This window comes from Anthonomus grandis, chromosome 17, assembly GCF_022605725.1.
Source record: "Anthonomus grandis grandis chromosome 17, icAntGran1.3, whole genome shotgun sequence".
Classification (NCBI taxonomy): Eukaryota; Metazoa; Arthropoda; class Insecta; order Coleoptera; family Curculionidae; genus Anthonomus; species Anthonomus grandis.
Window position 1 is genome coordinate 19285833 of NC_065562.1, and position 288358 is coordinate 19574190.

Genomic DNA, 288358 nt, shown 5'->3' on the forward strand with positions numbered 1-288358 from the left:
GGCAGTTGAAGCCCATTAATTTTTGTTAAAGTAAAAATTCAGCCTTCAATTGCCCAGAAGTAAATTCTGACTACTCTTTAAAATCCAGTAAAAAAGGTTGCAAGCCAATCGGTCTAATAGCGTTCAAGGAATAATTATTTGTATCAAATATACCAGGGCATAACTTAATTGGACGCGATGATCATTTTCTTATAAGTGCCATAAAAAATCACCATCAAGTCCAATTAACATGAGAATTGCACCGCATATGAACAAATATCTGAAGAATCAAATGCAGAAGACTGTAAGTCAATTGAACTAATAGTTTCCAAGAAATAATTATTTTTATCAAAACGTGTTTGCGTGAATTGCATAACTTAAATGGGTACGACCATCATTTTCTTATAAGTGCGATAAAAAATCAGCATCAAGTCCAATTAACATGAGAATTGCACCGCATATAAACAAATATCTGAAGAATCAAATGCAGAAGACTGTAAGTCAATTGAACTAATAGTTTCCAAGAAATAATTATTTTTATCAAAACATGTTTGCATTAATTGCATAACTTAAATGGACACGACCATCATTTTCTTATAAGTGCCATAAAAAATCACCATCAAGTCCAATTAACATGAGAATTGCACCGCATATAAACAAATATCTGAAGAATCAAATGCAGAAGACTGTAAGTCAATTGAACTAATAGTTTCCAAGAAATAATTATTTTTATCAAAACGTGTTTGCGTGAATTGCATAACTTAAATGGACACGACCATCATTTTCTTATGAGTGCCATAAAAAATCACCATCAAGTCCAATTAACATGAGAATTGCACCGCATATAAACAAATATCTGAAGAATCAAATGCAGAAGACTGTAAGTCAATTGAACTAATAGTTTCCAAGAAATAATTATTTTTATCAAAACGTGTTTGCGTGAATTGCATAACTTAAATGGACACGACCATCATTTTCTTATGAGTGCCATAAAAAATCACCATCAAGTCCAATTAACATGAGAATTGCACCGCATATGAACAAATATCTGAAGAATCAAATGCAGAAGACTGTAAGTCAATTGAACTAATAGTTTCCAAGAAATAATTATTTTTATCAAAACGTGTTTGCGTGAATTGCATAACTTAAATGGACACAACCATCATTTTCTTATAAGTGCCATAAAAAATCACCATCAAGTCCAATTAACATGAGAATTGCACCGCATATAAACAAATATCTGAAGAATCAAATGCAGAAGACTGTAAGTCAATTAAACTAATAGTTTCCAAGAAATAATTATTTTTATCAAAACGTGTTTGCGTGAATTGCATAACTTAAATGGGTACGACCATCATTTTCTTATAAGTGCGATAAAAAATCAGCATCAAGTCCAATTAACATGAGAATTGCACCGCATATAAACAAATATCTGAAGAATCAAATGCAGAAGACTGTAAGTCAATTGAACTAATAGTTTCCAAGAAATAATTATTTTTATCAAAACATGTTTGCATTAATTGCATAACTTAAATGGACACGACCATCATTTTCTTATAAGTGCCATAAAAAATCACCATCAAGTCCAATTGACATGAGAATTGCACCGCATATGAACAAATATCTGAAGAATCAAATGCAGAAGACTGTAAGTCAATTGAACTAATAGTTTCCAAGAAATAATTATTTTTATCAAAACGTGTTTGCGTGAATTGCATAACTTAAATGGACACGACCATCATTTTCTTATGAGTGCCATAAAAAATCACCATCAAGTCCAATTAACATGAGAATTGCACCGCATATGAACAAATATCTGAAGAATCAAATGCAGAAGACTGTAAGTCAATTGAACTAATAGTTTCCAAGAAATAATTATTTTTATCAAAACGTGTTTGCGTGAATTGCATAACTTAAATGGACACAACCATCATTTTCTTATAAGTGCCATAAAAAATCACCATCAAGTCCAATTAACATGAGAATTGCACCGCATATAAACAAATATCTGAAGAATCAAATGCAGAAGACTGTAAGTCAATTAAACTAATAGTTTCCAAGAAATAATTATTTTTATCAAAACGTGTTTGCGTGAATTGCATAACTTAAATGGACACGACCATCATTTTCTTATGAGTGCTATAAAAAATCAGCATCAAGTCCAATTAACATAAGAATTGCACCGCATATAAACAAATATCTGAAGAATCAAATGCAGAAGACTGTAAGTCAATTGGTCCAATAGTTTTTGAAAAATAATTATTTTTATCAGTCATGTCCGGGAAAAAATGGCATTAAGTGCATAATTTAAATGAACGCGAACATCATGTTCTTATAAGTGCCATAAAAAATCACCATCAAGTCCAATTAACATGAAAATTGCACCGCATATAAACAAATATCTGAAGAATGAAATGCAGAAGACTGCAAGTCAATTAAACTAATAGTTTCCAAGAAATAATTATTTTTATCAAAACGTGTTTGCATTAATTGCATAACTTAAATGGACACGACCATCATTTTCTTATGAGTGTCATAAAAAATCACCATCAAGTCCAATTAACATGAAAATTGCACCGCATATAAATTAATATCTGAAGAATGAAATGCAGAAGACTGCAAGTCAATTAATCTAATAGTTTCCAAGAAATAATTATTTTTATCAAAACGTGTTTGCATTAATTGCATAACTTAAATGGACACGACCATCATTTTCTTATGAGTGCCATAAAAAATCAGCATCAAGTCCAATTAACATGAGAATTGCACCGCATATAAACAAATATCTGAAGAATCAAATGCAGAAGACTGCAAGTCAATTGAACTAATAGTTTCCAAGAAATAATTATTTTTATCGAAACATGTTTGCATTAATTGCATAACTTAAATGGACACAACCATCATTTTCTTATATATGCGTTAAAAACTCACCATCAAGTCCAATTAACATGACACAAGAAAAGCACCCTGGAATCGATTGAAACCAATAAAAACACCACACACTCCTCCTATAATTTTCAAGGAATATAACCCTGGAAACCAAATAAACCATAGATCCAGAAAATTTAATTAAAGGACGTATTTATACGGCGGCGACCTATCCGGGCGGTTTTGTTTTGTCCCGTTCCATGCTAATTCCAAATTTAACGGTTTAACTCGTCCCGATTTATTCTGGATGAACTTCGTGCGTCCAGAAACCGGGGCAGAGCTCGAAACTCCCGTATATATGTGTGTGGACAATATTAAGGTGTTTATGGACAATGGGGTGAGTTTCGGCGAAAGGGGTTTTAATGACTTGTAGAGTGGATGAAGGAGGTTGTTTGGAAGCGAGTTTATGTGGCTTTTCCAGGGTAATAACATTTTTGGTATAAAAGCGTTTTAAGTAGGTTTTCCAGGATTTTTTTCTAAGAATTACAGGGTGGTGCTTTGAAGAATTGAAGTTTTTCCAGAAATTTTTCATGTCTTTCAAACTTTTGAAGTATCAATTATGATAGATAGAGTTAAATAATGGTTGGTTTGTTGACATTGGATGATATAGGAAAGATTCAGTTCCATTATGACTAATTTCCATGAAAATCCATTAAATAGTCCAAGTTTTACAGGTTGTTTAATATTGGGTGTAAAAAAATGGTGGATGCGCCGACTCCTTGTTAGTTTCACCTGGTTAAAATGCCTTTAGTGTCAAATATTTATTGGTTTGTTGATAGTAGACGACGTAGAAAGGATCCAGTTCCATTATAACCAATTTCCATTAAAATCCATTAAATAGTCCAAGTTTTACAGACTGCTTAATGTTGAATGTAAAAAAATGGTGAATGCATCGATTCCCAGTAAAAATGCTCTTATTAGAGGTAAATATTGACTGGTTGGTATCAATTCTTTAAATTTATTAATATCATCCAGGAATTGGGTTTTCGACTTTTGAGGTGCCTACTAAATTGTTATTTTCTTCCAGGCATTTGGTCATAATTCCGTTGTTTTTCCAGGATTTCAGTTCAATTTTCGAAGTGTCTTAACAACTTCCAAACAACGAATTTCCATGACTGTCCCTTAATGAACTTTCCAGATTTCTTTGATATATACGACTACATTGCAAATTTTCCCCAGGCACTCACACATCCTTCCAGACTCCCTGGAAACCCTGGAATGCCTGGAATACATCATTGAATAACTTCAAATGCCCGAAGCATAAAAATAGACTTTCGCCACAAAGAATTCCCTTAAACCGACTTAAGACATTAGAAGGAAAAATCTCCTTTTGCGTGCCTTATTAAAATTCTTCTCTCCACACCCTCCCTTGTCCCTCGTCCCCCGCCCTTTCTCCCCATGCCCCGACACAGAAACGAAATACAACAAACTGCAAAATGCATCAACCCCCTTGCCCCCCCCTCTTCTTCAAAACGGTCGCTTGCTTGCGCCGCACTCTAGGCCGGGAGGCAGCTGTGTCCCCTCTCGCCCGCCCCCCCCCACCACCGCGATTTCTCTGGATGCTGACTCTGTAGCTGAGCGGGGTTCGTTCCAGAGTTACGCTCAGTTTTGGATCGGTGTAGAGGTGGCAAAGTTATTCGTGTTTTTCCGGTCGAACGTACGCGCGTCGTGAGCGAGATCAGAAGTGGGATTTTCCGGTTTTCGAGAGTCCCAGTCGTTTCAGTGTTTTGGTGTGGATTTTTTACGTGGATTTGGTTGGATGTCGGAGTAAAGTGGTGGCCCAAGTTGGGGGTGAATAAGAAGAAGGTTAGATTGGAGTTTTTTTAGTTTAAGGCACTTGGGTTTCTTGGTTTCTTTGTACCAGGTTTTATGTGTCTCTAACGCACTGGATCTCCTGGAAATTGTGGTTTGCTTACGTAGTTTGACCCCCTATCAAGATTTTATTATGTGTAATTTGGCAAATTCTGTCATAAAAAATAATGATACTGACACGTTTTCATTTATTAGATTAAACTGTCAAATTAATTACTATATATTTCTTACTGTATAAATAAACCAATCTATAGCTTGCAATACATTTCCTAAAAATGTTTTCAAAACTGCATAGGTAGTACCTCTCTTTAAGAATGACTTCAAGACTCAATTCATGATTGAACTGTTGCTAATGTTGATTAATTTGGATTCCGAAAATTATGGATTCCTTCACTAGTAAGTTGATCCAGTCGTTCCTTAAAGGCACCCAAAGTCGTAGTTTACGTCTTCCAGGCTTTTGAGCTAATTTTTTATTTTATTCCAGGCTTTTGAGGTCATTCCTTTGACTTCATAGTTCGTCCAGGAATTTGAGGTTAAACAGCAGAAAGGCCTTAAAGGCAACGTAATTTTTTTAGAGTGTCTTTTTATCTGTCTGGAGGGTAAAATTGATTCATTTGTTCTAGGGAACTATTGAGAAAAAAACTAAATTTTAACTACCTAAACAAAAAAATTGATTTTTTTTAATTTTAGTTCTACATGTTGGGCGCCAAAATGTCCCAAATTCCCAAAAAGTTTAATTCCCCAAGTGAATTAAACGTAGACGTCAATTGCCTAGAAGAAATAAGCTATTACTCATGAAAAAATTAAAAAAATTACCATTTAATTCCTTGGAAAACCTGGAAAGTGACCGCAACTATCTGGAAGAAATTTAATTAAATTAGTTGAAAGAAATACCGATTTACGTCCAGGCAGTTTTAACTGTCTAAAAAGTGCCGAAATTACGACAATTTCCTGGAATGAGTGACTTCAATCGTTTATAAGGAATAAGCAGCTGGGTCCAGGTAGTTGACAATAACCCTGGAAAAACTGAAAAGTGACCTCAATTTACTGGATGAAATAAAGAATCACTTCCAGGCATTTCAAACGTGATCATTTAACTTTAATTTCTTGGATGATATTTTTTCATGCGATTTGCATGAAAGGGTATTTTCTCGTAAATAGCGCAATTTATCAAAAAATTGATTGACAAAGTGTCCAACTTCCAACGTTTACAATATGTAGGACTTTTTTCCATGCAATTTGTACCGGTCCAACCTCCTAGTCGGCTGCATTTATTGTATTAACAAAGACTTCTTACTTGTGCAGTTTGTACGCGTCCAACGACTAAAGCATTAGAAGTATCTTAATATCAAAATGAAGAACTTGCTTATATGAGGTTTTTACGAACTGAGAGGAGCTTTCTATATACTTATTACACTAGAAAACTGCATAAAGGGACCCTACTACAAAATTTAATGACTGTAGTTTGTTAATTTTTTAATTAAAAAAGTACTTAAGCTAGGGAGTTAAAATTTTTTGACAAAATTGCCTGTGGTACTGTCTATAAGTCCTGAAAGTTTCGTATCTATAGGTCTCGTCAGTTAAAAGTTATTTAGGTCTGAGTTTCAAGCCTTAACAAATTTAAATTGAACATGACAGTCATTTGTAAATTTTTTATTTAAAAACTACTTGAGCTAGAGAGTCAAAATTTTCTGACAAAATGGCCTGTAGTACCGCCTACAAGCCCTGAAAGTTTCGTACCTATAGGTCTCGTCAGTTAAAAGTTATTTAGGTCTGAGTTTCAAGCCTTAACAAATTTAAATTGAACATGACAGTCATTTGTAAATTTTTTATTTAAAAACTACTAAAGCTAGAGAGTCAAAATTTTCTGAAAAAATGGCCTGTAGTACTGCCTACAAGCCCTGAAAGTTTCGTACCTATAGGTCTCGTCAGTTAAAAGTTATTTAGGTCTTAGTTTCAAGCCTTAACAAATTTAAAATGAACATGACTGTCATTTGTTAATTTTTTAATTAAAAACTACTTAAGCTAGAAAAATAATTTGTTTTGACAAAATGGTCTTTGGTACTGCCTATAAGTCCTGAAAGTTTCGTATCTGTAGGTCTCGTCAGTTAAAAGTTATTAAGGTCTTAGTTTCAAGTTTAAAATTTAACAAAATTTAATTGAACATGACTGTCATTTGTTAATTTTTTAATTAAAAACTACTTAAGCTAGAGAGTTAAGATTTTCTGACAAAATGTCCTGTGGTACTGTCTATAAGTCTCGAAAGTTTCGTATCTGTAGGTCTCATCAGTCAAAAGTTATTAAGGTCTTAGTTTCAATTTTAAAATTTAACAAAATTTAATTGAACATGACTGTCATTTGTAATTTTTTAATTAAAAACTACTTAAGCTAGAAACTCAAAATTTTCCGACAAAATGGCCTGTAGCACTGTCTATAAGTCTTGAAAGTTTCGTGTTTGTAGGTCTCATCAGTCAAAAGTTATGTAGGTCTTAGTTTCAAGCCTTAACAAATTTAAATTGAACATGACTGTTATTTGTTATTTTTTTAATTAAAAACTACTTAAGCTAGAGAGTCAAAATTTTCTGACAAAATGGCCTGTGGTACTGCCTATAAGCTTTGAAAGTTTCGTGTCTGTAGGTTTCGTCAGTTAAAAGTTATTAAGTTCTTAGGTTAAAGCTTCAAATTTAACGAAATTTAATTGAACATGACTGTAATTTATATTTTTTTATTTAAAAAGTACTTAAGCTAGAGAGTTAAAATTTTCGGACAAAATGGCCTGTAGTACTGTCTATAAGCTTTGAAAGTTTCGTATTTATAGGTCTCATCAGTCAAAAGTTATTTTGGTCTTAGTTTCAAGCCTTAACAAATTTAAATTGAACATGACTGTCATTTGTTAATTTTTTAATTAAAAAAGTACTTAAGCTAGAAAGCCAAAATTTTTTGAAAAAATGGCCTGTGGTACTGCCTATAAGTTTTGAAAGTTTCGTATTTGTAGGTCTCATCAGTCAAAAGTTATTAAGGTCTAATGTTCAAGCTTAAAATTTAACCAAATTTAATTGAACATGACTGTCATTTATATTTTTTTAATTAAAAAGTACTTAAGCTAGAAAGTTAAAATTTTCTGACAAAATGGACTGTGGTACTGCCTATAAGCCCTAAAAGTTTCGTATCTATAGGTCTCGTCAGTCAAAAGTTATTTAGGTCTTAGTTCCAAGCTCAATATTGATACAAAATTTAATTGAACATGACTGTCATTTGTTAATTTTTTAATTAAAAAGTACTTAAGCTAGAAAGTCAAAATTTTCTGACAAAATGGTTTATGGTACCGCCTATAAGTCTTGAAAGTTTCGTATCTGTAGGTCTCGTCAGTTAAAAGTTATTAATGTCTTAGTTTCAAGCTTAAAATTTAACAAAATTTAATTGAACATGACTGTCATTTGTTAATTTTTTAATTAAAAACTACTTAAGCTAGAGAATTAACATTTTCTGACAAAATGGCCTGTGGTACTGCCTATATGCCCTGAAAGTTTCGTATCTGTAGGTCTCGTCAGTATAAAGTTGTTGGGCGCCAAAGTGTCTAATTCTACTTACTTGATTTAATTCCACCTAAACAGATAAATATTTTGAAGTTAATTTTACCTGTATAAATAATAAAAAAATTGATTTTCAGATTTTACATCTCTATATAGAACCTCTATCAAAATTTCAGTTTCACTTGTTGGGCGCCAAAATGTCGCTTTTAGCTACCCAGACAAAAATAATTTTTTTTGTTTAAATTCACATGTTGGGCGCCAAAATGCCCATTTGTTCAATAACAAAAAAAAGTCGATTTTTTAAATATTCGACACGTTTAAAGAAAAATACGATTCCGTACCAAATTGTGGATAGATCGATCCAGGGAGGGAAGAATTAACCTCCGTTGGGGACACTTAGTTTCGCACGTGTCCGAATCCGATGTTCCAGGGATTTTTCCTTTTTCTATTTGATTGAGAAGGGAGGGATTTACCATTAGTATTCTGGATAAGCTGCTCAGTTGACGTAATAAAATATAGAACCGAATTTATTTTTTTTTTGGTCTATATTTTAATGATAGAGGCCCAATCTATGTAAGAAAAGTACAATTTCCTTTAATTTCCATGCGATCCAGTTCCTAAGGGACAAAATGTGTAAAAACTCACTTGACCTCGTCAAGCAAAGTCGCTTAATGCTAAAAAACTGCCATTACCCTTATCGAGTTTAATTAGCTTTTAATCCTCCCTCCTCACACCCCCTGCCCTACCGCAGTGAGTGATAAATTATGAAAAATTCACCCGCTCGAATAATTATTGTCGAAGGGTGAAAGAAATTTGGCAAATTAAGAGTGTGCCCCTTTTTAGCTTAAAAGGGGGTGCAATTAAACCCTATTAATTATTTAATGTAAAAGGGAATTTGGCTATTGGGGGAATTTACTAGGAAGCTGGATGCACGTTATTCAATCTCACCAAATTTCGGAGATTATTTAAGACTGTTATTCCAGGAATCTAAATTACTTAGAGCTGATATATGTGAGTAATCCTAAATAACTAAGTGCCTGGAATAATCTTCTTAGTGCCCTTAAATGTCTTTCAGGAAATTGAAGGTAATTTTACCAAATTTTCGAACCGATTCCAAAAATCCTTGGAATAATCCTTTGAGTACCCCGAGACTCCAAAAGCATCTTTCCAGGTTCAAGGGGATCCTGGAAACTAAATCCGAATTCGGATTTGCTTGTTGGGTGGCGCAGTCTGCGTAGGATCCCCCGACACGTTATTAGTTCGCCGGACTAATGAACGTCGTCGACGTTCGCGAATTAATTCCTCCCTATAACCTTAAAGCAGTTTAATGTTAATTTAATAATTAGCGTTAACGTCGTAGACGTGAGAATATTTTCAAACGTAGCGGGAGGTCTATATTAGAGACGCCTTGTCGCGTCGCTTAATTCCCTCCGATTAGTGACCCGTTAATGTATGGATGAATGATCTTAAGTGTTACTTTGACTGAATTTAAGAGACTGGTTACAACCTGAATGTTGCGTACCTTGTGTTTTATATGCCAATTATATTGCCAAAATATACCTCAGATGCTTATGATCTGATTCAAGGAATTTCTCAACAGGGCTCTGAACTACATTAAAGATCAGAACTTTCGGATCAGATTAATGCACGCTAAATTAAAGGAGATCAATAAAATAGTCATGGAGTGTCGTTTTGTAGATCTTAACGATATCTCTCGGTTCGAGGTCTTTTGGAGTTTGTTTGGTCCTCAATTGCCTGGAATAGAAAAGGTTAGGTTTACTTCCAGGCAGTTGCAGGAAACTCCAATGAAATTATGGTTTTTCTAGACAACTGACTGGAATAGATCAATCAATTTTGTCTTAGAGGCAATTAAAAAAAAACGTTAGGTAGAACTAGAAATTTAAAAAAAAAAATTTTTTTGTCCAGGTTGCTAAAATTAGGGTTAAAATATTTATATCTTTAGGTACGGTTAAAGTTTCGTGCGTAGAAATTGAATTTTTGAATTTTTGAATTTTTGAAACTCCTCATTATTCTCGAGTAAAATAAGAAATATATTTTTTTTAAATGAGGAGACTTCAGCAGATATAAAAAAAAGAAATCTCATTGGGTTCCTCATTTTTTATTTAAAATAAGTAAAAATACTTTAAAAAAATAAGGAGCCAAATAAAAATTCATGACAATTTTACTAAACAAACATTTTAATTAGGCTCCTCATTTTCCGCCTATAATAAAAACAATTAAATTAGAGAAATGAGGAGCCAAAAAATAAATTCATGGCAGACTTTTTCTACAAGAATTCTCATCAAGCTCCTCATTTTTTATTTTAAGTAAATGAGGAGCCAATAGACGTGAGGAGTTTTTTTAATTTTACAAGAATTCTTATTAAGCTCCTCATTTTTTGGCCAAGAATCGGAATAGTATTTGAAGGAAATGAGGAGCCAATAAATAAGAAGATATAGACTTAGGTATGAGGAACCAAATGAAAATTCCAGGCAGTTAAAGATTTTCATTTGCGGGACTTTTGAATTTTTAAATTTTTGAATTGTTTTTTAACTCCTCATTTTTTCTCGAGTAAAATAAGAAATAATTTTTTTTTAAATGAGGAGGCTTTAGCAGATATAAAAAAAGAAATCTCATTGGGCTCCTCATTTTTAATTTAAAATAAGCAAAAATACTTCAAAAAAATTAGGAGCCAAATAAAAATTCGAGGCAGCTGACAATTTTACTAAACAAAAATTTTCATTGGGCTCCTCATTTCCCGCCTAAAATAAAAACAATTAATTTAGAGAAATGAGGAGCCAAAAAATAAATTCATGGCAGACTATTTTCTACAAGAATTCACATCAAGCTCCTCATTTTTTTCCTAATGAAAATGAGGAGCCAATAGACGTGAGGAGTTAAACAACAACTTAAATATATTGAATAATATTCTTTACAAGAATTTTTATTAGCCTCCTCATTTTTTGTCCAAAATCAAAAGATATATTTTAGAGAAATGAGGGGCCAATAAGCATAGGGATCAAATTCCTGGCATTTCAAATTATTATTTTTTTAATAATTGTTTTTAAACTTCTTATTTTTCACCCAAAAAAACTGGTATCTTCAGGTTTGATTTATTTAATATTTAAGATATTTTGGCGCCCAACATGTAGAACAGAAATTTGAGAAATTGTTTTTTTTTGCATATTTAGCTAAAATTAGTGCAAAAAAATATTTATATCATTAGTTTCAATTAAGTTTTCGTGAGGAAAAGTAGACATTTTGGCGCCCAACATAAAAATTGAAAATTTGAAAATGGCTCTAATTAAAGATATAAAATGTGAAAATCGATTTTTTTTGTCTAGATAGGTAACGCTAGTTTCAAAATATTTGCATCTTCAGGTAGAAATATTTTTTTTTAAGGAAAATTTGAGATCTTTTGGCAAACAACATGTGGAACTAAAAATTTTAAAAATCAACAAAAACAGCAACAAACTGATCACTGAATAAAAAACAAGAAATAAGTAATCACCTGAAGCATAAAATCCAGTTGAAAGAGGAACGTTTTCCCACTCGAGTGCTTTAATGTCTCTCGCTCTTTCTCCCTCAAAGAAATATCGAAAGATCGATCGGGCACGTAAAGGGGCCACATCAACTGGAAAAATGGCAAATGCTCATTTTTGAATGCAAAAACGACAGGGAAAAGTATAAATCAAAACAAGTCTGTTGCTATTGTGCCTCCTCGCAGTTGTTTATGTCGAAGAGCGACATTTTCCCTTCCTTTCATTTTACCCCCGTCCTAATCCCTTCTTTGAAAGAAATACTGCCTAGAGGATCGTAAATTGGTGTGTATTTATTTCGTTAGTCTTATTGGAAGGCAGTTTAAGACGACAATAGAGGTCCAATTTGGGATATAGATGGGGAATAACTCACTCGGATGCTGAAAGGCGAGAGGAAGGAAAAGAACGGGGTCTCTTTCTCATTTTTTTTTCGTCTTTATTCCTACTGGATGAAACGTCTATACGGGATAAGGATTCGGAGATAAAAGGAGAGGGGGCTAATTGAGGAGTCGTGACATATTTGATTGTGTCGCGGCCTGTTTTATTTCTCAGGATCCAATTTTACAAGGGATTCTCTTTATCTGGATTCGTTTTAAGGGATTAGTGACGTACTGGAATGAAATAAGACAAAAAGTTTAAATGGCTCAAGGATCAGTAGGTGATTGACGATCCTCGTTTGTTGTGGGTCAAATTGTGTCAAATAATCTAAAAAAAAATATTTCTACCTGAAGATACAAATATTTTAAAGCTAGTATTACCTATCTAGACAAAAAACAGTAGATTTTCACATTTAACATATTTAATTAGCACCATTTTCAAATTTTTAATTTTTATGTTGGGCGCCAAAATGTCTATTTTTCCTCTAGAAAATCTAATTGAACCTAAAGATATAAATACTTTTTGCACTAATTTTAGCTAAATATGCAAAAAAAATAATTTTTTAAAATTCTGTTCTACATGTTGGGCGCCAAAATATCTCAAATATTCAATAAAAAAATTATTTTTACCTGAAGATACAATTTTTTTTGGGTGAAAAATTAGAAGTTTCAAAACAATTATTAAAGAAAAAATAATTTAAAATGCCAGGAATTTGATCCCTATACTTATTGGCTCCTCATTTCTCTTAAATTTTTTTTTTGGACAAAAAATGAGGAGGCTTATAAAAATTCTTGTAAAAAATATTATTCAATATATTTAAGTTTTTGTTTAACTCCTCACGTCTATTGGCTCCTCATTTTCATTAGGAAAAAAATGAGGAGCTTGATGAGAATTCTTGTAGAAAATAGTCTGCCATGAATTTATTTTTTGGCTCCTCATTTCGCTAAATTAATTGTTTTTATTATAGGCGGAAAATGAGGAGCCCAATGAACATTTTTGTTTAGGAAAATTGTCAGCTGCCTCGAATTTTTATTTAACTCCTTATTTTTTGTTTTTAAGTATTTTTGCTTATTTTAAATGAAAAATGAGGAGCCCAATGAGATTTTTTTTATATCTGCTGAAGCCTATTCATTTAAAACAAATATATTTCTTATTTTACTTAAGAAAAATGATTAGTTAAAAAACAATTCAAAAAATTCAAAAATTCAATTAAAAAATTCAAAAGTTCAAAAATTCAAAAGTTTCCCAAATGAAAACCTTCAACTGCCTAGAACTTTCATTTGGCTCCTCATACCTATGTCTATATCTTCTTATCTATTGGCTCCTCATTTCCTTCAAATACTATTCCGATTCTTGGCCAAAAAATGAGGAGCTTAATAAGAATTCTTGTAAAATTAGAGAAACTTTCTTTAACTGCATGATATTTTTCATTGGCATCACGTACAAGTTGGGCGCCAAAATATCTCAAGTATTCTATAAAAAAAATTATTTTTACCTGAAGATACAAATATTTTTGAATGAAAAATAAAAAGTTTAAAAACAAATATTGAAAAAAAAATAATTTAAAATGCCAGGAATTTGATCCCTATGCTTATTGGCTCCTCATTTCTCTAAAATATATCTTTTTATTTTGGACAAAAAATGAGGAGGCTAATAAAAATTCTTGTAAAGAATATTATTCAATATATTTAAGTTGTTGTTTAACTCCTCACGTCTACTGGCTCCTCATTTTCATTAGGAAAAAAATTAAAAAGCTTGATGAGAATTCTTGTAGAAAATAATCTGCCATGAATTTATTTTTTGGCTCCTCATTTCTCTAAATTAATTGTTTTTTTTATAGGCGGAAAATGAGGAGCCCAATGAACATTTTTGTTTAGTAAAATTGTCAGCTGCCTCGAATTTTTATTTAACTACTTATTTTTTGTTTTTAACTATTTTTGCTTATTTTAAATAAGAAATGAGGAGCCCAATGAGATTTCTTTTTTTATGTCTGCTGAAGCCTCCTCATATAAAAAAATATATTTCTTATTTTACTCGAGAAAAATGAGGAGTTAAAAAACAATTCAAAAATTCAAAAATTCAAAAATTCAGAAATTCAAAAATTCAAAAATTCAAAAATTCAAAAATTCAAAAATTCAAAAATTCAAAAATTTAAAAATTCAAAAGTTCCCCAAATGAAAATCTTCAACCGCCTAGAACTTTCATTTGGCTCCTCATACTTATGTTTCTTATCCTTCTTATCTATTGGCTCCTCATTTCCTTCAAATACTATTCCTATTCTTGGCCAAGAAATGAGGAGCTTAATAAAAATTCTTGTAAAATTAAAAAAACTTTCATTAACTGTCTGATATTTTTCTTCGGCATTGGGTTGGGCGCCAAAATATCTCAAATATTCTAAAAAAAAAAAATATATTTTTACCTGAAGATGCAAATATTTTGAAACAAGCGTTACTTATCTAGACAAAAAAAAGGCGATTTCACATTCCACATCTTTATTTACCAACACTTTCAACACTTCAGTTCCACATGTTGGGCGCCAAAATGTCTATTTTTCAATTTTTTTTTAAATTTTCTAAATTTTTAAAGAAAAATACGATTCGATAACAAATTGAGGATAGCTCGATCGAACGAAGGAGAAATTGATCTTTGTTAGGAACACTCAAAAAAAATCCCATACTTATTCGTAAACATAAGGCAATTCCCCATTGGCCAATAATAATCAAATCGGTTGAAAACTGCCGTCCAATTTAATCGAACCTTGTCGGCGAGTTAGTTAAACAATCAATTTATCAAATAAAACCCGACAGACCGTCTTGTTTACGTCCGTCACGTAAACGACGTAAACGTTCGCTCCCCGGTTACGTCGATAAACTGATCAGGGATTTTGCCTTCAATTTACTTCCGTGATTCGGTCACAGACAGCAAAAACTGCAGTCGGTATGGACGTTTTTAATACTCTCCGGAGCGTGCAATAAGTAAGCACTTGCCGCACGCACCTCATACATCAATTTATCTTTAGTTCGTTTCAAAAAAGGTCACACTTGACGAAAAAAACTTAATTTTTTTTCTTACTTTCTGGTGCGTGCGTTAAGTAGGCACTTGCCGCACGCTCCACTAAAATCATTTTATTATCCATCAAATTTTTCTCGATACGTGACGAAAGAAACCCTCTGATTTTAAATAAAACGATAAAACGTCCCTTTTATCGCGTGGGGAGAAATCGAGGTATAAGAAACGTTCCGCTATAGGAGCGACGGTGTCAATACCATGCACGTGTTTATTCATGCCTTATCGAACATATTGGAATATAATATTCAGGGATATTTTTCAGGCACGGGTGGGTACTCGTCGAGCTATATGTTTTTAAAAACGGGGAATTTAGGGAAATCTGAGATAAACGATTGCGAATACAGTTTTTAAGGATTCTTTTTTTCAAGGTGAAATCAAGGGTATTTTTGCTTGTTATGAGTTTCTCAGACAATTTTAGTGGATTGCCTTAAAATAAACAAACAGGAAATGTTATTCCAGTCCTTCCTTGTTTGAGTTTTTCTTCCCTTCTGTCATTTTATTCCATGCTTTAACAGTAACTCCTTCAATTTCCAAGGCATTTATCATAATTTCTGTTTTTGTTCCAGGATTTGCACGTATCGGTCTTTTACCTTCCAGGAATAATTTATCACTTAATTCCAGGAGTTTCTTGTGTATATTCATAACTATCCTGATTGAAAAACTCTTTTTTGAAGGAGGCAATAAATATGCTCCTCATTTTCTTAAAATTTATTATGTACCTTAAATGGTTTAAGAAGAGATTAAAAAAAATATGAAAGATTCTTATTGGCTCCTCATTTTCATTAAAATAATCCTCTTTGTAATTCAGGCCAAAAATTAGGAGCTTAAAAATTCTAAATAGTCTAAAATAAGGAGGAGTTTTTTTACAGGAATGAGGAGCCTATTTATTGATTTTTAAAAAATAATTCCAAACAGTTGAAAATTTTTTCTTGACAATTTTTCCTTATGCTCCTCATGCTTCTTATGCTCCTGTTAAAAGAAATTTTTCAACTGCCTGATATTTATTTCTAAAAAAAATCAATAAATTTACTCCTCATTTTTGCAAAAAATTTTCTCCTTATTTTAGGCCAAAATGAGGAGCTAAATAAAACATTCTAAAATAAAAAATTATTCACATGCCTGCAATTTTTGTTTAGCTCCTCATGTCTACTGGCTCCTCATTTTTATAATATGCTTCTTAAAATTAAATCAAAAAATTTGAAGTGTATTATTTTTTTCTTAAATTTTTAATTGCTTGAAATTTTTGTGTAGTACCTCATTTACTTGAATTTATTTTTTTCTTTTTTTTGGGTGAAAAATAGGAAGTTCAAAAATAATTATTAAAAAAAACATAATTTCAAATGCCAGGAATTTGCTCCTTATACCTATTGGCTCCTCATTTCCCTTAATATTTCTATTTATTTTAGACAAGAAATAAGGAGGCTAATAAAAATTCTTGTAAAGAAAATTATTTAATATATTTAAGTTTTTGTTTAACTCCACACGTCTATTGGCTCCTCATTTTCTTAAAATACTTTTATTTTTTCTTAGGAAAAAATGAGGAGCTTAATGAGAATTCTTTAAAAAAAAATTTTTTTTGGCACCTCATTTTTATTAAATAATTGTTTTATTATATAAGTGGAAAATGAGGAGCCTAAAGTCATTTGCTCTAAAAAAATAATATCAAATGCTAAGAATTATTTTTTTTTTCTTACTCAATGGCTCCTCATTTCTCTAAATTAAGTGTTCTTATTATAGGCAGAAAATGAGGAGCCTAATGAAAATTTTTGTTTAGTAAAATTGTCAGCTGCCTTGAATTTTTATTATTTAGCTCCTCATTTTTTTGCCTATTTTAAATGAAAAATGAGGAGCTCAATGAGATTTCTTCTGAAAAAAATTCTCTAAACTGCAAGGAATTTTAAAATTTTTATATCTACTATAGCCTCCTCATTTAAAAAAACTATTTCTTATTTTACTCTAGAAAAATGAGGAGCTAAAAAACACAATTGAAAAATTGAAAAATTGAAAAATTGAAAAATTGAAAAATTGAAAAATTGAAAAATTGAAAAATTCTAAAATTCTAAAATTCTAAAATTCTAAAATTCTAAAATTCTAAAATTCTAAAATTCTAAAATTCTAAAATTCTAAAATTCTAAAATTCTAAAATTCTAAAATTCTAAAATTCTAAAATTCTAAAATTCTAAAATTCTAAAATTCTAAAATTCTAAAATTCTAAAATTCTAAAATTCTAAAATTCTAAAATTCTAAAATTCTAAAATTCTAAAATTCTAAAATTCTAAAATTCTAAAATTCTAAAATTCTAAAATTCTAAAATTCTAAAATTCTAAAATTCTAAAATTCTAAAATTCTAAAATTCTAAAATTCTAAAATTCTAAAATTCTAAAATTCTAAAATTCTAAAATTCTAAAATTCTAAAATTCTAAAATTCTAAAATTCTAAAATTCTAAAATTCTAAAATTCTAAAATTCTAAAATTCTAAAATTCTAAAATTCTAAAATTCTAAAATTCTAAAATTCTAAAATTCTAAAATTCTAAAATTCTAAAATTCTAAAATTCTAAAATTCTAAAATTCTAAAATTCTAAAATTCTAAAATTCTAAAATTCTAAAATTCTAAAATTCTAAAATTCAAAAATTCTAAAATTCCGCAAAAGGAAATTTTTAACTGCCTGGAATTCTCATTAGGCTCCTCATACTTATTTGCGTATCTCCTTTTCTATTGGCTCCTCATTTCCTTCAAATACTATTCCTATTCTTGACAAAAAAATGAGGAGCCTTATAAGAATTCTTGTTAAATAAGTGACTGCACATACTTATTCCAAAATTGTACATTAAAATTTTAAAACATTTAAGGAACAAAATACTAAATGATAAATAAATAAACAATTGCATGAAAAAATAAATAAATAACCAATGCCAGTACACAAATCTATCCAATCAAATATTGGCTCCTCATTTTCTAAAAATACTTCTGGTTATTTTAGACAAAAATGAGGAGCTTAAGTATTTTCGCCCTTAGCTCCTCATTTCTTAACAATACTTCTCCTCATATATAAAATTAGGACTTGCATCTCTGATTAAATAAAAGCTCTTTTATTGCTACTACACCTAATAAATAAAATTTTTTTCTTTAGCTCCTCATTTTCTTACATCTTTTTCAGTTTGTTGTTCTCTTCAAATATGACCCATATCATATTACGAAAAATGTTTATAACCCCAAAACAGGAAACCGTTGGTTCCTTAATTTAGCGAAGGTAAAATGAGGAGCTATAAGCTAAATGTCCTGAAAAAAAGAATGTAATTTTTGCTTAGGCTCCTCATATTTATCAGCAACTATAAATTATACATTCAACCCCCCCTAACTCTTTAGTATTCCATACGACTTTTACCAGATATTTTACGAGTTGTTTTTCCTCACCCTCCTCACCCTCACATAAAATCCAAAGTTAATTTCCCGAACCCACCCTTCCGAAATTCTAATATCGTAAGTCGCCCATATTTGTTTAGGCCCATCTCTAAACATCCCCGTCTGTTTCCATAGGAGGACCCGACTACATATGCCCGAGGAATATTTGGACAAACAAAAGAATATGACGGTGCCGAGCCCCTTATCGTGTATACGACTCGTTTTGCTTCTCTTCGCAGTTTTGTTGCTTACCAAAGGTAAGTGGTTTAACTTTTTTCTTGTTTTTTTTACATAAAAAATAAATTGTTTTTTGTTAGGAGTGGTTTGGCGAATATTTGTTCAATATGCTCCTCATTTCCTATATATTGCATTGTGACATGTTATCTCTTTTTCTATGACTAGTGTTAGAAACTATTAAGGAGATTTTAAAATTTCTGTTAATGGGTAATATAAGGAACTTAAGTGAATATTTTTTTATGAAATTGCCCCTTAAAATCCCTAAATTTCGATGTGCTACGCTGTTTGGAAACTGAACTTAACCTCTTCACTGGAAATCTAGTTAAAGTTAGTTGCCCTCAGACATAAATATAAGCCCCCTAAATTGCTTATGAACACCCAAAGTTGCCCTCAGGAACTTCCTATAGACGCAATTGGCTGGCAACCTCCTCATAACTTAAAACTTATATGACCCTCGTGGATGTGCCAACTGGCTAATTTAAAGTTTATAATTCTGTTTTAGGGTGTCGCTTTTTTTACCAAAGAAAAATTGAATATTAAGAAAAGGAGCACGATTGGTTTATAAAAACTATAAAAGGCATTAGGAGCAGAAGCATATTTTCGGTCGTAACGATAATGGTCGTAAAAGGCAACGAATTTAGTTCGGCTCCGTTTTAAAACGGCGAAATGGCCGCTCTTGGGCGAGTCTGCACCGATTTTCTTACTATTATAACCCCGAACGTAAAAATATACAAGAAACGATGCAGTTTTCATTTTAGAAGTTTATATATGAAGCTTAATAGTACCAGCAGTAAATAAAAAATAAATTGCTTGTAATTTCTTTCTAGGCTTTTTATGTCTATTGACTCCTCATTTACGCTTCTCATTTTCTTGATAGCGATCAATAATACGACATAAAAATATGAGGAGCATAATGGTAATTTTTTACTATTTTTTGAACTTGCTTCCTTATATCTAACGGCTCCTCATTTACGCTCTTCATATCTAACAGCTCCTCATTTTCTTTATAGCGATCAATAATGTGACATGAAAATGAGGAGCATAATAATAGTTTTTAGTATTTTTTTAAAATTACCTCCTCATGTCTATTGGCTCCTCATTTATGCTCCTAATTTTTCTTTATAGGGATCAATAATGCGACATACAAATACGAGGAGCATAGTTATAATTTTGACTATTTTCTCGAACTTGCCTCCTCATATCTATCATATCTAATGGCTCTTGTTTTAACCATTTTTTTCTTGCATTGGAGTAAAACATTGATTCTCATAATTTTTTTTTTATAGTAGTACCAGCAGTAAATGAAAAATAAATTGCTTGTAATTTTTTTTTAGGCTTTTCGTATCTACTGGCTCCTCATTTACGTTCCTCATTTTCTTTATAGCAATCAATAATGCGACATGAAAGTATGAGGAGTATAATGATAATTTTGATTATTTTTTTTTGAACTTGCCTCCTCATAACTAACGTCTCCTCATTTTCTTTATAGCAATCAATAATGCGATATGAAAAATGAGCATATTAATAGTTTTTTTTTTTTGAAATTGCCTCCTCATGTCTATTGGCTCTTCATTTACTCTCCTAATTTTTCTTTATAGGGATCAATATGCGACATAAAAATATGAGGAGCATAATGATAATTTTGTCTATTTTTTCGAACTTGCCTCCTCATATCTATCATATCCAATGGCTCTTCATTTAACCATATTTTTCTTGCATGGGAGTAAAACAATTATTCTCATAAAATTTTTTTTATAGTAGGACCAGCAGTAAATGAAAAATAAATTGCTTGTAATTTCTTTTTAGGCTTTTCATGTCTATTGACTCCTATGAGATATAAAAATATGAGTAGCATAATGGTAATTTTTGACTATTTTTTGAACTTGCCTCCTCATATCTAACGACTCCTCATTTTCTTTGTAGCGATCAATAATGTGACATTAAAATGAGGAGCATAATAATAGTTTTTACTATTTTTTTTAATTGCCTCCTCATGTCTATTGACTCCTCATTTACGCTCCTAATTTTTCTTTATAGCGATCAATAATGCGACATAAAAAATATGAGGAACATAATGATAATTTTAACTATTTTTTCGAAATTACCTCCTCATATCTAATGGCTCTAAGATTTAATCATTTTTTTCTTGGATGGGAGTAAAACATTTATTTTCGTAATTTTTTTTTATAGTAGTACCAGCAGTAAATGAAAAATAAATTGCTTGTAATTTCTTTTTTGGCTTTCCGTGTCTATTAGCTCCTCATTTACCCTCCTCATATTTTTTATAGCGATCAATAATGCTGCATCAAAATATGAGGAGCATAATGAAACTTTTGACTATTTTTTCAACTTTTTTCCTCATATTTAATGGCCCCTCATTTTCTTTACAGCGATCAATAATGGTAAATTTAAAAATATGGAGCATAATGATAATTTTCATTATTTTTTTGGTTAAGTTTTCACCTCATATTTAATGGCTTTTCATTTATGCTCCTCATTTTCTTAATAGCAATCAATAATGCGACATGAAAATGTAAAGAGCGTATTGATAATTTTTTTCTATATTTTTTAACTCGCCTCCTCATATCTAACGGCTCCTCATTTATACTTCTCATTTGCTTTATAGCGAACATACGACATGAAAAAATGAGGAGCATAGTGATAATTTTGACTATTTTTTGAGCTTGCCTCCTCATATATAACGGCTCCTCATTTACGCTACTAATTTTTTTCTTGCATAGGAGCAAAAAATTTATTCTCAATATTTCATGGTTGCTAATTATTTGTGAAAAATCAGGAGTCTAATGGCAAGAATGGGCCCCGAATTTTTTTTTCATGGTACTCTCATTTTTTGTTTCTTTATACCGATTTGTTCGTGCAACGTTCAAAATGAGGAGCTAAGAGATATGAAGAGGCCAAAAATGTTTTTTTTGTATTTCTTTTATAATTTAGAAACTTTTCCTTGCCTCCTCATATCTGCAATGGACGTTAGGAAAAAATAAAGGCGTCACATTTTGTTTCATATTATTTTAATCCTATGGCTCCTCAAAAAAATATTTAGCTCCTCATACCAGCCAGTAAAATTTTTTAAAAATTATTAAAAAAAATATTAATAATTTCCTAGAATTTTTGTGGCTCCTAATTATTATAAAATTTAAATATAAATTTTTATAAAAAAAATAATAAAATATGAAGAGCAGGCTATTTAAACCTTTAACTCTTAATTTGAATATTCTGTCTTGAGTTTATCTCTATGAAAAATATCCTTTAATTCCTCATTCCAGATAGGAGAAAAAAATAATCAACTGCCTGGAATTGACTCCTCATTTTTACTCATCTTCAGTTTTTGTCGAATTACACCTGAAAAATTAAAATGATTTAAGAGTTTTTCGATTTTTTCAAAATTTAAATAGAATTACGTATTATTCTTGCAGATACTTGAGATTAGTTAATTTTTTTGTAATTGCTTAAACTAACTACATGCTCAATTTTTTATCAATTCTTTTTTGGCTTTCCATGTCTATTGGCTCCTCATTTAAGCTCCTCATTTTCTTTATAGCTACATGAAAAAATGAGGAGCATAATGATAATTTTGACTATTTTTTTGAATTTGCCTCCTCATTTACGCTACTCATTTTTTTCTTGCATGGGAGCAATATATTTACTCTCATGCTAATTTTTTGTGAAAAATGAGGAGCCTAATGGCAAGAATAGACCTCGAACTTTTTTTTCAGGCATCCCTCATTTTTATTTTCTTTTTATTTTCTTTATACCGATTTGTTCGTGCAATGTTTAAAATGAGGAGCCAATAGATATGAGGAGGCAAAAGATTTTTCTTTATTTCTTTTATTTATTTGTATGAGGAGCTTATGAAAATATACAGGGAAATGAGGGTCCAATAGATATGAGGAGGCAAATAAATTGTTTAAATATTTTAAGAAGTGATAGTAAAAAGATTCCTAAACTACCTAATTTTTTACCCAAAATGTTAAAAATTTTTGTTTAGCTCCTCATTCCACGCAATTGAAGTATCTTAAACTGCCTCGAATTTACACTTTTGCTCCTTATTCCAGGCAGTTAAAACTATGGAAAACATGTTTAATTGCCTGGAATTTTTACTTTGGTTTCTCATTCCAGGTAGTTGAAATTATCGAAATTATTTTCAAATGCCTGGAATTTTTAATTTACCTCTTTATTTCAGGCAGTTCAATCTTAAAATTAATAATTCTGTTTCTAGAAAAAATATGAGGAGCCAAAAACAATTTATTTAAGTTACATTGGATTCTCTTTAAGCTCCTCATTTTCCCACCTAAACTGAGAAATTCCTTTAAAGGCTTAATTAAGTTCTAGATTGAAAAAATTATTAAAATGCTCCTTATATTTTTTTTTAATAAAGAGAAACTAAGGGATAAGGGAAGCCAATGAAAAAAGTGTCAATTCCAACTGCCCGAAAAAAATTAAATTGAGTTATATGTATTAGACTCCTCATTTTTTTCTCCAAAAATGAGGAGCAAAGTTAATTAAGATAAATCCCACATTAGTATCAAGAACATGAGGAGCAAAATGAGGAAACATTTTAAGACACTTCTTACACAAGCGTCTCAGAAAACTGTTGTATTTTCGCATATGAAAATGAGGAGCCATTTCTTAACATTTCCAACGCGTCCTATTGAGTAACCCGTTAATTGCCAATAAAATTGTCAACTGCAGTGAACGACGTCTCTCTCTCTCTCTCTCTCTTGCTTTGGTTTTACACCCATTGATTTGTCGGATAACGTTGTTTGCTATGCAAATTTTCCGGTTCGCTTGCTACTGAGCGAGAAGGAAATTCTTAATTTCATTATGAAGGACTCCCTCCGCATTCAAACCAAATAAAATCGGTGATGGCTCGTAAAGAGTTCGCCATCTATTGATCCTACGGGGAACAACGAATTTTATTTTGCACTTAATTGAGGAAAAACAATCTGTAATAGTAACTGACCAATCAAGTTTATCGTGGCCATAAAACGACCGGAGACAGTGCGTTTATTTAACTTCTAGGGTTTTATCGCTGATTTTGTTGGTCAGCAGCTTATTTTCCACCCTCCGATTAATAAATCCCTACTAGTCCAGATTTTCTCGAAACTTGTCTCGCTTTATACACTCGCTTTTATAGCGTCATAAAATTTTTCGAAAAATCACAAAGAAAGTTTATATTGGCCCATAAAGTCGGGTAGTTTTAATGATAACGCACGATATAACATAGAAAATGTTGTTAAGGGGTGGAAGGGGGTAGTTTTCGCCCCCCGAGGGTGAAACGGGGAGACACCGACGATACCGAAATTCAAATAAAACTGCAAATTTGCGATGACGCGGGCGAAACTTTCGGGAGGGAAAACTTTTAAGTGGGAAACGGCGGCACACTCGACGGTTTTCCCCTTTTTGGGCGAATATGCTGACGTTATGGAAACGCTTGATTTCGAAAATAGGGTCGTTTGGATACGGTCGTTTTTGTTTTGAGAAGTTGTAATTGCCTCCTCATATTCGTCTCAAAAAAAAAGTGGATTGAAGTAACAGGGAGTTGAAATTTTATTAAACTTTGGGCCTTCATGTTTGTGCCACAAATGAGGAAACATCTTAAGGAGTTACCATATGTCTTATAAGTTATGAGGAGGCATGCTTTTAAAAAGTTTCACCGTTTCATTTTATTTACTTGAACGTTCAAAAAAAAAAGAATTTTAGAAGGAAAAATGAGGAGCCTGGTGACTATTGATAGTATAAATAAAATTCACTTCTTCCAGGCAGTTGAAGCTTGAATGTCTCCTTACTCCTAATTTTATTCATTCTAATGTCAGTCTTTTCCATAGAAAATGAGGAGCAAAATGTAAAACAAAAATTTAGTTGTGTTTTTAATAAGTCTTTTCGAAAACTTACATTTGGCTCCTCATTTTAGGCTTAAAAAAATGTTTTTTATCAAAGCATTTTAAATTTGAATAATTTTTTTTAACTCCTCATGTCCCTTGTCTCCTTATATTTTTTATACTGATTCTGGTACTCATTTAAGCAAAAAACAATGAGGAGCATAGTATAAAAAAAGCTTTAAAATTAGTAAATAATTTTCTTTGGCTCCTCATATCTGCACTGTAAATTAAGGAAAAAATATATTATTTTGCCTTGTTGGCTCATTCCAAGTACTAAAAGCAAGGATTAAATGCCAAAATTTTTGAAAAAAATTGAAAATTTTTAAATATTTTCAAATGCTTTGAATTAGCTCCTCATTTTCTTACTCAAAAAATGAGGAGCAAAATGAAAAACAAAAATTTAGTTGTGATTTCAATTAGGCTTTTCGAAAAATTACATTTGGCTCCTCATTTTAGGCTTAATGAAAATTAGTAATTAACATCTTTTGTCCAAGCATTTTAAATTAGATTTTTTTTTGACTCATCATATCCCTTGTCTCCTAATATTTTTTATACTGATTTTGAAAAAAACAATAAGGAGCATAATATAAAAAAAAGTTTTAAAACTAGAAAATAATTTTTTTGGCTCCTCATATCTGAAATGTAAATTAAGGAAAAAAATATTACTTAGCTCCTCATTTTTACTCATTATCTTTCTTAGAAAATGAGGAGCCCAGTTACTATTGTCTTAAAATTTCTCATTTTACTCCAATGACTCCTCATTTTCGTTCACTATTGTCTCGAAATTTCTTATTTTATTCCATTGGCTCCTCATTTTCGTTCTTCATTAATTTTTTTCTCTTTAGTTGGAAATAAACAATAGAGCTTCCACGCTTTAAAAAAATTACTGAATATGCACAGCTCCTCAAAAGAACTTTTAGGTCCTCAATGTAAATGAGGAGCTCAGTGACAATTGATAGTATAAATAAAATTCACTTCTTCCAGGCAGTTGAGCTTCTTCAAATGCCTGGAATAAGCTCCTCATTTTTGCTCATTATCTTGCTCAGAAAATGAAAAGCTCAGTTACTATTGCCTCGAAATTCCTCAATTTACTCCATTGGCTCCTCATTTTCGTTCTTCATCAATTTTTTTTCTTTTTAGTTGGAAATAAACAACAGAGATTCCATGCTTAAAAAAAATTACTGAATATTTATAGCTCCTCAAAAAAACTGTTCAATGTAAATGAGGAGCCTAGTGACAATTGATAGCATAATAAAAATTCACTTCTTCCAGGTAGTTGAATCTTGAAAGTCTCTTTTGGCACCTCATATTATTCATGCTAATGTCAGTCTTTTCCACGGAAAATGAGAAGCAAAAAAAAATTAATAGTGATTTCAATTAGGCTTTTCGAAAAATTATACTCGGCTCTTCATTTTAGGCCTAAAATTGTAATTACTATTTTTAAGCTCCTCATGTCTCTTGTCCTCTCATATTTTTTATACTGATTCTAGTATTCATTTAAGCAAAAATCAAGGAGGAGCATAATAAAAAAAAAACTTTAAAATTAATAGATAAATTTCTTTAGCTCCTCATATCTGCAATGTATATTTAAAAAAATTAGTATTCCAAGTACTGAAAGCTAAGAAACTTTTTCAAATGCCTGGAATTAGCTCCTCATTTTTGCTCATTATCTTCCTCAGAAAATGAGGAGCCTGGTTACTATTGCGTCGAAATTTTTCATTTTACTCCATTGGCTCCTCATTTTCGTTTTTCATTAATATTTTTCTCTTTAGTTGGAAATACATAATAGAGCTTCCACGCTTTAAAAAAAATTACTCAATATTCATAGTCCCTCAAAAAACTTTTGGGTCCTCAATGTAAATGAGGAGCCTAGTGACAATTGATAGTATAAATAAAATTCACTTCTTCCAGGCAGTTGAAACTTGAACGTCTCTTTTGGTTCCTTATATTATTCATGCTAATGTTTTTTTAAAGAAATGAGGAGCAAAAATATTGTGATTTTGATGTGAAGGAAAAAATATATTACTTTTATTTGTTGGCTCATTCCAAGTACTGAAAGCAAGGAACAACTTTATCAAGTGCCTGGAATTAGCTCCTCATTTTTGCTCATTATCTTGCTCAGAAAATGAGGAGCCAGGTTACTAATGTTTTTTAAGGGAAAAAAGTTTATTAATGCCTGGAATTTATTCCTAAAGTTCATTTCTATTCTAGCATTAAAAATGAGGAGTCTAATGACAATAAAATACCATATTTCTAAGCTCCTCATTTATTTCTTTTCTCACGCGCAGCTATACAAGTCAAAAAAAAATTAAGTTCTATATTCATTGGTAATATAACTCCTCAAACAAAAATATAACTTCTCAATTTTGATAAAAAATGAGGAGCTGAATAGTAATCAATAATTGTCCAGAGAAAATATATTTAACTTCTTGGAATTTTTATTTTGCTCCTCACATCTGTTGGCCCCCTAATTTAAAGCAAAATGTAAAACAAAAATTTAGTTATGATTTCAATTAGGCTTTTCCAAAAATTACATTCGGCTCTTCATTTTAGGCCTAATAAAAATTTGTAATTAATGTTTTTTGTCCAAGCATTTTAAATTAAGATTTTTTTTAAACTTCTTGTGTCCCTTATCTCCTCATATTTTTTATACTATTCATTTATGCAAAAAAATTTTTCAAATGCCTGGAATTAGCTCTTCATTCATTATCTTGCTCAGAAAATGAGGAGCTTAGTTTCTATTACCTCGAAATTTCTCAATTTACTCCATTGGCTCCTCATTTTCGTTCCTTATCAACTTTTTTCTATTTAGTTGGATATTATTTTGATTATTCCAAGTACTGAAAGCTAGGAAACCTTTTCAATGGCCTGAAATTAGCTCCTTATTTTTGCTCAGAAATTGAGGAGCCCAGTTACTATTGCCTTATTAATTTTGATCGAAAATGAGGAGCTGAATAGTAATTAATAATTGTCCAGAGAAAATTACTTTTTGGATTTGTTATTTGGCTCCTCATATCTATTGATCTCCTAATTTGCACTTCTTGTCTCATTTTCTCGTTCGAAAAATGAGGAGCCCAATGACGTTTAGTAAAACACTATTTTTTCTGTGGCTCCTCATTTTCTCTCCTTGTCAATTTTTCTCCCCTACTCTATACCTGAAAACCTAAAAGTTTTTCTTTGGCTCCTCATACATAATTGCTACTCAATTAAGTCAAAAAATGAGGAGCCTAAGTAATATTAAATTTAAAAAATCTGCAAAAAGCTTATCATCTTTTCTCTCTCTCAATGTCTCGTATTTATAGATTTTCATCTCGGGTAACTTCTAAAAAAAAAACCGCGATTTATAAAAAAACTTCTTTTAAGGAAAATTTCACTCGAGCCTCAGTGCAAAGGATTGTTATGCTAAAACCCAATAAAACGGTGAAAGTTTATCGAAGTTCTCGGCAAGTCGGGGCACTTTGGCACCGAAAGTTTACCCCGGAAAGTTCGCACTATATAATCAATTTATGAGGGAATGAAAAAGTCAAAATCAGTAATAAATTACTTCCGGATTCTTTGGAGAGTAATAATTATTATGTGAAAATCCCCAAAAATTAGGGGCCAATACCCATTCATCTATTTAATCCAGGAAAAAAAAATTATAGGGTCGATTTTCGCACAGCTGCATAGATCCAATCAACTCAACCCGACACAAAAGACTTTTCCGAGGATCCTGACAGACACAGTTCCGCTTGTTTTTCTTATTTTACGTCCAACACTTTTTCCTCACAATCGGCTTATCCCTTAATGGATTGGGATGCAGGCCAGAACCATATACTAAAGTGAATGAAAAGATAGGCAAGAAAGAACATAATAATTTATTTATTTATTTTTTTAAATAAATAAAATGACAAACTGCACCTGTCACACGCGATCCCGCTTCCATTAAATCTAACTTCTCTCCACGTCATGTAAACGTAACCGTTTATACTGCGGAAGTTCGATGCTGTAAAGTTTGCAGAATGCATAATTACACCGAAGTTTGTGACATCAATTTACCGGTTATGGTGGTTGGATAAGTAATCACGCTAGAACTACTTAAATCAACTATTATATGTTGCAAAAGGAGACAGCGAGAGAAGGAGAGAGAGAGGGAGAGAGATGGAAAGGTTTGAGTTAAATGTTAAGGAATGCAAACTGGAAACGCGTTCATCGTTTATGCTTCTCATTTTCTATATATAGATTGAGTAATTATCTTAACGAAGAAAATTAGGAGACATATAACAAACTCCAGGCATGAATGTCATTAGGCCCCTCATTTTTTCAAATGAAATGCGAGAACTGAAAATGAGGAGCCAAATAAAAGCAGTCGAATATATTATTTTCTGAACAATTATCGCTATTAAGCTCCTCATTTTCAACTTAAATTGAGAAGGTAACCTCAGAAAGTTAACGAGAAGGGAATATGAAGAGCAAATAAATAAGAAATTCCTAGCACTTCAGAATAGTGTTCAATCAATCAAGTTAATTGGCTCCTCATTTTCTGAGCGAGATGTTGAAGCAAGAAGTAAAAATGAGGAGCCAGCTGTTTAAATTTTGAAAAAATCCAAAAACTCTAAAGTCATATTAACTCTTCAGGGGTAATTCGACAAAAACTGAAGATGAGTGAAAATGAGGAGTCAATTCCAGGCAGTTGATTATTTTTCTCTCCTATCTGGAATAAGGAGTTAAAGGATATTTTTCATAGAGATAAGATCAAGAAAAAATATTCAAATTAAGAGTTAAAGGTTTAAATAGCTTGCTCCTCATATTTTTTTTATTTTACTTTAGTGCAGATATTAGGAGCCAAAAAAATTATTAATATAATTTTAATAATTAAAAAAAAATTTAACTGGCTGGTATGAGGAGCTAAATATTTTTTTGAAGAGCCATAAGATTAAAATAATTTGAAATAAAATGTGATGCCTTTATTTTTTTCCTAATGTTCATTGCATATATGAGGAGGCAAGGAAAAATTCCAGGCAGTTCATTTTTTTTAAATTAAGACTCCTCATTTTTGTTACACTGATCTGATGATTTAGTTAGTAACATAAAAACTGCTCCTCATTTCTACATTTTGAAATTAATACAGTTCTTCATTCTTTTTAATGTATAGCTCCTAATTTGATTAAAAAAAGGAGATGTAATGTACAGTTTCTCATTTTTCATAAAATTTATTACATAAAATTGCAAAACAATGAGGAGCTACCTTTTAAAATTGCACTTCTTATAGTGCATCTCCTAATTCTCCAAATGAAACTAATACCGCTTTAATACAAATTTTTCACTTCAGAATCACTCCTTATTTTACTGCTTAAAAGGCTCCTCATATTTTTTACCTTAAATCCTTAACAAACCAAAAGAATGACGAAATAATTGAAGTAAACAAATAAGCGACGCATCGATTTGCAATTCCACTGTATGCAAACTTATAAAACACAATTTGTTTTCCCTAAGGGCAACTTAACCGGACCGATAAAAATGTTGTTTTACACTCCCGTGTCCCGAGAACTTTTAACGGGAATATATACGAGAATTTCCCATGTTTCGTTCGGTGGTAGTTTTACAATCCTATCCGGGTGAAACTTCTTTCGACTCGAACCTGAAGCTTTTTAAAAGTTTCCATTTCGTTTCGGGTGTATGTTACGTTTTAAGCCCTATTGGATTCGATCCACTATAATGTTTTTTAATTTCTGTTTGAGCTCCTCATTTTCTGTCTAAAATGAGGAGCCACAGTTTTCGTCGTAATTTTTTTTTTGTTATTAATGAGGAGACAAAAAATGAGGAGCTAAGTTACAAAATGCCTTTCATTTAAATTAATTGTTTTTTATACTTGTACGAGTATGAGGAGCTAATTTTTTTAAATCAGAAATTAGGAGCTTTTTTAAGGCCACAATACTACCAAACCAATTGAGGATTATATTATATTGAAATGGGGATTTTACTAATAATAATAATAATGAAGAGTGACCCACTAATTAATTCACCGGACTATAAAATAATTTAAATGTTTTTCGTGCACGTTCGGTGACTGTAACATAATTTAAATTCCCTTTTTACGATAAAGCACCGTGTATAAATGGGAGCGTGATATTAAATTAAATGAGCCGCCTCACCCCCCTCAGACCCCAAAAACGTATAAATTTATGGCTGGTACGTATTAGGCTATGCGTTATCCTCTATTTGTTTATATATGGATGAACAAATATGGTTAAATTAGGAAGGGTTAATGGAAAATTTGGCTTTTTAGTTTAGTACATGAGTTTTTAGGTTATCGATCGGGATATAGCAATGGTAAAGAGTTAATTAGGTAGCATACAAGGTTTTTTGATATGAGGAGCTTATTTTTCCTTCTTTATTTTTAAGATAAATATGAGGAGCCAAAGAAATAAGTGCAGAGAGTTAAAATATTTTTTCCCAAGTTCTACTGTCTGAAATGAGGAGCCTCTTAAAGTTTAGGCATGAGGAGCATGTTTTCTCTTAAGTAACCTACTGTCTGGAATAAGGAGCTAAATTTATTTTCTGATGAAGAAACTTAGATCTCGATAATCGATACCAACAAAATGAGGAGTCATTTTTTTAAAATAAATATGCTCCTCATTGTCGTCTTTTGAATTGAGGGGCCTCTTAAGGTTTAGGCATCTGTAGCATGTTTTCTTGTAGGTAACCTACTGCCTGGAATAAGGAGCTAAGTTTATTTTTTGATGAGGTAAACTTAGATCAGGTTAATGTATTCAAAAATATTAAGAGTCCTTGTTTTTAAATAAATATGCTCCTCATTAACGTCTTTTGAAATAAGGTGCCTTTTACGGTTTAGGCATGAGGAGCATGTTTTCTTTTAAGTAACCTACTGTCTGGAATGAGGAGCTAAGTATATTTCCTGATGAAACAACTTAAATCACGTTAATCGATACCAACAAAATGAGGAGTCATTGTTTTTAAATAAATATGCTCCTCATTGTCGTCTTTTGAAATGAGGAGCTTCTTAAGATTTAGGCATGAGGAGCATGTTTTCTTTTAAGTAACCTACTGTCTGGAATAAAGAGCTAAATTTATTTTCTAATGAGGTAAACTTAGATCAAGTTAATCGATACCAATAAAATGAGGAGTCAATGTTTTTAAATAAATATGCTCCTCATTGTCGTCTTTAAAAATAAGGAGCTAAGTTTATTTTTTGATACGGCTATTTTAAATCAGGTTAATTGATACCAAAAAAGTTAGGAGTCATTGTTTTTAAATAAAGATGCTTTGAAATGAGGAGCCTCTTAAGGTTTAGGCATGAGGAGCATGCTTCCTTTTATGTAACCTACTGTCTGGAATGAGGAGCTAAATTTATTTTTTGATGAAGTAAACTTAGATCAGGTTAATCGATACCAATAAAATGAAGTCATTATTATTAAATAAATATGCTCCTCATTGTCGTCTTTTGAAATAAGGAGCTTCTTAAGATTTAGGCATGAGGAGGATGTTTTCTTTTAAGTAAGTCACTGTCTGGAATGAGGAGCTAAATTTATTTTCTGATGAGGTAAAAAACAGGTTAATCGATACCAAAACAATGAGGAGTCATTGTTTTTAAATAAATATGCTCCTCATTGTCGTCTTTAAAAATGAGGAGCGTTTTAAGGTTTAGGCATGAGGAGCATGATTCTTTTTTAGGTAAAATACTGTCTGGAATGAGGTGCTAAATTAATTTTTTGATAAGGTAAACTTAGATCAGGCTAATCAATACCAATAAAATGAGGAGTAATTGTTTTTAAATAAATATGCTCCTCATTGTCGTCTTTTAAAATGAGGAGATTTTTAAGGTTAAGGCATGAGGAGCATGTTTCCTTTTAAAAAACCTACTGTCTGGAAGAAGGAGCTAAATTTATTTTTTAATGAGGTAAACTTAGATCAGATTTATCGATACCAAAAAAATAAGGAGTCATTGTTATTAAATAAATATGCTCCTCATTGTCGTCTTTTGAAATGAGGAGATTCTTAAGGTTTAGGCATGAGGAGCATGCTTCCTTTTAAGTAACCTACTGTCTGGAATAATGAGCTAAATTTATTTTTTAATGAGGTAAACTTAGATCAGATTTATCGATACCAAAAAAATAAGGAGTCATTGTTATTAAATAAATATGCTCCTCATTGTCGTTTTTTAAAATGAGGAGCTCCTAAGAGTTTAGGCATGAGGAGCATATATTCTTTTAAGTAACCTACTATCTGTAATGAGGAGCTAAGTTTATTTTTTGATGAGGTAAACTTAGATCAGGTTAATCGATACCAAAAAAATGAGGAGTCATTATTTTTAAATAAATATGCTCCTCATTATCGTCTTTTAAAATGAGGAGCCTCTTAAGGTTTATGCATAAGGAGCATGTTTTCTTTTAAGTAACCGTAAAAATTGATCAAATTAAATACCGAAATTTTCACGTGCAAATTATGCCCTGGTTAAGTTAATTCTTAAACAAAAATAATATTAAAAGGTAATTTAGCACAAACTTTGCCAGCAAAGAACAAACACTTTTAAGCGCACTTTGTTATTCCTCCTGGAGGAAAGTCCCCCTGGGGCGGTGTTATTCTAAAGGATCCCAGTTTTTTTTCCTTCTGTTTTTAACTCCTCGTTCTTAATTCAGCAGAAAATTATAATTTAAATTAAACAGCTTTTATCCCTTTTAGATAATGGTGTTTTGACTTTATATGTTTTTAATATAATACTGTATTAGTGTTTCTCTTGCAGAATCATCCTCACTGAAATCGATGGTAATCAAAGTACCGGAGGCCATCAAATCTGGTGATACTGTGACGATGACTTGCGAGTACGACCTGGAAAACGTCCCTTTGTACTCCATAAAGTGGTACTGGAACGACGAGGAGTTTTACCGGTACATCCCCAAAGAGTCTCCTCCATTTAAAGCATTTACCGTTAAGCTAGTAAACGTTGACGTAAGTATTGAAGCATATTTGGTGAGAAATCGCTGTTGATTGTCACTTAATTAAAGCCAAAATGAAAGTATCACAAAATGATGAAAGCACCCTTAAATACCCATTTTAAACAATACGGTTTTTCATGCTAAAAATCCATCTAACAAACTAATAAAAAAAAAATGGAGGGGACTAACGCGCTCGAAATTTTTCATTCCTTTGATGTCGACGACACCGGAAAATTGCCAACAATGTAATAAAGCTCAGGCAGCGGTAATAAAACTTAATGTCATTTCGGTCAATCTACGGTAATTGCGTTTTACTGCGGCTGTACGAATGCACCGTTTCCGACTAGAATTAAAGTAATAGTAGCTGGATGAAATTACTCGCTTTTCAAGGCTTTTCCAGCCAGGATCAAAGCGTGAAAGGAGACATATTAAGGAGTATTTCAAGGAATCCGTAGTTAAGTTAAGTAAGTTGGAGCATGATTGAAAGTTTGGAAAATTGCTCCTCATTTTTTTGCTCCTCATTTTTTTATATTTGCAGAATAATTACTTTTACTTAATATAATTTTTCAAGTTATGATTGTATAAAAATGAGGAGCCTCACTGTGAAAATTATGCTCCTCATTTTTTTGCTCCTCATTTTTTGCCCCTCATTTACTCACTTGAATGTGTATTTCTTTTCAAAAGTGTGCATTATTTCTAGGATTAAATTACTGGAAAAAATTAGAAGATACTTTTTTGAAAAAGAGCTCTTTATTGGTCTACAATCTAAATTAATTAAAAATTGTGTTTAACAAAATATTATCCATACTGTTTTTTTGATTAAGGTATGGGGAGCGGATTAATTTCTCATTTCCTTGCTCCTCATTTTTATGAGGATTATTTTATGCATTGACTCCTCATATCCTTACATGTATTACAGTTTAATTATTTTTATTTCAACATTATTTTGCTAATTAGAATGCTTGAAAAATGAGGAGCAAAAAAATGGTAAAATTGCTCCTCATTTTTTTTCTCCTCATTTTTTTATATCTTCAAAATGCTTATCTTTACTTGATAATAATTTGCAAATGATGACTTTGTAAAAATGAAGAGTATCGTTGTTAAAAAAAATTATGCTCCTCATTTCGGAACATGAATGTCTTTTTGAACATTGAAAAAATGAGAAGGTATATTTTTAAGGAGCTCTTATAAAAAATATTCCCATACTGTTCTTTAATTAAGATATGAGAAGCGGAATAATTTCTCATTTCTTTGCTCCTCATTTTTTTTGCTTCTCATTTACTTACTTGAATGTGTATTTCTTTTCAAAGGTGTGCATTATTTCTAGGCTCAGATTACAAAAAAAAATTAGAAGGTGCATTTTTGAAAATGAGCTCTTATTTTTTCTACAATTTAAATTAATTAAAAATATTGGATGGGAAAATATTACCCATACTGTTTTTTTGATGGAGATATGAGGAGCGAAATATTTTCTCATTTCCTTGCTCCTCATTCTTATGAGGATTATTTTATGCAATGACTCCTCATATGTACAGTTTAATTATTTTTATTTTAACATTATTTTGCTAAGAAGAATGCTTGAAAAATGAGGAGTCAGTCAATGCAAATTTTCAAATAATTGCTCCTTATTATAAAAAAAATATTTTACGAAAATCCTGGTATAAGTAACTTAAATGGTAAAGCTGAGGAAAAAAATTGTAAATTTGCTCCTCATTTTTTGATATCTTCAAATTGTTTATATTAAGACATAATAGTTTGCAAATGATGACTGTGTAAAAATGAGGAGCATCGCTGTAAAAAAGAATTTTTTTTTGCTCCTCATTTTTTGCTCTTAATTTTTTTTATATTTTCAAATTGCTTATCTTTACTTGATATTACTTTACAAATGATGACTGTGTAAAAATGACTCGTTGTAAAAAAAGAAATTGAGCTCCTCATTTCGTTACATGAATGTATTTTTGATTACTGAAAAAATGAGGAGGTATATTTTAATGGAGCTTCTATAAGAAATATTACCAATACGGTTCCTTTAATTAATGAGAAGTGGAATCTTGTTTCCTTGCTCCTCATTTTAATGAGCCTTATTTTATACAGTGGCTCCTCATATCCCTATAGGTACAGTTTAATTACCTTCATTTTAACCTAATTTTTCTAATTAAAATAGTTAAAAAATTGAGGAGTCAGTCAGTGCAAATCATCAATTAATTGTTCCTCATTATAAAAAAAAAATTTAAGCAATTTATTCTATAGTAACTTAAAGGGTAAAGCTGAGCAAAAAATTGCTCCTCATTTCTTTAAATTGACTATCTTCACTTAACATTATTTTTTAAATAATTACTGTACGCAAATGAGGAGCCTCACTGTAAAGAGAGAAAGGAGGCTCCTCATTGTTTTGCTCTTTTTAACATTATTTAAATGTGTTTTTCTTTTCAAAAGTGTGCATTATTTTTATGTGCTTCTCTATTTGTAAAAATGAGGAGTCAGTTAAGATAGCTTTTCAAATTTCATTATTAATTGCTTCTGATTTTAAAAAAAAACAAGGAGTAAGATAGTGAAGCTCCTCTCATAAAAAACTGATAATAGGAGCATTTTATATTACAGTAATGGCTCCTCATGTTCGAGCTCCTCATATCCTTACTAAGAGCTCTAAATTTACTTGCTCCTCATTTTATTGGCTTTTGGATTATAAGCTACATTTTTTGAATAGGAACTTTTAATTTTCTCACAGATTAAATTAAAAAAAAACTTGCTTATTAAAACATTTTTTTTTTCTTTAGAAATGAGGAGCATTACTTTAATTCCTCATTGCTTTGCTCCTCATTTACATATTACATTTATTCAAAACGTTGGCTCCTCATGGTTTTAAGCAATTACTTATTTTATATCCTCATTTCAATAATGCTCCTCGTTTCTAAATTTTAAAAAAAACATATTTTTTATGCTAATTATTTTTTTATGTAGCCTGTGAGAAAATTAAGAGCTCCTATTCAAAAAATATAACTTATAATGAAAAAAAAATTACATAAAACCAATAAAATGAGGAGCAAGTAAATTCAAAGCTCTTATTCAAACAAGTAAGAAAATGAGGAGCCGCGACATGAGGAGCGATTACTGAAATATAAAATGTCTTCTATGATCAGTTTTTTCATGAGAGAAGCTTCACTAACTTACTCTTTTTTTTTTTAAATCAGAAGCAATTAATGATGAAATTTGAGGAGCTACGTTAACTGACTTCCCATTTTCACAAAATGAGAAGCATATAAAAATAATGCACTCTTTTGTAAAGAAAAACACATTCAAATAATGTAAAGAAGAGCAAAAAAACGAGGAGCCACCTTTCTCTTTTTACAGTATTGCTCCTCATTTGCGTACAGTAATAATTTAAAAAATAATTATAAGTAAAGATAGTAAGTAAGTAAGTATAATACAATATAAGGAAATGAGGAGCAAAAAAATGAGGAGCACTTTTACGAATTTTTTGCTCAGCTTTACTTTTTAAGTTACTATACGACAAATTGCTTAAAATGTTTTTTTTATAATGAGGAACAATTAATTGATGATTTGCGTTGACTGACTCCTCATTTTTTAACTATTTTAATTAGCAAAATTAGCTTAAAATAAAGATAATTAAACTGTACCTATAGGAATATGAGGAGCCACTATATAAAATAAAGCTCATAAAAATGAGGAGCAAGGAAACGAGAAAATATTTCTTTTCTCATATCTTAATTAAATGAACAGTATTGGTATAATTTTTATAGGAGCTCTATTAAAATATACCTCCTCATTTTTTTGAGTAATCAAAAATACATTCATGTAACGAAATGAGGAGCTAAATTTCTTATTTTACAACGAGTCATTTTTACACAGTCATTTGCAAAGTAATTTCAAGTAAAGATAAGTAATTTGACGATATAAAAAAATGAGGAGCAAAAAATGAGGAGCAAAAATACAAGGAGCTTTTTTTCTCTTTTTTTTAGTGAGGCTCCTCATTTGCATTTATTTAGTAATAATTTGAAAAACAATTTTAAGTAAAGATGATCAAACAGGAGATATAAGGAAATGAGGAGCAAAGAAATGAGGAGCATATTTTTAATGTTGTTTTAATTTTTTTATGTAGATACTTAAACAATAAAACTGACAAATATTTTTACAAAAAAAAGCGGCACTCGATAAAATATGGCGTGGGTTTTACGGTTTCCTAATTTCGCGCAGAACTCAGCACAAAAGCCCGATATAAAACAGACGTACGTTTATATAGAGAGGCAAAGATAAAGACCCTCCTCACTATTCCTCCTTCTCCTCCTCCCAGGGATGAATTTCATTTTGTTTTATTATCCGAAGCGTTTTACCGAGATTGAATTCGAAACGGTGTCCTGCGAATTGAAATAATAAAGTGCGCTTTCAGGGCTCGGGAATACATCTTCATAAATTTTAATATTTTACTTGCGGCCGTGGAAATCCCTTTGGTTTTCCCTATTTAGGTAAATCGAATGACATAATTTATTCCCCCGGGGGTGCTCTGTCTTTGTTTGGCGTAAGAAGTAGACGTGTGATGGCAAAAATTAGACTAACTAAACAGAATAAGGAACTAAAATATAAATTAAAAAAATTAAATTGCTCCTCATTTTATTTTTTGACTCTTGGCATGAGGAGTGCTCTTGATAAGAGGGCCATTTCATACAAAAGTAAAATAATATTTGTGCTCCTCATTTATTTCCTCATAAGAAATGAGGAGCCAAAACATCAACTGTTATTATAAATATGCTCCTCATTTTTTACTTAAAAATGAGGAGGCATGAGGAGCATCTTTTCTTTTAACAAAATGAGGAGCCACCCTAAGATTTCCCCCTTTTAATAAACTTCACAATTAACTCCAATAGAAGCACCATGGCAGCCACGCCCAATCCGAACCCCCACAACATAAACACCCCTCGTAACTTATGTATATCGACCGCATTATATCCCGGAATGGCATTATAAGACCTAAAAAACGAATCGTGCAACTTCCGATTATAATCGATCTCATTATCGATCCAATGTTTGTTTATGCCACTCTCCATCATTCTGGAGGCGATTTCATTAAACCTCTCCGCAAAGGGTGAATCCTTTTGCAAGGCAAACCCTGTGTAAAAATTGCTTCCGCACTCCTTCAGGACCCTATAGGACTTTAGCCCTTCCACATCGAAACCATCCAGATCGGTGACGTAAGAGTTTTCCAGAGTTTTCACGGCGATCGCGGTGTTTGGACCCAGTTTGGTCCTGAGACGGTCCTCATTCCTGTGAAGGCTCCTCAGGTCCGCCAAACTATCTGAGTACATTAGCCAGGTCTCCATCATACCTTGGTAAGTTATTTTGTAAGTCACCATATCTTGGAAAGTCGTTATTTGTCTGGTCAGCTTGGGGATGAACAAAATGCTGCTCAGTCCAGCACAATAGTAAGTGGTAATCAAGAGCCCCCCAATACTTATAATCAGGATATACAGTTTGACTCCGAGAACCATAGTAAGCCCTTTGTTAAAGTATATCGAACCTGCTGTGAACATTCTAAACATGTTGATGGTGATTAGTCCAGGCTCAATCTTATTGTATCGATAGGCTTTGTGGTAAGTCAGAAAACCTTTGATGTGCACTATGAGATTCAAAAGAACTATCAAGAAGAACGTGATGAGGGTTAAGGTGATCCACACCTCATGCGTGAATGGATGAGAGAAGAAACTGGCCGCGGGGTATAACTGGGCCTTAGGAACCAAAAAGGTCGAGCACACTTGGTTCTGGTTGATGCTGAAATCGAGATTGTGGTTCCGAAGGTTGCCGATGTATTGGGAACATCCCGCCATGTCTGCACGACGGGTTTCGACCATTCGGAGCACTTCGTCCCAAGGGTTTTCTGTAAGGAAAGAATATTAGGCGTATGAGGAGCAAGAAAATGAGGAGCAATAAATGTTTTTGCAAACTGCTCCTCATTTTTCATTGAGTTATTTAACATTTAAAAGCATCCTTTCAAAATCTACCTTTAGATAGAATAACTTCTAATTTTTTTAACTATCAAACGCCTAAAATGCACAACTTATATTATCTTTTTCTCAAACTGTTCCTCATTTTTGAATTAAAAACTATGACAGCACCTTGATTTTTATTTATGTAATTTTTTGAGAACTTGAAAAAATGAGGAGCATCATTCCAAATTATAGTCATGAGGAGTCATTTTTAAAAAAGTGTAAATGGTTAAGCAAATGAGGCCAAAAAATGAGACAAAAATGAGGAGCAAATGAGGAAAAAATGCAGCTTTCGAAAAACTGCTCCTCATTTTTAAATTTGAAATTATAATAGCTCAATTGTTTAAATACCTAACGAAATGAGGAGCGAGAAAATGAGGGGGCAATAAATTGAAAAAATGAGGAGCATCATTCTGAATTATAATCATGGGGAGTTATTTTAAAAAAAGCTTAAATGCTCAAGCAAATGAGGCGTCAAATTGAGACAAAAATGAGGAGCAAATGAGGAAAAAATGTAGCTTTAGAAAACTGCTCCCCTTTTTTAAATTTGAAATTATAATAGCTCAATTTATTAATAGTTTTACAGTGTGAGTTGTCAAAAAATAAGAAGCATTTTATTATAATTCTACTTCTCAATAGCTCCTCATTTTTTAATACTCTTAACGTTCAAGTTTGAGTTACCAAAAATGAGGAGCATTTTATTAAAATTTAACTTCTCAATAGCTCCTTATTTTTTAAATACTCGTTACGTTTAAAGTACTAATAAATATTCACAAAATGAAGTGCTATTTTCAAAAAAAATGTTTAAATACCTAACGAAATGAGGAGCGAGAAAATGAGGGGCAATAAATTGAAAAAATGCAGTGTGATAAAATATTGTTTTTTTGAAAACTGCTCCTCATTTCTAATAATAGCTATTGAGAAATAAAATTTTAAAGCTTTTTATTTATAACTACTAATATTTTTCAAATAAATAAAAAATGAGGAGCTTTGCCATTAATTTTTATTTATAAATCAGGGGCAGTTTCCAAAAAGCATTTTTTAATTATTTCGCATTCCTGCTATTATAACAACTGCTCATTGTCTTGCTGTTCAGAAAATTACAAATAAAGAAATGAGGAGCAGTGTTTTAATTTTAAACTTTTTGATAAAATCAAGCCCTCAAAATAGCTGAGAACCAGCGGGTGTAAAATTATGAGGAGCCACTCAACCAAATGAGGAGTACAAAAATGAGGAGGTATTATATTGACAAAATGCAGTACGATAAAATATTGCTTCGTGCAAAGCGCTCCTCATTTCTACATTTAAAATTAGGATAACTCGTCATTTTCTCTTAATATCTTATTACTTTTTGAAAAACTGCTCCTCATTTCTAAATCTGAAATTTTAATAGCTTTTTTATACATTTATTAATAGTCTTACAGTGTGAGTTGTCAAAAAACGAGAAGCATTTTATTATAATTTTACTTCTCAATAGCTCCTCATTTTTTAATACTCTTAACGTTCAGAATACTAATTAAAATTTTAAAAAAATGAAGAGCCGTTTTCAATTTTTTTTTTTTAATACCTAATGAAATGAGGAGCGAGAAAATGAGGAGGCAATAAACTAAAAAAAATGCAGTGCGACGAAATATTGTTTTTTTTTCAAGCTGCTCCTCATTTCTTATAGTAGTTATCAAGGAGTAAAATTTTTAAAGCACTTCAAATATAACTACTAAGATTTTTCAAATGAATAAAAAATGAGGAGCCATCCCAAATATTTTTATTTATAAATGAGAAGCAGTTTACAGAAAGAATTTTTTAATTGTTTCGCATTCCAGCTAATATAACAGCTCCTCATTGTCTTGCTCTTCAGAAAATCACAAATAAAAAAATGAGGAGCCGTATTTTAAGTTTCGACTTTTTGCTAAAATCAAACCGTCAAAATAACTGAGTATGTATAAAATTATGAGGAGCCACCCAACCAAATGAGGAGCACAAAAATGAGGAGGTATTATATTGACCAAAGCAGTATGATAAAATATTACGTTGTGTAAAGCGCTCCTCATTTCTACATTTAAAATTAGACATTTAAAAACTCCTCATTTTCTTTTAATACCTTTTTTTTTTTTTAATTTTAACTGTAAAGAAATAAGGATGAAATGAATATAGTAAATAATTCAGTGGATGTAAAATGATAAGCAGCCAGAAAATGGGAAATGAGTAAGGAAATGAGAAGCAATAAATGTTTTTTGGAAACTGCTCCTCCTTTTTATTAATTGAAATATGAGTTAATTAAAATTGGAAAGCATCATTTAAAAATCTACCTTCACATAGAATACCTTCACAAAACTCATTTTTTAAGCTACCAAATATTTCAATGCCTTAAATGCACAACTTACGTTATTCTTTTCAAACTGCCCCTCATTTCTAAATTAAAAACTATGACAGCTCCTCGTTTTTTATTTATGTAATTTTTTGAGAACTTAAGAAAAAATGAGGAGCATCATTCTAAATTAAAATCATGAGGAGCCATTTAAAAAAAAATTAAATGCTTAAGCAAATGAGGCGTAAAAATAAGACAAAAATGAGGAGCAAATGAGGAAAAAATTCAGTTTTCGAAAAACTGCTCCTTATTTCTAAATTTGAAATTTTAATAGCTCCATTTTTTCATTCATTTGTTATTAGTCCTAAAGTTTGAGTTGTCAAAAAATGAGGAGCATTTTATTATAATTTTACTTCTTAATAGCTCCTCATTTTTTAAATACTCGTAACGTTTAAAGTACTAATAAATATTCAAAAAATGAAGAGCCGTTTTTAAATATTTTTTTTTAAAATACCTAATAAAATGAGGAGCGAGAAAATGAGGAGGCAATAAACTAAAAAAATGCAGTGCGACGAAATATTGTTTTTTTTTAGGTTGCTCCTCATTTCTTATAATAGCTATTGAGAAGTAAAATTTTAAAGCTCTTCATTTATAACTACTTAGATTTTTTAAATGAATAAAAAATTAGGAGCTTCTCCGATCATTTTTATATATAAATAAGGAGCAGTTTACAGAAATTTTTTTAAAATTATTTCACATTCCTGCTATTATAACAGCTCCTCATTATCTTGATCTTCAGAAAATAACAATTAAAAAAATAAGGAGCAGTATTTTAAGTTTTGATTTTTTGCTAAAAATAACTGATTAGGTATAAAATTATGAGGAGCCATTCAATCAAATGAGGAGTAAAAATTGAGGAGGCATTATATTGACAAAATGCAGTACGATAAAATATTGCCTTGTGCAAAGCGCTCCTCATTCCTACATTTAAAATTAGGCTAACTCCTCATTTTCTTTTAATACCTTATTTTTTTTAAATTTTAACTGTAAAGAAATAAGGATGAAATGAATATAGTAATTCAGTGGATGTAAAATGATATCCTAGAGTTGTCAAAAAATGAGGAGCATTTTATTATAATTTTAATTTCTAATAGCTCCTCATTTTTTAATTACTCATAACGTTCAAAATACTAATAAAAATTAAAAAGATGAAGAGTTTTTCCAATTTTTTTTTAATTGCCTAATAAAATGAGTGAGAAAATGAGGAGGCAATAAACTAAAAAAAATGCAGTGCGACGAAATATTGTTTTTTTTTGCTCCTCATTTCTTATAATAGCTATTGAGAAGTAAAATTTTAAAGCTCTTCATTTATAACTACTAAGATTTTTTAAATGATTAAAAAATTAGGAGCTTTCCCATTAATTTTTATTTATAAATGAGGGGCAGTTTCCAAGAAGCATTTTTTAATTATTTCACATTCCTGCTATTATAACAGCTCCTCATTGTCTTGCTCTTCAGAAAATAATAAATCAAAAAATGAGGAGCAGTATTTTAAGTTTCGACTTTTCAATTAAATCAAACCGTCAAAATAACTGAGTATGTATAAAATTATGAAGAGCCATTTAATAAAATGAGGAGCAAAAAAATGAGGAGGTATTATATTGACAAAATGCAGTACGATAGAATATTGCCTTGGGCAAAGCGCTCCTCATTTTTACATTTAAAATTAGGATAACTCCTCATTTTCTCTTAATATCTTATTATTTTTAAAATTTTAACTGTAAAGAAATAAGGATGAAATGAATATAGTAATTCAGTGGATTTAAAATTATGAGCAGCCAGAAAATGGGAAGTAAGAAAATGAGGAGCAAAAAATGAGGAGCAATAAAATGAGGAGCTTTTAAACAATTTTCTTCACTTCACACTTTTACTCACCGTGATCCTCATGGATCCTCACATACTTTACCCTAAACCCCCTGGTCATCTCTAAAGCCAACCGGATCTCCGTGCCTTCCAAACTACTCACGTTACCATCCAAATATTTAACGAACGGCAAACAGTTGAAGACGGCAAACCGGAAAACGTACGCTGACCTCCGGAAAAACTCCACCGGATCCCACTTGATCCGGGAAAACTTTTCCTTGTCAATCAGATAGTCGGTTTGGTTCACTTGCCAACGAAAAATCACTTTTTCAGTTAACAAACTGGTTAATTTAAAGCTGACTGGGACTGTTTTGACGGTGGTTAACTGGAACTCGTTGACGTCCACTCCGGAGCGAAGGGACAGTTCCGGAAACCGGATTTCCGGGTTTGTTACGTAGAAGATCACCAAGCGGGTGTGCGGTTTGAACAGTTGATTTTTCTCGGTGATCCGTTTTAGAGGCCTCAGGTCTCTCAGGTTGACTATGTACCCATCACATCTCTCCAACTCACTTTTCTTAATAAACATGTCGTATGTGAACATTAGTAAGGGCTTATGGACTTGCCCCAGGAAAGTTGACGGAATTCCACCGGCAGATCGACTGGACACGTAGCAAATGGTGGTGTAGTTGCGAAACAAACTGTTTAGGATTCTCCCGGTTACTTCATCGGAAAAATCAAGGGTGGTAAATGAGATCACTTTATTCATTCCAACGGTTAAAAAGATCAATTTTAGAAGGAGCATTTCGAAGCGAAGGAGTGAAACGACTGATTTAGGTTTGGAAATTAGAGGGCGAAAAGTGTCTTTAATGAGAGGGTGAAAGAGGGAAAAGAAAACATGAAAGGGAGGTAATTAGAGGGTATGTTTGGGAACAAATTATAGATATATTAGCGTGAGGCTCCAATATACAGTGTTGTTTATTTTAAGCTTATAAGCACACACACCTTATTTTAAGCAAAAGCTCCTTGGAAATTGCTTAAGCGTTTGACCGTGTCAAGGTCATCTTTTTTTTTTTGCTATATATCGATTAAAAAATAAACTGCTCCTCATTTCTAAATTTGATTTTACTGTAATAGCTCCTCATTTTTTCAAAATCTTTTGGAAAACTATCTGGAAATTATTAAATTAAAGAAACGCCTAGGAGTTAAAATAAACTGCTATTTATTTCCGTACTTGTTATAACCACAGCTCCTCATTTAAAGTTCCTAATATTTAATTGAATAAAAATGAGGAGTTTTTACAAAATGCACATCACAGAGGAGCTCTCTTTTGAGATTCTCATTGTAGCTCTTAACTATTTAAATATCCTAATTTAAAAATATTAGGCTCATCATAAGGGGCTACGTGTACTAGTTTTGAATGTACTGCTCCTCATTTTCAATGTTGTTTTAACTATGACTCCTCATTTTCATTTCCATAGTTTTTTTTCTGGTTTTAATTCAATAGATATGAGGAGCTCCTTTGAAGCCAGTATAGCTTCTCATTGTTTAAAGAAATGAGGTGCAATGTCAGGGATTAGAAATATAATTAATGTTTTTAATTAACTTTGTGTAAAGTTAAAAAACTATTTGTATTATATTGGCTCCTCATTTATGAACTTGTTATTACTGCCCCTCCTCATTGTCAATCCTATTATTTTTTTTAAATTTTACTGTACAAAAGAGAAAGGTTTCCATTTAAAGGTATAAATTAATATGACCAAACTTAGGGGCGGATACTCTTTAAATTAGCTCCTCATTTTTTATTTAATGTATTTCAACTATATAGAAATGAGGAGCTTTCTTTTGAGACTATCAGTGTAGCTTTTAAATATTAATAATTTAAAAATATTAGCCTTCTCATAAGGGGCTACGTGTACTAGTTTTGAATGTACTGCTCCTCATTCTCAATGTTGTTTTAACCATGACTCCTCATTTTCATTTCCATAGTTTTTTTCTGGTTTTAATTCAATAGATCTGAGGAGCGCCTTTGTAGCCAGTATAGCTTCTCATTGTTTAAAGAAATGAGGAGCAATGTCAAAGATTAGAAATAAAATTAATGTTTTTAATTAACTTTGTGTAAAGTTAAAAAACTATTTGTATTATATTGGCTCCTCATTTATGAACTTGTTATTACTGCCCCTCCTCATTGTCAATCCTATTTTTTTTTTTTAATTTTATTGTACAAAAAAGAAAAGTTTCCATTTAAAGGTAGGAATTAATATGACCAAACTTAGAGGCGGATACTCTTTAAATTAGCTCCTCATTTTTTATTTTATGTATTTCAACTATATAGAAATGAGGAGCTCTCTTTTGAGACTCTTAGTGCAGCTCTTAACCATTTAAATATCCTAATTTAAAAATATTAGGCTCCTCATAAGAGGCTACGTGTACTAGTTTTGAATGTGCATCTACTGCTCCTCATTCTCAATGTTGTTTTAGCCATGACTCCTCATTTTCATTTCTATCGTTTTTTTTCTGGTTTTAATTTAATAAATATGAGGAGCTCCTTTGTAGCCAGTATAGCTTCTCATTGTTTAAAGAAATGAGGAGCAATGTCAGGGATTAGAAATATAATTAATGTTTTTAATTAACTTTGTGTAAAGTTAAAAACCTATTTGTATTATATTGGCTCCTCATTTATGAACTTGTTATTACTGCCCCTCCTCATTGTCAATCCTATTATTTTTTTTTAAATTTTACTGTACAAGAAAGAAAAGTTTCCATTTAAAGGTAGGAATTAATATGACCAAACTTAGAGGCCGATACCGTTTAAATTAGCTCCTCATTTTTTATTTTATGTATCTCAACTATATAAAAATGAGGAGCTCTATTTTGAGACTCTCAGTGCAGCTTTTAAATATTTAAATATTAATAATTTAAAAATATTAGGCTCCTCATAAGGGGCTACGTGTACTAGTTTTGAATGTACTGCTCCTCATTTTCAAGGTTGTTTTAACCATGACTCCTCATTTTCATTTTTATAGTTTTTTTTCTGGTTTTAATTAAATAGATATGAGGAGCTCCTTTGAAGCCAATATTGTTTAAAGAAATGAGGAGCAATGTCAGGGATTAGAAATATAATTAATGTTTTTAATTAACTTTGTGTAAAGGTAAAAAACTATTTGTATTATATTGGCTCCTCATTTATGAAGTTGTGATTATTGCCCCTTCTCATTGTCAATCCTATTATTTTTTTTTTAATTTCACTGTACAAAAAAGAAAAGTTTCCATTTAAAGGTAGGAATTAATATGACCAAACTTAGGTGTGGATGATACTCTTTAAATTAGGTCCTCATTTTTTATTTTATGTATTTCAACTATATAGAAATGAGGAGCTCTCTTTTGAGATTCTCAGTTTAACTATCAAAATATCCTAATTTAAAAATATTAGGCTCCTCATTTTCAATGTTGTTTTAACCATGACTCCTCATTTTCATTTTTATAGTTTTTTTTTTCTGGTTTTAATTAAATAGATATGAGGAGGTCCTTTGTAGCCAGTATTGTTTAAAGAAATGAGGAGCAATATCAGGGATTAGAAATATAATTAATGGTTTAAATAATTTATGTATAATATTGAAAATTATTTATTAAATATAATATTTTCAGCCTGTAAAAAATATGTATTACGTTATTGGTCTTAGCTCGTTATGAAGCAATTTTTTAGTACTGAGGTGCTTTTGATTTCTTGTAAGTGAAGAATTTTATTTATTTTATTTAAATTATTTAAAAAAATAATTGGTAATCAAACGGCATTTATATCATGATTCTAGCTTACGCAAATTGAAAGTTATTGACCAAAAAGTGCGACCTTGACCCGGCAAGGATCTGCTGACGTAAAGCAAAATTCAAACGGCCATAACTCTTAAACCAATAATGCGATCGAAATAATTCCAACCAATTCTTGTAGACCATCGTTTACGCTTCAACTTCAATTTTAATAGTTATAACCGTATCTCTACTCACATAGAAGTTATCAACGATTTTCCCGATCAAGCCTTTACTCATTTTCACGCGGCTCAAAGGACCAAAAATCAAAAAAAAAAAAATGCCATGCAACCTGTTTATGATCAAAAGCCTTTGTGAAAGGACTGAATACATTTTTACAAACTTAAAATTTCACATACCATCAGAGAACCATGTCAAAAGCCTTCACAAAGTCCTAAAACACCTGAACCCTTGACGGCTCCCATTAGACTATTTTAAGACTTAAAAATCCAGTTTTTTCTGGATAATACTATGGATCAAAGAATCTTACACCAGTGTACCTAAAACTCTCTTAAATCATTTTTTTTAAATAAAACTTCCTAGTGTCTTTCAGGGTGACATTTCCTTCAGTTGATCTGAAAAGTTGATTTTTCTCATTTAAACACACAAAAGAAAATGAATTTAAAAAAAATTAACCATATTTTTTTCATGCTCCTCCTCCTGCTCCTCTCTGGACCGTTTAATCTTGCTAATGTATCCAGAGGGTGTCGCTCTGATGGTCTTTTGTTCCTGTGACGTGTGCCTTTATCACTCTCCCTTGCGAACCATATCTCCCTTCTCTATTTGCACGTCTAATTATTTAGAAAGCCTTCTTTACTATTTAGTTCTCATAGGGCACTAGAGGGCGGCAAATGTTCAAAGATTAATTTTGTAAAAAAAACCTAATAATATAATTGCGCTCGCGTTTGTTTTTTATGGTTAGGGGGTAATTATTATGTCGGGCACGGACGGAGGAATAAACCACCCCCCGGAATCATAATAATGCCGGAGAATAATAATTTCTCTGTAATTTTTTTTTTTCGCTCTTGTTTTGTGGTCATAACGGGACGGGAATTTAAATATAAAGGTTACAATGCCGATGATAAATAGGTTTCGGGGGGGTTGTTTTTTGGGTCGTAAAGGGGTGGAAAAAAATACTCGGAAGTGAGGAAATCTATGGCGAAATTTCCTCATGAAAGAAACATTTGAAATTGTTTGTCATAGAACGGATGAAAATGACAAAAAAAAAATATATATATGGAATTTTGATAGTCACGTAACCCTAAAACTTAATATTTCAAAAATTTTCAAAAAATTAATGATTATACCCTAAACCAAACCCGAATGCCAAATTTCATTCAAATCGGGCAAATAACAAAAAAGTTAAAAAAAAAATAAATTACCACATATATCCATTAAATCCCGATTAGATTTTTTTTTTATCATTAGGACCCACTGTATTGTAATTTTTGTCTAGCAAAATGCCTTGTATGGTCCACTGTGTCGCATAATACACGGAAAATGCTAAAACGTCAAAACTTTGCCGAATTATCACGGCTAAAAGAGCCCGATTTGGTAAAAGATATGCATATATTCGGATTCTCCAGAGTTTCTTGAATAATTCCATACCAATTTCAAGAAGTTCTGAGGTATTTTAGGCATTTTATCAATGAAATTAGGAAGCAAGTCCGAGCCGATACATCCATTTTGACGCCATGTTGTCAAAACAGCCGCCATTAAAATTGGGCATAGACGTCAAAATCGACCATTTTCAGACAATGATTTAGGGTATAAAAAACGGATTTTACCTTATGATTTGTACATAAAAAAATAGTATAAAGCCTTAGGAACAGTTTAATATCAATTCTGGACCGATTCCAATCGGTTTTAGTAGTTAAATTTCGATTATAAAATGGGTCTTTTTTCGACGAAAATGGCCGTTTCCGTTGCCATGGAGACGCGGCCATGGGCGACTTCGAGAATTCATCAGTGTGCGATTTTTCATGCTTGGACTTTTTTGAAAAAAAAATACTTTTAGGGTACTTGTAATAATAGCGAAAAAATCAAATTTTAGTATGTTATAGTAAAATGAATGGCGCATCTGCTCGATTGGTTTTGGTTTATCTATCACATACAGGGTGCGCACAATTAATTTCCAAAGTCAAAAATTTTTTAAAAATTCATAACTCAAAAACGGTTCTACTTAGAAGTATGGTTGAAATTGCAAAACATTCTGCTTATCATACGCTACAAACCGCTCGTAAGCTATTTGGCTCTAAGGGGCACCACTAAAAAGTTATTAAGGCTGGAAAAAAAAAGTGTGAAAATGAGGTATTTTCAACTGAGCACTGCTCACCCTGTATAAACGATAGCGTTAAACTTAATGCATCATTTTATTCGGAAACGATGCAGGTTTAATTAATCCAAATGATATTTTTTAAAATTTTGCACCATAGAAATTTCACAGAGAAAAAACCAAAAAAAGTCAATTTTTTAAGGTTTTTATTTTTTTTCTCCCAAAAAAACACATTTTTTTAAAAAAGGTCCTTAATAAAAATTGTAGTTTTCGATGAGGCGCACCGATCTTCTGTGAGTCATTATTTCCGAAAAAACACCGTTAACCTGTCAGAGGGGCTAGAATATCACACATGTCTGAAACTTTGAGCGTTAAGAAAAAATACTTCCCTTATGCTGAGAATAACCAAAAACTACACAGATGAGGTCCTCATTAACTCTAATCGATCTGTTAAATTTCATAATAATCAAGAAACCGTTGCGACCTGTATCGAATTCCCTTGGCCAAAATCGATGAAAAAATTTTTTTTGACTTTGAAGGCGTCCTAGTCCTAAACCAAAAAACAAATGAAAATTTGAAAAAAATCAAATTAAAGCCTCATATTTCTAGAATATAAAAAGGTAAACATCGTTTCTCTAACCCAAATACAACCAAAGTTATAAACACTTTTGTCCGACCGGTCCGAATTTTGTGCGAAAACTCCACTGCGGGAGAGCCCCATAATACGCTCTTATAACAATAAAAAAATAATAGTATTATAGTCCTAGTAACTCTATCTCACTATTTACCCTTTCATTCCTCAATCGGGTCAACGAATATGACAAACACTACTCACAAATCCAATTAAATTGACTCCTGAATAATAAAATCGGAATATAAGCTCGTAACGACCACAGCAGCAGCAGCAGCATAGAATAACATCAGTAAATGGCCCAAGTAATTATCGGAGTGCCAAGAGGAGAATTCGGCATATTATTTGTGCTCGTAATAACAGGACGTATCGGTCCCTAAACATCCCGAAAGCCCTTAGGGAAACATCAAACGGAGAGGGTGTTTTGCCCTGTCTAAGGGCTGTTTTCCTTCCTATAAATCGGTTCTGGGTCCGAGAGGATTATCGGAATTTCATGAGACTTTAAGTCACATTGAAAAGTGTGTGTGTTAATTTTTTTTATAGTTGGTTGGTCATTTTGCTCCTCATGTTCATTAATGGATTAATTAGTCGGCATATATGAGAGAAAATGAGGAGGCAGTTTGAGTTCTCCGACATTGCTCCTCATATCTTAAACGAACGAGGGAGAAGAACTTAGAAGAATGAGGAGGTATAGCGAAAACAAATGTAGAAATGAGGAGCCAGTTTTCAAAAGTAATGGTTTTATCCAAAATGAGGAGGCATAGTAATAATTAATATGCATTAATTTTATGACTAACCATTAACATCGCTTTTGAAAAATGAGGAGCTTCACTTCAAGGAGTGTAATTCTAATAGGAAACTCCTCAGTTCATTTAATTAAAGTTAAGAATGAAAATGAGGAGCAATGGTTATAGCAAGTTTGGAAAATAGGAGCAGTTTATTTTAATCCTCAAAAATTACTTATAGGGACGTAGCTCCTAATGAGGAGCCCAATAATTTCAAATTTGAACAAATTAATAGAAAATAAGGAGTTGAAAACTACTGATGTGAAATATGAAAATGAGGAGCCATTGTAAAATTAAAATTCAGAAATGAGGAGCAGTTTTAAAATTTAAATTTAGGCAATTAAAAAAAGAGAGACAACACTATGTTGTTTAAAAAAGAAGTTATTTCTTAATTACCTTATTATATAATTATATACTATATACTGTTTTTATAATATAATATATCATAATTGATATTACTATAATTGGTGTAGCACAGCCCTTGCTCCCTTTACAAAAGAAAAAACAATATGTCTATCCTTAGGGAGTCCATTGCAATTCTTCCAAAGTGACTTCCTCGGATGAGCATTAAATTCGCACCATCAAACCGGGAAACTCATTAAAATTAATGATCTTGTGCAGGAGCAGTATGGATAGATCGAAAAGAACAATAATACGCAGTAGGGCCTTTAAATATGCGAGAATTGTGCTTTTATTGTTTTTTTCTGCACGTCAAAATAAAGGCCCGGTAATGACCTTTCAGTTTTCTTTTATTGCGCCCGGCTTCGTATTCTTTCGCCTCGTTACGTTTTATCGTAATTGAATTTTAGAGCAGAGTGAGAGAGAGAGAGAGAGAGCGAGCTAAAAACTCGACAAATTGGGAATTTACATAATTTACACCGCGATCTTCTTGTTATAACATCGCGAGGAATAATTCATCGGAGTGTTATTTAATTAAATGGTCTGACGTGAAGCAAAATTCAAATGGTCATACCTCTTTAAAAAATAAATTCTTGTCAATCGTTAACTAATCTTCAACTTCTTCTCTATTAGTAATCTAGGTGATCCAAATAGGACGCTGGTATACTTAGTTTGATTTCGAAAAAAATCAATTTTTGGTGAAAAAATTCGATACGGGGGGGTATACCCGAAAAATGAAAAAACCCAAACTTTGAAGGTCGATATCTCGGCTTCTATGGGAGCTATCGGAAAAAATTCCAACGGTTTTGTCTTAGTTTCGTCATTCTGAATCCAACGAGACCATCCGCAAGGTCGTAGCTCTTACGATAACCGAGATATGGCATTTTTGATGCCCATTTTTGGCCTCATAAACGAGGTCGAAAAAATACTCGATTTCTTAGTTCTGCTCGGATTCCCTTATAACCCGGTATTTTCGTGATCTACTTGATGAGAACAATCCGCTGGTGTAATTAGTTCGAATTCGAAAAAAAAAATTTTTCTGAAAAAAATCCAAACGGGGGGGTATACCCGAAAAATGAAAAAACCCAAACTTTGAAGGTCGATATCTCGGCTTCTATGGGAGCTATCGGGAAAATTCCAACGGATTTGTCTTAGTTTTGTCGTCCTGAATCCAACGAGACCATCCGCAAGATCGTAGCTCTTACGATAGCCGAGATATGGCATTTTTGATGCCCATTTTTGGCCTCATAAACGAGGTCGAAAAAATACTCGATTTCTTAGTTCTGCTCGGATTCCCTTATAACCCGGTATTTTCGTGATCTACTTGATGAGAACAATCCGCTGGTGTAATTATTTCGAATTCGAAAAAAAAAAATTTTTCTGAAAAAAATCCAAACGGGGGGGTATACCCGAAAAATGAAAAAACCCAAACTTTGAAGGTCGATATCTCGGCTTCTATGGGAGCTATCGGGAAAATTCCAACGGTTTTGTCTTAGTTTCGTCGTCCTGAATCCAACGAGACCATCCGCAAGGTCGTAGCTCTTACGATAGCCGAGATATGGCATTTTTGATGCCCATTTTTGGCCTCAAAAACGGACGTCGAAAACGACTTTTTTCGCGATTTTCAAAGTGCTCTCATTCCCTTAGTTCTGCTCGGATCCTGTTATAACCCGGTGTTTTCGCAATCTAGGTGACCCAAATAAGACGCTGGTGTACTTAGTTTGATTTCGAAAAAAATCAATTTTTGGTGAAAAAATTCGATACGGGGGGGTATACCCGAAAAATGAAAAAACCCAAACTTTGAAAGTCGATATCTCGGCTTCTATGGGAGCTATCGGGAAAATTCCAACGGATTTGTCTTAGTTTTGTCGTCCTGAATCCAACGAGACCATCCGCAAGGTCGTAGCTCTTACGATAGCCGAGATATGGCATTTTTGATGCCCATTTTTGGCCTCATAAACGAGGTCGAAAAAATACTCGATTTCTTAGTTCTGCTCGGATTCCCTTATAACCCGGTATTTTCGTGATCTACTTGATGAGAACAATCCGCTGGTGTAATTATTTCGAATTCGAAAAAAAAAAATTTTTCTGAAAAAAATCCAAACGGGGGGGTATACCCGAAAAATGAAAAAACCCAAACTTTGAAGGTCGATATCTCGGCTTCTATGAGAGCTATCGGGAAAATTCCAACGGATTTGTCTTAGTTTCGTCGTCCTGAATCCAACGAGACCATCCGCAAGGTCGTAGCTCTTACGATAGCCGAGATATGGCATTTTTGATGCCCATTTTTGGCCTCAAAAACGGAAGTCGAAAACGACTTTTTTCGCGATTTTCAAAGTGCTCTCATTCCCTTAGTTCTGCTCGGATCCTGTTATAACCCGGTGTTTTCGCAATCTAGGTGACCCAAATAAGACGCTGGTGTACTTAGTTTGATTTCGAAAAAAATCAATTTTTGGTGAAAAAATTCGATACGGGGGGGTATACCCGAAAAATGAAAAAACCCAAACTTTGAAGGTCGATATCTCGGCTTCTATGGGAGCTATCGGGAAAATTCCAACGGTTTTGTCTTAGTTTCGTCGTCCTGAATCCAACGAGACCATCCGCAAGGTCGTAGCTCTTACGATAGCCGAGATATGGCATTTTTGAAGCCCATTTTTGGCCTCATAAACGAGGTCGAAAAAATACTCGATTTCTTAGTTCTGCTCGGATTCCCTTATAACCCGGTATTTTCGTGATCTACTTGATGAGAACAATCCGCTGGTGTAATTATTTCGAATTCGAAAAAAAAAAAATTTTCTGAAAAAAATCCAAACGGGGGGGTATACCCGAAAAATGAAAAAACCCAAACTTTGAAGGTCGATATCTCGGCTTCTATGGGAGCTATCGGGAAAATTCCAACGGTTTTGTCTTAGTTTCGTCGTCCTGAATCCAACGAGACCATCCGCAAGGTCGTAGCTCTTACGATAGCCGAGATATGGCATTTTTGATGCCCATTTTTGGCCTCAAAAACGGACGTCGAAAACGACTTTTTTCGCGATTTTCAAAGTGCTCTCATTCCCTTAGTTCTGCTCGGATCCTGTTATAACCCGGTGTTTTCGCAATCTAGGTGACCCAAATAAGACGCTGGTGTACTTAGTTTGATTTCGAAAAAAATCAATTTTTGGTGAAAAAATTCGATACGGGGGGGTATACCCGAAAAATGAAAAAACCCAAACTTTGAAGGTCGATATCTCGGCTTCTATGGGAGCTATCGGGAAAATTCCAACGGTTTTGTCTTAGTTTCGTCGTCCTGAATCCAACGAGACCATCCGCAAGGTCGTAGCTCTTACGGTAGCCGAGATATGGCATTTTTGATGCCCATTTTTGGCCTCATAAACGAGGTCGAAAAAATACTCGATTTCTTAGTTCTGCTCGGATTCCCTTATAACCCGGTATTTTCGTGATCTACTTGATGAGAACAATCCGCTGGTGTAATTAGTTCGAATTCGAAAAAAAAAAAATTTTCTGAAAAAAATCCAAACGGGGGGGTATACCCGAAAAATGAAAAAACCCAAACTTTGAAGGTCGATATCTCGGCTTCTATGGGAGCTATCGGGAAAATTCCAACGGATTTGTCTTAGTTTTGTCGTCCTGAATCCAACGAGACCATCCGCAAGGTCGTAGCTCTTACGATAGCCGAGATATGGCATTTTTGATGCCCATTTTTGGCCTCATAAACGAGGTCGAAAAAATACTCGATTTCTTAGTTCTGCTCGGATTCCCTTATAACCCGGTATTTTCGTGATCTACTTGATGAGAACAATCCGCTGGTGTAATTATTTCGAATTCGAAAAAAAAAAATTTTTCTGAAAAAAATCCAAACGGGGGGGTATACCCGAAAAATGAAAAAACCCAAACTTTGAAGGTCGATATCTCGGCTTCTATGAGAGCTATCGGGAAAATTCCAACGGATTTGTCTTAGTTTCGTCGTCCTGAATCCAACGAGACCATCCGCAAGGTCGTAGCTCTTACGATAGCCGAGATATGGCATTTTTGATGCCCATTTTTGGCCTCAAAAACGGAAGTCGAAAACGACTTTTTTCGCGATTTTCAAAGTGCTCTCATTCCCTTAGTTCTGCTCGGATCCTGTTATAACCCGGTGTTTTCGCAATCTAGGTGACCCAAATAAGACGCTGGTGTACTTAGTTTGATTTCGAAAAAAATCAATTTTTGGTGAAAAAATTCGATACGGGGGGGTATACCCGAAAAATGAAAAAACCCAAACTTTGAAGGTCGATATCTCGGCTTCTATGGGAGCTATCGGGAAAATTCCAACGGTTTTGTCTTAGTTTCGTCGTCCTGAATCCAACGAGACCATCCGCAAGGTCGTAGCTCTTACGATAGCCGAGATATGGCATTTTTGAAGCCCATTTTTGGCCTCATAAACGAGGTCGAAAAAATACTCGATTTCTTAGTTCTGCTCGGATTCCCTTATAACCCGGTATTTTCGTGATCTACTTGATGAGAACAATCCGCTGGTGTAATTATTTCGAATTCGAAAAAAAAAAAATTTTCTGAAAAAAATCCAAACGGGGGGGTATACCCGAAAAATGAAAAAACCCAAACTTTGAAGGTCGATATCTCGGCTTCTATGGGAGCTATCGGGAAAATTCCAACGGTTTTGTCTTAGTTTCGTCGTCCTGAATCCAACGAGACCATCCGCAAGGTCGTAGCTCTTACGATAGCCGAGATATGGCATTTTTGATGCCCATTTTTGGCCTCAAAAACGGACGTCGAAAACGACTTTTTTCGCGATTTTCAAAGTGCTCTCATTCCCTTAGTTCTGCTCGGATCCTGTTATAACCCGGTGTTTTCGCAATCTAGGTGACCCAAATAAGACGCTGGTGTACTTAGTTTGATTTCGAAAAAAATCAATTTTTGGTGAAAAAATTCAATACGGGGGGGTATACCCGAAAAATGAAAAAACCCAAACTTTGAAGGTCGATATCTCGGCTTCTATGGGAGCTATCGGGAAAATTCCAACGGTTTTGTCTTAGTTTCGTCGTCCTGAATCCAACGAGACCATCCGCAAGGTCGTAGCTCTTACGATAGCCGAGATATGGCATTTTTGATGCCCATTTTTGGCCTCAAAAACGGACGTCGAAAAAATACTCGATTTCTTAGTTCTGCTCGGATTTTCTTATAACCCGGTATTTTCGTGATCTACTTGATGAGAACAATCCGCTGGTGTAATTATTTCGAATTCGAAAAAAAAAAATTTTTCTGAAAAAAATCCAAACGGGGGGGTATACCCGAAAAATGAAAAAACCCAAACTTTGAAGGTCGATATCTCGGCTTCTATGAGAGCTATCGGGAAAATTCCAACGGATTTGTCTTAGTTTCGTCGTCCTGAATCCAACGAGACCATCCGCAAGGTCGTAGCTCTTACGATAGCCGAGATATGGCATTTTTGATGCCCATTTTTGGCCTCAAAAACGGAAGTCGAAAACGACTTTTTTCGCGATTTTCAAAGTGCTCTCATTCCCTTAGTTCTGCTCGGATCCTGTTATAACCCGGTGTTTTCGCAATCTAGGTGACCCAAATAAGACGCTGGTGTACTTAGTTTGATTTCGAAAAAAATCAATTTTTGGTGAAAAAATTCGATACGGGGGGGTATACCCGAAAAATGAAAAAACCCAAACTTTGAAGGTCGATATCTCGGCTTCTATGGGAGCTATCGGGAAAATTCCAACGGATTTGTCTTAGTTTTGTCGTCCTGAATCCAACGAGACCATCCGCAAGGTCGTAGCTCTTACGATAGCCGAGATATGGCATTTTTGATGCCCATTTTTGGCCTCATAAACGAGGTCGAAAAAATACTCGATTTCTTAGTTCTGCTCGGATTCCCTTATAACCCGGTATTTTCGTGATCTACTTGATGAGAACAATCCGCTGGTGTAATTATTTCGAATTCGAAAAAAAAAAATTTTTCTGAAAAAAATCCAAACGGGGGGGTATACCCGAAAAATGAAAAAACCCAAACTTTGAAGGTCGATATCTCGGCTTCTATGAGAGCTATCGGGAAAATTCCAACGGATTTGTCTTAGTTTCGTCGTCCTGAATCCAACGAGACCATCCGCAAGGTCGTAGCTCTTACGATAGCCGAGATATGGCATTTTTGATGCCCATTTTTGGCCTCAAAAACGGAAGTCGAAAACGACTTTTTTCGCGATTTTCAAAGTGCTCTCATTCCCTTAGTTCTGCTCGGATCCTGTTATAACCCGGTGTTTTCGCAATCTAGGTGACCCAAATAAGACGCTGGTGTACTTAGTTTGATTTCGAAAAAAATCAATTTTTGGTGAAAAAATTCGATACGGGGGGGTATACCCGAAAAATGAAAAAACCCAAACTTTGAAGGTCGATATCTCGGCTTCTATGAGAGCTATCGGGAAAATTCCAACGGTTTTGTCTTAGTTTCGTCGTCCTGAATCCAACGAGACCATCCGCAAGGTCGTAGCTCTTACGATAGCCGAGATATGGCATTTTTGAAGCCCATTTTTGGCCTCATAAACGAGGTCGAAAAAATACTCGATTTCTTAGTTCTGCTCGGATTCCCTTATAACCCGGTATTTTCGTGATCTACTTGATGAGAACAATCCGCTGGTGTAATTATTTCGAATTCGAAAAAAAAAAAATTTTCTGAAAAAAATCCAAACGGGGGGGTATACCCGAAAAATGAAAAAACCCAAACTTTGAAGGTCGATATCTCGGCTTCTATGGGAGCTATCGGGAAAATTCCAACGGTTTTGTCTTAGTTTCGTCGTCCTGAATCCAACGAGACCATCCGCAAGGTCGTAGCTCTTACGATAGCCGAGATATGGCATTTTTGATGCCCATTTTTGGCCTCAAAAACGGACGTCGAAAACGACTTTTTTCGCGATTTTCAAAGTGCTCTCATTCCCTTAGTTCTGCTCGGATCCTGTTATAACCCGGTGTTTTCGCAATCTAGGTGACCCAAATAAGACGCTGGTGTACTTAGTTTGATTTCGAAAAAAATCAATTTTTGGTGAAAAAATTCAATACGGGGGGGTATACCCGAAAAATGAAAAAACCCAAACTTTGAAGGTCGATATCTCGGCTTCTATGGGAGCTATCGGGAAAATTCCAACGGTTTTGTCTTAGTTTCGTCGTCCTGAATCCAACGAGACCATCCGCAAGGTCGTAGCTCTTACGATAGCCGAGATATGGCATTTTTGATGCCCATTTTTGGCCTCAAAAACGGACGTCGAAAACGACTTTTTTCGCGATTTTCAAAGTGCTCTCATTCCCTTAGTTCTGCTCGGATCCTGTTATAACCCGGTGTTTTCGCAATCTAGGTGACCCAAATAAGACGCTGGTGTACTTAGTTTGATTTCGAAAAAAATCAATTTTTGGTGAAAAAATTCGATACGGGGGGGTATACCCGAAAAATGAAAAAACCCAAACTTTGAAGGTCGATATCTCGGCTTCTATGGGAGCTATCGGGAAAATTCCAACGGATTTGTCTTAGTTTTGTCGTCCTGAATCCAACGAGACCATCCGCAAGGTCGTAGCTCTTACGATAGCCGAGATATGGCATTTTTGATGCCCATTTTTGGCCTCAAAAACGGACGTCGAAAACGACTTTTTTCGCGATTTTCAAAGTGCTCTCATTCCCTTAGTTCTGCTCGGATCCTGTTATAACCCGGTGTTTTCGCAATCTAGGTGACCCAAATAAGACGCTGGTGTACTTAGTTTGATTTCGAAAAAAATCAATTTTTGGTGAAAAAATTCGATACGGGGGGTATACCCGAAAAATGAAAAAACCCAAACTTTGAAGGTCGATATCTCGGCTTCTATGGGAGCTATCGGGAAAATTCCAACGGATTTGTCTTAGTTTTGTCGTCCTGAATCCAACGAGACCATCCGCAAGGTCGTAGCTCTTACGATAGCCGAGATATGGCATTTTTGATGCCCATTTTTGGCCTCATAAACGAGGTCGAAAAAATACTCGATTTCTTAGTTCTGCTCGGATTTTCTTATAACCCGGTATTTTCATGATCTACTTGATGAGAACAATCCGCTGGTGTAATTATTTCGAATTCGAAAAAAAAAAATTTTTCTGAAAAAAATCCAAACGGGGGGGTATACCCGAAAAATGAAAAAACCCAAACTTTGAAGGTCGATATCTCGGCTTCTATGAGAGCTATCGGGAAAATTCCAACGGATTTGTCTTAGTTTCGTCGTCCTGAATCCAACGAGACCATCCGCAAGGTCGTAGCTCTTACGATAGCCGAGATATGGCATTTTTGATGCCCATTTTTGGCCTCAAAAACGGAAGTCGAAAACGACTTTTTTCGCGATTTTCAAAGTGCTCTCATTCCCTTAGTTCTGCTCGGATCCTGTTATAACCCGGTGTTTTCGCAATCTAGGTGACCCAAATAAGACGCTGGTGTACTTAGTTTGATTTCGAAAAAAATCAATTTTTGGTGAAAAAATTCGATACGGGGGGGTATACCCGAAAAATGAAAAAACCCAAACTTTGAAGGTCGATATCTCGGCTTCTATGGGAGCTATCGGGAAAATTCCAACGGTTTTGTCTTAGTTTCGTCGTCCTGAATCCAACGAGACCATCCGCAAGGTCGTAGCTCTTACGATAGCCGAGATATGGCATTTTTGATGCCCATTTTTGGCCTCAAAAACGGACGTCGAAAACGACTTTTTTCGCGATTTTCAAAGTGCTCTCATTCCCTTAGTTCTGCTCGGATCCTGTTATAACCCGGTGTTTTCGCAATCTAGGTGACCCAAATAAGACGCTGGTGTACTTAGTTTGATTTCGAAAAAAATCAATTTTTGGTGAAAAAATTCGATACGGGGGGGTATACCCGAAAAATGAAAAAACCCAAACTTTGAAGGTCGATATCTCGGCTTCTATGGGAGCTATCGGGAAAATTCCAACGGTTTTGTCTTAGTTTCGTCGTCCTGAATCCAACGAGACCATCCGCAAGGTCGTAGCTCTTACGATAGCCGAGATATGGCATTTTTGAAGCCCATTTTTGGCCTCATAAACGAGGTCGAAAAAATACTCGATTTCTTAGTTCTGCTCGGATTCCCTTATAACCCGGTATTTTCGTGATCTACTTGATGAGAACAATCCGCTGGTGTAATTAGTTCGAATTCGAAAAAAAAAAAATTTTCTGAAAAAAATCCAAACGGGGGGGTATACCCGAAAAATGAAAAAACCCAAACTTTGAAGGTCGATATCTCGGCTTCTATGGGAGCTATCGGGAAAATTCCAACGGTTTTGTTTTGGTTTCGTCGTCCTGAATCCAACGAGACCATCCGCAAGGTCGTAGCTCTTACGATAGCCGAGATATGGCATTTTTGATGCCCATTTTTGGCCTCATAAACGAGGTCGAAAAAATACTCGATTTCTTAGTTCTGCTCGGATTCCCTTATAACCCGGTATTTTCGTGATCTACTTGATGAGAACAATCCGCTGGTGTAATAAGTTCGAATTCGAAAAAAAAAAAATTTTCTGAAAAAAATCCAAACGGGGGGGTATACCCGAAAAATGAAAAAACCCAAACTTTGAAGGTCGATATCTCGGCTTCTATGGCAGCTATCGGGAAAATTACAACGGTTTTGTCTTAGTTTCGTCGTCCTGAATCCAACGAGACCATCCGCAAGGTCGTAGCTTTTACGATAGCCGAGATATGGCATTTTTGATGCCCATTTTTGGCCTCATAAACGAGGTCGAAAAAATACTCGATTTCTTAGTTCTGCTCGGATTCCCTTATAACCCGGTATTTTCGTGATCTACTTGATGAGAACAATCCGCTGGTGTAGTTAGTTCCAATTCGAAAAAAAAAATTTTTTCTGAAAAAAATCCAAACGGGGGGGTATACCCGAAAAATGAAAAAACCCAAACTTTGAAGGTCGATATCTCGGCTTCTATGGCAGCTATCGGGAAAATTCCAACGGTTTTGTCTTAGTTTCGTCGTCCTGAATCCAACGAGACCATCCGCAAGGTCGTAGCTCTTACGATAGCCGAGATATGGCATTTTTGATGCCCATTTTTGGCCTCATAAACGAGGTCGAAAAAATACTCGATTTCTTAGTTCTGCTCGGATTCCCTTATAACCCGGTATTTTCGTGATCTACTTGATGAGAACAATCCGCTGGTGTAGTTAGTTCCAATTCGAAAAAAAAAATTTTTTCTGAAAAAAATCCAAACGGGGGGGTATACCCGAAAAATGAAAAAACCCAAACTTTGAAGGTCGATATCTCGGCTTCTATGGCAGCTATCGGAAAAATTCCAACGGTTTTGTCTTAGTTTCGTCGTCCTGAATCCAACGAGACCATCCGCAAGGTCGTAGCTCTTACGATAGCCGAGATATGGCATTTTTGATGCCCATTTTTGGCCTCATAAACGAGGTCGAAAAAATACTCGATTTCTTAGTTCTGCTCGGATTCCCTTATAACCCGGTATTTTCGTGATCTACTTGATGAGAACAATCCGCTGGTGTAGTTAGTTCCAATTCGAAAAAAAAATTTTTTTCTGAAAAAAATCCAAACGGGGGGGTATACCCGAAAAATGAAAAAACCCAAACTTTGAAGGTCGATATCTCGGCTTCTATGGCAGCTATCGGAAAAATTCCAACGGTTTTGTCTTAGTTTCGTCGTCCTGAATCCAACGAGACCATCCGCAAGGTTGTAGCTCTTACGATAGCCGAGATATGGCATTTTTGATGCCCATTTTTTGCCTCAAAAACGGACGTCGAAAACGACTTTTTTCGCGATTTTCAAAGTGCTCTCATTCCCTTAGTTCTGCTCGGATCCTGTTATAACCCGGTGTTTTCGCAATCTAGGTGACCCAAATAAGACGCTGGTGTACTTAGTTTGATTTCGAAAAAAATCAATTTTTGGTGAAAAAATTCGATACGGGGGGGTATACCCGAAAAATGAAAAAACCCAAATTTTGAAGGTCGATATCTCGGCTTCTATGGCAGCTATCGGGAAAATTACAACGGTTTTGTCTTAGTTTCGTCGTCCTGAATCCAACGAGACCATCCGCAAGGTTGTAGCTCTTACGATAGCCGAGATATGGCATTTTTGATGCCCATTTTTGGCCTCATAAACGAGGTCGAAAAAATACTCGATTTCTTAGTTCTGCTCGGATTCCCTTATAACCCGGTATTTTCGTGATCTACTTGATGAGAACAATCCGCTGGTGTAATTAGTTCGAATTCGAAAAAAAAAAATTTTCTGAAAAAAAACCAAACGGGGGGGTATACCCGAAAAATGAAAAAACCCAAACTTTGAAGGTCGATATCTCGGCTTCTATGGCAGCTATCGGGAAAATTACAACGGTTTTGTCTTAGTTTCGTCGTCCTGAATCCAACGAGACCATCCGCAAGGTTGTAGCTCTTACGATAGCCGAGATATGGCATTTTTGATGCCCATTTTTGGCCTCATAAACGAGGTCGAAAAAATACTCGATTTCTTAGTTCTGCTCGGATTCCCTTATAACCCGGTATTTTCGTGATCTACTTGATGAGAACAATCCGCTGGTGTAATTAGTTCGAATTCGAAAAAAAAAAAATTTCTGAAAAAAAACCAAACGGGGGGGTATACCCGAAAAATGAAAAAACCCAAACTTTGAAGGTCGATATCTCGGCTTCTATGGCAGCTATCGGGAAAATTCCAACGGTTTTGTCTTAGTTTCGTCGTCCTGAATCCAACGAGACCATCCGCAAGGTTGTAGCTCTTACGATAGCCGAGATATGGCATTTTTGATGCCCATTTTTGGCCTCATAAACGAGGTCGAAAAAATACTCGATTTCTTAGTTCTGCTCGGATTCCCTTATAACCCGGTATTTTCGTGATCTACTTGATGAGAACAATCCGCTGGTGTAATTAGTTCGAATTCGAAAAAAAAAAAATTTTCTGAAAAAAAACCAAACGGGGGGGTATACCCGAAAAATGAAAAAACCCAAACTTTGAAGGTCGATATCTCGGCTTCTATGGCAGCTATCGGGAAAATTCCAACGGTTTTGTCTTAGTTTCGTCGTCCTGAATCCAACGAGACCATCCGCAAGGTCGTAGCTCTTACGATAGCCGAGATATGGCATTTTTGATGCCCATTTTTGGCCTCATAAACGAGGTCGAAAAAATACTCGATTTCTTAGTTCTGCTCGGATTCCCTTATAACCCGGTATTTTCGTGATCTACTTGATGAGAACAATCCGCTGGTGTAGTTAGTTCCAATTCGAAAAAAAAAATTTTTTCTGAAAAAAATCCAAACGGGGGGGTATACCCGAAAAATGAAAAAACCCAAACTTTGAAGGTCGATATCTCGGCTTCTATGGCAGCTATCGGGAAAATTACAACGGTTTTGTCTTAGTTTCGTCGTCCTGAATCCAACGAGACCATCCGCAAGGTTGTAGCTCTTACGATAGCCGAGATATGGCATTTTTGATGCCCATTTTTGGCCTCATAAACGAGGTCGAAAAAATACTCGATTTCTTAGTTCTGCTCGGATTCCCTTATAACCCGGTATTTTCGTGATCTACTTGATGAGAACAATCCGCTGGTGTAGTTAGTTCCAATTCGAAAAAAAAAATTTTTTCTGAAAAAAATCCAAACGGGGGGGTATACCCGAAAAATGAAAAAACCCAAACTTTGAAGGTCGATATCTCGGCTTCTATGGCAGCTATCGGGAAAATTCCAACGGTTTTGTCTTAGTTTCGTCGTCCTGAATCCAACGAGACCATCCGCAAGGTCGTAGCTCTTACGATAGCCGAGATATGGCATTTTTGATGACCATTTTTGGCCTCATAAACGAGGTCGAAAAAATACTCGATTTCTTAGTTCTGCTCGGATTCCCTTATAACCCGGTATTTTCGTGATCTACTTGATGAGAACAATCCGCTGGTGTAGTTAGTTCCAATTCGAAAAAAAAAATTTTTTCTGAAAAAAATCCAAACGGGGGGGTATACCCGAAAAATGAAAAAACCCAAACTTTGAAGGTCGATATCTCGGCTTCTATGGCAGCTATCGGGAAAATTCCAACGGTTTTGTCTTAGTTTCGTCGTCCTGAATCCAACGAGACCATCCGCAAGGTCGTAGCTCTTACGATAGCCGAGATATGGCATTTTTGATGCCCATTTTTGGCCTCATAAACGAGGTCGAAAAAATACTCGATTTCTTAGTTCTGCTCGGATTCCCTTATAACCCGGTATTTTCGTGATCTACTTGATGAGAACAATCCGCTGGTGTAGTTAGTTCCAATTCGAAAAAAAAAATTTTTTCTGAAAAAAATCCAAACGGGGGGGTATACCCGAAAAATGAAAAAACCCAAACTTTGAAGGTCGATATCTCGGCTTCTATGGCAGCTATCGGGAAAATTACAACGGTTTTGTCTTAGTTTCGTCGTCCTGAATCCAACGAGACCATCCGCAAGGTTGTAGCTCTTACGATAGCCGAGATATGGCATTTTTGATGCCCATTTTTGGCCTCATAAACGAGGTCGAAAAAATACTCGATTTCTTAGTTCTGCTCGGATTCCCTTATAACCCGGTATTTTCGTGATCTACTTGATGAGAACAATCCGCTGGTGTAATTAGTTCGAATTCGAAAAAAAAAAAATTTTCTGAAAAAAATCCAAACGGGGGGGTATACCCGAAAAATGAAAAAACCCAAACTTTGAAGGTCGATATCTCGGCTTCTATGGCAGCTATCGGGAAAATTACAACGGTTTTGTCTTAGTTTCGTCGTCCTGAATCCAACGAGACCATCCGCAAGGTTGTAGCTCTTACGATAGCCGAGATATGGCATTTTTGATGCCCATTTTTGGCCTCATAAACGAGGTCGAAAAAATACTCGATTTCTTAGTTCTGCTCGGATTCCCTTATAACCCGGTATTTTCGTGATCTACTTGATGAGAACAATCCGCTGGTGTAGTTAGTTCCAATTCGAAAAAAAAAATTTTTTCTGAAAAAAATCCAAACGGGGGGGTATACCCGAAAAATGAAAAAACCCAAACTTTGAAGGTCGATATCTCGGCTTCTATGGCAGCTATCGGGAAAATTACAACGGTTTTGTCTTAGTTTCGTCGTCCTGAATCCAACGAGACCATCCGCAAGGTTGTAGCTCTTACGATAGCCGAGATATGGCATTTTTGATGCCCATTTTTGGCCTCATAAACGAGGTCGAAAAAATACTCGATTTCTTAGTTCTGCTCGGATTCCCTTATAACCCGGTATTTTCGTGATCTACTTGATGAGAACAATCCGCTGGTGTAGTTAGTTCCAATTCGAAAAAAAAAAATTTTTCTGAAAAAAATCCAAACGGGGGGGTATACCCGAAAAATGAAAAAACCCAAACTTTGAAGGTCGATATCTCGGCTTCTATGGCAGCTATCGGGAAAATTCCAACGGTTTTGTCTTAGTTTCGTCGTCCTGAATCCAACGAGACCATCCGCAAGGTCGTAGCTTTTACGATAGCCGAGATATGGCATTTTTGATGCCCATTTTTGGCCTCATAAACGAGGTCGAAAAAATACTCGATTTCTTAGTTCTGCTCGGATTCCCTTATAACCCGGTATTTTCGTGATCTACTTGATGAGAACAATCCGCTGGTGTAATTAGTTCGAATTCGAAAAAAAAAAAATTTTCTGAAAAAAATCCAAACGGGGGGGTATACCCGAAAAATGAAAAAACCCAAACTTTGAAGGTCGATATCTCGGCTTCTATGGCAGCTATCGGGAAAATTACAACGGTTTTGTCTTAGTTTCGTCGTCCTGAATCCAACGAGACCATCCGCAAGGTTGTAGCTCTTACGATAGCCGAGATATGGCATTTTTGATGCCCATTTTTGGCCTCATAAACGAGGTCGAAAAAATACTCGATTTCTTAGTTCTGCTCGGATTCCCTTATAACCCGGTATTTTCGTGATCTACTTGATGAGAACAATCCGCTGGTGTAATTAGTTCGAATTCGAAAAAAAAAAAATTTTCTGAAAAAAATCCAAACGGGGGGGTATACCCGAAAAATGAAAAAACCCAAACTTTGAAGGTCGATATCTCGGCTTCTATGGCAGCTATCGGGAAAATTACAACGGTTTTGTCTTAGTTTCGTCGTCCTGAATCCAACGAGACCATCCGCAAGGTTGTAGCTCTTACGATAGCCGAGATATGGCATTTTTGATGCCCATTTTTGGCCTCATAAACGAGGTCGAAAAAATACTCGATTTCTTAGTTCTGCTCGGATTCCCTTATAACCCGGTATTTTCGTGATCTACTTGATGAGAACAATCCGCTGGTGTAATTAGTTCGAATTCGAAAAAAAAAAAAATTTCTGAAAAAAATCCAAACGGGGGGGTATACCCGAAAAATGAAAAAACCCAAACTTTGAAGGTCGATATCTCGGCTTCTATGGCAGCTATCGGGAAAATTCCAACGGTTTTGTCTTAGTTTCGTCGTCCTGAATCCAACGAGACCATCCGCAAGGTCGTAGCTCTTACGATAGCCGAGATATGGCATTTTTGATGCCCATTTTTGGCCTCATAAACGAGGTCGAAAAAATACTCGATTTCTTAGTTCTGCTCGGATTCCCTTATAACCCGGTATTTTCGTGATCTACTTGATGAGAACAATCCGCTGGTGTAGTTAGTTCCAATTCGAAAAAAAAAATTTTTTCTGAAAAAAATCCAAACGGGGGGGTATACCCGAAAAATGAAAAAACCCAAACTTTGAAGGTCGATATCTCGGCTTCTATGGCAGCTATCGGGAAAATTACAACGGTTTTGTCTTAGTTTCGTCGTCCTGAACCCAACGAGACCATCCGCAAGGTTGTAGCTCTTACGATAGCCGAGATATGGCATTTTTGATGCCCATTTTTGGCCTCATAAACGAGGTCGAAAAAATACTCGATTTCTTAGTTCTGCTCGGATTCCCTTATAACCCGGTATTTTCGTGATCTACTTGATGAGAACAATCCGCTGGTGTAGTTAGTTCCAATTCGAAAAAAAAAATTTTTTCTGAAAAAAATCCAAACGGGGGGGTATACCCGAAAAATGAAAAAACCCAAACTTTGAAGGTCGATATCTCGGCTTCTATGGCAGCTATCGGGAAAATTACAACGGTTTTGTCTTAGTTTCGTCGTCCTGAATCCAACGAGACCATCCGCAAGGTTGTAGCTCTTACGATAGCCGAGATATGGCATTTTTGATGCCCATTTTTGGCCTCATAAACGAGGTCGAAAAAATACTCGATTTCTTAGTTCTGCTCGGATTCCCTTATAACCCGGTATTTTCGTGATCTACTTGATGAGAACAATCCGCTGGTGTAATTAGTTCGAATTCGAAAAAAAAAAAATTTCTGAAAAAAATCCAAACGGGGGGGTATACCCGAAAAATGAAAAAACCCAAACTTTGAAGGTCGATATCTCGGCTTCTATCGGGAAAATTCCAACGGTTTTGTCTTAGTTTCGTCGTCCTGAATCCAACGAGACCATCCGCAAGGTCGTAGCTCTTACAATAGCCGAGATATGGCATTTTTGATGCCCATTTTTGGCCTCATAAACGAGGTCGAAAAAATACTCGATTTCTTAGTTCTGCTCGGATTCCCTTATAACCCGGTATTTTCGTGATCTACTTGATGAGAACAATCCGCTGGTGTAGTTAGTTCCAATTCGAAAAAAAAAATTTTTTCTGAAAAAAATCCAAACGGGGGGGTATACCCGAAAAATGAAAAAACCCAAACTTTGAAGGTCGATATCTCGGCTTCTATGGCAGCTATCGGGAAAATTCCAACGGTTTTGTCTTAGTTTCGTCGTCCTGAATCCAACGAGACCATCCGCAAGGTCGTAGCTTTTACGATAGCCGAGATATGGCATTTTTGATGCCCATTTTTGGCCTCATAAACGAGGTCGAAAAAATACTCGATTTCTTAGTTCTGCTCGGATTCCCTTATAACCCGGTATTTTCGTGATCTACTTGATGAGAACAATCCGCTGGTGTAGTTAGTTCCAATTCGAAAAAAAAAATTTTTTCTGAAAAAAATCCAAACGGGGGGGTATACCCGAAAAATGAAAAAACCCAAACTTTGAAGGTCGATATCTCGGCTTCTATGGCAGCTATCGGGAAAATTCCAACGGTTTTGTATTAGTTTTGTCGTCCTGAATCCAACGAGACCATCCGCAAGGTCGTAGCTTTTACGATAGCCGAGATATGGCATTTTTGATGCCCATTTTTGGCCTCAAAAACGGACGTCGAAAACGACTTTTTTCGCGATTTTCAAAGTGCTCTCATTCCCTTAGTTCTGCTCGGATCCTGTTATAACCCGGTGTTTTCGCAATCTAGGTGACCCAAATAAGACGCTGGTGTACTTAGTTTGATTTCGAAAAAAATCAATTTTTGGTGAAAAAATTCGATACGGGGGGGTATACCCGAAAAATGAAAAAACCCAAATTTTGAAGGTCGATATCTCGGCTTCTATGGCAGCTATCGGGAAAATTCCAACGGTTTTGTCTTAGTTTCGTCGTCCTGAATCCAACGAGACCATCCGCAACGTCGTAGCTTTTACGATAGCCGAGATATGGCCACATCTCGTGAGAGTTTTTGGCCTCATAAACGAGGTCGAAAAAATACTCGATTTCTTAGTTCTGCTCGGATTCCCTTATAACCCGGTATTTTCGTGATCTACTTGATGAGAACAATCCGCTGGTGTAATTAGTTCGAATTCGAAAAAAAAAAATTTTCTGAAAAAAATCCAAACGGGGGGGTATACCCGAAAAATGAAAAAACCCAAACTTTGAAGGTCGATATCTCGGCTTCTATGGGAGCTATCGGGAAAATTCCAACGGTTTTGTCTTAGTTTCGTCGTCCTGAATCCAACGAGACCATCCGCAAGGTCGTAGCTCTTACGATAGCCGAGATATGGCATTTTTGATGCCCATTTTTGGCCTCATAAACGAGGTCGAAAAAATACTCGATTTCTTAGTTCTGCTCGGATTCCCTTATAACCCGGTATTTTCGTGATCTACTTGATGAGAACAATCCGCTGGTGTAATTAGTTCGAATTCGAAAAAAAAAAATTTTCTGAAAAAAATCCAAACGGGGGGGTATACCCGAAAAATGAAAAAACCCAAACTTTGAAGGTCGATATCTCGGCTTCTATGGGAGCTATCGGGAAAATTCCAACGGTTTTGTCTTAGTTTCGTCGTCCTGAATCCAACGAGACCATCCGCAAGGTCGTAGCTCTTACGATAGCCGAGATATGGCATTTTTGATGCCCATTTTTGGCCTCATAAACGAGGTCGAAAAAATACTCGATTTCTTAGTTCTGCTCGGATTCCCTTATAACCCGGTATTTTCGTGATCTACTTGATGAGAACAATCCGCTGGTGTAATTAGTTCGAATTCGAAAAAAAAAAAATTTTCTGAAAAAAATCCAAACGGGGGGGTATACCCGAAAAATGAAAAAACCCAAACTTTGAAGGTCGATATCTCGGCTTCTATGGCAGCTATCGGGAAAATTACAACGGTTTTGTCTTAGTTTCGTCGTCCTGAATCCAACGAGACCATCCGCAAGGTCGTAGCTCTTACGATAGCCGAGATATGGCATTTTTGATGCCCATTTTTGGCCTCATAAACGAGGTCGAAAAAATACTCGATTTCTTAGTTCTGCTCGGATTCCCTTATAACCCGGTATTTTCGTGATCTACTTGATGAGAACAATCCGCTGGTGTAATTAGTTCGAATTCGAAAAAAAAAAAATTTTCTGAAAAAAATCCAAACGGGGGGGTATACCCGAAAAATGAAAAAACCCAAACTTTGAAGGTCGATATCTCGGCTTCTATGGGAGCTATCGGGAAAATTCCAACGGTTTTGTCTTAGTTTCGTCGTCCTGAATCCAACGAGACCATCCGCAAGGTCGTAGCTCTTACGATAGCCGAGATATGGCATTTTTGATGCCCATTTTTGGCCTCATAAACGAGGTCGAAAAAATACTCGATTTCTTAGTTCTGCTCGGATTCCCTTATAACCCGGTATTTTCGTGATCTACTTGATGAGAACAATCCGCTGGTGTAATTAGTTCGAATTCGAAAAAAAAAAAATTTCTGAAAAAAATCCAAACGGGGGGGTATACCCGAAAAATGAAAAAACCCAAACTTTGAAGGTCGATATCTCGGCTTCTATGGCAGCTATCGGGAAAATTCCAACGGTTTTGTCTTAGTTTCGTCGTCCTGAATCCAACGAGACCATCCGCAAGGTTGTAGCTCTTACGATAGCCGAGATATGGCATTTTTGATGCCCATTTTTGGCCTCATAAACGAGGTCGAAAAAATACTCGATTTCTTAGTTCTGCTCGGATTCCCTTATAACCCGGTATTTTCGTGATCTACTTGATGAGAACAATCCGCTGGTGTAGTTAGTTCCAATTCGAAAAAAAAAATTTTTTCTGAAAAAAATCCAAACGGGGGGGTATACCCGAAAAATGAAAAAACCCAAACTTTGAAGGTCGATATCTCGGCTTCTATGGCAGCTATCGGGAAAATTCCAACGGTTTTGTCTTAGTTTCGTCGTCCTGAATCCAACGAGACCATCCGCAACGTCGTAGCTTTTACGATAGCCGAGATATGGCATTTTTGATGCCCATTTTTGGCCTCATAAACGAGGTCGAAAAAATACTCGATTTCTTAGTTCTGCTCGGATTCCCTTATAACCCGGTATTTTCGTGATCTACTTGATGAGAACAATCCGCTGGTGTAATTAGTTCGAATTCGAAAAAAAAAAAATTTTCTGAAAAAAATCCAAACGGGGGGGTATACCCGAAAAATGAAAAAACCCAAACTTTGAAGGTCGATATCTCGGCTTCTATGGGAGCTATCGGGAAAATTCCAACGGTTTTGTCTCAGTTTCGTCGTCCTGAATCCAACGAGACCATCCGCAAGGTCGTAGCTTTTACGATAGCCGAGATATGGCATTTTTGATGCCCATTTTTGGCCTCAAAAACGGACGTCGAAAACGACTTTTTTCGCGATTTTCAAAGTGCTCTCATTCCCTTAGTTCTGCTCGGATCCTGTTATAACCCGGTGTTTTCGCAATCTAGGTGACCCAAATAAGACGCTGGTGTACTTAGTTTGATTTCGAAAAAAATCAATTTTTGGTGAAAAAATTCGATACGGGGGGGTATACCCGAAAAATGAAAAAACCCAAATTTTGAAGGTCGATATCTCGGCTTCTATGGGAGCTATCGGGAAAATTCCGACGGTTTTGTCTTAGTTTCGTCGTCCTGAATCCAACGAGACCATCCGCAAGGTCGTAGCTCTTACGATAGCCGAGATATGGCATTTTTGATGCCCATTTTTGGCCTCATAAACGAGGTCGAAAAAATACTCGATTTCTTAGTTCTGCTCGGATTCCCTTATAACCCGGTATTTTCGTGATCTACTTGATGAGAACAATCCGCTGGTGTAATTAGTTCGAATTCGAAAAAAAAAAAAATTTTCTGAAAAAAATCCAAACGGGGGGGTATACCCGAAAAATGAAAAAACCCAAACTTTGAAGGTCGATATCTCGGCTTCTATGGCAGCTATCGGGAAAATTCCAACGGTTTTGTCTTAGTTTCGTCGTCCTGAATCCAACGAGACCATCCGCAAGGTCGTAGCTCTTACGATAGCCGAGATATGGCATTTTTGATGCCCATTTTTGGCCTCATAAACGAGGTCGAAAAAATACTCGATTTCTTAGTTCTGCTCGGATTCCCTTATAACCCGGTATTTTCGTGATCTACTTGATGAGAACAATCCGCTGGTGTAGTTAGTTCCAATTCGAAAAAAAAATTTTTTTCTGAAAAAAATCCAAACGGGGGGGTATACCCGAAAAATGAAAAAACCCAAACTTTGAAGGTCGATATCTCGGCTTCTATGGCAGCTATCGGGAAAATTCCAACGGTTTTGTCTTAGTTTCGTCGTCCTGAATCCAACGAGACCATCCGCAAGGTCGTAGCTTTTACGATAGCCGAGATATGGCATTTTTGATGCCCATTTTTGGCCTCATAAACGAGGTCGAAAAAATACTCGATTTCTTAGTTCTGCTCGGATTCCCTTATAACCCGGTATTTTCGTGATCTACTTGATGAGAACAATCCGCTGGTGTAATTAGTTCGAATTCGAAAAAAAAAAAATTTTCTGAAAAAAATCCAAACGGGGGGGTATACCCGAAAAATGAAAAAACCCAAACTTTGAAGGTCGATATCTCGGCTTCTATGGGAGCTATCGGGAAAATTCCAACGGTTTTGTCTTAGTTTCGTCGTCCTGAATCCAACGAGACCATCCGCAAGGTCGTAGCTCTTACGATAGCCGAGATATGGCATTTTTGATGCCCATTTTTGGCCTCATAAACGAGGTCGAAAAAATACTCGATTTCTTAGTTCTGCTCGGATTCCCTTATAACCCGGTATTTTCGTGATCTACTTGATGAGAACAATCCGCTGGTGTAATTAGTTCGAATTCGAAAAAAAAAAAATTTTCTGAAAAAAATCCAAACGGGGGGGTATACCCGAAAAATGAAAAAACCCAAACTTTGAAGGTCGATATCTCGGCTTCTATGGCAGCTATCGGGAAAATTCCAACGGTTTTGTCTTAGTTTCGTCGTCCTGAATCCAACGAGACCATCCGCAAGGTCGTAGCTCTTACGATAGCCGAGATATGGCATTTTTGATGCCCATTTTTGGCCTCATAAACGAGGTCGAAAAAATACTCGATTTCTTAGTTCTGCTCGGATTCCCTTATAACCCGGTATTTTCGTGATCTACTTGATGAGAACAATCCGCTGGTGTAGTTAGTTCCAATTCGAAAAAAAAATTTTTTTCTGAAAAAAATCCAAACGGGGGGGTATACCCGAAAAATGAAAAAACCCAAACTTTGAAGGTCGATATCTCGGCTTCTATGGCAGCTATCGGGAAAATTCCAACGGTTTTGTCTTAGTTTCGTCGTCCTGAATCCAACGAGACCATCCGCAAGGTCGTAGCTTTTACGATAGCCGAGATATGGCATTTTTGATGCCCATTTTTGGCCTCATAAACGAGGTCGAAAAAATACTCGATTTCTTAGTTCTGCTCGGATTCCCTTATAACCCGGTATTTTCGTGATCTACTTGATGAGAACAATCCGCTGGTGTAATTAGTTCGAATTCGAAAAAAAAAAAATTTTCTGAAAAAAATCCAAACGGGGGGGTATACCCGAAAAATGAAAAAACCCAAACTTTGAAGGTCGATATCTCGGCTTCTATGGGAGCTATCGGGAAAATTCCAACGGTTTTGTCTTAGTTTCGTCGTCCTGAATCCAACGAGACCATCCGCAAGGTCGTAGCTCTTACGATAGCCGAGATATGGCATTTTTGATGCCCATTTTTGGCCTCATAAACGAGGTCGAAAAAATACTCGATTTCTTAGTTCTGCTCGGATTCCCTTATAACCCGGTATTTTCGTGATCTACTTGATGAGAACAATCCGCTGGTGTAATTAGTTCGAATTCGAAAAAAAAAAAATTTTCTGAAAAAAATCCAAACGGGGGGGTATACCCGAAAAATGAAAAAACCCAAACTTTGAAGGTCGATATCTCGGCTTCTATGGCAGCTATCGGGAAAATTCCAACGGTTTTGTCTTAGTTTCGTCGTCCTGAATCCAACGAGACCATCCGCAAGGTCGTAGCTTTTACGATAGCCGAGATATGGCATTTTTGATGCCCATTTTTGGCCTCATAAACGAGGTCGAAAAAATACTCGATTTCTTAGTTCTGCTCGGATTCCCTTATAACCCGGTATTTTCGTGATCTACTTGATGAGAACAATCCGCTGGTGTAATTAGTTCGAATTCGAAAAAAAAAAAATTTTCTGAAAAAAATCCAAACGGGGGGGTATACCCGAAAAATGAAAAAACCCAAACTTTGAAGGTCGATATCTCGGCTTCTATGGCAGCTATCGGGAAAATTACAACGGTTTTGTCTTAGTTTCGTCGTCCTGAATCCAACGAGACCATCCGCAAGGTCGTAGCTTTTACGATAGCCGAGATATGGCATTTTTGATGCCCATTTTTGGCCTCAAAAACGGACGTCGAAAACGACTTTTTTCGCGATTTTCAAAGTGCTCTCATTCCCTTAGTTCTGCTCGGATCCTGTTATAACCCGGTGTTTTCGCAATCTAGGTGACCCAAATAAGACGCTGGTGTACTTAGTTTGATTTCGAAAAAAATCAATTTTTGGTGAAAAAATTCGATACGGGGGGGTATACCCGAAAAATGAAAAAACCCAAACTTTGAAGGTCGATATCTCGGCTTCTATGGCAGCTATCGGGAAAATTCCAACGGTTTTGTCTTAGTTTCGTCGTCCTGAATCCAACGAGACCATCCGCAAGGTCGTAGCTTTTACGATAGCCGAGATATGGCATTTTTGATGCCCATTTTTGGCCTCATAAACGAGGTCGAAAAAATACTCAATTTCTTAGTTCTGCTCGGATTCCCTTATAACCCGGTATTTTCGTGATCTACTTGATGAGAACAATCCGCTGGTGTAGTTAGTTCCAATTCGAAAAAAAAAATTTTTTCTGAAAAAAATCCAAACGGGGGGGTATACCCGAAAAATGAAAAAACCCAAACTTTGAAGGTCGATATCTCGGCTTCTATGGGAGCTATCGGGAAAATTCCAACGGTTTTGTCTTAGTTTCGTCGTCCTGAATCCAACGAGACCATCCGCAAGGTCGTAGCTCTTACGATAGCCGAGATATGGCATTTTTGATGCCCATTTTTGGCCTCATAAACGAGGTCGAAAAAATACTCGATTTCTTAGTTCTGCTCGGATTCCCTTATAACCCGGTATTTTCGTGATCTACTTGATGAGAACAATCCGCTGGTGTAATTAGTTCGAATTCGAAAAAAAAAAAATTTTCTGAAAAAAATCCAAACGGGGGGGTATACCCGAAAAATGAAAAAACCCAAACTTTGAAGGTCGATATCTCGGCTTCTATGGGAGCTATCGGGAAAATTCCAACGGTTTTGTCTTAGTTTCGTCGTCCTGAATCCAACGAGACCATCCGCAAGGTCGTAGCTCTTACGATAGCCGAGATATGGCATTTTTGATGCCCATTTTTGGCCTCATAAACGAGGTCGAAAAAATACTCGATTTCTTAGTTCTGCTCGGATTCCCTTATAACCCGGTATTTTCGTGATCTACTTGATGAGAACAATCCGCTGGTGTAATTAGTTCGAATTCGAAAAAAAAAAAATTTTCTGAAAAAAATCCAAACGGGGGGGTATACCCGAAAAATGAAAAAACCCAAACTTTGAAGGTCGATATCTCGGCTTCTATGGGAGCTATCGGGAAAATTCCAACGGTTTTGTCTTAGTTTCGTCGTCCTGAATCCAACGAGACCATCCGCAAGGTCGTAGCTCTTACGATAGCCGAGATATGGCATTTTTGATGCCCATTTTTGGCCTCATAAACGAGGTCGAAAAAATACTCGATTTCTTAGTTCTGCTCGGATTCCCTTATAACCCGGTATTTTCGTGATCTACTTGATGAGAACAATCCGCTGGTGTAGTTAGTTCCAATTCGAAAAAAAAAATTTTTTCTGAAAAAAATCCAAACGGGGGGGTATACCCGAAAAATGAAAAAACCCAAACTTTGAAGGTCGATATCTCGGCTTCTATGGCAGCTATCGGGAAAATTACAACGGTTTTGTCTTAGTTTCGTCGTCCTGAATCCAACGAGACCATCCGCAAGGTCGTAGCTCTTACGATAGCCGAGATATGGCATTTTTGATGCCCATTTTTGGCCTCATAAACGAGGTCGAAAAAATACTCGATTTCTTAGTTCTGCTCGGATTCCCTTATAACCCGGTATTTTCGTGATCTACTTGATGAGAACAATCCGCTGGTGTAGTTAGTTCCAATTCGAAAAAAAAAATTTTTTCTGAAAAAAATCCAAACGGGGGGTATACCCGAAAAATGAAAAAACCCAAACTTTGAAGGTCGATATCTCGGCTTCTATGGCAGCTATCGGGAAAATTCCAACGGTTTTGTCTTAGTTTCGTCGTCCTGAATCCAACGAGACCATCCGCAAGGTCGTAGCTCTTACGATAGCCGAGATATGGCATTTTTGATGCCCATTTTTGGCCTCATAAACGAGGTCGAAAAAATACTCGATTTCTTAGTTCTGCTCGGATTCCCTTATAACCCGGTATTTTCGTGATCTACTTGATGAGAACAATCCGCTGGTGTAATTAGTTCGAATTCGAAAAAAAAAAAATTTTCTGAAAAAAATCCAAACGGGGGGGTATACCCGAAAAATGAAAAAACCCAAACTTTGAAGGTCGATATCTCGGCTTCTATGGGAGCTATCGGGAAAATTCCAACGGTTTTGTCTTAGTTTCGTCGTCCTGAATCCAACGAGACCATCCGCAAGGTCGTAGCTTTTACGATAGCCGAGATATGGCATTTTTGATGCCCATTTTTGGCCTCAAAAACGGACGTCGAAAACGACTTTTTTCGCGATTTTCAAAGTGCTCTCATTCCCTTAGTTCTGCTCGGATCCTGTTATAACCCGGTGTTTTCGCAATCTAGGTGACCCAAATAAGACGCTGGTGTACTTAGTTTGATTTCGAAAAAAATCAATTTTTGGTGAAAAAATTCGATACGGGGGGGTATACCCGAAAAATGAAAAAACCCAAACTTTGAAGGTCGATATCTCGGCTTCTATGGGAGCTATCGGGAAAATTCCAACGGTTTTGTCTTAGTTTCGTCGTCCTGAATCCAACGAGACCATCCGCAAGGTCGTAGCTCTTACGATAGCCGAGATATGGCATTTTTGATGCCCATTTTTGGCCTCATAAACGAGGTCGAAAAAATACTCGATTTCTTAGTTCTGCTCGGATTCCCTTATAACCCGGTATTTTCGTGATCTACTTGATGAGAACAATCCGCTGGTGTAATTAGTTCGAATTCGAAAAAAAAAAAATTTTCTGAAAAAAATCCAAACGGGGGGGTATACCCGAAAAATGAAAAAACCCAAACTTTGAAGGTCGATATCTCGGCTTCTATGGCAGCTATCGGGAAAATTACAACGGTTTTGTCTTAGTTTCGTCGTCCTGAATCCAACGAGACCATCCGCAAGGTCATAGCTCTTACGATAGCCGAGATATGGCATTTTTGATGCCCATTTTTGGCCTCATAAACGAGGTCGAAAAAATACTCGATTTCTTAGTTCTGCTCGGATTCCCTTATAACCCGGTATTTTCGTGATCTACTTGATGAGAACAATCCGCTGGTGTAATTAGTTCGAATTCGAAAAAAAAAAAATTTTCTGAAAAAAATCCAAACGGGGGGGTATACCCGAAAAATGAAAAAACCCAAACTTTGAAGGTCGATATCTCGGCTTCTATGGGAGCTATCGGGAAAATTCCAACGGTTTTGTCTTAGTTTCGTCGTCCTGAATCCAACGAGACCATCCGCAAGGTCGTAGCTCTTACGATAGCCGAGATATGGCATTTTTGATGCCCATTTTTGGCCTCATAAACGAGGTCGAAAAAATACTCGATTTCTTAGTTCTGCTCGGATTCCCTTATAACCCGGTATTTTCGTGATCTACTTGATGAGAACAATCCGCTGGTGTAGTTAGTTCCAATTCGAAAAAAAAAATTTTTTCTGAAAAAATCCAAACGGGGGGGTATACCCGAAAAATGAAAAAACCCAAACTTTGAAGGTCGATATCTCGGCTTCTATGGCAGCTATCGGGAAAATTCCAACGGTTTTGTCTTAGTTTCGTCGTCCTGAATCCAACGAGACCATCCGCAAGGTCGTAGCTTTTACGATAGCCGAGATATGGCATTTTTGATGCCCATTTTTGGCCTCATAAACGAGGTCGAAAAAATACTCGATTTCTTAGTTCTGCTCGGATTCCCTTATAACCCGGTATTTTCGTGATCTACTTGATGAGAACAATCCGCTGGTGTAATTAGTTCGAATTCGAAAAAAAAAAAATTTTCTGAAAAAAATCCAAACGGGGGGGTATACCCGAAAAATGAAAAAACCCAAACTTTGAAGGTCGATATCTCGGCTTCTATGGCAGCTATCGGGAAAATTCCAACGGTTTTGTCTTAGTTTCGTCGTCCTGAATCCAACGAGACCATCCGCAAGGTCGTAGCTCTTACGATAGCCGAGATATGGCATTTTTGATGCCCATTTTTGGCCTCATAAACGAGGTCGAAAAAATACTCGATTTCTTAGTTCTGCTCGGATTCCCTTATAACCCGGTATTTTCGTGATCTACTTGATGAGAACAATCCGCTGGTGTAGTTAGTTCCAATTCGAAAAAAAAAATTTTTTCTGAAAAAAATCCAAACGGGGGGGTATACCCGAAAAATGAAAAAACCCAAACTTTGAAGGTCGATATCTCGGCTTCTATGGCAGCTATCGGAAAAATTCCAACGGTTTTGTCTTAGTTTCGTCGTCCTGAATCCAACGAGACCATCCGCAAGGTCGTAGCTCTTACGATAGCCGAGATATGGCATTTTTGATGCCCATTTTTGGCCTCATAAACGAGGTCGAAAAAATACTCGATTTCTTAGTTCTGCTCGGATTCCCTTATAACCCGGTATTTTCGTGATCTACTTGATGAGAACAATCCGCTGGTGTAGTTAGTTCCAATTCGAAAAAAAAAATTTTTTCTGAAAAAAATCCAAACGGGGGGTATACCCGAAAAATGAAAAAACCCAAACTTTGAAGGTCGATATCTCGGCTTCTATGGCAGCTATCGGGAAAATTCCAACGGTTTTGTCTTAGTTTCGTCGTCCTGAATCCAACGAGACCATCCGCAAGGTCGTAGCTCTTACGATAGCCGAGATATGGCATTTTTGATGCCCATTTTTGGCCTCATAAACGAGGTCGAAAAAATACTCGATTTCTTAGTTCTGCTCGGATTCCCTTATAACCCGGTATTTTCGTGATCTACTTGATGAGAACAATCCGCTGGTGTAATTAGTTCGAATTCGAAAAAAAAAAAATTTTCTGAAAAAAATCCAAACGGGGGGGTATACCCGAAAAATGAAAAAACCCAAACTTTGAAGGTCGATATCTCGGCTTCTATGGGAGCTATCGGGAAAATTCCAACGGTTTTGTCTTAGTTTCGTCGTCCTGAATCCAACGAGACCATCCGCAAGGTCGTAGCTTTTACGATAGCCGAGATATGGCATTTTTGATGCCCATTTTTGGCCTCAAAAACGGACGTCGAAAACGACTTTTTTCGCGATTTTCAAAGTGCTCTCATTCCCTTAGTTCTGCTCGGATCCTGTTATAACCCGGTGTTTTCGCAATCTAGGTGACCCAAATAAGACGCTGGTGTACTTAGTTTGATTTCGAAAAAAATCAATTTTTGGTGAAAAAATTCGATACGGGGGGGTATACCCGAAAAATGAAAAAACCCAAACTTTGAAGGTCGATATCTCGGCTTCTATGGGAGCTATCGGGAAAATTCCAACGGTTTTGTCTTAGTTTCGTCGTCCTGAATCCAACGAGACCATCCGCAAGGTCGTAGCTCTTACGATAGCCGAGATATGGCATTTTTGATGCCCATTTTTGGCCTCATAAACGAGGTCGAAAAAATACTCGATTTCTTAGTTCTGCTCGGATTCCCTTATAACCCGGTATTTTCGTGATCTACTTGATGAGAACAATCCGCTGGTGTAATTAGTTCGAATTCGAAAAAAAAAAAATTTTCTGAAAAAAATCCAAACGGGGGGGTATACCCGAAAAATGAAAAAACCCAAACTTTGAAGGTCGATATCTCGGCTTCTATGGCAGCTATCGGGAAAATTACAACGGTTTTGTCTTAGTTTCGTCGTCCTGAATCCAACGAGACCATCCGCAAGGTCATAGCTCTTACGATAGCCGAGATATGGCATTTTTGATGCCCATTTTTGGCCTCATAAACGAGGTCGAAAAAATACTCGATTTCTTAGTTCTGCTCGGATTCCCTTATAACCCGGTATTTTCGTGATCTACTTGATGAGAACAATCCGCTGGTGTAATTAGTTCGAATTCGAAAAAAAAAAAATTTTCTGAAAAAAATCCAAACGGGGGGGTATACCCGAAAAATGAAAAAACCCAAACTTTGAAGGTCGATATCTCGGCTTCTATGGGAGCTATCGGGAAAATTCCAACGGTTTTGTCTTAGTTTCGTCGTCCTGAATCCAACGAGACCATCCGCAAGGTCGTAGCTCTTACGATAGCCGAGATATGGCATTTTTGATGCCCATTTTTGGCCTCATAAACGAGGTCGAAAAAATACTCGATTTCTTAGTTCTGCTCGGATTCCCTTATAACCCGGTATTTTCGTGATCTACTTGATGAGAACAATCCGCTGGTGTAGTTAGTTCCAATTCGAAAAAAAAAATTTTTTCTGAAAAAATCCAAACGGGGGGGTATACCCGAAAAATGAAAAAACCCAAACTTTGAAGGTCGATATCTCGGCTTCTATGGCAGCTATCGGGAAAATTCCAACGGTTTTGTCTTAGTTTCGTCGTCCTGAATCCAACGAGACCATCCGCAAGGTCGTAGCTTTTACGATAGCCGAGATATGGCATTTTTGATGCCCATTTTTGGCCTCATAAACGAGGTCGAAAAAATACTCGATTTCTTAGTTCTGCTCGGATTCCCTTATAACCCGGTATTTTCGTGATCTACTTGATGAGAACAATCCGCTGGTGTAATTAGTTCGAATTCGAAAAAAAAAAAATTTTCTGAAAAAAATCCAAACGGGGGGGTATACCCGAAAAATGAAAAAACCCAAACTTTGAAGGTCGATATCTCGGCTTCTATGGCAGCTATCGGGAAAATTCCAACGGTTTTGTCTTAGTTTCGTCGTCCTGAATCCAACGAGACCATCCGCAAGGTCGTAGCTCTTACGATAGCCGAGATATGGCATTTTTGATGCCCATTTTTGGCCTCATAAACGAGGTCGAAAAAATACTCGATTTCTTAGTTCTGCTCGGATTCCCTTATAACCCGGTATTTTCGTGATCTACTTGATGAGAACAATCCGCTGGTGTAGTTAGTTCCAATTCGAAAAAAAAAATTTTTTCTGAAAAAAATCCAAACGGGGGGGTATACCCGAAAAATGAAAAAACCCAAACTTTGAAGGTCGATATCTCGGCTTCTATGGCAGCTATCGGAAAAATTCCAACGGTTTTGTCTTAGTTTCGTCGTCCTGAATCCAACGAGACCATCCGCAAGGTCGTAGCTCTTACGATAGCCGAGATATGGCATTTTTGATGCCCATTTTTGGCCTCATAAACGAGGTCGAAAAAATACTCGATTTCTTAGTTCTGCTCGGATTCCCTTATAACCCGGTATTTTCGTGATCTACTTGATGAGAACAATCCGCTGGTGTAATTAGTTCGAATTCGAAAAAAAAAAAATTTTCTGAAAAAAATCCAAACGGGGGGGTATACCCGAAAAATGAAAAAACCCAAACTTTGAAGGTCGATATCTCGGCTTCTATGGCAGCTATCGGGAAAATTACAACGGTTTTGTCTTAGTTTCGTCGTCCTGAATCCAACGAGACCATCCGCAAGGTCGTAGCTCTTACGATAGCCGAGATATGGCATTTTTGATGCCCATTTTTGGCCTCATAAACGAGGTCGAAAAAATACTCGATTTCTTAGTTCTGCTCGGATTCCCTTATAACCCGGTATTTTCGTGATCTACTTGATGAGAACAATCCGCTGGTGTAATTAGTTCGAATTCGAAAAAAAAAAAATTTTCTGAAAAAAATCCAAACGGGGGGGTATACCCGAAAAATGAAAAAACCCAAACTTTGAAGGTCGATATCTCGGCTTCTATGGCAGCTATCGGGAAAATTCCAACGGTTTTGTCTTAGTTTCGTCGTCCTGAATCCAACGAGACCATCCGCAAGGTCGTAGCTCTTACGATAGCCGAGATATGGCATTTTTGATGCCCATTTTTGGCCTCATAAACGAGGTCGAAAAAATACTCGATTTCTTAGTTCTGCTCGGATTCCCTTATAACCCGGTATTTTCGTGATCTACTTGATGAGAACAATCCGCTGGTGTAGTTAGTTCCAATTCGAAAAAAAAAATTTTTTCTGAAAAAAATCCAAACGGGGGGGTATACCCGAAAAATGAAAAAACCCAAACTTTGAAGGTCGATATCTCGGCTTCTATGGGAGCTATCGGGAAAATTCCAACGGTTTTGTCTTAGTTTCGTCGTTCTAAATCCAACGAGACCATCCACAAGGTCCTAGCTTTTACGATAGCCGAGATATGGCATTTTTGATGCCCATTTTTGGCCTCAAAAACGAGGTCGAAAAAATACTCGATTTCTTAGTTCTGCTCGGATTCCCTTATAACCCGGTATTTTCGTGATCTACTTGATGAGAACAATCCGCTGGTGTAGTTAGTTCGAATTCGAAAAAAAAAATTTTTTCTGAAAAAAATCCAAACGGGGGGGTATACCCGAAAAATGAAAAAACCCAAACTTTGAAGGTCGATATCTCGGCTTCTATGGGAGCTATCGGGAAAATTCCAACGGTTTTGTCTTAGTTTCGTCGTTCTAAATCCAACGAGACCATCCACAAGGTCCTAGCTTTTACGATAGCCGAGATATGGCATTTTTGATGCCCATTTTTGGCCTCAAAAACGAGGTCGAAAAAATACTCGATTTCTTAGTTCTGCTCGGATTCCCTTATAACCCGGTATTTTCGTGATCTACTTGATGAGAACAATCCGCTGGTGTAGTTAGTTCGAATTCGAAAAAAAAAATTTTTTCTGAAAAAAATCCAAACGGGGGGGTATACCCGAAAAATGAAAAAACCCAAACTTTGAAGGTCGATATCTCGGCTTTTATGGGAGCTATCGGGAAAATTCCAACGGTTTTGTCTTAGTTTCGTCGTCCTGAATCCAACGAGACCATCCGCAAGGTCGTAGCTCTTACGATAGCCGAGATATGGCATTTTTGATGCCCATTTTTGGCCTCATAAACGAGGTCGAAAAAATACTCGATTTCTTAGTTCTGCTCGGATTCCCTTATAACCCGGTATTTTCGTGATCTACTTGATGAGAACAATCCGCTGGTGTAGTTAGTTCCAATTCGAAAAAAAAATTTTTTTCTGAAAAAAATCCAAACGGGGGGGTATACCCGAAAAATGAAAAAACCCAAACTTTGAAGGTCGATATCTCGGCTTTTATGGGAGCTATCGGGAAAATTCCAACGGTTTTGTCTTAGTTTCGTCGTCCTGAATCCAACGAGACCATCCGCAAGGTCGTAGCTCTTACGATAGCCGAGATATGGCATTTTTGATGCCCATTTTTGGCCTCATAAACGAGGTCGAAAAAATACTCGATTTCTTAGTTCTGCTCGGATTCCCTTATAACCCGGTATTTTCGTGATCTACTTGATGAGAACAATCCGCTGGTGTAGTTAGTTCCAATTCGAAAAAAAAATTTTTTTCTGAAAAAAATCCAAACGGGGGGGTATACCCGAAAAATGAAAAAACCCAAACTTTGAAGGTCGATATCTCGGCTTCTATGGCAGCTATCGGAAAAATTCCAACGGTTTTGTCTTAGTTTCGTCGTCCTGAATCCAACGAGACCATCCGCAAGGTCGTAGCTCTTACGATAGCCGAGATATGGCATTTTTGATGCCCATTTTTGGCCTCAAAAACGAGGTCGAAAAAATACTCGATTTCTTAGTTCTGCTCGGATTCCCTTATAACCCGGTATTTTCGTGATCTACTTGATGAGAACAATCCGCTGGTGTAGTTAGTTTGAATTAAAAAAAAAAAAAAATTTCTGAAAAAAATCCAAACGGGGGGGTATACCCGAAAAATGAAAAAACCCAAACTTTGAAGGTCGATATCTCGGCTTCTATGGGAGCTATCGGGAAAATTCCAACGGTTTTGTCTTAGTTTCGTCGTTCTAAATCCAACGAGACCATCCACAAGGTCCTAGCTTTTACGATAGCCGAGATATGGCATTTTTGATGCCCATTTTTGGCCTCAAAAACGAGGTCGAAAAAATACTCGATTTCTTAGTTCTGCTCGGATTCCCTTATAACCCGGTATTTTCGTGATCTACTTGATGAGAACAATCCGCTGGTGTAGTTAGTTCGAATTCGAAAAAAAAAATTTTTTCTGAAAAAAATCCAAACGGGGGGGTATACCCGAAAAATGAAAAAACCCAAACTTTGAAGGTCGATATCTCGGCTTCTATGGCAGCTATCGGGAAAATTCCAACGGTTTTGTCTTAGTTTCGTCGTCCTGAATCCAACGAGACCATCCGCAAGGTCGTAGCTTTTACGATAGCCGAGATATGGCATTTTTGATGCCCATTTTTGGCCTCATAAACGAGGTCGAAAAAATACTCGATTTCTTAGTTCTGCTCGGATTCCCTTATAACCCGGTATTTTCGTGATCTACTTGATGAGAACAATCCGCTGGTGTAGTTAGTTCCAATTCGAAAAAAAAAATTTTTTCTGAAAAAAATCCAAACGGGGGGGTATACCCGAAAAATGAAAAAACCCAAACTTTGAAGGTCGATATCTCGGCTTCTATGGGAGCTATCGGGAAAATTCCAACGGTTTTGTCTTAGTTTCGTCGTTCTAAATCCAACGAGACTATCCACAAGGTCCTAGCTTTTACGATAGCCGAGATATGGCATTTTTGATGCCCATTTTTGGCCTCAAAAACGAGGTCGAAAAAATACTCGATTTCTTAGTTCTGCTCGGATTCCCTTATAACCCGGTATTTTCGTGATCTACTTGATGAGAACAATCCGCTGGTGTAGTTAGTTCGAATTCGAAAAAAAAAATTTTTTCTGAAAAAAATCCAAACGGGGGGGTATACCCGAAAAATGAAAAAACCCAAACTTTGAAGGCCGATATCTCGGCTTCTATGAGAGCTATCGGAAAAATTCCAACGGTTTTGTCTTAGTTTCGTCGTTCTAAATCCAACGAGACCATCCGCAAGGTCGTAGCTTTTACGATAGCCGAGATATGGCATTTTTGATGCCCATTTTTGGCCTCATAAACGAGGTCGAAAAAATACTCGATTTCTTAGTTCTGCTCGGATTCCCTTATAACCCGGTATTTTCGTGATCTACTTGATGAGAACAATCCGCTGGTGTAGTTAGTTCGAATTCGAAAAAAAAAATTTTTTCTGAAAAAAATCCAAACGGGGGGGTATACCCGAAAAATGAAAAAACCCAAACTTTGAAGGTCGATATCTCGGCTTCTATGGGAGCTATCGGGAAAATTCCAACGGTTTTGTCTTAGTTTCGTCGTTCTAAATCCAACGAGACCATCCACAAGGTCCTAGCTTTTACGATAGCCGAGATATGGCATTTTTGATGCCCATTTTTGGCCTCAAAAACGAGGTCGAAAAAATACTCGATTTCTTAGTTCTGCTCGGATTCCCTTATAACCCGGTATTTTCGTGATCTACTTGATGAGAACAATCCGCTGGTGTAGTTAGTTCGAATTCGAAAAAAAAAATTTTTTCTGAAAAAAATCCAAACGGGGGGGTATACCCGAAAAATGAAAAAACCCAAACTTTGAAGGTCGATATCTCGGCTTCTATGGCAGCTATCGGGAAAATTCCAACGGTTTTGTCTTAGTTTCGTCGTCCTGAATCCAACGAGACCATCCGCAAGGTCGTAGCTTTTACGATAGCCGAGATATGGCATTTTTGATGCCCATTTTTGGCCTCATAAACGAGGTCGAAAAAATACTCGATTTCTTAGTTCTGCTCGGATTCCCTTATAACCCGGTATTTTCGTGATCTACTTGATGAGAACAATCCGCTGGTGTAATTAGTTCGAATTCGAAAAAAAAAAAATTTTCTGAAAAAAATCCAAACGGGGGGGTATACCCGAAAAATGAAAAAACCCAAACTTTGAAGGTCGATATCTCGGCTTCTATGGCAGCTATCGGGAAAATTACAACGGTTTTGTCTTAGTTTCGTCGTCCTGAATCCAACGAGACCATCCGCAAGGTCGTAGCTCTTACGATAGCCGAGATATGGCATTTTTGATGCCCATTTTTGGCCTCATAAACGAGGTCGAAAAAATACTCGATTTCTTAGTTCTGCTCGGATTCCCTTATAACCCGGTATTTTCGTGATCTACTTGATGAGAACAATCCGCTGGTGTAATTAGTTCGAATTCGAAAAAAAAAAAATTTTCTGAAAAAAATCCAAACGGGGGGGTATACCCGAAAAATGAAAAAACCCAAACTTTGAAGGTCGATATCTCGGCTTCTATGGCAGCTATCGGGAAAATTACAACGGTTTTGTCTTAGTTTCGTCGTCCTGAATCCAACGAGACCATCCGCAAGGTCGTAGCTCTTACGATAGCCGAGATATGGCATTTTTGATGCCCATTTTTGGCCTCATAAACGAGGTCGAAAAAATACTCGATTTCTTAGTTCTGCTCGGATTCCCTTATAACCCGGTATTTTCGTGATCTACTTGATGAGAACAATCCGCTGGTGTAATTAGTTCGAATTCGAAAAAAAAAAAATTTTCTGAAAAAAATCCAAACGGGGGGGTATACCCGAAAAATGAAAAAACCCAAACTTTGAAGGTCGATATCTCGGCTTCTATGGCAGCTATCGGGAAAATTACAACGGTTTTGTCTTAGTTTCGTCGTCCTGAATCCAACGAGACCATCCGCAAGGTCGTAGCTCTTACGATAGCCGAGATATGGCATTTTTGATGCCCATTTTTGGCCTCATAAACGAGGTCGAAAAAATACTCGATTTCTTAGTTCTGCTCGGATTCCCTTATAACCCGGTATTTTCGTGATCTACTTGATGAGAACAATCCGCTGGTGTAGTTAGTTCCAATTCGAAAAAAATAATTTTTTCTGAAAAAAATCCAAACGGGGGGGTATACCCGAAAAATGAAAAAACCCAAACTTTGAAGGTCCATATCTCGGCTTCTATGGCAGCTATCGGGAAAATTCCAACGGTTTTGTCTTAGTTTCGTCGTCCTGAATCCAACGAGACCATCCGCAAGGTCGTAGCTCTTACGATAGCCGAGATATGGCATTTTTGATGCCCATTTTTGGCCTCATAAACGAGGTCGAAAAAATACTCGATTTCTTAGTTCTGCTCGGATTCCCTTATAACCCGGTATTTTCGTGATCTACTTGATGAGAACAATCCGCTGGTGTAGTTAGTTCCAATTCGAAAAAAAAAATTTTTTCTGAAAAAAATCCAAACGGGGGGGTATACCCGAAAAATGAAAAAACCCAAACTTTGAAGGTCGATATCTCGGCTTCTATGGCAGCTATCGGGAAAATTCCAACGGTTTTGTCTTAGTTTCGTCGTCCTGAATCCAACGAGACCATCCGCAAGGTCGTAGCTCTTACGATAGCCGAGATATGGCATTTTTGATGCCCATTTTTGGCCTCATAAACGAGGTCGAAAAAATACTCGATTTCTTAGTTCTGCTCGGATTCCCTTATAACCCGGTATTTTCGTGATCTACTTGATGAGAACAATCCGCTGGTGTAGTTAGTTCCAATTCGAAAAAAAAAATTTTTTCCGAAAAAAATCCAAACGGGGGGGTATACCCGAAAAATGAAAAAACCCAAACTTTGAAGGTCGATATCTCGGCTTCTATGGCAGCTATCGGGAAAATTCCAACGGTTTTGTCTTAGTTTCGTCGTCCTGAATCCAACGAGACCATCCGCAAGGTCGTAGCTCTTACGATAGCCGAGATATGGCATTTTTGATGCCCATTTTTGGCCTCATAAACGAGGTCGAAAAAATACTCGATTTCTTAGTTCTGCTCGGATTCCCTTATAACCCGGTATTTTCGTGATCTACTTGATGAGAACAATCCGCTGGTGTAATTAGTTCGAATTCGAAAAAAAAAAAATTTTCTGAAAAAAATCCAAACGGGGGGGTATACCCGAAAAATGAAAAAACCCAAACTTTGAAGGTCGATATCTCGGCTTCTATGGGAGCTATCGGGAAAATTCCAACGGTTTTGTCTTAGTTTCGTCGTCCTGAATCCAACGAGACCATCCGCAAGGTCGTAGCTTTTACGATAGCCGAGATATGGCATTTTTGATGCCCATTTTTGGCCTCAAAAACGGACGTCGAAAACGACTTTTTTCGCGATTTTCAAAGTGCTCTCATTCCCTTAGTTCTGCTCGGATCCTGTTATAACCCGGTGTTTTCGCAATCTAGGTGACCCAAATAAGACGCTGGTGTACTTAGTTTGATTTCGAAAAAAATCAATTTTTGGTGAAAAAATTCGATACGGGGGGGTATACCCGAAAAATGAAAAAACCCAAACTTTGAAGGTCGATATCTCGGCTTCTATGGCAGCTATCGGGAAAATTCCAACGGTTTTGTCTTAGTTTCGTCGTCCTGAATCCAACGAGACCATCCGCAAGGTCGTAGCTCTTACGATAGCCGAGATATGGCATTTTTGATGCCCATTTTTGGCCTCATAAACGAGGTCGAAAAAATACTCGATTTCTTAGTTCTGCTCGGATTCCCTTATAACCCGGTATTTTCGTGATCTACTTGATGAGAACAATCCGCTGGTGTAATTAGTTCGAATTCGAAAAAAAAAAAATTTTCTGAAAAAAATCCAAACGGGGGGGTATACCCGAAAAATGAAAAAACCCAAACTTTGAAGGTCGATATCTCGGCTTCTATGGGAGCTATCGGGAAAATTCCAACGGTTTTGTCTTAGTTTCGTCGTCCTGAATCCAACGAGACCATCCGCAAGGTCGTAGCTTTTACGATAGCCGAGATATGGCATTTTTGATGCCCATTTTTGGCCTCAAAAACGGACGTCGAAAACGACTTTTTTCGCGATTTTCAAAGTGCTCTCATTCCCTTAGTTCTGCTCGGATCCTGTTATAACCCGGTGTTTTCGCAATCTAGGTGACCCAAATAAGACGCTGGTGTACTTAGTTTGATTTCGAAAAAAATCAATTTTTGGTGAAAAAATTCGATACGGGGGGGTATACCCGAAAAATGAAAAAACCCAAACTTTGAAGGTCGATATCTCGGCTTCTATGGCAGCTATCGGAAAAATTCCAACGGTTTTGTCTTAGTTTCGTCGTCCTGAATCCAACGAGACCATCCGCAAGGTCGTAGCTCTTACGATAGCCGAGATATGGCATTTTTGATGCCCATTTTTGGCCTCATAAACGAGGTCGAAAAAATACTCGATTTCTTAGTTCTGCTCGGATTCCCTTATAACCCGGTATTTTCGTGATCTACTTGATGAGAACAATCCGCTGGTGTAATTAGTTCGAATTCGAAAAAAAAAAAATTTTCTGAAAAAAATCCAAACGGGGGGGTATACCCGAAAAATGAAAAAACCCAAACTTTGAAGGTCGATATCTCGGCTTCTATGGCAGCTATCGGGAAAATTCCAACGGTTTTGTCTTAGTTTCGTCGTCCTGAATCCAACGAGACCATCCGCAAGGTTGTAGCTCTTACGATAGCCGAGATATGGCATTTTTGATGCCCATTTTTGGCCTCATAAACGAGGTCGAAAAAATACTCGATTTCTTAGTTCTGCTCGGATTCCCTTATAACCCGGTATTTTCGTGATCTACTTGATGAGAACAATCCGCTGGTGTAGTTAGTTCCAATTCGAAAAAAAAAATTTTTTCTGAAAAAAATCCAAACGGGGGGTATACCCGAAAAATGAAAAAACCCAAACTTTGAAGGTCGATATCTCGGCTTCTATGGCAGCTATCGGGAAAATTCCAACGGTTTTGTCTTAGTTTCGTCGTCCTGAATCCAACGAGACCATCCGCAAGGTCGTAGCTTTTACGATAGCCGAGATATGGCATTTTTGATGCCCATTTTTGGCCTCATAAACGAGGTCGAAAAAATACTCGATTTCTTAGTTCTGCTCGGATTCCCTTATAACCCGGTATTTTCGTGATCTACTTGATGAGAACAATCCGCTGGTGTAATTAGTTCGAATTCGAAAAAAAAAAAATTTTCTGAAAAAAATCCAAACGGGGGGGTATACCCGAAAAATGAAAAAACCCAAACTTTGAAGGTCGATATCTCGGCTTCTATGGGAGCTATCGGGAAAATTCCAACGGTTTTGTCTTAGTTTCGTCGTCCTGAATCCAACGAGACCATCCGCAAGGTCGTAGCTCTTACGATAGCCGAGATATGGCATTTTTGATGCCCATTTTTGGCCTCATAAACGAGGTCGAAAAAATACTCGATTTCTTAGTTCTGCTCGGATTCCCTTATAACCCGGTATTTTCGTGATCTACTTGATGAGAACAATCCGCTGGTGTAATTAGTTCGAATTCGAAAAAAAAAAAATTTTCTGAAAAAAATCCAAACGGGGGGGTATACCCGAAAAATGAAAAAACCCAAACTTTGAAGGTCGATATCTCGGCTTCTATGGCAGCTATCGGGAAAATTACAACGGTTTTGTCTTAGTTTCGTCGTCCTGAATCCAACGAGACCATCCGCAAGGTCGTAGCTCTTACGATAGCCGAGATATGGCATTTTTGATGCCCATTTTTGGCCTCATAAACGAGGTCGAAAAAATACTCGATTTCTTAGTTCTGCTCGGATTCCCTTATAACCCGGTATTTTCGTGATCTACTTGATGAGAACAATCCGCTGGTGTAGTTAGTTCCAATTCGAAAAAAATAATTTTTTCTGAAAAAAATCCAAACGGGGGGGTATACCCGAAAAATGAAAAAACCCAAACTTTGAAGGTCCATATCTCGGCTTCTATGGCAGCTATCGGGAAAATTCCAACGGTTTTGTCTTAGTTTCGTCGTCCTGAATCCAACGAGACCATCCGCAAGGTCGTAGCTCTTACGATAGCCGAGATATGGCATTTTTGATGCCCATTTTTGGCCTCATAAACGAGGTCGAAAAAATACTCGATTTCTTAGTTCTGCTCGGATTCCCTTATAACCCGGTATTTTCGTGATCTACTTGATGAGAACAATCCGCTGGTGTAGTTAGTTCCAATTCGAAAAAAAAAATTTTTTCTGAAAAAAATCCAAACGGGGGGGTATACCCGAAAAATGAAAAAACCCAAACTTTGAAGGTCGATATCTCGGCTTCTATGGCAGCTATCGGGAAAATTCCAACGGTTTTGTCTTAGTTTCGTCGTCCTGAATCCAACGAGACCATCCGCAAGGTCGTAGCTCTTACGATAGCCGAGATATGGCATTTTTGATGCCCATTTTTGGCCTCATAAACGAGGTCGAAAAAATACTCGATTTCTTAGTTCTGCTCGGATTCCCTTATAACCCGGTATTTTCGTGATCTACTTGATGAGAACAATCCGCTGGTGTAGTTAGTTCCAATTCGAAAAAAAAAATTTTTTCCGAAAAAAATCCAAACGGGGGGGTATACCCGAAAAATGAAAAAACCCAAACTTTGAAGGTCGATATCTCGGCTTCTATGGCAGCTATCGGGAAAATTCCAACGGTTTTGTCTTAGTTTCGTCGTCCTGAATCCAACGAGACCATCCGCAAGGTCGTAGCTCTTACGATAGCCGAGATATGGCATTTTTGATGCCCATTTTTGGCCTCATAAACGAGGTCGAAAAAATACTCGATTTCTTAGTTCTGCTCGGATTCCCTTATAACCCGGTATTTTCGTGATCTACTTGATGAGAACAATCCGCTGGTGTAATTAGTTCGAATTCGAAAAAAAAAAAATTTTCTGAAAAAAATCCAAACGGGGGGGTATACCCGAAAAATGAAAAAACCCAAACTTTGAAGGTCGATATCTCGGCTTCTATGGGAGCTATCGGGAAAATTCCAACGGTTTTGTCTTAGTTTCGTCGTCCTGAATCCAACGAGACCATCCGCAAGGTCGTAGCTTTTACGATAGCCGAGATATGGCATTTTTGATGCCCATTTTTGGCCTCAAAAACGGACGTCGAAAACGACTTTTTTCGCGATTTTCAAAGTGCTCTCATTCCCTTAGTTCTGCTCGGATCCTGTTATAACCCGGTGTTTTCGCAATCTAGGTGACCCAAATAAGACGCTGGTGTACTTAGTTTGATTTCGAAAAAAATCAATTTTTGGTGAAAAAATTCGATACGGGGGGGTATACCCGAAAAATGAAAAAACCCAAACTTTGAAGGTCGATATCTCGGCTTCTATGGCAGCTATCGGGAAAATTCCAACGGTTTTGTCTTAGTTTCGTCGTCCTGAATCCAACGAGACCATCCGCAAGGTCGTAGCTCTTACGATAGCCGAGATATGGCATTTTTGATGCCCATTTTTGGCCTCATAAACGAGGTCGAAAAAATACTCGATTTCTTAGTTCTGCTCGGATTCCCTTATAACCCGGTATTTTCGTGATCTACTTGATGAGAACAATCCGCTGGTGTAATTAGTTCGAATTCGAAAAAAAAAAAATTTTCTGAAAAAAATCCAAACGGGGGGGTATACCCGAAAAATGAAAAAACCCAAACTTTGAAGGTCGATATCTCGGCTTCTATGGGAGCTATCGGGAAAATTCCAACGGTTTTGTCTTAGTTTCGTCGTCCTGAATCCAACGAGACCATCCGCAAGGTCGTAGCTTTTACGATAGCCGAGATATGGCATTTTTGATGCCCATTTTTGGCCTCAAAAACGGACGTCGAAAACGACTTTTTTCGCGATTTTCAAAGTGCTCTCATTCCCTTAGTTCTGCTCGGATCCTGTTATAACCCGGTGTTTTCGCAATCTAGGTGACCCAAATAAGACGCTGGTGTACTTAGTTTGATTTCGAAAAAAATCAATTTTTGGTGAAAAAATTCGATACGGGGGGGTATACCCGAAAAATGAAAAAACCCAAACTTTGAAGGTCGATATCTCGGCTTCTATGGCAGCTATCGGAAAAATTCCAACGGTTTTGTCTTAGTTTCGTCGTCCTGAATCCAACGAGACCATCCGCAAGGTCGTAGCTCTTACGATAGCCGAGATATGGCATTTTTGATGCCCATTTTTGGCCTCATAAACGAGGTCGAAAAAATACTCGATTTCTTAGTTCTGCTCGGATTCCCTTATAACCCGGTATTTTCGTGATCTACTTGATGAGAACAATCCGCTGGTGTAATTAGTTCGAATTCGAAAAAAAAAAAATTTTCTGAAAAAAATCCAAACGGGGGGGTATACCCGAAAAATGAAAAAACCCAAACTTTGAAGGTCGATATCTCGGCTTCTATGGCAGCTATCGGGAAAATTCCAACGGTTTTGTCTTAGTTTCGTCGTCCTGAATCCAACGAGACCATCCGCAAGGTTGTAGCTCTTACGATAGCCGAGATATGGCATTTTTGATGCCCATTTTTGGCCTCATAAACGAGGTCGAAAAAATACTCGATTTCTTAGTTCTGCTCGGATTCCCTTATAACCCGGTATTTTCGTGATCTACTTGATGAGAACAATCCGCTGGTGTAGTTAGTTCCAATTCGAAAAAAAAAATTTTTTCTGAAAAAAATCCAAACGGGGGGTATACCCGAAAAATGAAAAAACCCAAACTTTGAAGGTCGATATCTCGGCTTCTATGGCAGCTATCGGGAAAATTCCAACGGTTTTGTCTTAGTTTCGTCGTCCTGAATCCAACGAGACCATCCGCAAGGTCGTAGCTTTTACGATAGCCGAGATATGGCATTTTTGATGCCCATTTTTGGCCTCATAAACGAGGTCGAAAAAATACTCGATTTCTTAGTTCTGCTCGGATTCCCTTATAACCCGGTATTTTCGTGATCTACTTGATGAGAACAATCCACTGGTGTAATTAGTTCGAATTCGAAAAAAAAAAAATTTCTGAAAAAAATCCAAACGGGTGGGTATACCCGAAAAATGAAAAAACCCAAACTTTGAAGGTCGATATCTCGGCTTCTATGGGAGCTATCGGGAAAATTCCAACGGATTTGTCTTAGTTTCGTCGTCCTGAATCCAACGAGACCATCCGCAAGGTCGTAGCTCTTACGATAGCCGAGATATGGCATTTTTGATGCCCATTTTTGGCCTCAAAAACGGACGTCGAAAACGACTTCTTTCGGGATTTTCAAAGTGCTCTCATTCCCTTAGTTCTGCTCGGATCCTGTTATAACCCGGTGTTTTCGCAATCTAGGTGACCCAAATAAGACGCTGGTGTACTTAGTTTGATTTCGAAAAAAATCAATTTTTGGTGAAAAAATTCGATACGGGGGGGTATACCCGAAAAATGAAAAAACCCTAACTTTGAAGCTCGATATCTCGGCTTCTATGGCAGCTATCGGGAAAATTCCAACGGTTTTGTCTTAGTTTCGTCGTCCTGAATCCAACGAGACCATCCGCAAGGTCGTAGCTCTTACGATAGCCGAGATATGGCATTTTTGATGCCCATTTTTGGCCTCATAAACGAGGTCGAAAAAATACTCGATTTCTTAGTTCTGCTCGGATTCCCTTATAACCCGGTATTTTCGTGATCTACTTGATGAGAACAATCCGCTGGTGTAATTAGTTCGAATTCGAAAAAAAAAAAATTTTCTGAAAAAAATCCAAACGGGGGGGTATACCCGAAAAATGAAAAAACCCAAACTTTGAAGGTCGATATCTCGGCTTCTATGGCAGCTATCGGGAAAATTCCAACGGTTTTGTCTTAGTTTCGTCGTCCTGAATCCAACGAGACCATCCGCAAGGTTGTAGCTCTTACGATAGCCGAGATATGGCATTTTTGATGCCCATTTTTGGCCTCATAAACGAGGTCGAAAAAATACTCGATTTCTTAGTTCTGCTCGGATTCCCTTATAACCCGGTATTTTCGTGATCTACTTGATGAGAACAATCCGCTGGTGTAATTAGTTCGAATTCGAAAAAAAAAAAAATTTCTGAAAAAAATCCAAACGGGGGGGTATACCCGAAAAATGAAAAAACCCAAACTTTGAAGGTCGATATCTCGGCTTCTATGGCAGCTATCGGGAAAATTCCAACGGTTTTGTCTTAGTTTCGTCGTCCTGAATCCAACGAGACTATCCGCAAGGTCGTAGCTTTTACGATAGCCGAGATATGGCATTTTTGATGCCCATTTTTGGCCTCATAAACGAGGTCGAAAAAATACTCGATTTCTTAGTTCTGCTCGGATTCCCTTATAACCCGGTATTTTCGTGATCTACTTGATGAGAACAATCCGCTGGTGTAATTAGTTCGAATTCGAAAAAAAAAAAATTTTCTGAAAAAAATCCAAACGGGGGGGTATACCCGAAAAATGAAAAAACCCAAACTTTGAAGGTCGATATCTCGGCTTCTATGGGAGCTATCGGGAAAATTCCAACGGTTTTGTCTTAGTTTCGTCGTCCTGAATCCAACGATACCATCCGCAAGGTCGTAGCTTTTACGATAGCCGAGATATGGCATTTTTGATGCCCATTTTTGGCCTCATAAACGAGGTCGAAAAAATACTCGATTTCTTAGTTCTGCTCGGATTCCCTTATAACCCGGTATTTTCGTGATCTACTTGATGAGAACAATCCGCTGGTGTAATTAGTTCGAATTCGAAAAAAAAAAAATTTTCTGAAAAAAATCCAAACGGGGGGGTATACCCGAAAAATGAAAAAACCCAAACTTTGAAGGTCGATATCTCGGCTTCTATGGCAGCTATCGGGAAAATTCCAACGGTTTTGTCTTAGTTTCGTCGTCCTGAATCCAACGAGACCATCCGCAAGGTCGTAGCTCTTACGATAGCCGAGATATGGCATTTTTGATGCCCATTTTTGGCCTCATAAACGAGGTCGAAAAAATACTCGATTTCTTAGTTCTGCTCGGATTCCCTTATAACCCGGTATTTTCGTGATCTACTTGATGAGAACAATCCGCTGGTGTAATTAGTTCGAATTCGAAAAAAAAAAAATTTTCTGAAAAAAATCCAAACGGGGGGGTATACCCGAAAAATGAAAAAACCCAAACTTTGAAGGTCGATATCTCGGCTTCTATGGGAGCTATCGGGAAAATTCCAACGGTTTTGTCTTAGTTTCGTCGTCCTGAATCCAACGAGACCATCCGCAAGGTCGTAGCTTTTACGATAGCCGAGATATGGCATTTTTGATGCCCATTTTTGGCCTCATAAACGAGGTCGAAAAAATACTCGATTTCTTAGTTCTGCTCGGATTCCCTTATAACCCGGTATTTTCGTGATCTACTTGATGAGAACAATCCGCTGGTGTAATTAGTTCGAATTCGAAAAAAAAAAAATTTTCTGAAAAAAATCCAAACGGGGGGGTATACCCGAAAAATGAAAAAACCCAAACTTTGAAGGTCGATATCTCGGCTTCTATGGGAGCTATCGGGAAAATTCCAACGGTTTTGTCTTAGTTTCGTCGTCCTGAATCCAACGATACCATCCGCAAGGTCGTAGCTTTTACGATAGCCGAGATATGGCATTTTTGATGCCCATTTTTGGCCTCATAAACGAGGTCGAAAAAATACTCGATTTCTTAGTTCTGCTCGGATTCCCTTATAACCCGGTATTTTCGTGATCTACTTGATGAGAACAATCCGCTGGTGTAATTAGTTCGAATTCGAAAAAAAAAAAATTTTCTGAAAAAAATCCAAACGGGGGGGTATACCCGAAAAATGAAAAAACCCAAACTTTGAAGGTCGATATCTCGGCTTCTATGGCAGCTATCGGGAAAATTCCAACGGTTTTGTCTTAGTTTCGTCGTCCTGAATCCAACGAGACCATCCGCAAGGTCGTAGCTCTTACGATAGCCGAGATATGGCATTTTTGATGCCCATTTTTGGCCTCATAAACGAGGTCGAAAAAATACTCGATTTCTTAGTTCTGCTCGGATTCCCTTATAACCCGGTATTTTCGTGATCTACTTGATGAGAACAATCCGCTGGTGTAATTAGTTCGAATTCGAAAAAAAAAAAATTTTCTGAAAAAAATCCAAACGGGGGGGTATACCCGAAAAATGAAAAAACCCAAACTTTGAAGGTCGATATCTCGGCTTCTATGGGAGCTATCGGGAAAATTCCAACGGTTTTGTCTTAGTTTCGTCGTCCTGAATCCAACGAGACCATCCGCAAGGTCGTAGCTTTTACGATAGCCGAGATATGGCATTTTTGATGCCCATTTTTGGCCTCAAAAACGGACGTCGAAAACGACTTTTTTCGCGATTTTCAAAGTGCTCTCATTCCCTTAGTTCTGCTCGGATCCTGTTATAACCCGGTGTTTTCGCAATCTAGGTGACCCAAATAAGACGCTGGTGTACTTAGTTTGATTTCGAAAAAAATCAATTTTTGGTGAAAAAATTCGATACGGGGGGGTATACCCGAAAAATGAAAAAACCCAAACTTTGAAGGTCGATATCTCGGCTTCTATGGCAGCTATCGGGAAAATTACAACGGTTTTGTCTTAGTTTCGTCGTCCTGAATCCAACGAGACCATCCGCAAGGTCGTAGCTTTTACGATAGCCGAGATATGGCATTTTTGATGCCCATTTTTGGCCTCATAAACGAGGTCGAAAAAATACTCGATTTCTTAGTTCTGCTCGGATTCCCTTATAACCCGGTATTTTCGTGATCTACTTGATGAGAACAATCCGCTGGTGTAATTAGTTCGAATTCGAAAAAAAAAAAATTTTCTGAAAAAAATCCAAACGGGGGGGTATACCCGAAAAATGAAAAAACCCAAACTTTGAAGGTCGATATCTCGGCTTCTATGGGAGCTATCGGGAAAATTCCAACGGTTTTGTCTTAGTTTCGTCGTCCTGAATCCAACGAGACCATCCGCAAGGTCGTAGCTCTTACGATAGCCGAGATATGGCATTTTTGATGCCCATTTTTGGCCTCATAAACGAGGTCGAAAAAATACTCGATTTCTTAGTTCTGCTCGGATTCCCTTATAACCCGGTATTTTCGTGATCTACTTGATGAGAACAATCCGCTGGTGTAATTAGTTCGAATTCGAAAAAAAAAAAATTTTCTGAAAAAAATCCAAACGGGGGGGTATACCCGAAAAATGAAAAAACCCAAACTTTGAAGGTCGATATCTCGGCTTCTATGGCAGCTATCGCGAAAATTACAACGGTTTTGTCTTAGTTTCGTCGTCCTGAATCCAACGAGACCATCCGCAAGGTCGTAGCTCTTACGATAGCCGAGATATGGCATTTTTGATGCCCATTTTTGGCCTCATAAACGAGGTCGAAAAAATACTCGATTTCTTAGTTCTGCTCGGATTCCCTTATAACCCGGTATTTTCGTGATCTACTTGATGAGAACAATCCGCTGGTGTAGTTAGTTCCAATTCGAAAAAAAAAATTTTTTCTGAAAAAAATCCAAACGGGGGGTATACCCGAAAAATGAAAAAACCCAAACTTTGAAGGTCGATATCTCGGCTTCTATGGCAGCTATCGGGAAAATTCCAACGGTTTTGTCTTAGTTTCGTCGTCCTGAATCCAACGAGACCATCCGCAAGGTCGTAGCTTTTACGATAGCCGAGATATGGCATTTTTGATGCCCATTTTTGGCCTCATAAACGAGGTCGAAAAAATACTCGATTTCTTAGTTCTGCTCGGATTCCCTTATAACCCGGTATTTTCGTGATCTACTTGATGAGAACAATCCGCTGGTGTAGTTAGTTCCAATTCGAAAAAAAAAATTTTTTCTGAAAAAAATCCAAACGGGGGGTATACCCGAAAAATGAAAAAACCCAAACTTTGAAGGTCGATATCTCGGCTTCTATGGCAGCTATCGGGAAAATTCCAACGGTTTTGTCTTAGTTTCGTCGTCCTGAATCCAACGAGACCATCCGCAAGGTCGTAGCTCTTACGATAGCCGAGATATGGCATTTTGATGCCCATTTTTGGCCTCATAAACGAGGTCGAAAAAATACTCGATTTCTTAGTTCTGCTCGGATTCCCTTATAACCCGGTATTTTCGTGATCTACTTGATGAGAACAATCCGCTGGTGTAATTAGTTCGAATTCGAAAAAAAAAAAATTTCTGAAAAAAATCCAAACGGTGGGGTATACCCGAAAAATGAAAAAACCCCAACTTTGAAGGTCGATATCTCGGCTTCTATGGCAGCTATCGGGAAAATTCCAACGGTTTTGTCTTAGTTTCGTCGTCCTGAATCCAACGAGACCATCCGCAAGGTTGTAGCTCTTACGATAGCCGAGATATGGCATTTTTGATGCCCATTTTTGGCCTCATAAACGAGGTCGAAAAAATACTCGATTTCTTAGTTCTGCTCGGATTCCCTTATAACCCGGTATTTTCGTGATCTACTTGATGAGAACAATCCGCTGGTGTAGTTAGTTCCAATTCGAAAAAAAAAATTTTTTCTGAAAAAAATCCAAACGGGGGGTATACCCGAAAAATGAAAAAACCCAAACTTTGAAGGTCGATATCTCGGCTTCTATGGCAGCTATCGGGAAAATTCCAACGGTTTTGTCTTAGTTTCGTCGTCCTGAATCCAACGAGACCATCCGCAAGGTCGTAGCTTTTACGATAGCCGAGATATGGCATTTTTGATGCCCATTTTTGGCCTCATAAACGAGGTCGAAAAAATACTCGATTTCTTAGTTCTGCTCGGATTCCCTTATAACCCGGTATTTTCGTGATCTACTTGATGAGAACAATCCGCTGGTGTAATTAGTTCGAATTCGAAAAAAAAAAAATTTCTGAAAAAAATCCAAACGGGGGGGTATACCCGAAAAATGAAAAAACCCAAACTTTGAAGGTCGATATCTCGGCTTCTATGGGAGCTATCGGGAAAATTCCAACGGATTTGTCTTAGTTTCGTCGTCCTGAATCCAACGAGACCATCCGCAAGGTCGTAGCTCTTACGATAGCCGAGATATGGCATTTTTGATGCCCATTTTTGGCCTCAAAAACGGACGTCGAAAACGACTTCTTTCGGGATTTTCAAAGTGCTCTCATTCCCTTAGTTCTGCTCGGATCCTGTTATAACCCGGTGTTTTCGCAATCTAGGTGACCCAAATAAGACGCTGGTGTACTTAGTTTGATTTCGAAAAAAATCAATTTTTGGTGAAAAAATTCGATACGGGGGGGTATACCCGAAAAATGAAAAAACCCTAACTTTGAAGCTCGATATCTCGGCTTCTATGGCAGCTATCGGGAAAATTCCAACGGTTTTGTCTTAGTTTCGTCGTCCTGAATCCAACGAGACCATCCGCAAGGTCGTAGCTTTTACGATAGCCGAGATATGGCATTTTTGATGCCCATTTTTGGCCTCATAAACGAGGTCGAAAAAATACTCGATTTCTTAGTTCTGCTCGGATTCCCTTATAACCCGGTATTTTCGTGATCTACTTGATGAGAACAATCCGCTGGTGTAATTAGTTCGAATTCGAAAAAAAAAAAATTTTCTGAAAAAAATCCAAACGGGGGGGTATACCCGAAAAATGAAAAAACCCAAACTTTGAAGGTCGATATCTCGGCTTCTATGGCAGCTATCGGGAAAATTCCAACGGTTTTGTCTTAGTTTCGTCGTCCTGAATCCAACGAGACTATCCGCAAGGTCGTAGCTTTTACGATAGCCGAGATATGGCATTTTTGATGCCCATTTTTGGCCTCATAAACGAGGTCGAAAAAATACTCGATTTCTTAGTTCTGCTCGGATTCCCTTATAACCCGGTATTTTCGTGATCTACTTGATGAGAACAATCCGCTGGTGTAGTTAGTTCCAATTCGAAAAAAAAAATTTTTTCTGAAAAAAATCCAAACGGGGGGGTATACCCGAAAAATGAAAAAACCCAAACTTTGAAGGTCGATATCTCGGCTTCTATGGCAGCTATCGGGAAAATTCCAACGGTTTTGTCTTAGTTTCGTCGTCCTGAATCCAACGAGACTATCCGCAAGGTCGTAGCTTTTACGATAGCCGAGATATGGCATTTTTGATGCCCATTTTTGGCCTCATAAACGAGGTCGAAAAAATACTCGATTTCTTAGTTCTGCTCGGATTCCCTTATAACCCGGTATTTTCGTGATCTACTTGATGAGAACAATCCGCTGGTGTAATTAGTTCGAATTCGAAAAAAAAAAAATTTTCTGAAAAAAATCCAAACGGGGGGGTATACCCGAAAAATGAAAAAACCCAAACTTTGAAGGTCGATATCTCGGCTTCTATGGCAGCTATCGGGAAAATTACAACGGTTTTGTCTTAGTTTCGTCGTCCTGAATCCAACGAGACCATCCGCAAGGTCGTAGCTCTTACGATAGCCGAGATATGGCATTTTTGATGCCCATTTTTGGCCTCAAAAACGGACGTCGAAAACGACTTCTTTCGGGATTTTCAAAGTGCTCTCATTCCCTTAGTTCTGCTCGGATCCTGTTATAACCCGGTGTTTTCGCAATCTAGGTGACCCAAATAAGACGCTGGTGTACTTAGTTTGATTTCGAAAAAAATCAATTTTTGGTGAAAAAATTCGATACGGGGGGGTATACCCGAAAAATGAAAAAACCCTAACTTTGAAGCTCGATATCTCGGCTTCTATGGCAGCTATCGGGAAAATTCCAACGGTTTTGTCTTAGTTTCGTCGTCCTGAATCCAACGAGACCATCCGCAAGGTCGTAGCTTTTACGATAGCCGAGATATGGCATTTTTGATGCCCATTTTTGGCCTCATAAACGAGGTCGAAAAAATACTCGATTTCTTAGTTCTGCTCGGATTCCCTTATAACCCGGTATTTTCGTGATCTACTTGATGAGAACAATCCGCTGGTGTAATTAGTTCGAATTCGAAAAAAAAAAAATTTTCTGAAAAAAATCCAAACGGGGGGGTATACCCGAAAAATGAAAAAACCCAAACTTTGAAGGTCGATATCTCGGCTTCTATGGCAGCTATCGGGAAAATTCCAACGGTTTTGTCTTAGTTTCGTCGTCCTGAATCCAACGAGACTATCCGCAAGGTCGTAGCTTTTACGATAGCCGAGATATGGCATTTTTGATGCCCATTTTTGGCCTCATAAACGAGGTCGAAAAAATACTCGATTTCTTAGTTCTGCTCGGATTCCCTTATAACCCGGTATTTTCGTGATCTACTTGATGAGAACAATCCGCTGGTGTAGTTAGTTCCAATTCGAAAAAAAAAATTTTTTCTGAAAAAAATCCAAACGGGGGGGTATACCCGAAAAATGAAAAAACCCAAACTTTGAAGGTCGATATCTCGGCTTCTATGGCAGCTATCGGGAAAATTCCAACGGTTTTGTCTTAGTTTCGTCGTCCTGAATCCAACGAGACTATCCGCAAGGTCGTAGCTTTTACGATAGCCGAGATATGGCATTTTTGATGCCCATTTTTGGCCTCATAAACGAGGTCGAAAAAATACTCGATTTCTTAGTTCTGCTCGGATTCCCTTATAACCCGGTATTTTCGTGATCTACTTGATGAGAACAATCCGCTGGTGTAATTAGTTCGAATTCGAAAAAAAAAAAATTTTCTGAAAAAAATCCAAACGGGGGGGTATACCCGAAAAATGAAAAAACCCAAACTTTGAAGGTCGATATCTCGGCTTCTATGGCAGCTATCGGGAAAATTACAACGGTTTTATCTTAGTTTCGTCGTCCTGAATCCAACGAGACCATCCGCAAGGTCGTAGCTTTTACGATAGCCGAGATATGGCATTTTTGATGCCCATTTTTGGCCTCAAAAACGGACGTCGAAAACGACTTTTTTCGCGATTTTCAAAGTGCTCTCATTCCCTTAGTTCTGCTCGGATCCTGTTATAACCCGGTGTTTTCGCAATCTAGGTGACCCAAATAAGACGCTGGTGTACTTAGTTTGATTTCGAAAAAAATCAATTTTTGGTGAAAAAATTCGATACGGGGGGGTATACCCGAAAAATGAAAAAACCCAAACTTTGAAGGTCGATATCTCGGCTTCTATGGCAGCTATCGGGAAAATTCCAACGGTTTTGTCTTAGTTTCGTCGTCCTGAATCCAACGAGACCATCCGCAAGGTCGTAGCTTTTACGATAGCCGAGATATGGCATTTTTGATGCCCATTTTTGGCCTCATAAACGAGGTCGAAAAAATACTCGATTTCTTAGTTCTGCTCGGATTCCCTTATAACCCGGTATTTTCGTGATCTACTTGATGAGAACAATCCGCTGGTGTAATTAGTTCGAATTCGAAAAAAAAAAAATTTTCTGAAAAAAATCCAAACGGGGGGGTATACCCGAAAAATGAAAAAACCCAAACTTTGAAGGTCGATATCTCGGCTTCTATGAGAGCTATCGGGAAAATTCCAACGGATTTGTCTTAGTTTCGTCGTCCTGAATCCAACGAGACCATCCGCAAGGTCGTAGCTCTTACGATAGCCGAGATATGGCATTTTTGATGCCCATTTTTGGCCTCATAAACGAGGTCGAAAAAATACTCGATTTCTTAGTTCTGCTCGGATTCCCTTATAACCCGGTATTTTCGTGATCTACTTGATGAGAACAATCCCCTGGTGTAATTAGTTCGAATTCGAAAAAAAAAAAATTTTCTGAAAAAAATCCAAACGGGGGGGTATACCCGAAAAATGAAAAAACCCAAACTTTGAAGGTCGATATCTCGGCTTCTATGGGAGCTATCGGGAAAATTCCAACGGTTTTGTCTTAGTTTCGTCGTCCTGAATCCAACGAGACCATCCGCAAGGTCGTAGCTTTTACGATAGCCGAGATATGGCATTTTTGATGCCCATTTTTGGCCTCAAAAACGGACGTCGAAAACGACTTTTTTCGCGATTTTCAAAGTGCTCTCATTCCCTTAGTTCTGCTCGGATCCTGTTATAACCCGGTGTTTTCGCAATCTAGGTGACCCAAATAAGACGCTGGTGTACTTAGTTTGATTTCGAAAAAAATCAATTTTTGGTGAAAAAATTCGATACGGGGGGGTATACCCGAAAAATGAAAAAACCCAAACTTTGAAGGTCGATATCTCGGCTTCTATGGGAGCTATCGGGAAAATTCCAACGGATTTGTCTTAGTTTCGTCGTCCTGAATCCAACGAGACCATCCGCAAGGTCGTAGCTCTTACGATAGCCGAGATATGGCATTTTTGATGCCCATTTTTGGCCTCAAAAACGGACGTCGAAAACGACTTTTTTCGCGATTTTCAAAGTGCTCTCATTCCCTTAGTTCTGCTCGGATCCTGTTATAACCCGGTGTTTTCGCAATCTAGGTGACCCAAATAAGACGCTGGTGTACTTAGTTTGATTTCGAAAAAAATAATTTTTTGGTGAAAAAATTCGATACGGGGGGGTATACCCGAAAAATGAAAAAACCCAAACTTTGAAGGTCGATATCTCGGCTTCTATGGGAGCTATCGGGAAAATTCCAACGGATTTGTCTTAGTTTCGTCGTCCTGAATCCAACGAGACCATCCGCAAGGTCGTAGCTCTTACGATAGCCGAGATATGGCATTTTTGATGCCCATTTTTGGCCTCAAAAACGGACGTCGAAAACGACTTTTTTCGCGATTTTCAAAGTGCTCTCATTCCCTTAGTTCTGCTCGGATCCTGTTATAACCCGGTGTTTTCGCAATCTAGGTGACCCAAATAAGACGCTGGTGTACTTAGTTTGATTTCGAAAAAAATCAATTTTTGGTGAAAAAATTCGATACGGGGGGGTATACCCGAAAAATGAAAAAACCCAAACTTTGAAGGTCGATATCTCGGCTTCTATGGGAGCTATCGGGAAAATTCCAACGGTTTTGTCTTAGTTTCGTCGTCCTGAATCCAACGAGACCATCCGCAAGGTCGTAGCTCTTACGATAGCCGAGATATGGCATTTTTGATGCCCATTTTTGGCCTCAAAAACGGACGTCGAAAACGACTTTTTTCGCGATTTTCAAAGTGCTCTCATTCCCTTAGTTCTGCTCGGATCCTGTTATAACCCGGTGTTTTCGCAATCTAGGTGACCCAAATAAGACGCTGGTGTACTTAGTTTGATTTCGAAAAAAATAATTTTTTGGTGAAAAAATTCGATACGGGGGGGTATACCCGAAAAATGAAAAAACCCAAACTTTGAAGGTCGATATCTCGGCTTCTATGGGAGCTATCGGGAAAATTCCAACGGATTTGTCTTAGTTTCGTCGTCCTGAATCCAACGAGACCATCCGCAAGGTCGTAGCTCTTACGATAGCCGAGATATGGCATTTTTGATGCCCATTTTTGGCCTCAAAAACGGACGTCGAAAACGACTTTTTTCGCGATTTTCAAAGTGCTCTCATTCCCTTAGTTCTGCTCGGATCCTGTTATAACCCGGTGTTTTCGCAATCTAGGTGACCCAAATAAGACGCTGGTGTACTTAGTTTGATTTCGAAAAAAATCAATTTTTGGTGAAAAAATTCGATACGGGGGGGTATACCCGAAAAATGAAAAAACCCAAACTTTGAAGGTCGATATCTCGGCTTCTATGGGAGCTATCGGGAAAATTCCAACGGTTTTGTCTTAGTTTCGTCGTCCTGAATCCAACGAGACCATCCGCAAGGTCGTAGCTCTTACGATAGCCGAGATATGGCATTTTTGATGCCCATTTTTGGCCTCAAAAACGGACGTCGAAAACGACTTTTTTCGCGATTTTCAAAGTGCTCTCATTCCCTTAGTTCTGCTCGGATCCTGTTATAACCCGGTGTTTTCGCAATCTAGGTGACCCAAATAAGACGCTGGTGTACTTAGTTTGATTTCGAAAAAAATCAATTTTTGGTGAAAAAATTCGATACGGGGGGGTATACCCGAAAAATGAAAAAACCCAAACTTTGAAGGTCGATATCTCGGCTTCTATGGCAGCTATCGGGAAAATTCCAACGGTTTTGTCTTAGTTTCGTCGTCCTGAATCCAACGAGACCATCCGCAAGGTCGTAGCTTTTACGATAGCCCAGATATGGCATTTTTGATGCCCATTTTTGGCCTCATAAACGAGGTCGAAAAAATACTCGATTTCTTAGTTCTGCTCGGATTCCCTTATAACCCGGTATTTTCGTGATCTACTTGATGAGAACAATCCGCTGGTGTAATTAGTTCGAATTCGAAAAAAAAAAATTTTCTGAAAAAAATCCAAACGGGGGGGTATACCCGAAAAATGAAAAAACCCAAACTTTGAAGGTCGATATCTCGGCTTCTATGAGAGCTATCGGGAAAATTCCAACGGATTTGTCTTAGTTTCGTCGTCCTGAATCCAACGAGACCATCCGCAAGGTCGTAGCTCTTACGATAGCCGAGATATGGCATTTTTGATGCCCATTTTTGGCCTCATAAACGAGGTCGAAAAAATACTCGATTTCTTAGTTCTGCTCGGATTCCCTTATAACCCGGTATTTTCGTGATCTACTTGATGAGAACAATCCGCTGGTGTAATTAGTTCGAATTTGAAAAAAAAAAAATTTTCTGAAAAAAATCCAAACGGGGGGGTATACCCGAAAAATGAAAAAACCCAAACTTTAAAGGTCGATATCTCGGCTTCTATGGGAGCTATCGGGAAAATTCCAACGGATTTGTCTTAGTTTCGTCGTCCTGAATCCAACGAGACCATCCGCAAGGTCGTAGCTCTTACGATAGCCGAGATATGGCATTTTTGATGCCCATTTTTGGCCTCAAAAACGGACGTCGAAAACGACTTTTTTCGCGATTTTCAAAGTGCTCTCATTCCCTTAGTTCTGCTCGGATCCTGTTATAACCCGGTGTTTTCGCAATCTAGGTGACCCAAATAAGACGCTGGTGTACTTAGTTTGATTTCGAAAAAAATCAATTTTTGGTGAAAAAATTCGATACGGGGGGGTATACCCGAAAAATGAAAAAACCCAAACTTTGAAGGTCGATATCTCGGCTTCTATGGGAGCTATCGGGAAAATTCCAACGGATTTGTCTTAGTTTCGTCGTCCTGAATCCAACGAGACCATCCGCAAGGTCGTAGCTCTTACGATAGCCGAGATATGGCATTTTTGATGCCCATTTTTGGCCTCAAAAACGGACGTCGAAAACGACTTTTTTCGCGATTTTCAAAGTGCTCTCATTCCCTTAGTTCTGCTCGGGTCCTGTTATAACCCGGTGTTTTCGTAATCTAGGTGACCCAAATAAGACGCTGGTGTACTTAGTTTGATTTCGAAAAAAATCAATTTTTGGTGAGAAAATTCGATACGGGGGGGTATACCCAAAAAATTAAAATTTCCAAACTTTGAAGGTCGATATCTCGGCTTCTATGGGAGAACAATTCCACCACTCGATAGGCCCTCCCCGCCCTGTTCCTCTCATATAACTTAACTAATAAACTTTAATGTCGTTTCGGGTCAAATTACTGTTAATATCAGTTTCCACGGGGCAACTCGGCAAAGTTACCCGTTAATCTTCCATCTTAGCTGAGAGGGCCGCCGCTCTCTAATAATGTTAATCTCGGTTCCGTATCTCTTCTGAACTTACCACCCTTTTACACGAGTGTGAGGGAAACAGGGCAGAGGGGGAGAGGGAGGGAGGCAACCAGCCCCTTATGTAGCGAAATGTGATTTTAATCACATGCGCCCCCCGAACAAGCGGGAGAGCGAGGAAGGGGGATGTCAATCTTAAGTTCGTTTACATGCGAAATAAATCGGGTTAATATCGCTCGAGAGCGTTAAGGGATAAATTGCCTGCTTACGAAAATTTCCATAACAAATCGGTGCGTGCTTGGTTTTTTTCTCACTCACTCTTGTGATATTTTCATGGCTTTACATGACGGGGGGGGGTTGATTTATCACGGGGGTTGTTTCAGCTCTCCAAGTCCGGCGAACACGCGGTTACGTTAAGGGACGTCCCGAGACAGTTGAGTGGCGATTACAAATGCGAGGTGTCCGCCGACGGTCCCTTTTTCCACACGGACATCTTGGGGGCCCACATGGTCGTCGCTGGTAAGTTTTGCATTCGATTCCTACAAAATCTAAATAGTTCTCGTAGGATAGGGGAGGATGGGGTTAATCAAAAACAGTTTTTTTTTGCAGTCGAGTTATATGATTTAATGAATAACAGGACGTCAGAATCATAGGTATAGGGCAAAATTAACTAAAAAATTTATTATGTCACTCTAACTCACTAAAACGTCTTCGGACTTCCACTGAATCATTTTTAAAGATCTCTCGAATCATTATTAAGAAATTATTCCAGGCAACTGAGTCGAGATTCAACAAGTCACAGAAGGTCCAAGTTGGCATTGACAATTGCTCAAAAAATCAATGAAAAATTCATTACGTCACTGTGATCATCCGTTAAAACGCCCTGCACCTATCCACCGAATCACCCCTAAAGTTCGATTTAATCACTAAAGTGAACGTCGATTTCCATAGGGACAATTTATTAAAGGGAAACCCGTTACAGGAAAAAATTACCAAGAGTTTCTTTATGGCCCCCCGCCGTCGAATTTTTCGGCATAAATTATGTAAAGAGGGCCTCAAAAAATTCCTCAGTCATTTTTTTTAACCGCCCCCCATCCCCTCGCACCACCCCCTGGGGGTGGAAAAGGAAGAGGAAGCTTATCCGTCCTCTAGTTAAATCCCCCGCCCCCCCCCCCCCTTCGGTAATAACCCTTATTTTTGCTCGACGTAGGAAATTTCGCAAATTTTATGGAAATGTAATTTCGTAATGGATTAGGGAATTTATGTTTCCGTTCGGGTTATGACGGGCGTCGAAATATATAAACGGAGCACGGAAAGTAAACTTCTGGATATAAATCGATTGATTCCGGGCGTATTTTTTTTTTTTAATTTTCCAGACCTTCCCAATGGAGAACCGGTGATGAATATCAGGGACACCAAAGTGGAAATCGGGAAGACGGTCAACGTTGAATGCACCATCCCTGGATCACATCCCACCCCTAATGTCACGTGGTTTATCAACAATAAAGAGGTCAGTAATCACCCTCTCATGCAATAAGTACTCGGAAATACCTTTAAAACGAGGTGTCACATGACCCCCTTTACAGTTGTTAATTTTTTCCAAGATGGCCGCCGTCCGCCATTTTGTTTATCAGAAGTGGCATTCTAAGCCACTCCGATAGCCAATAGGCAACGATATTGCTTTAATGCGCACTTATGGGAGGAGCCTTAACGGAGGGGCGGAGAAATGGCATAGTATACGTTGCCAAGTGTATTAAAATTGTTTAGAGCGCTATATCTCGTTAACTAAGCTTTTAAGGGAAAAAATTATAATGAAGTAATTTTTAGAGAATTTAATTTTAAACAATATTGATATTTATTGTTTTTTTACAGGGATGCCCGGTTAAGGAGATATTGAACGTTTAATGAGAATTGGCAGAAAAGAATTACCTGATAAAAAAAAAAATGTTTAGGCCCCTATATCTCCTTAGCAAAGTAGTTTAGAGAAAAACTCATAGGAAACTAATTTAAAGGAAATTAAATTTCCTATTATTCTAGTAAATATAGTTTTTTTTCAAGAATGCACGGTTAAGGAGATATTGAAGTTTTAATAAGAGTTTGCAAAAAAAATTTGCCACCTGTAAAGGAACTAATAAAACCAATAAAAATATTTAAGTTTGGCAACGTTGCCTATACTCCGGCTCCGCCCCCAAGTAGATGTAAACCAATGGCTATTGAGACTCCTCCCATAAATGCGCCGTAGGTATTCGAACGCCCGGACAATCCGGCAAGATTGCCTGATGATTAAACAAATGTTTAGGCCGCTATATCTCCTTAACTAAGCAATTTAGAGAAAAAATTATAGAACAGTAATTTAAAGAAAATTTAATTTCCGATAATATTGATAAGTACGATTTTTTTACAGAAATGCACGGTTAAGGAGATATTGAACGTTTAATGGGAACTTCGAGGAAAAAGTTGCCTGAAAAGAAAAAATATGTTTAAGCCACTTTATCTCCTTAACAAAGCACTTTAGAGAAAAAATCTTAAGAAACTAATTTAAAGGAAATTAAATTTCCTATTATTCTAATAAATATAGTTTTTTTACAATAATGCACGGTTAAGGAGATATTGAAGGTTTAATAAGAATTTGCAAAAAAAATTTGCCACCTGTAAAGGAACTAATAAAACCAATAATAATAAAAATGTTTAAGTTTGGCAACGTTGCTTATACCCCGGCTCCGCCTCCAAGTAGATTTGAGCCAAAGGCTATCGAGACTCCTCCCATAAATGCGCCGTATGTATTCGAAGGCCCGGACAATCTGTCATGATTGTCTGATGAGTAAACCAATGTTTAGGCCGCTATATCTCCTTAACTAAGCAATTTAGGGAAAAAATTATAGAAAAGTAATTTAAAGAAAATTTAATTTCCGATAATATTGATAAGTACGATTTTTTCACAGGAATGCACGGTTAAGGAGATATTGAACGTTTAATGGGAATTTCCAGGAAAAAGATGCCTGAAAAGCACAAATATGTTTAAGCCACTTTATCTCCTTAACAAAGCACTTTAGAGAAAAAATCATGAGAAATTAATTTTAAGGAAATTAAATTTCCTATTATTTTAGTAAATATAGTTTTTTCACAAGAATGCACGGTTAATGAGATATTGAAGGTATAATAAGAATTTGCAAAAAAAATTTGCCACCTGTATAGGAACTAATAAAACCAATAAAAATTCCAAGAATAATAAAAATATTTAAGTTTGGCAACGTTGCCTATACTCTGGCTCCGCCCCCAAGTAGATTTGAACCAATGGCTATCGAGACTCCTCCCATAAATGCGCCGTAGGTATTCGAAGTCCCGGACAATCCGGCAAGATTGTCTGATAAGTAAACAAATGTTTAGGCCGCTATATCTCCTTAACTAAGCAATTTAGAGAAAAAATTATAGAACAGTAATTTAAAGAAAATTTTATTTCTGATAATATTGATAAGTACGATTTTTTTATAGGAATGCACGGTTAAGGAGATATTGAACGTTTAATGGGAACTTCGAGGAAAAAGTTGCCTGAAAAGAAAAAATATGTTTAAGCCACTTTATCTCCTTAACAAAGCACTTTAGAGAAAAAATCTTAAGAAACTAATTTAAAGGAAATCAAATTTCCTATTATTCTAATAAATATAGTTTTTTTACAATAATGCACGGTTAAGGAGATATTGAAGGTTTAATAAGAATTTGCAAAAAAATTTTTCCACCTGTAAAGGAACTAATAAAACCTATAATAATAAAATATTTAAATTTGGCAACGTTGCTTATACCCCGGCTCCGCCTCCAAGTAGATTTGAGCCAATGGCTATCGAGACTCCTCCCATAAATGCGCCGTAGGTATTCGAAGGTCCGGATAATCTAACAAGATTGCCTGATGAGAAAATATCTGTTTAGGCCACTATATCTCGTTAACTAAGCAATTTAGAGAAAAAATTATAGAACAGTAATTTAAAGAAAATTTAATTTCCGATAATATTGATAAGTACGATTTTTTCACAGGAATGCACGGTTAAGGAGATATTGAACGTTTAATGGGAACTTCGAGGAAAAAGTTGCCTGAAAAGAAAAAATATGTTTAAGCCACTTTATCTCCTTAACAAAGCACTTTAGAGAAAAAATCTTAAGGAACTAATTTAAAGGAAATTAAATTTCCTATTATTCTAATAAATATAGTTTTTTTACAATAATGCACGGTTAAGGAGATATTGAAGGTTTAATAAGAATTTGCAAAAAAAAATTGCCACCTGTAAAGGAACTAATAAAACCTATAATAATAAAATATTTAAATTTGGCAACGTTGCCTATACTCCGGCTCCGCCCCCAAGTAGATTTGAGCCAATGGCTATCGAGACTCCTCCCATAAATGCGCCGTAGGTATTCGAAGGCCCGGACAATCCGGCAAGATTGTCTGATGAGTAAACCAATGTTTAGGCCGCTATATCTCCTTAACTAAGCAATTTAGAGAAAAAATTGTAGAACAGTAATTTAAAGAAAATTTTATTCCCGATAATATTGATAAGTACAATTTTTTCACAGGAATGCACGGTTAAGGAGATATTCAACGTTTAATGGGAATTTCCAGGAAAAAGTTGCCTGAAAAGCACAAATATGTTTAAGCCACTTTATCTCATTAATAAAATACTTTAGAGAAAAAATCGTAGGAAACTAATTTAAAGGAAATTAAATTTCCTATTATTCTAGTAAATATAATTTTTTATAGGAATGCACGGTTAAGGAGATATTGAAGGTTTAATAAGAATTTGCAAAAAAAAAATGCCACCTGTAAAGGAACTAATAAAACCAATAAAAATTTTATTAATAATAAAAATATTTAAGTTTGGCAACGTTGCCTATACTCTGGCTCCGCCCCCAAGTAGATTTGAGCCAATGGCTATCGAGACTCCTCCCATAAATGCGCCGTAGGTATTCGAAGGCCCGGACAATCCGGCAAGATTGTCTGATAAGTAAACAAATATTTCGGCCGCTATATTTCCTTAACTAAGCCATTTAGAGAAAAAATTATAAAACAGTAATTTAAAGAAAATTTAATTCCCGATAATATTGATCAGTACGATTTTTTTATAGGAATGCACGGTTAAGGAGATATTGAACGTTTAATGGAAACTTCAAGGAAAAAGTTGCCTGAAAAGAAAAAATATGTTTAAGCCACTTTATCTCCTTAACAAAGCACTTTAGAGAAAAAATCATGGGAAACTAATTTAAAGGAAATTAAATTTCCTATTATTCCAATAAATATAGTTTTTTTACAATAATGCACGGTTAAGGAGATATTGAAGGTTTAATAAGAATTTGCAAAAAAAATTTGCCACCTGTAAAGGAACTAATAAAACCAATAATAATAAAAATGTTTAAGTTTGGCAACGTTGCTTATACCCCGGCTCCGCCTCCAAGTAGATTTGAGCCAATGGCTATCGAGACTCCTCCCATAAATGCGCCGTGGGTATTCCAAGGCCCGGACAATCTGGCATGATTGTCTGATGAGTAAACCAATGTTTAGGCCGCTATATCTCCTTAACTAAGCAATTTAGAGAAAAAATTGTAGAACAGTAATTTAAAGAAAATGTAATTCCCGATAATATTAATAAATACGATTTTTTTACAGGAATGCACGGTTAAGGAGTTATTAAATGTTTAGTGATAATTTACAAAAAAAAATTGCTATCTGTAAAGAATTTATCGAAACTAATACACATTCGATGTAATAATGAAAATATTTAAGTTTGGCAACGTTGCTTTAACCTGGCTCCGCGCTCAAGTGAATTTGAGCCAATAGCTATCGAGATTCTGGCCATTAATAATGCGCTTTAGGCATTTAAGTCTCTCTAAAGGTTTCTGATCAGAAAACATCTGTTTAGGCCACTATATCTCCTTAACTAAGCAATTTACGAGAAAAATTATAGAAAACGAACTTCAAGAGAATTAAATTTCCTACAATATTGATAAGTATAATTTTTTTACAGGAAGGCACGGTTAAGAAGTTATTGAACGTTTAATGAGAATTGCCCAAAAAAAGTTGCCTGATACGGACACATATGTTTAGGCCTCTATATCTCCTTAACTAAGCCATTTAGGGAAAAAATCATAGAGAACTAAATTAAAAAGAATTTAATTCTCTATAAAAATGGTTCCTACAAATTTTTCCAAAAAAAAATGATTAATGTGCAAAAAGTGCACTGCAAAATGCCCACCTGTACTAAAAGATCGATCGTACGTGGGTAAGCTTTTAATCCCCCCATCCCCTCAACCCGCCCTAATTGAATGTTTCCCATTTGGGTAAAATTATCGGTTCGGCCGTATAATTTCGAAAATAATAAATCGCATTGTAGGGCTCCACTATCAGATAATGATGCCCTCCCTTCCCCCTTCCCGCTCTAATTCCTTTAATTCAAAAACAAAGGGTTTATTGATTCATTTGCCACGATTATTACAGGTACGTTTAAAAAGTGAAAATCTTCCTCCGCTCCCCGCCTCGTTCCTTAAATCGTTTTCCTTCGGCAACAATCTCTTTGACCCTCATCAAAACCTGACAAAGGGACTTTTTCACCCCCCTCCCCCCCTCCCTGGAATCCCTTTCCAAATTTGCAAACGTCCATCATAAGGGTTTCTTTGGATAATCCCGACCCTTATGTACTTGAATTATATTAGGAGATCGGACTTAAATTGATGTAAATCAGTCCTTTTTGAATTGGGGTTTTTTTTGTTACGGATTTGTAGAATCCTCTATATCTCCTTAAACTTACATTTTTGTGAAAAAGTTGTTTTTATCAATTTTATAGGCAATTTAATTCTCTATAAGTTAGTTCTCTATGATTTTTTTTCATAATTCGCATAGTTACGGAGATACAGGGCCTCAAACATAACCTTTCCCAACTTTGTCGAACCCTTTTATAGGAATTCTCGCAAGCCATTGGCTCAGAATGACCTAAGGGACGGAGCCAAAGCACAAACAACGTTGCCAATTTTTTTTTAATAAATGAATTTTAACAGTCAGTATAATCCCCTCTAAACTCTTTAGCATTAAATTCACTTAACGAAACTTCCAACCGGCTGTTGTATATTCGACCCGAATTACCGGGAACGCAAAGTTAAATTAGTTTAAAGTTAATTATATCCAGATTTCCGTGATTTTTCCAGGTACGGGATAACTCGGACTTTATCACGATTTACCCGACGCAGTCCGAGGAGCAGCACGTTTCCCGTGCGAAAATCGCCATTTTAACGAACAAGTCGCACTTCATCCAGGGCGTGATGACCATAAGGTGCGACGTTGCCATTTTCGACCTATGGAAGGGTACGGCGGAGAATTTTATTAGGGACGACTCGCCCAAGTTGGCACAGGTGCTCGGTTCGACCCTTAGCCAGAGCCAAATGGATCCCATATTCGGTAAATAACTTTTTTTTTGATATTTCGATTCTACGTGAAATTCTGAGAAATTTGAGGGGTCACACGATATGGTTTGGTACAGTGGTTTTTGAGATATTTGCAGTAGAAAAAAATAATATTGTAAAAAAACCTTTGAGTAAAATAGGGTGTGTGACCCCTCTACATTTTTGGAATTTTACGTAGAATCCAAAAATGTAATAATATATATGGTGTCATAGGTGAAATAACAGAGTTTTTAATGATTTCCGGTGTATTGGTTTGATTTTTTTGAGCCAAAAATTCGAAAAAATTAAATTTATTATTGAATATTTAGATTCTACGTAAGATTCTAAGAATTTTAAGGTGTCACATGATATACTTTGCTACAGTGGTTTTTGAGATATTTCCAGTAGAAAAATCAAATATCTTAAAAAGTTTTTGAGTAAAGTATGGCTTGTGACCCCTTGAAATTCTTGGAATTTTGCGTAGAATCCAAAAATGCAATAAAATATATAGCGTCATATGTAAATTATCAAAGTTTTTATTGATTTCCGGTATATTGATCTGTTTTTTCGGAAACAAAAATTCGGAAAAATTAAATTTTTTATTGAATATTTGGATTCTACGTAAGATTCTAAGAATTTTGAGGTGTCACATGATATACTTTGGTACAGTGGTTTTTGAGATATTTGCAGTGGAAAAAATGAATATTGTAAAAAACTTTGAGTAAAATAGGGTGTGTGACCCCTCTAAATTCTTGGAATTTTGCGTAGAATCCAAAAATGTAATAATATATATGGTGTCATGGGTGAAATAACAGAGTTTTTAATGATTTCCGGTGTATTGGTCTGATTTTTTTGAACCAAAAATTCGAAAAAATTAAATTTATTATTGAATATTTAGGTTCTGCGTAAAATTCTAAGAATTTTAAGGTGTCACATGATATACTTTGGTACAGTGGTTTTTGAGATATTTCCAGTAGAAAAATAAAATATCTCAAAAAGTTTTTGAGTAAAGTATGGCGTGTGACCCCTCAAAATTCTTGGAATTTTGCGTAGAATCCAAAAATGCAATAAAATATATAGCGTCATATGTAAATTATCAAAGTTTTTATTGATTTCCGGTATATAGATCTGTTTTTTCGGAAACAAACATTCGGAAAAATTAAATTTATTATTGAATATTTGGATTCTACGTAAGATTCTAAGAATTTTGAGGTGTCACACGATATACTTTGGTACAGTGGTTTTTGAGATATTTGCAGTAGAAAAAATTAATATTGTAAAAAAACCTTTGATTGGGTGTGTGACCCCTCTAAATTCTTGGAATTTTGCGTAGAATCTAAAAATGTAATAATATATATGATGTCATGGGTGAAATAACAGAGTTTTTAATGATTTCCGGTGTATTGGTCTGTTTTTTCGGAACCAAAAATTCGGAAAAATTAAATTTATTATTGAATATTTGGATTCTATGTAAGATTCTAAGAATTTTGAGGTGTCACACGATATACTTTGGTACAGTGGTTTTTGAGATATTTCCAATAGAAAAATTAATTATCTCAAAAAGTTTTTGAGTAAAATATGGCGTGTGACCCCTCAAAATTCTTGGAATTGTGCGTAGAATCCAAATATAAAATAATTTATAGTGCATCATATATAAAATTACAAAGTTTACACCCATTTCCGGTAAATAAGTCTGATTTATCTGAATCAAAAACTAATAAAATTCAATGCATTATTCCATATTTGGATTCTATGCAAAATTCTAAATAATTTGAGGGGCCACATGTTATACTTTGGTCAAAGAGTTTTTGAGATATTTAATTTTTCGACTAGAAATATCTCAAAAACCATTTTTCCAACACATATCGTGTGACCCCTCGAAATTCTTAGAATTCCACGTAGAATCCAAAAATCCAAAAAAATATTTAATTTTTTTATTTTTCAAGTAACTCTACACCGGAAATGAGCGGAAACTTTGTTATTTTATATAGGACATCTTAAATATTATTACATTTTTGGATTCTACGTAAAATTCCAAAAAATTTGAGGGGTCACATGCCATATTTCCATTGAAAAAATTTTGAGATATTCAATTTTTCCATTTAAAATATCTCAAAAACCCTTTGACCAAAGTATGTCATGTGACCCCTCAAATTTCTTAGAATTTAACATAGAATCCAAAAAAGGAACATCCCATATAAAATAACAAACTTTCCCGATATATGCAGACGCGCGACAAAAACCAAATTGTTCCCTAATTTCCTCCCATTAGCGTAACTCCTCACTCCTCCACATCCGAACCGAAAAAGCCGAAACCGGAAAATTCCCACGGGAAACATCCGCCTCCCCCTCGCCCTCCGTTTAGGTTTAACAACACCCCGTTTGGCAGAAGAAACATCATCAGTAAAATAAAACTTTTGTTCCAGAACCGGGAAACGGTGCCAGATGGACGGCGAACGTTTCCGACGTCGTTCTGTTCTTTTGTTCGTTGTTGTCCGTTTTCAAACACGCGTTACGATGACTTGGTGCAACTTAGTTTTAGTTTTAGTGCCGCACTACATCGGGGAAACTAAATGGACACGATTGATACACTGCTTGAAAAAAAAAGTTAAAAATTTAAAAGCTCAATATCTCGGTAACTAGTGGAGGTTTTTTAATTAAACAAAAAGCGTGATGTTCAGAGGAATGTACTCTATAAATATTGTTTAATGCTCAATTTAGTAGGAGGAATAGTTTTTGAAATATTGACCTTTTTATGCACGCATCTTAAAATGCTCATAACTTGTCTTTTTCAAGCAGTGTATCTTCGAGGCATGTTTCAATGAAAAATCAACTTAAAAAAAATCTAATTTAGTACATTTTAAGTCACAACAACGAAATATGCACAATAATTGTACAATATGAAATATGCCTCGGGATAATAAATAAATTTCCCGATTAATTAATATTCATCGGTTTTTCCTGTTTTGTGTGCATATTATGCCAACAATTTATATTATTGTGCAATAATAATAATAATAATATTTTAATAATAGTGCTTGTATAGGATAGAAATTGGGTTTTAAAATAATTAATATATACAATTTTAGGGTTAAAAATGTGATCCCCCTGTATATGTGTGTAAATATATACTTATATAGTAAAGTTTTTATTTTTAAAGAGAGTAAAAATGGGTTTGCAAGCGTTTAGATCTCTCTCTCTCTCACACACACACACACACACACTGTTATTGTTGACAATGGTATAGCGAAATTACGCTTCCTCTCTCTCACTCTCGAAGGGGATTTTAAAATATAATAGAGCGTCGCATCCCTTTTGTGGCGATGACAGCCCTTTCGTCGCTTATGAAAATCAATGAACGTACGTATGTAAATCTTAGCAGTGTAACGTTATGGAAATTTCCACTGGAAAGTCGTTTAGGCACCATTGAGGAACTCACAAAAGAAAACTTATCCAAGAAGGATTTGTCCTACTTGCATAATATAGAAATGTTTCAAGTGAATATCTCATAAAGTATCTGACTGAATTGTGGCATGTGACCCCTCAAATTTCGTGGAATTTTGCGTAAAATCTAAAAATGTAAAAATATATAGGGTGTACTGTATAAAATAACAGGGTTTTGACGCATTTCCGGTGGAGAGATGTACAAAAATTTAAGAAAATTAAAGGTGTTATTGTATATTTGAATTCTACGTGAAATTCTAAGAAATTTGAGGGGTCACTCGATATGGTTTGGAAAAATGGTTTTTGAGATATTTCTATTGGAAAAACTTGAATATCTCGAAAATTCTTTTACTGAAGTATGACGTGTGACCCCTCAAAATTCTTGGAATTTTGCGTAGAATATAAAAATGCAATAATATATAGGGCCTGATATATAAAATAACAAAGTTTAGACCCGTTTCCGGTGTAGAGTCATACAAAAATTAGAAAAAATGTAATTTATTATTGCATATTTAGATTCTGCGCAAAATCCTAAGAAATTTGAGGGGTCACACGATATGGTTTGGAAAAATGATTTTTGAGATATTTCTATTGGGAAAAAATTGAGTTTCTCGAAAATTCTTCTACTTAAGTATGACATGTGACCCCTCAAAATTCTTGGAATTTTGCCTAGAATCTAAAAATGTAATAATATATAGGGTCTTATATATAAAATAACAATGTTTAGACCCGTTTCCGGTGTAGAGTCATACAAAAATTAGAAAAAATTTAATATATTATTGCATCTTTGGATTCTACGTAAAATTCTAAGAAATTTGAGGGGTCACATGGTAGGGTTTGAATAAATGGTTTTTGAGATATTTCTATTGGAAAAACTTGAATATCTCGAAAATTCCTTTACTGAAGTATGACGTGTGACCCCTCAACATTCTTGGAATTTTGCGTAGAATTTAAAAATGTAAAAATATATATGGTGTACTACATAAAATAACAGAGTTTAGACGCATTTCCGGTGTAGGGATGTACAAAAATTTAAGAAAATTAAAGGTGTTATTGCTTATTTAGATTCTACGTAAAATTTTAAGAAATTTGAGGGGTCACTCGATATGGTTCAGAAAAATGGTTTTTGAGATATTTCTATTGGAAAAAATTGAATATCTAAAAAATTCTTTTACTGAAGTATGACCCCTCAGAATTCTTGGAATTTTGCCTAGAATCTAAAAATGTAATAATATATAGGGTCTCATATATAAAATAACAAAGTTTAGACCCGTTTCCGGTGTAAAGTCATACAAAAATTAGAAAAAATTTAATATATTATTGCATCTTTGGATTCTACGTAAAATTCTAAGAAATTTGAGGGGTCACACGATATGGTTTGGAAAAATGGTTTTTGAGACATTTCCAGTGGAAAAATTGAATATCTTCAAAACGCTTTCATTAAAGTATGGCATGTGACCCCTCAAAATTTTAAGGATTTTGCGTAGAATTTAAAAATGTAAAAATATATAGGGTGTACTATATAAAATAACAGAGTTTTGACGCATTTCCGGTGGAGAGATGTACAAAACTTTAAGAAAATTGAAGGTGTTATTGTATATTTTGATTCTACGTGAAATTCTAAGAAATTTGAGGGGTCACTCGATATGGTTTGAAAAAATGGTTTTTGAGATATTTCTAGTGGAAAAATTGAATATCTTCAAAACGCTTTCACCAAAGTATGGCATGTGACCCCTCAAATTTCGTGGAATTTTGCGTAGAATTTAAAAATGTAAAAATATATATGGTGTACTACATAAAATAAAAGAGTTTAGACGCATTTCCGGTGTAGGGATGTACAAAAATTGAAGAAAATTAAAGGTGTTATTGCTTATTTAGATTCTACGTAAAATTTTAAGAAATTTGAGGGATCACTCGATATGGTTTGAAAAAATGGTTTTTGAGATATTTCTTTTGGAAAAACTTGAATATCTCGAAAATTCCTTTACTGAAGTATGAGGTGTGACCCCTCAAAATTCTTGGAATTTTGCCTAGAATCTAAAAATGTAATAATATATAGGGTCTTATATATAAAATAACAAAGTTTAGACCCGTTTCCGGTGTAAAGTCATACAAAAATTAGAAAAAATTTAATATAATATTGCATCTTTGGATTCTACGTAAAATTCTAAGAAATTTGAGGGGTCACTCGATATGGTTTAGAAAAGTGGTTTTTGAGACATTTCTAGTGGAAAAAATGAAATATCTTCATAAAGCTTTCACCAAAGTATGGCATGTGACCCCTCAAAATTTTAAGGATTTAGCGTAGAATTTAAAAATATAAAAATATATAGGGTGTACTATATAAAATAACAGAGTTTTGACGCATTTCCGGTGGAGAGATGTACAAAACTTTAAGAAAATTGAAGGTGTTATTGTATATTTTGATTCTACGTGAAATTCTAAGAAATTTGAGGGGTCACTCGGTATGGTTTAGAAAAATCGTTTTTGAAATATTTCTATTGGAAAAAATTGAATATCTCGAAAATTCTTTTACTGAAGTATGACGTGTGACCCCTCAAAATTCTTGGAATTTTGCCTAGAATCTAAAAATGCAATAATATATAGGGCCTGATATATAAAATAACAAAGTTTAGACCCGTTTCCGGTGTAGAGTTATATAAAAGTGAGTAAAAATTTAATGTATTATTGCATATTTGGATTCTAGGAAAAATTTTAAGAAATTTGAGGGGTCACTCGATATGGTTTAGAAAAGTGGTTTTTGACGTATTTCTATTAGAAAAAATTGAATATCTCGAAAATTCTTTTACTGAAGTATGGCGTGTGACCCCTCAAAATTCTTGGAATTTTGCGTAGAATCCAAAAATGTAATAATATATAGGATCTCATATATAAAATAACAAAGTTTAGACCCGTTTCCGGTGAAAAGTCATACAAAAATTAGAAAAAATTTAATGTATTATTGCATCTTTGGATTCTACGTAAAATTCTAAGAAATTTGAGGGGTCACACGATATGGTTTGAATAAATGGTTTTTGAGATATTTTTATTGGAAAAAATTGAATATCTCGAAAATTCTTTTACTAAAGTATAACGTGTGACCCCTCAAAATTCTTGTAATTTTGCGTAGAATCTAAAAATGTAATAAAATATAGGGTCTAATATATAAAATAACAAAGTTTAGACCCGTTTCCGGTGTAGAGTTATACAAAAATTTAAAAAAATTTAATATATTATTGCATATTTGGATTCTACGTAAAATTCAAAGAAATTTGAGGGGTCACACGATATGGTTTGAAAAAATGGTTTTTGAGATATTTTTATTGGAAAAAATTGAATATCTCGAAAATTCTTTTACTAAAGTATAACGTGTGACCCCTCAAAATTCTTGTAATTTTGCGTAGAATCTAAAAATGTAATAAAATATAGGGTCTAATATATAAAATAACAAAGTTTAGACCCGTTTCCGGTGTAGAGTTATACAAAAATTTTAAAAAATTTAATATATTATTGCATATTTGGATTCTACGTAAAATTTAAAGAAATTTGAGGGGTCACACGATATGGTTTGAATAAATGGTTTTTGAGATATTTCTAGTGAAAAAACTGAATATCTCAAGAACTGTTTCACTGAAGTATGGCATGTGACCCCTCAAATTTCTTATAATTTCCCATAGATTCCAAAAATGCAATAATATATGGAGTGTCTTTAATAAAATAACAAATTTTCCACACATTTCCGACCTATTACTCCTATTTATTTGCACCAAAAACTAAGAAAAATTAAATTTAATATTACATTTTTAAATTCTACATATTTGATTTGAAAACAGTATTATTGTCTAAATTGTACAAAATATTGTACAATTACCCAAACGCTTGGAAACCCACCTTTACTGGTCTGAAAAGTCTAGTTCCTCAAAGCGTTACGTAACAACCCTTAGGTACATGTAAATATAAACTGTTTTAGGACAATATGCCCCTTCGGGGTTAAACTGTGTCCACATAAATGTACTAAGTAGTCGAATAAGAATCAGATAATTGTACAGTATTAATGGATGTTAACCATTTCGTCAATATTTAGAATGAATTATTGTACGTCTTTTAACCGAATAAATAAATAAATGTTTTATTGTTAACAAAATGGTGTAAGAGAATAAATATAAAAAATTTGTACAAATTTCCAAGAGTCTTTTTTTTAGTCTCCTCCAGCTTAGGTAAGTATTGAACTAAAATTGTACAGTCAGGGTTGAGTGAAATTTAAGTACAATTATTATGCCCTGGAAAACGTATAATAAATCTAGTTAGGAGCGACATAGGAAGGCAATGATTCCTAATAAAGCTGTCCGCTTTTCCTGGATAGTTTTCCCGATGGCTTTTTACAATTACGACGACTGGCATCCGTGTATGGATTTATTGCGAGAAAATGGTGAAACCGTATAATTGGTATGACAGGCGGAAAATTCCCTTTTTCTAAGTGACAGCTGTCATTTGGATCTACTTAATACTAGAACTTTAGCAGATATTCACCTGTGCCAAGGATTGTTTGCACCATTTGGCAACAAGGCGAAGATGCTTGCAGCACAAGAAGCCATAATGCGAATTTAGACACTAGAGGGTTCTCGGTGAAATATCTCGAGAACTATTATAGATATTCAAATGAAACAAAAAGCATTTTATTAATCAAGAATCATTATACAATTTTTGTTTTTGCCCCGACTCATTTCATCCAGAAGATTCTGAGTTATCCAGACGTTAGTGCCATGGTGACTGCTATTGAAAAACAGACTAACGAAGTACACATTGTTAAATAGGAATTTCAAAGGAGTAACCCTATGATAAGGGTTCCCAAGGGAAAAGGGTGGATTGCACATATTAGGGAGCAAAAAACCGCATTATTAACACCCCAATTGTAACATAAATTCGATTTCGATTATTCATTTAAATAAATGGTCGACTGCAACAATCATATTACATTAATAATTCTATATATGGACCGTTTTTAATTTTTTTTTGGTCATTCCGTTCAATGCGAGTAATGATTTTGTGCAATCCACCGTAAATATTTAATATTAAATAAATGGTATCATTAAAATATATATTTTTTTTTAATTAATTAAATTTAACTGCAGTTAAATAATAAAGGCCCTCTTAAGTTACTATTAGTGTAGAAGTTTAAGGAAATTAATAGAAAAGTCCAAAAAAAATTTCATATCGAGTTTCCAAGAAATCCAAGAAATATTATAAAAAGGCAAAAAATAGAGGAAATCCAAGAAGATTTATTAAAAAAATTATTATAAAATTTAGGCAATATTAAAAAAAATCCAAGAAACTCAAGTGCAAGGAAAATATTGAAAAAGCCAAGAAGTTTTAAGAAAATAGAGGATCGAACAGTACTAGAAATCCAAGGAAATAAGACAAATTATTAGAAGTCCGGGAAAATTGATGAAATTTAGAAAAAGCCAGGCTCCAGAAGAAAATATTTCATGAAATCCTAGGAAATTAAAAAAAATTACGAAACATTACCAAACAAAATCCAAGATTAATAATCCAAGAAAATTAAAGATTTTGAGAAAATCCAAAGAAAAAAAAAGTCCAAAGAAAATTTCACATGGTTTCCAATTTCCAAGCAATCCAAGAAATATTATAAGAGTCAGGAAAACCAAGCAAATATAAAGATCCTTGGATTTTAAGGTAAAAAGTGCAAAATAACTGAAAATCCAAGAAAATTTATAAAAATTTGGAGAAAAACGAAGGAAATTTAAAAAAAATAACAAAACCACAAAATCCAAGATTAAAAATCCAAGAAAATTTAAATAAAGACTTTCGAGAAAATCCAAAAAAAAATTCCAAGAATTCCAAGTTTAAGGGAAATTTCAAATCGTTTCCAATTTCCAAGCAATCCAAGAAATATTATAAAAATCAGGAATTTTAAGTAAATATAAAGATCCTTGGATTTGAAGGTAAAAAGTGCAAAATAAGTAAAAATCCAGGAAAATTTATAAAAGAAATTAAAAAAAAAATAATAAAATCGGAAAATCCAAGAATAAAAATCCAAGAAAAATTTTTAAAGACTTTTGAGAAAATCCAAAGAATTTTTCTTCAAGGAATTCCAAGTCCAAGGAAAATTTCACATGGTTTTCAATTCCCAAGCAATCCAAGAAATATTACACAAATTAGGAAAACCAAGTAAATATAATGATCCTTGGATTTTAAGGTCAAAAGTGGAAAATAACTAAAAATCTAGGAAAATTTTAAAAAAAAAATTAAAAAAAAATATTGAAACCACAAAATCCAAGATTAAAAATCCAAGAAAATTAATAAAAACAATTAAAGACTTTCGAGAAAATCCATAGATTTTTTTTTCCAGAAATTCCATGTCCAAGGAAAATTTCACATGGTTTTCAATTCCCAAACAATCCAAGAAATAATATAAAAATTAGGTAATTCAAGTAAATATAAAGTTTTTTGGATTTTAAGGTAAAAAGTACAAAATAACTAAGAATCCAGGAAAATGTATGAAAGAAATTAAAAAAAAATAATGAAACCACAAAATCCAAGATTAAAAATCCAAGAAAATTCAAAAAACAATTAAAGACTTTCGAAAATATCCAAAGAATTTTTCTTCCAGAAATTCCAAGTCCAAGGAAAATTTCACATGGTTTCCAATTCCCAAGCAATCCAAGAAATATTACACAAGTTAGGAAAATCAAGTAAATATAAAGATCCTTGGATTTTAAGGTAAAAAGTGCAAAATAACTAAAAATCTAGAAAAATTTATGAAAGAAATTAGAAAAAAAAATAATGATATTACAAAATCCAAGAATAAAAATCCAAGAAAATTAAAAAAAAAATTAAAAACTTTCGAGAAAATCCAAAAAATTTTTCTTCAAGAAATTCCAAGTCCAAGGAAAATTTCACATGGTTTCCAATTCCCAAGCAATCCAAGAAATATTACACAAGTTAGGAAAATCAAGTAAATATAAAGATCCTTGGATTTTAAGGTCAAAAGTGCAAAATAACTAAGAATCCAAGAAATTTTGTAAAAATTTGGACAAAAATGAAGGAAATTTAAAAAAAATAACAAAACCACAAAATTCAAGAATAAAAATCCAAGAAAATTAAAAAAAAAATTGAAAACTTAAAAACGAGAAAATCCAAAGAATTTCTCTTCCAGAAATTCCAAGTTCAAGGGAAATTTCAAATCGTTGCCAATTTGCAAGCAATCCAAGAAATGTTATAAAATTCAGAAAGACCAAGGAAATATAATGATCCTTGGATTTCAAGGTCAAAAGTCCAAAATAACTAAGGATCCGAAAATTTATAAAAATTTGGAGAAAAACGAAGGAAATTTAAAAAAAATAAAAAAACCACAAAATCTAAGAATAAAAATCCAAGAAAATTTAAAAAAAAATTAAAAACTTAAAAACGAGAAAATCCAAAGAATTTCTCTTCCAGAAATTCCAAGTTCAAGAGAAATTTCAAATCGTTGCCAATTTGCAAACAATCCAAGAAATATTATAAAAATCAGGAATTCTAAATAAATATAAAGATCCTTGGATTTTAAAGTAAAAAGTGCAATAAACTGAGAATCCAAGAAAATTTATAAAAATTTGGAGAAAAACGAAGGAAAAAATAACAAAACCACAAAATCCAAGAAGAAGGTAAGAAGAAGAAAATTACAGGAAATCCAAGAAAAATTATGAAAGTTTGGTAAGAAACCAAGAAATTCAAGTATAATATAGGGATCTTGGGATATTAGGGTATAAAAGTGTAAAATATTTAAATGATTTTATTATGTTTTATTACAGGAAGAAATTTAAGAAAATCCAAGGAATTCCAAAGAAAAAAATTCTTTTCAGAATGGAAATTCCTGAATTCTGAATTTTCTGAAAATCCATGAAAAAATTCGAAATTTAGGAAAAGGCAAGAAATTTAAATAAAGATATGGATCTTGGGAATTCAAAAAGTGAAAATCCAAGAAAATTTATAAATTTTTCAAGAACGGAGAAAATTGGAGGAGATCCAAGAAAAAACAAAAAAAAAATATTTTATTCTTTTATGAAAATTAAGGTAAATATAGAAAAATTTCAGAAATTTAAATCCAAGGAAAAATTTAACCATTAAATAGAAAAATGTGATTTCGATGAAATCCAAGAAAAGTGGGAATGAACATTAAGAAAAAATCAAAAAATCTAAAGATCTTACAATTTTATGGTATACAAGTCCAAGAAAATTTTGGATCCAAGAATTTTTAAAAAATCGAGTTTCTCGAAAATTTAAAAAGAAAAGCAACTCTACGAAATCCAAGAAAATTAAGATTTTTTTCAAAAAAAACATAAATTAAAGAAATTATACAAAAAAAACAATAAATTTATGTAGAGATGGCATTTAAGAGTACAAAAGTGCAAAATAATTGAGAATCCACGAAAATTTTGAAATTTTTCAAAAAAGGAATTTTTTTAAAAACTCTGAGAAATTACAAAAAAAAATTTTTTTTTAAAAAATAGAAATTTCTAGATGTCTGGATTTTCTGGAAATTCATGAAAAAATGGAAATTTAGGAAAAGCCAAGAAATCCAAGTAAAAATAGAGGTCTTCAGAATTTTATAATATGAAAGAGAAAAAAATCTAAAAATCCAAGAATATTTCAGAAAGAAAAAAAAATGAGGAAAATCCAAGGAATTTGAAAAAACAAATCTTTTTAGAATGGAAATTCCTGAATTCTGGATTTTCTGGAAATCCATAGAAAAATTCGAAATTTAGGAAAAGTCAAGAAATCTAAATAAAGACATGGATCTTGGGAATTCAAAAAATGAAAATCCAAGAAAATTTTGGATCCAAGAATTTTTCATAAAAAATCGAGTTTCTCGAAAATTTAAAAAGAAATGCAACTCTAGGAAATCCAAGAAAATTAAGAATTTTTTCAAAAAAAACATAAATTAAAGAAATTATAAAAAACCAAGAATTTACGTAGAGATGGCATTTAAGAGTACAAAAGTACAAAATAATTGAGAATCCAAGAAAATTTTGAAATTTTTCAAGAAAGGAAATTTTTTTTAAAAATCTGAGAAATTCCAAAAAAAAAATTTTTTTGTTCAAAATAGAAATTTCTAGATCTCTGGATTTTTTGGAAATTCATAAAAAAATGGAAATTTAGGAAAGGCTAAGAAATCCAAGTAAAAATAGAGGTCTTCAGCATTTTATAATATGAAAGAGAAAAAAATCTAAAAATCCAAGAATATTTCAGAAAGAAAAAAATTGAGGACAATCCAAGGAATTTGAAAAAAAAAATCTTTTTAGAATGGAAATTCCTGAATTCTGGATTTTCTGGAAATCCATAGAAAAATTCGAAATTTAGGAAAAGCCGAGAAATCTAAATAAAGATATGGGTCTTGGGAATTCAAAAAATTAAAATCCAAGAAAATTTATAAATTCTGATCTTGGAATTTCATGGTATACTAGTGCAAAATATGTAAGAGTCCAAGAAAATTGTGGATCCAAGAATTTTTTATAAAAAAATCGAATTTCTCGAACATTTAAAAAGAAATCCAAGAAAATTAAGAATTTTTTCAAAAAAAACATAAATTAAAGAATTTATAAAAAACCAAGAATGTATGTATGGATGGAAAAGTACAAAAGTGTAAAAGAATTGAAAATTCAAGAAATGAATGAATGAAAGAGAAAAAAATCTAAAAATCCAAGAATATTCCAGAAAGAAAAAAATTGAGGAAAATCCAAGGAATTTGAAAAAAAATTCTTGAAGAATGAGAAATGAGAATTCTTGGATCTCTGGATTATCTTAAAATCCAAGAAAATTTTTAAGACTTCTTTTCTCGAAAATCGATTCGATTTTATTAATTTTAAGCTACTGTCCTGGTTTAATATGATATGGTTTAATATAAGAATGAAATCCAAGAATTTTTTTTTCCTTTCTAAACTTTCAACAGAAATCTAAGAAACTACTAAAAAACCAAGAAATCCAAGCAAATATTAGGGATCTTAATTTTAACAGGGACACCTCGAAAATCCAAGGAAATTAGGGAAAAATTAAGTAGGTGTTAAAAAAATTACAAAAGAGTAGAAAATCCTAGACGGTAAAAAAAGGAGAACTTTTAGAAAATCAAATCCAAGAGAAATCTGAGCATCTTTAGTGTAAGGGCAAAATACTCCTAAAATATAAGAAAATGAGATTATATAGAAACATGCGTCGTCTACATTAAAATTGTGCCACAAAACTAACTAAATTATTATGATTTTAAGCAGTAATTCTTGGTGCAATCATTCTTAAGGAAACGTGTTGTAGTAGGAAACCCCCAAAATACCCGGAGAAAATTAAACTGAAATATGTCGCTAATTTCCTCCGGATAACAACGACGGTTTAATTAAAAGCAAAATAGGAGCCGTTGATGTTGTGCTACCAGTAATAACATACGAGTTAGAATTTACACCGTTCCTTTCCAAGCAAATCGATCCTTTGGTTTTGTTATGGTAAAATTCTGTTTTGAGTATGTGTGAGAGTTGCCCTAGGGATCCTAGGGATGAAGGGTGTAGAGAGAGTGTAGTTTTTAAAAAAAATAAAAAAAACCTTCAGTTTTGTTTCGTCCGAACACTATTAACCATAAACCGAAACTTTCCCAATAAAAACGTCGTTTTTATTGCTCCTCGCTAAACCTTATCGCGGGCACCGTATTACCGCGTATAAATTTTTATTTTTAAAGTTCGGATGATTTAGATAATACTGTTTCAGCATATATGCCGGATTACATAAATAAATAAGCCCGCGTTACAGATAAACCCCTAGTTTTATCGGTCGTTTTCCAAACGAAAACAATAGAAAATGAACAGAGTGAGGGAGAGAGAGGGAGAGAGAAAAAAAAACTTTTTATTTTCTGTTGTTCAAGAGGGTGGATTTCCGATTTTTCGAAAACGCCATATGTGTATTTATCCTGCACTCACTCGTCCTAGTGGTGGAGTGACACATTTTCCCCGAGTGTCGTTTTGTGTGTGTTTTTCGAATTGAACACGTGCCTACAATTTCGCTGAGGTACAAAAGGGTCGTTCGAATGTTTTTTTTGCCTGAAATAAGAAAATTATTTAACTGCCTAAAGTTTTAAAACAACTGATGCTGTAATAAATGTCTAAATAAGAAAAAAATGACTAGATTAGGAAAATCATGGTTTTACTGCCTGAAAAGCTGCTTAATTGCCTAAATACATTTTTTTTATGTAACGAAACTGAAACTCAAGTTTTCATAATTTTTCTTGGGTTTTCTGGAATTTTCTTGGATGTTTAAGTGTGTTTTACCCATGTACAACTTAAGGTGCTTATATTTGCCTTCCTTGGATTTTTTGTTTTTCTTTAATTTCTTTCTTCTTTTGAAAATAGATTCAACTGCCTGGAAGAATTAAAAAATCACTTACAGGCACTAAAGGAACAAAATGAGAATTTTTCAACTTCCTGGAAAAAATTGGAAAACGAATTCAACTGCAACTTTAGGCAATTTTTTATTTTCCTCAACTTTTAAATATTTGACCATAAAATTCAAAAATCTTACAAGACATTTACAAATTACTTATTAAGATGCTTGAATTTCACCTTATTAACACAAAAAAAAAATTACGAAAATATCTTCGGAATTACAGAAGTTATGAAGGTTTAAAAATTTACTCCTCCTGCACCTTCACCAATTTTCAAAGGCGCATTACCTGTTAAGATTCTTGGAGTTTACCTTTATTACACAAAAAAAGAATTTCTCAAATATCTTTAAAATCACGGGAGTTATGAGGTTTTCAAAATTCACTTGACTGGCACTTTCACCATTTATCATTGAATCTTTAAATCGTTATATCTCGGAGCCTAATTGACCGATTTTGAAAATTTCTTCAACAAATTATAAAGGAGCGCACTAGCTCATTTTTAACAATATTCATTTATTTCCAAAAATTTTTTTTAAATTTTTTGTGCGAATGTAACGAGCCAGGATAACTTAACAAAAAAAAAAACAATTATTTTTTATAATTAATTAAATTACCTCGCGTTTAATAAATTTTTTTTAAATTATAGGAATTATAGAGGGTTCAACAATCACTTGCCTGGCACTTTCACCAATTTTGGGAAGCGCATTACTTGTTGTTAAGACGCTCGGAGTTTATCTTTATTACACAAAAAAAGAATTTCTCAAATATCTTTAAAATTACGGGAGTTATGAGGTTTTCAAAATTCACTTGACTGGCACTTTCACCATTTATCATTGAATCTTTAAATCCTTATATCTCGGAGCCTAATTGACCGATTTTGAAAATTTTTTCAATAAATTATAAAGTAACGCACTAGCTCATTTTTAACAATATTCATTTATTTCCAAAAAGTTTTTTTTAATTTTTTGTGCGAGTGCAACGAGCCAGGATAACTTAACAAAAAAAAAACATAATAATTTTTTATTATTAATTAAATTACCTCGCGTTTAATAATTTTTTTTTAAATTATAGGAATTATAGAGGGTTTAACAATCACTTGCCTGGCACTTTCACCAATTTTTGGAAGCGCATTACTTGTTGTTAAGACGCTCGGAGTTTACCTTTATTACACAAAAAAAGAATTTCTCAAATATCTTTAAAATTACAGGAGTTATGAAGTTTTCAAAATTCACTTGACTGGCACTTTCACCATTTATCATTGAATCTTTAAATCCTTATATCTCGGAGCCTAATTGACCGATTTTGAAAATGTTTTCAACAAATTATAAAGGAGCGCACTACCATATTTTAAACAATATTCCCTTTTTTTCAAAAGGCTTTTTAAATTTTTTGGGCGAGTGCAACGAACCAGGATAACTCAACAGAAAAAAACGCAATAATTTTTTATTATTGATTAAATTACCTCGCGTTTAATAAAATTTTCTTAAGTTATAGAGGTTTTAACAATCACTTTATCTTTATTAAGTTTATCTTTATTACACAAAAAAAGAATTTCTCAAATATCTTAAAAATTACGGAAGTTATGAGGTTATCAAAATTCACTTGACTGGCACTTTCACCATTTATCATTGAATCTTTAAACCCTTATATCTCGAAGACTAATTGACCGATTTAAAAAAAAAAAAGACGAAATTATTGGATAGCCTACTAGCATATTTTTAAGTATTTTTCTTCTTTTTGCCAAAATGTTTTTTTATCTATTGCGCGAGTCTACCGAGCCAGGGTGACTTAAGAAAAAAAAATTACGCAATAAATTTTTATCAATATTTCAAATTCCTCTCATATAAAAAAAATTATTAAAATTTATTTAAAGTTGTGTCAGTTACTAAGATTTAAAAATATACTTGACCATAACCTTCACCAATTTTTGATAGCGCATTACCTGCTAAGACGCTCGGAATTTACCTTTATTAGGCAAAAAAAGAATTTCTCAAATATCTTAAAAATTACGGAAGTTATGAGGTTTTCAAAATTTACTTGACTGGCACTTTCACCATTTATCATTGAATCTTTAAATCCTTATATCTCGAAGACTAATTGACCGATTTAAAAAAAAAAAACACGAAATTATTGGATAGCCTACTAGCATATTTTTAAGTATTTTTCTTCTTTTTGCCAAAATGTTTTTTTATCTATTGCGCGAGTCTACCGAGCCAGGGTGACCTAAGAAAAAAAAATTATGCAATAAATTTTTATTAATATTTTAAATTCCTCTCATATAAAAAAAATCATTAAAATTTATATAAAGTTGTGTCAGTTACTAAGATTTAAAAATATACTTGCCCATAACCTTCACCAATTTTTGATAGCGCATTACCTGCTAAGACGCTCGGAATTTACCTTTATTAGGCAAAAAAAGAATTTCTCAAATATCTTTAAAATTACGGTAGATATGAAGGTTTAAAAATTTACTTAACCGGCACTTTCGCCATTTATCACTAAATCTTTAAATCCCTATATCTCGGGGACTAATTGACCGATTTAAAAAAAAATTTTACCAAATTATAGGGTAGCGCACTAGCTAATTGCTAAGCATCTTAAATTTTTGTCTAAATGTATCTTTAATATTTTACGCGAGCGTAAATAGTTAGGGTTACTTAACAAAATCATATATGCAGTAATTAGTGATTCAAAATAAAATTTCCTCTCATTTAAAGAAAAAATTTGTTTTTTTGAATGTCCTGTGAAATTCAAAGTTGTGATTTTTCAAAAATTTGCAAATTTTTGCTTTATATTTAAATTTTTTTCAGAACTGAAAATTAGATTTTTTCAACAATTTGAAAACCTAAATATAAAATTTTCAAACAGAAAATTTAAATTTTCCAAAAAATATTTTTTTTTATATTCGTGAACGTTAAACTTAAACTTAAACTTAATTCGTGATCGTGAACTTTAAAGTCGACATAAATTTCCAAAAAGTAAAGAGAGAATTTCCTATAGTTTTGAAACTTAAAATAATAACTTTTCCACTACTTAATAATCTTTATTTACTCAACACAGAACGTCCATCGTGCAACATAAAGTTATGCACCAATAACCAAATTAAACCTACTTCATACGGTGATAAAACAACTAAAAAAAAATATGATAAAAGCAAACAATATTACAGCAAATAAAGGGAGCCTTTTTATTCAATTCATTCGCTGACAAAATAAAATCCTTTCGGCACCGTTAAATTTTACCCCGGAAACTGTTCGCGTTTTACTCTGTATAAATAAATATTGATATTTAGGCGTATTTTTAATTAGGAATAACAGACACATTAATAAGTTATTTTTCCAAAAAACAGTTAACAAAACAAGAAAATCCTTTTTGCCGTATTAACGTTAAGATTTCCGAGGATTTACAGGACAAAAAAAAAAGAGAAACAGGGGGAAAAACTCACCAAAAACGCCCAAAAGGGTCAAGACAAACGAGCGGACCATTAGAGCGAAGTTTCGTTTGGAAATTGGAGTTAAACCGTCCGGCGGTGTTTACTAAATCAATGGTCCATTTATTTATTTACCTTCGGAAGTTTCTCTGCTTTTACAAAAAAAAAGAGGAAAATAAAGAAACACCGTGAGAGAGAGAGAGAGGAGGGGGGAACGGTTATAATCTATTTTCAGTCCGTCCACATAAACGATTAAACTTTCAATATCTAGTCTATCGAATATACAAAGTTTTTACTTTGGGGTCTTTAGGCTTAGCTTATTGTTGCAAAGCTAGTTAAATAAGTTGTCAAGTACTATATTTATATCGCAAACCATTCAATCAAAGCAAAAGTCCAGGGAATTAATTTTTTTTTTTTTAAATTTTAATAAATTAAATAAAAGAAAGAAAATCTTCAGAATATAAAAAATTCAAAGAATCCAGTTCCAAAGAAAATGTTGATTCTGCAACTGTGTCAGTTAAAAAAATAAAAATTTCGATAATTCCCCGAGCCTCTACAATTCCCTTTTTCGGAACATCCCCGAATAAGCGTCTATTTTCACTCGAACCCGAGTAATTATCCGGGAAGTATATCTCGCACTGGGATTTAAATGGATTCGCTATTCCGGCAAATGATCGCCGAAATTTCCATGATAAAGTCAATGGAAAGACGCTCCTACTGCTATCCATTGACGTACAGAAAAAAGGGTTTTAAATGGGAAAAGTTGATGCTAAAACGTCGTTCGATCCCGACGCCTTTTTTATGCCAATTTTTGTATAAATTCAACAAAACCAGCCTAAAATTGTGCTTTTTAATAAAACCAGATTTCTAAAGAGGAATTGGGTCCAGGGGCGCGCCACTGGGGTACAAAAGGGATGGGGGTAGGGACGAAGTAAAATTACTGCGCAAAGAAGTCCCGTGTCCCGAAAAAGAAACCATTTAAACCGAATTTGCAATTGAAATCGTCCCTCCGCCCATCCGGGGGCATTTCTATTCAAAACGAACCTTTTGCAGGATAAACGTTCGCTTTTAAAGTTCGTTTTCCTTTTTTTCTCTGTGTGTGTGTTTGTGTCTATGTACATCGTCCATTTTGTGCATAATTTTAATGTACACGAGGCACGTTGTCATATTATTACTTACATTACGCATTCTCCCTCCCCAGAGAGAGATCAAATGACGTCATAAAATCAAAAAAAACCCTTACACACAAACAGGGTAAAACAACCTAATTTAAAATTACGTTCTTCGTAGGGCGACGTGTCGCGCGTACAAAGGGATTTTCCTTTATAAATCTGAAATTTGATGGTGGGCCCTTCCTTACGTTTGTTTATTAGTTTTGTATAAAAGAGGGTGCTCCAAGCAAGGAAGGCCCTTTTTCCCTTAATTCGATGCTAAAGAAACGTGCCTCGTGCGTTATAAAGTTATGCCTATAAGCACCAACAAAAAATTGCTCACTTTATTGGACGCGGGATCAAATAAATAAAACCTGTGTGCCTGAGAGAGACAGAAATACTTCATTAATTCCAGGCAGTTGATGAATTTATTTTCATTAATCTTTCAAGCTTTCCTGGACTTAAGACAGTGCCTTAACTGCCTGGAAATCATGGAAATAACGCACTATGTCCAGGAATCTCTTTTCCTTTAAAATTTCACTAAAAACTACCTTTTTCAAGCGTCCCTATGTGCCTGAGAGAGACAAAAATATTTCATTAATTCCAGAGAGTTGATGAATTTATTTTTATTAATCTTTCAAGCTTTCCTGGACTTAAGACAGTGCCTTGACTGCCTGGAAATCATGGAAATAACGCACTATGTCCATGAATCTCTTTTTCCTTCAGAATTTCACTAAAAACTACCTTTTTCAAGCGTCCCTATGTGCCTGAGAGAGACAGAAATATTTCATTAATTCCAGGCAGTTGATGAATTTATTTTCATTAATCTTTCAAGCTTTCCTGGACTTAAGACAGTGCCTTGACTGCCTGGAAATCATGGAAATAACGCACTATGTCCAGGAATCTCTTTTCCTTCAAAATTTCACTGAAATCTACCTTTTTCAAGCGTCCCTATGTGCCTGAGAGAGACAGAAATATTTCATTAATTCCAGGCAGTTGATGAATATGTTTTCATAAGTCTTTCAAGCTTTCCTGGACTTAAGACAGTGCCTTGACTGCCTGGAAATCATAGAAATAACGCACTATATTCAGGAATCTCTTTTTCCTTCAAAATTTCACGAAAAACTACCTTTTTTAAGCGTCCCTATGTGCCTGAGAGAGACAGAAATATTTCATTAATTCCAGGCAGTTGATGAATTTATTTTCATTAATCTTTCAAGCTTTCCTGAACTTAAGAGAGTGCCTTGACTGCCTGGAAATCATGGAAATAACGCGCTATGTCCAGGAATCTCTTTTCCTTCAAAATTTCACTTAAAACTACCTTTTTCAAGCGTCCCTATCTGTCTGAGAGAGACAGAAATATTTCATTAATTCCAGGCAGTTGATGAATTTATTTTCATTAATCTTTCAAGCTTTCCTGGACTTAAGACAGTGCCTGGACTGCCTGGAAATCATGGAAATAACGCACTATGTCCAGGAATCTCTTTTTCCTTCAAAATATCATTGAAAACTACCTTTTTTAAACGTCCCTATGTGCCTGAGACAGACAGAAATATTTCATTAATTCCAGACAGTTGATGAATTTATTTTTATTAATCTTTCAAGCTTTCCTGGACTTAAGACAGTGCCTTGACTGCCTGGAAATCATGGAAATAACGCGCTATGTCCAGGAATCTCTTTTTCCTTGAAAATGTCACTGAAAACTACCTTTTTCAAGCGTCCCTATGTGCCTGAGAGAGACAGAAATATTTCATTAATTCCAGGCAGTTGATGAATTTATTTTCATTAATCTTTCAAGCTTTCCTGGACTTAAGACAGTGCCTTAACTGCCTGGAAATCATGGAAATAACGCACTATATTCAAGAATCTCTTTTCCTTCAAAATTTCACTGAAAACTACCTTTTTCAAGCGTCCCTATGTGCCTGAGAGAGACAGAAATATTTCATTAATTCCAGGCAGTTGATGAATTTATTTTCATTAATCTTTCAAGCTTTCCTGGACTTAAGACAGTGCCTTGACTGCCTGGAAATCATGGAAATAACGCACTATGTCCAGGAATCTCTTTTCCTTCAAAATTTCACTGAAATCTACCTTTTTCAAGCGTCCCTATGTGCCTGAGAGAGACAGAAATATTTCATTAATTCCAGGCAGTTGATGAATATGTTTTCATAAGTCTTTCAAGCTTTCCTGGACTTAAGACAGTGCCTTGACTGCCTGGAAATCATAGAAATAACGCACTATATTCAGGAATCTCTTTTTCCTTCAAAATTTCACGAAAAACTACCTTTTTTAAGCGTCCCTATGTGCCTGAGAGAGACAGAAATATTTCATTAATTCCAGGCAGTTGATGAATTTATTTTCATTAATCTTTCAAGCTTTCCTGAACTTAAGAGAGTGCCTTGACTGCCTGGAAATCATGGAAATAACGCGCTATGTCCAGGAATCTCTTTTCCTTCAAAATTTCACTTAAAACTACCTTTTTCAAGCGTCCCTATCTGTCTGAGAGAGACAGAAATATTTCATTAATTCCAGGCAGTTGATGAATTTATTTTCATTAATCTTTCAAGCTTTCCTGGACTTAAGACAGTGCCTGGACTGCCTGGAAATCATGGAAATAACGCACTATGTCCAGGAATCTCTTTTTCCTTCAAAATATCATTGAAAACTACCTTTTTTAAACGTCCCTATGTGCCTGAGACAGACAGAAATATTTCATTAATTCCAGACAGTTGATGAATTTATTTTTATTAATCTTTCAAGCTTTCCTGGACTTAAGACAGTGCCTTGACTGCCTGGAAATCATGGAAATAACGCGCTATGTCCAGGAATCTCTTTTTCCTTGAAAATGTCACTGAAAACTACCTTTTTCAAGCGTCCCTATGTGCCTGAGAGAGACAGAAATATTTCATTAATTCCAGGCAGTTGATGAATTTATTTTCATTAATCTTTCAAGCTTTCCTGGACTTAAGACAGTGCCTTGACTGCCTGGAAATCATGGAAATAACGCGCTATGTCCAGGAATCTCTTTTTCCTTGAAAATGTCACTGAAAACTACCTTTTTCAAGCGTCCCTATGTGCCTGAGAGAGACAGAAATATTTCATTAATTCCAGGCAGTTGATGAATTTATTTTCATTAATCTTTCAAGCTTTCCTGGACTTAAGACAGTGCCTTAACTGCCTGGAAATCATGGAAATAACGCACTATATTCAAGAATCTCTTTTCCTTCAAAATTTCACTGAAAACTACCTTTTTCAAGCGTCCCTATGTGCCTGAGAGAGACAGAAATACTTCATTAATTCCAGGCAGTTGATGAATTTATTTTCATTAATCTTTCAAGCTTTCCTGAACTTAAGACAGTGCCTTGACTGCCTGGAAGTCATGGAAATAACGCGCTATGTCCAGGAATCTCTTTTCCTTCAAAATTTCACTGAAAACTACCTTTTTCAAGCGTCCCTATGTGCCTGAGAGAGACAGAAATATTTCATTAATTCCAGGCAGTTGATGAATTTATTTCCATAAGTCTTTCAAGCTTTCCTGGACTTGAGACAGTGCCTTAACTGCCTGGAAATCATGGAAATAACGCGCTATGTCCAGGAATCTCTTTTTTCTTCAAAATTTCACTGAAAACTACCTTTTTCAAGCGTCCCTATGTGCCTGAGAGAGACAGAAATATTTCATTAATTCCAGACAGTAGATGAATTTATTTTCATTAATATTTCAAGCTTTCCTGGACTTAAGACAGTGCCTTGACTGCCTGGAAATCATGGAAATAACGCGCTATATTCAAGAATCTCTTTTTCCTTCAAAATTTCACTGAAAACTACCTTTTTTAAGCGTCCCTATGTGCCTGAGAGAGACAGAAATATTTCATTAATTCCAGGCAGTTGATGAATTTATTTCCATAAGTCTTTCAAGCTTTCCTGGACTTGAGACAGTGCCTTAACTGCCTGGAAATCATGGAAATAACGCGCTATATTCAAGAATCTCTTTTTCCTTCAAAATTTCACTGAAAACTACCTTTTTCAAGCGTCCCTATGTGCCTGAGAGAGACAGAAATATTTCATTAATTCCAGACAGTAGATGAATTTATTTTCATTAATATTTCAAGCTTTCCTGGACTTAAGACAGTGCCTTGACTGCCTGGAAATCATGGAAATAACGCGCTATATTCAAGAATCTCTTTTTCCTTCAAAATTTCACTGAAAACTACCTTTTTTAAGCGTCCCTATGTGCCTGAGAGAGACAGAAATATTTCATTAATTCCAGGCAGTTGATGAATTTATTTCCATAAGTCTTTCAAGCTTTCCTGGACTTGAGACAGTGCCTTAACTGCCTGGAAATCATGGAAATAACGCGCTATGTCCAGGAATCTCTTTTTCCTTCAAAATGTCACTGAAAACTACCTTTTTCAAGCGTCCCTATGTGCCTGAGAGAGACAGAAATATTTCATTAATTCCAGGCAGTTGATGAATATGTTTTCATAAGTCTTTCAAGCTTTCCTGGACTTAAGACAGTGCCTTGACTGCCTGGAAATCATGGAAATAACGCGCTATGTCCAGGAATCTCTTTTTCCTTCAAAATATCATTGAAAACTACCTTTTTTAAACGTCCCTATGTGCCTGAGAGAGACAGAAATATTTCATTAATTCCAGGCAGTTGATGAATTTATTTTCGTAAGTCTTTCAAGCTTTCCTGGACTTGGGACACTCCCTCAACTGCCCGGAATTGATGAAAATAATTTCTTTATATATATAACCTTTAATAAGGCTTTAAAGAAACGTGCCTCATGCACATTAAAATTATGCATATAAAAAAGCTTAATATTATGTTTTTCTTACTTTAACGAAATGACAAGAAGAAAAGGGTCCCGACACAAGGCTTAGGACAAACCAAAAAAATTAAATATAAATTTTTTACCGGATCGACCCCCTTTAAACCCTTATATAAGCCGAAAACTCCATGAATAGAGAAATATGACAAATGTGATTGGTGCCGAGAGCGGAGCTCCGGCTTTTGTTGAGAGAAATTGAGAAAGACTGTTCCGTTGGGAGGAAGAGGGAAAGAGGAGGGAAAAATTTATCATTTTTTGCCTCACGACTCGAGGTTAACTGTACGTGATTTATAACCGAAGGAGGGAGGTGGGTCTTAAGTAAGTTTACTCGTGCCCGGGCGTTTATAAAATAGTCAATGGATCGTGAGTTGCTCCGGGGCTGTTTGGCATGCCCCGACGTATAAGCTGTTGCCCACATTGCAGCCCGTAGATGCATGACCGGAATCCTCAAGTTTATGTGAAAGTGATTTTTTCACTTTGGTTGTACTTATTTATTTAATACAATATGGGTGATTTGTTCTTAAACTTTTATAATTGATGCAATTTTAAATAAATTTTTTAAATGAAAGGAAATTTATTTATTGGTAGAATATTAAAGTTTACTCTGGCTCGTTAGACTTGCGCAAAAAAATTTAAAAATGATTTTGAAAAAAGAAAAGATTGTTAAAAATATGCTAGTGCGCTACTTTATAATTTGTTGAAAAAATTTTCAAAATCGGTCAATTGGGTTTCGAGATATAAGGATTTAAAGATTAAATGATTATTGGTGAAAGTGCCAGTCAAGCGAATTTTGGAAACCTCATAACTCCCGTAATTTTAAAGATATTTAAAAAATTCTTTTTTTGTGTAAAAAAGGTAAACTCCGAGCGTCTTAACAACAACACTAATGCGCTTCCAAAAATTGGTGAAAGTGCCAGGCAAGTGATTGTTTAAACCTTTATAATTCCTGATTTAAAAAAAAAAATGTATTGCGCTTTTTTCTTCTGTTAAGTTACCCTGGCTCGTTGCACTCTCGCAAAAAATTTAATTTTTAATTCTCGTAGAGCTTCTAGATCATAGTTAGAGCGGTCGATGACAGATCTATTAAATGGGCATATTCCTCCTCTACGAGAGCCCGATGTCAGTAAAGCTGGATCTGTCTCTTTCCAAATAATTGTGCTTACAAGTACCTAAAAATCTTTCTTTGGTATTTTAACACCCACATGTTTTCTTTGGTACTCCGCTAATTTGGAATCCCATCGTGACTTAAGGCTCTTAAAGACCTCTAGGTCCATGGGTTGCAATAGGGTTCCTTTTAATCAATGGGTTGCATTTGGTGTAGATGCATTAAAATAAGTGTAGAGTCTTTAAAAACAATTTTACTACAAATTTTATTAAAGGGTTTAAGTAATTGGAGTAGAAACTTTGGAGCTATTGACCTTTATTAACGTCTAGATCAAATAATTTGATTTTTTAGCCCAGGAGCACATAACTTGACATTTCTCTGAAACTATTTGGTGTAGATGCATGAAATTAAGTGTAGAGTGTTTAAAAAACATTTTGCTACAAATTTTATTAAGGGGTTTAAGTAATTGGAGTAGAAACTTTGGAGTTATTGACCTTTAATAACGTCTATAGCAAATAATTTGATTTTTTAGCCTAGGAGCACATAACTTGAAATTTCTCTGGGACTATTTGGTGTAGATGCATGCAATTAAGTATAGAGTATTTAAAAAATATTTTGCTACAAATTTTATTAAGGAGTTCAAGTAATTGGAGTTCAAGTAATTTAAGGTCAATAGTTCCAAAGTTTCTACTTTGGAGCTATTGACCTTAAATACAAATTCTAACAAAAACCCTAATTTCGGAAATTGTTCATTTAAAACTTCATAAATAGACGAAAAAAACCCAGAAACTTGGAAAAAATACGGAAATTTTTAAAAATTGCAAATTTGAGTTTTACAGAGTTTTCAAAAATTTTGTTTTTTTTTTAAATTATAATTAAGTTCCAAAAATTCATATGAAATACATAAATTTTCACAAACATCCTTTTTTCAATTTTATTTTCTAAAAACACTCGAATTTTTAAAAATTTATAATTTTGATTTTTTTTCAATTTTGAGTTTCCAAATTTTCAATATTAAAAAAAATTGCATGTTCAGTACATCGATTAGAGCAACAATAATTTCAACCTAAAAAACGCTAAATTTATTGCAGAATTAGGATTTATCAGTGTGATAGACCAGAGCAGGATATGCAACCAAGGTCTCTAGGAAGAACAAGGATAGAGCATGGAGGAGGAGCAAGAAGAATCTCTTTTTTTGTATATAATTTTAAAAAAATAAACCCTAAAAATTTTAAGTGACTTTTCCTCCCTCCTTCCTCTCTCCTTCAACAGGACCACAAATTTGAAACTTCTAATTAATTAATACCTTTCACCATAACCCCATATCCAGGATTAAGGTAAATAAAACCCCTCTCTTTATTATTATAAGCCTCTCCAACTTCCGGAAGCCATATAAAAGTGTGTATACGGGAATCAAAGACATGTAATGAGGAAAGTTTGACATCCGGGCAAAGGGGGCACTCGCTCCCTGGAAACTTCGTTAATGCGGATTATTAATTTAATCCGCTCCATCTAAATCCGATAACGGATAATTAATTCGCTTTTTGGGCGGCCGATACCTTTACATAATTTGATAAATATTTGTTTGAAAATTCACTGTCCTGATCGCTTTAAATATTACTTATTGCAAGCTATAAATATAAAAACGACACTTGACCTAAACAATTGAATTTTAGGTCAAATTCCATTCTTCACCCCTGCCCCTGCTGCACCAAACACCCCAAAAATCACTTTTAGGGTATAAAACAAGTGATTTCACAATATATGCGATTCACTTTATGATGTGGGGGTACAAACCAACCCACTAATCCTAAGATATTTCCAGGAGAGTAAGTTCTACTGGCTTATATCCAATCATTATATACTTGACAATAGCCTTATAGGGTGGTTCCCTTTGATAGTGTATCTCCTTAATTTTCCATTGAAACTATATAAATCCAGCTCCAATTACGTCTTCGCTTCCTTCCTTCCAGGAATGAAAATTGTAAAAGGTGGTGGGTGTTTCGGGTCGGAAAATGTGCTGAAAAACTTTGAAAGTTTATTCGATCCGAGGGAGCGGCCCTCGGAAATGAAGTACATACTTTACTGACTCCGGCACATAAATAGGAAAATAAAATTTTTCCAATTTTTCGCCTGGGAAAATAATATTTGCCGGCGGTTTTTGAAGATAATTGGCAAATAAATAAGGAGGAGGAGGAGATCGTCTATGCCGTGCACCGGGGTGGTGGCTTCGACGACATTTCGAGTGTTAAATTTATTGATAGATACGGGGTGATTTTGATGTCCATTTTTGGCCTCAAAAACGAGGTCGAAAACCGACTTTTTCAGGATTTTCAAAGTGCTCTCATTCCCTAAGTTCTGCTCGGATCCTGTTATAACCCGGTGTTTTCGTAATCTAGGTGACCCAAATAAGACGCTGGTATACTTAGTTTGATTTCAAAAAAAATCAATTTTTGGTGAAAAAATTCGATACGGGGGGGTATACCCGAAAAATGAAAAATCCCAAACTTTGAAGGTCGATATCTCGGCTTCTATGGGAGCTATCGGGAAAATTCCAACGGTTTTTTCTTAGTTTCGTCCTTCTAAATCCAACGAGACCATCCGCAAGGTCGTAGCTCTTACGATAGCCGAGATATGGCATTTTTGATGCCCATTTTTGGCCTCAAAAACGGACGTCGAAAACGACTTTTTCAGGATTTTCAAAGTGCTCTCATTCCCTTAGTTCTGCTCGGATCCTGTTATAACCCGGTGTTTTCGTAATCTAGGTGACCCAAATAAGACGCTGGTATACTTAGTTTGATTTCAAAAAAAATCAATTTTTGGTGAAAAAATTCGATACGGGGGGGTATACCCGAAAAATGAAAAATCCCAAACTTTGAAGGTCGATATCTCGGCTTCTATGGGAGCTATCGGGAAAATTCCAACGGTTTTTTCTTAGTTTCGTCCTTCTAAATCCAACGAGACCATCCGCAAGGTCGTAGCTCTTACGATAGCCGAGATATGGCATTTTTGATGCCCATTTTTGGCCTCAAAAACGGACGTCGAAAACGACTTTTTCAGGATTTTCAAAGTGCTCTCATTCCCTTAGTTCTGCTCGGATCCTGTTATAACCCGGTGTTTTCGTAATCTAGGTGACCCAAATAAGACGCTGGTATACTTAGTTTGATTTCAAAAAAAATCAATTTTTGGTGAAAAAATTCGATACGGGGGGGTATACCCGAAAAATGAAAAATCCCAAACTTTGAAGGTCGATATCTCGGCTTCTATGGGAGCTATCGGGAAAATTCCAACGGTTTTTTCTTAGTTTCGTCCTTCTAAATCCAACGAGACCATCCGCAAGGTCGTAGCTCTTACGATAGCCGAGATATGGCATTTTTGATGCCCATTTTTGGCCTCAAAAACGGACGTCGAAAACGACTTTTTCAGGATTTTCAAAGTGCTCTCATTCCCTTAGTTCTGCTCGGATCCTGTTATAACCCGGTGTTTTCGTAATCTAGGTGACCCAAATAAGACGCTGGTATACTTAGTTTGATTTCGAAAAAAATCAATTTTTGGTGAAAAAATTCGATACGGGGGGGTATACCCGAAAAATGAAAAAACTCAAACTTTGAAGGCCGATATCTCGGCTTCTATGGGAGCTATCGGGAAAATTCCAACGGTTTTGTCTTAGTTTCGTCATTCTGAATCCAACGAGACCATCCGCAAGGTCGTAGCTCTTACGATAGCCGAGATATGGCATTTTTGATGCCCATTTTTGGCCTCAAAAACGAAGTAAAAAAGTGACAACTTTCGAATTTTCAAACTGCTCTCATTCCCTTATTTCTGATCGAATCCTGTTATAACCCGATATTTTCGTGATCTACATGATGAGAACAATCCGCTGGTATAGTTAGTTCGAATTCGAAATAAGCCAAATAATCAGTGGTGTGTAAACCGGTCTTATAATGTATCCATCAGGGTTAAGTTACACTTTTCATATAATTTGAAAGACAAGTGAAAATTAACCGCAGCTCCTTCATACACCGCACAGGAAACCTTTAATCTAAAATTTAAACCCTAACAATGCATTTGACGCCGCAGTAACACACGTTTCCCACCGATTTCATATTTCCGGGATGTTTCGCATATTCAAAATCCCACAGTGCGGGATGTTTGCGCGTTGCAGTTTTAACGCATCAAACCATGGACGTTTTCCATGTGAAACTTTCACTCTTTTATTGATAAAACTCCATTTGAACACCGCCTCGTCAACAAAACTCCTTTAAACCGAGTCGGGGGGGAAACTTTTACATTAAATCCTCCGGAAATATAATTTAGATTAAGGCGGGCATAAAGATCCATTGAAACGTTGGCTAAAAAGGTGTTTATCGCCCTTTCAGGGCTTCAGTAAACCTTTCAGAAAAGCCCTTTTCACTCGGTAAAATCGATTATTTGTTTAAAGGATGTGGCCACTTTTTTTTTTAATAGCTTAAATAATTTCCATAATTTTAATATCACCGCGGATAACTACAGGCTTTCCATTGCCAACAGAGTGAGAGGCAAATTTCCATTTAATTTCCATAGTTTCTCCACTGCTGTAGGGTTTTGCTCCAAGAGTAATCCACTCTTGTAAGCCACTTAAAAAATTTTTTTGGGATTTACGTTTTTTTTTTTTTTAAGTAAGAACGTATGGAAGATGTGGTTAGGTCTGGATAATATGCAAAAAGGTCTTTTGCTTGCTAAAATATTGTAAATTTGTTTTTAGGGCGATTTCTTTAAATGCCTTTCATATCTAAATATGAATAATTTTTCAATTTTGAAAATTAATTGTGAGAAAACTAATGCTTTATTTTTCAAAATTTTAATTAAAATTTTAAAAATAAAAATTTTGCAATCTTACGTCATTTAAACAAAAAAAGAATCATTCAATTATCTCAATAATCATCGGAGTTATGGAGCTTTGAAAATCCCCTTGCGCGGCTCCTTCGCCATTTATCACCAGATTTTCATTCTCATATAACTCAGAAACTACTGGACCGATTTTGAAAATTTTTTCACCTACTTATAGAGCGTTAAATTAACCATTCATTTCTTTAATATCGTTTCTAAGACATGGTGTTTTTTTGTAAACGAATAACGTGTTTAAACATTAAAAATTTTTAAACTTTGAAAATGAATTGTAAGAAAACCAATGCTTTATTTTTCAAAATTTTAATTTTGCTTTTATATACCCACACTTCTAAACTTATTGAGACTATTTAGAAAGTCGCACCTCTAATATCTCTTAATATATCGAATATTTTAAATCTAATTTTTGGTCAAGAAAATTTGCTAAAATCATAATAATTTTATATTTTTACGTCACATTATTCCCAAAAAAGAATTTTTCAAATATCTTTCAAATTACCCGAGCTATAAGGCTTTAAAAATTTCCTTGTCCCGCCCCTTCACCAATTTTATTTTTTTCATATTTCGCAATCTTACATCATTCAAACAAAAAAAGAATCATCCAATTATCTCAATAAGCACCAGAGTTATGGAGCTTTGAAAATCCCCTTGCGCGGCTCCTTCGCCATTTATCACTAGATTTTCATTCTCACATAACTCAGGAACTACTGGACCGATTTTGAAAATTTTTTCACCTACTTATAGAGCGTTAAATTAACCATTGATTTCTTTAAAATCGTTTTTAAGACATGGTGTTTTTTTGTGAACGAACTACGTGTTTAAACATTAACAATTTTTAAACTTTAAAAATGAATTGTAAGAAAACCAATGCTTTATTTTTCAAAATTTTAATTTTGCTTTTATATACCCACACTTCTAAACTTATTGAGACTATTTAGAAAGTCGCACCTCTAATATCTCTTAATATATCGAATATTTTAAATCTAATTTTTGGTCAAGAAAATTTGCTAAAATCATAATAATTTTATATTTTTACGTCACATTATTCCCAAAAAAGAATTTTTCAAATATCTCTCAAATTACCCGAGCTATAAGGCTTTAAAAATTTCCTTGTCCGGCCCTTTCACCAATTTTATTTTTTTCATATTTTGCAATCTTACATCATTCAAACAAAAAAGGAATCATCCAATTATCTCAATAATCACCGGAGTTATGGAGCTTTGAAAATCCGCTTGCGCGACACCTTCGCCATTTATCACTAGATTTTCATTCTCATATATCTCAGGATCTACTGGACCGATTTTAAAAATTTTTTCACCCTCTAATAGGGTTTAAAATAAATAATTTTTTTCTTTAATAAGAAGTCCTTTGCGCATGAGTAGAAACCCAGTCCTATTTCATCAAAACTTACCACCTTGTCGCTTAAAGACATATTGCTCTAATCAGCTACTTTGCAGCTAATAGGCAATAAAACCACCAAAAATATTAATAATTACCATCACGTTAATTAACATCCTTTTATAATAATATAAATTAATTTAACTGGTCGCACCGAAAACCTCATTGTTACATAATAATTAATAACAACATATCGAAGGATTTTTCACACGACCGTACATTGTGCCCGATTTAAATGTTATTATTAATGGATTTAATTGTTATTAAGGGTTAATTTATTGCAACGTTTAATATGCACGTTAATAATATTTTTTCAGTGTGTTATACTGGTTGGGCCCGGGTAAGTCTTTCCTACTTTTTTTGTTTATTAGTTGTCACCCTACTGTACAAGTAAATCCAATTATAAGTTCCTAAAGGAGCCTCCCTTTAAACCTAAAAACGCCTTTCTAAAGCCCCTATCGAACGTACGAAAGGCGAAAATTATATATTTTGTACCGTGACAAATTGAAGTGTCAGAAAGAGCTTTTCTAAAATGAAAACTTTTAACGGTTAACAAAGAGGGCCACGTGATGACACCACCGACAAGAAATCGAGAAAACCGTTCGGGAATGTCCTGGATGAGGTTAAAAATTGCGTTTTTTTTTTCTTTTATCCCGTCCTCCTTTCTATCTCTTTTTATTGCGTAATATACTGAGGAAAAAAAATAATTTCTTACCTCAAACCTTGGATAGAGCGGACAGCTTATGGTAAAATTATTTCCAACTTTGAAAACAGCTTGCGATTAATCATTTTTAATGTTTTTTGGAGCTCATTTTTCTTGGCACTTATGTGAAAGGGTTATTTAGGGATAAAGAGGTGTTTGTCTCAAATTTAGGGTTATATTTTTTTTACTGAGTTTCCTATGGGAAATGGAAAGTTTTTTTATTAGCATTTTTTCATTGTCTTTATGTGCTGTACAATCTGTAAAAAGAAATTTTTAATTCGGTTAAGTTTTTAAAATTTTTCCAAATTTCCACTATGAACTTTAAAATTTTTCCTGCGTTATCTATGGAAAATTGGACCGTTTGTCATAAGACTTTTTTTCTCCTATTTTTATGCTTTATAAGCTGAAAAAAGAAAATTTTCAATTTGGTTAAGTTTTTAAAATTTTCCAAAATTTCCGGTAAATTATTTTATTATTAACGGCTCCCCTATGATGGGCAGAAACTTTTACCATATGACTTTTTTCCTTCTTATTTTTGTATTAGTAAGGGCAAGTAATCCCATTTTCGAAAATGTCCAAAGTAACCTGAAAAAGTGAGTTTTTCTATTTTTCAAAAAAAAAATTTGATGCATAAATTTGTATAGAATGCATAAAGTCTTACTTTAAACCACATTCCTAGAGAGTGCAACTGTTTACTTAAAAAAGCCACTTTAAGGCAAAAAATTACAATACAATGGATCATAATTTATATGATCTCTCGGCATTAATCAAAACAGTTTTGTTATCAGTTCATTGGCTCCTTAGATTTAAATTTTAATTTTTTGCGATGAATACGATGCATTTTTTTTAAGTCAGATCATATAATAATAAAAGGGGATTTTCTACGCTTTTCTCACTTACACCTTAATAAGGAAAATCTGCTTTTAAGGAACATCTTGGGTAATTTATTAATTTTTTTTCTAAATTAACCTTATGCAAAAAAAAACAATTTCTTAACCTATGATGTCAACTTTTTTGCAAACAATCGCACTTTTTATTAAAATCATCCAAACAGATGAATTACTTTGAATATATTGAGCGATTCGTCAAATGACTCTTTTTTCGTATAAAACCGAGATTTTCGGTCGAGTAGCCTCCAGTTCTTTTTGCAAAAATATCGGTGTAAGTCACCATGAATAATTAATAAGGTAAGTTTCAATTCTTTCCAATTCCTCTAAAAATTGTCAACAAAAAACCATTAATTCAAGTTATATGAAAATAAGTAATTTTAAGAGCAGCATCACACCCTTGAAATTACTCGTAAATTAAAAAAAAAAAAAATTTTTGCACTCATCCACTTTGCGGCCCCAGATATGGAAATTATATATAATAAAAAATCATTAATCCATGTCTAATTAAGGAGGATTAATCTTAAATGCTCCGAAATATTATCAAAATATATTTTTTTAGATAACGACCATATATATTCCAGAAGAATAACCTCCCTAGAATTAGAAAACCATCATCATGACTCTGAAGGTTTGGTTCTTGGTGCTGTTGGTGCAGTTGCTCAACTGCCACGCCCAACGTCAAAATGTGGAACAGCTGACCCAGAGGATCCGAGATGCCAAAGACAGTGCCAAAAAGTACCAGTTTCCGGTCAATAACGAGGAGTTTTTCCAAGTGAAAAAGTGCGGTAAGAGTTTTCGATTTTTTTCCTGGGTTTTCTATGGGAAATTGAGAGTTTTGTCATTAAGTTTTTTTGATTGTCTTTTTATGCTGTATAAACTGAAAAAATAATTTTTTCATTTGGGTCAGTTTTAGAAATTTTTCCGAAATTTCCGGTCATGTTTTTATTTTTTCCTGGCCTTTCTATGGGAAATCGAAAGTTTTGTTATAAAGCTTTTTTCGTTGTCTGTTCATGTTGTACAAACTGAAAAAAAAATTTTTAATTTAAGTAAATTTTATAAATTTTCCAAAATTTCTACTTTGACTACTCTGACTTTTTTATTTTTTCCTGGCTCTTCTATGGGAAATTTAAAAATTTACCATTAAACTTTTTTTATTATTTTTTCATACTGTAAAAACTAAAAAAAAAATTTTTTAATTTAAGTCAGTTTTAAAAATTTTCCAAAATTTCCGGTCAAGTTTTTATTTTTTCCTGCCTCTTCTATGGGAAATCGAGAGTTTTTTCATAAAACTTTTATCATTGTCTATTCGTGTTGTATAAACTAGAAAAAAAAAATTTTAATTTCGGTCACTTTTAGAATTTTTTACGAAATTTCGTAGACGTTTTTAAGGAAATTATTACTTTTTTATTTTTTTGTGGCCTAACTGCAGAAAATCCAGAGCTTTGTCATTAAGTTTTTTTTATTATCTTTTTATTCTATTGAACTAGAGAAAAGAATTTTTCAATTTTTTTAGGTTTTAGAAATTTTTTCAAAATTTCCGGTGAGGTTTTTATTTTTTACTGACTCTTCTATGGGAAATCGAGAGTTTTATCACTAAACTTTTTTCATTGCCTACTTATGCTAAACAAAATAAGAGAACAAATTTTTAATTTAGTTCAGTTTTAACTTTTTTTTTGAATTTTTAGGGACAATTTTATGGAAATTACGACTTTTTTATTTTTTCCTGGCTCTTCTATGGGAAATTGAAAAAATTAACATTAAACTTTTTTTATTATCTTTTCATGATGTGTAAACTAAAAAAAGAAATTTTTAATTTAAGTCAGTTTTAGAAATTTTTCCGAAATTTCCGGTCAAGTTTTTATTTTTTCCTGGCGCTTCTATGGGAAATCGAGAGTGTTGTCATAAAGCTTTTTTTATTGTCTGTTCATGTTGTACAAACTGAAAAAAAAACATTTTTAATTTAAGTAAATTTTAGAAATTTTTCAAAACTTCTAGGGACGATTTTATGGTAGTTATGAATTTTTTATATTTTCCTGGCTCTTCTATGAGAAATTTAAAAATTTTCTATTAAACTTTTTTTATTATCTTTTCATGATGTGTAAACTAAAAAAAGAAATTTTTAATTTAAATCAGTTTTAGAAATTTTTCCAAAATTTCCGGTCAAGTTTTAATTTTTTCCTGGCGCTTCTATGGGAAATCGAGAGTTTTGTGATAAAGCTTTTTTTATTGTCTGTTCATGTTGTACAAATTGAAAAAAAAAAATTTTTAAATTAAGTAAATTTTAGAAATTTTTCAAAACTTCTAGGGACGATTTTATGGTAGTTATGCCTTTTTTATTTTTCCTGGCTCTTCTATGGGAAATTTTAAAATTTGCCATTAAACTTTTTTTATTATTTTTTTATGATGTGTAAACTAAAAAAAAAAATTTTTAATTTAAGTCAGTTTTAGAAATTTTTCCGAAATTTCCGGTCAAGTTTTAATTTTTTCCTGGCCTTTCTATGGGAAATCGAGAGTTTTGTTATAAAGCTTTTTTCGTTGTCTGTTTATGTTGTACAAACTGAAAAAAAAACATTTTTAATTTAAGTAAATTTTAGAAATTTTTCAAAACTTCTAGGGACGATTTTATGGTAGTTATGACTTTTTTATTTTTTCCTGGGTCTTCTATGGGAAATTTAAAAATTTACCATTAAACTTTTTTTATTATCTTTTCATAGTGAATAAACTGGAAAAAAATAATTTTTAATTTGGGTCAGTTTTAAGAATTTTCCAAAATTTCCGGTGCCGTTTTTATTTTTTACTGGCTCTTCTATGAGAAATCGAGAGTTTTATCACTAAACTTTTTTCATTGCCTACTTATGCTAAACAAAATGAAAGAACAAATTTTTAATTTAGTTCAGTTTTAACTTTTTTTTTGAATTTCTAGGGACAATTTTATGGAAATTACGACTTTTTTATTTTTTCCTGGCTCTTCTATGGGAAATTTAAAAATTTACCATTAAACTTTTTTTATTATCTTTTCATGTTGTGTAAACTAAAAAAAGAAATTTTTAATTTGGGTCAGTTTTAGAAATTTTTCCGAAATTTCCGGTCATGTTTTTATTTTTTCCTGGCCTTTCTATGGGAAACCGAGAGTTTTGTCATAAAGCTTTTTTTATTGTCTATTCATGTTGTACAAACTGAAAAAGAAACATTTTTAATTTAAGTAAATTTTAGAAATTTTTCAAAACTTCTAGGGACGATTTTATGGTAGTTATAACTTTTTAATTTTTTCCTGGCTCTTCTATGGGAAATTTAAAAATTTACCATTAAACTTTTTTTATTATCTTTTCATAGTGTATAAACTGGAAAGAAATAATTTTTAATTTGGGTCAGTTTTAAGAATTTTCCAAAGTTTCCGGTGACGTTTTTATTTTTTCCTGACCGTTCTATGGGAAATCGCGAGTTTTGTCACTAAACTTTTTTCATTGCCTTTTTATGCTAAACAAAATGAAAGAACAAATTCCTAATTTAGTTGGGTTTTAGGTTTGTTTTTTTAATTGCTTGGGACGTTTTTATGGAAATTATGACTTTTTTATTTTTTCCAGGCTTTCCTGCAAGGAATCGAGAGTTTTGTCATTAAACTTTTCTTATTGTCTATTTATTCTAAATAAACTGGAAAAAGAAATTTTACATTTTGCCCAGTTTTAGAAATTTTTTCTTTAATTTTCCTAATTTTTCATTACGAACTTTTAAATTTTTTTCTGAGTTTCCTATACAAAATTCGAAGTTTTGACATAAGACTTTTTTACATTCCTTTTTATACTGCACAAACTGAAAAAAGGAAATATTCATTTCGGTGAGGTTTTTAACATTTTCTAAAATTTCCGGTACATTATTTAATTATTTATGGCTCACCTATGAGAAACGGAAAGTTTTACTATTAGACTTTTTTTCTTCACTTTTTATGCTGTATAAACTAATAACAAAATTTTTTTAATTTAGTGAAGTTTTTAACATTTCCGGTACATTATTCAGTTATTTATGGTTCCCCTATACTAAACAAGCATAAAAAAGAAAATTACATTCAACAGATGCGGGCGAGTTCGACTTTATAATCGTCGGTACCGGTAGTGCCGGCGGTGTCCTTGCCAACCGACTCACCGAAATCAAAGAATGGAACATACTGGCCCTAGAGGCCGGTCCGGAAACCCCCGATATATCCAACATATTGGGCATGAACATTTACATGCACAACAGCCCTTATAACTGGGGCTACAACACCACCAAACAGAAAAACATGTGCCTGGGTAAGTACCTAAAAGACCCTCAAGAACCACCAGTACCATGAAACTTTTAGGATCGAAAAATCAACAATGCCCATTCCCCAGGGGTAAAATGATGGGCGGTAGTAGCTCCATTAACTTCGGGATGTACGTGAGAGGACACCGCGAGGACTTCGATAGTTGGGAGTACGAGTTCGGCAACCCCGGATGGAAGTACGAGGACGTGTTGCCGTATTTCCGGAAACCCGAGCATGCCACGTTCACTAAGAACATTGACAGGCCTTACCATGGACACCATGGACCACAAAAGGTCGGCATCCCAAATGACACTCCTATATTGGTAAGTCGCGTTGGATTAATTTAACGTGGTTGAGTTTAATGGGTGAAATAGTCTCAGGGGCTAATTGATGGGCATAAGGAACTGGGCAAAAGGGAGCTGGATTATAATGGGAGAGAGCAAAATGGAGTCAGCAGGCTGCAGTTCTTCCTAGACGGTAACACCAGATCCAGTTCCAACCATGCCTTTCTAAATCCAGTGAGAAACCGTAAGAATCTGATGGTCAGCACCGAGTCTCTTGTCACCAAGATACTGATCAATGAAGAAAAGCGAGCTTACGGTAAGAATCCCGTTAGCATCCAAACACTGGATTAATCAAGCGACTTTCAGGCGTCCTCTACGTAAAAAATGGCATAGAATGTATTGCCACAGCCAAAAAAGAGGTCTTGCTATCCGCAGGTGCCATTAACTCCCCGCAAGTCCTCATGCTCTCGGGCGTAGGCCCCAAGGAGGAACTGGAGAAGCACGAGATCGAACTCGTCCAGGATTTGCCCGTGGGGAAGTTTATGCAGGACCATCAGTTCTTTCCCGGATTGTTTTACAGGAGCAAACGGAGCTACTATAATCAGTCGTTGGAGGAGCAGGTGCGACTGTGGACCAGGAACCAGCGCCCTCTGACGCCCAGTTTAGGTCAACAAGCGGTCAGTTTCTGGAACTTCGAGGGGCCCGAGAGTGGACAACCCGAGGTTGAGTTTTTCTTTTTTGGGCCGCCGATGTTGTCCGAAGATTTGGCCCTGTACCTCGGGTAAGAACGTATTTTATGCGGTTTTATTTATTTTCTGGATTTCCTATGGGAATTAGGGAGTTTGGTCATAAGGGTTTTAGGATTGTCTTTTTGTGGTGTATATACGGCAAGAAGAAAATTTTTAATTCCGTTTAGTTTTTGAATTTTTCTAAAATTTCCGGTACAATGTTTTAATATTTATAGCTTTCCTATAAGGCACAGGAACTTTTGCCATGAAACTTTTATCCTTTTTATTTTATGAAATTGAAAAAAAAAATATTTAAGTTAGTTTTATGAGTTTTCGGAAACGTTTTTATAAAAATTGTGATTCTTTTGTTTTTTCCTTACTCTCCTATGGGAAATTGGGAATTTTTGCATAAGACTTTTTTACTTCTATTTTTATGCTGTATAAACTGCAAAAAGAAAATTTTCAATTCGTCTAAGTTTTTTAAAATTTCCTAAATTTCCGGTACCTTATTTCATTATTTAGGGCTTTTCTATGAGAGACAGAAACTTTTACCATAAAACTTTTTTCCTTCTATTATTATGCCGTACAAACTGAAATAAACAAATTTTTAATTTGCGTTAATTTTAGATATTTGCGGAGAGGTTTTTATAAAAATTATGACTTTTTTGTTTTTTCCTTACTCTCCTATGGGAAATTGGGAATTTTTGCATAAGACTTTTTTACTTCTATTTTTATGCTGTATAAACTGCAAAAAGAAATTTTTCAATTCGGCTAAGTTTTTTAAAATTTCTTTAATTTCCGGTACATTATTTCATTATTTATAACTTTCCTATGAGGGACAGAAACTTTTACCATAAAACTTTTTTCTTTCTAATATTATGCTTTACAAACTGCAATAAAGAAATTTTTAATTTGCGTTAATTTTAGATATTTGCAGAGAGGTTTTTATAAAAATTATGAATTTTTTGTTTTTTCCTTACTCTCCTATGGGAAATTGGGAATTTTCGCATAAGACTTTTTTACTTCTATTTTTATGCTGTATAAACTGCAAAAAGAAATTTTTCAAATCGATTAAGTTTTTTAAAATTTCCCAAATTTCCTGTACCTTATTTCATTATTTATGGCTTTCCTATGAGGAACAGAAACTTTTATAATAAAACTTTTTTCTTTCTAATATTATGCCGTACAAACTGAAATAAACAAATTTTTAATTTGCGTTAATTTTAGATATTTGCGGAGAGGTTTTTATGGAAATTATGACTTTTTTATTTTTTCCTTACTCTCCTATGGGAAATTAGAAATTTTTCCATAAGACTTTTTTACTTCTATTTTTATGCTGTATAAACTGAAAAAAGAAAATTTTCAATTCGTCTAAGTTTTTTAAAATTTCCTAAATTTCCGGTACCTTATTTCATTATTTAGGGCTTTCCTATGAGAGACAGAAACTTTTACCATAAAACTTTTTTCCTTCTATTATTATGCCGTACAAACTGAAATAAACAAATTTTTAATTTGCGTTAATTTTAGATATTTGCGGAGAGGTTTTTATGGAAATTATGACTTTTTTATTTTTTCCTTACTCTCCTATGGGAAATTGGGAATTTTTGCATAAGACTTTTTTACTTCTATTTTTATGCTGTATAAACTACAAAAAGAAAATTTTCAATTTGGCTAAGTTTTTTAAAATTTCTTAAATTTCCGGTACCTTATTTCATTATTTATGGCTTTCCTATGAGAAACAGAAACTTTTACTATAAAACTTTTTTCTTTCTAATATTATGCCGTACAAACTGAAATAAACAAATTTTTAATTTGCGTTAATTTCAGATATTTGCGGAGAGGTTTTTATGGAAATTATAACTTTTTTATTTTTTCCTTACTCTCCTATGGGAAATTGGGAATTTTTGCATGAGACTTTTTTACTTCTATTTTTATGCTGTATAAACTAAAAAAAGAAATTTTTCAATTCGGCTAAGTTTTTTAAAATTTCCTAAATTTCCGGTACATTATTTTATTATTTATGGCTTTCCTATGAGGAATAGAAACTTTTACCATAAAACTTTTTTCCTTCTATTATTATGCCGTACAAACTGAAATAAACAAATTTTTAATTTGCGTTCATTTTAGATATTTGAGGAGAGGTTTTTATAGAAATTATGACTTTTTTGTTTTTTTCCTTACTCTCGTATGGGAAATTGGGAATTTTTCCATAAGACTTTTTTACTTCTATTTTTATGCTGTATAAAGTGCAGAAAGAAATTTTTCAAATCGTCTAAGTTTTTTAAAATTTCCTAAATTTCCGGTACATTATTTTATTATTTATGGCTTTCCTATGAGAGACAGAAACTTTTACCATAAAACTTTTTTCCTTCCAATATTATGCTGTACAAACTAAAATAAGCAAATTTTTATTTTGCGTTCATTTTAGATATTTGCGGAGAGGTTTTTAAAGAAATTATGACATTTTTATTTTTTCCTTACTCTCCTATGGGAAATTGGGTATTTTTGCATAAGACTTTTTTAATTCTATTTTTATGCTGTACAAACTGCAAAAAGAAATTTTTCAATTTGGCTAAGTTTTTTAAAATTTTCTAAATTTCCGGTTTTTTAATAGATTTTTTATGGCTTTCCTATCAAAGACAGAAACTTTTACCATAAGACTTTTTTTCTTCTCATATTTTACTGTACAAACTTAAAGAAGAAAATTTTGAAATAAGTTAACTTTTTAGCAACTACGATTTTTTTCGCATTTCCTTTTAGTTACACGGATGAATACTTGGAAGTATTCAAGTCTCTGCAGCAACACAACGACATCAACGTGAACATCGAGCTGTTGCATCCGTTGTCCAGGGGCACCGTGACCCTGCAATCCAAGAACCCCATCGATTTCCCAGTGATTGACCCGAACTACTTCTCCGATCCAGAGGGGGTCGACCTGGAGAACATGTACAGAGGCGTACTGGAAGCACTTAAGTTTAACGAGACCGAATCGTTCCAGAAAATGGGCCTGGAACTGTTGGTGTTGCCTTATCCGACTTGCGACGATAAGTACAAGCAGCTGAGCAAGGATTGGTGGTACTGTGCCCTAAAGACGTTGTCCAGCACGGTGAGTGCATTAGAAATCGTGTTTTTTTTTTTCTGGTTGGTCTTTAAGGGTGTTTTTGTTGCAGCTGTTTCACCCAGTGAGTACCACCAGGATGGGTCCGGATCCGGAAACTTCCGTGGTGAATCACGAGTTGAAGGTGCACGGCATAAAGGATCTCAGGGTTGTAGATGCTGGAGTGTTTCCGGATCATATTTCCGGACATCCGAATGCCGCTGTCGTAATGATCGCCGAGAAGATCTCCGATGAAATTAAAGATGAATATTTACGTTAAAAACTATAGTTTTAGTGTCCAAAAAAAAAAATTTTGTTGTTAAATAAATCGATTTTCGTTGCCTAATTTTCTATTTCCTGAGCGGGAAATCCTATTTTCCCGCGGCTGTTTTTAGTAAGGACGTTCCGGGCCGTGTCCGCGTTAAGCCGATTTCCCACTAACCGTCATCGGGGGTGCACAGGCGAGTTCCCAATTAAAATTTAAAGCAATTAGGTAAGCGGGGGATCTGCATGAAATAAATTTATATCTCGTTAATAAGGGTCTCCTGGATTGGGTTTTAATGACGGAGGTGGGGTGGAAGGTGGGGATGTTTGAGGAAGTTTTTTTTTAAGCTGAGGATGGCCGCGAGTGTGTCGAAACGTCGTGGATATGCGACAAGGATTTTATTGAAGGTTAGTAAGATTTGCACTTTTTCCTGGCTCTCCTATGGGAAATAGAAACATTTTTCATTATACTTTCTTAATTCTCTCCTCACGCTAGACAACTTAAAAGAAGAAATTTTTTAATTTTCGTAAATTTTTACAATTTCCGCCCTTTCCATTAAAGCATTTTTATTTTTTCCTGGCTTTCCTATGGGAAATCGAGACATTTTTGATAAGACTTTTTTCATTGCCCTTTTATGCTTAATATTTTGAAAAAAAGAAATTTTAAATTTCGATTACTTTTCACAAATTTCCAATTTCTTCTACGATGTTTCAAAAATTTTTCCTGGCTCTCCTATGGGAAATAGAAACATTTTTTATTATACTTTCTTAATTCTCTCCTCAAGCTAGACAACCCAAAAGAAGAAATTTTTTAATTTGCTTAAATTTTTACAATTTCCGTTTTTTCCATTAAAGCATTTTTATTTTTTCCTGGCTTTCCTATGGGAATTCAGAATTTTTGCCATAAGACTTTTCCACTTATCTTTTTACGCTGTACAAACTGAAAAAAGAAAATTTTCAATTCGGTCACCTTTTTTAAATTTTCCAAATTTCCGGCAACATTTATTTATTACTTTCCCTGTAAAAAATTTTTTTGGCTTTCCTATGGAAAATCGAGATATTCTTCATTAGACTTTTTTCATTGCCCTTTTATGCTTAATATTTTGTAAAAAAGAAATTTTAAATTTTGATAACTTTTCACAATTTTCCAATTTGTCCTACGATGTTTTAAAAATTTTTCCTGGCTCTCCTATGGGAAATAGAAATATTTTTCATTATACTTTCATAATTCTCTCCTCACGCTAGACAACTTAAGAGAAAGAATTTTTTAATTTGCTTAAAGTTTTACGATTTCCGCCCTTTCCAGTAAAGCATTTTTATTTTTTCCTGGCTCTCCTATGGGAATTCAAAATTTTTGGCATAAGACTTTTTCACTTATCTTTTGACGCTGTATAAACTGAAAAAAGAAAATTTTCAATTTGGTCAACTTTTGAAATTTTTTTAAATTTCCGGCCAAATTTTTTTTTTACTTTCTCTATAAAATAATTTTCGGACTTTTCTATGGGAAATCGAGACATTTTTGATAAGACTTTTTTCATTGGCCTTTTATGCTTAATATTTTGTAAAAAAGAAATTTTAAATTTCGATAACTTTTCACAGTTTTCCAATTTCTCCTACGATGTTTCAAAAAATGTTCCTGGCTCTCCTATGGGAAATATAAAAATTTTTCATTATACTTTCATAATTCTCTCCTCACGCTAGACAACTTAAAAGAAGGAATTTTTTAATTTGCTTAAATTTTTACGATTTCCGCCCTTTCCATTAAAGCATTTTTATTTTTTCCTGGCTCTCCTATGGGAAATAGACAATTTTTTCATTATACTTTATTAATTCTCTCCTCATGCTAGACAACTTAAAAGAAGAAATTTTTAAATTTTCGTAAATTTTTACAATTTCCGCCCTTTTCATTAAAGCATTTTTATTTTTTCCTGGCTCTCCTATTGGAAATAGAAACATTTTTCATTATACTTTCTTAATTCTCTCCTCACGCTAGACAACTTAAAAAAAGAAATTTTTTAATTTGCTTAAATTTTTACGATTTCCGCCCTTTCCATTAAAGCATTTTTATTTTTTCCTGTCTTTCCTATGGGAATTCAAAATTTTTGTCATAAGACTTTTCCACTTATCTTTGTACGCTGTACAAACTGAAAAAAGAAAATTTTCAATTCAGTTAACTTTCCGACACAATTTTTATTACTTTCCCTATGAAAAGTCGCGTCTTTCCTCGCTTTCGTTACCTCTTCATGATGTCATAAATAAATTTAAAAAAAAAACTTTTCATCTCTAACTTTAACCCGTCTACTGTCGTTTTAAATTCCCATACTAAACCAAAAAGAGAGAGAAAAAAATTCCTGGAATGAGAAAACGGAGACGAGCCGAAAGGTCGGACGAATCAACAGCCGAAAAGACTCATTCAACGTTTTAATTTAAAAACTTTTCCCGTTGATTATCGTAGTTAAAACGGCGTCGAATTTGAATTCCCACGGGCGCATTTTCAATGCGGTTTATCTACTAAAGCCGTGTAGCCGAAGAGGTTAGGGCTCACCCTCTCTTTCTCCCTCACTGGGTGAATCCATTTCAATTATCTTAAACCACTTTCGGTTTAACGAGGAAAATCGGTCTTTTTTTTTATTATTTTTTTTTGTATTAAAACTGAATTTAAATAAAGTAGTCAGCTTAATTCAGACATTGTTTGATCGCTTTTAACGGATCAATTCAACTGGAAAGAATCATAAAAGCATTGCAAGCAACAAACGCGTATGTTCTAATGAATTTATATGTCAAGCATTGGATCAGGTCGATTATTTTCCATTAATAAACTTACCAAATAAAGATTTCAACTTTTCCTGATTAAATTTCCATGTCGCTTCCCTCTTCTATTTCTCCTTCTTTTTTTAGCAGTAGTAGTTATAACGAATCTTCTCCGTGACGAAGTTTCCAAATTAAAATGTTAAAATTAGCCCTTCACCTCCATCCACTCCTCGTTTATTTGACCTGCACTTCCGAGTTTCTGCCTCTTAGTTCCGAGGGAAACTTTCTTTATTTATGCTGCGATTAAAGCACACGAAATCCGAGCTTGACAAATACTTGACAAAATTCATGGTTGTTACTAAGGGAAGGAACAACAAGGAGGAGACCGTTTTCTATCTAAAAAACATTAAAGAAATCGATGCTTCATTCAACGCCCTATAAGTCGATGAAAGAATTTTCGAAATCGGTCTAGTGGTTCCCGAGATATACGAGAATGAAAGTCTAGTGATAAATGGCGAAGGCGCCGCGCAATGCGTTTTTGAAATTGCCATAACTTCTTTAGTTATTAAGATAATTGAATGATTCTTTTTTTGTTTGAATGGCCTAAGGTTGCAGCCTTAGCTTATGAAATAAAATTGCTGAAGGAGCTAGGCAAGTAAGTTTTTAAAGCCTTATACCTCCAATAAATTAAAAAATATTTAAAAAAAAAAATTTTTTTAGTAAATATTATGACATGCAAACTGATTGTTTTTATTATTTTAGAAAAATATTTTGCATCAAGGTCATTGCAAGGTCGCATAAGCTCAAATCGGCTTATTGGTGAAACTGCGTAATAAGACTTTTCCAGCGCCTTCACCAGAGAATTTTGCAAAAAGAATTTTTCAAATATCTTAAAAATTACAGGAGTTATAGCGGTTTCAAAGTTTCCTTGCCGAGCACCTTCACCATTATTTACGAGATCTTTAAACTTTTTTATCTCAGAGACTATGTGACTGATTTTCAAAATTTCTTCGCCGAAGTATAAAGGAACTACTTTACTTGCTTTTAAGCATATTTTAAAATTTTTTTATTAGGTAGTATATTGTTTTATAAATTTTAAAGGGCTTTGCAGCCACCTATTGTCATCTACTAATAATTCATAAAATTCTAATAAGTTCAATGATTCATGTAAAAAAAGAATTATTTAAATATCTTTAAAATTAACAAAGTTATGAAGGTTTCAAAATTTCCTCGCCAGGCACCTTCACCAAAAATCACCAAATACTTAAACCCTTATATCTCAGAGACTATTTAACCGATTTTCAAAATTTCTTCACCCAAGTATAAAGCATCACATTTACTTGTTTCCAAGCATATTTCCAATATTTTTTAATAAACAGCACACAATTTTTTTTACTCATTAAAATGAGTCATCATCATTTATACTCTATCCAGCATTAATTCAGGATGTGTTTCTATGCCCCACCACTCTCATTAATCTTAAAAAACTCTCACCTAATCTCTTAAGATTTTTTCGCAAATCTGAACGTCTCCAGGACGTTCTACCCCATCCAAATCCCGACAGTTCATACGTCAACACAAGGGAGGGATTGTAGGTGTACGTGGAAAAACAAAAAGCCCGAGCACGGGGGTAATTTGTTAAAAGCCAATCCACACGTCATTTGTCACATCCGGGGGGGTAGGAAAATGTACCTCATCCCGGTTTATATTAAATTCATCCGTCATATAAGAAGGGGAGGAAAAAAGGACACGAGAGACGACGTCCCGTATAATATGTCGGTAAGGGTGCGTGACATATTTTTTATGAAAAAAAAAACACCTGAAGGGATGATATAAGATGAAACACGATAAGCACCGTCGTTCTTTAATTAGGAGGAACAGAGGCAGGGTATAAAGGCATTTTGTAAATTCCAATTCCCCCGAGGGCAATTCGAATCTATTCACGGAGGAATTTCCAACCAACAAGCGGGAAAAGGAAGTGAGAGACGCGCGTTCGAGAGCTCATTAGCTACGAAAGGAAATTCTAGTTTCTTTTTCTCTCTTTTTTCTTTTATATATAGATGAATGTCAGAGTGGGATATTTGCCTCTATTATATAGCATACGGTCTTTTTAGAGCGACTGCTGCATAACATTTATTACCTTAAAGGTCATCAAATAAAGTTGAATTAATCTTTTATTTATTACTTATTGATGTGCGATGGAAAATATTAAGAATTTCTTTTAGTAGAAGCAAGATAGATTATTGCTAAATAGTTTGGTGAAAAAATTTTGAAAATCGCTTGACTAGTCTCTGAGATATAAGAGTTTAAAGGTTTAGTGATTATTGGTGAAGGTGCCTGGCAAGGACATTTTGGATCTCCAATAACTCTGGTAATTTTCAAGATATTTAAGTAATTCTTTTTTTACATGAATGATTTAATTTATTAGAATTTTGTGAATTATTAATCGGTGAAAACGAGTGGCACAAAATTGTTTTAATAATAGTTAAACAATATATTATTAGGTAGAAAATATTTAGAATATGCTTAGAAGCAAGTAATGTCGTTGCTCTTTCATTTATTGAAAAAATTTTGAAAATCGGTTGAACAGTCTTTGAGATATATGAGTTTAAAATTTAGTAAAATATGGTGAAGGTTCCTGGCAAATCAATTTTGAATCCTCAATAACTCTGGTAATTTTAAAGATATTTTAATAATTCTTTTTTTATGTCAATGACTAAATTTATAAGATTTTTTTGCAATAATATTTTCTAAAAATAAATAGTAGCCAATAGTTTTTAAAATACAATAAGCATTATGGAGTTTGATGGAAAAAATTGGAAGTGTGCCTAAAAGAAAGTAAAATTCTTGCCTAATAATTCGGTGAAAAAACTTTGAAAATCGATTGCATATTATCTGAGATACAAGGGTTTAAAGGTTAAGCGATTATTGGTGAAGGCGCCTGGCAAGAAAATTTTTACACCCCTATAAGTCGGGTAATTTTAAAGATATTTGAATAATTCTTTTTTTGCATGAATGGATTAATTCATTAGTATTTTATAAAATAATAGGCGATACAAACATATGACAGCAAGTGGTCTTTAAGATAATTAATCAGTAAACGTCTGAATTAAAAATATTTAAAATATGCTTAGAAGCAAGTAATGTCGTTGCTCTGTAATACAGTGAAAAAATTTTGAAAATCGGTTAAACAGTCTTTGAGATATAAGAGTTTAAAATTTAGTGATTTATGGTGAAGGTTCCTGGCGAGGAAATTTTGAATCCTTAATAACTCTGGTAATTATAAAGATATTTGAATAATTCTTTTTTTATATGAATGACTGAACCTATTAGAATTTTTCAAAATAATAGTTTATAAAAGCAAATAGTTTTTAAAATGCATTAAGCATTATGGAGTTTGATGAAAAAAATTGGAAGTGTGCCTAAAAGAAAGTAAAATTCTTGCCTAATAATTCGGTGAAAAAATTTTAAAAATCGATTGCATATTATCTGAGATACAAGGGTTTAAAGGTTTAGCGATTATTGGTGAAGGCGCCTGGCAAGGAAATTTTTAAACCCCTATAAGTCGGGTAATTTTAAAGATATTTGAAAAATTCTTTTTTTGCATGAATGGTTTAATTCATTAGTATTTTATAAAATAATAGGCGATACAAACATAGGACAGCAAGTGGTCTTTAAGATGATTAATCAGTAAACGGCTAAATTGAAAATATTTAAAATATGCTTAGAAGCAAGCGATATCATTTCTTTATAATTTAGTGAAAAAATTTTGAAAATCAGTTAAATAGTCTTTGAGATATAAGGGTTTAAGTGTTAAGTAATTAATGGTGAAGGTGCGTGGCAAGGAAATTTTGAAACTTCCGTTACTCCTGTAATTTTAAAGATATTTGAGAAATTCTTTTTTTGTATGAAGGTACATAGAATCCTACTAATTTAAAACTGTTGCAAAATTGGTGAAGGTGCTAGAAAAACCTTTTTACCAACAGTTATTTTTACGAATATCTCGAAAACGGTTGGGTTTACGGAAAAAATCATTATAATCAAAATAAAAGAAAATTCAATTCTTAACAAAAAATTACTCTATAAATTTTCTCCTAAAAGGACTCCTTGACTCGCCAGACACGTTTAAAGGAACTAATGTTTGAGACCTCACCCTCCTTAAGCATATTCCATAGAAATCGATGATAAATTTTTCTTCAAAATAAAATTAAATTAATCTGAGTTACTCCCTCGCCCCTCTTGATAATATCAACGCGAAACGACCAGGGGTCGTTAACAAATTACCCGAGTGACGGCAAACGTCTGTACCACTCGAGAAAATGACCATTAGCCGATTTTAACCCTTATAATTGCCTTTTTCGTTCCGGATCGTTTAAGGGGGTTTGTTCCTAGGTGTTCTACGAATTAATGCCGACATTACAGTTATTACCAGACAAGGGGAAAAGATTATTGGGGAGGTTTTTTTGAACGCACCCTTCAGGTAAGTTATTTGATCGATAACCCTTATAGCAACCAGATTTGTCTGTTATGACTGTCTTACTATAAACACACAAAAAAATGGAGAAAACTGAAGAAGACGCTGAAGATCTACACACGAAAATGACCAGTCCGAGACGCAGACGTAGACGTAAGAAGAAGAAGCGCAACTTGTTCGATATCCCCGGAGTGAGGAAGATCGTCCTGTCAGAACTCACTCAGAAGATCATTGAGTAAAAATGGTTTTAATTTTAAATGAGTTCTTCCTTAATGAGTCTTGATATTGCAGGTGTGTGGTGGGTGAAAATGTCACCTCAGAGAGCCCCTGGAAGTATGTGAAGAAGGAACTGGTGCAGGACAACCTGGAGCTGCACGAGGAAAGCTCAGAGTTTCTACCTCTGAGGGCCGAGATCCTGGCCTACCCGAGGAACACCATTTTAATAGGTACTAATTTTTTGTTCGTTTAATATGTGTGAAGAGAAGTGGGTCGTATTTGCTATAGAAATGGAGAAAATGAAGGAAAATGTTATATTAAAAATATCAATTTCCCTGGATCTCTAATAGGAAATTCAAACTTTTTATTTTTGAAATAGATAATCCGTTCCAGGCCTAATCGAAATGCTCCTTAGCAATTTTTTCGAGAAACCAACATTAAGTGAGTTATTCAAGGTTATGGTTTTTGGTATAATTTTTTTGGTCATATTTTTAAAAATTAAAATTTTTTTTTTTAAAGAAAATCAGCAAAAAAAGAATTATTCAAATACCTTTAAAAGTACCCGAGTTATAGAGGTTTCAAAATTCCCTTGCCAGGCACCTTCACCATTAATCACTAAATCTTTAAACCTTTATATTTCGGAAGCTATTCAACCGATTTTCAAAATTTTTTTACAGAATTATTAAGTATTGACCTTGTATGCTTCTAAGCATATTTTGAATATTTTCTATCAAATGCCATGCTAATTAATCACTTTAAAAACTATTTACTGGCATCTTTTTCTATCGACTGTTACTTTATTAAACTCTAATAAATGAAAGCATTCTTGCAAAAAAAGAATTATTTAAATACCTTTAAAAGTACCCGAGTTATAGAGGTTTCAAAATTCCCTTGCCAGGCACCTTCGCCATTAATCACTAAATCTTTAAACCTTTATATTTCGGATGCTATTCAACCGATTTTCAAAAATTTTTTACAGAAATATTATGTATTGACCTTGTTTGCTTCTAAGCATATTTTGAATATTTTTCATCAAATGATATGTTGATTAATCACTTTAAAAACTATTTACAGGCATCTTTTTCTATCGACTATTACTTTATTATTCTCTAATAAATGAAAGCATTCTTGCAAAAAAAGAATTATTTAAATACCTTAAAAAGTACCCGAGTTATGGAGGTCTCAAAATTCCCTTGCCAGGCACCTTCACCATTAATCACTAAATCTTTAAACCTTTATATTTTGGAAACTATTCAACCGATTTTCAAAATTTTTTTACAGAATTATTAAGTATTGACCTTGTTTGCTTCTAAGCATATTTTAAATGTTTTCTATCAAATGCTATGCTAATTAGTCACTTTAAAAACTATTTACTGGCATCTTTTTCTATCGACTGTTACTTTATTAAACTCTAATAAATGAAAGCATTCTTGCAAAAAAAGAATTATTCAAATACCTTTAAAAGCACCCGAATTATAGAGGTTTCAAAATTCCCTTGTCAGGTACCTTCACCATTAATCACTAAATCTTCAAACCTTTATATTTCGGAAACTATTCAACCGATTTTCATAATTTTTTTACAGAACTATTTAGTATTGACCTTGTATGCTTCTAAGCATATTTTGAATATTTTTTATCAAATGGCATGTTATTTATTTACTTTAAAAACTATTTAATGGCATCTTTTTCCATCGACTGTTACTTTATTAAACTCTAATAAATTAAAGCATTCTTGCAAAAAAAGAATTATTCAAATACCTTTAAAAGTACCCGAGTTATAGACGTTTCAAAATTCCCTTGCCAGGCACCTTCACCATTAATCACTGAACCTTTAAACCCTTATATCTCAGAGACTATTCAACCGATTTCCAAAATTTTTTCACTAAATCATCAAGCATTTAATTTCCATCAAATAACACACCAATCATCAACCTTCTAGGTTACATAGCCGACGAAACCCAAGACAAAGACGACGAGTTCTACATATGCGTCACAGAGGAGGCCACCAACGTGGTGTCACAAATCATCGAGAAACTGCGACAAGAACAAGAGGACCGACTGTACTATCAGCTCTACAAGGACATCCATCCATGGTACTTACCCTCTAACTTAATTAATTAACAAACGAATAAATTTCCCCTCTCTCTTTCACCAACATGCAATCCATGGGTACCGAGGAGGAAGTAGATGAGGCAATAGTAAAGAACAACCGTCCATTGATCGAAGTCGAAGTGGAGTCACAATACCCGATCTTCCCCGAGAAGGTCATATTTAGGATAGTAAACGCTGAAACAAAAAGAGACGGCTATATGGAGTTAAAGTGCGAGGAGGCGATGAATAACGTTTATATGAGAAGGATAGATAGTGGGATCCAGGCGGCCCCTTCAGTGATGTCTTCGGAGGCACAAACCACTTGTAGCTACCCCAGGAATGCCACGACAGAATATTCATATGATGTGGGTGATACTAAGCCTATGCTGCTGCAATGCGAACCGGATATTATTAGATATGCCAGCGATAATATGGAAAATCTGTCGGATTTGCTTCAAGTAACTAGTTGTCCTAAGAAATCGTCCATTTTAATTCAAATTTTTAGGTTAATGGGGTGATCAACTTCTATGCCAACGACTATGATTCTTTAATAAAAAATATGTCGCTGACCAACGTGAAGGAACGGCTCTCGAGCAGCAAAGAGTTCGCCGAATATTTGTCCTTCTTGGACGTGAACATGTGCAAGGGCAAAATGATTTCCGACATCAGTTGGCATCAGATGTGGTCCGGCACCATCGCTATTGCCTACTCTGATATCAGTTCTAACGTGTTTTACACTGGACCTAATAAGGAGGATGAGGTAACACACATTATCGGGTTTAAACGTGTCTGGCGAGTCAAGGAGTCGTTTTACGAGAAAATTTATAGAGTCATTTTTTGTTTGTAATTAAATTTTCTTTGATTTTGGTAATTGGCGTTTTTTTCGTAAACCCAACCGTTTTCAAGATATTCGGTAAAAAAGTTTTCCTAGCGCCTTCACCAATTTTGCAACAGTTTTGAAATTTTAAGATTTAGTATTCTTTCACACAAAAAAAGAATTTTTTAAATAACTTTAAAATTATAGGATTTATGGGGGTTTAAAAATTTCCTTGCCAGGCACCTTCACCAATAAATACTAAACTTTAAACCCTAATATCTCAGAGACTATTTAACCGATTTTAAAAATGTTTTCATTAAATTATTAACCAACGGCATTATTTGCTTTTAAGATTATTTTAAATATTTTGAATTTATAAAATTACTATTTAATCATTTTAAAAACCACTTACTCTTCTTTGTTTTCATCAATTACTAATTCAAAAAATACTTATGAAATAAGCCATTCATGCAAAAAAAAAATTATTCAAATATCTTTAAAACTATTCAAGTTATAAGGATTTAAAAATTTCCTTGCCAGGCACCTTCACCAATTATCGCTAAACTTTTAAACCCTTATATCTCTGAGACTATTTAATCGATTTTAAAAATTTTTTTACCCAATTATCAAGCAACAATTTTACTTCCCTTTGGGCATATATCCATTTTTTTCTATCAAACCCCCTATTGTTTAATTCATATTAGGGACTATTGACTGCTATTTATTTTTATAACTATTATTGTAAAAAATTTTAATAAATTAAGTTATTCATACAAAAAAAGAATTTTATAAATATCTTTAGAACTGCCAGAGTTATAAGGGTTTAAAAATTTTCTTGCCGGGCACATTCACCAATTTTTGATCACACATTATATACTAAAATTCTAGAAATTCACATTACTTATACAAAAAAAGATTTTTTTAATTATCTTTAAAATTACACGAATTATAGATGTTTAAAAATGTTCTTGCCAGGCACCTTCACCAATTATCGCTAAACTTTTAAACCTTCATATCTCTGAGACTATTTAATCGATTTTAAAAATTTTTTTACCCAATTATCAAGCAACAATTTTACTTCCCTTTGGGCATATATCCAATTTTTTCTATCAAACCCCCTATTGTTTAATTCATATTAGGGACTATTGACTGCTATTTATTTTTATAACTATTATTGTAAAAAATTTTAATAAATTAAGTTATTCATACAAAAAAAAAATTTTATAAATATCTTTAGAACTGCCAGAGTTATAAGGGTTTAAAAATTTTCTTGCCGGGCACATTCACCAATTTTTGATTACACATTATATACTAAAATTCTAGAAATTCACATTACTTATACAAAGAAAGAATTTTTTAATTATCTTTAAAATTACACGAATTATAGATGTTTAAAAATTTCCTTGCCAGGCACCTTCACCAATTATCGCTAAACTTTTAAACCCTTATATCTCTGAGACTATTTAACCGATTTTGAAAATTTTTTTACCTAATCATCAAGTAACAATTTTACTTCCCTTTGGGCATATATCCAATTTTTTCTATAAAACCCCTTTTTGTTTAATTCATATTAGGGACTATTGACTGCTATTTATTTTTATAACTATTATTGTAAAAAATTCTAATAAATTAAATTATTCATACAAAAAAAGAATTATATAAATATCTTTAGAACTACCAGAGTTATTGGGGTTTTAAAATTTCCTTGCCAGGACCCTTCACCAATTTTTGATTGCGCTTCACTTAGTAAAATTATAGAAATTCACATTACTTTTACAAAAAAAGAATTTTTAAAATATCTTTAAAATTAGCCGAGTTATAGAAGTTTCAAAGTTTTTTTGCCAGGCACCTTCACCATTATTTACTAAATCTTTAAACGCTTATATCTTAGAAACTATTTAACCGTTTTTCAAAATTTTTTTACCAAATTATACAAAAATAATTTTAGTACTTTTAAGCATTTTTCCAATATTTTATATGAAACCCCATATTGCTTAATTATTTTAAAGGCTGTTTGCAATCACCTATTCTTATCGACTATTATATCATACAACACTAATAAATTAAACCATTCATGCAAAAAAAGAATTATTTAAATATCTTTAAAATTACCCGAGTTATAATGGTTCCAAAATGTCCTTGCCAGGCACCTTCACCAATTATCGCTAAACTTTTAAACCTTCATATCTCTGAGACTATTTAACCGATTTTGAAAATTTTTTTACCTAATTATCAAGCAACAATTTTACTTCCCTTTGGGCATATATCCAATTTTTTCTATCAAACCCCCTATTGTTTAATTTATATTGGGGACTATTGACTGCTATTTATTTTTATAACTGTTATTGTAAAAAATTCTAATAAATTGAGTCATTCAAACAAAAAAAGAATTACATAAATATCTTTAGAATTACCAAAGTTATTGAGGTTTAAAAATTTCCTTGCCAGGAACCTTCACCAATTTTTGATTGCGCTTCAATTAGTAAAATTAAAGAAATTTACATTACTTTTACAAAAAAAGAATTTTTGAAATATCTTTAAATTTAGCCGAGTTACAGAGGTTTCAAAGTTTTTTTGCCAGGCACCTTCACCATTATTTATTAAATCTTTAAACGCTTATATCTTAGAAACTATTTAACCGTTTTTCAAAATTTTTTTACCAAATTATACAAAAATAATTTTAGTACTTTTTAAGCATTTTTTCCATTATTTTATATCAAACCCCATATTGCTTAATTAATTTAAAGGCTGTTTGCTATCACCTATTCTTATCGACTACTATATCATACAACACTAATAAATTAAACCATTCATGCAAAAAAAGAATTATTTAAATATCTTTAAAATTACCCGAGTTATAATGGTTCCAAAATGTCCTTACCAGGCACCTTCACCAATAATCACTAAAACTTTAAACTCTTATATCTCAAAGACTATTTAACCGTTTTTCAAAATTTTTTTACCAAAATATCAAGCAACAATTTTACTTTTTTTAAGCATATTCCCAATATTTTTTATCATACACCAGATTCCTTAAATTATTTTGAAGACCATTTACTGACACCTATTTTCATCAGCTATTAGCTCATAAAATGCTAATAAATTAAATCATTAGAGCAAAAAAAAATTATTCAAATACCTTTAAAATTACCCGATTTATAGAGGTTCTGAAATTTCCTTGCCAGGCACCTTCACCATAAATCACTAAACCTATAAACTCTTATATCTCAAAGACTACTCAACCGATTTTCAAAATTTTTTCGCTAAAATATAAAGCGCTTACTCTACCTAATTTCCATTACATAATATATTACTTGATTCCCTTTAAAGGTCATATTAATATAACGCAACTTCTGGTAGGTTTTTAAAGCTGTTCACACAACAAACCTGGTGTTAATATGGAGCTTCTTGGACCCCCTAAAGCCAAAACTGATACTGGAATCCCCCAGGGAAGTAGTGAGGCTCTGCTTTTGCAAATTCGACGAGAACGTTCTGGTTGGAGGCTGCAATAATGGGCAAATAGTACTAAGAACCTTAAAACTTTTGTCACAGTTGAATCTTACCAAAACCGTTGCAGATCATTTGGGACATTCGGAATAAATTGCAAAAAGTCGAAGAAAAAGAGGTGCTGACCACCGCTCAGCAGAAATACCGAATCTACATGAACTCCCTTATGGGCTGGATGAAGAACACCCATGACATCTCTTTGGTGAGACCAGCGGCTGTGTCTGACCTAAGATATTCCCATAAGGCAGCCGTCACCGGTAAGTCAAGGTCAAGTGAAGAGGATTTAACTAAAGGAGGAGCTTTTAGGGTTATCCTGGGTGAACCCTTTCCACGAATTCAGCAGAACGGGTAATTTGTCCGAGGTACCGCTTGATCACAATGACGTACCGAAGTACTCGATGCAACTGCTGACCACCTCCCTGGACGGGAGCGTCCTGATTTGGGACTTCAAGGACAAACCGAGTCTGAAACAGGGAGGCTATCGGCCCAAGAGGTCCAGGAGGTTGCAAAAGAAACCCAGCGGCCTGGAGGTACTTTATTGATCCTCTAACAAGGTGATGGTGATCTTATTAATAATTCTTCAGGTGGACGAGTCGCCTTATCGGATACTGCACCTGAATATGAGACCGAGGTATCGGATCAACGTATTGAGGAAGGACAGTAAGAAGCCGATAGCGATCACCAGCGGCAGCGGAGGGTTCTGTAAGCTGAACTATGTCGAAGCTTTTCCAGAGTTGAGCAAGAAGAACGATATTAGGGAGAGGGTGATTTATAAGCCTGTGCTGGAAAAGCCCACCTTTGAAGCCAGGCCGGTGGTGACTTTGGGGACAGCTGAGGGTGAGTACGAGACTTCTGTGAGAAGTCCTCAAAAGTTTTCTTGTGAAACTTATATCCAGGAGACTACATTGAAATGTACTGGGAGGGTCAGGACTTTGACTCCGGCGAAGCGGTGAATTGCGAGCAAGGAAAGTTCATCACTGAAGCAAAATACCACGATGGACCGGTCGTGTCGGTGCTAAAGGGTCAAGGTCACCGCATCTCCTTAACGGCCGGTGGCAAAATTTTCGCCATATGGAGAGACGACCTGCCCGGGAGACCGGTGCTCTGGAGGAGAAGCAGGCAGTTTATTACCAGAGGAGCCTTTAACATTTTTGAGGTAAAATTACTGAAAACTTCAAACACATTTGGGAAATCGACACCTCTTTTAGCCCTATAAAGTGACCACTCAGTCGGTAACCGGGGTGCAAACCCGATGGATTTTTTCCATGAACAGCAAGTCGCCGATATTCACTCAAGTTTTATCCAATAGTTTCTTAACGGTGTCCGCCATTCATCCTTTTCCAGGTGAAAAGGTGATTTTTGGTATTGGGGATGAACAAGGTAAGCGTCCTAATCCCTAATTAATTAAGAGACCTGGGAGATTGTTGTTTTAGGAGCTTTTAGGTTGTTTTATGTGAAAACAATGTCTTATGGTGACAATCTGGATAAGGCTTGGGAGAACTTTCTGGATAGGGAGGTTAATAGGAAAAAATTGTTTTTTGCATGGCAGGTAATAAAAAATGTATATCTTTCGAACAAAAAAAGAATTACTCGAATATCTTTAAAATTACAGGAGTTATAAGGGTTTAAATATTTACTAGTCCGGTGCCTTCACCAATTTTTGAAGGGGTATTACTTGTTACGACGCTCCCAATTTACCCTTATTATACGAAAAAGGAATTTTTTAAATATCTTCAAAACAACGAAAGTTATAGAGGTTTAAAAATTTACTTAACCTGCACTTTCGCCATTTATCACTGAATGTTTAAATCCCGATATCTCGGAGAATAGTTGACCGATTTTCAAAATTTTTTCACCAAAAAATAGGGTTGCGTACTAAATAATTTTTGAATATTTTCACTTTTTTTCAATATGTTTTTTTATTTTTTTGCGCGCAGATAACAAGCTAGGGTAACTAAAAATAAAATATTAGATAATCATTTTTAAATTATAATTAAATTTTCTCTCATCTAAATAAAAATCAAAAAAGTTACGTTATTTATCAAGGTTTAAATATTTGCTTGCCTAGAGCCTCCACCAAAATTTTTAAAAACGCAATACCTCTTAAAACGCTTGAAACTTACCTTTATTATACGAAAAAGGAATTTTTTAAATATCTTTAAAACAACGAAAGTTATAGAGGTTTAAAAATTTACTTAACCTGCACTTTCGCCATTTATCACTGAATCTTTAAATCCCGATATCTCGGAGAATAGTTGACCGATTTTCAAAATTTTTTCACCAAAAAATAGGGTTGCGTACCAAATAATTTTTGAATATTCTCACTTTTTTCAACATCTTTTTTTATTTTTTTGCGCGCAGATAACAAGCTAGGGTAACTAAAAATAAAATATTACATAATCGTTTTTAAATTATAATTAAATTTTCTCTCATCTAAATAAAAATAAAAAAAGTTACGTTAGTTATTAAGGTTTAAATATTTGCTTGCCTAGAGCCTCCACCAAAATTTTTAAAAACGCAATACCTCTTAAAACGCTTGAAATTTACCTTTATTATACGAAAAAGGAATTTTTTAAATATCTTCAAAACAACGAAAGTTACAGAGGTTCAAAAATTTACTTAACCTGCACTTTCGCCATTTATCACTGAATCTTTAAATCCCGATATCTCGGAGAATAGTTGACCGATTTTCAAAATTTTTTCACCAAAAAATAGGGTTGCGTACTAGATAATTTTTAAATATACTCACTTTTTTCAACATGTTTTTTAAATTTTTTTGCGAGCAGATAACAAGCTTGGGTAACTAAAAATAAAATATTACATAATCATTTTTAAATTATAATTAAATTTTCTCTCATCTAAATAAAAATAAAAAAAGTTACGTTAGTTATTAAGGTTTAAATATTTGCTTGCCTAGAACCTCCACCAATTTTTGAAAACGCATTGCATGTTAAGATGCCTGAAATTTACCTATATAATACAAAAAAAGAATTTTTTAAATATCTTTAAATTTACGGAAGTTACACTGCTTAAAAAATTTACTCAACCGGCACCTTCGCCATTTATCACTAAATTTTTAAACTCTTATATCTCAGAGTCTAATTAACCGATTTTTAAAATTGTTTCACCAAATTACAGGGTAGGGCACTAGCTTATTTTTAAGTACCTGCACTCTTTAATTAATGTTTTTTTTTAATCTTTGGCGCCAGTGTAAAGTGTCAGGGCCACTTAAAAAAAACAAATACGCAATAATTTTTCACTGAAAATTCAAATTCTTTTATTTAAAAAAAAACCACATTTAATCATATTTAAAAATAGGCTTAAAAATGTATTAGCCCTGCACCTTCACCATTAATCCCAGATTCTTTAAACTCTCATATCTTGAAAACTATTTAACCGATTTTAAAAGTTCTTTCACCACCTCATAAAGCGATAAAATGACTTGCATTCAATAACACATAACCTTTAAGGATGATTTTAATAAACGCAACGAACAATACTTGCAAAAAATGAAAGAAGAAGCGGAACAAAAAGCGAGAGAGGAGGCGGCCAGGGAGGCGAGCGGGGAAGAGAAAAAAGAACCTGAGAAACCTGCTAGAAAAGGACCACAACCAGGTGACGTCATTAGAACATAAGATTCCAACTTAACTAAGAAGTTTTCTTGCAGGCAAGTTTGTTGAATGGATAGCGGAACAGAGACAACTGAAGGAGGAAGCGAGAATAAAAGCGATGATAATAAACAAGAAGCAACTGGACACTAAGGAGCTTGAAAAGAGACGTAAACCCTTACAAAAGCTCGACGAGGAAAACGAGAGGAAGAAGCGAAAACAGAAAGAGAGGTAACTTACCCAGCTGCTTACCCAAAGAAATTAACGTTAAGCCAATTTTAGATTGAAACAAGGAGAAACCATTTTTAAAGACACCATAGCCAGTCTGTTTCCCGATGTAATAAAAGAAAAACCTCCTCCACCTCCAGATCCTTATGCCGGCGGAGACCCTTTGGAGGATAAGGAGAATTGCTATCAAGAGTTTCTAGATTTATCCGTTGAAACTGACGCTTTCATCCAAGCGAATCCTCTTCAGTACGATTTTGATTTTAAGAATTTGCTAGTTGGTGAGTCCTTGAACCAAAACAAACCGCTTGGATGTTACAAAATTTCATTTTTAGCCAGCAGAAGCAAAGACGAACACTTCTTTAGGTCTTTTGGACACCAGAAAAGGTACGAGGAAGAGAAACGAGAGCGAAGGGGGGACGGGCATAGAAGTTCTCTAGATGTATCGCAAGAAGAGTTTGGTGAGGGTGTCGAAAATCCCGATGAAGAAATATTAGAATCTTTAGATGTTGTGCTTTAAAGTTTAGTAAATATAGTTGAATTTGATAAGCAGTTTTGTTTGAAATTGGTTGCTTTAAAATTGGGTGAAGGAATTTTTGAAATCGGTCAAGTAGTCTCTGAGATATTTAGGTTTTAACATTTGATTTTAAAAGGCGAAAGGGTCAGGCAAGGCAATTTTTAAAGCTTTGTAGCTAGGGTAATATAAAAGATATTTTAATGGTTTTTGTTTTAAATAAAAGAAAAATTAATTCTAAACAAAAAATAAATTTATAATTTTTTTTGGTAAGTTAATATTTAATAGGTTACGCTCTCGTATAAGTTTAGTAATTAATTTAAAAAAAACCTCAATATGCTTAAAAATTAGGAGCTATTTTTTGCTATAAGACAAAGAAAAAATTTTGAAAATCGGTTAAATAGTCTCTGAGATATAAGGCTTTAAAGGTTTCGTAATAAATGGTGAAAGTGCTAGGTAAGTGAATTATAAGAAAAGCTTTATAACTCGCGTAATTTTAAAGGGATTTCAAAAATTCTTTTTTTGTACAAATGATGTTCATTTATAGAGTTCTAATTAAATATGAGAATTCGGAAATTGGTGAATGTGCCGGGCTAGGAATTTATTAAAACACCATGACTTGCGTAATTCTGTACGAATTTGAATAATTTTTTTTGCATTAATGATCTACATTTTTAGAGTTTCATTAAAAATTCAGGTAGAAAAAATTGGTGAAAGTACTGAACAAGCACATTTTTAAAACCCTGTAACGAGGGAAGTTTTTTACATATTTTATTACTTCTTTTTCAAAATAAGAAAAAATTTAATTTTGAATAAAAAAATATTTTATAATTGTTTTTGTTAAATTACTCTCTAGCTTATTACGCTTGCGTAAAGTACTAACAAATAAGAATTTTTTAAGAAATTTTGTATACTCAAAAATAAGTAATTACTTTGCTATATATTTCAGTGAAAGAATTTTAAAAATCGGTTAAGTAGCCTCGGAGATATGCGCGTTTAAATATTTAACGATAAATGGCGAAGGTGCCAGATAAGTGAATTTTAAAAGCGTTATAACTCGCGTAATTTTAAAGGGATTTTGAAAATTCTTTTTTTGTATGATTGGTGTTAGTTTCTAGAATCTTAATAAATTATGGGGAAACCGAAAATTGGTGAAGGTGCTGGGTAAGAAAATTTTTAAAACCCTATAACTTGCGTAATTCCAAACAAATTTTAATAATTTTTTTTGCGTTAATGATGTAAATAGAAAATTGTATTTCAAATAAAAAAAATCTATAATTTTTGTATTTAATTATTTTTCCTAGCTTATTACGCTTGCGTAAAAAACTAAAAAATATATTTTTTTCATTTTGCATACTCAAAAATAAGTAATTACTTTGCTATAAATTTTAGTGAAAAAACTTTAAAAATCGATTAAATAGTCTCGGAGATATGCGCGTTTAAATAATTAGTGACAAATGGCGAAGGTGCCAGATAAGTGAATTTTGAAAGCTTTATAACTCGGGTAATATTCAAAGGATTTTGAAATTTTTTTTTTGTACGATTGATGTTAGTTTCTAGAATCCTAATAAATTATAGAGAAATCGAAAATTGGTGAAGGTGCTGGATAAGAAAATTTTTAAAACCCTATAACTTGCGTAATTCCAAACAAATTTTAATAATTTTTTTTTGCGTTAATGATATAAATAGAAAATTGTATTTCAAATAAAAAAAATCTATAATTTTTGTATTTAATTATTTTTCCTAGCTTATTACGCTTGCGTAAAGTACTAAAAAATATATTTTTTTCATTTTGCATACTCAAAAATAAGTAATTACTTTGCTATATATTTCAGTGAAAAAACTTTAAAAATCGGTTAAATAGTCTCGGAGATATGCGCGTTTAAATATTTAACGATAAATGGCGAAGGTGCCAGATAAGTGAATTTTGAAAGCGTTATAACTCGCGTAATTTTAAAGGGATTTTGAAAATTCTTTTTTTGTATGTTTGGTGTTAGTTTCTAGAATCTTAATAAATTATGAAAACTCGAAAATTGGTGAAGGTGCTGGGTAAGAAAATTTTTAAAACCCTATAACTTGCGTAATTCCAAACAAATTTTAATAATTTTTTTTTGCGTTAATGATATAAATAGAAAATTGTATTTCAAATAAAAAAAATCTATAATTTTTGTATTTAATTATTTTTCCTAGCTTATTACGCTTGCGTAAAGTACTAAAAAATATATTTTTTTTATTTTGCATACTCAAAAATAAGTAATTACTTTGCTATAAATTTTAGTAAAAAAACTTTAAAAATCGGTAAATAATCTCGGAGATATGCGCGTTTAAATAATTAGTGACAAATGGCGAAGGTGCCAGATAAGTGAATTTTAAAAGCTTTATAACTCGCGTAATTTTAAAGGTATTTTGAAAATTCTTTTTTTGTATGATTGGTGTTAGTTTCTAGAATCTTAATAAATTATAGGGAAATCGAAAGTTGCTGAACGGGCTGGGTAAGAAAATTTTTAAATCCCTATAACTTGCTAAATTCCTAACAAATTTTAATAATTTTTTTGCGTTGATGATATAAATAGAAAATTGTATTTCAAATAAAAAAAAATTATACATTTTGTGTTTAATTAATTTTCGTAGCTTATTACGCTTGCGTAAAGTAATAAAAATATATTTTTTTCATTTTGCATACTCAAAAATAAGTAATTACTTTGCTATATATTTCAGTGAAAAAATTTTAAAAATCGGTTAAGTAGTCTCGGAGATATGCGCGTTTAAATATTTAGCGATAAATGGCGAAGGTGCCAGATAAGTGAATTTTGAAAGCGTTATAACTCGCGTAATTTTAAAGGGATTTTGAAAATTCTTTTTTTGTATGTTTGGTGTTAGTTTCTAGAATCTTAATAAACTATGGGGAAACCAAAAATTGGTGAAGGTGCTGGGTAAGGAAATTTTCAAAACCCTATAACTCCTGTAATTCTTAACGAATTTGAATAATTTTTTCTTTATTGTGATGATGTGACTTTCTAGAGATTAATTTTAATAAAGGACAACCAAAAATACTTGAAGATGACAAGCGAAAAATTAAAGAAGCTTTAGTTTAAGTATAATGTTCCATTTTCAGTGTCCCCTTGAGGAAAAAACTTACACGTTATGGATTTTTCTTTGTCGAAACGAAAAGCTAATACGTCTTAACAAAAGGGTTGTATCTAAAAGGGCTCTTTCGGCAGTCGAAATATACTTTTAGAGCTCCGAATATTATCAATACTGTATCCGAGAGCCGGTGCTTTTTCCCAGTTAACTAGACGTCCAAAATAAAATAAAAAAAAAACGGTAAGTCCTTGTTATCTGCTTCCTTTGTCTATCAAACCTTTCAGATTAAATAAGCGACGAACGACTGTTACCTTCAGTCGTTACTGAAATGGATCGGAATGGAATCGCTCCATGGCTGTAATTGGCTCCATATATTATAACTAAGGGGTATCGGGGGGAGGGAAAAAGTTGGAAAACTTAAATCAGCGATTTGCATTTGCGAAACAAAGTCGGATCCCGGGCACGTCCGTAAAACTCCATTTACTCTAACTCGGGAAGTTTAAAAGGAGATATAAGCTCAAAAGAAATCGCCTTTTTATGCCCCGCTTTAAAAGTTTCTTTATGCCATGAAAGATAATGTTTTTTGAGTACCACTTTATGAGGGGCCTGAATTAAACAGCGTGTCTCCTCCACCATTTACAGCAGCATAATTTAATGCTTAATTGTACTTTTAGAACCATAAAACCATATGGTGATTTATCTGGACAAGCCTCTTCAAATTTCTCTTCTCTGGAAAGCTCTTCTTGATAATTCCAGTAGTATTTCCTTAATGTTTTACAGTTTATTTCACTCAATTATCTCAAGTAGTTTTTGAGAATTCTTGATTCAAAGGGAAGGATGAGTTACATGGCAATTTGATCAGTTATATCAGGATTCACTTTAAGTCTGGCTAATTTGGCAAGTTTTGGTTGGACACTTTTGAACCTTCAATAATATTTCCAGAGAATTTAATTCTGAATCCAAAACAATTTATTTCATTAAAATATTTTCAGTAGTTTTTGAGAAAACTGGATTTGAGAGATAAAAAGTCGGTTTAATGGACCTGAGGGTTCACTACTTGGTTTAACTCCGGATAACTTGGCACCTTTTGGTTGCAGACTTTTGCATCCAAAACAAAATTTCCAGAGAATTTAATTCTAAATCCAAAGCAATTTGTTTCATTAAAATATCTTGAGTAGTTTTCGAGAAAATTGAGTTTAAGTCAGTTTATGAGAGACAAGGTTCACCATTTGGTTTAACTCTGGATAATTTGGCTTCTTTTGGTTAAATAATTTTGAACCCAAAACAACATTTCTAAATCCAGAGCAATTCTTTAACCTTTTTCAAGGGCTTACTAACAAATGCCTCGGGTTTAACCACGCAAACGATAAAATATCGGGTAAAAGGCTCGCCCCGCCATTTTATATAGTGACTGATGGGTTAATTTTTTCGCCACTTTTCACTCCAGAAGGTAACTCTCGAAAAAGGGAAATCACTTAAAACCCTTTGCTTTCGAACTTGGAAAGGATCGGGGCGAAGGGAAGGCGGCGTGTATGTAATTACCATAATCCGTTTTATCTCTTTAAACCTTGGCGAAATAATATTAAGTCTGGCACAAAGACGCCCTTACAGGTAATTTTACTGGCGTCTTATCGTTTCATCGCGTGCTCATCCCGATGAGAGAAGAGAGGAAAAGTAGGTCGGGCCCGTTAAGGCATAAAGTTTTAACATAACAAAGGCATATTTTGGGAGAAGCGTGATTTTTCTGCGAAAAAATGGCCAAGGCGGTATAAGCGTCTTTTATACGGGATTAAATGACTGTAGAACGAAAACGAATGGCTTGACAGGAAAAAGTTATGAAGCTTTTTTGTAGAATATAAAAAAATACGCATTTTTACTTTCTAGTAAGTTTTGCGTATCTCAACGCGTTTAGGAGATAATTGGGTAAAAACTAAGACGATCTATCAAAGAAAAACGCGTTTTTTCCACTTAAAGCTTAATTTTTGAAACCTGTCTAATTAACATTATAAGAGAAAAATGAATTTAAAGCAAAAAGCGCCCTTATAATTTTTTTTCTAAAATGGCTCCTTGGCTTCCTACACAGGAGTAAACACCAAAAAATTATGCATTAAAAAATATAAATAAGGTAAGAGACTAGTAAAAATAAAACTTTATAATTTGATGAAAAAAGTTCTAAAATCGGTCAAATAGTTTCCGAGATATAGAGTTTTTAAGATTTAAGAATAAATGGTGAAGGTGCTAGGTGAATGAATTTTCAAACCTCTATAACTCGAGTAATTTTAAAGTTATTTGAATAATTCTTTTTTTATAAAAATAATATTATACTTTAGAGTCATACTAAATTATTTAAAATTAAAAATTTGGTGGAGGTGCCGAGCAAGAGGATTTTAAAAGCCCTAAGTTTTATTTTAGAAAAAAATTGTAGAGGGCAAAATGGAATGCAATTTAAATTTGAGCATAAAAAGTTTAAACATTTTTTTTCTAAGATGACTCTTTGGCTTGTTACTCGTGTATATACAGTAAAAAAAAAGTTTTAAAAAATATTGATAAGCAGAAAAGCAAGTAAGTTTATCACTCTATAACTGAGTGAAAAAATTTTGAAAATCGATCAAATAGTTTTCGAGATATAAGAGTTTAAATATTTTAGTATAAATGGTGGAGGTGCCAGGCAAGGGATATTTCAAACCCTTATAACTCCAGTAATTTTAAAGTTATTTGAATAATTCTTTTTTTATAAAAATAATATTATATTTTAGAGTCTTACTAAATTATTTAAAATTAAAAATTTGGTGGAGGTGCCAGGCAAGAGAATTTTAAAAGCCCTAGGTTTTATTTTAGAAAAAAATTGTAAAGGGCAATATGAAAGCTAATTTAAATTTGAGCATAAAAAGTTTACAATTTTTTTTTCTAAGATGAACATTTCGCCTGTTACTCGTGTGTATACAGTAAAAAAAAAGTTTTTAAAAACACTGATAGGCAGAAAAGCAAGTAAATTTATCACTCTATAACTGAGTGAAAAAATTTTGAAAATCGATCAAATAGTTTCCGAGATATAGGAGTTTAAATATTTTAGTGTAAATGGTGAAGGTGCCAGGCAAGGGATATTTCAAACCCTTATAACTCCAGTAATTTTAAAGTTATTTGAATAATTCTTTTTTTATAAAAATAATATTATATTTTAGAGTCTTACTAAATTATTTAAAATTAAAAATTTGGTGGAGGTGCCAGGCAAGAGAATTTTAAAAGCCCTAGGTTTTATTTTAGAAAAAAATTGTAAAGGGCAATATGAAAGCTAATTTAAATTTGAGCATAAAAAGTTTACAATTTTTTTTTCTAAGATGAACATTTCGCCTGTTACTCGTGTGTATACAGTAAAAAAAAAGTTTTTAAAAACACTGATAGGCAGAAAAGCAAGTAAATTTATCACTCTATAACTGAGTGAAAAAATTTTGAAAATCGATCAAATAGTTTCCGAGATATAGGAGTTTAAATATTTTAGTGTAAATGGTGAAGGTGCCAGGCAAGGGATATTTCAAACCCTTATAACTCCAGTAATTTTAAGGTTATTTGAATAATTCTTTTTTTATAAAAATAATATAAACTTTTAGAGTCTTACTAAATTATTTAAAATTTAAAATTTGGTGGAGGTGCCGGGCAAGAGAATGTTAAAAGCCCTAAGTTTTATTTTAGAAAAAAATTATAGAGGGCAAAATGGAATGCAATTTAAATTTGAGCATAAAAAGTTAAAAATTTTTTTTTCTAAGATGACTCTTTGGCTTGTTACTCGTGTATATACAGTAAAAAAAAAGTTTTTAAAAACCCTGATAGACAGAAAAGCAAGTTAGTTTAACACTCTATAAGTGAGTGAAAAAACTTTGAAAATTGATCAAATAGTTTCCGAGATATAGGAGTTTAAATATTTTAGTATAAATGGTGAAGGTGCCAGGCAAGGGATATTTCAAACCCTTATAACTCGAGTAATTTTAAAGTTATTTGAATAATTATTTTTTTATAAAAATATTATAAAGTTTTGGAGTCTTACTAAATTATTTAAAATTTAAAATTTGGTGGAGGTGCCGAGCAAGAGGATTTTAAAAGCCCTAAGTTTTATTTTAGAAAAAAATTGTAGAGGCAAAATGGAATGCAATTTAAATTTGAGCATAAAAAGTTTAAACATTTTTTTTCTAAGATGACTCTTTGGCTTGTTACTCGTGTATATACAGTAAAAAAAAAGTTTTTAAAAATCCTGATAGACAGAAAAGCAAGTAAGTTTATCACTCTTTAACTGAGTGAAAAAATTTTGAAAATCGATCAAATAGTTTTCGAGATATAAAAGTTTAAATATCTTAGTATAAATGGTGAAGGTGCCAGGCAAGGGATATTTCAAACCCTTATAACTCCGGTTATTTTAAAGTTATTTAAATAATTCTTTTTTTATGTAATTCCTGTAAGGTTCTTGAGTTTAAACGACCAATTTCAAATAAAAAATTTGCTGAAGGTGCCGGGTACAAAAATTTTGATATCCTCAACCTTATTTTTGAAAAAAAAATTGTTGATATTAAAATTAGAGCAAATTTAGTTTTAAATTAAGACGTTATTATAAATTCTTTATCAAATATCCTTTTGACTTTCCATAAGCCTGTACACATAATTTAGATAATTTTTTTTAAAAGTGAATATAGTAAAAGACAAGTAAAATCATCTCCCTACTGCTCAGTGCAAAAATTTTGAAGATCGATCAAATAGTTTCCGAGATAAAGGATTTTAAAGATTTAGAGATAAATGGTGAAGGTGCTAGGCAAGAAAATATTCAAACCTCTATAACTCAAGCAATTTTAAAGGTATTTAAAAAGTTCTTTTTGCATGTAAGTCACGTAGGTTTCTAGAGTTAAAATCAAGTTTTTGAAATAAAAAGTTTGGCGAAGGCACCGAGCAATAAATTTTTGAAAATCTCATCGTTCATTTCTGAAAAAATTTGTAGAGGGCAAAATGAGAGGAGGTTTAAATATGAGCGCAAAAAATGTTTTTTTTTTTTATAAGATATTTTTTGGGCTGATTACCCACGTTTATGCAGTAAACAAATATTATTTTAGGAGAATTGATAAACAGAAAAAAAGTAAAAATATCACTCTATAACTGAGTGAAAAAAATTTGAAAATCGATTAAATAGTTTCCGAGATATAGGAGTTTAAATATTTAGTGATAAATGGTGAAGGTGCTAGACAACGGAATTTTTAAACCTCTATAACTCGAGGAATTTTAAAGTTATTTGAAAAATTCTTTTTTAATATAAGCCATGCAAGGTTTTAGAATTATACTAAATATTTTGAAATTAAAAAAAATGGTGAAAGTACTGGGCAAAAATATTTTAAAACATTTAAGGTTCGTTGGAAAAAAAATTGTAAAAGCCGAAATGACAGAAAATTTAATTTTAAACAAAATACGGCGCTTTAATTTTTTTATAAAATGTCTCTTTGGTTTGCCATGAGTGTATATACAAAAAGACAAACAAGTTTAAAAAAAAATACACTGAAAGGCAAGTAAACTCATCGTCTTATATCTAAGTGAAAAAATTTTGCAAATCGATTGAATAGTCTTTGAGATATAAGGGTTTAAAGTTTTAGCGATTAATGGTGAAGGTGCTAGGTAAGGGAATTTGTAAACTCCTGTAACTCGAGCAGTTTTAGAGATATTTGAAAAATTCTTTTTTTGTATGAATCGTAGAAGCTCCTAAAGTCTTGACAAGTAGTTAAAGATTTAAAAAAAATGGTGAAGGTGCCAGGTAAAGGAATTTTCAAACCCTTGTAACTCGAGTAGTTTTAAAGATATTTGAATAATTCTTTTTTTGTATGAATCGTAACAGCTCCTAATAGCGCCTTGACAAATATTTTTTTTTAGATGGTGAAAGTGCTAGTCAAATAAGCCCAATAATTATAAACGAAATGGTTTTACAGAAAAAACTTATTAAGCTTTTTTGTTTGAAATAAAAAATACATCTTTTTTTTCTTAATAAATTATTACAAGATTTTAGTCCCTTTAAAGTTATTGAATTACAAAGTTAAATATTGCTCAACCCTTTTAAGGCTTATAAACTCCAAAAAAAAAAATATCAATTCAAACTTTATCTACCGAGGCCTAACAAGGGAAGTCAACATATTCAATTACGGGCCTCTCGACCCTTTGTTTTATAACTAACACCCAATTTTAGGGCTCTCTTTGGCTTAATAGGTTTGTTTAACCGCCGAAGTCCAATTTCGGTTCAAAACAAAGTTTTACCTATTTAATTTCACTTATACCGCAGGAACAACTGGGTCATCCTTAAACTTAATTATTATAGTAGGAATTAGGGGCTCTGGAAAAAACTGAAAGACTTTTATTAAATTTTAAATTATGTCTAATTATTTATCTCCTTTTTTTCATCCAAGATGGAGGGCACAAAATGCCTTTTAATTAATCACCTTAAGTTGCTTGGCCCGAGAAACATTTAAATGTAGCGAGTAGCAGTCGGGGATTTAATATCCGACCGACCTGGATCAATTACCTTAAAAAACTGGAATTTATTCCAGAAGGGCGAGGGGGAGGGGGTTTTAGGGCCAGATTTCCAGAAATTAAGACTCCCTTAACAGGAGAAACACTTCAAAAGATAATGAGGGCCCAGTTAAACTTTATGAAAGTGTTTAATTTAAACGCTCCAGAGTATATACAGGGTGGTAATAGATTAATTACTCAAAACAGCAATAAATTCTCCTGGATTTATTTGGCTAAGAACATAAATCGCTGCTGTAATAAGAAATTAGGCAAAAAGTTAATTTTTTTATGCCCTTCCCCCACAACCGACTGGGAGGGGATGTTTAACATTATTAAGGGCGCATATTAATTAAGGCAAAAGCGAAATTAGGGCCGCATTATTTTCCTTAATAAGGGGGCCTTCTTAAGGGTAATTAAATTCAACCAGAAACCTGGAAAATACAAATTAGGAGGCCTCTTTTGAAAAAGTAAATTTCCCTTCGAAAAAAAAAAGCACAAGGGGAATTAATTATTAATTTATTGTTCGAGTACCGTTTGAATTTTTTTTGTCCAAAATTGGTTTTTATTTTTTTTTAAGAAATCTGTCATTTTTAGAGAAATATACTTTATATAAAAGTTGTTTGGAATAATTAGGTCTAGCGAATAAAAAAAGAATTTAAATTTTATTTCTCATACAGTGGGCGAAAATCTCAAAAGACAATTTTTTTGGAAAAAATTTATTTTTTTATTAGCGCAATAGATGCACCATTTAAGCACCAACAAAAAACTATTTAATGCATTTTTTCAAAAAACCGGCCAAAAATAAGTTATCAAGCATTTTTTTTTCAAAAATTGGTTTTTGATTTTTTTCAAGAAATCTATGGGTTTGAGAAAAATAGACTTTTTATAAAAGTTGTTTGGAATAATTAGGTCTAGCGAATAAAAAAAGAATTTAAATTTTATCTCTCATACAGTGAGCGAAAATCTCAAAAAAACCACTTTTCTGAAAAAAAATTGTTTTTTTATTAGCACAATAGATGCATCATTTAAGCATCAACAAAAAACTATTTAATGCATTTTTTCAAAAAAGTGGGCAAAAATAAGTTATCAAGCATTTTTTTTTCAAAAATTTGTTTTTGATTTTTTGCAAGAAATCTATGAGTTTGAGAAAAATATACTTTTTATAAAAGTTGTTTGGAATAATTAGCTTTATCGAATAAAAAAAGAATTTTGATTTTATTTCTCATACAGTGGGCGAAAATCTCAAAAAACTATTTTTCTAAGAAAAATTAGTTTTTTTATTAGCACAATAGATGCACCATTTAAGGATCAACAAAAAACTATTTAATGCATTTTTTCAAAAAACCGGCCGAAAAAAAGTTATAAAGTATTTTTTTTTCAAAAATTTGTTTTTGATTTTTTGCAAGAAATCTATGGGTTTGAGAAAAATATACTTTTCATAAAAGTTGTTTGGAATAATTGAGTTTATCGAATAAAAAAAGAATTTTAATTTTATTTCTCATACAGTGGGCGAAAATCTCAAAAAACCACTTTTTTAAGAAAAATTTATTTTTTTATTAGCACAATATATGCACCATTTAAGGATCAACAACAAACTATTTAATGCATTTTTTCAAAAAACTGGCCAAAAATAAGTTATCAAGCATTTTTTTTTCAAAAATTGGTTTTTGATTTTTTTAAAGAAATCTATCGTTTTGAGAAAAATATACTTTATATAAAAGTTGTTTAGAATAATTAGGTCTATCGAATAAAAAAAGAATTTTAATTTTATTTCTCATACGGTGGGAGAAAATCTAAAAAAACCACTTTTTTGAGAAAAATTATTTTTTTTATTAGCACAATAGATGCACCATTTAAGGATCAACAAAAAACTATTTAATGCATTTTTTCAAAAAACCGGCCAAAAAAAAGTTATAAAGTATTTTTTTTTCAAAAATTTGTTTTTGATTTTTTGCAAGAAATCTATGGGTTTGAGAAAAATATACTTTTCATAAAAGTTGTTAGGAATAATTAGCTTTATCGAATAAAAAAAGAATTTTAATTTTATTTCTCATACAGTGGGCCAAAATCTCAAAAAACCACTTTTTTGAAAAAAAAATATTTTTTTATTAGCACAATAGATGCACCATTTAAGCATCAACAAAAAACTATTTAATGCATTTTTTCAAAAAACAAGCCAGAAAGAAGTTATTGACATTTATCGGTTACTGGCCAAAACTACGATGTTCATCACAAAAATCACTTAAGTTATTTTTTTACAAGAAAACTATGGCTCCACGACAAATATAGTTCAAATAAAAGTTACTTGGAATAATCAAGTCTATCGCCTAAAAAAAGAATTTTCATGTTATTTCCCATACGCTGGAAGAAAATCCGGAAAAACCCCCAATAATAATAATAAACCGCTATTTTCTTTACACTAAGGTTTATATTCCTTATCGGGGCGCGAAAGTTTCCCCAGTGCCCTCTCTAGCAGAAACTTTTCACGTAAATGGGGCGAAAATTAAACGAGGGCGGGAGGGGGCGAGGGAAAACGGCGTGAAAAGGTGAATTCCTCCAGTCTTAAATGGAAAAACTTGCCCGTGACGCTTTAGCATATCTTTCTCCCGTTTGAATGCTTAATTTCGCCTCTCCAGGTCTCCCTCCATCCCCTTTTCTTCCCAATTACATTATTTCTTTGTTTGATGGCACCCAAGCGACGTTTTGAGCACATTATTTTCATCTTCAAGCTTATAAAATGTCCATAAACGGCATACATTTTTATAAGTTTATAAATCTCACTGTGAGTGCCCTCTGGCGGACAAACAGAGTAACAGGAGGCGCCACATATCCAAGGAATCTGTAATTTTGAAAGTTTCTCGCCAAAATAGGTACAAAAAAAACACAGTCAATATCTTACGAAACCTTTACTTTCTCACTCCTTCTTATAAGGGACTTCACCCTCTTACACAGACACCATAAAATATACAACCCCAAAAATAAGGGCAAATATACATCCAGTAAATAATATTGGTACCAAGTGAGATCTAGGGAGGCCACCCTTAGGTGGTGCGCCCCATTATGCTTCAGGACATATTCTATCCAGTAGACGGCGGACTTCAAAGGGTGAACCTCACGGTCCCTTAGTAGGGCGGATTTCCTTTTGGCAGCCTCTTTGTACCTAAAATGCACCAGTTTATTAAAGGGTAAACTTATCCCAAAACAATTTATTACTTAGGGTTGTCAATAACCTCCCTTATCATACCCACCAGGGTGTCCTTGGTAATATCTTGCCAAGGTAGTACCTTACCGAAACCCTTGGTTTCCGCATAAACGGCGTTCATACTTTGGTCTCCGAATATTGGTACGGCTATAATGGGAACACCACGGTGTACCGTCTCTATGGTACTGGCATACCCGGCATGGGTTATAAAGAGTTTCATGTTCTTATGGGCTAAAATTATGTCTTATGTTATAAAAATGATGGAATATCCATTGAAATTTAATGTGAAATGATGGGGAATTAAATGACGATTAAAATGAGCCCAAACACTTTATAGTTATTTTTAGCCGTTCTCGAGATATTTAATTTTTTGTGCAAAAACATACAGGGTGGGCTAAAAAAGTATTAAATTTTAGAAGCCAAAATCTCGAGAACCACGTGAGCTACGAAGCTGAAATTTGCTATGTGGGTTGCAACCAAAATATATTTTAATTAAATCTTAAAAAAATTTACGTTTTTGCTAAAAATTTCTGAAATTTTAAATAGAATTTTTTGAAATAGGGTTCGTTAGGTCGAGCATTAAAAGGCGATTAAAATGAGCCCAAACACTTTATAGTTATCTTTAGTCATTCTCAAGATATTTAATTTTTTGTGCTAAAACATACAGGGTGTGCTAAAAAAGTTTTAAACTTTAAAATCCGATAACTCGAGAACCAATTGAGTTAAAAAGCTGAAATTTGGTATGTAGATTGCAAATGAAATACATTTTAACTAACTTAAAAAAAAAACAAATTTTTGTCAAAATGTTTTCAAATATTTATTTAATCTATCTGAAAGAGCGTTCATTATGTAGAGCATTAAAAGCCGATTAAAATGAGCCTAAACACTTTATAGTTATCTTTAGTCATTCTCGAGATATTTAATTTTTTGTGCTAAAACATACAGGGTGTGCTAAGAAAGTATTCAACTTTAAAATCCGATAACTCGAGAACCAATTGAGTTAAAAAGCTGAAATTTGGTATGTAGGTTGCAAAAAAAATATAATTAAATTAATTGAAAGAAAATTTCACATTTTTGCCAAAAAAACCCAAATGTTTATTAAAACTTACTGAAATAGCGTTCATTACATGTAGCATTAAAAACTGCTTAAATTAAGCCCAAACACTATAAATTTATCTCTGGTCAATCTCGAGATATTTAATTTTTTGTGTTATAACATACAGGGTGGACTAGAAAGTACGATATTTTAAATGCCGATATCTCGAGAACCAATTGCTCTACAGAGCTGAAATTTTATATGTAGGTTGCAAAAAAAAAAAATATTTTAAATAATTAAAAAAAAAGTCGAATTTTTTGTCAAATATTTCCGAAATGTTTATTAACACTAACTGAAATAATGTTCATTAGGTAGAGCATTAAAAAACGAGTAAAATAAGCCCAAACACTTTATAGTTATCTTTAGCCGTTCTCGAGATATTTAATTTTTTGTGCTGAAACATACAGGGTGTGCTAAAAAAGTATTAAACTTTAAAAGCCGATATCTCCAGAACCAATTGAGCTACAAAGCTGAAATTTGAAATAGAGACTCTTCTGGAAAACAGGTTTTACCTAGGATATCCTGCTGTGGAAACCACTGGCTCACTTTGACATTCTTCGGGAGGTTCTTGGCGAAACTGGTGTCCTCGAATTTCCATAAAACCCTCTCTTTGATGTCGGAAAAGGCCTCGGCTATGGCCAACTTCTTTTCCAACGGTAAGTGGTTGCTGTTCACATTGGATCCTAAGCTGAAGTACACCACGCCCTCCTCAGCTTCATCCAGGAAGTTCCTTAGGTCCAGAGGGAGCTCTTTGGGTTCCTTGACGTGGAAACCACCTGAAAGGTTTTTCTGATTTTTTAGTGATTACTCCTTAAGGTTCTACGTACCAATTTGTCTCATGCAAGGAACCGTTGAAGTGGGAAATGCGATACTTTCATGGGTGTTCATTAGCACCAAGGAGACGTTGAATAAAGCCTCATTTAGCCCTATGGGGTTTGGTAAGTATTTTTTTAATAACGCCGACTGCTTTGGGTAGAATATGAAGTGCTGATTGATATTATACACGAAATTCACCAAAGTGTTCTTCATCCTTTGGAAGTAAGTCATTTTAGCAGGGTAGCTCAGGATCATTTCGGGGGTGTAGGAGGGTATAGAGGGATTCCCTACCAAGTGGTTTACCTGAAAAATACCGATGTCAGGACCAAGTTAGTTGGGGCTAGAGTAACGCACCCAAGTGCTGGTTCCCACAGAACTAAACAAGATAAGGTGTGCGCCGAAATGATGCGCCATAGCCTTTAAGGCGTCATTCATAAACTGCCCCACGATAACTGCGTCAAACTTCTCCCCGGAGTGAATCAACCGCTGGAAATTGGCATGTTTCAAGGTGCTCTCGGTCTGGGACAATCCCACACGGTTCATTATATAAATGGCCAGGAAAGGGTTGACTTTCGAGTGCTGGAACAGGTTTATCGCCTTCCTACGCTCTGTAAGCACTCGAGATAAGTCAAAAAAAATTTAATTGTTATCAATTTACGATAATGTTTCATACCTTTTTGCTGTTCAGCCACACCCGTCAACACAATTTGCCGATATGTTCCAGTACCGTTAGTCTGATAGTCTTCGTAAAAGGGAGTTACTATGGTGACGTCATGGCCTGCTTCGACCAGGGCGGTCATCAGGGTGCTTTCCAGGATGTAATGGCTTCTCCCCGGTGTGGGGAAGATGCCCAGGATTCTCGCCGATTGGCAAACATATGACAAGCTAAAGTAATTATTGAAAATTTTGCAAAAATTTACATAAAATTTAATGAAATGTGCACCGTTCGATAGAGAATTAAATAACGATTAAAACGAGCCCAAACACTGTATGGTTATCTTTTGTGGCTCTCGAGATATTTGCGTTCAAACTTTTTTTTAGTATACAGGGTTGGTCAAGAAATACAAAATTTTAAAAGCTGATATCTCGAGAACTAATTGAGCTAGAAAGTTAAAATTTGCAACGCAAATTATGTACTAAAAATAATTTAATTTAAACGCCTTTTTTAAGGAATATTGACCAAAGGTTTTTAAATATTTACCATTGGGTAGAGAATGAAATAACGATTAAAATAAACCCAAACACTATATGGTTATCTTTTGCCGTTCTCGAGATATTTGCTTTTAATTTTTTTTTAATATACAGGGTTGGTCAAGAAATTATTAAACTTTGAAAGCCGATATCTCGAGAACCACGTGAGCTAGACAACTCAAATTTGGTGTGTAGGTTACAAATAAAATACTATTTAATATAATGAGGGGCTTTATTAATAAACATCATATTTTTGCTAAAAATTCCCAAAATAATTAATAAAATTCACCGAAATTTTGATCATTAGGTGCAGCATAAAATAACAATTAAAATGAGCCCAAACACTATATAGTTTGCTCTTGTCGTTTACGAGATATTTAATTTTAAACTTTTTTAATATACAGGGTTGGTCAAGAAATAATTGAACTTTAAAAGCCGATATCTCGAAAACTAATGGAGCTAGAATGCTGAAATTTGGAAGGTAGATTGTGTACTAAAAGTAATTTAATTTAAACGCCTTATTTTTGAAATATTACAGAATATTGACCAAAGGTCTTTTAATATTCACCATTGGGTAGAGAATGAAATAACAAGTAAAATAAACCCAAACACTATATGGTTATCTTTTGCCATTCTCGAGATATTTGCTTTTAATTTTTTTTTTAATATACAGGGTTGGTCAAGAAATTATTAAACTTTGAAAGCCGATATCTCGAGAACCACGTGAGCTAAAAAGCTCAAATTTGGTGTGTAGGTTACAAATAAAATATTATTTAATATAATGATGAGCTTTATTAATAAAAATCATCTTTTTGCCAAAAATTCCCTAAAAAATTAATAAAATTCACTGAAATTTTGATCATTAGGTGCAACATAAAATAACAATTAAAATGAGCCCAAACACTATATGGTTTGCTTTTGTCGTTTACGAGATATTAAATTTTAAACTTTTTTAATATACAGGGTTGGTCAAGAAATAATTAAACTTTAAAAGCCGATATCTCGAGAACTAATGGAGCTAGAATGCTGAAATTTGGAAGGTAGATTGTGTATTAAATATAATTTAATCTAAATGCCTTATTTTTAAATTATTACAGAAAATTGCCCAAAGATTTTTGAATTATTCACCGCTGGATAGACAATGAAATAACAAGTAAAATAAACCCAAACACTATATGGTTATCTTTTGCCGCTCTCGAGATATTTGCTTTTAATTTTTTTTAATATACAGGGTTGGTCAAGAAATTATTAAACTTTGAAAGCCGATATCTCGAGAACCACCTGAGCTAGACAACTCAAATTTGGTGTGTAGGTTACAAATAAAATACTATTTAATATAATGAGGGGCTTTATTAATAAACATCATATTTTTGCCAAAAATTCCCAAAATAATTTAAAAAAACTCACTGAAAATTTGATCATTAGGTGCAGCATAAAATAACAATTAAAATGAGCCCAAACACTATATGGTTTGCTTTTGTCGTTTACGAGATATTTAATTTTAAACTTTTTTAATATACAGGGTTGGTCAAGAAATAATTAAACTTTAAAAGCCGATATCTCGAGAACTAATGGAGCTAGAATGCTGAAATTTGGAAGGTAGATTGTGTATTAAATATAATTTAATTTAAATGCCTTATTATTAAATTATTATAGATTTTTGAATTATTCACCGCTGGGTAGACAATGAAATAACAAGTAAAATAAACCCAAACACTATATTATGGTTATCTTTTGTCGTTGATTTAAATTTGTTTCTAATATACAGGGTTGGTCAAGAAATTAATTCAAATTTAAAAGCCGATATCTCGAGAACCACTGCGGCTAGAAAGCCCAAATTTTGTGTGCAGGTTTCTAATAAAATACTGTTTAACATATCAGTGTGCTTTGTAATTAAACTTTGTAATTTTGCCAAATAATAACGAAAAATTATTAAAATTACCTAACATATTGATCATTAAGTGCGGCATTAAAAAACAATTAAAATGAGCCCAAACACTATTTGGTTATCTTTTTTCGTTCTCAAGATATTTGCTTTGAAAGTTTCCCTAATATACAGGGTTGGTCAAGAAATCAAAATTTTGAACGGCAATATCTCGAGAACCACTTGAGTTAGAAAGCTGAAATTTGGCATGTAGGTTTGCAATAAAATTCTATTTGATCTAAACATATATTTAAGCCAATTCCTTTAATATACAGGGTTGCTCAAAGACTTATTAAACTTTAAAATCTCATATCTCAGGACCTAATTGAGCTAGGAAGCTGAAATTTGGCACACAAGTTGCCAATAAAAAACACTTTATAATAGCACCGTTATTTAAATTAAACTCTTCGATGTCATTGAATATGGTCAGAGACTCACGCCCGTATATTAGATAACCTTGTGACGCAACAAAACACCATAAATCACAATATACTATAAATCCTAGTCGATCGAAATGAATTTTGTAATAAAAAACATTTTTACCTCGATATGAACAGTAGCGAACTGAACGCGTGGCCTGATAACATTTTACCCGATACTAAAGTCGAAAAATTTGATGTACAATCCACTTGTTTACTCAATATGAAAATAGTAATTTTATCTTGATTTGTCGGTTCTATGAGGTGCACGTACGTACGTCAGAAAACACGATCGGAATATAAATTTCAATTTTTAAACTCGATTTGTGCGGGAAAAACCCCGCATTGGTTTTTTTTATTATATATTTAGTTGTTAGTTGCGCCTTAGGCGGGGTTCTCAAGCAGTTTTCTACTTCTGCACTCAAAATTTGTACAATTTTTGACTCAGTATGGTTCCATCTATGTACGTAAAGTTGTACAATAATGCAGTTGTCTGTAGCTACTACGGTCAATGATAAATCATCGATTTCATGGGTGGCGCCAGCGGTAAGTTTTTAATCAATTTATTGAGTGCTAGTTGATTTATTGGATCAAAGGTGGCGGTAGCAGTATATCGAATCAATGATTTATGATTTTTTTTTTTCAATAAAATATTTATGGGTTTAATAAAGTTGGGTGTGATAGTGGGAGCTATAAATAGTGAAGGAAGAGATTTCGATTTTGTTTGCCATACAGTGAGGGAAAATGTTGAAAAAAAATTTTTTTTGGAAATTTTTTGGAATTAATTATTTTTTTTGGTGCAATATTTGAAGGCGAATTAAAAAGTGTTTTATGATTTTTTTCGAAAAATAAGCTGGGAAGAAGTTATTGGCATTTTTTGGTTTATTCATGCATTTTTTTGGAAATTTTTTACATAAAAACTATGGGCTTACAAGAAATATGTTTAGAACAAAAGTTGTTTAGATAAATCAGCATTATGATCTAAAAAAGAAAGTTTGACCATATTTCTTATACAGTGGGAGAAAATTTGAAAAAACACTTTTTCAAAAAAAATTAGTTTCTCGAATTGTATGGCGAATTTTATTTTTTTTAGTGGTGCAATAGATGCACAATTTAAAGGCAAATAAAAAACGATTTTACGTTTTTTTTCGAAAAACGAACCAAAAAGATGCTATTGGCATTTTTTTTACTATGATTTTTTTTCAAAAACCCACTTTAATAATTTTCTTACACAAAACCTATGCATCTACAAAAAAAATGACTTAAATAAAAGTTGTTTAAAACAATCAGGACTATCATCTAAAAAAGAAATTTCGACTATATTTCCCATACAGTGGGAGAAAATCTAAAAAAACCACTTTAAAAAAAAATATCATGAGTTTTTTGAAGAACTAATTTTGGAATTTTTTTACAAAAAAACCTATGCATCTACAAAAAAAATGACTTAAATAAAAGTTGTTTAAAACAACCAGGACTATCATCTAAAAAAGAAATTTTGACCATATTTCCCATACAGTGGGAGAAAATCTAAAAAAACACTTTTTTAAAAAAAGAAAATTTTCTCAAAATGTATGGAAAATTATTTTTTTTTATTAATACAATGGATGCAGAATTGAAGGACAAATTAAAAAGGATTTTATACTTTTTTCCGAAAAATTAACTGGAAAGAAGTTATTGGCATTTTGTGTTTTATTTTGTATTTTTCCAAAAACTCACTTTGTCAATTTTTTACAAAAAACCTGTGCATCTACAAAAAAAATGATTTAAATAAAAGTTGTTTAGAGTAGTTAGGACTATAATATAAAAAAGAAATTTTGACCATATTTTCCATACAGTGGGAGAAAATCTAAAAAAACCACTTTTAAAAAAATATATCATGAATTTTTTGAAGAACTAACTTTGGAATTTTTTTACAAAAAACCTATGCGTCTACAAAAAAAATTATTTTAATAAAAGTTGTTTGGAACAACTAGGACTATCATCTAAAAAAGAAATTTTGACCATGTTTCCCATATAGTGGAAGAAAATCTAGAAAAACTCTTTTTTAAAAAAAGAGAATTTTCTCAAAATGTATGGAAAATTATTTTTTTTTATTAGTACAATGGATGCAGAATTGACGGACAAATTAAAAAGGATTTTATACTTTTTTCCGAAAAATTAACTGGAAAGAAGTTATTGGCATTTTTTATTTTATTTTGTATTTTTTCGAAAACTCACTTTGTCAATTTTTTACAAAAAACCTGTGCATCTACAAAAAAAATGACTTAAATAAAAGTTGTTTAGAACAATCAGGACTATCATCTAAAAAAGAAATTTTGACCATATCTCTCATACAGTGGGAGAAAAGCTAAAAAAAACACTTTTTCAAGCAAGTACCATAAATTTTTTGAAGAACCAACTTTGGAATTTTTTTACAAAAAACCTATGCATCTACAAAAAAAATGACTTAAATAAAAATTGTTTAGAACAATCAGGACTATCATCTAAAGAAGAAATTTCGACTATATTTCCCATACAGTGGGAGAAAATCTAAAAAAACCACTTTTAAAAAAAAATATCATGAGTTTTTTGAAGAACTAATTTTGGAATTTTTTTACAAAAAACCTATGCATCTACAAAAAAAATTATTTTAATAAAAGTTGTTTAGAACAACCAGGACTATCATCTAAAAAAGAAATTTTGACCATATTTCCCATACAGTGGGAGAAAATCTAAAAAAACACTTTTTTAAAAAAAGAAAATTTTCTCAAAATGTATGGAAAATTATTTTTTTTTTATTAATACAATGGATGCAGAATTGAAGGACAAATTAAAAAGGATTTTATATTTTTTTCCGAAAAATTAACTGGAAAGAAGTTATTGGCATTTTTTGTTTTATTTTGTATTTTTTCGAAAACTCACTTTGTCAATTTTTTACAAAAAACCTGTGCATCTACAAAAAAAATGATTTAAATAAAAGTTATTTAGAACAATCAGGACTATCATCTAAAAAAGAAATTTTGACCATATCTCCCATACAGTGGGAGAAAAGCTAAAAGAACCACTTTTTTAAGCAAGTACCATAAATTTTTTGAAGAACCAACTTTGGAATTTTTTTACAAAAAACCTATGCATCTACAAAAAAAATTATTTAAATAAAAGTTGTTTAGAACAACCAGGGCTATCATCTAAAAAAGAAATTTTGAGCATATTTCCCATACAGTGGGAGAAAAGCTTAGAAAACCCAAAAAACATCTAAAAAAAGACCTAAGAACTTCTCCTGAAAAATAACTAGTCTATAAATATAAACTCTTCTAAAAAATAACGAAAAAAAGCACATAATAAACAAATCTGGATCCACTTCTTTTAACCTGAAAAACCACCTAAAACCTCATAAAATTCCCATTTAAAAAAACCCCTCCCCCATTTAAATTAACTTTCTTGCTTATCCAGACAGTTGTCGCCTCAGTGTACATATTCAACCCCAATTTACCATTTTAAACAGTTGACGCACGCGCATTTGACCCCGCCCACTCGTATCCAGACGGCATCGTAGTCCGCATTGTGTCGTGGACTCTGGCACTAAATCAGTTTGGAAAGCTAACGTTCGGTTTTTTGTCCTGGAAAAATGGTATGTTGTGTTGTTTTTTTTTTGTATTATTTTTTGTACACTTTACTTATTTTTTTTTTTATACACTACACTTACTATATTTGCACCTGGAACGGAAATTTCGAGCACAAAACGGAAAAACAACGAACGCGTCAAGGTGAAATATTAAATCAAAAGTCATATTATTAATATGAAAAAAAAAATTAATATTTGCATTATAATACGCGGTTACGACATTAATATTGCGATAACGGTGTTTAATTTCGTATTAAAAAGTCAGCGGTAAGAGCGGGTTAAAGCTGTGTTATATATATTTATTTTTGTAATAATTATTTGGTTCATCATCCTGGTTGATTTAGACTACAAAGGTCCATTTGGTACTGAAGACTTATCACCTTTCAGTGAAGAGCATTTTTAAAACAAGTCATTTGGCACCTTTTCCAGGCTTTTTTGTATTCAATTTCCTCTGGAAAGGCCTTTTAGGATCATCAGATTTGCCCCATTTATGAATGAAATGACGCATTCTTTCCTTGGAGTGGTTCTTTTTAAGCAATTTTCATTTCAGGACGTCTTCTCGGCTTTATATGAGGATGTGGCAACCTGCTTAAAGGGTAACATTGCCAAGTCTCACTTAAATTACCTCCCTAAAGATTTTTGTCTTCAGTGGTCTAATAAATTCCTCGCCTTAAGCCGATTAATCCCCAAATCCTAATCAATTAATCGCACGAAGGTTTTACGTAAATTCCTATAGATTTAGGGATTAACTCCGATTTAATAAATATCTTGAAATCAGTTCGAACAGTTTCACTTTAAGTCGAGGGGGGATTTGCATAAGTGACAGAGAGGGTTCGTGTGATTTAAAGTGACTTAAAAGATTGATTTAAAAATTTTAATTTTTTTTTTATAGACTCTTATGCCATCTGTCAGTGTGCAAACCGTTAAAACTGTCAAAAGGTAAGGGCGGAAATGTGCGGTTCTACGAATTTTTTTTTAAAAATTAACAAGAGGTGTATTAAACACTAAACCTGGTTTTCTTTTTAGTTTTCCACCACTACAGCAAGTCCTGTTAAGCCCCAAAGAACACCCTCAAACAATCCAAGATGCACGAAAAAGGCATAATCGACATGTTCCGGGGTACTGCTCCTCAGATCGTTGCCGTACTGGGCAGTAAGTACTTAAGTGTTATTAATTAATGATAATATTTCACTAATTAATTAATTAATTGTTTTTTACTATAATACGCCACGTGATTCCATTAAACCGCAGAAATTGTATTTTCATAAGTCTTACGAGCGCGTCAAAGGCTGGTTTTTATTGCGCTATAAGACGCCGTTTATTCATATTTAAAGAGTTAATTCCAGTCGCGGTGCGTAATGTACCGGTTTTCCGCATTCTGTTCCGCATCGACTTCGGGTGGAAGAAAAGAGGTTTTTCTATTGTTTTTTCGCGATGAAATTGTGGGTGCCGAAGGTGTTTCGTGGGGCCGGACCGCAGTTTCTGTCGGTGTTTTTCAGTAAGTTAATTTTTTATAGCATATAATGCATGCCAGTTAAACCTAGAAATAAATATCTTTATGTGGTTTTTCAAAATTTTAAAATTTAGCCAATTTTTTCTTAATTTATGTTAGTTTTTTGGAGATTTTTCGTACTGTATGGGTCCGATTTTGGTGGTCAATAACTCATTTTATTTGGCTCGACAAGATCTATACTTTAAGCCCCCACACGACCCTGACCACAAAAAAAATGTTCTGGCCGCACTCTTCCGCCTGACCGCACAATTTTAAAATTTGTAAAAAAAAATATTTTAGAAACATACATTTAAATACCTTTACGTGTATTTTAAAAATTTGAAAATTTCGTCACTTTTTTCTTCATTTTTGTTAGTTTTTTAGCGATTTCTTGTCCGGTATGGGTCTGATTTTAGTGGTCAATAGCTCATTTTGTTTGGCTCGGTAAGACCTATAATTTAAGCCCTCACACGACCCTGACCACAAAAAACATGTTCTGGCCGCATTTTTCCGCCTAACCGCATAATTTTAAAATTTGTAAAAAAAAATATTTTAGAAACATACATTTAAATACCTTTACGTGTATTTTAAAAATTTGAAAATTTCGTCACTTTTTTCTTTATTTTTGTTAGTTTTTTGGCGATTTCTTGTGCGGTATGGGTCTGATTTTAGTGGTCAATAGCTCATTTTGTTTGGCTCGGTAAGACCTATAATTTAAGCTCCCACACGACCCTGACCACAAAAAAATGTTCTGACCGCATTTTTTCCCACTGACCGCATAATTTTAAAATTTGTAAAAAAAAATATTTTGGAAACATTCATTTAAATACATTTACGTGTATTTTAAAAATTTGAAAATTTCGTCACTTTTTTCTTTATTTTTGTTAGTTTTTCGGCGATTTCTTGTGCGGTATGGGTCTGATTTTAGTGGTCAATAGCTCATTTTGTTAGGCTCGACGAGACCTATAATTTAAGCTCTCGCACGATTCTGACCACAAAAGAAATGTTCTAGCCGCATTTTTCCGCCTAACCGCATAATTTTAAAATTTGTATAAAAAATTATTTTAGAAACATACATTTAAATACCTTTACGTGTATTTTAAAAATTTGAAAATTTTGTCACTTTTTTCTTCATTATTGTTAGTTTTTTGGCGATTTCTTGTGCGGTATGGGTCTGATTTTGGTGGTCAATAGCTCATTTTGTTTGGCTCGGCAAGACCTATAATTTAAGCCCTCACACGACCCTAACCACAAGAAAAATGTTCTGGCCGCATTTTTCCGCCTGACCGCATAATTTTAAAATTTGTAAAAACAAATTATTTTAGAAACATACATTTAAATACCTTTACGTGCATTTTAAAAATTTGAAAATTTCGTCACTTTTTTCTTTATTTTTGTTAGTTTTTTGGCGATTTCTTGTGCGGTATGGGTCTGATTTTAGTGGTCAATAGCTTATTTTGTTTGGCTCGGTAAGACCTATAATTTAAGCCCTCACACGACCCTGACCACAAAAAAAATGTTCTGGCCGCATTTTTTACCACTGACCGCATAATTTTAAAATTTGTAAAAAAAATTGTTTTAGAAACATACATTTAAATACCTTTACGTGTACTTAAAAAAATTGAAAATTTCGTCACTTTTTTCTTCATTTTTGTTAGTTTTTTGGCGATTTTTTGTGCGGTATGGGTTCGATTTTGGTGGTCAATAGCTCATTTTATTTGGCTCGGCAAGACCTATAATTTAAGCCCTCACACGACTCTGACCACAAAAAAATGTTCTGGCCGCATGTTTTCCCACTGACCGCATAATTTTAAAATTTGTAAAAAAAAATATTTTGGGAACATACATTTAAGTACCTTCACGTGTATTTTGATGATTTGAAAATTTAGCCATTTTTTTTTTACAATTTTTGTTAGTTTTTTGGCAATTTCTTGTGTGGTATGGGTCCGATATTAGTGGTCAATAGCTCATTTTGTTTGGCTCGGTGAGACCTACAATTTGAGCTCTTTCACGACTCTGACCACCGTAAAAATATCCTGGCCGCATTTTTTGGCTTGACCGCATAATATTACAATTTATAAAAAAAAATTATTTGGAAGACATACATTTAAATATTGTCACATGTGATTTTAGAATTTGAGAATTTCGTCACTTTTTTCTCAATTTTTGTTAGTTTTTCGGCGATTATTCATGTGGTACGACTCCGATTTCGGTGGTTAATACCTCATTTTGTTTGGCTTGTCCAGGCCTATAATTTGAGCTCCCACACAACCGTAACCACAGTTAAAATAATCTGGCCGCATTTTTTTATTGGATAGTGGTGACTAGATAAAATAACTATGGAGATCTGGAATAAGTCCAAACAAAAGTAATTCGAAACAATTTTCAAGACAAAGCCTGTCTTATAATAGATTAACACCTGCTCATCTTTATTTTGGTTTTTTATGGTTCAGGTAAGGATTTGTTCTATATACTTTAGTACATAAATACGTAGAATCATTACATCAAACTTCAACAGGTAACCAAGCCGGTTCAAAGGTTTATTACACTGATTAGGTTGAAAAGAAAACAATTGTTTTTAAATTAGACCATAATTCAGTTAAAGCTGGAAATTTCTTACCTTTCAGCCGTTGAATCATATGGCTAATTAGGTAATGATAAGAGTTGTAAATGAGGAAGTCTGGTTATTACGTTTAAAGTACCGGATGCGGTTCTTTTGTTTCCACGGAATAGAGTAAAATTTATGTTAAATTGAATTAATGTTGAGTTTTCGAAAAAAAGGCAAAATTGATTGGTGTATTTATGATTTTTAAAGTTTAGCTGTCATGATTTTTGAACTACAAAGATTTTTGCTTAATGCGGCCAGAACTCTCTTACTTTGATCATAGTCAAGTGGGGGCTCGAATAGTAGGTCTCGGCGAGCCAAAAAAAATGCGCCTTTGACCACTAAAATCGGACCTATGCCGCACGAAAAATCTCAAAAAAACATTAAAAATTAGGAAAAATTATCGAATTTTTTGAATTTTGAAAAAACTCATAAAGATACTTTGATATATTTTTTAAAACACAAACTTTTTTTATAAATTTTAAAATTAAGCGGCTAAGTTGAAAAATGCGGCCAGAACCTCTTTACTCTGATCAGGGTCATGTGGGGGCTTAAATTGTAGGTCTCGCCGAGCCAAATAAAATGCGTCCTTGACCATCAAAATCGGACCCATACCGCACGAATAATTGCCAAAAAACCAATAAAAAGTTGGAAAAATCCATCAAATTTTACAAATGTAAAGAAAAATCGTAAAGATATTAAAATAAATTTTTTAAAGCATAAACTTTTTTATAAATTTTAAATATATGCGGCCAAGTTGAAAAAATGCGGCCAGAACCTCTTTACTCTGATTAGGGTCGTGTGGGGACTTAAATTATAGGTCTCGCCGAGCCAAATAAAATGCGTTCTTGACCACCAAAATCGGACCCATACTGCACGAATAATTGCCAAAAAACCAATAAAAAGTTGGAAAAAATTATCAAATTTAACAAATGTAAAAAAAAATCGTAAAGATAATAAAATAAATTTTTTAAAGCATAAACTTTTTTATAAATTTGAAAATTATGCGGCCAAGTTGAAAAATGCGGCCAGAACCTCTTTACTCTGATCAGGGTCGTGTGGGGGCTTAAATTGTAGGTCTCGCCGAGCCAAATAAAATGCGCCTTTGACCACCAAAATCAGACCCATACCGCACGAATAATCGTCAAAAAACCAATAAAAAGTTGGAAAAAACTATAAAATTTTACAATATAAAAAAAATTAATAAAGATACTTAAATAAATCTTTTAAAGCACAAACTTTTTTATAAATTTTAAATATATGCGGCCAAGTTCAAAAAAATGCGGCTAGAACCTCTTTACTCTGATCAGGGTCGTGTGGGGGCTTAAATTATAGGTCTTGTCGAACCAAATAAAATGCGTCCTTGACCACTGAAATCAGACCCATACTGCACAAATAATCGCCAAAAAAAACAATAAAAAGTTGGAAAAAACTATCAAATTTTACAAAATAAAAAAAAAAATAATAAAGATACTTAAATAAATTTTTTAAAGCACAAACTTTTTTATAAATTTTAAATATATGCGGCCAAGTTCAAAAAAATGCGGCTAGAACCTCTTTACTCTGATCAGGGTCGTGTGGGGGCTTATATTGTAGGTCTCGCCGAGCCAAATAAGATGCGTCCTTGACCACGGAAATCAAACCCATACCGCACGAATAATTGCCAAAAAACCAATAAAAAGTTGGAAAAAACTATCAAATTTTACAAAATAAAAAAAAAAATAATAAAGATACTTAAATAAATTTTTTAAAGCACAAACTTTTTTATAAATTTTAAATATATGCGGCCAAGTTGAAAAAAATGCGGCCAGAACCTCTTTACTCTGATCAGGGTCGTGTGGGGGCTTAAATTGTAGGTCTCGCCGAGCCAAATAAAATGCGTTCTTGACCACCGAAATCAGACCCATACCGCACGAATAATCGCCAAAAAACCAATAAAAAGTTGGAAAAAATTATCAAATTTAACAAATGTAAAAAAAAATCGTAAATATATAAAATAAATTTTTTAAAGCATAAACTTTTTTATAAATTTGAATATTATGCGGCCAAGTTGAAAAATGCGGCCAGAACCTCTTTACTCTGATCAGGGTCGTGTGGGGGCTTAAATTGTAGGTCTCGCCGAGCCAAATAAAATGCGCCTTTGACCACCAAAATCGGACTCATACTGTGCGAAAAATCGCCAAAAAACCAACAAAAATTAGAAAAAAATTAAAAATTCCTTATAAATTTATAGACCATCGCCTCGAGAAATATTTTCATAATCATCTGACGACTATTCACGGTATATTTCTTTGGCGAATATCGTGCGAATGTTTAGGGTTCTTATATAATTTTAAACTTAAAAAATAAGTGAATGCCTTCCGATGCCAAAATTCCCAATTAAATCATCGATCAGCTGATCTCCACCAATACAATTCGACGGCGATCAACGCCGTCCGTCCATTCAGTCACTTCGTAACGGAGTTTCGGTCCGGTCGTACGCGGACGTCATCCGTATGACGTTTCCACGTCCCTTGTCGACGTCGATGTTTATAAATAAATTTCCCTACCGGCGGTGAAACTTTCGCGCTCTTTATCCGAATGTTCGTGTCGTTTTTAACGGAAAAAAATAAATTTTGCGATTTTTCTTTATTATCGTTTCATTTATGTTAGTGGATAGGGGTCAACTGTATGCCGTGCTCGGCAGTAAGTATGAGGTGGAAAGTGTGTCATTTTATTTGGGCAATATTCACAGAAATTTAATTTTTTGGCTATTTTTGGGAAAAATCTTCTCTTTACTGAAAAGAATGATTCCCTCGACCCACTGTGCTTTTTTTAAAAAACGCTGAAATAGGTGTCCAATCATTTTATTTGGGCAATATTCTGGCAAATTTTCAAAATTCTAACTTTATAAATTTTCGAGTTATGAGCATTAAACGCCTTTAAATTAACCAAATAGCCCGCATAACAATCACTTAAGACGCCATTTCACCAGCATCATATTTACTATTTGAAAACAAATTAATTAACATTTGGGCGCAATTAATTAAACTTCTATTGAGTTAATTAACTAGGAATCGAACTTGTTCGTGGCATTTATTAAAAACCCTCCCGGTATATCGCGGCAGAAGAGCTTGTGACGTCAAATGTTAGCTTATTTCTTAATATAAAAAATCGTAATAATTTTCACATTTTAAAGGTGTTAATCGGCCTTTTGGCACCTTCGGATCGCCAAATTAACACCACATAATACAATGCGTATATTTTATAATTAATAAATTGATCGCGTGGCAAAAAAATGTCACATGTGCGATAAAGACTTCTTCGGTCGTTTAAATATTTAAAAAAAAAAAATCGCCATCAGTAATTATTATAAACAACCATTTGAATAAATAAATGTTTTAACAGCTGGCTCGACAAACCGTTTAGCCTTGAACGCCATATAATATGATAAGCAGTAATTGTTGCAATTATTCCTTATAACAATTCTATATAACAGTCGATTAACTTTACCCCTTTAATAGCCTTTAATGTTTTTCCAATATTAGGCCGCAACTCGGTTCGCATGCGGCCTTAATCCCATTCAGTCGGAACCGGTTATTCGGATAATCACAAATTAAAAATCGATAAATCTGAGACGTTTTTAAATTGTTCTCTGTTTATTCCAGGTACAATCGGAGCGATATCAGATGGCATGCACTACGGATGGTCGGCACCCTTCACTCCCATTCTGGAGAAGGAGGACAGCCACATCAAGCTGTCACACTCTGACGTCACCTGGCTGGAGTCCATCTATCTTATAGGCGGCCTGGCGGGCCTTCCGGTCACTATTTACTCGGTGGACCGGTTGGGGAGGAAAGCCTCTATATTGCTGGCCGCCGTCATTTCGCTCGTTGCCTGGATACTTATCGCCATCGCCAATAATGTGATATATTTGTACATTGCAAGGTGAGGATTAAAGCCGCAAAGTCTTAATCGTTTTGTGGTTGGGGACATATGGGAGCTCTATTTGTAGGGCTTGGTGAGCCAAAGAAAATAAGGTATTAACCACTACAATCGGATTTACACAACACGAGTTATCGTCAAAAAACCAACGAAATTTAAGAAAAACATCGTATTTTCTGCCTAATTTTCGAATTTTCAAATATTGCTAAATAGAAATTACATTTCTTTTTTTAAACTACACATTTTCTTTTAAGGCCACAAAGTCGTGCGGCCAAGTTAAAAAATGCGGCTAGAATAATTATTTTGTGGTCAGGGTCTTGTAGGAGCTCTAATGGTAGGTCTTACTGAGCCAAAGAAAATAAAGTATTAACCACTACATTCGGATTTATACAGCACGAGTTATCGTCGAAAAACCAAAAAAATTTAGGAAAAAAGCTGAATTTTTCGCTTAATTTTTAAAATTGAAAAAATTGCCAATAAACATTTAAATTTCTCTTTATGAAATATACGTTTCTCCATAAAACCACATAAATGCGGCCAAATAAAAAAATGCGGCTAGCGTCCTTTTTTGCAAACATGGTCGAGTGAGGACTCTAATTGTAGGGTTTGCGAAGCCAAATAAAATATACTCCTGACCACTAACAGCCAACCCATCCCAAACAAGTTATTTTCAAAAAAGAACAACAAAAATTAAAAAAACTCATTTTTTTTGCAAAATTTTCAGATTTTGTAAGATCTCAAAAAGGCACTTAAATTTATCTCCTTAAAATATAAATTTTTTGATAGTTTTTAACACTGTGCGGTCAAAACTAAAAATGCGGCCAGAATTTTGCTACTTAAATCAGGGTCGCGTAGGGGCTCTAATTATAGGTCTTGATGAGCTTAATGAAATCGGTTAATAACCACAACGATCCGACCCACATAGCAGAAATTAGGATCTAAAAACCATAAAAACTTGGGTAAAAATCTGTTTTTTCGGTTAATTTTTAATATTGGACAAATTACCAAATAGTATTTGGATTCCTGTTTATAAAATACACATTTTTCTATAAGACCACAAACTCGTGTGGCCAAATAAAAAAATGCGGCCAGAGTCCATTCCTTGCAAATATGGTTATGTGGGGTCTTTAGTTATACAGTTTGGTAAGTCAAATAAAATACGGCTCTGACCACCACTATCCCACCCATACCAAACATATTATCCTCTAAAAACCAACACAAATTAAGAAAAAAACTTGTTTTTCTTGCAAAATATTTAAATGTTTAAAAATTATTTGTAGTCACTTAAATTATTGCTTCACAATACAATTTTTTTTGTAAAATCGGAACATTTTGCGGTCAAAACTAAAGATGCGGCCAGAATTTTCTTACTGTGGTCAGGATCGTGTGGGGGCTCAAATTATAGGTTTTAATGAGCCAAACAAAATGCTTCATTGACCACTGCAATCGAGCCGATACTGCACGAATTTTCTTCAAAAAATAGTCCTTAATTAAGAAAATAACTCATTTTTCTTACGAATTTTTTTAATTTTGTAAAATTACAATAAGACACTTAAATTTATCTCCTCAAAATACAAATTTTTTAAAAGACCGGAACATTGTACGGTCAAAACTAAAAATGCGGCCAGAATTGTTTTACTGTGGTCAGGATCGTGTGGGGGCTCAAATTATAGGTTTTAATGAGCCAAACAAAATGCGGTATTGACCACTAAAATCGAGCCGATACCGCATGAATAAAATTCAAAAAAACCAACAAAAATTATAAAAAAACTCGTTTTTCTTGGAAATTTTTTAAATTTTCTATAATCACGATTAGACAATTTAATTTATCTCCTCAAAAGACAATTTTTTTTATAATATTACAACATTGTGCGATCAAATCTGAAAATGCGGCCAGAATTTTCTTACACATAATTGGGTCGTGTGGGGGCTTAAATTATAGGTTTCGTCGAGCCAAACAAAATGCGCCTATGACCACAACAATTGAGCCCATACCGCTCAAATAATCCTCAAAAAATTAAGAAAAAACCCAAATAAGTCAATTTAAAATGTCATTTTCAGATTTGCCGTGGGTTTATCGGGAGACGTGGCCTTCGTGGCGGCCCCCATGTACATAGCCGAAATTGCGGACCGTAAAATCCGAGGTTTCCTCTCGGGAACCATCTACGTGATGATGCTGGTGGGCATCCTGGTGGTTTACGCCGTAGGCCCGTTCGCCCCATTCTACACCTGCTCGATCATCGGCTCGGTATTCGTCATCATTCAACTGGTGGCCTTCCCATTCATGCCCGACTCCCCTTACTACCTGCTGCAAAGGCACAAACCGGAAAAGGCGAAGAGACACCTGGAACGTTTGAGGACCACCGGCACCGTCGACAAGGAAATGGAGGAGATCACCACCGCGGTGGACCGGCAACGAAGCGAGAAGGGACGACCCCAGGACTTAATCCTGAACAAGGGCAACCGCAAAGCTTTTATCATTATGACAGTATTAAATGCCGCGCAGCATTTTAGCAGTATTAGCGTTATGCTTATGAATCTCCATTCGATCCTGAAAGAGGCCGAATCCGAGTATATCTCGTTCGAGATTGCCGGGATCATGTTTTCGGCTTTTATGCTGATTGCGGCCACGATTGCTGACTTCACGTGCGACAAGTTTGGTCGCAAAGGGTTGCTGATCTGCTCCAGTTTGTTGAGTGGGGTGAGTCTGCTGGTGCTGGCGGTGTACTTCACCATGAAGAACAACGGGTACGACGTCGGTGGGATCTCTTGGATACCTATTGCGGCCGTCATGGTGTACGCTGGGGTGTTTAAGTTCGGCCTAGGGATCATCCCTATCGTAATGACCGCCGAGCTGTTCCCTGCTAAGATGAAGGCGATAGGGATGACCATGGCGGACTTTGCTTACTTGTTCTTCGGATTGGTATCGGTCGAGATGTACCAGAAACTGATCGAGGTCTACTACTTGGATTTGCCGTTTTATATATTTGCCTCTACCACCCTTTTGACGGCGATTTTCTCGTGGTTGTACATCCCTGAAACCAAAGGGAAGACCTTGGAGGAGATCCAGTATATGCTCAAAGGGGAGCCGATCCCGGAAAGGAAGCCGAGCAACTACATCGGAAACGGATTGGATGACACTAGTGAAAAAGACATTAAACTGACTGAAATTTCGCCTAATAATGTGGCTTAAATTAATCTCTTCGTCGTGCCTTTAAATCTCATGCTACTTTAGGGTTTTTTTTATATGCAATAAGCACACATCAATTATTGGTCCACCAGAGCCCGATTTTTCGCATGTTTACGCTTCAAATTCTCTAATAATTTCAAAATGAGCGATTTGTTGTACCTGATGTTGAATCAAAATCAAATTTTATTTTAAAACTGCCTACTGCCTTTCGGGGCTCTTTCAGGGACTTTTTTTTTAATTGTTTCCATTTACAACGAACCTGCTGCGATGCGAGGAATAAGCAAATGTGATACTGAAGTGGTGTCTGTAATAATAGGATTCATTGACTATTTTTTAAGGTTCTTGTCGGTACTTAATAAAGAATATAGTATTGACCATCCTACGTGTTTTATTTGATTTTATATAACTTGGCGAAGGCGCCGGATCAGGGAGTTAAAAGCTATAAAATTTGTCCTTACAACAACAAAAAAATTACTCAAATCGCGTGATTCGTTCAAAAGAGTAATTAGAAAAATGCGGCCAGGAAGTCCTTTTTGAAACAACGGTCATGTAGGGGTTCTAATTATAGGTCTCACTAAGCCAAATAAAATGTGCTACTAACCACCACAATAGGAGCCATACAGCATGAGTTACGATCGACAAAGCGACAAAAATCAAGAAAAATGCCATTTTGTTAAATTAATTTCAGATTTTTTAAAAAACTCCTCAAGTCTTAAAGGTTTGCCTCCCAAAATACTAATTTTTTTATGAGTCCGCAGAGTCATGCGGCTAAGTTGAAAAATGCGGCCAGAATTTCCATTTTTCTACTAGGGTCGTGTAGCAGCTCTAATTGTAGCTCTGATCGAGCCAAATAAAATGTGCTACTAACCACCACTATCAGATCTATACAGTGCGAGTAATCAACGAAAAACAAGCAAAAATCAAGAAAAAAGTCGTTTTTTTTCACTTAATTTTCGATTATTAAAAAAATACAAGACGTCTAAAAAATTTTACTTTTTAAAACACCCATTTTTTTATAAATTTACAAAATCGTGCGACCAAGTTGAAAAATGCGGCCAGAATTTCCATTTTTCTACTAGGGTCGTGTAGCAGCTCTAATTGTAGCTCTGATCGAGCCAAATAAAATGTGCTACTAACCACCACTATCAGTTCTATACAGTGCGAGTAATCAACGAAAAACTAGCAAAAATCAAGAAAAAAATCGTTTTTTTCACTTAATTTTCGATTATTAAAAAAATACAAGACATCTAAAACATTTTACTTTTTAAAACACCCATTTCTATAAATCTACAAAGTCGTGCGGCCAATTTGAAAAATGCGGCCAGAATTTCCGTTTCGCTACTAGGGTCGTGTAGCAGCTCTAATTGTAGCTCTGATCGAGCCAAATAAAATGTGCTACTAACCTCCACTATCAGATCTACACAGTGCGAGTTATCAACGAAAAACTAGCAAAAATCAAGAAAAAAGTCGTTTTTTTCACTTAATTTTCGATTATTAAAAAAATACAAGACATCTTAAAAATTTCGCTTTTTAAAACGCACATTTTTTTATACATTTACAAAGTCGTGCGGCCAAGTTGAAAAATGCGGCCAGAATTTCCGTTTCGCTACTAGGGTCGTGTAGCAGCTCTAATTGTAGCTCTGATCGAGCCAAATAAAATGTACTACTAACCACCACTATCAGATCTATACAGTGCGAGTAATCAACGAAAAACTAGCAAAAATCAAGAAAAAAGTCGTTTTTTTTACTTAATTTTCGATTATTAAAAAAATACAAGAGATCTTAAAAATTTCGCTTTTTAAAACACAAATTTTTTTATACATTTACAAAGTCGTGCGGCCAAGTTGAAAAATGCGGCCAGAATTTCCGTTTCGCTACTAGGGTCGTGTAGCAGCTCTAATTGTAGCTCTGATCGAGCCAAATAAAATGTGCTACTAACCACCACTATCAGATCTATACATTGCGAGTAATCAACGAAAAACTAGCAAAAATCAAGAAAAAAGTCGTTTTTTCACTTAATTTTCGATTATTAAAAAAATACAAGACATCTTAAAAATTTCGCTTTTTAAAACACACATTTTTTTATAAATTTACAAAGTCGTGTGGCTAAGTTGAAAAATGCGGCCAGAATTTCCGTTTCGCTAGTAGGGTCGTGTAGCAGCTCTAATTGTAGCTCTGATCGAGCCAAATAAAATGTACTACTAACCACCACTATCAGATCTATACAGTGCGAGTAATCAACGAAAAACTAGCAAAAATCAAGAAAAAGTCGTTTTTTTCACTTAATTTTCGATTATTAAAAAAATACATGACATCTTAAAAATTTCGCTTTTTAAAACACCCATTTTTTTATAAATTTACAAAATCGTGCGGCCAAGTTGAAAAATGCGGCCAGAATTTCTGTTTCGTTACTAGGGTCGTGTAGCAGCTCTAATTGTAGCTCTGATCGAGCCAAATAAAATGTGCTACTAACAACCACTATCAGATCTATACAGTGCGAGTAATCAACGAAAAACTAGCAAAAATCAAGAAAAAAGTCGTTTTTTTCACTTAATTTTCGATTATTAAAAAAATATAAGACATCTTAAAAATTTCGCTTTTTAAAACACCCATTTTTCTATAAATTTACAAAATCGTGCGGCCAAGTTGAAAAATGCGGCCAGAATTTCCGTTTCGCTACTAGGGTCGTGTAGCAGCTCTAATTGTAGCTCTGATCGAGCCAAATAAAATGTGCTACTAACCACCACTATCAGATCTACACAGTGCGAGTTATCAACGAAAAACTAGCAGAAATCAAGAAAAAGGTCGTTTTTATCACTTAATTTTCAATTATCAAAAAAAATACAAGACATCTAAAAAATTTTACTTTTTAAAACACTTATTTTTCTATAAATCTACAAAGTCGTGCGGCCAAGTTGAAAAATGCGGCCAGAATTTCCGTTTTGCTACTAGGGTCGTGTAGCAGCTCTAATTGTAGCTCTGATCGAGCCAAATAAAATGTGCTACTAACCACTACTATCAGATCTATACGGTGCGAGTTATCAACGAAAAACTAGCAAAAGTCAAGAAAAATGCCGTTTTGTTAACTTAACTTCAGTTTTTTTTAAAAACTCCTTAAGCCTTAAAGGTTTGCCTCCCAAAATACTAATTTTTTTATAAGTCCGCAGAGTCATGCGGCTAAGTTGAAAAATGCGGCCAGAATGTCCGTTTCGCTACTAGGGTCGTGTAGCAACTCTAATTGTAGCTCTGATCGAGCCAAATAAAATGTACTACTAACCACCACTATCAGATCTATACATTGCGAGTTATCAACGAAAAACTAGCAAAAATCAAGAAAAAAGTCGTTTTTTTCACTTAATTTTCAATTATCAAAAAGATGCAAGACATCTTAAAAATGTTACTTTTTAAAACACCTATATTCCTATAAATTTACAAAATTGTGCGGCCAAGTTGAAAAATGCGGCCAGAATTTGCGTTTTGCTACTAGGGTCGTGTAAGGGCTCTATTTATAGGTTTTCCTGAGCCAAACAAAATGCGCTACTAACCACCACGATCGCATCCATACAGCACCAGATATCGTCAAAAAACCTACGAAATTTCAAAAAAAGGGCGTTTATTGTATATAGTTTCTCAAAAACCAATGTGAGAATATTTTAACTAGACCTGTATTCACTAAAAAAGGCCAAAAATCCTTGTAAAAGGCGCGAATCAAAATACATTTTCATAATTTCCATTAATGGCGAATGCGCCAGACCAGTGCCCTGTCCACTTTGACTCACCATAACTTCCGAACAAACCGAGCGATTTTCAAAATTTTTTCACCGTTCGAAAGCAGACAGTTGGCTTAATATTTCCACATATTAATCTATAAGTAAATCACCTTTCCACTTATTACAACGACACGTGCATTCTCGCAAATCATGATATTATTTTGCTAACGCGTACCTCGCGATTGTTATCTGCAGCCAAAAAAAAAAAACTATTTGCAACTCGCATGCATTCCAAACTATTTACTTATGCACTGCACTTTCCCATTATGCATTTATCAAAGGACCAAATAAGCCCAAAATAAACACAAATAATCAATTGAGTATAAAAACCGTTTTGGCACCAAACGACCCGTAGTACAGCTTCAGATCTTTTTCAGAAGGGTACCATGAAGTCCCAGATTCTACTGCTGCTCCTCCTGAGCCTCCAGTACTCCTCACAGTCCATAATATCCTCCTTGAAAGACACTTCAGAGAGTTTGGTGTCGTCTGTAAAAAATGCTTCAGAGGCACTGGTATCATCTGTGATACCCTCACTATCATCTGCGGAAGATTCTTTGAAGCTTGTTCATGTGGTAAGTTGAGTGGACATGAAGTGGCTTTTAAGGAGAATTTTCCAGGTTTTTAGGCATGGTAACAGAAATCCCGATCAGAACAGCTTGTGGACAAGCAACCCTTACTACGACGAGAGCAATTATCCAGAGGGGTACGGGCAGCTGATCAATGTAAGTAAATTGCTTGTAACTCGTTTTAGGGTGGCTTAAGCAAAAAATCGTAAGAGTGTTTTCTTGTAGGGAATTTAATTGCGCACATTTTTTGCCTCTTAAGATTTTTCAAATTTTCTAATATTAACCGACTTATTTTACGCAGAAAGGCAAAATGACCGAGTACACCCTCGGGCAACTCCTACGGTTCCGATATGGCAACTTCCTGGGTAACGAGTGGAACATTAACATGCTGGACGTAAGAACTACCGACTACAACCGCACCAAGATGTCTGGCCAACTGGTACTCGCCGGCCTTTTCCCCCCTAGGGGTGAAAACATCTGGAACACTCTGCTCAACTGGCAACCGATCCCTTACTACTATCAGGCGCTCAGTAACGATCGGGAACTGATGCCGTTGCTATGTCCAGATTTCCAGGAAGAGCTGGAGGCAGCTCAGGACCTGCCCGGAGTAGATTCCTACTTGCTGGAGAGATATGAGGTCGCCATGGACATTTTGAACCAGAAAACTGACGTTGATCCAGATGATTATGACTCGGCTGCCAATATGTACTTCGGAATGGAGATTCAGGTAAGGATTCCTCCTGCTCCTCGTAAAAGTTATTATATAAAAGGACCTCCTTAGGAGGAACTGGGTTTCCCTCTGGAAGATTGGACCTACTTGGTTTATCCTGAACCTTTACACTCCTTAACTGTGGATATGTACTATATATTGACCAATACGACTAGGCTAAGGCGGCTGGTGGCTGGTAAGTCATTTATATTGTCCAATAAAGGGTTTTGGTAAGTATTCCTTGCCCGCAGGTGGTTTGGTGAGTAAGATCCTTACCGATAGCGAAAGTTTGTCCCAAGGGACCTTGACGCCCTCTGATAGGAAAATGTTCATTTACTCCGCACACGAGAACAACGTGGCCGCCCTTCTTCTTTCCCTGGACGTTTATCAGCTGGTGGATGTGCCGCCCTATGGGGCGGTAGTGATGGCGGAACTCCACGAGATCGATGGGATTTATGGCATAAAGGTGAATTTATATGGGACGCTTTTAAGCACTTTAGAAAATGATCATTTTTCAGTTGTTTTATCATGATTATACTACAACGGAGCCGCATGGACCCTTAGTGATCCCCGGATGTGCGGAGTTCTGTCCCTTGGACATGTTCAGAAGTCTCGTGGGGGAGATTCTGCCTGAGGGAGACGAGGTGTGCAACCTGAGTGCGTGAATTTTGAGATGAAAATATTGTAATTATTAAAGCAAATAGATTTTTATGTTGAAAAAAGTGTTTTTGTGTCAAGTAGAAAAATGCGGCCAGGATTTCCTTTTCGCTACATGGGTCATGTGGCGGCTCTAATTCTAGCTCTTGTTAAGCCAAACAAAATGAGCTATTGACCACTACAATCGGAGCCATACATCCCAAGTTATTGTCAAAAAACCACTAAAATCAAGTAAAAGGTGGTTTTTTTAAGTTTATTTAAAAAATTTTTAAAAACTGCTAGACGGCTTAAATGCTGTGTTGTCCAATAACATGTTTTTTAATTAGTTGGCAAAGCCATGCGGCCAAGTAGAAAAATGCGGCCAGAATTTCCTTTTTGCTACTAGGGTCATGTAGGGGCTCTAATTGTAGCTCTTATTAAGCCAAACAAAATGAGATATTGACCACTACAATCGGAGCCATACGTCACGAGTTATCGTTAAAAAACAAAGAAAAATCAAGAAAAAGCCCGTTTTGTTTACCAAAATTTAATTTTTTTAAAATTTTATATAGCTTTAAGTTTTGTCTCTCGAAAAACTAATTTTTTTTAATGTCGGAAAGTCAGGCGGCCAAGTAGAGAAATGCGGCCAGAAGACTTTTAACTAGTAGGGCCATATAGGGACTCTAAATAAAGGTCTCGTTGAATCAAACAAAATGTGCCTTTAACCACCACGATCACATCTATGCAGCACGAGTTATTGTTGAAAAACCAACAAAAATTAAGAAAAAAATCATTTTTTTACTTAATTTTCAATTTTTTAAAAACTGCCAGACGACTTCAAGAATTGCGGTCTCCAATAAATTAATTTTTAATAAGGTAGCAAAGTCGTGCGGCCAATTAGAAAAATGCGGCCAGGATTTTCTTTAAGGTACTTGGGTCATGTACGGGCTCTAAATATAGGTCTCATTGAGCCAAACAAAATGCACTACTAACCACCATGATCCGACCCATATAACAGAAGTTATCGTAGAAAAACCAACAAAAATCAAGAAAAAATTAGTATTTTCAACTGTATTTTTAATTTTTTTAAAGTTACTTGACAGCTTAAAAAATCGTGTTTTTAAACTACCAATTTTTCTGTAAGTTAACAAGCCGTGCGGCCAAGTAGAAAAATGCGGCCAGGATTTTCTTTTTTCTACTAGAGCCATGTTGGGGCTCTAATTATAGGTCTTGTCGAGCCAAATAAAATGCGCTACTAACCACCACGATCCGACCCATATAACACGAGTTATTGTCGAAAAACCAACAAAAATTAAGAAAAAATGTAGTTTTTTCATATTGTTTTCAATTTTTTAAAAATTACTATGTAGTTGGAAGGATTTTGTTTGAAAATTACCAATTTTTCTATAAGTTAACAAATCGTGCGGCCAAGTAGAAAAATGCGGCCAGGATTTTCTTTTTTTTACTAGAGACATGTTAGGCTCTAATTATAGGTCTTATCGAGCCAAATAAAATGCGCTACTAACCACCACGATCGGACCCATATAACACGAGTTATCGTCGAAAAACCAACAAAAATTAAGAAAAAAAGTGGTTTTTTCATATTATTTTCATTTTTTTAAAAATTACTATATAGTTTAAAAGAATGTGGATCAAAATTACCAATTTTTTTGTAAGTTTGCAAAGCCGGGCGGCCAAGTAGAAAAATGCGGCCAGAATTTCCTTTTTTTTACTAGAATCGTGTTGGGGCTCTAATTATAGGTCTGGTCGAGCCAAACAAAACGCGCTACTAACCACCACGATCGGACCCATATAACACGAGTTATCGTAAAAAAACCAACAAAAATTAAAAAAAAAAGTAGTTTTTTCACATTATTTTCAATTTTTTAAAAATTACTATATAATATAAAGGATTGTGTTTCAAAATTACTAATTTTTCGATAAAATAGCAAAGCCCGGCGGCCAAGTAGAAAAATGCGGCCAGAATTTTCTTTTTTTCGCTAGGGGCGTGTTGGGGCTCTAATTATAGGTCTTGTCGAGCCAAACAAACCGCGTTACTAACCACCACGATTGAACCCATATAACACGAGTTATCGTCAAAAAACCAACAAAAATTAAGAAAAAAAGTTGTTTTTTCATATTATTTTCATATAATTGTCTTAAAATTACTATACAGTTTAAAAGATTGTGGTTCAAAATTACCAATTTTTTTATAAGTTAGCAAAGCTGGGCGGAGAAGTAGAAAAATGCGGCCAGAATTTCCTTTTTTTTACTAGAAGCGTGTTGGGGCTCTAATTATAGGTCTTTTCAAGCCAAACACAATGCGCTACTAACCACCACGATCGGACCCATACAGCACGAGTTATCATCGAAAAAACAATAAAAAAGTCGTTATTTATTTTAATTTTCAATTTTTAAGAACCCACTAGACAACTTAACGGATTTTCTATTGCCTCTAGGTTGGAAGCTCTAAGACTCAACATCATAACAAACACACAATAAAACTCCAATCAACTTAAAACAGTTATTTATTAAAAATATGCAATTATACTCTGTTAAGCCACAGTTTCTTTCACCTGTTTCTCCCCTCGCACCTCCTCAGGCTTCATCCCTTTAAGCATCATCTGGATCTCATCCAGGCTCTTCCCTTTAGTCTCCGGCACGAAGAAGTAAATAAATCCGCAGGCACAAAACGCACAAACGGTAAACAAATAAAAGGGCGCGTGCATTCCGTAGCTGTGGAACATGCTGGTGTATGCGGAAATCGATATTAGTGAGGCCGCGACGTAGATGACGTCACCCAAGGTCATCCCTATAGCCTTAATTGTTGTGGGGAAGATTTCCGCTGTTACGACGATTGGCACGAGTCCCAGCCCCAATTTGAAGGTCGCTGCGTAGATCATAATGCTCACAGCTGGGATCCAGCTAACGAATATGACGTCATACTGGAGATTTTTTAAGTGGAAGTAGATCGCTATGGTGGAGAGTATGCATCCGGTTAATATGCTCGAGGAAATGAGCAGTTTTTTACGTCCGAATTTGTCGATGATCACTGAAGCTAATGTGCCGGAGCATAACATTATCCCTGCAAATATGATGGCCGCCGTAGAAGACTTTAGGTAAACTGATCCGGCTTCATCCAGGATCACGTGGAGGTTCATCAAAATGACGCTGATTCCTACGAAGTGCTGCATCCCGTTCAAGATGAGCATTATCAATAAGGCCCGTCGGTTGCTCTTGATCAGAATGAGGTCCTGGGGACGTCCTTTTTCAGTTTTCTGCCTTTCGACCGCTTTTTCGATTTCCATGATCTCACCGTCCACATTAGTGTCGGTGCCACGTAAGCGTATCAAGGACTTCTTCGCCTCCTCTTTCTTTCCTACATAAACCAAATAGTACGGAGTCTCAGGCATGAATGGGAAAAACACCACTTGGCACAGCGTTAACCCGATTCCAATCGATGGTACTACCACATAAGGCAACAAGGAACCCACCGAATACACCAGCAGAATCCCCACTAGCATCATCAAGTATATGAGAGCAGACAGGAAACCTCTTATGCTAGGATTGGCAATTTCCGCTATGTACATCGGTGCGGCCACAAAGCACATGTCTCCAGCCATTCCAGAGAAGAATCTGGCTGTCAAGAGGACTTCCAGACTGTTGGTGGTCAACAAGGCGATCCAGCAGCAACAGCCGAGTACAGCCGACAGGATCATACAGATTTTTCTTCCGAAATAGTTCACGCCCAAGATGGTGAACGGTAGACCGGTCGCGGCACCCAAGAGGCAAATGCTTTCCATCCATTCGGTGTCTTTTTCGGTCACCTCGATGTGGGTCTGGTTGCTTAAGAAGTAGGGGATCATCGGTGAGGTCCAGCCATAAGTCATCCCATCCGATGCCGCCATTAGAGTGCCTAGAAGTAGAGGTGCTCTTGGTTAGATGAGAGAAAGAGAGGTGAGAGAGGAAAATTTCTTGTAACTTTTTTAATTATTGATTTAGGAGGATGATCAATGAATGAAAGTTGTAAACCGTTCGATAAGCTTTCCAAATCTACCATTGGAATTTTTGAGGAGTTACCCGGTCAAGAGTTATCCGATCTGGAAGTTGAGTTGGTCTCAATTGGGTCTTGGTGCCTTGCCCTGGCAGTCTACACTGGATATCTCTTGATCTACTAAAGCTATCGTGATGAATTAAACTTTATTCGCAAGAAAATCATCGATTCTACAATTCATGTAGATAACTTTATTCCTGTAAACTTAATATTAACGGAGAAATCAGTACTAGAAGTTGTGGAAGCTCCAAGTCACTAGACTTTAGACAAAAAGTTCGTCTAACTTTCTTATTAAAAGTTTAATGAAAATGACTAATAAACAAGAGTTGTACACCATGTGATTACCTATCCAAATCTACCATTGGAATTTCCAAGGAGTTAACCGGTCAAGAGTTATCCGATCTGGAAGTTGAGTTGGTCTCAATTGGGTCTTGGTGTCTTGCCCTGGCAGTCTACACCGGATATCTCTTGATCTACTGAAGCTATCGTGATGAATTAAACTTTATTTACAAGAAAATCATTGATTCTACAATTCATGTAAATAACTTTATTCCTGTAAATTTAATATTAACGGAGAAATCAGTACTAGAAGTTGTGGAAGAGCCAAGTCACTAGACTTAAGACGAAGACTTCGTCTAACTTTCTTATTATTAGTTTAATGAAAAAGACTAATGAACAAGAGTTGTACACCATATGATTGCCTATCCAAATCTACCATTGGAATTTTCAAGGAGTTACCCGGTCAAGAGTTATCCGATCTGGAAGTTGAGTTGGTCTCAATTGGGTCTTGGAGCCTTGCCCTGGGAGTCTACATCGGATATCTTTTGATCTACTAAAGCTATTAAGATAAATTAAACTTTATTTGCAAGAAAATCATCGATTCTACAATTTATGTAAATAACTTTATACCTTTAAACTTAATATTAATGGAGAAATCTGCACTAGAAGTTGTGGAAGAGCCAAGTCACTAGACTTAAGACGAAAACTTCGTCTAACTTTCTTATTATTAGTTTAATGAAAATGACTAATAAACAAGAGTTGTACACCATGTAATTACCTATCCAAATCTACCATTGGAATTTTCAAGGAGTTAACCGGTCAAGAGTTATCCGATCTGGAAGTTGAGTTGGTCTCAATTGGGTCTTGGTGCCTTGCCCTGGCAGTCTACACCGGATATCTCTTGATCTACTAAAGCTATCGTGATGAATTAAACTTTATTCGCAAGAACATCATCGGTTCTACATTTTATATAAAGAGCTTTATACCTGTAAACTTGATATTAATGGAGATATCAGTACTAGAAGTTGTGGAAGAGCCAAGTGACTGGCCTTTATCCAAAAACTTCGTCTAACTTTCTTATTATTAGTTTAATGAAAATGACTAATAAACAAGAGTTGTACACCATGAGATTACCTATCCAAATCTATCTTTGGAATTTTGAAGGAGTTAACCGGTCAAAAGTTATCCGATCTGGAAATTGAGTTGGTCTCAATTGGGTCTTGGTGCCTTGCCCTGGGAGGCTACCTCGGATATCTCTTGATCTAGTAAAGCTATCAAGATGAATTAAACTTTATTTAGAAGAAAATCATTGATTCTACATTTTATGTGAAGAGCCTCATACCTGTAAACTTGATATTAATGGAGATATCAGTACTAGAACTTCTGAACCTGCCAAGTGACTGGATCTTAGACAAAAACATCATGTAACTTTCTTATTAATTATCTTATGAAAATGGCGAATAAATAAAAGATTTAGACTATTCAATCATGTATCCAAATCAACTTTTTAAATATTGAAAACATTTACAGTTCAAGAGTTATCAACGGTTGAAGTTTGGCTGACGTCACTTGGACCTTGGAGCATCGATCTGGGAGTCTACACCTGATATCTCTTGATCTACTAAAGCTATCATGATGAATTAAATTTTATTTGGAAGAAAATTATTGGTTCTATAATTTATCTAAAAAGGTTTATAACTGTAAAATTAATATTAAAGGAGATATCAGTACTAGAAGTCGTGGACGTGCCAAGTGACCGGATCTTAGACGAAAACTTAATGTAACTTTCTTATTATTTATTTTATGAAAATGACCAATAAATAAAAACTATACACTATATAATCACTTATCTAAACCTAATTTCAAAATTTTCAAAACATCAACGGTAGAAGAGTTATCAGCAGTTGAAGTTTGGTTGACGTCACTTAGACCTTGGTGCGTCGACTTGAGAGTCTACACCTGATATCTCTTGATCTACTAAAGCTATCATGATGAATTAAATTTTATTTGGAAGAAAATTATCGGTTCTATAATTTATGTAAAGAGGTTTATAACTGTAAAATTAATATTAAAAGAGATATCAGTACTAGAATCTGCGGACGTGCCAAGTGACCGGATCTCAGACGAAAACTTCGTGTAACTTTCTTATTATTTATTTTATGAAAATGAGCAATGAATAAAAACTGTAGACAATATAATCACTTATCTAAATCTGTTTTTAAAATTTTCATGACATCAACAGTAGAAGAATTATCAGCAGTTGAAGTTTGGTTGACGTCACTTGGACCTTGGTGCGTCGACTTGAGAGTCTACACCTGATATCTCTTGATCTACTGAAGCTACTTTCATAAAATAAACACCGTTTGAAAGGAAATTAATTTTTCAATCATTCTTGTAAATACCTTTAAGCCTTTAAACATAATATTAAGGGAGATATATGTTGCAGTAGTGAAAAGTGGATACAAAAAAAAAATCGACTTACCAAGAAACGTGGCGACCACTTGAGGCACCAACTGCCTAATCAATCCGGATTTCATGCTTAATTTCCGCAACGGATCCTGGATCTAAAAAACAAAAAGGAAAAAGTTCACTTTTCACGTTTAACCGAGAAACGAGTGCAAATCGTTGGCTATTATTGTCTGTTATTGTGTCAATATTGAATTTTATTGTATCTTTGGGTGCTAATAAAACAAATCGATGTCGACTATTAATAATTGATTTGTTGTTCGATTGATCCTGATGCAGTTTTAGCACGATCGATTTGGAACTTGAGAAAAATGTGATGTAAGTTTATGATTCCGTGAAACAGTGTTATCTTTATTAGCATATTTAATTCTTGATCATATTTAGACAATAATAGGATTATATTTGGTTAAACGTCAAAGGTAGTACGACTTACAGCGTAGAGATTTTCCACTAAAAAGTCCACATTTTTTACCACCCAACTGCGTGCACCGGCATGACACCCGCAATTCAACAACTGTTTAATCGGATTTTTTCTCGGTTCGACCTGAACCTGTTTTCAGAGTCAAGGGCAAGTCGTTCTTTGATAGTTGTACGCCCGAGGGGGTAAATCAATCATAGCGAAAGTTTCACCTGTGTTTGTCTTTATAAGGGAAACAGGTGAAAGCCAAATAGACGAATATTAATTAGTTTCTATTGTTCTTGATATAAGAGGAAACATCACCTTTCCCCTAAAAGTTCCCCTTTAATTCACCCTTTTTATAAATCAACTTTTATAAAACTACCCTTTAGTAAGCGTGTATGTACATAATAAATAACCAATAGGGGGTTTAGGGCGTAAATTATTAATAAATCCATTTGTGTATGTACAGTTTATTCGTATCCCTTTGTTCGCTTCAATTAACCCGCTCCCTCTGTACTGATAAAAATTGAGTATTTAAATATTCGGTTTATGCAGTTAGAACAATTGATTTTATTGACAATAAATGTATGTACGGAGATAATAATTGGTGTTGATTGTCGCGTGCGTTTTTATTGATGCTTAATTGATTAATATTGATTGATTGGTGTTATGGCAAGTAATTGAGAAAGAGTGTGAAATATGCGGTTTTTTATATGAGTGAAGAATGCCTAGTTTTTGGAGCCCAGGAATTTAATTTCCTTTGAAACTGTTGGGTGTAGATGAATGAAGTTAACTGTAGAGTATTAAGAAAGAATTTGTCTACAAATTTTATTAAGGGGTTTAAGCGATTGGAGTAGAAACTTTGGAGCTATTGACGTTTATTAACGTCTAGATCAAATAATTTGATTTTTTAGTCCAGGAGCACATAATTTCATATTTCTCTGGAACCACTTGGTATAGATGCATGAAATTAAGTGCAGAGTATTTAGAAAATATTTTGCTACAAATTTTATTAAGGGGTTTAAGCGATTGGAGGAGAAACTTTGGAGCTATTGGCCTTTATTAACATCTAGATCAAATAATTTGATTTTTTAGCCCAGGAGCACATAACTTGATATTTCTCTGGGACTACTTGTTGTAGATGCATGAAATGAATTGTAGAATATTAAGAAAACATTTTTCTATAAATTTTATTAAGGAATTTAAGCGATTAGAATAGAAGCTTTGAAGCTATTGACCTTTAATAACCTCTACTCCGAAAAATTTAATTTTTTAGCCCAAGAGCACAAAAATTTAAATTTCTTTAGAACTATTAGGCGTAGATGTATGCAATTAACTGTAGATTATTAAAAAAACATTTGTCTATAAATTTTATTAAAGGTTTAAAGTTATTAGAGTAGAACTTTTGAAGCTATTGACCTTTATGGAACTCAAGTCCAAATAATTTGATTTTTTAGCCCTATGGAGGTTTGACCTATAAAAGTGTAAGAGACCGGAAAGTTGAAGGGCCATAGCTCAAAACCTATTAGATGTACGATTTTTCCAGTGGTACCAAACGATTCAGAAGGTCTTAAACATTAGAAAAATGTTAAGGAAAACGTTTGAAAGTTATTAGTTTTTTCACGAAAAAATTTCAAAATCGACCATTTTTGGCCTATAAAAGTCTGAAAGATATCAACTTTGAAGGGTCATAGCTCAGAACCTATAAGAGGTACGACTTTTTCAATGGTACCAGATGATTCAGAAGATTCCATATAATCTAAAAGCGTGAAAGAAAACGTTTGAAATTTTTTTGTTTTTTCAGGAAAAAATTTCAAAGTTGACCATTTTTGGCCAAACTAAGGATAAAAGACCTGAAGTTTAAAAAACGATAGCTCAAAACCTGTAAGACCTACAATTTTTCCAATTATACCAAACGATTCAGAAGGTTTCAAATATTAGAAAAACGTTAAGAAAAACGTTTAAAATTTTTTAGTTTTTCCAGAAAAAAATTTCAAATTTGACCATTTTCGGCCAAACTAAGGATAAAAGACCTGAAGTTTAAAAAACGATAGCTCAAAACCTGTAAGACCTACAATTTTTCCAATTATACCAAACGATTCAGAAGGTTTCAAGTATTAGAAAAACGTTAAGAAAAACGTTTAAAATTTTTTAGTTTTTCCAGGAAAAAATTTTAAAGTTGACCATTTTTGGCCTATAAAGGTGTAAAAGACCTGAACTTTATAGGGCCATAGCTCAAAACCTATAAAACCTACAATTTTTTCATTGATACCAAATGATTTAGAAGGTTTCAGATATTAGAAAAACGTCAAAGAAAACGTTTAAAAGTTTTTAGTTTTTCCAGGAAAAAATTTCAAATTTGCGTATTTTTGGCCAAACTAAGGATAAAAGACCTGAATTTTAAAGGAATATAGCTCGAAACCTGTAAGACCTACAATTTTTCCAATTGTACCAAACGATTCAGAAGGTTTCAAATATTAGAAAAACGTTAAGGAAAACGTTTAAAATTTAATAGTTTTTCCAGGAAAAAATTTCAAAATTGACCATTTTTGGACTATTTTTGGCTAAAAAAAGGATAAAAGACCAGAGCTTTAAAGGACGATAGCTCGAGACCTATAAGACCTACAATTTTTTCAGTGGTATCAAACGATTTAGAAGGTTTCAAGTATTAGAAAAACGTTGAGGAAAATGCTTAAAATTTATTAGTTGTGCCAGGAAAAAATTTCAAAGTTGACCAGTTTCGGCCTATAAAAGTCTGAAAGATCAGCACTTTGAAGGGTCATAGCTCAGAATCTATAAGAGGTACAACTTTTTCAATAGTACCAAACGATTCAGAAGATTCCAATTAATCTAAAAACGTTAAAGAAAACATTTAAAAATTATTAGTTTTTCCAGAAAAAAATTTTAAAGTTGACCATTTTTGGCCTATAAAGGTGTAAAAGACCTGAACTTTATAGGGCCATAGCTCAAAACCTATGAAACCTACAATTGTTTCATTGATACCAAATGATTTAGAAGGTTTCAAATATTAGAAAAACGTCAAAGAAAACGTTTAAAAGTTTTTAGTTTTTCCAGGAAAAAATTTCAAATTTGCGTATTTTTGGCCAAACTAAGGATAAAAGACCTGAATTTTAAAGGAATATAGCTCGAAACCTGTAAGACCTACAATTTTTCCAATTGTACCAAACGATTCAGACGGTTCCAAATATTAGAAAAACGTTAAGGAAAACGTTTAAAATTTCTTAGTTTTTTCAGGAAAAAATTTCAAAGTTGACAATTTTTGGCCAAACTAAGAATAAAAGACCTGAACTTTAAAGGGCAATAGCTCGAAACCTATAAAGTCTATAATTTTTTTGGTGGTATCAAACGATTTAGAAGCTTTCAAGTATTAGAAAAGCGTTGAGGAAAATGCTTAAAATTTATTAGTTGTGCCAGGAAAAAATTTCAAAGTTGACCAGTTTCGGCTTATAAAAGTCTGAAAGATCGGCACTTTGAAGGGTCATAGCTCAGAACCTATAAAAGGTACGACTTTTTCAATGGTACCAAACGATTCAAAAGATTCCATATAATCTAAAAGCGTGAAAGAAATCATTTGAAAATTATTAGTTTTTCCACAAAAAAAATTCCAAAGTTGACCATTTTTGTCCTATAAAAGTCTGAAAGATCGGAAATTTGAAGGGTCATAGCTCAAAACCTATAAAAGGTACAACTTTTTCAATGATACCAAACGATTTAGAAGATTCCATATAGTCTAAAAACGTTAAAAAAAACTTTTAAAAATTATTAGTTTTTCCAGGAAAAAATTTCAAAGTTGACCATTTTAGGCCTATAAAATTCTAAAGATCGGAACTTTGAAAGACCGTAGCTCAAAACCTATTAGAGGTACGACTTTTTTAATGGTACCAAACAATTCAGAAGATTCTATTTAATCTAAAAACGTTAAAGTAAATGTTTGAAAATTATTAGTTTTTCCAAGAAAAAATTTCAAAATTGACCATTTTTGGCCAAACTAAGGATAAAAGAGCTGAACTTTAAAGGGCAATAGCTCGAAACCTATAAAGCCTATAATTTTTTCACTGATACCAAATGATTCAGAAGGTTTTAAATATTAAAAAAACGTTAAGGAAAACGTTTGAAAATTATTAGTTTTATCAGGAAAAAATTTCAAAATTGACCATTTTTGGCCTATAAAAGTCTGAAAGATCAAAACTTTAAAGGGTCATAGCTCAAAACCTATAAAACCTAAAATTTTTTCATTCGTACCAAATGATTTAGAAGGTTTTAGATATTAGAAAAACGTTAAAGAAAACGTTTAAAATTCTTTAGTTTTTCCAGGAAAAAATTTCAAAATTGACTATTTTTGGCCAAACTAAAGATAAAAGACCTGAATTTTAAAAAAACGATAGCTCAAAACCTGTAAGACCTACAATTTTTCCAATTGTACCAAACGATTCAGAAGATTCCAAATATTAGAAAAACGTTAAGGAAAACGTTTAAAATTTCTTAGTTTTTTCAGGAAAAAATATCAAAGTTGACCTTTTTGGGCTTATAAAAGTCTGAAACATCGGAACATTAAAGGGTCATAGTTCAAAACCTATAAGAGGTACGATTTTTCTAGTAGTATCAAACGATTCAGAAGGTTTCAAATATTAGAAAAACGTTAAAGAAAACGTTTGAAAATTATTAGTTTTATCAGGAAAAAATTTCAAAATTGACCATTTTTGGCCTATAAAAGTCTGAAAGATCAAAACTTTAAAGGGTCATAACTCGAAACCTATAAAACCTACAATTTTTCCAGTAGTATCAAACGATTCAGAAGGTTTCAACTATTAGAAAAACGTTAAAGAAAACGTTTAAAATTTTTTAGTTTTTCCAGGAAAAAATTTCAAAGTTGACCATTTTAGGCTTATAAAAGTCTGAAAGATCGGAACTTTGAAGGATCATAGCTCAAAACCTATAAGAGGTACGACTTTTTTAATAATACCAAACGATTCAGAAGATTCCATTTAATCTAAAAACGTTAAAGAAAACGTTTAAAAATTATTAGTTTTTCCAGGAAAAAAATTTCAAATTTGACTATTTTTGGCCAAACTAAGGATAAAAGACCTGAATTTTAAAAAACGATAGCTCAAAACCTGTAAGACCTATAATTTTTCCAATTGTACCAAACGATTCAGAAGGTTTCAAATATTAGAAAAACGTTAAAGAAAACGTTTAAAATTTTTTAGTTTTTTCAGGAAAAAATTTCAAAGTTGACCATTTTTGGCCTAAAAAGGTCTGAAAGATCATAAATTTGAAGGGTCATAGCTCAAAACCTATAAAAGTAACGATTTTTTCAATGGTACCAAACGATTTAGAAGATTCTCTTTAGTCTAAAAACGTTGAAAAAAACGTTTGAAAATTATTAGTTTTTCCAGGAAAAAATTTCAAAGTTGACTATTTTTGGCCAAACTAAGGATAAAAGACCTGAATTTTAAAAAACGATAGCTCAAAACCTGTAAGACCTACAATTTTTCCAATTGTACCAAACGATTTAGAAGGTTTCAAATATTAGGAAAACGTTAAGAAAAACGTTTAAAATTCTTTAGTTTTTTTAAACAAAAATGTCAAAATTGACCATTTTCGGCCTATAAAATTCTAAAAGATCGGAACTTTGAAAGACCGTAGCTCAAAACCTATCAGAGGTACGACTTTTTTAATGGTACCAAACGATTCAGAAGGTTTCAAATATTATAAAAACGTTAAAGAAAACGTTTAAAACTCTTTAGTTTTCCCAGGAAAAATTTTCAAAGTTGACCATTTTTTGACAAACAGTTTTTTTTTATTTCCTAATCATTCCGGAGGCGTTCCTGGGCGTGACCCAAGAGTAAAATACGTCAGAAAGTAAAAAAAATCACACCCAATTGTTACAACAAAAATTTATTTACAAACAGCTACACTCTATTCTCGTCAATCTTCTTCTGTTTCTTCTTCTCCTTCTGCTCCACCAACTCCCCTTTAAGCATCATCTGGATCTCGTCCAAGGTCTTCCCTTTGGTCTCCGGGAGCCACATCAACGTAAACCCCACCATAGCGAAACTGCAAACCGTAAAAATATACAGGGGCACGTGCAATCCATAGTGTCCAGACAACAACTGGTACATATAAATAGACACCACGGCGGCCATGACGTACATCACATCGGACAGCGTCATGCCCAAAGCCTTCACCGTCGTGGGGAATATTTCCGCAATGACCACAATAGGCACGAGCCCCAGTCCGACTTTAAAAGTGGCCGCGTACACCATGACGCTGGCCGCAGGAATCCAACTGGCCGCCGCGACGTCATAATTATTATATTGCAAATGGAAGAAGATGGTCATGGCCAACAAGGAGAACCCCGTCAGTAAACTGGAAGTGATCAGCAAGAACCGCCTGCCGTATTTGTCGATTATGGTGGAGGCCGCCCCGGTGCTCAGAAGCATAATCACCGCGAATATAATCGAGGCAGTAGTGGACTCGATGTACTCAGAACCGGCCTGTTCCAGGATCAGTTGAAGGTTCATGAGAAACACGCTTATGCCTACGAAGTGCTGCGCCCCGTTGAGCAGCAAAGTGATCAGTAAGGCCTTACGGTTGCTCTTGATCAGAACCAGGTCCTGCGGGCGTCCTTTTTCCGTTTTTTCCCGCTCCACCTCCTGTTGGATCTCCTTCATTTCGGCGTCGAGGTCCTCGTGGGCACGGAGCCTCCTTAAGGCCTTCCGAGCTTTCTCATATTTGTTCTTATACACGTAATAGTAAGGAGACTCCGGGAGGAAGATGACAAAAGCCGACTGTGCCGCTGTCAAAATAATCCCCACGGCAGGAGTGACCCAGTAAGGAGCCAAACTGCCGGTGCAATACACCACCACGATCCCCACGATCATCATGAAATAAATGAGGGATGAGAGGAAACCTCTGATGCGATAATCGGAGATTTCCGCGATGTACATTGGGGCGGCCACGAAGCACATGTCACCGGCCATTCCCGCCATGAAACGAGATACGTAGAGCAGCTTAATGTCCTCGGCTATGAGCAACAGGATCCAGCAGAGGCATCCCAATAAAGCCGATAAAATCATGGAGATTTTTCGTCCCAAATGGTCCACGCTCAGGATGGTAAATGGGAGCCCGGCGGCATAACCCAGCAAGTTGATGGTCTCCATCCAGTCGGCGTCATTTTCGGACATTTCGATGTGGCTCGAATTGCTCATGAAGTAAGGGATCATCGGCGAGGTCCATCCGTAAGTCATACCGTCCGATACGGCCATAAGGGTGCCTGGAAGTACGACAATTATTAAATCAATTTATTAGGTAATAATGCACAGTATATAATACACAATAGACATAATAATAAGTCCGGTTCAGAGATCTATTAGAATCTTTGATGTGCCGCACTCAATAGTCCGTGCGCCTATGTCGTATTATTTATTGTCCCATGATATACATGTTTAAATGGTTAAATTTGACATAATTTATCGATGAAATCATTTTGAATATACGTAAAACCCCATGTTTGACATTATTTTTTAATTTTTCATTCGAAAATGTCCATTTTCTTTTCAATTGACCACGGACTAAAATCCAAACATCTTACAAAACCTTTTAAACGCTCCCAGCACTCACAGACTTTATTAACGTCTAGATCAAATAAATTGATTTTTTAGCCCAGGAGCACATAACTTGACATTTCTCTGGGACTATTTGGTGTAGATGCATGAAATTAAGTGTATAGTGTTTAAAAAACATTTTGCTACAAATTTTATAAAGGGGCTTAAGTGATTAGAGTAGCACTTTTAAAGCTATTGACCTTTAATTACCTCTAGTCCGAATAATTTGATTTTTTAGCCCAGGAGCACATAACTTGATATTTCTCGGGGACTAATTGGTGTAGATGCATGAACTTAAGTGTAGACTAATAAGGAACGATTTTGCTACAAATTTTATTAAAGGTTTTAAGTGATTAAAGTAGCACTTTTAAAGTTATTGACCTTTAATTACCTCTAGTCCGAATAATTTAATTTTTTAGCCCAAGGGCACAAAAAATTCAATTTCTTTAAGACTACTAGGCGTAGATGTATGCAATTAACTGCAAATTACTAAGAAAATATTTGGCTACAAATTTTATTAAGGGTTTAAAGTGATTAGAGTAGAACTTTTGAAGCTATTGACCTTTAGGGACCTCTAGTCTAAATAATTTGATTTTTTAGCCCTATGGAGGTTTGACCTATAAAAGTGGAAGAAACCGGAACTTTGAAGGGCCATAGCTCAAAACCTATTAGATGTAGGATTTTTTCAGTAGTACTAAACGATTCAAAAGGTTCCAGATAATCTAAAACTGTTGGAAAATTTTTTCTAAAGTTTTTAGTATTTACAGGATAAAATTTCAAAGTTGACTATTTTTGACTGAAAAAAGGATAAAAGACCTGAACTTTAAAGGGCCATAGCTCGAAATCTATTAAACCTAAAATTTTTTTAGTGGTACCAAACGATTCAGAAGGTTTCAAATATTAGAAAAACGTTAAAGAAAATGTTTAAAAATTACTGGTTTTCTCACGAAAAAATTTCAAAGTTGACCATTTCGGTTTATTAAAGTCTGAAAAATCAGAACTTTGAAAGGTCATAGCTCAGAACCTATAAGAGCTACGACTTTTTTAATGATACCAAACGATTCAGAAGACTCCATTTAATCTAAAAACGTTAAAGTAAACGTTTGAAAATTATTAGTTTTTCCAAGAAAAAATTTCAAATTTGACCATTTTCGGCCTAAAAGTCTGAAAGATTGCAACTTTGAAGGGTCATAGCTCAAAACCTTTAAGAGGAACGACTTTTTTAATGGTACTAAACGATTCAGAAGATTCTATATAGTCTAAAAACATTAAAGAAAACGTTTGAAAATTATTATTTTTTCTACAAAAAAATTCCAAAATTGACCATTTTCGGCCTATAAATGTCTGAAAGATCGCAACTTTGAAGGGTCATAGCTTAAAACCTATAAGAGGTACGACTTTTTCAATGGTACCAAACGATTCAAAAGATTCCATATAGTCTAAAAACGTTGAAAAAAACGTTTGAAAATTGTTATTTTTTCTACAAAAAAATTCCAAATTTGACCATTTTCGGCCTAAAAGTCTGAAAGATTGCAACTTTGAAGGGCCATAGCTCAAAACCTATAAGAGGTACGACTTTTTTATTGACACTAAACGATTTAGAAGAGTTCATATCATCTAAAAACGTTAAAGAAAACGTTTGAAAATTATTATCTTTTTTACAAAAAAATTTCAAAGTTGACCATTTTCGGCCTAAAAGTCTGAAAGATCGCAACTTTGAAGGGCCATAGCTCAAAACCTATAAGAGGTACGACTTTTTCAATGGTACCAAACGATTCAGAAGATTCCATATAGTCTAAAAACGTTATAAAAAACGTTTGAAATTTATTAGTTTTTCTACAAAAAAATTCCAAAATTGACCATTTTCGGCCTATAAAAGTCTGAAAGATTGCAACTTTGAAGGGTCATAGCTCAAAACCTATAAGAGGTACGACTTTTTCAATGGTACCAAACGATTCAGAAGATTCCATATAATCTAAAAACGTTGAAAAAAACGTTTGAAACTTATTAGTTTTTCTACAAAAAAATTCCAAATTTGACCATTTTCGGCCTAAAAGTCTCAAAAATTGCAACTTTGAAGGGTCATAGCTCAAAACCTATAAGAGGTACGACTTTTTCAATGGTACCAAACGATTCAGAAGATTCCATATAGTCTAAAAACGTTATAAAAAACGTTTGAAATTTATTAGTTTTTCTACAAAAAAATTCCAAAATTGACCATTTTCGGCCTATAAAAGTCTGAAAGATTGCAACTTTGAAGGGTCATAGCTCAAAACCTATAAGAGGTACGACTTTTTCAATGGTACCAAACGATTCAAAAGATTCCATATAGTCTAAAAACGTTGAAAAAAACGTTTGAAATTTATTAGTTTTTCTACAAAAAAATTCCAAATTTGACCATTTTCGGCCTAAAAGTCTGAAAGATGGCAACTTTGAAGGGTCATAGCTCAAAACCTATAAGAGGTACGACTTTTTCAATGGTACCAAACGATTCAGAAGATTCCATTTAAGTTAAAAACGTTGAAAAAAACGTTTGAAAATTATTATTTTTTCTACAAAAAAATTCTAAAGTTGACCATTTTCGGCCTAAAAAAGTCTGAAAGATCGCAATTTTGAAGGGTCATAGCTCAAAACCTATAAGAGGTACGACTTTTTCAATGGTACCAAACGATTCAAAAGATTCCATATAGTCTAAAAACGTTGAAAAAAACGTTTGAAATTTATTAGTTTTTCTACAAAAAAATTCCAAATTTGACCATTTTCGGCCTATAAAAGTCTGAAAGATCGCAACTTTGAAGGGTCATAGCTCAAAACCTATAAGAGGTACAACTTTTTCAATGGTACCAAACGATTCAGAAGATTCCATATAGTCTAAAAACGTTGAAAAAAACGTTTGAAATTTATTAGTTTTTCTACAAAAAAATTCCAAATTTGACCATTTTCGGCCTAAAAGTCTCAAAGATTGCAACTTTGAAGGGTCATAGCTCAAAACCTATAAGAGGTACGACTTTTTCAATGGTACCAAACGATTCAGAAGATTCCATATAGTCTAAAAACGTTGAAAAAAACGTTTGAAATTTATTAGTTTTTCTACAAAAAAATTCCAAATTTGACCATTTTCGGCCTAAAAGTCTGAAAGATTGCAACTGTGAAGGGTCATAGCTCAATACCTATAAGAGGTACAACTTTTTCAATGGTACCAAACGATTCAGAAGATTCCATATAGTCTAAAAACGTTAAAGAAAACGTTTGAAAATTGTTATTTTTTCTACAAAAAAATTCCAAAGTTGACCATTTTCGGCCTAAAAGTCTGAAAGATGGCAATTTTGAAGGGTCATAGCTCAAAACCTATTAGAGGTACGACTTTTTCAATGGTACCAAACGATTCAGAAGACTCCATTTAATCTAAAAATGTTGAAGAAAACGTTTAAAAATTATTAGTTTTTCCAAAAAAAAAATTCAAATTTGACCATTTTCGGCCTAAAAGTCTGAAAGATCGCAACTTTGAAGGGTCATAGCTCAAAACCTATAAGAGGTACGACTTTTTCAATGGTACCAAACGATTCAGAAGATTCAATATAGTCTAAAAACGTTAAAGTAAACGTTTAAAAACTATTAGCTTTTCCACGAAAAAATGTCAAATTTGACCATTTTTGGCCTATAAATGTCTGAAAGATGGCAACTTTGAAGGGTCAAAACCGTAAATAATTTCACTTTATTAAATTATCTGACATGAAAAAACTTGTTATGGCATCTAGAGTACGCTATAAGGACTTACCTAGTACAGTAGCAACCACTTGGGGGATCATGTCCAACATGAAGGCCCTACTAAACCCCATGTTTAGATTTTCAGCAGTTTCCTGATAAAGATAAACAGGCCGATAGAGAAGAAAACTGGCTGTAGATCGACTAAGCAAATGTTGGGTTTTAACATAATATCAATTGACGCGTTCAACGTATTATGGTCGTCGTTAACTGATCTTGACTTAGAGTGTCACCAACGTTTTTATATACAGAGTTCAATGGGATCAACGTAAACAAGATAAAAAATTTACAATCTAAAGCACCTGCCGCTTTAGTTTTTGGTGTTTTTCCAGTTTTATTCACTGAGGAGTGAAAAGAGGCGGAAGGTGAGGGTAAATTATCCATAAGATCTGAAATTTGGACCATAGCTTCCTCTATTAAACACCTGTTTGAGTTCGTTTTTTAAGAGATTTTTTGAAATACAGAAATTTGCCTTGGAATTAAAAAAAAATGAAATTCTTAGTGGTATCGAGGTTTTTTTTGGATGCACTGAAAAACGCCTCAATAACTCCAAAACGGCTGTAGATACTAGGAAACTTGTAAAGAGTTTTTTGATGAAGAAACTCATTGGCATTCATATGAAACTAAAATCAGTAAAATCCTTGCAAAGGTTTTCAAGATATAGAGATTTTCGTGAAGCCTTTGACATTATGAAGGTTTCATTGACTGCGTTGAAAAACTCCTCAAAAAAGTGCTCATATCTCTGAAAATAATGAAGCTAGAGACTTGAAATTTGGAACATAGCTTCTTCTATTAAATTCATTCGACACCTATTTCAGCGTTTTTCCAGAAAATTTTTTAAAATTAAAAAAATTGCCTTGGAATTAAAAAAAAAATTTTTTTTTAAAATGAAATTCCTAGCAACGAAATGCTCATATCTCTGAAAATAATGAAGCTAGAGACTTGAAATTTGGAACATAACTTTTTCTATTAAATTCATTCGACACCTATTTCGGCGTTTCTTCAGAAATTGGTTTGAAATAAAGAAATTTGCCTTGGAATTAAAAAAAAAATTTTTTTCAAAAACGAAATTTCTAGCAACGAAATGCTCGTATCTCTGAAAATAATGAAGCTAGAGACTTGAAATTTGGAACATAGCTTCTTCTATTAAATCCATTCGACACGTATTTCAGCGTTTTTCCAGAAATTTTTTTAAAATTAAAAATTTTGCCTTGGAATTAAAAAAAAATTTTTTTTCAAAAACGAAATTCCTAGAAACGAAATGCTCATATCTCTAAAACTAATGAAGCTAGAGACTTGAAATTTGAAACATAGCTTCTTCTATTAAATTCATTTGACACCTATTTCAGCGTTTTTCCAGAAAATGTATTAAAATTAGAAAATTTGCCTTGGAATAAAAATAGATTTTTTTTTTTAAAACGAAATTCCTAGCAACGAAATGCTCATATCTCTGAAAATAATGAAGCTAGAGACTTGAAATTTAGAACATAACTTCTTTTATTAAATTCATTCGACACCTATTTCAGCGTTTTTCCAGAAAATTTTTTAAAATTAAAAAACTTGCCCTGGAATTAAAAAATTTTTTTTTTTAAAAACGAAATTCCTAGCAACAAAATGCTCGTATCTCTGAAAATAATAAAGCTAGAGACTTGAAATTTGGAACATAGCTTCTTCGATTAAATTCATTCAACACCTATTTCGGCGTTTTTCCAGAAAAATTTTTAAAATTTAAAAACTTGCGCTGGAAATAAAAAGAAATTTTTTTTTTTTTTAAACGAAATTCCTAGCAACAAAATGCTCGTATCTCTGAAAATAATGAAGCTAGAGACTTGAAATTTGGAACATAGCTTCTACTATTAAATTCATTCGACACCTATTTCAGCGTTTTTCCAAGATAATATTTGCAATAAAGAAATTTGCCTTATAAGTTGAAAAACCTCTCTCTCTCTCTACTTCAAATTCCTGGACGAGACAGTCAAAATCAACTGATTCCAGACCGTCACGATTTACTAAATCAATTGATTTTCTGGCCCTCTGGAATTATCCAGGAAACCATAAATCTTTTTGCCTGGAATAGATAATAAAATTAATTATAGACATGATAGATACAGTAGTACTAGTAGTACAAATTTCACTATTTAATATGACGCAGTATAGGGTAACAATTAAAATGTACCTATTATAAAAAAAACACATCGATCCAAAAAATTGAAATTATTATCAAATTTATATGACATTGATTGGCGTTGTCCACTTGAGAACGATTAAATCGCGACTATATTTAATTAGCTCCGAATTGAAGATAATAGAAATATCTGAATTGTACGGTGGATATCTGACACGCAATTTCCGCACGATAAAATTATGGAAAATAGCTATTTTTAAACGGTTATCACGCCACTGGTATGCTGGATCGATAAAACTGCGTGTACACCAGTGTTTTTCAGAGAGGGGATATAGCTCAGTGGTAGAGCATTCGACTGCAGATCGAGAGGTCCCCGGTTCAAACCCGGGTGTCCCCTAATTTTTTTTTTATTTTTTTTTCGCTTGTAAACTATTATTATAATGGATTGTTATTGTTATAAGTGAAATATAACTTATCGTCATATATATATATATATATAAATAGTTGTTATCATTATCAGTAGCGCAGATAAACGTTATTATTTACGTCGCCGGTTGGGTTAATAATTATACACAGTGGACGATTTTAAATTTGTCATATTTTATTTATAAATTTGCTTGAGAAGGGTTTTCAGGATCGAAAGGTCTGTACGCAACCCCAGTGTTGAGTGGTCCAATAGTTTTCCAGAAAATTTTGAAAAAACCTTTTAGGAGTTTTTCCTCATTTTCTCGAAAACTATTGGGAATTTAAAAAAAAAATTTTTACCCTCGAAATCTCAAGTAAAAATTGAACAAATCATAAAGAATGAGTTTTACGCGTAAATCGAAAATTAAAGGAGTTATGAAGGATTTTTGAAAAATTGGAAAATTTTTAGGTGAAAAAAAAATTTTTTTGAAAAAAAATTTTTTTTTTCTTAAGTTGTTTAATTGCTTAAAAAGCTACAAAAAAGTCTCATAAAACTTTTTTGAAAAATGTATCAGAACAAAGTTATACCGACTTTTTCAAAAAAAAGTCTTCCGCAGAAAATCCCGAGGGTACCCATGGGAAAATGTCCATAATTGTAGTTTTTATTTTTTTTCTGGAAAACTATTGTTTGAAGAAAAAAATTGTTAAAACAAAAGTTGTTTGGAATATCAATGCGCATCAGATGCAATAAAAAAATAATTTTTATGTCCAATAGTTTTCTAGAAAATTAGGAAAAACCTTTTAGGAATTTTTCCTCATTTTCTCGAAAACCATTGGGCATCTGGAAAATTTTCTTTTAGCATCAGAACCGCAATCAAAAATAGAACAAATCATAGAGAATAACATTTAAGCGTAAATCAAAAAATAAAAGAGTTATGAAGGATTTTTGAAAATTTTTAGGTGAAAAATTTGAAAAAAAAATTTTTTTGGAAAATTTTTATTTTGTTTTTATAAATTGTTTAATTGCTTAAAAATCTTCGAAAAAGTCTTATAAAACTTTTTTGGAAAATGCATCAGAACAAAGTTACAACCACTTTTTCAAAAAAAAGTCCTCCGCAGAAAATCCCGAGGGTACCCATGGGAAAATGTCCATAATTTTAGTTTTTATTTTTTTTCTGGAAAACTATTGGTTGAAGAAAAAAATTGTTAAAACAAAAGTTGTTTGGAATATTAATGCGCATCAGGAGCAATAAAAAAATTATTTTTATGTCCAATAGTTTTCCAGAAAATTGGGAAAAACCTTTTAGGAATTTTTCCTTATTTTCTCGAAAACCATTGGGCATATGGAAAATTTTCTTTTAGCATCAGAACCCCAATCAAAAATAGAACAAATCATAAAGAATAACATTTAACCGTAAATCAAAAAATAAAAGAGTTATAAAGGATTTTTGAAAATTTTTAGGTGAAAAATTTGAAAAAAAAATTTTTTTGGAAAATTTTAATTTTTTTTTTATAAATTGTTTAATTGCTCAAAAAGCTTCAAAAAAGTCTTATAAAACATTTTTGTAAAATGTATTAGAACAAAGTTATACCGACTTTTTCAAAAAAAAGTCTTCCGCAGAAAATCACGAGGGTACCACCCATGGGAAAATGTCCATAATTGTAGTTTTTATTTTTTTTCTGGAAAACTATTGGTTAAAGAAAAAAATTGTTAAAACAAAAGTTGTTTGGAATATTAATGCGCATCAAATACAACAGAAAAATAATTTTTAAGTTCAACAGTTTTCCATAAAATTGGGAAAAACCTCTTAGAAGTTTTTCCTCATTTTCTCGAAAACCATTGGGCATATGGAAAATTTTCTTTTAGCATCAGAATCCCAATCAAAAATAGAACAAATCATAAAGAATAACATTTAACCGTAAATCGAAAAATAAAAGAGTTAAGAAGGATTTTTGAAAAATTGGATAAATTTTTAGGTGAAAAATGAAAAAAAAATTTTTTTTTCAAAAATTTAATTTTTTTTTTATAAATTGTTTAATTGCTTATAAATCTTCAAAAAAGTCTTATAAAACTTTTTTGGAAAATGCATCAGAACAAAGTTACAACCACTTTTTCAAAAAAAAGTCCTCCGCAGAAAATCACGAGGGTTACACATGGAAAAATGTCCATAATTTTAGTTTTTATTTTTTTTCTAGAAAACTATTCGTTGAAGAAAAAAATGATTAAAACAAAAGTTGTTTGGAATATTAATGCGCATCAGGTGCAATAAAAAAATCATTTTTATGTCCAATAGTTTTCCATAAAATTGGGAAAAACCTCTTAGAAGTTTTTCCTCATTTTCTCGAAAACCGTTAGGCATATAGAAACTTTTCTTTTAGCATCAGAACCCCAATCAAAAACAGAACAAATCATAAAGAATAACATTTAACCGTAAATCGAAAAATAAAAGAGTTAAGAAGGATTTTTGAAAAATTGGATAAATTTTTAGGTGAAAAATTTAAAAAAAAAAATTTTCAAATTTTTTTTTTTTTATAAATTGTTTAATTGCTCAAAAAGCTTCAAAAAAGTCCCATAAAACTTTTTTATAAAATGTATCAAACCAAAGTTATACCAATTAACGTTTCTTAGGAGTTTTTCCGATTAAAGCTTCCCTGGAACTCGCTAATTTTCCAGTACAATCCTTAAACAGAACGCATAATGAACATTACATAAATCACTTGCATTTATCTGGTTTTTATCTAAAAACCCCAATAACGAGCCCTAATTAGTAATCATTGAAAAATTCATCGATCAGCCTGAGGGATTACGAACGTACGACCGCATTTATATATCATTTAAGGTTAAACACATACGAAATTTCATTATATTTCCTGGTAAATGTGTGTGTGTGCGTTCAGATGTTTTTCTAAGCAAATGAGAAATTATTATGGCCAGAGCCACATGTTTAGGTAAGCAACTAATCCATTTTATAACGTATAATAATAATATGTATCAGGTAATTGAACCGCCAGCGATTATTTTCCTTATTTGCATGCATACATGTGCAAACTTAACCTTAAACTTGATTAAACAGTTGACGACGTGTCTTTGTTTAATTTACGTGTAGTAACACTAATTATTGTTGCTAGTAAAATGTCGGCTTGTTATTGTAAATTTTTGTCAAGGTTAATGAATGACCTTTAAACGAGTTGACCAATGACAGTCAAACTGAAAGGACAACTGACAGGTGTTAAAATAAGCTTGAAATGATTTGACCCTGATGTGATGGACTATATATTATTCAAACTGTCTGATGGAAATAAGAAATCGCTTCCAGGCAGTTGGATATTTATAATAATAATAATATTAATAGTAATAATTTTTTTTGTTGAAAATTAAAAAAAATACTACCGAAATTTAAAGCATTAAAATACAAACAAAAAATTATTATAAAACTTTTTTCTCGGTTTAATAGCAACGCCGCAAAAAATTGTGAAACTTTCACTCTTTAAAGAAAATTCAGGGGCCAGAAAATGTCTTTTAAAAAAGGGTTTTTAATTTTTCTTGGGAAAACTATTGGTCTGCCAGAGAAACGGTTTTAACAAAAGTTGTTGGGTCTAAGGAGAAGTGGAATTTAAAAAATGTTTTAGGTTTTTATATGTAACGGTTTTCCAGAAAATCCAGGAAAACTGTTTTTTACATTTTCCCGCTTTTCTTGAAAGCTATCGGGAAAATCAGTGTTTTTATTTTTACATTTGCTTCTATGGGTGAATGCCCAAAATAAAGCTAGAATACGTTTTCTTTCTAAATTGCTTAATAAAAGAGCTATTAAGGTTTTAAAAAAAAACAGCCAGTTTTGAGTCCAAAAATTTCGAAAAAATATTTTTTTTTGAAAATCAAAAAAAAAATTACCGAGGCCTAAAGCACTAAAATGCCAACAAAAAACCCTTATAAAACATTTTTCTCAGTTTAATAGTAACGCCTCAAAAAATTGTGAAAGTTTCACTCATTAAAGAAAATTCAAGGGGGGCCCCTCAGAAATTTCTTTTGAAAATGGTTTTTATTTTTTTTTGGAAGAACTGTTGGTCTGCCAGAGAAATGGTTTAAACAAAAGTTGTCGGGCCTAAGGAGGACTGTAATTTAGAAAATGTTTTAGGTTCTTATATGTAACGGTTTTCCAGAAAATCCAGGAAAACTGTTTTTTGCATTTTCCCACTTTTCTCGAAAACTATCGGGAAAATCAGTGTTTTTATTTTTGCATTTGCTTCTATGAGTGAATGCCCAAAATAAAGCTAGAATACTTTTTCCTTCTAAATTGCTTAATAAAAGAGCTATTAAGGTTTTTAAAAAAAATAGCCAGTTTTTAGTCCAAAAATTTCGAAAAAAAATTTTTTTTTTTAAAATCAAAAAAAAAATTACGGAAGTCTAAAGCATTAAAATGCCAACCTAAAACCCTTATAAAACATTTTTCTCAGTTTAATAGCAACGCCACAAAAAAATTGTGAAAGTTTCACTCATTAAAGAAAATTCAAGGGGCTCCCTCAGAAATTTCTTTTGAAAATGGTTTTTATTTTTTTTTGAAAAAACTGTTGGTCTGACAGAGAAATGGTTTAAACAAAAGTTGTCGGGCCTAAAGAGGACTATAATTTGGAAAACATTTTAGGTTTTTATGTTTAACCATTTTCCAGAAAATCCAGGAAAACTGTTTTCGAATTTTCCCACTTTTCTTGAAAACTATCGGGAAAATCAGTGTTTATATTTTTGCGTTTGGTTCTATGGGTGAATTCCCAAAATAAAGCTAGAATACTTTTTTCTTCTAAACTGTTTAATAAAAGAGCTATTAAGGTTTTTTAAAAAAACAGCCAGTTTTAGGTCCAAAAATTTGGAAAAAATATTTTTTTTTGAAAATCAAAAAAAAAACATTACCGAAGTCTAAAGCATTAAAATCCCAACAAAAAACCCTTATAAAACATTTTTCTCAGTTTAATAGCAACGTCATAAAAAATTGTGAAAGTTTCACTCATTAAAGAAAATTCAGGGGCCAGCAAATGTCTTTTAAAAAGGGTTTTTATTTTTTCTTGGAAAAACTGTTATTCTGACAGAGAAATGGTTTTAACAAAAGTTGTTGGGCCTAATGAGGACTATAATTTGGAAAACATTTTGGGTTTTTATGTGTAACCGTTTTCCAGAAAATCCAGGAAAACTGTTTTTCACATTTTCCCACTTTTCTCAAAAACTATGAGGAAAATCAGTGTTTTTATTTTTGCATTTGCTTCTATGGGTAAATGCCCAACATAAAGCTAGAATACTTTTTCCTTCTAAATTGCTTAATAAAAGAGCTATTAAGGGTTTTTAAAAAAACAGCCAGTTTTAGGTCCAAAAATTTCGAAAAAATATTTTTTTTTGAAAATCAAAAAAAAAATTACCGAGACCTAAAGCATTAAAATGTCAACAAAAAACCCTTATAAAACATTTTTCTCAGTTTAATAGCAACGTCATAAAAAATTGTCAAAGTTTCACTCATTAAAGGAAATTCAAGGGGACCCCCTTAGAAATTTCTCTTGAAAATGGTTTTTATTTTTTTTTGAAAAAACTGTTGGTCTGACAGAGAAATGGTTTGAACAAAAGTTGTCGGGCCTAATGAGGAGTATAACGTGGAAAACATTTTAGGTTTTTATGTATAACCGTTTTCCAGAAAATCCAGGAAAACTGTTTTTTGCATTTTCCCACTTTTCTCTCAAAATATAAGGAAAATCAGTATTTTTATTTTTGCATTTGCCTCTATGAGTGAATGCCCAAAATAAAGCTAGAACACTCTTTTCTTCTAAATTGCTTAATAAAAGAGCTATAAAGGATTAAAAAAAAAACAGCCCAAAAAATTCGAAAAAAATTTTTTTTTTTGAAAATTAAAAAAAAAATACTGAAACTTTAAGCATTAAAATACCAACAAAAAAAACCTTAGAAAAAACGTATCCTAGCATTTTTGTACATTTATCAACCGCCTGGAAGAAGTGAGAAATCAACCCCAGACAGTTGAAAGTGATTTCTCACTTGACCGACATTAACAACCTTTGTGACAGTTGGGACTTTGACAGGTGATAAACGAAATGTCTTATTGAAAATTTCAGTTGGGCCACCTTATATATACTCTTATGGCAAACTGAATCTCGGCTTTCAAAATCACTTCAGCGTCTAAATACTTATTAATCGACGTTATCAGACGAACCGAGACTTATGCGTCACTTAACCTTAAAAATAAACTTATATATTATTAAATATTCGTAGTTTTCTGACGTAAAATGTACCCGTGAATCGGTTTTGTCCAACAATGACAGTTTCTACCGGTTTCGTGGTCGATAATGGGGCACAAATTACCGCTACTTTCCTCGGTGAGTTCAGGTCGAAGATTCAACTTCAGGTTAGGACTGTGCACATTAAAAATTCATTTGTCATGTAATCACTTCACTTTATTTATAAAATCTTCGATAATAAACACTCATGACATATTCTAAATTCCTAATGTCATTCTACTCATATAAGTGAAGAAAATGGCAAAAAATCGAAATGGAGAAATGTGATTTTTTACTCTTCCTATGAGGAAATTAATTTTTTTTATTTTTGCAAAGTATTGTACTCAAGATTCTCCATCGAAAAGGTATCTATGGAATTTTTCGAAAAAATAGCCAAAAGAAAGTTATTCCACTTCTTTACATAAAAAAAAATCTCCATTGGAATTTTTGTGAAAATAAACTTTATTTTTTAACAAGAAACCTAAAACTCTTAGAAGAAAATGTTTCTAATAAAAGTTGTGTAGAATTATTCAGAGTATCCAAAAGTGCAAAAACCTTTGTCATATCAATGATAGAACTTGAGAAAATGGCAAAAAACTAAATGCATTTTTCCAAAAAAAAACCTCTGCATTAAAATTTTTGTAAAAATAAACTTTATTTTTTTACAAAAAACCTATAACTTTTAGAAAAAAATGTTTCAGATAAAAGTTATGCGGAATTATTCAGAGTATCCAAAAGTGCAAAAAATTTAATTATATCTGCCATAGAACTCAAGAAAATAACAAAAAACCAAAAATCACAAATGTGATTTTTTACTCTTTCTATGGGGAAATTTAATTTTTTTATTTTTGCAAAGTATAGTACTCAGAATTCTCCATCAAAAAGGTCTCTATAGTATTTTTCAAAAAAATCGCCAAAAAAAAGTTATTCTACTTCTTTGCATTAAAAAAAATTTTCCATTAAAATTCTTATGAAAATAAACTTTATTTTTTAACAAAAAACCTACAACTCTTAGAAAAAAGTGTTTTATTTAAAAGTTGTGCCGCATTACTCAGAGCATCCAAAAGTGCAAAAATCTTTAACATATCGATGATAGAACTCGAGAAAATGGCAAAAAACTAAATGCATTTTTCCAAAAAGAAACCTCTGCATTAACATTTTTGTAAAAATAAACTTAATTTTTTTACAACAAAGTTACAACTTTTAGAAAAAAATGTTTTAGGTAAAAGTTGTGCGGAATTACTCAGAGTATCCAAAAGTGCAAAAAATTTAATTATATCTGCCATAGAACTTGAGAAAATGACAAAAAACCAAAAATCACAAATGTGATTTTTTACTCTTTCCATGGGGAAATTTAATTTTTTTATTTTTGCAGAGTATAGTATTTAAAATTCTCCATCGAAAAGGTCTCTATAGCATTTTTCAAAAAAATCGCCAAAAAAAAGTTATTCTACTTCTTTGCATAAAAAAAAACTCTCCATTAAAATTCTTATGAAAATAAACTTTATTTTTTAACAAGAAAGCTACAACTCTTAGAAAAAAGTGTTTTATTTAAAAGTTGTGCCGAATTACTCAGAGCATCCAAAAGTGCAAAAATCTTTAACATATCGATGATAGAACTCGAGAAAATGGCAAAAAACTAAATGCATTTTTCCAAAAAAAAACCTCTGCATTAAAATATTTGTAAAAATAAACTTTATTTTTTTACAACAAAGTTACAACTTTTAGAAAAAAATGTCTCAAATAAAAGTTGTGCGGAATTACTGAGAGTATCCAAAAGTGCAAAAAATTTAATTATATCTGCCATAGAACTTGAGAAAATAACAAAAAACCAAAAATCACAAATGTGATTTTTTACTCTTCCTATGGGGAAATTTAATTTTTTTATTTTTGCAGAGTATAGTATTTAAAATTCTCCATCGAAAAGGTGTCTATAGCATTTTTCAAAAAAATCGCCAAAAAAAAGTTATTCTACTTCTTTGCATAAAAAAAAATGTCTCCATTAAAATTCTTATGAAAATAAACTTTATTTTTTAACAAGAAAGCTACAACTCTTAGAAAAAAGTGTTTTATTTAAAAGTTGTGCCAAATTACTCAGAGCATCCAAAAGTGCAAAAATCTTTAACATATTGATGATAGAACCTGAGAAAACGGCAAAAAACTAAATACTTGTTTCAAAAAAAAACCTCTGCATTAAAATTTTTGTAAAAATAAACTTTATTTTTTTACAACAAAGTTACAACTTTTAGAAAAAAATGTTTCAGATAAAAGTTATGCGGAATTACTCAGAGTATCCAAAAGTGCAAAAAATTTAATTATATCTGCCATAGAACTCAAGAAAATGACAAAAAACCAAAAATCACAAATGTGATTTTTTACTCTTCCTATGGGGAAATTTATTTTTTTTATTTTTGCAGAGTATAGTATTTAAAATTCTCCATCGAAAAGGTCTCTATAGCATTTTTCAAAAAAATTGCCAAAAAAAAGTTATTGTACTTCTTTGCATTAAAAACAATTTTCCATTAAAATTCTTATGAAAATAAACTTTATTTTTTAACAAGAAACCTACAACTCTTAGAAAAATATGTCTCAAATAAAAGTCGTGCAGAATTACTCAGAGCATCCAAGAGTGCAAAAACCTTCATCACATTTACGATAGAACTCGAGAAAATGCCAAAACACTTTAATAACACATTCCAGGTACCCTGGTGGCCATATCCGATGGCATGACCTACGGCTGGACCTCCCCGATGATCCCTTACTTCACCGGCCCCGACAGCCACATCCCCATGACCTCCTCACAGGCGGAATTCATGGAAACCATCAACTTACTAGGAAGCGCCGCGGGTCTCCCTTTCGTGCTCTATCTAGTAAACAAGATTGGCCGCAAGAGGTCCATGCTGGCCGCCTCGTTCTTGGCCGCCCTCTGTTGGACCACCCTCATCTTCGCCCGCAACAAGGAAACCTTATACGTAGCCAGATTCTTTGCCGGAATGGCTGGAGATTTCTGCTTCGTAGCTGCCCCAATGTACGTGGCAGAAATCGCCCATCATAAAATCCGAGGGTTCCTATCCGCCTCCATATACCTGATGATGTTGCTGGGGGTGCTTTTGGTTTACACCACCGGGTCTTATGCCCCATACTACGTCCCCCCGATCATCGGGATTATTTTGACGGTGTCCCAATGCGTGTTCTTTCCATTCATGCCGGAGTCTCCGTACTTTTATGTTTACGTGGATCGAGTGGATGAGGCCAAGGAGGCCTTACTGAAGCTGCGTCAGAAGAAGTACTCCGAAGAGGAACTGGAGGACATTAAGAGGTCGGTGGAGAGGCAAAAGACGGAAAGGGGGAAACCCCGGGACCTGGTGCTGGATAAGAGCAACCGGGTCGCTCTGACAATCATGACTGTGCTGAACTTGGGGCAGCACTACTCGGGAATCACCATAATGGTCATGAACCTTCATACAATATTAGACGAGGCTGGTTCTAAGTATATCGAGTCTGATGTGGCGGCGATTATATTCGCCGTGATAATGATCGTCGGAGGATCGACCGCTTCCGTGATAATCGACAGGTTCGGGAGGAAATTCTTGCTGATCGCCTCTGGATTGAGCACGGGGGTGATTCTGGCCATAATAACCGTCTATTTCCAGCTAAAAAACACCGGATATGACGTGAGTGGGGTCAGCTGGATTCCTGCTGTAGGCTGTATGGTCTATGCGGCCACTTTTAAGCTCGGACTGGGGCTAGTGCCTATTGTATTAACCGCAGAGATCTTCCCCACGACCATTAAAGCTATCGGAATGACTATTGCGGAGGTATGGTACATTGCCGGTGCGGTGACCTCTGTGAACGTTTATTCTTGGTTGTCAAACTCTTATGGGATCCACGTGCCTTTTTACATATTGAGCGTGTGCAGCTTCGGTATTGTGGCTTTTAGTGTTTTTTATGTTCCAGAGACCAAAGGGAAGACTTTGGATGAGATCCAGTTGATGATGAGGGGCGAGAGGGTCGAGAGGAATGAAGATGGAGATTTGTAATTTAGTGTATATATATTGGGGTACAGTACTGGGGGTTGTTTATTTTAAAATATATCCCTAAGGATGAAGTTTGTAAATAAATGAATGGACAAGTGACTAGTGGGTTATATTGTCATGAGAAGGTTATATGTTCTCGTTTAATCTTATTTATTTGATCCAGCTTATTCAATTTGTTAGGTGGAAATAAGGAATTACGTCCAGGCAGTTGGAAATTTAAGTTTTGCTGCCTTCAATTGTCTGGAAGAAATAAGAAATTACTTCCAGGCAGTTGAACGTTCAATTTGGATTGTTTGGAAGTAGATAGAAATTATTTTATTTTTGCCAGGGATGCTACTCAAAATTTTTTATCGAAAAGGTGTCTATAAAATTTTTCGAAAAAATTGCCAAAAGAAAGTTATTCCACTTTTTTACATTAAAAAAAAAATGTCATGGAATTTTTTTGAAACTTAACTAAATTATTTTTTTACAAAAAAGCTGAGCATTTTAGGAAAAATTGTCTTTAATAAAATTTATGTAGAATGACTCAGAGAATCTAACGGTGTAAAAGTTTTAATTATATCTATGATAGAACTCGAGAAAATGGCAAAAAACCGAAAATCACAAATGTGATTTTTTACTCTTCCTATGGAAAAATTTAATTTTTTTATTTTTGCAAAGTGTACTATTAAAAATTCTCTATCGAAAAGGTATCTATAGAATTTTTCGAAAAAATAGCCAAAAGAAAGTTATTCCACTTTTTTACATTAAAAAAAAAATTCTCATCGATTTTTTTTTGAAAATTAACTTTATTTTTTTATGAAAAAACTAAGAGTCTTAGAAAAAATTGTTTCAAATAAAACTTATGTGAAATAGTTCATAGAATCAAAAAGTGCAAAAATCTTAATAATATCAATGATAGAACTCGAGAAAACCGCAAAAAACCAAAAATCACAAATGTGATTTTTCACTCTTCCTATTGAAAAATTTAATTTTTTTATTTTTGCAAAGTGTACTATTAAAAAATCTCTATCGAAAAGGTATCTATGTGATTTTTCGAAAAAACAGCGAAAAAAAAGTTATTTCCCTTTTTACATAAAAAAATAAATTCTCATGGATTTTTTTTGAAAATTAACTTTATTTTTTTATGAAAAAACTAAGAGTCTTAGAAAAAATTGTTTTAAATAAAACTTATGTAAAATAGTTCGGAGAATCAAAAAATGCAAAAACCTTAATAATATCTGTGACAGAACTCGAGAAAATGGCAAAAAACCAAAAATCACGAATGTGATTTTTTACTCTTCCTATGGAAAAATTTAATGTTTTTATTTTTGCAAAGTGTACTATTAAAAATTCTCTATCGAAAAGGTATTTATAGAATTTTTCGAAAAAATAGCGAAAAGAAAGTTATTCCACTTTTTTACATTAAAAAAAAAATTCTCATGTATTTTTTTTGAAAATTAACTTTATTTTTTTATGAAAAAACTAAGAGTCTTAGAAAAAATTGTTTCAAATAAAACTTATGTGAAATAGTTTAGAGAATCAAAAAGTGTAAAAATCTTAATAATATCTATGATAGAACTCGAGAAAATGGCAAAAAACCAAAAATCACAAATGTGATTTTTCACTCTTCCTATGGGAAAATTTAATGTTTTTATTTTTGAAAAGTGTACTATTAAAAAATGTCTATCGAAAAGGTATCTATAGAATTTTTCGAAAAAATAGCCAAAAGAAAGTTATTCCACTTTTTTACATTAAAAAAAAAATTCTCATGGATTTTTTTTGAAAATTAACTTTATTTTTTTATGAAAAAACTAAGAGTCTTAGAAAAAATTGTTTCAAATAAAACTTATGTAAAATAACTCGGAGTATCTAAAAGTACAAAAATTTTAATTATATCTATGATAGAACTCGAGAAAATGGCAAAAAACCTATAATCACAAATGTGATTTTTTACTCTTCCTATGGAAAAATTTAATTTTTTTATTTTTGTAAAGTGTACTATTAAAAAATCTCTATCGAAAAGGTATCTATATGATTTTTCGTAAAAACAGCGTAAAGACAGTTATTTCCCTTTTTACATAAAAAAAAAAAATTCTCATGGATTTTTTTTGAAAATTAACTTTATTTTTTTATGAAAAAACTAAGAGTCTTAGAAAAAATTGTTTCAAATAAAACTTATGTAAAATAGTTCGGAGAATCAAAAAGTGCAAAAATCTTAATAATATCAATGATAGAACTCAAGAAAATGGCAAAAAACCAAAAATCACAAACGTGATTTTTTACTCTTCCTATGGAAAAATTTAATTTTTGAATTTTTGCAAAGTATACTATTAAAAATTCTCTATCGAAAAGTATTCTATTGCTTTTTCCAAAAAACCAACCAAAAGCGAGTTATTTCCCTTTTTATCCAAAAAGAAAAACTCTATTAAAATCAATTTTGAAAATTAACTTTAATTTTTTACAAAAAAAACTACAACTCTTACAAAAAATCATCTCAAATAAAACTTATGTAGAATAATTCAGAGTATCTAACAGTGTAAAAACCTTTATGATATCTATGATAGAACTCGAGAAAATGGTAAAAAACAAAAAATCACAAACGTGATTTTTCACTCTTCCTATGGGAAAATTCAATTTTTTTATTTTTGCAAAATATACTACTCTAAATTCTCCACTGAAAAGCTTAATATAATTTTTTCTAAAAACCAACCAAAAATTTGTTATTTCCCTTTTTTTCCAAAATTTCTATTTTCAACCTCATTTATTGGTCATTGGACGGTGTGTTAAAATTACCTGAGCGACATCCTTTAATAACCCAAAAATCATAAAGACATTAACTTGAGTTTATTCAGATGTTAAGCGACATTAAATAATTAATAAACAAATATATACATATATGTAGAGATGATTCTGTAGGCGATATTACTTTTATTACTCTACTTCTATTACTTTTTCTGTATTATCCTTAGCCAGAAAAATCAATAAACTTCCAGGCAAGAAATTAGGAAATCCTTTGGAAAATTCGGAACATGATAAAAATGGGTTCGATTGCCTGGAATAAAATTCATATTTTCCACAAGTAAAACTGGAATATCCTTGAAGGAAATCAAAAATTATTGCCAAATTTAACTTCTAAAATTGTGTTAATAATGTTCTGTAATAAGAACTCCGATATCTCGAATACCATTGCAAGAATTTTCGCCATTTTTTCAGGAAAGATTGGAAAAACGTCCAGTTCCCTTCTGGATGCTTAATTTCCAGTCAATTTGTTACTCAACCAGAGCAATAGAGTTCCAAAGACATATTTGGAAAGCCTGGACGTTATAAGTATTAAGGAGACACTTGGACTACTTGGAAAAAATTAAATAAAAAAACTGGTTTAGTTGCCTAAATGAGTCAAAAATGAAGACAGGGATAATTTATGTACTAATAAAATATTTCTGTAATTTTTAACGATTTGAAAGTTAAAAAAACTGTTCTGAAATGCGATGTACTGGATATCATTTATTTATTTAAAAACAAACACATTTCTGATCATAACATCTCAAGAATGTTGCTTATTCGCGTGTATTTACTGCAACGCTCTCTCTAAACCAAAATATTTAAAATCGTTCTCACTAGTGCAGCATAGCAGGACGGTGTCTCAATAATAACAGACAATTAAATCGACTAAGGAAAAATCGATGCACACTACGTTTTAACGATCCGTCATCATCGTCGATCTCGCAGGAGAGGAGAAGATCCCATTGCGGTTTTGTTGCTCTTCCTGCATTCTTCCTCTTCTTTCTACCGGTTTGTTTGTGAAAAAGAAGAAAAAGGAGTTTTTTCTTGTGTGGGTAAAAGAGTGAGACCGCAGGTGAATTTTAGTGCTGTCTAAATGTTCCTTCCTGCGAGTGTTACCGAGAAGTTTGTCGGTACTTGGCCGCAGTTGTTGGCCGCAGTATCAGGTAAGATTTTTTTTTTTTGGTGTTTTAGTGGTATTTTGTCTTTTGTCGCTTAAAATGGTCGGTTTTAGTGCGATTTTATTACGATTATTCATGTGTATTTTTTTGGAAAACAACGATTTTTGTAAACAATCTTTTACTGGTAAGCTGTGTGGGGTGGGTGGGGGGGCAAGGGTAAGGTAATTAAAAAACGTTTTTTTTGCAGAAAATTACCTGTCAAGGTATATGTATTAAACTGTATAATATACGTATAATTACCTGTAAAAGTACATTTATTTTACTGTAGAATATACGTATATTATATACGATTTTGTTTACACGAGGAAAAAAATTTTGGCATTTAAAAAAAATTGGCTTGGTTTATTTCTAGTGTTTAAACTCGAGTACTACATCCTATATATTTGATAAAATTCTTTTGAAAAATCACTGTTATTCGTCCATATTATCCAATCTAATAACGCTGTTTTTATATTCAATAAACAGTGTTATTTAATTAAATGTTGTATATATATTTTTTGCAGAAACATTGTTTTTCATCAAAACAACCCTTACCCCCCCACCCACCCCAGACATTTCTCAGTAAGAAATTCCTGTGAAAAATCACTGATTTTCGTCTATAATATCTAGTCTAATAACAGTGTTTTTTTATTAAATATTTATTGATATTCACATATTTAATTATATCAATTTTAAATAAACAAACTGTGTTATTAAATTAGATATTAACAACGAAACCAGCTGTTATTCATGCGTATTATTTTGGAAAACAGTGATTTTTCAAAAGAATTTATTACTGGTAAGTTGTGTGGGGTGGGTGGCGGGGCAAGGGCAGGGTTTATGAAAAACGTGTTTTTTGCAGATAATATTTGCCTAAAAGAAAAATTCTTTTTACGAAAATTATGGCTGATAAAAAATCATATAAGTACATTTTTGGTTCATATTATCCAATCTAATAACGCTGTTTTTATACCTAATATTTATATATAAATAATAAAATAATTTAAATATTGTATTTATATTTAATACAAAAACATTGTTTTTCATCAAAACAACCCTTATCCCCCCCACCCACCCCACATAACTTACCAGTAAAAAATTCTTTAGAAAAATCACTGTTTTCCAAAATAATACATAATATAGTAACACAATTTGTTTATGTAAATTTTATATAATTATATATATGTATATTATTAAATATTTAATACAAAAACAGTGCTATTAGATTGGATATTATATGGACGAAAACAGTGATTTTTCAAGGGAATTTCTTACTGGACTAACATTTGGGGTGGGTGGGGGGGGGGGGGGTTAAGGATTATGTCGATAAAAAACAATGTTTTGTATGATAGACAGTTTGATTAATATCTCTTGACCATATACGGTTGATAAATATACCAAAACCAAAAATTTACTAAAAAAAATCGTTGAATAAATATATATTTATGATAATAATATATAATGTGTTGCTTGGGTCGTTTTCTATTGAGGACATCAAATGCCTGGAAGAAATTATTGATTTTTTATAGTATATAGGCATTCGTGTACGATTTTTCCTATTAAACCCATAAAATTTCCATTAAAAATTATAAAAAAAAAAAATTTTCTTAAATTTCTATAATAAATCAATTTTTCCTTCTACACCCTCGCTCTATGTATACTTCAATTGAATATTTCATAAATAAATAAATAAAAAAAATGTTTGACGTGCACTGGTTTGCCCCTCAACGACCAAATTTAACACGAGCTAAAGAGAGACAGAACGTGACGAATTCCAGTGACCGTCAAAAGTTTAATCGAGTTCCAACAGAATTTAAGAGAAATTGTTTTCTTATTCCAGGCGTTCATATAATAGGATTTTATTTTCAAATATTAGTAAATTAAAAAAGATAACGCCTATAATTTTCTTAAAAAAGCGTTTTTGCGTTAGACAATTATTTTCTGCAAAAAAACACTGTTTTTTATTAAAATTACCCTTAACCCCCCCACCCACCCCAAATATTAGTCCAGTAAAAAATTCCTGTGAAAAATCACTGTTTTTTGTTCATAATATCTAATTTAATAGCACTGTTTTTGTGTTAAATATTTAATAATATACGTATAAATAATTATATCAAATGATAAACAAACTGTGTTATTAGATTAGATATTAACGACAAAATCTACTGTTATTCATGCGTACTATTTTGGAAAACAGTGATTTTTCAAAAGAATTTCTTACTGGTAAGTTGTGTGGGGCGGGTGGGGGGGGCAAGGGCAGGGTTTATGAAAAACGTGTTTTTTGCAGATAATATTTGCCTAAAAGAAAAATTATTTTTACGAAAATTATGGCTGATAAAAAATCATATAAGTACATTTTTGGTTCATATTATCCAATCTAATAACGTTGTTTTTATACCTAATATTCATATATAAATAATAAAATAATTTAAATATTGTATTTATATTTAATACAAAAACATTGTTTTTCATCAAAACAACCCTTACCCCCCCCCCACCCACCCCACATAACTTACCAGTAAAAAATTCTTTAGAAAAATCACTGTTTTCCAAAATAATACATAATATAGTAACACAATTTGTTTATGTAAATTTTATATAATTGTATATATATGTATATTAATAAATATTTAATACAAAAACAGTGCTATTAGATTGGATATTATATGAACAATAAAACAGTGATTTTTCAAAGGAATTTCTTACTGGACTAACATTTGGGGTGGCTGGGGGGGGGTAAGGGTTATGTCGATAAAAAATAATGTTTTGTATGATAGACAGTTTGATTAATATCTCTTGACCATATACGGTTGATAAATATACCAAAACCAAAAATTTACTAAAAAATCGTTGAATAAATGTATATTTAACGATAATAATATGATGATGTGTCGCTTGGGTGGTTTTCTATTGAGGACGTCAAATGCCTGGAAGAAATTATTGATTTATTACAAGCAGTTGTGTCAAACCTTTCTTCTTCTTTTCTTCTTCTTCTTTTTCTTCTGTTTTAAGGACGTCAACTGCCTAGAAGAAATTATTGATTTTTTATAGTATATAGGCACTCGTGTACGATTTTTCCTATTAAACCCATAAATTTTCCATTAAAAATTATAAAAAAAATTTTTTTTTCTTAAATTTCTATAATAAATCAATTTTTCCTTCTACACCCTCGCTCTATGTATACTTCAATTGAATATTTCATAAATAAATAAATAAAAAAAATGGTTGACGTGCACTGGTTTGCCCCTCGACGACCAAATTTAACACGAGCTAAAGAGAGACAGAACGTGACGAATTCCAGTGACCGTCAAAAGTTTAATCGAGTTCCAACAGAATTTAAGAGAAATTGTTTTATATAATAAGATTTTTTTTTCAAATGTTAGTAAATTAAAAAAGACAACGCCTATAATTTTTTTAAAAAGCGTTTTTTTTGTTAGACAATTATTTTCTGCAAAAAAACAGTTTTTCATTAACATTACCCTTAACCCCCCACCCACCCCAAACATTTTCGCAGTAAGAAATTCCTGTGAAAAATCACTGTTTTTTGTTCATAATATCTAATTTAATAGCACTGTTTTTGTATTAAATATTTATTAATAAACATATATATAATTATATTAAATTTAAATAAATAAACTGTGTTATTAGATTATATATTAATGACAAAAAAAGCTATTATTCATGTGTATTATTTTGGAAAACAGCGATTTTTCTAAAGAATTTTTCACTGGTAAGTTGTGTGGGGTGGGTGGGGGGGCAAGGGTAGGGTTTATGAAAAACGTTTTTTTTGCAAATAATATTTGCCTAAAAGAAAAATTATTTTTACGAAAATTATGGCTGATAAAAAATCATATAAGTACATTTTTGGTTCATATTATCCAATCTAATAACGTTGTTTTTATACCTAATATTCATATATAAATAATAAAATAATTTAAATATTATATTTATATTTTATACAAAAACATTATTTTTCATCAAAACAACCCTTACCCCCCACCCACCCCACATAACTTACCAGTAAGAAATTCTTTTGAAAAATCACTGTTTTTCAAAACAATACACATTAATAACAGCTGGTTTCGTCATTAATATATATTATAATAACACAATTTGTTTATGTAAATTTTATATAATTATATATATGTATATTATTAAATATTTAATACAAAAACAGTGCTATTAGATTGGATATTATATGGACAAAAACAGTGATTTTTCAAGGGAATTTCTTACTGGACTAACATTTGGGGTGGGTGGGGGGGTAAGGGTTGTTTTGATAAAAAACAATGTTTTGTATGATAGACCGTTTAATTAATATATCTTGACCATATACGGTTGATAAATATACCAAAACCAAAAATTTACCGATAATAATATATGATGTCTTGCTTGGGTCGTTTTCTATTGAGGACGTCAAATGCCTGGAAGAAATGATCGTGTACGATTTTTCCTATTAAACCCAAAAAATTTCCATTAAAAATTATTTAAAAAAAAAATTTCAAAATTATTATTGCCATTGACTTCTAAGCACTTTAAAATCTTGCGTTGTACAGCATGTGTTGTCGCTGCTTGTATTTTAGAAGAATCTTGTTGACCAATGCAATTGATAAGTCGTTGACGTAGTTCCTGTTTACCGGTGTCTTGTATACCATTTGCTTCAAATTACCCAAAAGTAAAAATCATGTAGTGTAAGATCAGGTGATCTCGCAGGCCAATCCCATGGTCCCAAACGCCCAGCGGTCATCGAATTTCTCAAATAACTCACGTGTCACCTCCTCAGTGCAATGAGCGGGTGCCTCATCCAATTGGAACCAGCAAATTGGATAATCTTCAAGCGTTACATTTTTCAGAAAAGCTTCTACTACTGTCTTTTGGTAAACAAAAAACATTTAAACTAAATTTTTCTATAATAAAGCAATTTTTCCTTCTACACCCTCGCTCTATGTATACTTCAATTGAATATTTCATAAATAAATAAATAAAAAAAATGTTTGACGTGCACTGGTTTGCCCTTGGACGATAAAATTTAACACGAGCTAAAGAGAGACAGAACGTGACGAATTCCAGTGACCGTCAAAAGTTTAATCGAGTTCCAACAGAATTTAAGAGAAATTGTTTTCTTATTCCAGGCGTTCATATAATAGGATTTTTTTTTCAAATATTAGTAAATTAAAAAAGATAACGCCTATAATTTTCTTAAAAACCGTTTTTTTTTGTTAGACAATTATTTTCTGCAAAAAAACACTGTTTTTTATTAAAATTACCCTTAACCCCCCCCACCCACCCCAAATATTAGTCCAGTAAAAAATTCCTGTGAAATATCACTGTTTTTTGTTCATAATATCTAATTTAATAGCACTGTTTTTGTGTTAAATATTTAATAATATACGTATAAATAATTATATCAAATAATAAACAAACTGTGTTATTAGATTAGATATTAACGACAAAATCAGCTGTTATTCATGCGTATTATTTTGGAAAACAGTGATTTTTCAAAAGAATTTCTTACTGGTAAGTTGTGTGGGGTGGGTGGGGGGGCAAGAGTGGAGTTAATGAAAAACGCAGATTTTTTTTGCAGATAATATTTGCCTAAAAGAAAAATTTTTTTGAAGAAAATTATAAGTGATAATTAAATCATATAAGTACATTTTTGGTTCATATTATCCAATCTAATAACGTTATTTTTATATTCAATAAACAGTGTTCTTCAATTAAATATTGTGTATATATATATTTCCTGCAGAAACATTGTTTTTCATTAAAACAACCCTCACCCCCCCACCCACCCCAAACATTTACCTTGTAGGAAATTCCTGTGAAAAATCACTGTTTTTCGTCCATTATAACCAATCTAATAACGCTGTTTTTGTATTAAATATTTATTAATATTCATATATAATTATATCAAATTTAAATAAACAAACTGTGTTATTAGATTAGATATTAGTGACGAAACCAGCCGTTATTCATGCGTACTATTTTGGAAAACAGTGATTTTTCAAAAGAATGTCTTACTGGTAAGTTGTGTGGGGTGGGTGGGGGGGGGGTAAGGGTAAGTTTATAGAAAAATTTTTTTTTCCAAAAAATGTGTCTAAAAGAAAAACACTTTTTAAGAAAATTATAGCTGATAAAAAAAATAAATGGAAATTCAGTATTTTTTTAAGATAAGTCAATGATACACAAAGAAAGGTGCAAGAAGTCAGTAAACTATCAGTGCTACCAAAAACTCCAATAATACTATTAAATTTATCAGGAAAATAAGCTGAAAAAAATTCCATATCAATTTAAGAGAGTTGTGGTTTCAGTACAGGTAAGGGTTTAAAAATATTAAAAGCAATAAGCTGTTAAATAAATTCTTAGAGCAGGTGGGAGTGGAATTGACCCCTAATTAACCTCCCACCGAGATAATCATTAAAATTCATCACCTATTGCCCGTTCCAGATAATGTTGTATTCCGAATATTCTGGAAAGGGCCCTATAATAGGGATCCTCTGATTTTACTTTTGACATTCGGGTAACAGAACGCCGCCCTTTTCTCTCATCTGATTTGAAGTCGAATGGTATGTCATTTTGGCAGTTAATTAAAAATCAAAAAATAAAAAAAATTTGAAAATTTCCCGAAATGCTCGAACAAGCGATAAGTGTCGCTCAAGAAACGATCCACAACTTGACGAACTTCGAGGTATTCGACGTGAAAACGCCGGAGGACCTCTACAAACTGTTCTTCTTTTGTCACATCTTCTCGTGGGCCGTGGTCATGTGGAAATTGAGGAATTAAGGTTAAATTTTGTCCCTAAAATGTCCCATTTTGTCCAATAAATTAATAAACAATTTTCTTGCTTATGTATCGTTATTTTTCAACGTCAATTTATAGTAATCATATTGAAATATGCAAAATAGATTTAAATTCATTATAAACTAGTCCGGTATGCAATATTTTCATTTGTTGCATGTCTACATGGGAAAAATGCTAAACAGAATGATATATGTGGGTGGAAAATTAAGTCATTTTAACCTCACTTTCTCTCCTATTGTAAAAATTACACCTTTTTTATCACTGGGTGATAACAGTTATCACATTCAATAAATATTCTCGTAAGGAAGTAAGCTTCTTACCTTGGTGATATTACCACAGCATATAGGTGTCTTTTTTTAATAATTGATATTTACTGAAAATCACTACTGTGATTTTTTTATGGCCCAGGGACAATCTCATCAATCACTGCTGTGATAATTTTTTTTTACTCCCTGTATTTTTAAATGAGCTAAACTGAAGTCACTGTTGTGATAAATATTTAATTACTTACAGGCTTACAAGGAAACACATATTTTTTATTCACTACTAATTGATATATTCGTAAAATCTTTATTGTGATTTTTTTTGTAGCTTCAATCACTGCTGTGATAAACGTTTTATTACTCACTGGCTTGCAAGGAAAATTTATTTATTTTTAAATTGGTTAAATTAAAATCGTATATAAACCTTATAATTTAAGAAAAAATGTTATAGGTAAAATCACTGTTGTGATTTTTTCAACTACAATCACTGTTGTGATAAATATTTTATTACTTACAGGCAGCCAAGGAGAAAAATATATTTTTTTATTCATTACCAAATATGGTACAAGTAAAATCATACTTGTGATTTTTCTTGTAACTTCAATCACTGCTGTGATTTTTTAAGCTTTAATAGGGGGGGCGCAAAATCTTTGATCACTGCTGTGATAAATTTATTATCACTCCCTGACTTATAAGGAAAAACAAAAAATTCATTTATTTTTAAATAAATAAAGCTCTAATCACTACTGTGATTTTAATTTACTTCAAGGTTGACAGTAGACAGGAAAAACATATTTTTTTTATTCATTACTAGTTCATGTATCCGTAAAATCACTATTGTGATTTTTTCATAAGGTCAAACACTGCTGTGATAAATATTTTCATTACTCTCAGGCTTATAACAAAAATACGACATTTATTTATTTATAATCGAGCTGAGTGAAATGATTCGGGTACCTTTAAAATCACTGTTATGATACATATCTTATCATGTCCTGGTCCTTTTTATTGATAAACGTTTATTATCACTGATTAGTGGATTTTCACGAAATCCTTTCAGTAATTACTTTTATCAGGTAAGAAGACCATTAATTAACCGACAAATTATTAGACTGGTAAATAATTCTTTAAAATCACTATTGTGATAAATTGGTTATTATAAGAAATAAATTCCTATTTTATAAGCAAAGAACCTTCAAAATCACAACTGTGATAAATCACTTATTTTATTTTAAAAATGAAATCACTACTGTGATTTTTTTATGGCCTAGGAACAATCTCATCAATCACTGCTGTGATAATTTTTTTTTACTTTTTGTATTTTTAAATGAGTTAAATTGAAATCACTGTTGTGATAAATATTTGATTACTTACAGGTAGTCAGGGAAAAACATTTTTTTATCATAATTAGTTGCTTTATTTGTATTATCACTATCGTGATTTTTTGTGTAACTCCATTCACTGTTATGATAAATGTTTTATTACTTACATATAATTTTTATTCACTACTAGTTGATATATTCATAAAATCTTTATTGTGATTTTTTTTTGTAGCTTCAATCACTGCTGTGATAAATGTTTTATTACTCCCTGGCTTACAAGGAAAAAAAACATATTTATTTATTTTTAAATTGGTTAAATTAAAATCGTATAAAAATCTTATCATTTAAGGAAAATGTTACAGGTAAAATCACTGTTGTGATTTTTTTCAACTACAATCACTGTTATGATAAATATTTTATTACTTACAGGTAGCCAAGGAGAAAATTATTTTTTTTATTCCTTACTAAATATGGTATAAGTAAAATCACATTTGTGATTTTTTTTGTAATTTCAATCACTGCCGTGATAATTTTTTTATTATTTCCAGATAACCAAGGAAAAACATATCTTTTTATTGCTAGTTGACATATTTGTACAATCAACACTGTGATTTTTTTGAAGCTTTAATAGGGGGGGGGGGGCGCAATTTCTTTGATCACTGCAGTGATAAATTTATTATTCTACTTCAAGGTTAACAGTGGACAGGAAAAACGTATTCTTTTTGTTCATCACTAGTCATGTATCCGTAAAATCACTATCGTGATATTTTCGTAAGTTCAATCACTGCTGTGATAAATATTTTAGTATTTATAGATAACCAAAGAACAACAATTTTTTTTTAAATACTATTAGTTGATATATTCGTAAAATCACTGTTGTGATTTTTTTTTATTTCTTATGGGTGGAGGCTCTTCAATCACTGCTGTGATATTTTTTTACTGTGATATTTATTTATTTATAATCGAGCTGAGTAAAATTATTCTAGTACCTTTAAAATCACTGTTATGATAAATATCTTATCGAGTCTAGGTGCTTTATATTGATAAACATTTAAAATCACTATTGTGATAAATTTGTTATTGTTCCCACGCCTGTAAGAAATAAACCAATTTTTTAGTTTAACAAAAACATTCAAAATCACAACTGTGATAAATCAGTGATTTTATGTTTGATAGCAAGCTGTGATAAACATTTTATTACTAAGCAATTCAACCACACCAAAAAAAAATTTTTTTTTTTAAATTTATGTTTTATCACATGAAGAAACCTTGAATCACTGCAGTGATAAATAAATTATTTTTTTCCAAGCCAGTAAGGAGAGATCACTGTTAAATTATATTTAAATTTCAAAGTAATAATGGACCTTAAAAATCACTATTGTGATAAGTTATTCACAAATCAATCAGGAATAAATTACTATTGAGTTGATTTCGTCATTATTTCACTGGAAAATTTAAACAGTGATAATATAATGATTAAAAAAAATAAAATCGCTAAAATCACTGCTGTGATAAATATTTAATTTCTTCAGAATCACGTGCAGTGATAATTTTTTTATTGCAGTACAACCTGTAAGAGACAAAATATTTCTCTCACCATATTGTGATAAATAAACCTAAAAAATCACTGTAAAGAATAGCTTAAAGGCCTTACCAAGACTGGTGATAAAAATCACTACAGTGATAAATATTTTATCACAAAATCACCGCCGTGACAAACTAAAACCACCACATTTCAGGAACACTGTCATGCATATCAGACGGCATGCAATACGGCTGGACCGCACCAGCGATTCCAAAACTGTTATCCGAACACAGTCCTGTAAAAGTGACCTCGGATCAAGCAGAATGGCTGGAGACGATCTTAATGCTCGGGGCATGCTGCGGATTACCGTTGACCATGTACCTGGTGGACAAAATCGGCAGAAAAGCCTCATTATTAGGTAAGAAATCAACCCTTTTTTCCACCCTCGAATAAACCATGAAATCCCCTCTTAAGGATCCTCGATGTTGACCTTAAGTTCCTGGATCATCATAGCTGTCGCACCCAGCGTCGGATACATTTACTTAGCGCGATTCTTAGCCGGATTAGCTGGAGACACAGCGTTCGTAGCTGCGCCCATGTACATAGCTGAGGTGGCCGATCAGAAAATTCGCGGGTTTCTTTCGAGCATTATTTACTTGATGATGCTCGCCGGGGTACTGCTGGTTTACTGCGTAGCCCCGTTTGTACCCATATGGGTACCTTGTGTCATTGGTGAGTTGCACTATGGGATATTTAGGATAATTTGGTGAAGGAATTATGGGGATATCTTAAATAGTTTGGAAGTTATTAGGAAAAATATAGAGAGTGGGAAAATTTAAAGATTTGAAATTTGAATTTTGGCGGGTAAAAGTAGGACCTATAGAAATGATTTTTTGTTTTTAAATCTTCTTGAAAATTTGTTTTCTTATAGATTTCGACCCGTACATTACGAAAATGCTATTCGTTTTTTCCAAAAAAACTATCTTATATTTTTTTTTGACCTCAAAGTTTCAAAAATGGGTCAACTTCTGATAGCCATATTTATTGTTTCTTAACTAGCTGGATGAAGCCGAGTATACTGGCATATAGCTTCGTCCTTTCACTATAACTAGCCGCAAACCGCTTTGTCGTAGTCGGCGATGCAGCTGAGTTATGGCTGTCAGAGTGAGACTAGTTTTCACTATTTAAAAAAAAAAAAAAAAAATTAATTAATTTAAAAAAAAAAAAATTGTTTTCTTATAGATTTCGACCCGTACATTACGAAAATGCTGTTCGTTTTTTCCAAAAAAATTATCTTATATTTTGTTTTTGACCTCAAAGTTTCAAAAATGGGTCAACTTCTGATAGCCATATTTATTGTTTCTCAACTAGCTGGATGAAGCCGAGTATACCGGCATATAGCTTCATCCTTTCACTATAACTAGCCGCAAACCGCTTTGTCGTAGTCGGCGATGCAGCTGAGTTATGGCTGTCAGAGTGGGACTAGTTTTCACTATTTAAAAAAAAAAAAAAAAAATTTAATTAATTTAAAAAAAAAAAAATTGTTTTCTTATAGATTTCGACCCGTACATTACGAAAATGCTATAAGTTTTTTCAAAAAAAATTATCTTATATTTTGTTTTTGACCTCAAAGTCAATTTTTTTTTTTTTTTTTTTTTTAATGTGGAAAACTAGTCCCACTCTGATAGCCATAACTCAGCTGCATCCCTGACTACGACAAAGCGGTTTGCGGCTAGTTATAGTGAAAGGATGAAGCTATATGCCGGTATACTCGGCTTCATCCAACTAGTTGAGAAACAAAAAATATGGCTATCAGAAGTTGACCTATTTTACCAATTCACTTCTACCTTCCAGGTATCTGCTTCAACGCGTTAACCCTCGCCACCTTTCCATTCATGCCCGAATCCCCTTACTACCTCCTCTACAAGAACCAACCGGGGGCGGCCAAACTGGCCCTGCGCAAACTCCGACCTGACGGAAACCCGGAATCGGAAATCCAAGAGATTTCCGCCGCTGTAGAGCGTCAAAAGAGCGAAAAGGGCCGCCCCCGCGACCTGATTTCCGTCCCCAGTAACCTTAGAGCCCTCGTGATCATGGTGTGGTTGAACGGATCTCAGCACATGAGCGGCATCTCCGTGATGTTGATGAACCTGCACTCGATCCTGGAAGAAGCGGGGGCGGTACACATCCGGTCATCCACGGCCGCCATCGTGTTCTCGGCCCTGATGTTCGGTGCCGCCCTCACCGCCTCTTTGGCCATCGACAACTTCGGGCGGCGGCTACTGTTGATCACCTCGGGGGTGTTCGCCGGGGTGAGTTTAGGGGTGATCGGTGGGTTTTTCGCCGTGAAGGGTGCGGGGTACGAGGTGGGGGCGGTGAGTTGGGTGGTGCCGGGGGCGGTGATGTGCTACGCGGCCGCTTTTAAGTTCGGTTTAGGTTTGGTACCGATCGTGCTCACCGCGGAGCTGTTTCCCGCTAAATTGAAGGCGGTCGGAATGACGATATCCGACGCTTGTTACGTGGGGTTTTCGGTGATCAGTTTGCAGGTGTATCATCAGTTGAGGCGTCTGTTTGGGATTCAGGTGCCGTTTTTTGTTTTCGCTTTTTGGTGCTTTTTGACGGTCGGGTTCGCGGTGTGGTACGTTCCGGAGACGAAAGGGAGGAGTCTGGAGGAGATTCAGTTCATTTTGAAGGGCGAGGGGGGTAGAAAGGGTGAGGGCCAGGGGGGGTGTAAGAATGAAGCATATGCGGCCTGAAGGGAGGGTGTGCAAGGGTCGGGTTATTTATTGTAATTTTAATGGAAAAAAATGGTTTTTCACTAAATGGTGTTTTTTTTTAATTTCCTACGTGTTTCTCAAAAAACGCTGACACAGGTGTTCCATAATTTTATGTGGACAATATTTGTACAAATTTTGAAGAGTCTAACTTTGATAGTTTTTGAATTATGAGTATTCTTTGGAAAAACCTTCCTTTACAAAAAAAAATTATTTTCTCAACTCCTGGTATATTTTTCAAAAAACGCTGCGATACGTGTCTAATATTTTTATATGGACAACATTTGTGCAAATTTTCAAAATTCTTACTCTAATAATTTTTGAGTTTTGAGGATTTTTTGAAAAAACGACCTTTTACAAAAAAAAATTATTTTCTCAACTCCCTGTATATTTTTCAAAAAACGCTGCGATAAGTGTCTAATATTTTTATATGGACAACATTTGTGCAAATTTTCAAAATTCTTACTCTAATAATTTTTGAGTTTTGAGGATTTTTTGAAAAAACGACCTTTTACAAAAAAAAATTATTTTCTCAACTCCCTGTATATTTTTCAAAAAACGCTGCGATAAGTGTCTAATAATTTTATATGGACAACATTTGTGCAAATTTTCAAAAATATTACTCCAATAATTTTTGAGTTTTGAGGATTTTTTGAAAAAACCACCTTTTACAAAAAAAAATTATTTTCTCAACTCCCTGTATATTTTTTAAAAAACGCTGCGATAAGTGTCTAATAATTTTATATGGACAACATTTGTGCAAATTTTCAAAAATATTACTCCAATAATTTTTGAGTTTTGAGGATTTTTTGAAAAAACCACCTTTTACAAAAAAAAATTATTTTCTCAACTCCCTGTATATTTTTCAGAAAACGCTGCGATACGTGTCTAATAATTTTATATGGACAACATTTGTGCAAATTTTCAAAATTCTAACTTTATTAATTTTCGAGTTATAAGCATTTCGTCAAAAAACCACCCCTTTACCAATAAAAAAAAAATATTTCCCAACCCCCTGTAACTTTAAAAAAAAAAACCCGAAACATGTGTCCAACCATTTTAATCAAACAACTCTCGCAAAAATTTCCATTAATCCGACTTGATTAATTTTCGCATAACAGCAAAATATCCAAAAATTTAAAAAAACAAAACTGAAATTAAGCCCCCAATAAAACTCCAAATTATAAGCATTAAATGGTCAAATTTAATCAGTTTTGGCCCTAAATCCATTATGATCGTTTAATTGATGTTCGGTACGCAATTACATTTACGTAAACCTTGTCAATATTCCAACTACCCTGCATGGAAAATCTCATTTTATACACGGTAGGCAGCAAATAATATAAATAAATTATTTGGAGAACTCACGGCCCACATCGATCTGAATAATACACATTATAACCCTATAATAACAACAATTTATATATATATATATATAATCTCATATCGCTAAATGTACATGCAACTAAGAGAGATCGAAAAACTTTTTTTTTATGCCCCAACTGAAACATACGGTTTCAATTTCCTCACGCCCCAAAGGGGATTGGGAAAAGCAAGAAAAAAAAGAACGACTTTTCCCTTTCTAGGGAAAAGTCGCATCCCCCCCCCTCTCTCTCCCTTTTCCCTGGGGAAAAATCCCATTTGGGACGTTTATATGACGTTAATGTAATAAAGAAATCCCGTTAGAGCTAATAGGTGACTCCCAATGGGGGAGAATCTGAATTTAAATAAATACCGATGTTGCTTAATTAACTTGTAACGCGTAGCGGGGGGGTTGCTTAATGGCATTATTCGCTCCCACTACGTGGGTTTAATTAAGACTGATTCATTTATTTGCTTAGTTACTTACAGGTTTAAGGAAGTTTTAATGGTTATTTTCAGTCGTGTGGAAGATACGCGGGGGAGGGGGTATACCTGAAAAACGAAAAAACCCAAACTTTGAAGGCCGATATCTCGGCTTCTGTCAGAGCTATCGGGAAAATTCCAACGGTTTTGTCTTAGTTTCGTCGTTCTGAATCCAACGAGACCATCCGCAAGGTCCTAGCTTTTACGATAGCCGAGATATGGCATTTTTGATGCCCATTTTTGGCCTCAAAAACGAGGTCGAAAAAATACTCGATTTCTTAGTTCTGCTCGGATTCCCTTATAACCCGGTATTTTCGTGATCTACTTGATGAGATCAATCCGTTGGTATAGTCAGTTCGAATTCGAAAAAAAAAAATTTTTCTGAAAAAAATCCAAACGGGGGGGTATACCCGAAAAATGAAAAAACCCAAACTTTGAAGGCCGATATCTCGGCTTCTATGAGAGCTATCGGAAAAATTCCAACGGTTTTGTCTTAGTTTCGTCGTTCTAAATCCAACGAGACCATCCGCAAGGTCCTAGCTTTTACGATAGCCGAGATATGGCATTTTTGATGCCCATTTTTGGCCTCAAAAACGAGGTCGAAAAAATACTCGATTTCTTAGTTCTGCTCGGATTCCCTTATAACCCGGTATTTTCGTGATCTACTTGATGAGAACAATCCGCTGGTGTAGTTAGTTCGAATTCGAAAAAAAAAATTTTTTCTGAAAAAAATCCAAACGGGGGGGTATACCCGAAAAATGAAAAAACCCAAACTTTGAAGGCCGATATCTCGGCTTCTATGAGAGCTATCGGAAAAATTCCAACGGTTTTGTCTTAGTTTCGTCGTTCTAAATCCAACGAGACCATCCGCAAGGTCCTAGCTTTTACGATAGCCGAGATATGGCATTTTTGATGCCCATTTTTGGCCTCAAAAACGAGGTCGAAAAAATACTCGATTTCTTAGTTCTGCTCGGATTCCCTTATAACCCGGTATTTTCGTGATCTACTTGATGAGAACAATCCGTTGGTGTAGTTAGTTCGAATTAAAAAAAAAAAAAAATTTCTGAAAAAAATCCAAACGGGGGGGTATACCCGAAAAATGAAAAAACCCAAACTTTGAAGGCCGATATCTCGGCTTCTATGAGAGCTATCGGGAAAATTCCAACGGTTTTGTCTTAGTTTCGTCGTTCTGAATCCAACGAGACCATCCGCAAGGTCCTAGCTTTTACGATAGCCGAGATATGGCATTTCTGATGCCCATTTTTGGCCTCAAAAACGAGGTCGAAAAAATACTCGATTTCTTAGTTCTGCTCGGATTCCCTTATAACCCGGTATTTTCGTGATCTACTTGATGAGAACAATCCGCTGGTGTAGTTAGTTCGAATTAAAAAAAAAAAAAATTTTCTGAAAAAAATCCAAACGGGGGGGTATACCCGAAAAATGAAAAAACCCAAACTTTGAAGGCCGATATCTCGGCTTCTGTCAGAGCTATCGGGAAAATTCCAACGGTTTTGTCTTAGTTTCGTCATTCTGAATCCAACGAGACCATCCGCAAGGTCCTAGCTTTTACGATAGCCGAGATATGGCATTTCTGATGCCCATTTTTGGCCTCAAAAACGAGGTCGAAAAAATACTCGATTTCTTAGTTCTGCTCGGATTCCCTTATAACCCGGTATTTTCGTGATCTACTTGATGAGAACAATCCGCTGGTGTAGTTAGTTCGAATTAAAAAAAAAAAAAATTTTCTGAAAAAAATCCAAACGGGGGGGTATACCCGAAAAATGAAAAAACCCAAACTTTGAAGGCCGATATCTCGGCTTCTATGAGAGCTATCGGAAAAATTCCAACGGTTTTGTCTTAGTATCGTCGTTCTAAATCCAACGAGACCATCCGCAAGGTCCTAGCTTTTACGATAGCCGAGATATGGCATTTTTGATGCCCATTTTTGGCCTCAAAAACGAGGTCGAAAAAATACTCGATTTCTTAGTTCTGCTCGGATTCCCTTATAACCCGGTATTTTCGTGATCTACTTGATGAGATCAATCCGTTGGTATAGTCAGTTCGAATTCGAAAAAAAAAATTTTCTGAAAAAAATCCAAACGGGGGGGTATACCCGAAAAATGAAAAAACCCAAACTTTGAAGGCCGATATCTCGGCTTCTGTCAGAGCTATCGGGAAAATTCCAACGGTTTTGTCTTAGTTTCGTCGTTCTAAATCCAACGAGACCATCCACAAGGTCCTAGCTTTTACGATAGCCGAGATATGGCATTTTTGATGCCCATTTTTGGCCTCAAAAACGAGGTCGAAAAAATACTCGATTTCTTAGTTCTGCTCGGATTCCCTTATAACCCGGTATTTTCGTGATCTACTTGATGAGAACAATCCGTTGGTGTAGTTAGTTCGAATTAAAAAAAAAAAAAAATTTCTGAAAAAAATCCAAACGGGGGGGTATACCCGAAAAATGAAAAAACCCAAACTTTGAAGGCCGATATCTCGGCTTCTATGAGAGCTATCGGAAAAATTCCAACGGTTTTGTCTTAGTTTCGTCGTTCTAAATCCAACGAGACCATCCGCAAGGTCCTAGCTTTTACGATAGCCGAGATATGGCATTTTTGATGCCCATTTTTGGCCTCAAAAACGAGGTCGAAAAAATACTCGATTTCTTAGTTCTGCTCGGATTCCCTTATAACCCGGTATTTTCGTGATCTACTTGATGAGATCAATCCGTTGGTATAGTCAGTTCGAATTCGAAAAAAAAAAATTTTTCTGAAAAAAATCCAAACGGGGGGGTATACCCGAAAAATGAAAAAACCCAAACTTTGAAGGCCGATATCTCGGCTTCTATGAGAGCTATCGGAAAAATTCCAACGGTTTTGTCTTAGTTTCGTCGTTCTAAATCCAACGAGACCATCCGCAAGGTCCTAGCTTTTACGATAGCCGAGATATGGCATTTTTGATGCCCATTTTTGGCCTCAAAAACGAGGTCGAAAAAATACTCGATTTCTTAGTTCTGCTCGGATTCCCTTATAACCCGGTATTTTCGTGATCTACTTGATGAGAACAATCCGCTGGTGTAGTTAGTTCGAATTCGAAAAAAAAAATTTTTTCTGAAAAAAATCCAAACGGGGGGGTATACCCGAAAAATGAAAAAACCCAAACTTTGAAGGCCGATATCTCGGCTTCTATGAGAGCTATCGGAAAAATTCCAACGGTTTTGTCTTAGTTTCGTCGTTCTAAATCCAACGAGACCATCCGCAAGGTCCTAGCTTTTACGATAGCCGAGATATGGCATTTTTGATGCCCATTTTTGGCCTCAAAAACGAGGTCGAAAAAATACTCGATTTCTTAGTTCTGCTCGGATTCCCTTATAACCCGGTATTTTCGTGATCTACTTGATGAGAACAATCCGCTGGTGTAGTTAGTTCGAATTAAAAAAAAAAAAAATTTTCTGAAAAAAATCCAAACGGGGGGGTATACCCGAAAAATGAAAAAACCCAAACTTTGAAGGCCGATATCTCGGCTTCTATGAGAGCTATCGGAAAAATTCCAACGGTTTTGTCTTAGTTTCGTCGTTCTAAATCCAACGAGACCATCCGCAAGGTCCTAGCTTTTACGATAGCCGAGATATGGCATTTTTGATGCCCATTTTTGGCCTCAAAAACGAGGTCGAAAAAATACTCGATTTCTTAGTTCTGCTCGGATTCCCTTATAACCCGGTATTTTCGTGATCTACTTGATGAGAACAATCCGCTGGTGTAGTTAGTTCGAATTCGAAAAAAAAAATTTTTTCTGAAAAAAATCCAAACGGGGGGGTATACCCGAAAAATGAAAAAACCCAAACTTTGAAGGCCGATATCTCGGCTTCTATGAGAGCTATCGGAAAAATTCCAACGGTTTTGTCTTAGTTTCGTCGTTCTAAATCCAACGAGACCATCCGCAAGGTCCTAGCTTTTACGATAGCCGAGATATGGCATTTTTGATGCCCATTTTTGGCCTCAAAAACGAGGTCGAAAAAATACTCGATTTCTTAGTTCTGCTCGGATTCCCTTATAACCCGGTATTTTCGTGATCTACTTGATGAGATCAATCCGTTGGTATAGTCAGTTCGAATTCGAAAAAAAAAATTTTTTCTGAAAAAAATCCAAACGGGGGGGTATACCCGAAAAATGAAAAAACCCAAACTTTGAAGGCCGATATCTCGGCTTCTATGAGAGCTATCGGAAAAATTCCAACGGTTTTGTCTTAGTTTCGTCGTTCTAAATCCAACGAGACCATCCGCAAGGTCCTAGCTTTTACGATAGCCGAGATATGGCATTTTTGATGCCCATTTTTGGCCTCAAAAACGAGGTCGAAAAAATACTCGATTTCTTAGTTCTGCTCGGATTCCCTTATAACCCGGTATTTTCGTGATCTACTTGATGAGATCAATCCGTTGGTATAGTCAGTTCGAATTCGAAAAAAAAAAATTTTTCTGAAAAAAATCCAAACGGGGGGGTATACCCGAAAAATGAAAAAACCCAAACTTTGAAGGCCGATATCTCGGCTTCTATGAGAGCTATCGGAAAAATTCCAACGGTTTTGTCTTAGTTTCGTCGTTCTAAATCCAACGAGACCATCCGCAAGGTCCTAGCTTTTACGATAGCCGAGATATGGCATTTTTGATGCCCATTTTTGGCCTCAAAAACGAGGTCGAAAAAATACTCGATTTCTTAGTTCTGCTCGGATTCCCTTATAACCCGGTATTTTCGTGATCTACTTGATGAGAACAATCCGCTGGTGTAGTTAGTTCGAATTCGAAAAAAAAAATTTTTTCTGAAAAAAATCCAAACGGGGGGGTATACCCGAAAAATGAAAAAACCCAAACTTTGAAGGCCGATATCTCGGCTTCTATGAGAGCTATCGGAAAAATTCCAACGGTTTTGTCTTAGTTTCGTCGTTCTAAATCCAACGAGACCATCCGCAAGGTCCTAGCTTTTACGATAGCCGAGATATGGCATTTTTGATGCCCATTTTTGGCCTCAAAAACGAGGTCGAAAAAATACTCGATTTCTTAGTTCTGCTCGGATTCCCTTATAACCCGGTATTTTCGTGATCTACTTGATGAGAACAACCCGCTGGTGTAGTTAGTTCGAATTAAAAAAAAAAAAAATTTTCTGAAAAAAATCCAAACGGGGGGGTATACCCGAAAAATGAAAAAACCCAAACTTTGAAGGCCGATATCTCGGCTTCTATGAGAGCTATCGGAAAAATTCCAACGGTTTTGTCTTAGTTTCGTCGTTCTAAATCCAACGAGACCATCCGCAAGGTCCTAGCTTTTACGATAGCCGAGATATGGCATTTTTGATGCCCATTTTTGGCCTCAAAAACGAGGTCGAAAAAATACTCGATTTCTTAGTTCTGCTCGGATTCCCTTATAACCCGGTATTTTCGTGATCTACTTGATGAGAACAATCCGCTGGTGTAGTTAGTTCGAATTAAAAAAAAAAAAAAATTTCTGAAAAAAATCCAAACGGGGGGGTATACCCGAAAAATGAAAAAACCCAAACTTTGAAGGCCGATATCTCGGCTTCTATGAGAGCTATCGGAAAAATTCCAACGGTTTTGTCTTAGTTTCGTCGTTCTAAATCCAACGAGACCATCCGCAAGGTCCTACCTTTACGATAGCCGAGATATGGCATTTTTGATGCCCATTTTTGGCCTCAAAAACGAGGTCGAAAAAATACTCGATTTCTTAGTTCTGCTCGGATTCCCTTATAACCCGGTATTTTCGTGATCTACTTGATGAGAACAATCCGCTGGTGTAGTTAGTTCGAATTCGAAAAAAAAAATTTTTTCTGAAAAAAATCCAAACGGGGGGGTATACCCGAAAAATGAAAAAACCCAAACTTTGAAGGCCGATATCTCGGCTTCTATGAGAGCTATCGGAAAAATTCCAACGGTTTTGTCTTAGTTTCGTCGTTCTAAATCCAACGAGACCATCCGCAAGGTCCTAGCTTTTACGATAGCCGAGATATGGCATTTTTGATGCCCATTTTTGGCCTCAAAAACGAGGTCGAAAAAATACTCGATTTCTTAGTTCTGCTCGGATTCCCTTATAACCCGGTATTTTCGTGATCTACTTGATGAGATCAATCCGTTGGTATAGTCAGTTCGAATTCGAAAAAAAAAATTTTTTCTGAAAAAAATCCAAACGGGGGGGTATACCCGAAAAATGAAAAAACCCAAACTTTGAAGGCCGATATCTCGGCTTCTATGAGAGCTATCGGAAAAATTCCAACGGTTTTGTCTTAGTTTCGTCGTTCTAAATCCAACGAGACCATCCGCAAGGTCCTAGCTTTTACGATAGCCGAGATATGGCATTTTTGATGCCCATTTTTGGCCTCAAAAACGAGGTCGAAAAAATACTCGATTTCTTAGTTCTGCTCGGATTCCCTTATAACCCGGTATTTTCGTGATCTACTTGATGAGATCAATCCGTTGGTATAGTCAGTTCGAATTCGAAAAAAAAAATTTTTTCTGAAAAAAATCCAAACGGGGGGGTATACCCGAAAAATGAAAAAACCCAAACTTTGAAGGCCGATATCTCGGCTTCTATGAGAGCTATCGGAAAAATTCCAACGGTTTTGTCTTAGTTTCGTCGTTCTAAATCCAACGAGACCATCCGCAAGGTCCTAGCTTTTACGATAGCCGAGATATGGCATTTTTGATGCCCATTTTTGGCCTCAAAAACGAGGTCGAAAAAATACTCGATTTCTTAGTTCTGCTCGGATTCCCTTATAACCCGGTATTTTCGTGATCTACTTGATGAGAACAATCCGCTGGTGTAGTTAGTTCGAATTAAAAAAAAAAAAAATTTCTGAAAAAAATCCTAACGGGGGGGTATACCCGAAAAATGAAAAAACCCAAACTTTGAAGGCCGATATCTCGGCTTCTATGAGAGCTATCGGAAAAATTCCAACGGTTTTGTCTTAGTTTCGTCGTTCTAAATCCAACGAGACCATCCGCAAGGTCCTAGCTTTTACGATAGCCGAGATATGGCATTTTTGATGCCCATTTTTGGCCTCAAAAACGAGGTCGAAAAAATACTCGATTTCTTAGTTCTGCTCGGATTCCCTTATAACCCGGTATTTTCGTGATCTACTTGATGAGAACAATCCGCTGGTGTAGTTAGTTCGAATTAAAAAAAAAAAAAAAATTTCTTAAAAAAATCCAAACGGGGGGGTATACCCGAAAAATGAAAAAACCCAAACTTTGAAGGCCGATATCTCGGCTTCTATGAGAGCTATCGGAAAAATTCCAACGGTTTTGTCTTAGTTTCGTCGTTCTAAATCCAACGAGACCATCCGCAAGGTCCTAGCTTTTACGATAGCCGAGATATGGCATTTTTGATGCCCATTTTTGGCCTCAAAAACGAGGTCGAAAAAATACTCGATTTCTTAGTTCTGCTCGGATTCCCTTATAACCCGGTATTTTCGTGATCTACTTGATGAGAACAATCCGCTGGTGTAGTTAGTTCGAATTCGAAAAAAAAAATTTTTTCTGAAAAAAATCCAAACGGGGGGGTATACCCGAAAAATGAAAAAACCCAAACTTTGAAGGCCGATATCTCGGCTTCTATGAGAGCTATCGGAAAAATTCCAACGGTTTTGTCTTAGTTTCGTCGTTCTAAATCCAACGAGACCATCCGCAAGGTCCTAGCTTTTACGATAGCCGAGATATGGCATTTTTGATGCCCATTTTTGGCCTCAAAAACGAGGTCGAAAAAATACTCGATTTCTTAGTTCTGCTCGGATTCCCTTATAACCCGGTATTTTCGTGATCTACTTGATGAGAACAATCCGCTGGTGTAGTTAGTTCGAATTCGAAAAAAAAAATTTTTTCTGAAAAAAATCCAAACGGGGGGGTATACCCGAAAAATGAAAAAACCCAAACTTTGAAGGCCGATATCTCGGCTTCTATGAGAGCTATCGGAAAAATTCCAACGGTTTTGTCTTAGTTTCGTCGTTCTAAATCCAACGAGACCATCCGCAAGGTCCTAGCTTTTACGATAGCCGAGATATGGCATTTTTGATGCCCATTTTTGGCCTCAAAAACGAGGTCGAAAAAATACTCGATTTCTTAGTTCTGCTCGGATTCCCTTATAACCCGGTATTTTCGTGATCTACTTGATGAGAACAATCCGCTGGTGTAGTTAGTTCGAATTCGAAAAAAAAAATTTTTTCTGAAAAAAATCCAAACGGGGGGGTATACCCGAAAAATGAAAAAACCCAAACTTTGAAGGCCGATATCTCGGCTTCTATGAGAGCTATCGGAAAAATTCCAACGGTTTTGTCTTAGTTTCGTCGTTCTAAATCCAACGAGACCATCCGCAAGGTCCTAGCTTTTACGATAGCCGAGATATGGCATTTTTGATGCCCATTTTTGGCCTCAAAAACGAGGTCGAAAAAATACTCGATTTCTTAGTTCTGCTCGGATTCCCTTATAACCCGGTATTTTCGTGATCTACTTGATGAGAACAATCCGCTGGTGTAGTTAGTTCGAATTCGAAAAAAAAAATTTTTTCTGAAAAAAATCCAAACGGGGGGGTATACCCGAAAAATGAAAAAACCCAAACTTTGAAGGCCGATATCTCGGCTTCTATGAGAGCTATCGGAAAAATTCCAACGGTTTTGTCTTAGTTTCGTCGTTCTAAATCCAACGAGACCATCCGCAAGGTCCTAGCTTTTACGATAGCCGAGATATGGCATTTTTGATGCCCATTTTTGGCCTCAAAAACGAGGTCGAAAAAATACTCGATTTCTTAGTTCTGCTCGGATTCCCTTATAACCCGGTATTTTCGTGATCTACTTGATGAGAACAATCCGCTGGTGTAGTTAGTTCGAATTCGAAAAAAAAAATTTTTTCTGAAAAAAATCCAAACGGGGGGGTATACCCGAAAAATGAAAAAACCCAAACTTTGAAGGCCGATATCTCGGCTTCTATGAGAGCTATCGGAAAAATTCCAACGGTTTTGTCTTAGTTTCGTCGTTCTAAATCCAACGAGACCATCCGCAAGGTCCTAGCTTTTACGATAGCCGAGATATGGCATTTTTGATGCCCATTTTTGGCCTCAAAAACGAGGTCGAAAAAATACTCGATTTCTTAGTTCTGCTCGGATTCCCTTATAACCCGGTATTTTCGTGATCTACTTGATGAGAACAATCCGCTGGTGTAGTTAGTTCGAATTAAAAAAAAAAAAAAAATTTCTTAAAAAAATCCAAACGGGGGGGTATACCCGAAAAATGAAAAAACCCAAACTTTGAAGGCCGATATCTCGGCTTCTATGAGAGCTATCGGAAAAATTCCAACGGTTTTGTCTTAGTTTCGTCGTTCTAAATCCAACGAGACCATCCGCAAGGTCCTAGCTTTTACGATAGCCGAGATATGGCATTTTTGATGCCCATTTTTGGCCTCAAAAACGAGGTCGAAAAAATACTCGATTTCTTAGTTCTGCTCGGATTCCCTTATAACCCGGTATTTTCGTGATCTACTTGATGAGAACAATCCGCTGGTGTAGTTAGTTCGAATTAAAAAAAAAAAAAAAATTTCTTAAAAAAATCCAAACGGGGGGGTATACCCGAAAAATGAAAAAACCCAAACTTTGAAGGCCGATATCTCGGCTTCTATGAGAGCTATCGGAAAAATTCCAACGGTTTTGTCTTAGTTTCGTCGTTCTAAATCCAACGAGACCATCCGCAAGGTCCTAGCTTTTACGATAGCCGAGATATGGCATTTTTGATGCCCATTTTTGGCCTCAAAAACGAGGTCGAAAAAATACTCGATTTCTTAGTTCTGCTCGGATTCCCTTATAACCCGGTATTTTCGTGATCTACTTGATGAGAACAATCCGCTGGTGTAGTTAGTTCGAATTAAAAAAAAAAAAAATTTTCTGAAAAAAATCCAAACGGGGGGGTATACCCGAAAAATGAAAAAACCCAAACTTTGAAGGCCGATATCTCGGCTTCTATGAGAGCTATCGGAAAAATTCCAACGGTTTTGTCTTAGTTTCGTCGTTCTAAATCCAACGAGACCATCCGCAAGGTCCTAGCTTTTACGATAGCCGAGATATGGCATTTTTGATGCCCATTTTTGGCCTCAAAAACGAGGTCGAAAAAATACTCGATTTCTTAGTTCTGCTCGGATTCCCTTATAACCCGGTATTTTCGTGATCTACTTGATGAGAACAATCCGCTGGTGTAGTTAGTTCGAATTAAAAAAAAAAAAAATTTTCTGAAAAAAATCCAAACGGGGGGGTATACCCGAAAAATGAAAAAACCCAAACTTTGAAGGCCGATATCTCGGCTTCTGTCAGAGCTATCGGGAAAATTCCAACGGTTTTGTCTTAGTTTCGTCGTTCTAAATCCAACGAGACCATCCGCAAGGTCCTAGCTTTTACGATAGCCGAGATATGGCATTTTTGATGCCCATTTTTGGCCTCAAAAACGAGGTCGAAAAAATACTCGATTTCTTAGTTCTGCTCGGATTCCCTTATAACCCGGTATTTTCGTGATCTACTTGATGAGATCAATCCGTTGGTATAGTCAGTTCGAATTCGAAAAAAAAATTTTTTTCTGAAAAAAATCCAAACGGGGGGGTATACCCGAAAAATGAAAAAACCCAAACTTTGAAGGCCGATATCTCGGCTTCTATGAGAGCTATCGGAAAAATTCCAACGGTTTTGTCTTAGTTTCGTCGTTCTAAATCCAACGAGACCATCCGCAAGGTCCTAGCTTTTACGATAGCCGAGATATGGCATTTTTGATGCCCATTTTTGGCCTCAAAAACGAGGTCGAAAAAATACTCGATTTCTTAGTTTTGCTCGGATTCCCTTATAACCCGGTATTTTCGTGATCTACTTGATGAGAACAATCCGCTGGTGTAGTTAGTTCGAATTCGAAAAAAAAAATTTTTTCTGAAAAAAATCCAAACGGGGGGGTATACCCGAAAAATGAAAAAACCCAAACTTTGAAGGCCGATATCTCGGCTTCTATGAGAGCTATCGGGAAAATTCCAACGGTTTTGTCTTAGTTTCGTCGTTCTAAATCCAACGAGACCATCCGCAAGGTCCTAGCTTTTACGATAGCCGAGATATGGCATTTTTGATGCCCATTTTTGGCCTCAAAAACGAGGTCGAAAAAATACTCGATTTCTTAGTTCTGCTCGGATTCCCTTATAACCCGGTATTTTCGTGATCTACTTGATGAGAGATCAATCCGTTGGTATAGTCAGTTCGAATTCGAAAAAAAAAAATTTTTCTGAAAAAAATCCAAACGGGGGGGTATACCCGAAAAATGAAAAAACCCAAACTTTGAAGGCCGATATCTCGGCTTCTGTCAGAGCTATCGGAAAAATTCCAACGGTTTTGTCTTAGTTTCGTCGTTCTAAATCCAACGAGACCATCCGCAAGGTCCTAGCTTTTACGATAGCCGAGATATGGCATTTTTGGTGCCCATTTTTGGCCTCAAAAACGAGGTCGAAAAAATACTCGATTTCTTAGTTCTGCTCGGATTCCCTTATAACCCGGTATTTTCGTGATCTACTTGATGAGAACAATCCGCTGGTGTAGTTAGTTCGAATTCGAAAAAAAAAATTTTTTCTGAAAAAAATCCAAACGGGGGGGTATACCCGAAAAATGAAAAAACCCAAACTTTGAAGGCCGATATCTCGGCTTCTATGAGAGCTATCGGGAAAATTCCAACGGTTTTGTCTTAGTTTCGTCGTTCTAAATCCAACGAGACCATCCGCAAGGTCCTAGCTTTTACGATAGCCGAGATATGGCATTTTTGATGCCCATTTTTGGCCTCAAAAACGAGGTCGAAAAAATACTCGATTTCTTAGTTCTGCTCGGATTCCCTTATAACCCGGTATTTTCGTGATCTACTTGATGAGAACAATCCGCTGGTGTAGTTAGTTCGAATTCGAAAAAAAAAATTTTTTCTGAAAAAAATCCAAACGGGGGGGTATACCCGAAAAATGAAAAAACCCAAACTTTGAAGGCCGATATCTCGGCTTCTATGAGAGCTATCGGAAAAATTCCAACGGTTTTGTCTTAGTTTCGTCGTTCTAAATCCAACGAGACCATCCGCAAGGTCCTAGCTTTTACGATAGCCGAGATATGGCATTTTTGATGCCCATTTTTGGCCTCAAACACGAGGTCGAAAAAATACTCGATTTCTTAGTTCTGCTCGGATTCCCTTATAATCCGGTATTTTCGTGATCTACTTGATGAGATCAATCCGTTGGTATAGTCAGTTCGAATTCGAAAAAAAAAATTTTTTCTGAAAAAAATCCAAACGGGGGGGTATACCCGAAAAATGAAAAAACCCAAACTTTGAAGGCCGATATCTCGGCTTCTATGAGAGCTATCGGGAAAATTCCAACGGTTTTGTCTTAGTTTCGTCGTTCTAAATCCAACGAGACCATCCGCAAGATCGTAGCTCTTACGATAGCCGAGATATGGCATTTTTGATGCCCATTTTTGGCCTCAAAAACGAGGTCGAAAAAATACTCGATTTCTTAGTTCTGCTCGGATTCCCTTATAACCCGGTATTTTCGTGATCTACTTGATGAGAGATCAATCCGTTGGTATAGTCAGTTCGAATTCGAAAAAAAAAATTTTTTCTGAAAAAAATCCAAACGGGGGGGTATACCCGAAAAATGAAAAAACCCAAACTTTGAAGGCCGATATCTCGGCTTCTGTCAGAGCTATCGGGAAAATTCCAACGGTTTTGTCTTAGTTTCGTCGTTCTAAATCCAACGAGACCATCCGCAAGGTCCTAGCTTTTACGATAGCCGAGATATGGCATTTTTGATGCCCATTTTTGGCCTCAAAAACGAGGTCGAAAAAATACTCGATTTCTTAGTTCTGCTCGGATTCCCTTATAACCCGGTATTTTCGTGATCTACTTGATGAGAACAATCCGCTGGTGTAGTTAGTTCGAATTAAAAAAAAAAAAAAATTTCTGAAAAAAATCCAAACGGGGGGGTATACCCGAAAAATGAAAAAACCCAAACTTTCAAGGCCGATATCTCGGCTTCTATGAGAGCTATCGGAAAAATTCCAACGGTTTTGTCTTAGTTTCGTCGTTCTAAATCCAACGAGACCATCCGCAAGGTCCTAGCTTTTACGATAGCCGAGATATGGCATTTTTGATGCCCATTTTTGGCCTCAAAAACGAGGTCGAAAAAATACTCGATTTCTTAGTTCTGCTCGGATTCCCTTATAACCCGGTATTTTCGTGATCTACTTGATGAGAACAATCCGTTGGTATAGTCAGTTCGAATTCGAAAAAAAAAATTTTTTCTGAAAAAAATCCAAACGGGGGGGTATACCCGAAAAATGAAAAAACCCAAACTTTCAAGGCCGATATCTCGGCTTCTATGAGAGCTATCGGAAAAATTCCAACGGTTTTGTCTTAGTTTCGTCGTTCTAAATCCAACGAGACCATCCGCAAGGTCCTAGCTTTTACGATAGCCGAGATATGGCATTTTTGATGCCCATTTTTGGCCTCAAAAACGAGGTCGAAAAAATACTCGATTTCTTAGTTCTGCTCGGATTCCCTTATAACCCGGTATTTTCGTGATCTACTTGATGAGAACAATCCGCTGGTGTAGTTAGTTCGAATTCGAAAAAAAAAATTTTTTCTGAAAAAAATCCAAACGGGGGGGTATACCCGAAAAATGAAAAAACCCAAACTTTGAAGGCCGATATCTCGGCTTCTATGAGAGCTATCGGAAAAATTCCAACGGTTTTGTCTTAGTTTCGTCGTTCTAAATCCAACGAGACCATCCGCAAGGTCCTAGCTTTTACGATAGCCGAGATATGGCATTTTTGATGCCCATTTTTGGCCTCAAAAACGAGGTCGAAAAAATACTCGATTTCTTAGTTCTGCTCGGATTCCCTTATAACCCGGTATTTTCGTGATCTACTTGATGAGAGATCAATCCGTTGGTATAGTCAGTTCGAATTCGAAAAAAAAAATTTTTTCTGAAAAAAATCCAAACGGGGGGGTATACCCGAAAAATGAAAAAACCCAAACTTTGAAGGCCGATATCTCGGCTTCTGTCAGAGCTATCGGGAAAATTCCAACGGTTTTGTCTTAGTTTCGTCGTTCTAAATCCAACGAGACCATCCGCAAGGTCCTAGCTTTTACGATAGCCGAGATATGGCATTTTTGATGCCCATTTTTGGCCTCAAAAACGAGGTCGAAAAAATACTCGATTTCTTAGTTCTGCTCGGATTCCCTTATAACCCGGTATTTTCGTGATCTACTTGATGAGAACAATCCGCTGGTGTAGTTAGTTCGAATTAAAAAAAAAAAAAAATTTCTGAAAAAAATCCAAACGGGGGGGTATACCCGAAAAATGAAAAAACCCAAACTTTCAAGGCCGATATCTCGGCTTCTATGAGAGCTATCGGAAAAATTCCAACGGTTTTGTCTTAGTTTCGTCGTTCTAAATCCAACGAGACCATCCGCAAGGTCCTAGCTTTTACGATAGCCGAGATATGGCATTTTTGATGCCCATTTTTGGCCTCAAAAACGAGGTCGAAAAAATACTCGATTTCTTAGTTCTGCTCGGATTCCCTTATAACCCGGTATTTTCGTGATCTACTTGATGAGAACAATCCGTTGGTATAGTCAGTTCGAATTCGAAAAAAAAAATTTTTTCTGAAAAAAATCCAAACGGGGGGGTATACCCGAAAAATGAAAAAACCCAAACTTTCAAGGCCGATATCTCGGCTTCTATGAGAGCTATCGGAAAAATTCCAACGGTTTTGTCTTAGTTTCGTCGTTCTAAATCCAACGAGACCATCCGCAAGGTCCTAGCTTTTACGATAGCCGAGATATGGCATTTTTGATGCCCATTTTTGGCCTCAAAAACGAGGTCGAAAAAATACTCGATTTCTTAGTTCTGCTCGGATTCCCTTATAACCCGGTATTTTCGTGATCTACTTGATGAGAACAATCCGTTGGTATAGTCAGTTCGAATTCGAAAAAAAAAATTTTTTCTGAAAAAAATCCAAACGGGGGGGTATACCCGAAAAATGAAAAAACCCAAACTTTCAAGGCCGATATCTCGGCTTCTATGAGAGCTATCGGAAAAATTCCAACGGTTTTGTCTTAGTTTCGTCGTTCTAAATCCAACGAGACCATCCGCAAGGTCCTAGCTTTTACGATAGCCGAGATATGGCATTTTTGATGCCCATTTTTGGCCTCAAAAACGAGGTCGAAAAAATACTCGATTTCTTAGTTCTGCTCGGATTCCCTTATAACCCGGTATTTTCGTGATCTACTTGATGAGAACAATCCGTTGGTATAGTCAGTTCGAATTCGAAAAAAAAAATTTTTTCTGAAAAAAATCCAAACGGGGGGGTATACCCGAAAAATGAAAAAACCCAAACTTTCAAGGCCGATATCTCGGCTTCTATGAGAGCTATCGGAAAAATTCCAACGGTTTTGTCTTAGTTTCGTCGTTCTAAATCCAACGAGACCATCCGCAAGGTCCTAGCTTTTACGATAGCCGAGATATGGCATTTTTGATGCCCATTTTTGGCCTCAAAAACGAGGTCGAAAAAATACTCGATTTCTTAGTTCTGCTCGGATTCCCTTATAACCCGGTATTTTCGTGATCTACTTGATGAGAACAATCCGCTGGTGTAGTTAGTTCGAATTAAAAAAAAAAAAAATTTTCTGAAAAAAATCCAAACGGGGGGGTATACCCGAAAAATGAAAAAACCCAAACTTTGAAGGCCGATATCTCGGCTTCTATGAGAGCTATCGGAAAAATTCCAACGGTTTTGTCTTAGTTTCGTCGTTCTAAATCCAACGAGACCATCCGCAAGGTCCTAGCTTTTACGATAGCCGAGATATGGCATTTTTGATGCCCATTTTTGGCCTCAAAAACGAGGTCGAAAAAATACTCGATTTCTTAGTTCTGCTCGGATTCCCTTATAACCCGGTATTTTCGTGATCTACTTGATGAGAACAATCCGCTGGTGTAGTTAGTTCGAATTAAAAAAAAAAAAAATTTCTGAAAAAAATCCAAACGGGGGGGTATACCCGAAAAATGAAAAAACCCAAACTTTGAAGGCCGATATCTCGGCTTCTGTCAGAGCTATCGGGAAAATTCCAACGGTTTTGTCTTAGTTTCGTCGTTCTAAATCCAACGAGACCATCCGCAAGGTCCTAGCTTTTACGATAGCCGAGATATGGCATTTTTGATGCCCATTTTTGGCCTCAAAAACGAGGTCGAAAAAATACTCGATTTCTTAGTTCTGCTCGGATTCCCTTATAACCCGGTATTTTCGTGATCTACTTGATGAGAACAATCCGCTGGTGTAGTTAGTTCGAATTAAAAAAAAAAAAAAATTTTCTTAAAAAAATCCAAACGGGGGGGTATACCCGAAAAATGAAAAAACCCAAACTTTGAAGGCCGATATCTCGGCTTCTATGAGAGCTATCGGAAAAATTCCAACGGTTTTGTCTTAGTTTCGTCGTTCTAAATCCAACGAGACCATCCGCAAGGTCCTAGCTTTTACGATAGCCGAGATATGGCATTTTTGATGCCCATTTTTGGCCTCAAAAACGAGGTCGAAAAAATACTCGATTTCTTAGTTCTGCTCGGATTCCCTTATAACCCGGTATTTTCGTGATCTACTTGATAAGAACAATCCGCTGGTGTAGTTAGTTCGAATTCGAAAAAAAAAATTTTTTCTGAAAAAAATCCAAACGGGGGGGTATACCCGAAAAATGAAAAAACCCAAACTTTGAAGGCCGATATCTCGGCTTCTATGAGAGCTATCGGAAAAATTCCAACGGTTTTGTCTTAGTTTCGTCGTTCTAAATCCAACGAGACCATCCGCAAGGTCCTAGCTTTTACGATAGCCGAGATATGGCATTTTTGATGCCCATTTTTGGCCTCAAAAACGAGGTCGAAAAAATACTCGATTTCTTAGTTCTGCTCGGATTCCCTTATAACCCGGTATTTTCGTGATCTACTTGATGAGAACAATCCGCTGGTGTAGTTAGTTCGAATTAAAAAAAAAAAAAATTTTCTGAAAAAAATCCAAACGGGGGGGTATACCCGAAAAATGAAAAAACCCAAACTTTGAAAGCCGATATCTCGGCTTCTATGAGAGCTATCGGAAAAATTCCAACGGTTTTGTCTTAGTTTCGTCGTTCTAAATCCAACGAGACCATCCGCAAGGTCCTAGCTTTTACGATAGCCGAGATATGGCATTTTTGATGCCCATTTTTGGCCTCAAAAACGAGGTCGAAAAAATACTCAATTTCTTAGTTCTGCTCGGATTCCCTTATAACCCGGTATTTTCGTGATCTACTTGATGAGAACAATCCGCTGGTGTAGTTAGTTCGAATTAAAAAAAAAAAAAATTTTCTGAAAAAAATCCAAACGGGGGGGTATACCCGAAAAATGAAAAAACCCAAACTTTGAAAGCCGATATCTCGGCTTCTATGAGAGCTATCGGAAAAATTCCAACGGTTTTGTCTTAGTTTCGTCGTTCTAAATCCAACGAGACCATCCGCAAGGTCCTAGCTTTTACGATAGCCGAGATATGGCATTTTTGATGCCCATTTTTGGCCTCAAAAACGAGGTCGAAAAAATACTCGATTTCTTAGTTCTGCTCGGATTCCCTTATAACCCGGTATTTTCGTGATCTACTTGATGAGAACAATCCGCTGGTGTAGTTAGTTCGAATTAAAAAAAAAAAAAATTTTCTGAAAAAAATCCAAACGGGGGGGTATACCCGAAAAATGAAAAAACCCAAACTTTGAAGGCCGATATCTCGGCTTCTATGAGAGCTATCGGAAAAATTCCAACGGTTTTGTCTTAGTTTCGTCGTTCTAAATCCAACGAGACCATCCGCAAGGTCCTAGCTTTTACGATAGCCGAGATATGGCATTTTTGATGCCCATTTTTGGCCTCAAAAACGAGGTCGAAAAAATACTCGATTTCTTAGTTCTGCTCGGATTCCCTTATAACCCGGTATTTTCGTGATCTACTTGATAAGAACAATCCGCTGGTGTAGTTAGTTCGAATTCGAAAAAAAAAATTTTTTCTGAAAAAAATCCAAACGGGGGGGTATACCCGAAAAATGAAAAAACCCAAACTTTGAAGGCCGATATCTCGGCTTCTATGAGAGCTATCGGAAAAATTCCAACGGTTTTGTCTTAGTTTCGTCGTTCTAAATCCAACGAGACCATCCGCAAGGTCCTAGCTTTTACGATAGCCGAGATATGGCATTTTTGATGCCCATTTTTGGCCTCAAAAACGAGGTCGAAAAAATACTCGATTTCTTAGTTCTGCTCGGATTCCCTTATAACCCGGTATTTTCGTGATCTACTTGATGAGAACAATCCGCTGGTGTAGTTAGTTCAAATTAAAAAAAAAAAAAATTTTCTTAAAAAAATCCAAACTGGGGGGTATACCCGAAAAATGAAAAAACCCAAACTTTGAAGGCCGATATCTCGGCTTCTATGAGAGCTATCGGAAAAATTCCAACGGTTTTGTCTTAGTTTCGTCGTTCTAAATCCAACGAGACCATCCGCAAGGTCCTAGCTTTTACGATAGCCGAGATATGGCATTTTTGATGCCCATTTTTGGCCTCAAAAACGAGGTCGAAAAAATACTCGATTTCTTAGTTCTGCTCGGATTCCCTTATAACCCGGTATTTTCGTGATCTACTTGATGAGAACAATCCGCTGGTGTAGTTAGTTCGAATTAAAAAAAAAAAAAATTTTCTGAAAAAAATCCAAACGGGGGGGTATACCCGAAAAATGAAAAAACCCAAACTTTGAAGGCCGATATCTCGGCTTCTATGAGAGCTATCGGAAAAATTCCAACGGTTTTGTCTTAGTTTCGTCGTTCTAAATCCAACGAGACCATCCGCAAGGTCCTAGCTTTTACGATAGCCGAGATATGGCATTTTTGATGCCCATTTTTGGCCTCAAAAACGAGGTCGAAAAAATACTCGATTTCTTAGTTCTGCTCGGATTCCCTTATAACCCGGTATTTTCGTGATCTACTTGATGAGAACAATCCGCTGGTGTAGTTAGTTCGAATTCGAAAAAAAAAATTTTTTCTGAAAAAAATCCAAACGGGGGGGTATACCCGAAAAATGAAAAAACCCAAACTTTGAAGGCCGATATCTCGGCTTCTATGAGAGCTATCGGAAAAATTCCAACGGTTTTGTCTTAGTTTCGTCGTTCTAAATCCAACGAGACCATCCGCAAGGTCCTAGCTTTTACGATAGCCGAGATATGGCATTTTTGATGCCCATTTTTGGCCTCAAAAACGAGGTCGAAAAAATACTCGATTTCTTAGTTCTGCTCGGATTCCCTTATAACCCGGTATTTTCGTGATCTACTTGATGAGAACAATCCGTTGGTATAGTCAGTTCGAATTCGAAAAAAAAAATTTTTTCTGAAAAAAATCCAAACGGGGGGGTATACCCGAAAAATGAAAAAACCCAAACTTTGAAGGCCGATATCTCGGCTTCTATGAGAGCTATCGGAAAAATTCCAACGGTTTTGTCTTAGTTTCGTCGTTCTAAATCCAACGAGACCATCCGCAAGGTCCTAGCTTTTACGATAGCCGAGATATGGCATTTTTGATGCCCATTTTTGGCCTCAAAAACGAGGTCGAAAAAATACTCGATTTCTTAGTTCTGCTCGGATTCCCTTATAACCCGGTATTTTCGTGATCTACTTGATGAGAACAATCCGCTGGTGTAGTTAGTTCGAATTCGAAAAAAAAAATTTTTTCTGAAAAAAATCCAAACGGGGGGGTATACCCGAAAAATGAAAAAACCCAAACTTTGAAGGCCGATATCTCGGCTTCTATGAGAGCTATCGGAAAAATTCCAACGGTTTTGTCTTAGTTTCGTCGTTCTAAATCCAACGAGACCATCCGCAAGGTCCTAGCTTTTACGATAGCCGAGATATGGCATTTTTGATGCCCATTTTTGGCCTCAAAAACGAGGTCGAAAAAATACTCGATTTCTTAGTTCTGCTCGGATTCCCTTATAACCCGGTATTTTCGTGATCTACTTGATGAGAACAATCCGTTGGTATAGTCAGTTCGAATTCGAAAAAAAAAATTTTTTCTGAAAAAAATCCAAACGGGGGGGTATACCCGAAAAATGAAAAAACCCAAACTTTGAAGGCCGATATCTCGGCTTCTATGAGAGCTATCGGAAAAATTCCAACGGTTTTGTCTTAGTTTCGTCGTTCTAAATCCAACGAGACCATCCGCAAGGTCCTAGCTTTTACGATAGCCGAGATATGGCATTTTTGATGCCCATTTTTGGCCTCAAAAACGAGGTCGAAAAAATACTCGATTTCTTAGTTCTGCTCGGATTCCCTTATAACCCGGTATTTTCGTGATCTACTTGATGAGAACAATCCGCTGGTGTAGTTAGTTCGAATTAAAAAAAAAAAAAAATTTCTGAAAAAAATCCAAACGGGGGGGTATACCCGAAAAATGAAAAAACCCAAACTTTGAAGGCCGATATCTCGGCTTCTATGAGAGCTATCGGAAAAATTCCAACGGTTTTGTCTTAGTTTCGTCGTTCTAAATCCAACGAGACCATCCGCAAGGTCCTAGCTTTTACGATAGCCGAGATATGGCATTTTTGATGCCCATTTTTGGCCTCAAAAACGAGGTCGAAAAAATACTCGATTTCTTAGTTCTGCTCGGATTCCCTTATAACCCGGTATTTTCGTGATCTACTTGATGAGATCAATCCGTTGGTATAGTCAGTTCGAATTCGAAAAAAAAAAATTTTTCTGAAAAAAATCCAAACGGGGGGGTATACCCGAAAAATGAAAAAACCCAAACTTTGAAGGCCGATATCTCGGCTTCTATGAGAGCTATCGGAAAAATTCCAACGGTTTTGTCTTAGTATCGTCGTTCTAAATCCAACGAGACCATCCGCAAGGTCCTAGCTTTTACGATAGCCGAGATATGGCATTTTTGATGCCCATTTTTGGCCTCAAAAACGAGGTCGAAAAAATACTCGATTTCTTAGTTCTGCTCGGATTCCCTTATAACCCGGTATTTTCGTGATCTACTTGATGAGAACAATCCGCTGGTGTAGTTAGTTCGAATTCGAAAAAAAAAATTTTTTCTGAAAAAAATCCAAACGGGGGGGTATACCCGAAAAATGAAAAAACCCAAACTTTGAAGGCCGATATCTCGGCTTCTATGAGAGCTATCGGAAAAATTCCAACGGTTTTGTCTTAGTTTCGTCGTTCTAAATCCAACGAGACCATCCGCAAGGTCCTAGCTTTTACGATAGCCGAGATATGGCATTTTTGATGCCCATTTTTGGCCTCAAAAACGAGGTCGAAAAAATACTCGATTTCTTAGTTCTGCTCGGATTCCCTTATAACCCGGTATTTTCGTGATCTACTTGATGAGAGATCAATCCGTTGGTATAGTCAGTTCGAATTCGAAAAAAAAAATTTTTTCTGAAAAAAATCCAAACGGGGGGGTATACCCGAAAAATGAAAAAACCCAAACTTTGAAGGCCGATATCTCGGCTTCTATGAGAGCTATCGGAAAAATTCCAACGGTTTTGTCTTAGTTTCGTCGTTCTAAATCCAACGAGACCATCCGCAAGGTCCTAGCTTTTACGATAGCCGAGATATGGCATTTTTGATGCCCATTTTTGGCCTCAAAAACGAGGTCGAAAAAATACTCGATTTCTTAGTTCTGCTCGGATTCCCTTATAACCCGGTATTTTCGTGATCTACTTGATGAGAACAATCCGTTGGTATAGTCAGTTCGAATTCGAAAAAAAAAATTTTTTCTGAAAAAAATCCAAACGGGGGGGTATACCCGAAAAATGAAAAAACCCAAACTTTGAAGGCCGATATCTCGGCTTCTATGAGAGCTATCGGAAAAATTCCAACGGTTTTGTCTTAGTTTCGTCGTTCTAAATCCAACGAGACCATCCGCAAGGTCCTAGCTTTTACGATAGCCGAGATATGGCATTTTTGATGCCCATTTTTGGCCTCAAAAACGAGGTCGAAAAAATACTCGATTTCTTAGTTCTGCTCGGATTCCCTTATAACCCGGTATTTTCGTGATCTACTTGATGAGAACAATCCGCTGGTGTAGTTAGTTCGAATAAAAAAAAAAAAAAATTTTCTGAAAAAAATCCAAACGGGGGGGTATACCCGAAAAATGAAAAAACCCAAACTTTGAAGGCCGATATCTCGGCTTCTGTCAGAGCTATCGGGAAAATTCCAACGGTTTTGTCTTAGTTTCGTCGTTCTGAATCCAACGAGACCATCCGCAAGGTCCTAGCTTTCACGATAGCCGAGATATGGCATTTCTGATGCCCATTTTTGGCCTCAAAAACGAGGTCGAAAAAATACTCGATTTCTTAGTTCTGCTCGGATTCCCTTATAACCCGGTATTTTCGTGATCTACTTGATGAGAACAATCGGCTGGTGTAGTTAGTTCGAATTAAAAAAAAAAAAATTTTTCTGAAAAAAATCCAAACGGGGGGGTATACCCGAAAAATGAAAAAACCCAACCTTTGAAGGCCGATATCTCGGCTTCTGTCAGAGCTATCGGGAAAATTCCAACGGTTTTGTCTTAGTTTCGTCGTTCTGAATCCAACGAGACCATCCGCAAGGTCCTAGCTTTTACGATAGCCGAGATATGGCATTTTTGATGCCCATTTTTGGCCTCAAAAACGAGGTCGAAAAAATACTCGATTTCTAAGTTCTGCTCGGATTCTTTTATAACTTGGTGTTTTTGCGATATATGTGATAGGAATATTACATTGGTATACTTTGTTATTTCCGCAAAATTTCACAAGTCAAACTGTCTCGGTTTATGAATTACAACCGCTTTTTTGGATGACTCTCTCCCGGAAAACCCTCTTAAGCCGGATTAAACCTCATTTTCCTGGCGACAACCTTAATACCAAAACATTAATCCACAAAGTCACATGTTAGGAAACAATTTAACATTCCGCATTAATAAAGTCACTCGTCCTGACGCACCGTCTAACGATTAATTATTTCTACACAACAGCCTCCTTCCTCCTCCTCCTCCTCCTCCTCATCTCTGTCTAATTCATTATAGCCATACGTTTAAGTTTCAAAAGCTATTAAAGTGGGAAATTTATTATTAAGATCTTATGTATAAAACGGTCCTTCGAGCCGATTTTTTAACTCTTTAAACAAAAAATACAGTCTCCCCCACACCCTTTTCAGAGGGGTAGGAACTTGCATAAATTAAAGCGGGCGCGGAAAACAATGTAAATAAGAAGAATAGCAGTTTGTTCCGTCCCAAATCAGGTGCTGAATGGAACGAAAATTTCCCTAAATGGAACGGCTAATGTTGCTTTTGTCTCGGTTAGGTCGGGTAATTAATTATCTACCCTTATTATGGGATTAGATGGTATAAGGGATGAAAATACATGGCAAAAAAAGAAAATGATTAAAAACGCTTGTAAAGTGGTTTGAGAACTCATGCTCCTCATCGCTCTGAAGAATGTTTAATAACTATTGAGGAGTGAGTTTAAGGCTCAATATCTCAAAAACTATTTGGAATATTCTCATGAAATAAGAAGCATTTGATTGCGAAAAGTATTGTCTAAATATGTTGTTTATAGTCCAAACTCATCCAAGCAATATTTTGTGAATTATTGGAGATTTTCGGCAGTGGTGAGCAATATGCAGTTCTGACCTTCAAGGAGACCAGTCCCTTCAGAGCGCGATATCTCAAAAACTAACGGGAATATTTTCATGAAACAAAAAGTATTTTAATAAAAAGAATGTTTTCTAAATATTTTCTAAAAAGTTTAAGGCGATCCAATTATTGGTTTCGAAGTTATTGGTCATATTAGGCAGTGGTGACTAAGGAACAGCTTTGAAAGTGACCACTCATTTTAAAGTCGAATATCTCAAAAACTACTTGGAATATTTTAGTGGAACTAAAAACACATTATT

General features: G+C 34.4%; 10 protein-coding genes and 1 non-coding gene across 18 annotated transcripts; 8 read left to right on the forward strand and 3 right to left on the reverse strand.

Annotated features, from left to right (window-relative positions):
- The first annotated feature begins 4562 nt into the window (after window positions 1-4562).
- LOC126746295 (uncharacterized) lies at window positions 4563-123201 on the forward strand. 2 transcript variants are annotated; one of them, XM_050454471.1, is made up of 8 exons: window positions 4563-4713; window positions 18744-18899; window positions 33523-33728; window positions 108541-108676; window positions 109534-109667; window positions 115343-115592; window positions 118003-119383; window positions 121020-123201. In XM_050454471.1, the coding sequence occupies exons 2-7, from the start codon at window positions 18794-18796 to the stop codon at window positions 118095-118097; spliced, it is 927 nt and encodes a 308-aa protein (XP_050310428.1). In that variant the 5' UTR covers window positions 4563-4713; window positions 18744-18793; the 3' UTR covers window positions 118098-119383; window positions 121020-123201. The 2 variants fall into 2 exon arrangements, with proteins under 2 accessions (XP_050310428.1, XP_050310427.1); XM_050454470.1 differs by having other exon boundaries at window positions 4565-4713; window positions 18778-18899.
- Window positions 123202-148990: 25789 nt separating this feature from the next.
- Window positions 148991-157569, forward strand: LOC126746045 (glucose dehydrogenase [FAD, quinone]-like). Of its 2 annotated transcripts, none has more exons than XM_050454129.1 (8): window positions 148991-149132; window positions 149395-149620; window positions 152906-153121; window positions 153172-153437; window positions 153489-153714; window positions 153765-154179; window positions 156887-157232; window positions 157297-157569. In XM_050454129.1, the coding sequence occupies exons 2-8, from the start codon at window positions 149452-149454 to the stop codon at window positions 157501-157503; spliced, it is 1845 nt and encodes a 614-aa protein (XP_050310086.1). In that variant the 5' UTR covers window positions 148991-149132; window positions 149395-149451; the 3' UTR covers window positions 157504-157569. The 2 variants fall into 2 exon arrangements, with proteins under 2 accessions (XP_050310086.1, XP_050310087.1); XM_050454130.1 differs by having other exon boundaries at window positions 149021-149132; window positions 149417-149620.
- A 7176-nt stretch (window positions 157570-164745) lies between these two features.
- Window positions 164746-175728, forward strand: LOC126746044 (dynein axonemal intermediate chain 3). Its single transcript, XM_050454128.1, has 16 exons — window positions 164746-164947; window positions 165004-165158; window positions 166868-167021; window positions 167087-167477; window positions 167525-167779; window positions 171197-171358; window positions 171414-171600; window positions 171650-171873; window positions 171928-172180; window positions 172240-172499; window positions 172552-172723; window positions 172777-172892; window positions 174814-174958; window positions 175011-175182; window positions 175234-175457; window positions 175512-175728. The coding sequence occupies exons 1-16, from the start codon at window positions 164796-164798 to the stop codon at window positions 175694-175696; spliced, it is 3207 nt and encodes a 1068-aa protein (XP_050310085.1). The 5' UTR covers window positions 164746-164795; the 3' UTR covers window positions 175697-175728.
- Window positions 175729-188193: 12465 nt separating this feature from the next.
- LOC126746046 (UDP-glucosyltransferase 2-like) lies at window positions 188194-194253 on the reverse strand. Its single transcript, XM_050454131.1, has 7 exons — window positions 194075-194253; window positions 191090-191301; window positions 190771-191024; window positions 190428-190719; window positions 190113-190376; window positions 188516-188735; window positions 188194-188462 (listed from the first exon to the last, which is right to left on the reverse strand). The coding sequence occupies exons 1-7, from the start codon at window positions 194116-194118 to the stop codon at window positions 188198-188200; spliced, it is 1551 nt and encodes a 516-aa protein (XP_050310088.1). The 5' UTR covers window positions 194119-194253; the 3' UTR covers window positions 188194-188197.
- Window positions 194254-197434: 3181 nt separating this feature from the next.
- Window positions 197435-209142, forward strand: LOC126746047 (facilitated trehalose transporter Tret1-like). Of its 4 annotated transcripts, XM_050454132.1 has the most exons (5): window positions 198290-198385; window positions 198447-198493; window positions 198581-198706; window positions 205299-205578; window positions 207637-209142. In XM_050454132.1, the coding sequence occupies exons 3-5, from the start codon at window positions 198640-198642 to the stop codon at window positions 208766-208768; spliced, it is 1479 nt and encodes a 492-aa protein (XP_050310089.1). In that variant the 5' UTR covers window positions 198290-198385; window positions 198447-198493; window positions 198581-198639; the 3' UTR covers window positions 208769-209142. The 4 variants fall into 4 exon arrangements, with proteins under 4 accessions (XP_050310090.1, XP_050310089.1, XP_050310091.1 ...); XM_050454133.1 differs by lacking the exons at window positions 198290-198385; window positions 198447-198493 and adding an exon at window positions 197435-197560; XM_050454134.1 differs by lacking the exons at window positions 198290-198385; window positions 198447-198493; window positions 198581-198706 and adding an exon at window positions 198885-199052.
- Window positions 209143-212883: 3741 nt separating this feature from the next.
- On the forward strand, window positions 212884-214532 carry LOC126746052 (venom acid phosphatase Acph-1-like). Its single transcript, XM_050454141.1, has 6 exons — window positions 212884-213107; window positions 213153-213257; window positions 213403-213828; window positions 213883-214006; window positions 214062-214276; window positions 214329-214532. Exons 1-6 carry the CDS (start codon window positions 212922-212924, stop codon window positions 214473-214475), a joined length of 1203 nt encoding a protein of 400 aa, XP_050310098.1. The 5' UTR covers window positions 212884-212921; the 3' UTR covers window positions 214476-214532.
- Window positions 214533-216958: 2426 nt separating this feature from the next.
- On the reverse strand, window positions 216959-221806 carry LOC126746050 (facilitated trehalose transporter Tret1-like). Its single transcript, XM_050454137.1, has 3 exons — window positions 221679-221806; window positions 221262-221343; window positions 216959-218362 (listed from the first exon to the last, which is right to left on the reverse strand). The coding sequence occupies exons 2-3, from the start codon at window positions 221314-221316 to the stop codon at window positions 217002-217004; spliced, it is 1416 nt and encodes a 471-aa protein (XP_050310094.1). The 5' UTR covers window positions 221317-221343; window positions 221679-221806; the 3' UTR covers window positions 216959-217001.
- Window positions 221807-227547: 5741 nt separating this feature from the next.
- LOC126746049 (facilitated trehalose transporter Tret1-like) lies at window positions 227548-233259 on the reverse strand. The gene is made up of 2 exons (XM_050454136.1): window positions 233052-233259; window positions 227548-228942 (listed from the first exon to the last, which is right to left on the reverse strand). The coding sequence occupies exons 1-2, from the start codon at window positions 233110-233112 to the stop codon at window positions 227579-227581; spliced, it is 1425 nt and encodes a 474-aa protein (XP_050310093.1). The 5' UTR covers window positions 233113-233259; the 3' UTR covers window positions 227548-227578.
- Window positions 233260-235488: 2229 nt separating this feature from the next.
- Window positions 235489-235560, forward strand: Trnac-gca (transfer RNA cysteine (anticodon GCA)). The gene has a single exon. It is a non-coding gene; the product is annotated as a tRNA-Cys (tRNA).
- A 2810-nt stretch (window positions 235561-238370) lies between these two features.
- LOC126746051 (facilitated trehalose transporter Tret1-like) lies at window positions 238371-246004 on the forward strand. Of its 3 annotated transcripts, none has more exons than XM_050454139.1 (2): window positions 238371-238517; window positions 244539-246004. In XM_050454139.1, the coding sequence occupies exons 1-2, from the start codon at window positions 238496-238498 to the stop codon at window positions 245876-245878; spliced, it is 1362 nt and encodes a 453-aa protein (XP_050310096.1). In that variant the 5' UTR covers window positions 238371-238495; the 3' UTR covers window positions 245879-246004. The 3 variants fall into 3 exon arrangements, with proteins under 3 accessions (XP_050310096.1, XP_050310095.1, XP_050310097.1); XM_050454138.1 differs by lacking the exon at window positions 238371-238517 and adding an exon at window positions 241754-241937; XM_050454140.1 differs by lacking the exon at window positions 238371-238517 and adding an exon at window positions 241828-241966.
- A 3511-nt stretch (window positions 246005-249515) lies between these two features.
- On the forward strand, window positions 249516-262466 carry LOC126746600 (solute carrier family 2, facilitated glucose transporter member 8-like). The gene is made up of 4 exons (XM_050454911.1): window positions 249516-249804; window positions 259925-260128; window positions 260185-260442; window positions 261565-262466. Exons 1-4 carry the CDS (start codon window positions 249735-249737, stop codon window positions 262464-262466), a joined length of 1434 nt encoding a protein of 477 aa, XP_050310868.1. The 5' UTR covers window positions 249516-249734.
- Window positions 262467-288358: the final 25892 nt, after the last annotated feature.

Coding starts and splice junctions, on each gene's coding strand:
- LOC126746295 (XM_050454471.1), top strand. CDS start 18,794: ATGCCCGAGGAATATTTGGACAAACAAAAGAATATGACGGTGCCGAGC. Junction 18,900..33,522: donor AGTTTTGTTGCTTACCAAAG/GTAAGTGGTTTA, acceptor TTTCTCTTGCAG/AATCATCCTCACTGAAATCG. Junction 108,677..109,533: donor GGCCCACATGGTCGTCGCTG/GTAAGTTTTGCA, acceptor TTAATTTTCCAG/ACCTTCCCAATGGAGAACCG.
- LOC126746045 (XM_050454129.1), top strand. CDS start 149,452: ATGACTCTGAAGGTTTGGTTCTTGGTGCTGTTGGTGCAGTTGCTCAAC. Junction 153,438..153,488: donor CAAATGACACTCCTATATTG/GTAAGTCGCGTT, acceptor TGGGTGAAATAG/TCTCAGGGGCTAATTGATGG. Junction 157,233..157,296: donor TAAAGACGTTGTCCAGCACG/GTGAGTGCATTA, acceptor TTTTTGTTGCAG/CTGTTTCACCCAGTGAGTAC.
- LOC126746044 (XM_050454128.1), top strand. CDS start 164,796: ATGGAGAAAACTGAAGAAGACGCTGAAGATCTACACACGAAAATGACC. Junction 171,601..171,649: donor CCATAAGGCAGCCGTCACCG/GTAAGTCAAGGT, acceptor AGGAGCTTTTAG/GGTTATCCTGGGTGAACCCT. Junction 172,724..172,776: donor TGGTATTGGGGATGAACAAG/GTAAGCGTCCTA, acceptor TTGTTGTTTTAG/GAGCTTTTAGGTTGTTTTAT.
- LOC126746046 (XM_050454131.1), bottom strand. CDS start 194,118: ATGTTATCAGGCCACGCGTTCAGTTCGCTACTGTTCATATCGAG. Junction 191,025..191,089: donor TGTGGCTGAACAGCAAAAAG/GTATGAAACATT, acceptor GAGTGCTTACAG/AGCGTAGGAAGGCGATAAAC. Junction 190,720..190,770: donor CTGTGGGAACCAGCACTTGG/GTGCGTTACTCT, acceptor GGTATTTTTCAG/GTAAACCACTTGGTAGGGAA.
- LOC126746047 (XM_050454133.1), top strand. CDS start 198,640: ATGCACGAAAAAGGCATAATCGACATGTTCCGGGGTACTGCTCCTCAG. Junction 198,707..205,298: donor GATCGTTGCCGTACTGGGCA/GTAAGTACTTAA, acceptor TGTTTATTCCAG/GTACAATCGGAGCGATATCA. Junction 205,579..207,636: donor ATATATTTGTACATTGCAAG/GTGAGGATTAAA, acceptor TGTCATTTTCAG/ATTTGCCGTGGGTTTATCGG.
- LOC126746052 (XM_050454141.1), top strand. CDS start 212,922: ATGAAGTCCCAGATTCTACTGCTGCTCCTCCTGAGCCTCCAGTACTCC. Junction 214,007..214,061: donor GCTAAGGCGGCTGGTGGCTG/GTAAGTCATTTA, acceptor CCTTGCCCGCAG/GTGGTTTGGTGAGTAAGATC. Junction 214,277..214,328: donor ATGGGATTTATGGCATAAAG/GTGAATTTATAT, acceptor ATCATTTTTCAG/TTGTTTTATCATGATTATAC.
- LOC126746050 (XM_050454137.1), bottom strand. CDS start 221,316: ATGAAATCCGGATTGATTAGGCAGTTGGTGCCTCAAGTGGTCGCCACG. Junction 218,363..221,261: donor AGTGGTCGCCACGTTTCTTG/GTAAGTCGATTT, acceptor CTCTACTTCTAG/GCACTCTAATGGCGGCATCG.
- LOC126746049 (XM_050454136.1), bottom strand. CDS start 233,112: ATGGGGTTTAGTAGGGCCTTCATGTTGGACATGATCCCCCAAGTGGTT. Junction 228,943..233,051: donor AGTGGTTGCTACTGTACTAG/GTAAGTCCTTAT, acceptor TCGTACTTCCAG/GCACCCTTATGGCCGTATCG.
- LOC126746051 (XM_050454138.1), top strand. CDS start 241,877: ATGACAGTTTCTACCGGTTTCGTGGTCGATAATGGGGCACAAATTACC. Junction 241,938..244,538: donor AATTACCGCTACTTTCCTCG/GTGAGTTCAGGT, acceptor AACACATTCCAG/GTACCCTGGTGGCCATATCC.
- LOC126746600 (XM_050454911.1), top strand. CDS start 249,735: ATGTTCCTTCCTGCGAGTGTTACCGAGAAGTTTGTCGGTACTTGGCCG. Junction 249,805..259,924: donor GTTGTTGGCCGCAGTATCAG/GTAAGATTTTTT, acceptor ACCACATTTCAG/GAACACTGTCATGCATATCA. Junction 260,129..260,184: donor CAGAAAAGCCTCATTATTAG/GTAAGAAATCAA, acceptor TCCCCTCTTAAG/GATCCTCGATGTTGACCTTA.